General features: G+C 36.2%; 1 protein-coding gene, 1 long non-coding RNA gene and 1 pseudogene across 9 annotated transcripts in view; 1 reads left to right on the forward strand and 2 right to left on the reverse strand.

Annotated features, from left to right (window-relative positions):
* The first annotated feature begins 28,568 nt into the window (after positions 1 to 28,568).
* FUT9 (fucosyltransferase 9) lies at positions 28,569 to 228,693 on the forward strand. Of its 6 annotated transcripts, none has more exons than XM_040474198.1 (5): positions 28,569 to 29,022; positions 109,307 to 109,384; positions 132,746 to 132,834; positions 181,375 to 181,486; positions 226,607 to 228,693. In XM_040474198.1, the coding sequence occupies exon 5, from the start codon at positions 226,615 to 226,617 to the stop codon at positions 227,692 to 227,694; it is 1,080 nt and encodes a 359-aa protein (XP_040330132.1). In that variant the 5' UTR covers positions 28,569 to 29,022; positions 109,307 to 109,384; positions 132,746 to 132,834; positions 181,375 to 181,486; positions 226,607 to 226,614; the 3' UTR covers positions 227,695 to 228,693. The 6 variants fall into 6 exon arrangements, with proteins under 6 accessions (XP_040330132.1, XP_040330133.1, XP_040330130.1 ...); XM_040474199.1 differs by lacking the exon at positions 181,375 to 181,486 and adding an exon at positions 197,849 to 197,962; XM_040474196.1 differs by lacking the exon at positions 181,375 to 181,486.
* On the reverse strand, positions 224,452 to 226,564 carry LOC121029220 (receptor-binding cancer antigen expressed on SiSo cells-like; annotated as a pseudogene).
* A 10,681-nt stretch (positions 228,694 to 239,374) lies between the features above and the next one.
* The window catches only part of LOC121029799 (uncharacterized), a 138,076-nt gene continuing 89,092 nt past the window's right edge, over positions 239,375 to 288,358 (reverse strand). Inside the window, exons 5-8 of one of the 3 annotated variants that reach the window (XR_005789900.1) lie at positions 246,438 to 246,686; positions 242,813 to 242,913; positions 241,226 to 241,341; positions 239,375 to 240,047 (exon numbers count right to left, since the gene is read on the reverse strand). This is a non-coding gene — a long non-coding RNA (uncharacterized LOC121029799). Of the gene's footprint in view, positions 240,048 to 240,698; positions 241,342 to 242,812; positions 242,914 to 246,437; positions 246,687 to 288,358 lie in introns of those variants that run through there. The other 2 variants (XR_005789902.1, XR_005789901.1) reach the window with 2 other exon arrangements.

Genomic DNA, 288,358 nt, shown 5'->3' on the forward strand with positions numbered 1-288,358 from the left:
TTAATTTCTCATCAAAATGGTGTGCACATGCCTGTCACAGTCACAAACATTGGCAGGACAGCATGCAGCCAGAGGATGCTCTCTTGCTTTCTAATTTCATTTTCAATTCTCTAGCATCATCCAGAATTAGGAACTGAAAAGCTACGCCCTACTTCAAAACTTTCCATGTATAACTACTGACACAGTGTCCCTGCCCATCAGGGCCAGATGCCCAGCTCTGATTTTCTAGTCCCTAAATTATTCAAGGTCCATCTTTACTGTTACTTGCTGTATGAATGTTCTGATTCCTCTAACAGTGTACTCAATATCTTCACTCATACAATTTCATTATCACTTGTATATGGTGCTTTCTACACCAGATCTTTTAACAGAGGAATCTTAATCTCTTCTGTGCTCCATAAACTCTAAGGTCCTTAAGGCCAGGGACTGTGTCTCATTTCTCTTTATACTTGCTATACCTCTTAGCACAGTGGAATACATATATATATATATATATATATATATATATATATATATAATGTTCTCTGAATGTAATCAATTAATTTCCTTAAATTAAATTGAGTAAATATCCAACTTTAGTCATTATTTCTCCATCTAGCCTACCAGGGAAACTGTTTCTATGACATTTCCAGGTGATAGATGGCTTCCTTCCAAGAATAAGATACGGATGCTGGTGGCAAGTGTAGTGACCTCCTGGATGGAACAAATAGAAAGAGAGTTGTTTCTAAATCACTAATAGGAACACCTTTAGAAAACAAAACAAGGGGAGCCTGGGTGACTCAGTTGGTTGAGCTTCCGACTTTGGCTCAGGTCATGATCTAGCAGCTTGTGAGTTCCAGCCCTGTGTCAGACTCTGTGCTGATAGCTCAGAACCTGGAGCCTGTGTCTCCCTCTCTTTCTGCCCCTACCCCACTTGCATTCTGTCTGTCTGTCTCTCTCTCAAAAATAAATAAACATTGAAAAAATTAAAAAAAGAAAGCAAAACAAAACAAAACAAAAAACGAAAACCAAAAAACTTGAACAAAAGTTTTGGTGGCATAAAACCTGGGGTTTTTTATTATTGATCAGTAGGATTGTTAAGAAGCCTAAATAGTTTTTCAAACATTATGTCATTGGGAAATACATTCCAAGCTTCAAACACCTGTCTGAAACTGTATTTTTGAAACAAAATACACTGTTAGTAACCAACTTACCAAAGTAAAAAAAAACAACTGGCACTGTCAATAGCATAATCCATGATCAATCCTAGAAGTGTATTCTCTGCAGTTCTCTCAATTTAGTTGATATACTGAGCTGTGTACAATGATAGATCTTTTTGAGATTTTATGATCCATCCTGAGTAGAAATTTTGTAGTGTTGTCAGATATAAGAGTTATGTATAGTCCACAAATATTTGTCATATCGTAAGAAGTTTAAGTTTAGGGACGAGGTGGTATATAACTTTCCTTGCTCTATTTAATCTCACTGAGTTACTGTGGTTTGTTCTATGTTTCAAAAGCAACTATAACTGAAAAGGTAGTGCAATATTAGAATAACAGTGAAAATCCAGACAGAGTATTTCATAATCTGGATTTTGTTAGTCTATAATTTCCACCATAGACCTTTTTAAAAACAAAACCCAGCTTACAATATATTTTTATTTTTAACTAACTTTCACTCCAACAAAAAGAATTTCTACATTTCACAAATTTAGAAAGATTTTCTTTTAAAAATTGCAATTAAATGTGTTATGTACATACAATGGAATACTTTTCATCCATAAAATGGAATGACGTTCTGGTATGTGCTACAACATGGATGAAACTTGAAAACGATATGCTGAATGCAATAAGCCATACAACTATGTAAATATTCCATTTACATGAACTATCCAAAAGAGGCAAGTTAATAGAAACAGAAATATTAGAGGTGACCAGGAGCCAGGGAAGAGTCATGGGGAGTTAGTTACCGTGTAATGGTTACAGAATTTCTATTTAAGTTGATGAAGCATTTTGAAAATGGATAGTGATCATGGTTGTATAACCCTGTGAATCATTAATGCCACTGAATTGTACACTTAAAAAATGGTAAAATAGGGCTACCTGGGTGGCTCAGTTGGTTGAGAGTCTGTCTTCAGCTCAGGTCACGATCTCCCAGTTAGTGGCTTGAGCCCCCTTCGGGCTGTCAACCTGTCAGTGCAGAGCCCACTTCTGATCCTCTGTTCCCCTCTCTTTGCCCCTCCCCCACTTGAGCTCTCTCAAAAATAAACATTAACAAAAATGGTTGAAACTCTCTGCCCCTCCCTGGCTTGCACTCTGTCAAGAATAAACATTAATGGGGGCGCTTGGGTGGCGCAGTCGGTTAAGCGTCCGACTTCAGCCAGGTCACGATCTCGCAGTCCGTGAGTTCGAGCCCCACGTCAGGCTCTGGGCTGATGGCTCAGAGCCTGGAGCCTGTTTCCGATTCTGTGTCTCCCTCTCTCTCTCTGCCCCTCCCCTGTTCATGCTCTGTCTCTCTCTGTCCCAAAAATAAATAAACGTTGAAAAAAAAATTAAAAAAAAAAAAAAAAACATTAATGGACACCTGGGTGGCTCAGTCGGCTCAGGTCATGACCTGGCAGTTCATGAGTTTGAGCCCTGTGTCGGTTCCATGCTGACAACTCTGAGCCTGTAGCCTGTTTCAGATTCTGTGTCTCCCTCTCTCTGCCCCTCCCCCACTTGTGCTCTGTGTCTCTCAAAAGTAGAGAAACGTTAAATTTTTTTTAAAACACTAAGTAAAACAAACATTAAAAAAATGGTTAAAACCCTGTCCCTCCTTCGCTTGTGTTCTCTCAAAAATAAACATTAAAAAAATGGTCAAAATAGCAAATTTTATGTTATATTTTTTACCATAAATTTTAAAAATCGCAATTTATGAACAGTGTCATGGCCAAAAAAAATCATAGCATTGACTTTTAGATCTGTGGCAACCCTGATATTTTTCACTTATTAAAATTTTTATTCCTGTTTGTGAATATAATCAAGAATTGAGAATACTTCAAGGAGCCGTATTACTAATTATTCTGGGGGAAAAAAAAACAAAAACCTCTAGACTTTGTGGAAATAAATGACTATGTCTTTGAAATCTACACTATAATTTTAAAAGTTCTTCCCAAATCTCAGATTTTGGAAACTGATGGAAGAATTATTAATTAAATAAATTAAGACTTTATTTGTAGGGAGTGGAATATGAATAACTTTGTTAAACTGTTAAAATATATTTTAAATATACACTGATATAAAAATAATAAGGACAGAACACTAATTTACAAAATAGAAAATATAAAAAGTAAAAAACCAAGGCAAGATACTAAATAAACAGTCAATCAGTAACATTCTACTTCTCTTAAATTAGTTTAGTGACATTTATCCAATACGTTTGTTTTGATTCCAAGAGAATTCTTTGAAATTATGCTGATAGATTTTTCATGACCATCAAGTAATGGAGATCACCGAGCAGAGCAGAGGTTGAAAAAAAGCAGTGCTTTCACTGTTATTTCTGTGGAGAAGGATGGATACATTTAGAATTGTTAAAATTCAATTGTGGAATTTAATTGTTTAGTTATCTGTTTGAAGCTTCAGCAAGGTTCACAGCCCTTGATCAACCAGTTTTTTAGTGTGAGGGAAGGACTGAAGGTTTTGCATCACTTTTTATTTTTGAAGAAAGTATGATGCCCATGCACAGAGGTCATTCTTTTTCTCTTTGCAGGCTGCTTTGCAGCACTTATATGTATGTAGAAAATATTTCAAGTCCTATTTAGAGGTCAATTTTTTTTCCTTGAATCACATCACTCTGTTAGATAAGTTTAAACTATAATGTAAAAAATCAATGATTTTATAGTTTTTCCCACTGGTCCCAAAACTCCTTTCTCTCTTATCACTTAATATAATCAAATCTTTAACATTTTCTTGAATGGATTCAGATTTTAGCAATTGGCACAATCATTTGATTGAATGTCGCCAATTTTTTCCTTAAAAAATATATATACACATACATATATATATATATACACATACATATATACTTATATATGTATGTATGTACATTATAATATATATATACATATATCTACAGTGATATTTTCTTTTCTTTTTTTCACCAGAGAAAACTGCAAAATCATTTGAAAACTCCCACCATTTTGCATGAAGGACACACTATTATGCTTCTTTCATCACCTCCATTATTCTCTAAAGTATAAGAAATGGAATAGGGGTGCCTGGGTAGCTCAGTCAGTTATACATCTGACTCTTGGTTTCAGCTCAGGTCATGATCTCACAGTTCTTGAGTTCAAGCCCCATGTTGGGCTCTGTGCTGGCAGCAAGGAGCCTGCTTGGCATTCTTTCTCCCTGTCCCTTTCTCTCTCTCTGCCCCTCCCCTGTTCATTCTCTCTCTCTCTCTGTCTGTCTCTCTCCTTCTCTCTTTCTCTCTCTCTGTCTCTCTTAAAACAAACAAAAAGAAATAGAATAAACATCTCACTCTTTGGGTAGAAATTCTGTGTTGATTTTGATAAGTTATATGATTCAGCAGGTATCTGGTATATGCTTTCTTTAATCTTTTTCATCTAAGACCTGGCTTCATCATTGGAGAAGAGTTGTTTCTGCCCATGTTTTTCTGCCAATCCCAACTAGGTGTAGCAGAGTTACGCACTCTTCATTATCCTTCATCTCTTCTTTTGACTTTTCATCCTTAATGTTAGCATTCCTCATATCCCACCTATACCAACAACATTTCTTTGAAGAGTTAAGGTAAAAAGGGAAGAGAATTTGAAGGAGATAAAGTAACACAAAAGTTGAAAAAATATTTGATTTTAGAAGGTGAGAGAAAATTTAAAAACTATCTCCACTAAAACAGTTTTAAATTTTCACGCAAAAAACCTGAGAAGATAGTGCAGATTTCCAATACACAAAACACCCAGTTTCTACCATAATTAGTATGGTACATTTGTTATAATTAATGAGTCAATATTGATATATTACTATCAACTGAAGTCCAGTGTTTATTCATATTTTCTTAGTTTTTACTTAATATCCTATGTTCCAGAATCTTATCCACAATGCTACTGTCATATTTACATAGTTTCTTTTTGTGACTATGACAATTTATATGAATTTTTCTGTTTTCAGTGACAGTGACTGTTTTGAATAATACTGGCCAGGTATTTTGTAAGATGCTTCTTTACTGGAATTTGTCTTATGTTTTTCTCATGGTTAGACTTGAGTATAGGTTTGAGATAGAAAGGTCACAGAGATAAAGTGTCATTTTCATCACATCATATCAAAGGTACAAACAATCAATATGATTTTTCTGTCAATATTGACCTTGATCACCTGGCTGAAGTAGTGATTGCCAGATTTCTCCACTGTAAAGTTACTTTATTTTTTGCTTTTTTGTACTATTTATTGCAAGGCAGTCAAAAATCAGTCTACATAGGAATAAAGAGTTATTCCTCTCTGTGTTTGAGGGCAGAATGTCACATAAATTATTTGGAATGCTTCTGCATGAGTGATTTGTTTATATTTCCCATCTATTCAGTTATACATGTATATGTGTATACATATGTAAATGTATACATATGTACACACCTGTGTACATATGTACACACCTGTGTACATATGTACACACATGTACACATATGTATACATATGTACACATGTGTATACATATGTATATATGTAAATGTGGAATTAGTAGACACTATCTTAAGTAGGAAAATTAAAACAAAAACAAAAACAAAAAAACTTCCTCTTCGCCCTAGTAGAATAGACTGCAAAAGTGTCAGCCACTCACAGGTTTTCCAGATATTGTCAATGCTGTGTAAACAATTCTTTTGTTTTTAATGTTTGTTTATTTATTTTGATAGAGGGAGAGAGAGTGCAAGCAAGGGGAGGGGCAGAGAAAGAGGGAGAGAGAGAATGGCAAGCAGGCTGTGCATCTTCAGCGCAGAGCCCAATGCCTTCAGTGCAGAGCCCCATGCAGGGATTGGTCTCATGAACTGTGAGATCATGATCTGAGCCAAAATCAAGAGTCAGATCCTTGACCGACTGAGCCACCCAGGTGCCCTATCAACTCTTTTGAAGTGTTCCAAGTTTTTGGATGCATACCTGGCAGCTAATTCACTACTTCCCCCACCCCTTACCAAACATTTATAAAGCCATTCTCATGGGAATTTTATAAAAAGTTAGAATAAGAGGGTGGTGGAGCCCTTTCCTGGACCACAGCGGCATTTGCAATTTCCCTGTAGTTTCCCTCCTGCATGACTCCCCAGGGGAAGATAAAAGTGTGAGGGGACAACATGCTTCATCTTACTGTCCCTTTGATTATAAATTTCCCCAATAGCATCTGTTTTTGTGCTTACACTGGGTGGCATGCTAACATCTGCCTTTGTCTACTGCTCCACAAGAGTCTACAAGAGAAATTCATAATGTTGTTCTCCTTAAAATATTTATACCCCTTTTAAGTGCTACAGTTCTATTGGTGGCACATAACAACTAATTAGGTCATAAATTCACTAGTTACATTTTAGTGTACTCAATAAGATTTCAGAGAAACAAAATTCTCACCAGCAATACAATCACAAATCATATTTCAGAATGTTATTTTAAAGGAAGTGATTTTAATTTTTTACTGGTTATAATTGTATGCAATTTGAAAGGCACGCTCTTTGGACACTGGCACCAAGCTCTGGAGGTACACCAAATCTAGCCCTCAATATCTCATATACTGTGTGGGAAAGTGATCAATAATCCACCATTGAAAATCATCTAAAAGATTCACAAACTTAAGAAAAAGTAGAACTATATAAGCTATAGAAGGTTAGCATTCTTTAAACACTAGTATAAAAATAAGTTGTCTAAAATTTGAATATTTACTGCAATAAATAATAATTATGTGTTAGGTAATGTACAGTCTGTGCTACTTTAACTACGAGACCTGACAATACAGTTCGTCAAGCAAAAATGGAAGCTTAGTACGTTCTGTCATGTAACAGCCTCAGGTAGAGGTCGTATCAGAGTAGATTTGATGTATGATGTCATTCAGCTATACAGATTCCATCCTGGGGCTTCACCATGTCTTTGGCTAGTGTTTTTATCTACACGATTGCAGCAAAGTCATACCATAACTTCTGTGTGTTAGTCTGAACCAAGAGCTGAAAAAAGAAATGGATGGGTAGCAACTCCCTTTCTAAGGGTTGTAACCATTTGTAAGGTTGCGCACACCATTTCCCTTCACATTCCATGAGACATAAGGTAGTCATATAGTTATATTTGGCTTGAAGAGAGGCTGTGAAGTAGTCTGTAGCTGGATGGACATAAGCTGAATCTAAATTTGGACATTTTTGTTACTGCAAAGAAGCAAATTATTTAGCAATTGCAGATTGTTATCCTACTTTCTGTACCTAAAGAAGTAGTACAAAGGTCTTTTACATACATGCCTTCTTTTTTAAAAACATTTTAAATGTTTATTTGTTTTTGAGAGAGAGAGAGAGAAAGAGAGAGTGTGAATGGAGAAAGGGGCAGAGAGAGAGGGAGACACAGTATCTGAAGCAGGGTCCAGGCTCTGAGCTGTCAGCCCAGAGCCCAACGTGCGGCCTGAACTCACGGACCAGGAGATCATGAGCTGAGCCGAAGTTAGACTGAGCTCAGTCTTAACTGATTGAGCCACGTAGGCACCCCTAAAAGCCTCAACTCTTCTAACTAACCATTTTAAACAATAATTATATCTCACGTAGTTACAATATACATGCTTCTACATTATGCAAGGAAATAGTGGTCAAAGTGAGCCTGAATAGATGAAACAGAATTTGAAGCAGGATCCAGGCTCTGCATGGTCAGCACAGAGCCTGACGCTGGGTTCAAACGCAGAGCTCAAACTCACGGACTGTGAGATCATGACCTGAGCTGAAGTCGGATGCTTAACAGACTGTGCCACGCAGGTGTCCCATACATACATGCCTTCTTTAAGTAAGAGACCAATGACCAACTTTGCAATAATGCAGGATATTAAACATTTAACCATGTTTTCCTTGTCTAATCCCAATAGCTTTCTTTAAGACATCTTTTCTTATTTCAAGATTTCCTTCCTAGTCCATGCTTCCTGAAGAAAAGTCAGCAAAAAGCTGGAAGCGTTTACCCTTCAGCCCTAACTGACCTTGAAGAAATGAAACCTACTAGTGTCTCACTCCCCAACTAACCTTATCAGAAGTGTTCCTAAGTCTAGTAAGCTGTTATGACCCAATGACGCTAACATTGTATTAACTCAACTACCACTTGGCATTCTGAATCCCACCATTTCTTACTCTCCACTGTTACAGTGCTATATCAGACTGTGATTGTCAATTACCAGGACCCATGCAACTAGTTTCCCTGTTTCCATCTTTCCCCCTAAAGTATCATTTTCCACATAGTAGCCAAATGATTATACATCAGATAATATTGCCATTCCATTTAAATTCTCCAGTGATATCCCATTCCAATTAAAATAACCCCCAAATTCTTTATCATGACCTACAAGATTCTCCATGTATTGGCCCCCAGCCTACCTCTTTAACCCCATCTCCTACACTCTGCTGAACAATTAGACTTCTTGTGTTAACTCTTTCCTTGAAAAGAAAACGATACAGATTACATTATGTCCTCTTCTCACGATGAAGATCCTCATTTATGTGTTGAAGATTGTGGTAACCCCAAGTTTAAACCTTGTAATAAACCTGTTTTTCACAATTGGAGCATTATTTAGCTATCCTCTGAAAAGAAATAGCATGAGGACACCAGTCTGGGTTTGAACTTTTAACTCTCTAGTGACCAGGGAGTCATGTCTAGGTCCTTTCAGATAACCATGTCATAGAAAGTTACTTTGTTTTGTAGTTTTCCCCTCATATCTCTCTCCATCACTGGACTCCATTGACATTTGAATTCTTTTTTAGTAAAGAAGTCAAACTGATATGCCAATATGGTGCAGAGGGGACGGATAGGAATTTGTGGTCTAATGTAATGAACTCAATCTCTTATGTCTCCAAAGGCAAAGTAAAACCTCAGTATGTAGACAATGGAGGATGTTCCAGTACAATGTGCCCTTTGTTACTAATGTAATAGCAATGAGTTGTTCCATAATGGTTGGTATTTTTTAAATGTCACATTGCTTTATTATTTTTATAAATAATTCCATGCTCCACTTACCAAGATTGACTTTAAAAATTCTGTATCAGTAATATTGTTGGGTTTGTCCCCCAGTTGTTTTGACTTGGGACATGCAAGATCCCAGAAAATAGTACAGTGAGAAATTGGTGTGGCAAGAAAGAAGTCACCTCCCACCTCAATCTCTGAAATCACTTTCCTCCACTCAGAACTTTCTTTGTACAATTCAATGGTATAAAGTTCCAAATGAAAAGACATGTATTTTCTCCCAGTGATTTCTTTTTCCTGGGAAGGAAGTATATAATGGTTAATAATAATAGTATTTGGAATCAGACTGTCCCAAGATTTGAATTCTAGCAACAGGAAACTTATTAGCCAAGTGACCTGGGACCAGTTATTTAACTTTTTTTTTTTTTTATTTCAGTTTCCTCCTCTATAAACTGGAAAATAATAGTATTTATCTCCAGGTCAAATAGGATAAAATATTCAAAGACTGACTCAGAATTTTGCACAATTTAGGTACAGTTTAAGTGTTGTGATGAATATATCTGAAACCCAGAACAGAAAACCAACATTATCATGTTCCCCTTCCATACCCAAGGCAAAGGGGCTTTGCTAATTCCCTGGCCAGGTAGAAAACAAGTGTGGGAAGCAGGCTGCCATATTTGTAATGATTATATAAGTAGAAAAAAATAATGAAACTAGACTTTACTAAGTTATTCTGTATTATTTATTTACTATTAAGTAACCTTGCTGTACTAATCCCTCCCTCTGTTCTAATACTCTTTTTGTTGCCCCCATTCCCAACTTTGACCTCATCATCGAACATTTTTGCTCCTTTCCTCAGGTCAGAAACACACTACCCCTCCCTAAAGGATATCGGTTCTAGTTCCTTCTTACATCTTACAAACTGTAATATTTGCTGCCTTGCACCTGTCTAGATGAAATCTAGATGCAGTTCTTGCAGACTCTGCAGTGGAGACAAATCAAGTTGACTCGTATAAAAGGACTGACGGCTGCAATTCCAGATAAGTCTCTCTTCAGACGCTGGGAAGAGCTGCAGCTAAATTACTTTAATGTAAATATGACTCAACGCTATTAAATCCATTTTATTTCTTGAAAATCAGACTATCTACTCTACACATGGTATATGTAGTTATGCCTTCATTATGTAACATAATGGGCCACTCAAATTGACTAAACTCTTACCTGTTCATCTGGACTAAAGGCACTGTGTTCATATAATTCTTTTCTAACCCAGTCACTTTTTTTTTTTACAATAGTTACAGTTTTATGGCAACACATCCTGAAAATAGCAATTTTACAATAAAAGTGTATATGGGAAGGGACACCTGGGTGGCTCAGTTGGTTAAGCGTCCAACTTCTGCTCAGGTCGTGATCTCGCAGTCTGTGAGTTTGAGCCCTGTGTGGGGCTCTGTGCTGACAGCTCAGAGCCTGGAGCCTGTTTGGGATTGTGTGTCTCTCCCTCTGTTTCTGCCCCTCCCCTTCTCCTGCTCTGTCTCTCTTGCTCTCAAAAAGAAATAAGACATAAAAAAAATTTTTTTTAAAGTGTATACGGGCACATATTGCACAAATTCCCCAAGTTTCTCTCCACTGAGATTGGCCTGAGGGTAAGGAGTGAGGGATTACAAATAATATATGAAAGCAAGAAGTTCAGAGAGATCTGTATTTTAAGCCCCAACTCACCATTTACAAGTTATATGGCCTTAAGCATGGTTTAGTCTCTCTGAAACTCAGTTTCCCAACTCCAAAATCTGGCTACTAATATTTATTACTTAAGTTTAGATCCAAATAAAATATATACTCAGAGTAAGTTAGACTTCAAAATACCATTTTAATTTTGGTAATCCAGATCAGACAACCCTGATTAAATTCTAAAGTCAATATTAGATACCTTATTACTCCCTCTCCATCCAGGCAAAGAAGTCGGGCACTTTCAGCATTTTTCATACAGAAGAGAGAAAGGACATGTGTCATGCATAAGGTTTGAGGGGACACTATATGCTACATGTGCTGGGCTCTTCTAGTTTTGCTGCTCAGAAACACCTTTTTTTTTTTTTTTTAATGTTTTATTTATTTTTGAGAGAGACCGAGTGCAAGAGGGGGAGGGGCAGAGAGAGAGGGAGACACAGAAGTTGAAGCAGATTCCCAGTTTGAGCTGTCAGCACAGAGCCTGAGGCAGGGTTTGAATTCAGCCATGAGATCATGACATGAGCCAAAGTTGGAGGCTTACTAGACTTAGCCATCCAGGTGCCCCAACTTTTTCTTTTTCCATGAGGAGAGATGAGTGAAAGGATAGGATGGAAGTGAGACCAGCAACATTCCCTCCAATACTGTTCTCTCCGAGAAAGAGTAGATACTCAAGGGTAAAGAAAATTGTAAAGTGAAAGACAAGAATTACTCTCCAATGGCAACTTCATAGGATACTGGTAAGGATTAGAGAAGATAGTAAAAGTTAATCAGAGCACCAATAATATAAAAGAAGTTCAGTAAATTATAAATTGTTGTTACTGTATTGTTGTGTTGTTGTTATAATACAGTCTGACCATGGGGCGCCTGGGTGGCTCAGTCGGTGGAGTTTCTGCTTGGACTCCTGTCATGATCTTGGGGTGCAGGACTTGAGCCATGAGGCTCTGTGCTGATAGCTCAGAGCCTGGAGCTTGCTTCGGATTCTATGTCTCTCTCTCTCTCTCTCTCTGTACCTCCCCTGTTCACACTCTCTTTCTCAAAAATAAATAAACATTAAAAGTTTTTTTAATAAATAAATAAAGTCTGACAAGACTGAAATGAAGTTGGCCAAGCATTTGCCTTAATGGGCGTCTATTATTTCCCTAATGTAGGAAATCCAACCCTGACAATCTATCCCAACGTATTATAATTCCTCCACTCCACTGTCATCACTAGCTTCACATAACTTTAAAAGTTCATTGTCAAATTAGTCAATTTCTCATCTTCTAGAAGTGACATAATTCATTCTTCCAGGGTCCTCTTTTCCCATATTCTACAAAACTCAGCTACTCAAACACAGGTTTAAATTAGACTTAGTCTTCATTTAATATAGAAGACATAAAATAAATATTCATAATTTATAAGGGGCCTTGGAGATAATATAATTTTATTGTATGATCTTTAATTTATGTACACACTTTTCTTTTACAATAATATTTCTCTGACTCTAAAGGTAAACATTTATTGAAAACTATTTTCCCTGTGAATTTCTCATTTTACCTTGTCAAAAGTTTTTTTGGCTATTAATTTGAAATTATAATTAACATGAGGTCATTTTTATCTCCACCTGTCACCTCAACCCTCACCCCCACAAATATTATGTTTATAAATGACAGTGTTTTTCTATAGCATTATTGTCAAGGATGTAGAGAAAGTAGATAATGCACAGAAAAAAATGATTTATAATTTTAAGCACTAGTTTCAGAGCTGTAAAATGGTCTTTAAACTGCTCATTTTTTTGGCAGAATTATTTGATTAACTTTATCAACTGCATGTGCATTTATTGTTTCATTCTGCAAATATTACAAGAGTATTTCCTCTGCTATTTATTAGAGATGAAGGCATTAAAATATGGCTAAAAATTGGTTTTTCCTCTGCAGCCGTCACAGTCTTATAAGTGAAATGGCAACTTATTTATACTACAAGGAAGGCAGTGGTTAGTAGTAAGAGTTGGGAACAGGTTGAATTGTTAGTCCTACCTTTGAAGACTGGGTAATATTTAAAGAGATGCTGTTGGAATTGGTCATTTCTATGGCTGCTAGTTCACTGTCTACTTTTGACTTCAGCATATTGGAACTTTGCCTTACTTATCTTTTCTGTGTTCCCATATTTACACCTATGGCTATGTGTTAGCTTTGAGGAATTCACAAAATAAATAAATAAGTAAATAAATAACCTCATGACTCACAGTTTGGTTTTTTGAAAGCCTGAGATTTTATGAAGGTTTTCAACAGTTCTATGAATCTTTCATTCAAACATATGTAAATGTATGTGTGTGTGTGCGTGTGTGTATAAAAAACTATAATAAGAAAAAACTTATCTCAATGTATTATATTAAATAAACACATTAACTTTTCAGGGAGGTTGTTTTACTTTTTTTTTTTTTTCAAACAGAAACTCTTTTGCTATCTCCGTGTATCTATGTTTCCATTGGTAACGAAAATTACATCACTGCCTGTTTTTTAATTAAGAACTGCTTTCAACAGTAAATAAGTAACTGCACTATTAGAATATAAACACCCCATTCTCTCTATAATATCAGACAAGATTGACTTAAATGTTTGTGATGGTATAAGAATTGCATTAAAAACGTAAGCAAATTGGTGTAATAGGTTATTTTAATATTTATGGCCTAATATTAATATGATAGCTAAATATACATAAAATACCCTTAAAAGTAGAGATGTTTGCTGGCTATTGGTTAGAAACTACAAATTGAGGGGGCCTGGGTGGCTCAGTCGATTAAAGGTCTGACTTCAGCTCAGGTCATGATTTCATGGTTCATGAATTGGGACTCTCTCTCCCTCTCTGCCCCACCTCCACTTGCTCACACACATTCTTTCTCTCTCAAAATAAATAAATATAACTTAAAAAAAGAAGCTACATATTGTTTTCTGATTAGAAACAGGATATTTCTAAACAAATGTGACTGTATGATAATTGTATTGATAGGGGTCAGCATAACAAAGTAATTTGAAATATATTAGACCCAACTAATTTTTTAAGTAATGGCTAACATACTCACTGTAGTGGCTTGTATTTATTAGAGCCATTCACCAAATAAATTCAGCTGTCCTTTTGGAAAATGGTCATATGAAGCTTCTTTGTGCACTTGTCATTAGGTATAAGCATAGGATTTGGTTCAGCCAAAACAATGTAAAAAGAAAGAATCTATGGGTCAGGGAGTTGGGAGCAGGGGTACAGTAATGCAGAACAAAGACCACTCAAAATTTCCTCCTCCAAAAAAACAAAGAAAGCACAGTAAAAATTGCAAAAATCAACTTTTTTTTAGAACTTTAGAAATTAACTAAAAGCTTGCAACCATCAGGAGGAGCAGGCATTAAAGAACAAAAATGGTCTAATGTCTCTAAGAACAGTTTTGCCACATTTGAATACCTCCTATTCCAATTCTCTTCTCTCCAGCTTTGCGGTGGCCTTAAAACCAATACTTTGTAGCCATACTAGCTGCAAAAAGCAATAGCCTAGCAGCCACTGCAGGAGGTAAACTAGATATGAGCTCCACAAAGAATCCCATGCCCAGAAAATTTTTAATGATTGCATCCGTCTGACAGCTAGCTCAAAAAGTTCCAGTCAACAGAAATATTCTTTATTTGACCTAACTTGCACTCACACTAGCACAGTAGGAAGAATCTTCTCCCCCTAGTATTTGTCGAAAACAATCAGTGGTAACTGTTCAACATCAAGTCTGCTTGAGGCAATGATAAAATTTGGGGCAAGCAAGAAGTTGGATTAAAAAAGTTAAATGGAGATTAGGTGAATGAGATGTACACATATTGTATAGCTTTTATATATTCATGGAGATCAAGAAGGATCTAAATGAACATAAATTAACATGAATTATACGATCTCTTGTAAAACATAATGCAAAAAAAAAACAGAAAAAAAGAGGAAAATTTGTATGAATAAGAAATATAAATATTAAAGAAAATACAGACATAAGCAGGGGCCAATTTTACCCAACTCTTCTGGTGGCTGGGGTATCACAGAATGCATGGTATTGGTGTCCAACGCCATTGAAACCTGGGAGATGGAACCACCATTTCCTCCTCCTGTTTCCTCCCCACTTCCCCCTTCCAAAGCCAGGTGTGCAACAGTGCAACACTATGTAGCTAGGAATTGCATGGTAATAAGGTTATCACCTCTCTTCCTGCCAAGTACTTATTATACCATAGGTAGATAGATAGATAGATAGATAGATATAGATACATACATACATACATACATACGTACATACAGCTATTTTTTTTAGCAAAAGACAATGGCACAGCCACCAGAGAATGACCAACAGATGAAACAAAAAGAACTTATTCTTGTGAAAATGGTAATATCACCAACTGAAAAAAAAATTTAATTCTCATATGTACTGCCTACACCGAGATAAAGTATGCAATAATATCTGTGAAGCCAGAATAGTAGGTTATGTAACAAAAAAAAGTAGCTATGAATCAAGAAGAGGCAATTGTGCAAAAAAACTCAGAAATTTTGCAAGAACCAAATCGACTTGTAAATTAAAAATGGAATTATTAAAATAAATAACAATAACAAAAACCCCTCAATAGATAAGATAAATATAAGACCATATTTATTTACATGGACAATTAATAAACTAGAAAATTAAGAAATAATTTCACATTTTTTAATGTTTTGTTTATTTTTGAGAGAGAGAGAGACAGAGCATGAGTGGGGGAGGGGCAGAGAGAGAGACACACACAGAATCTGAAGCAGGCTCCAGGCTCTGAGCTGTTAGCACAGAACCCCACACAGGGTTTGAACCATCTAACCACAAGATCATGACCTGAGCTGAAGTTGAACGTTCAACCGACTAAACCACCCAAACACCCCAAGAAATCATTTCAAACGACAGCAAGGAAAAAAGAGAAAATACTTGAAAAGAAAAAAAAAAACTTTAAAAAGTTCATTCATATGGTTCAAGATTTGTTGTTTTGGGATCTCACTACTATACAAGTTTGATTCACAAGATTTTGAAAAAGTTTTACTTTTGGATACAGAGTAGAAGCAGTAAGAAAAATATGTGCATTGGATGGAATCCAGAGAGATCAGGTGCAGTCTTCTGAGTCCTTCTATGTCTCAGTACAGGATGTGCTTTCTCCCTAACAGTGAACCATAGAAACCTATATGAAATATCTCTGCTCAAGAAAATCCTCTCAAATGTTCAGGGTCTGAGGCTTTTATGGGTCTTGTCTCACAGGCATATCCTGCTGATGAAATTTTGGGGTTATGGAGGGTTCACGGGGTCCGGAGCTGACGTCCAAGAAAGAATTCTTGAGGAGGTCTTTGGTGCAGAAAGGTGATTTTATTTAAGCAAGGGGACAGGACCCATGGGTAGGAAGAGCATTGGGGTCCTCATTATATACCCTCAGGTTGGGAGGGTGTCAGGGATAGAGTAAGTCTCTAAGGTATTTTGGAAGCAAGGTTTACAGGACCTTGAGGGGCTAGCTGTTGGCTAGGGAAACACCATTTATCACCATTTAATCAAACCTCAGTCCGGAGGCCCCTCAGATGCATATCATGGGGCCAAAAGCTTGGACCTTGATTGCCAGCATATATCCTGGGGGCAGTTGAGAGAAAGGAAGTAGATTTACAGGATCCTCATGTTGGGGCAATGCTAAACCAAGGTTCTCTTTTGCCCCTAGCGAAGTGTCACCATGGAGGCAGCTGAGCTCCTAGAGGGAGGTCACTCTGCCAGTTTCAAGGTCTTGTCAATGGGCTATAGGCAGTAAGGGAATTTAATTTTTCATTTGCCTTAGTTTCCCACATTACCATGGCAAGCACTTAAACCCCTTTCCTTTGTTATTGGTAGCTGGAAGTGTTTGAGGAATATCACACATATTCCACTGGGATGGGGGTGTGGAGGGGTGTGTCAGCCTGTTTTTTGCCCTCAGCTTGCCTCATGCTTCCTCATCACTGCTAGGCAAACAATCATGGTAATGGAAACTCAGGACCTCAACAATGAAACTGGTGAACATTATCAATCTTGATTTTTGTGCCAAGCAATCCTGACAAGTTAGAATTGCAAAATCCATTACTCTTGGTATGTAAAGAATATCTTTAATCATTAATATAAAGGACTTTCTGAGGGCCACATTCAAAGGAATTGTGAGTCAATCGTGAAATCAGGCTCCAGGTTCCATGCTCCAGGATTGTGCAACCAAATATGCTATGTTAAGATTATGCTTTAGTTCTTCATATTTGTCTAATGGTTCAGAAGAATAAAATAGAAAAAATAAGAAACTATTTTAAACAAATTACTGGCAAGAATTCCCTAGACCCAGTTTTTAGATGGAAAAAGCCTACCTAAATGTCAAACAGTATAAAATACATAAATTACACATCTGAGAATGACAAATATAAATAAATAAATTCTTAAAAGTAAAGAGTGAGAAAAAAAGATTGCTTAAAGATGAAGAAATAATAACATTAGACTTCCTACCAACAATATTGGAGAGAAAAAACCTATACACCAATGTCATTAACATTCTGAGGAAATGTAACAGTGAACCTGGAATTGTAAATTATAAAAACTTGTTGAGTACCTGGGGGGGGATCAGTCAGTTAAGCGTCTGACTCTTCAGCTCTGGTCATGATCCCAGTGTTGTGGGATCAAGCCCTGCATCCTGTTTGAGATTTTCTCTTTCCCTCCCTCTGCCCCTTCTCCTGCTCCTGCTCTCTCTCTCTCTTTCTAAAATAAAATAGGTAAATAAATAAATAAATGATAATAACTTCTTTTTTCATAATTCAATAGCAAAAACAAAATAGATTTCTATTTCATCTTTGCTCTTGAATATATATTTATATATTTAGAAAAAAATATGTACTTAGAAAGTAGTACCAAAAGACTCTCTCAGTAAAGACTGAAAACAGTAATATGGTAAATAAAAAAATTTAAATGAATAAAGCTTACTGAAATTTGATAAATTATGATTAAAATATTTAGTATTGACTCAGAACTAAATTCCAAGACAGAAACATGAATGGAAGTGTTCTGGGCAGAAGTGAGATGGATTAATATGAGATGTCGAGCTAAGTAAGAGGATAGTCACATTTTTCTCTCTCTCAGGGGTAAGATATTGCCAATGATCAATTTTTGTGTTTGATATAACAATTAAATCTAAGATATTAATGGCAAAAATTTAAGATAACTACTAGAATGAAAATGAATTTTGGAATGAAAAGAAATATAAAACAAAAAGGAAAATAAATGTCAAACCAGTAAAAAATGGAATAAAAGTCAATACAACAAGAAAAAATAGAAAAAGTCAATAACAATAACAAAATATGATGGTCCAAAGAGAATATGTCTAATCAGAATAGAGTTAAAGTGATCTAATAAAAAGAATTTCCATACTATCTTACAAAAGATAGTTTTCATATATGTATGTGTGTGTGTATATGTCACTTATAAGATACCTGTGCAGCAAAAACTCTGAAAATTTGATATACATTGATTCAACAAGATGTACTAGCCCAAAGCTAGCAAAAACAAAGCCAGTAACGATCTTAATATTTTAGAGTAGACTTCAATAGGGAGAAAGAAGCTATAAAAAGACATAGAGGAACCATTTTGTTGCTGTTCCATGTTCATGAGAGACATTTCCCTGTATTCTCTTTCCTGATGACCTCCTCTTTGAGTCTGGCAGCAGTGTTACAGGCTTTTAACATGAGTTTGGAAATATTTGTTCCTTCTCTATTGGCTGAAAAAGAATATGCAGCTGTGGTATTATTTTGTCCTTAAATAATAGGATTGACAAGGAAGCATCTGCTTTTGGTCTTTGAGTCTTTGTATAAATGTCTTAATTCTGAATTAAAAAATTAATAAAGAAAAATTATTGAAGTATAATTAACATACAATGCTGTATTTCTTTCATTATTTATTAGTTTTATTACTAGTTTACTATTAATTTTATTATTACTTATTATGTACAACACAATGATTCAACAATTCTATACATTACTCAGTGCTAACCATGAGCAGTGTACTCACCATCTGTAACCAAACAACATTATTCCAATTGTACTGACTATGTTCCCTATGCAGTACTTTTCATCTCTGTGACTTCTTTATTTTGTAACTGGAAGTTTGCACCTGTTAATTCCCTTTGTCTATTTCGTTCATCCTCCCATCTACCTTCACTCTTGTCAATCAACAGTATCTTCTCTGTATTTAAGAGTATGATTTTTGCCTCTTTGTTATTTTTTCTTAAATTTGTATATGAGGTGAAATCATATGGTATTTTTTTTTTCTGTCTGACTTAACTTAGCATTATACCCCCTAGGTCCATCCATGTTGTTATAAACAGATCTCATTTTTTATGGCTAATATTTCATTATATATATATTTTTTCTTTGTCCATTAATCTACTGAGGGGTACTTTGCTTCCTTCCATATCTTGGTTAGTATACATAATGCTGCACTAAACATAGGGGTGCCTATATCTTTTCAAATTAATGTTTTTGATTTTTTTGGGTAAATACCCAATAGTGGAATTACTGGGTCATATGGTATTTCTGTTTTTAAGTTTTTGAAGAAACTCGATACTGTTTTTCACAGTGGCTGCACCAATTTACATTCCTACCAACAATGCACAAGGGTTCCTTTTTCTCCACATCCTTGCTAACACTTGTTGTTTCTTGTCTTTTTGATTCTAGCCATTCTGATATGCATAACGTGGTATCTTGTGGTTTTGATTTGCATTTCTTTGAGTATTAGTGATGCTGAGTATCTTTTTATGTGTCTGTTGGTCATCTGTATGTCTTTTTCAAAAAAAATGTTTATTCAGGCCCTCTGTCCAATTTTAATTGGATTATTTGTTTTCTTGGTAGTAGGTTGTATAAGTTCTTTATGTATTTTGGATATTAACCCATTATCAGATATATCATTTGCAAATATTGTCTCCCATTCCATAAGTTGCCTTTTGTTTTTGTCAGTGGTTTCCTTCACTGTGCAAAAAGTGTGTGTTTTAAAGTTTATTTATTTATTTTGAGAGAGAAAGCATGCAAACAGGGGAGGGGCAGAGAGAAAGGGAGAGAGAAAATCCCAAGCAGGCTCTGCACTGTCACCACAGAGTGGAACGCGGGGATCAAACTCAGGAACCCTGAGATCATTACCTGAACCAAAATCAAGAGTCGGACACTTAAACGACTGAGCCACCCAGGCTACCCCAAAAGCTTTTTATCTTGGTATAGTCCCAGTAGTTTATTTTTACTTTTGTTACCTTGGCCTAAGGAGGTAGAACTAGAAAAATGTTTCTGTGACTGATGTCAAAGAAATTACTGCCCGTGTTTCATTCCAGGACTTTTATGGTTTCAGGTCTCACATTTAGATCTTTAATCCATTTTGAGTTTATTTCTGTGAATGGTGTAAGAAAGTGGCCCAGTTTCATTCTTTTGCATGTAGCTGTCCAGTTTTCCCAGCACCATTTGTTGAAGAGACTGGCTTTTCTCCATTGTATATTCGTGCCTCCTTTGTCATAGATTAATTGACCATATAAGCATAGATTTATTTCTATGTTCTCTAGTCTGTCCCATTGATCGATGTGTCTGGTTTTTTTGTTTGTTTGTTTGTGCCAGCACCATACCTTTTTGATTACTACAGCTTTGCAGTGTATCTTGAAAACTGGGATTGTGATACTTCCAGCTTTGTTCTTCTTTCTCAAGATTGCTTTGAGTAGTCAGAATCTTTTACAATTCCACACAAATTTTAGTATTATTTTCTCTAGTTCTATGAAAAATTCAGTGAGTATTTTGATAGGGATTGCATTAAATCTGTGGATTGCTTTGGGTAGTGTGGACATTTTAACAATATTGGTTATTCCAATCCTTATCTTTTCATTTATTTATTTAAAAAAATTTTTTTAAATGTTTATTTATTTGTGTGTGAGAGAGAGAGAGAGATGGAGCATCAGCAGGGGAGGTGCAGAGAGAGAGGGAGACACAGAATCCGAAGCAGGATCCAGGCTCTGAGCTGTCAGCACAGAACCCAAAGCAGGGCTCAAATTTACAAATGGTGAGATCATGACCTGAGCTGAAGTCAGAGGCTTAACTGACCAAGCCACCCAGGCGCCCCTTTTTTCATTGATTTAATCATCTTTAACTCCTTTATCAATGTTTTACAGGTTTCAGAATACAGGTCTTTCACCTCTTTGATTAAGTTTCTTCCTAGATATTTTATTCTTTTTGGTGCAACTATACGACATGGAAGAATTTTAAATGCATATTACCAAGTGAAAGAAGCCAATCAAAAAAGGCTACATATTGTGTGATTCCAACTATGAGCCATTCCAGAAAAGGCAAAACTATGAAGACAGTGAAAAAAAATCAGTGGTTGTCAAGGGCTAGCGGATGAGAAGGAATAAATAAATGGAGCAGAGAGGATTTTTAGGGCAGTGGAACTATTCTGTGTGATACTCTAATGGTGGGCATATGTCATGATATATTTGTCAAAATCCATAGAATACACAACACTGAGAGTGAACCCTAATGTAAACTACAGACTTTGGGTGATAATGATGTATTAATGTGAAGTTCCTCTATTGGAACAAATGAACCATTCTAGTGCAGAATGTAGATAGTGGGGGAGATTGCATGTAAAAGGGACAAGGAATATAGGAAAATTCTCTGTACCTTCTGCTTAATTTTGCTATGAATTGAAAACTGCTCTAAGAAATAAAGTCTACTAAAAGAGAGAAAATATACTCATATATTACTATTATATTCAAATTTATTTTTAAATAGATAGTTTGCAGTGTGCTCAGAATTTGTAAATTGATTTTAATGTTTACCAGGATTTTAATAATTATGCAAAAAAAGAATAGAGGCCCTAAGTTAATTATGAAAACCTTGGGGAGAAGGGACAAAAAATGAGAATACAACATTAATAAATTCACACAGAAATTGATTATTTAAGAAATGAAAATAAGAGCTATATTATTCTCACAAGCATAGTCATTTTTTAATGTCTTATGAAAGCTGATAAACACAACAGATAACATTTATGAAGGGCTCACTGTATTCTAGCTTTTCTTGCTAAAGATTTTGTATGCAGTAACTCTTTAAATCATTTGAAAAATTTCCACAAAGTGGCTACTGATGTTTTACAGCCATTTATAGATGAGGAAAATGAGGAGGTATGTTAGTAACTTTTCTAATATAGAAAATTGCATACATTGTCTTCTTTTCATGTATTGCTAAGGTTTATTTGTTAATATTCTAACTAGGATTTTCCATCAATGCCTAAGTAAGATTAGCCTATAAAAAGTATATGGTACAGGGGTGCCTGGGTGTCTCATTCTGTTAAGTATCCTTCAGCTCAGGTCATGATCTCGCAGTTAGTGACTTTGAGCCCCTCGTTGGGCTCTGTGCTGATAGCTCAGAGCCTGGGGCCTGCTTCTGATTCTGTGTCTCCCTCTATCTCTCTGCTCCTTCCCCACTCATGCTCTGTCTCTCCCTCTTTCAAAAAAATGAATAAAGATTAAAAAAAAATTTTAAAGGAGTATATGATATTTAATCTTTAATATCTTTATGCATTGCCTATACTTGTAAACTCTCATGAATTAAAAGTATTAAGATTCCTAATAGCAGGCTTCATGCTATCTTTTTGCCTATATCATAATACCTGATGTAGTGAGATGTAGATGCTACCTGATGTAGATGCTACACTATTTGTACATGATAATCATAATTGTTTTGCATGCATAGGAAGGTGCCTGTTAATATAATCTTAAAATATCCTTCTTCATCTTGTTTAACATGTTTTGGTTCATATGATACTTTGTCTCCAATTATGATTTCATTTCCTGCTTACTTTTTATATGCATTTGCCAGGTATATGTTTGTCTACCCTTTCGGTTTTCAAACATTCTGAGTTTTCTTGTTATGGATAGAAAACACAAAATTCGATTTTATTTTTGATCAAATCTAAAAGTCCCATTTTATCAAAAAGGAGAGAACTGTTTTTACTTTTATTATGTGGAGTATATGATTCCTCTTGGTTCTGCCATACTGTTTTGTCTTGTGTTTTTATTTTTTAACTTTGTAAAATTTCTTCACTTTGGAGTATATTTTACTTATTCCTGTATGTGTATATTCTCAATATTTATGATTTTTATTTCATTCTTTATTACTTTTATAGTTATTCCTTTATAAATTAACTGCATTTCTTTATTTTTATAGACTATATTTTTTAGTTTACTAAAATAAATAATAATAAAATTACTATTTCTTGTTCCTGTCTCCCTCCTCCACTATGTAATTTATTTATTATTATTTTGATTATAGTTTATCTTTGTGTTGTTAAATACGTTAGAGGACGTGTTTAAGTGATTTCCTTTGACTCCTGGCCATTTAACAATCAATGCCTTCAAATACCATTTTCTTTTGCTCTTCTCACTTACACTTTGTTTAGATATATCATTTCTATATTGTCAGGGTCTATGAGATTTATATTCTATTATTTTGCTCTCATTCGCATATTCCACATTTCTGGACAGTGATTAAATACATTTAGTGCCCACAGTCAGTATCTGATCTAGGACATCTCTTCCTTTTATCTCTTAGAAAGTTAAATTCCATTCTCTGTTCTGCAGACAGATTCATATGAACAATATTCCCTTAGTCCTTAACATGTTCAAAACTGTGTGTACCTGTAATATTTGAAGGACTTCTTGGCTAAATAGAAAAAAATCCTTAGCTCTCACTTTATTTTCTTTGGTATCTGATGGGCTTTCCTCCACAGGTATTGATCGACTCTATTCTGCTATGAATGTTGCAGTGAAGAATTCTGAAGCCACTCTCAATATTCTCCTTTATAAGTTACTGATTGTTTTTGCCTGTATGCCTGAAGGATTCTTTATTATATTTAAATTCTATATATTGTAGTAGGATATGTCTTGGTGGTAACAATTCTGGAGCAATTTTCCTAGTAATCATTGTGTCCTTTAAGTGAAATTGCTTTTTTTTTTAAGTAAGCTCCAGGCCCACATGGGGCTGGAACTCGTGACTTGGAGATCAAGAGTCATATGTTCTACTGACTGAGCCAGCCAGGTACCCCTTAAAAAGAGAGAGAGAGAAAGAGAGAGAGAGAGAGAGAGAGAGAGAGAGAGAGAGACAAACCAGAAACCAGACTCTTAGCTATAGAGGACAAACTGAGGGTTGCCCGAGGGAAGATGGGTGGGGGGATGGGCCAAATGAGCGATGGACATTATGGAGGTCACTCATGATAAACACTGGGTGTTATATGTAAGTGATTAATCACTAAATTCTACACCTGAAACTAGTATTACGCTGTATGTTAACTAGCTGGAATTTAAATAAGAAGTTGAAAAAGTAAAAAACTAACGAAATCGCAAATCGTCTTTCATTTCGAGGATGTTGCTTTCTTTAATAATATATTTAAATATTCGTTCTGTTCTGTTACTTATTTTTCTTCTTCAGGATCTCTAACTATGGATGTGTTGCATTGTTTGCTAATCTGCTCCATCTTTCATATTCTCTCTAACCCTATTCATCTATTTCCAGTTCATCTTGCTAGCCTTTCTCGTTTCTGCACTCTTTCCCTTGCTGTATTTACCTCAGTGTGTATTTCACCTTGTAATTCTCCCATATTCACTCTTAATTTGTCATAAGATTTGCCAGCTTTGGGTCATCTGCTCCTATTATCTCCTCAACTATCCCCAGGTTCTCAAATTTGTGCCTTGTAGTTTTCATTCATAGAAGCAACTCCTTCGTTGCACCCTTATGAAAATTCATGGCAAAATGTTAGGACAGATTTTTCAACTTCTCCATGGCAACACTGTTATGGTATGTGTTCCTCAACAATTATTACATTTTGATGCTCCTCTGTAAGGTTTTTCCTATATTATTTTTGTACTGATAGTATGCCCATTCTTTTTTTTTTATTACTCATCATTAACTGAGTTAAATTTTTCTCCTCTAATTTCCTGGGAAGAAAAGAGGGGAAAACAGCCATTTGAGATTTACAAATGTTCTGCTTCTTTGCTGATGAAGGGATAGAAGGCTTTTTGCAAACATTACTCCTCTGTTTAATCTGTGTGTAGCCCTACATTTCATTCCACAAGACATGCCCAAGAGGGTTCTTATCATCAGTCCCACTCACTCCAGTCCCCACACTGATTTCTGTAAATAAGATGCATACGTTAGGCAAGTCAAGGTGAGCAATTTACGTTCAGAAAGCATACATTTCTTGAGCCTGTCTACACTTGACATGCTTCTTCCTTTCCTCCTTTTGCAGCTTATACTCAAGTTTTGGCTTCTCAATCCATTGTTGTCACCAGGGGAAAGAGCTTTTGCACTTCAGAGTGAAACTCTCACTTTCAGGAACAATATTTTTATCAATACTTTCTAAGATTAGATAACACTGGGCCCACTGTCTGCTCTTCCTCTCCTTACTTCCTCTTCTTCAAGTTCTGGTTGATCTCAGCAGTTTGGGCATCTTGTACAAACTCTTTGGAAACTGCAGATTATCTATCTCCTGATTTTGCTGAAATTAGAATTTTCAGATTTCTCTTTTTTTGTTTTAATTCTCCTTGTTGTTTTGGTATATTTTGCAGGAAGAGAATGGGAAAAATTGCTGGTTATTGTCATCATCACATTGTAAAATCTGTCCACGTATTCAGCAGTACTAACCACATGTATTACGTGGTACATATATGATTTTTCAGAAGTCCCCACAACCTCAAAGACATTTATTACTCTCCATTTTCCCCCACCAATAATAGCAAATGTTTATTTTTAAAAGTTATGGCTCATCAAAACTCTCGCTGGCCTGAAAAAATTCTACTGTTGCCTTTTACTACAACAAATATTATTTTTTTCCGCTAATGCTTCTTTCTCTTTTTTCAACAACTGATATAAGAACTGGCTACAAACAAAGCCAAATAATCTGTATTGCTTTATCCCCAATCTTGTCAATGCCTACAATTTAACTAATAAATATTTCTTCTTTGGGCTTGAAATTTATCATCATTATCATCATCATCATTATCATCATCACCAAAAACATCTTTCCTGGTGAAAAAGCACTTTTGTTGGATCATTAGACTCTAACCTTCAAAAGGCCACGGTTACCATCTTTCTTCATTGTGATATCCCCAGGGCCTAACATGGTGCCTGCCTACCAGGGGTGCTTACTAAATATATGTATTCAATAAATAGATTAATGATACTTCTTTTGCTAACCAGCATCTGGTAGTATATTGCAATAATTGCTCAAAGATAGGGTTTTCAATAGATCTGACTTCAGAAAATTGCAATGTAAGAATTTGTTTTCAACTAAGTAAATGCAAAGCGTCAGTGTTTAAAGTGAAGCTTTTTATTTCATTCATTTATTTATTTATTTGGCTTCCTTTGTTGTAAAGAAGAACACAGTGCAACACTAATGCACATGTAGAAGAGGAAAGACATATAAAAGGGGGAGAATGACATGATAGAGGTGAAAAGCCAGTTTTTACCCAGCGTGAGAATCTAAATTGAAATCCAAGTCCTCCAGCAGAAGAACGGGAAGACCATTCCATCTTTTATCACCTATTCTTGTCTCTGGTGGGCCAAGTGGTTAGGGATGAAGAGTTAAAAATTTGTCTTGCTGTGCTCTAAATGTCATCCCTTCTTTTTGCTTGGCTTTAAGGCATTTTTGTTTCCACGTTTTGTTTGTTTGTTTTTGTCTTTTTCCAACGGTAAAACAAGACTATACAGACACTGCTATTACAGTTTCATAATCAAGTATAGGAGGAAAATAACAAAAATTCTCCAAGATGAATTACCTTAGTGAAGGAAGGGTAAGGGATATCTTAAACAGGGATGAGAAAATGGAGATTAAATTTTTGGTAACCACTTTCTGCCCAAGTAGCCATGAGGATTTGAAAAATTTACTGCTTATGTCTGCAGTCTAGACACTACTGAGAAATGTTAACGTCAAATGAGGTGCAGGCCCTCACCCACTATATGCTTCCTATGGTCTTCTTCAAAGAAGAATAGCATATGGTGAATTTGCATGGTGCAGTGCTGAACATCAGGAGACAGTAACACATGCCTTTCAAAGCTAAGGTATATCAGAAAAGTTTGATGTCTGCCGTTCCCTTAATGAGGAAGTGCTTCTCTCATTCGGATTATTAGGTAGATGTGAAACCAAATATTTTCACTAACAGATGTGTCCCACAGGAAAGATTCTAGCAAGTTGACAATAACCAAACCATCCAGCAATATGTTTCATACGGACATTGTTTTTTCTCATGTGAATGTATATGGGAAACGCTACAGGTTTTTCATCATTTTAGGGTATGCCTTATTGCATTAAAAATGTGTCTTTGTACTCCATATACAATTGAGAGTATTGTAATATGGGTACATTTGTTATATAAGACACATTTATGTAAAATAAAGTGCCTGGTTTTCTTATACTACAGGATAAGATGCTTTAGGCTTGTAAAAAATGACTCAACTAACCGAAAGACTACTAAAATTACACACACACACACACACACACACACACACACACACACACACACAATCTAAAACTCTCTTCAGTGTGCTCACGGGGAGTAATTCTATCACGTCAAATGTTATTTGAGGAGAGTTGTACTAGACTTTTCTCTAGTCATACCTTTTACACACATAATTTACTTTGCTCTCTGCCTACCCTCAACTATCACGTGAAGATTATGAAACAGAATTATGGTTCATGGAAATCAAGTCAACAATGTCCCAATTGTTTCATATTTACTAAATGTGTGGATTCACCCCTCTGAGCTTGTGAATATAAAAGGCGCTAAATACAGTATCTATTTTCATGCGAGTCTTTGTAGTTTGCGAATAAACAAGAATGATTCAGTCTAACAGAGCAAAGAAAATCTACAACAGGAAAGCGAGGCCAACACGAGGAGAATTTGGGTAAAAACGAAAAGCTCTGCAGTAGAAAGATTGAGAAATATTTCCACTAAACGTGCTAAGTCGTGTCCCGGTTTTTTAGGACACGGTTTTTTTAGGGGAAAGGGAGGAAAACCAAGACAGAAGATAATGGACTGCCCCCGTACCCCTTAACATTTACAACCTCCCTAAAAATTGAAAACATGATCCCAGGCAATCAGGTCGTAAGACTTCTTTTCTTTCTTTCTTTCTTCTTCTTTTTTAACCTCTTTAACTAGTCAACCCGGGCGGCAAACAAACACAGCCACCCTTAACCAGCCACAGCTCTAAGGAGCTGGCGACCGCTGCCTGCATTGAGCTCCCTGCCGGCACCTTCTGGTCGGACACCCTGTGCCAAGAAGCTCCCAGGAAGCGAACCGCAGTAGGGGCATGACACACATGTCATGGATGCACATGCGAGAGCATAATCTGACCAGAACGGGGAGACAGCGAAAGCAAAGGCCCGCAGATCCCGGCGGGAGAGCCGCCGCAATGGAGCCGGCGGCGGTGTGTGCGCGCACAGGTGCTTCAGGCCAGTGGCGCGGGGAGCTGTCGCCGCCGCCTCTGGGGCTCAGCACTCTCACCAGCGCGCAGAAGCCCCGACTCCAGCCCAGCTTGGGTAACCCCCGGTCTGAGCTACTCGAGGAAGAGCCCAAGGAAAGGGCGCGAAGGGGGAAGGAGGGGAGGGGAGGTGGGGGCGGGGGAGGGAACCATCTCCTCATCTCGCATTTCTCTCCCCCGAGCTCTTCTGGTGGGAACCTTTGCTGAGCTCGTGCGCGCCTCCCGCCCCTCCTCCTCTCCACTCTGGGAGATCATCTCCTCTTCTCCCCTCGCTCGCCCCCCTCTCCCCTCTTTCCCTCCCTCCTTCCCTACCGCGTGCCTCCTCCCCTCCCCCTCGACTCCCTCCCCTCCGGCGGCAGCAGCAGTAGCCGCCGCTTCAGCGGAGCCGGAGATGGGCAGAGAGCGCGCGCGGCGCAGCAGCTCCGGATCCACAGCCCTCCCCGCCGGCAGCTCCCTGCGCCCCCGCCGCCGCTGTCGCCGCCCCGGCGTCCCCAGGCTCCAGTCCCGCGCCTAGGACAGCGCCGCCACCGCCGCCCGGCCCTGCCTGCCGCCTGCGCTGCGCAGTCCTCGCGCGCGCCCGGATGGCGCTTCCCTCCCTGGACCGGTGAGTAGCCGGGAGAGCGCGGGGGTCGGGCGCCCGGGCTGGACGCCCAGAGAACACCCCTTGCTTTAGGAGGTACCACAAAACCACCTGCTGTGATTCCTCAACCTCGAGGCAGGGAGTTCAGGGAGGGCGCTGCTCCGCGGTCTCCGAGGGGCTGTTTGATTTCAACTCTACCTGCTGGCAACCTGAACCCCCTCTCCCTGCCGGGGACCGCTGCCGGCAGCTCGCGGTCCCGCCTCACCTTCCAGCTGCCGACCCCCCACACTAAGCCTTAGCGTTGGATGGCCCTGACCCTCCCCGTCACCCGACGCGGGGTCTTCTCTGCCCTCAGGGTCCCCGCGTTTCCCTCTTCTGATTTCCCGCTTCTGTCAGCTGGCAAACGCCCCCGTCTGCCACCCTTCACCGGGTCTCTCGCCTGACAAAGCCTTCTCCTCAAAGTCCGCCTCTGACCCACCTTCTCTCCTTTTACAAAGCCTGCCTGGCTCGCGAGCCCCACTGTCCCGCCGTATTCCTTCGCAGAGCGAATGGTCCACCGGGTGATTTCTGACCTCATTCCCTCGACACGATGGTGCCTCTTTTCTGTCTGCTTTTCTGACAGTCACCTCCGGGAACTGGCACAGCGCTGATCCTGGCTTGTGTACAGTTACTTTGTTTCTTAGCACCTGGGCTGTTTAGGGTCTGATGTGATCAAGCCTGAAAACAGAAAGACAAAAACCAAAATAAAACACACACACACACACACACACACACACACACACACACACAACCTTTTGCGACTAAACTTTTTTGTTATTGTTGTTTAAAAGAACACACCTATTTACGCTGCTCAAATTTGTTCTGTTCATTTTTAGAGGCTTCTTAGCTGACACGGGGAACGCCTCTATTGTACCTGTTCTCCCGGAACTGGTCTTAGTTCCAGGTTGAGAACCATGCACCTGACTGGGTGATGAATCTTCTTCAGCAACGACACTATCAGCAACTCTTGAGGATAAGGAGCTTTTCCTTGAAGGAGAGGAGAGTGGCACAAAACTCACCCTTTAAAACCTTTGACTTTGCAATAAGACAGAGCCCTTATTTTTCTTTAGGTTTAATGGCTGAGAGTGGGATATAGTGAGATCAGAAAACGTGTGCTGAAAAGCTCCTGCACGATCTGAGCGCAGGTGTTGTGTTGTATCTTCGAATCCAGTCTTTCTGTAGAAGTTTTCTTAGGGCAGCTGCCCTTTCTTCTGGAACCATGTTTAACGTTTTAGTATCTCTAGTTGGCTTGAGGGAAAACAGAGAGTTGTGTTCAATGAATGAATATGAGGGAGATGAAGGATTTAAATACTAAAGTTCCCCGTGTTTTGAAATCTTAAAAACAAAACTACTCGCACACAATTTATGATTCAGTTTTGCAAAGAAGTGATGAAAACATATTAACTTCAGCATATTTTACTCTATAGAACTGATGGTCATAGACCTTTGTGCCCTAATTCATGCAGACAAGAGTATTCAGAAATAAATGTCAGAAACTTTAAAAGGTGCCCCATTTGAGTGTGTGCTGTGTGAATATGAATTTCCTGGTAACGTGATCATTATTATTTTAACTGATTTTGGAGAAATAAAAATTAAATTGGCTTTCTTGCTCTTGTAGTTGATGCAGAGAGATGTTTCCTCACTTTAAACTAGCAAATCTCTGCCTACACAAGAAATACAAGGGAAAAGTTGAGCAATTATTTAGAGAATTTGTCTAGTGAGGATTGCCTTAAAAGCTTCCCTTACCCAATGTCAACATTTAAAAAAAAATTTGTTTTAACTCAAACTGTATCTGAGCCTTTATTTCTCTTTTTATGTGACATGGGCAGAAATGCAGTGAGCAAGTCACTAACAAGCAATGCTTTTAAGTAATTGTGGAGAGCTGCATCTAAAGTCAGGAGGAGCTATGAGTAATGACTTTATTGTTGGTTTTCTAAATTTAGAAGTTCTCGTTGTTTAAACTTAATGCTCGACTAAGAAGAATATTCAAAAACAAGTTTTAAAACTTACAATTACTACAAATATGCACATGTGGTCATATGAAGTGGACAGATGGTAGATAAGTTATGAGCTGAATCAAAAGGTCATTTTTTTCCTTTTAATGCTTTTACCGTTTTATAACAGTGGATGCTTACTGTATGCAACGTGTCCAACAACACTGAATCTGTATTGGAAAAGATACACCCAATTGAATGAAAAGGAAAGCAAGGAGCAATGATGACTTTGATCAGTTATTGTCCAAAATTGTATAAATGATAAGTTCAAGTGATATATGCTAACATAATTCTAATTAATGCCAAATTCTAAACAATATCAGAAATGTCTCCACACACCTTTTGCGTGGATAAATGCTTATTTATATACATGCAATATTAAAATGGTCTCAGAATTGGCTATGAAAATGCAAGTAATTAATCTGCCATACATTCTGGCAGGAATTTCAGGAACTCTTGATTAACTGGAACTCAGGATCTGCCTAAATTTCAAGTCATTGCCATTTTTAATATTTTGCAAAACATCTAAATCTAACACTTGGGGAAACAAGGCATACCAATATTTGAATGGCACACCTTTCAATATCATTAAGTTGTATCTTCTATTGCTCACAATTATGTGCCACCTAGAGGATGGGATAGGTCTATAGTAAATGTTTACAATGGTAAAGAGAGATTAAAAAATTGGTATTAAGAAATTTAAAACTGCGGAAATGATATAGATTATTTCACCAATAGATTATATTATTTGAATGCTGTATGTGAAACCATTTTTTGGCCTTGTGTAGTGTGTGTGGGGTTGTGTTGAGGAAGAGAAAGCATGCAAGAAGGGAGAGAGAAAGGATAAAAATCTAAGGATACTTGTTTAAATTCTTTACTCAAGTAAAGGTAACTAAATACAGGTTCTGTTATTTTGGTATTTGGGATAATAGCTTTTTTCCAACTTGGATTTTAAGAAATGTTTCCTTAATTACAGCAATAACAATTCCCCCCCCCCCTTTTTTTTTAATGAAGTGGCTCATCTATTTTATTCAGTAAAACCTGGGGATTATAGCCAGACTGTTTTATGTCAACTAATTGACCTAAATAATATTTTAGACAAGTTTAAAAACAAAACCTTGAAATAAGGAAAACACAAATGTTCACACACCTAAAATTATATTAAATAAAGAGCCAAGTGCTTTCTTTAGTGTTCTATGAAGGATAGAAGATTCCATTGAGGGATAACTACATAAAATATTTTTATAGCTTAATATATATCATTTATATTTTTCTGTTTATATACCCATATATATTCAATTTTTATGGATTTTTGCATTTTTATTTATAATTCACAAGGATCTGCATATCATTAAATGCCTCAAATTTTATGAATTCAAAATAATCCTCATATTTTACTTGTACATATCAAATTATTACATCAATATTTACATATGGCTGTTTTCCATCTTTATTCCATAGGGGAAGGAATATTTAACCAAAAATTCTCAAACAACAAATAAGCAAAATGAATATTTCGAAACTAGCATGATGATTTAACCAGAGTTTAATAATGCTTTCAAAGTGATACTCTCATGGTTGATGGGGCGTGGGACGGAGGGGAGGGTGGGTGATGGGTATTGAGGAGGGCACCTTTTGGGATGAGCACTGGGTGTTGTATGGAAACCAATTTGACAATAAATTTCATATATTGAAAAAAAAAGTGATACTCTCATAAGATCAATGAAACAATTGAAATTCTTGCAGAAAAGAAACATTTAGATTCTGTGATTTAACATGTGACTGTGTGAAATTCATTTTTATTCATGTAGCTGCAAAGAGAATGTTTGGCATTTTTAAGGGAAGGAAATACAGACTTTAGATATCAATTGGAGGATGTAGAGGGCACTCCATTCTCATCATTTTACTATACCTTACGCAAGGCTTTTAAATAGTTAATAGGAACAGAATTAGAATCCAGGTCTCCTGACCCCATGCTGTAAATCTTTCTATAAAATAAAAATCAATTTTCCCTCTGATTTTATTTTAAGGTTATCAGGGAAAAATCAGTTTGAGTATTAAAGAACACTGAAAGTTGTGAAATGAAAGTCTGTGCTTCTTCAGGGAATGCCCAGTCCTGTGACCATCACAGTTGAAAGTAATATTTTTCTGCTCAGTCTTTTCCACCTTCAGGTTAAAGCTTGGGAAGTGTTTTGAAAATTTAACTGTTATTGGTTCACATAAAAACATTTTAACATTTTTGCTTAATTTTCATCATAAATTCTACACCCATAAGATTTCTTTAATTTCCTGGATACTTCCCTTTTAACTTTTAATAGATAGTTCATTGAAAAATATTCCTAAAAACAGATTTTGGTTTCCCTAAGTAAAACAGGTGAAATAAACATGTAGTTTCATCTCTCCCTATATTCAGTCTTTTTGTGATCACAGAGAAGGTTTATGTATCCGCACACAAACTTTTTGTGTTTGTTTTGTTTTGTTTTGTTTTGTCACTCTAGCCTGTGAATAGTTCAGATGGTCAGGGAAGATAAATTTGTTTCACAAAGTTCCAAGCCTGCAACTGAAAATCCTAGCACTTTTATCTTTCTCGCCCCTGATCAGACAGATCAGTGAAAATAAATGACTAAATCAATGGGAAACCATCATCATTACTGGGTAAAAGATAAACTTTCAAATGTATTCTTGGTGATGGTGCCTTATCGGTGCTGTCTCACCTAGGAAGAGCAACATGGTAATATAGATTGATTTCTCAATGACATTACATGGAAGAATACTGTGTTGTTTACGTGTGCCTGGGTTAATTGAATTTCCAAGAATCTGTGATTTCGGACTGCTGTGTGTCTGGTTCAAAAGCTGAGGGGAGGGGCACCTGGGTTGCTCAGTCGGTTAAGCCTGCTCCAACTTTTGGTTTCAGCTCCGGTCATGATTTCAGGGTTTGTGGGTTCGAACCCCACACTAGGTTCTGTGCTGACAGTGTGGAGCCTGTTGGGGATTCTCTCTGTCTGTCTCTCACTCTCTCTCTCTGCCCCTCCTCAGCTCATGTGCACGTGCATTCTCTCTCTCTCAAAATAAATAAACTTAAAAAAAAAAAGCTGAGGGGAAAACCTTGTCTTAGAAAATGGCCTTCTTTAAACCAACTAAGACATGGATTTAACTGAAAAAAAATGACTACATTTCTAAGGCTCCCATAACCTAATTTCTTTGGAATATAGTTCAGCCTCCACTTATTGAGGGCCTACTGTACGGGAAGAACTGAAGTCATAACTACAGACACAGGACGAATGTGATATAGGTCCTGCCCTCAATCAACTTACAGTATAACTGGAGAGACAGATAAGAACAAACAGAAAAAAGAGCGATAGGACACCAGCTAGCCTTAACCTACGATAGCCACCATGTTACTGAACAAGGATGTCCAAAGAAAAAAAATCAAAAAGACTATACTTAGTCTTAATATGCCTTGCCAAAATTGATGGAGGTTTGCCATGACTAAGTCTTGGCAAAAAAAATAATCTATGTTCTTAAAAAAGCATATGTTTTCATTGCTTCCCATATTAATTTTAACTCTGACAAAGATGTTTGATACTTGCGTATTATTAAGAACAAATATAGATGGTCCCATACTAATGAAGCCAATGGTTGATTCAGTCTTCATAGGTCAATGGGTAAGTTTTTAAGGGAAATGTAACTGAATATACACTTTTAACATAAGTCTGAAATACCAAGTTTGTCTTTTAAGAAGCCTAAATCTTCAAGGAAAATTCTATGGGAAATGTACAAAAGAGGAAAGAAATGGAGATAGTGATCAAACTCTCAACAATAGCCAAATTATGGAAAGAGCCTAAATGTCCATCAACTGATGAATGGATAAAGAAATTGTGGTTTATATACACTATGGAATACTACGTGGCAATGAGAAAAAATGAAATATGGCCTTTTGTAGCAACGTGGATGGAACTGGAGAGTGTGATGCTAAGTGAAATAAGCCATACAGAGAAAGACAGATACCATATGGTTTCACTCTTAGGTGGATCCTGAGAAACTTAACAGGAACCCATGGGGGAGGGGAAGAAAAAAAAAAAAAAAAGAGGTTAGAGTGGGAGAGAGCCAAAGCATAAGAGACTGTTGAGAACTGAGAGCAAACTGAGGGTTGATGGGGGGTGGGAGGGAGGAGAGGGTGGGTGATGGGTATTGAGGAGGGCACCTTTTGGGATGAGCACTGGGTGTTGTATGGAAACCAATTTGACAATAAATTTCATATATAAATAAAAAAATATATGTAATATCTATGCAACAATGAACATTTACAAACTGCTTTAGCAAAATATATTTAAATTTAAAGAGGTAATTTTAACTTTCTGTATCCTATTTACTCTAATAATGAACATTTATTGAGCAGGTATGGCTGTGTGATAGAAAGGGACATAGGGCTGTTAGTGATAATGATGGCTTTGTGCTTTGACCTGTAGGAGACAACTGGCTGTTTCAATAGCTAATTCCCGCTGACTTTAGAGACCCATAAAGGGTCTGAGATTTTACCTTCTAAATTAAGCATGAATAATTGATACTAGAACTTGTTTTGGAGGGACTACATGAGGGCAGTCAATTTAACTTGTCCTATTTGTCCACATCAATAGCTGGCATTTGTCTGACCCACTGAATGGCTAAGCAATACTTACAGAAATAGGAGTGGAAAAAACATCCAGAGGTGTTGACAGGTATTTACTGGAAAATTCAGAAACTGGGGCCATCCCTTGCTGTTTCTAATACATTTTTTTGCCAAGATTAAGGGGAATAGATCAAATCATAGATCAAATCATGGTCAGAGCTGTCTGGCGGGGGGATGGCGGATTCAGCAGTGTTAAATTTAGAACCCTTGTAACAGTTTGGGAGAGCCATTTTTTCATGTAAAACAGAGATGCCACAGGAGCCAGGCAAGCTGGGAGCTTGAATATACCATTACCATTTCCATTTGATAAATGAGGTCTACAGAACCCTGTCTCACATTGTTAGTCATTGAGTGTGAGTTGACTCACCCCAAAATGATATGTTCCCTGCATGATAGGGAGGTGACCAGTCCAAAGCGCCAAGGGACACTTGCAAGTAGAGGCTGTCTGCCTTTTCCAGAGGCTTTTGTCAGCAATATTGTTAATCACAGAGGCCTGTATTTCACAGATTTATTAGGAATGTGGGACACCAAATGTAGAGACTATGCCACAGATTACTTGACAACTTCCAACACAGAGTATGGGCCAGGACCTCAGTCAAAGGATGCCAATTTTTGGATTAGCTGATATGAAAGTCCAAGTAAAATATCCCAGTGAGTTACATACTGTCTCTGGTACCCACAGATTCTAGTAAGATGCTGGGCACCTTTTTTGTTGGTTGGAGTTGAATAGACTAGCGGTTTTTCTTTGACTGCCAGATGGATTAAATAATACAAATCCTCCCATATAGTCCCAAGAAACCATATTTGATAAGCAGAGTCCTGAATTCTGTCAGGGTTTATCAGTCACTTTAATTGTGTGTGTGTGTGTGTGTGTGTGTGTGTGTGTGTGTGTGTGTATGAAAACAGCACAGTCAAGACATTGCTGATGGAAGCTTCTGACTTTGTCATAAACAGGATATCATTATGTAGTTAAAGTTTTGTGCAGCGGAGGGTAGAGGCATTCATACTGCCAACCTACTGATGGCAAATGGCTGAGGAATTCAGCTACCTCTGGAGATAACCTGTTGTAACTTGGGGAGTTACTGCAAATGTATATCCATGGTTATGACACATAAATATGAGTTTATCATTGTCCTTGGGGGCCAACAGGATACAAAAGAAGGCATTGACACAGTCCAGTGTAATATAGAAATTGTTTAGTCTGTGCAATGAATTCAGTTACATGAACAGTTAGGGATAATCCATTCTGAGCTTCCAGTTCTGTCTTTTTCATTATTCATATTGAGCTGTTCTGTTAAGATATTGCATCTTGTACTACCCATGTGGTCTTCAGGTGTGTAATCAGAGCTGTGATTTCCTTTTCTTGTCCTGGGATTTTATACTGGTTTTGTTGGTGGACCATCTGGGAAGAAACAGAAAGAAGACTAGAAAGTGATTTGCATGTTCTATTAACACTTCTCTACATGTGGCCTTACCCAACTGTAGTAATCTTCTCAGGCACTTTAATGGGCGATGAAATATAAGCATTTAACACATTAATTTTTACCATACAGTCAAAGGTAAAAACAACAAAATAGCACATTAAGTTGGCCCCAAAGTTTCTATTCACAAGGTCATGTTAGCTTTCCTTTTCCATTGAACTCTGCTTTAATGCCATTAGCTAGATCTGACTATTCTATAGATCCAGGTGAGAAAGTGACTTGAGTATTCAAATCCAACACATCTGTAAAAGTTTGATTTCCCCTTCCACTTGAAATTTCTAGCATACTCTGTTGGATATATATGTATCAGGTAGGGATAAGGATACCTTGACTTCTAATTATGTCTCACTTTATTTATTTATTTATTTATTTGTTTATTTATTTATTTGTTTATTTAATATTTGTTTGATTTATTTTTTTTAAGTTTACATCCAAGTTAGTTAGCATATAGTGCAACAATGATTTCAGGAGTAGATTCCTTAACGCCCCTTACCCATTTAGCCCATCCTCCCTCCTGCAACCCGTCCAGCAACCCCCTGTTCTCCATATTTGAGACTCTTTAATGTTTTTGTCTTCCTCCCTGTTTTTATATTATTTTTGCTTCTCTTCCCTTATGTTCATCTGTTTTGTATCCTAATCCCCATATAAGTGAAGTCATATGATATTTGTATTTCTTTGACTCACTAATTTCACTTAGCATAATACCCTCCAGTTCCATCCACATAGTTGCAAATGGCAAGATTTCATTCTTTTTGATTGTCGAGTAATACTGCATTATATATATATATATATATATATATATATATATATATACCCCATTTTCTTTATCCATTCATCCATCGATGGACATTTGTGCTCTTTCCATACTTTGGCTATTGTTGATAGTGCTGCTATAAACACTGGGATGCCTGTGTCCCTTTGAAACAGCACTCCTGTATCCCTTGGATAAATACCTAGTAGTGCAATTGCTGGGTCATAGGGTAGTTCTATTTTTAATTTATGTCTCACTCTAAATCATAGGTCAAAGTAGAGGGGCAGAGAGGAATCAGGGAACAGGAAAGGAGAGAGACTTCATGTGTATTTTCAGTTTCAAATGATGTGGCAATAGCTTATGGCATAACCAAATGAACTTTGAATATTTTTGGTCCATTCAATACTCTGTATGTGGGGGAGTAAGGCCCTTACAGCTGATATGAGGCCCTCAAGGCTGTGTGGCTGACCAACATCATCTATTTCAGCCTTGGAAATCCCTGGATTCAGAAACCATAACCACAGAGAATTTTTTTGCTAGTCAATCTCTGACTCAGTCTTGGCTCACAGACTGGTGACCCTCTTTAAGGACTCCATATTAATTTGGGGAATTAGCTTCCCCATTGTCTAGAAAGCATCTCTAAACTTTTAATGGTTTTAACATTGGGGCTGGGTTTTAACATAAGGGAATGGCTTTCCTTAACAGTGGTGGAGATTTCAAGAATTTATCTTGATTTCTTTGGATCTCTTTCTAATTCTCTTTCTAATTCTTCATCAGAATTCTAAACTCAATCCAGGACAGTAAGAGTTCAGATACTGGTCAAAGCCTCATTTATGGTTTCCCAAAGGAGTTTTTCTATCTTTACAAAATCTCCCCAAGAAAGTTAAAACTCCCTTATAGCAACCAGCACTCCCTGTAAAACAAACAAACAAACAAACAAATAAACAACAACAACAAATAACTGAGTGATTTTACTGTTACTCCAAATGAATCTATTTAGCCTGATAGAATGAAGGAGAGGTATAGCCATAAGACAACCATTATTCCTTAATAAACAATGTGTTCCATGCCTTCTTCTTTCTCATGTGAACCAATGTTCTAATGATTCACTTGGGTTCTGTTATGGCATTCTCCCTTTCATACTCAATGTATGTGTTCATCCCTGAAATAGGAGGCAACTCTATGCCTATCCAGTACAAATCTTAATCTTAATGTTAGTTTTAACTTGTGCCACAGATCAGAGGCTGGCCACCAGATTGGCAAGAAAGTCCTTCCACCTGGAGGAGAATTAACAACAGAACAGCATTTGGAATCTGTATTTTAACCTATTTCCTGTTACTTAGCTTACCCGACCTCCCTTATTCTTCTTGATTAACAAGCAAAAAAAGTGGAGGACCATTATTGCCCAGTTGATTATATAATTTACTACTGATGCCCACAGTCTTCCTTCAAATCCCATTAATGGACCTGCAAGGCCCTCATCCTTCCTTTTCAAGGAAAAAAAAAGCCTTGTCTCTGTCAACATCCCATCCTTACTACCAAAATTATCAAAAACCCTGAAGAGTTTGAGATACTACTCTGCATTTAAACTGACCTGAGAACCTGCCACAGATTCATGGATGCTGGCAGAAGACATTAGGGTCAGAGATAAAGGACAATTTATTATTCACAGCAATAGCAGTAGCAAGGGCTTCAGCATTTTTGCAATAGTTCCCTAAGCTCTAGTTTCCACAAGGCAACACCAAGGAGACCAGAGTTAAACATTCCAAGAAAGGGATCCTGAACTTAAGGAATGCAAAACCTTCATAATGGATAATAAGTATGTCTCCTTTTACTCTAGAAAGAGATACCAGTACTATCTTCTGAGGTTATTTGCTCTACAAACATCTTTTAAAAGAAGTTCAGGGGGTGCCTGGGTGGCTCATGAACAGCAGACTCTGGATTTTGGCTCAGGTCATGATCTCATGGTTTGTGAGATCAAGCCCCGTGTCAGACTCTGTGCTGAGCATGGAGCCTGCTTGGGATTCACTCTCTCCCTCTCTCTCTGCCCCACCCTCGCTCATGCTCTTTCTCTCTCTCAAAGATAAATAAATAAACATTTAAAAAAAGTTCAGAACAAAAATAAACCAGTGCTTCTTTCATAAGATGTGCAGAAATGTGATAGACCCATGGGAAATTGTCTCCTAACAATGACAGAAGATTTAAGTGCTTGTTTTGATATGCTCTTTATCTATGGTATGATATATATTCACCCTTGCCACTTCCTAATGATCTAATGCTTTAAACATGTACAATCTGAGACTGATGAATCTCTCACTAAGACAGAAATTAAGAAGGAAAATCTAAAGCAATATATTGTATTTCAAGTGCAACATTAGACTGTTAATTAGTTGCTACTGAATATTTGGGTTATGGTCTATAGACTGTAGTTATATAATGGAGGACAGATTTAAAGATTGAGCATTTCTTTGTAGGAAGTTAAAACTTGAGTCCAAACCACAGGATATAAGAAATGTCTATTTTATGTAATTATAGTAGATTATAAATAAAAACCATTAAACAAAAATGGGGTATATGCATGTTTCCCACAGCCTTAATGTTCCTCCATTATTTTACAGTTTGAAGGGAGCTTAAACTTTTTCAAATAATCAGCAGAAAAAGGCTTATAGCTATTTTATTTTCCTTAATTGTAGACTGTTTCTTCAAGACTGAGCATAGCTATTATCTTCTCTAATATGCATCTCCCACAACCCACGCTGAGACACATGCCTTTCTCTGTGTTGGTGTAATGCCCAGGCTCATCTGTACCATATTATGACTTTACAACATCACACTGGCATGATATGTTTATATGTGTTTCCCCCCACTATTTTACTCTGAAGCTGCTTTCTTACTAATCTTCAAAAGCCTAGTGCCTAGTTCCCCGATTGATGCATGGTGGGCCAATATTTATGCAGGTGAACAAAAGGTAGCAATGCCGATTAACACTGAACTTACCTTTGGATTTTTTAGAAAATTGCCTCCCATAAGGAATAACCGAACCAAAGATATGCAGAATATTTGAGCTGGAATAATCTTTAAGAGTTCTGAATGGCCATTGGTTTGCTGATAGCCATGTTAAATATCCAAATTCCGATGCTTCTTCTGTTTTGTGACATTCTGAAGCATTTACAATTATTTCATATTTAATGTGAAATCTTAAAATTTTATAGCTTGTATACTTTTAAAAATTGATGAGAGAATCATAAAAATACAATCCAAGCCCTTGTTCAATTATCAAAAGTTTTATCAAAAGTTGATCAATTATCAAAAGTTTCAATTATCAAAATTATCAATATTATTGATTATATTATCTAGGACAGCTTTCTCTTTTAACCCTCAGTTAGAAATTTCAAAGCCTTTGACTTTTCCCTTTTATCAAAGTGTTAGACTAAGGATGAGCATACCTCCCTTTCACCTTTTGCCCTGATGCACAGGTGCTGTTTTCTTCATTTCTTTGTCATAGTGGTTTTTTTTTTCCCCTGGTGTTCAGACATCTGCTGCCCATGCATGCCAACCTTTGCGTTTTGTATCCCTGCCCCACATCGGCCACTATTGTTATAACCAGTGCTGCCAACTCTGAAATATGGTGCATTTCTCCCCTGCCTTTTTCTCCAATTTTTCAATTTATTCTGCATCCTATTGCTTACTCATGTTCTAAAAACAAAACACATGAACAAAAGTCTTTCTCCTAGGGTCAGCCACCTTCTGTGCCATGTACTTGAAGAATCAGATGAAATGATGGGCTCTCTGGTTCTTGTTGTGTTTGCTGGTTGTTCATGGGCTAGCTGCAATTTCATTTCAATTCAGGGGCTGTGGTTTTCTGGTTTTGTTCCAGAGCCAATTTGAAAATTTAAGAATTCTAAATTCTGAATTTTGATTAACCAGATTTTTACTATTTTCTTCATACTACACAGGTCTTTGGTGACCATTTTGTCTCTACAAATGTGCCATGCTACATTAATGAGTACTTCAGAACCAATGAAATATATGTTATTTAGGAAGATAAAACGTTTGGACTGAAATAGATACAAGACAGATAAGGTTTTATGGGAAGATGGAAGGAAATGACTTTGGGTTGTTTGGAGCATGACAGTGGCAAGCTTGAACAAACAAAGGAAAATACAAATATATTGAACAATAGAAGAATATGAAAACAGTGTAGGGACAAAGCAGCAACGTATAGACTGATAAAAACAAATAATTGTCTGTTATAATTAGGCTTCTATGGAAACACTGCACTATATAGAGGAAAAGCATATATCTGTCTGTAATCAGACATAACTGGGTTTATATCTCCATCTGACTGTTTACTAGCTGAGACTGAAGTCAAATTTCTTAGTATCTCTACGAATCTTTTTCCCATTATGTAAAAATTTTGCATAATTATTGTGAATGTAGAATTAGATAATATGTAGAAATCCCTAAAACACTGGCACCATAAATTTTCATTCAGAAAGTGCTATGTTTTCTCCATACTTAATAATTTGAAAAGACATAATCATTTTAGTTTGTAATAGATGAAGTAAGTGTGCTTTCCAATTGTATAATTAACAAGTGACATTCATTCTTCCAGGCCACTAGGAGAATTTTGGATTTTTCAAAATAGTATATAGTAATGCAAGAAGCAAGCAGCAGATAATGAGCACTGAAGAACTAATTAAAATCATACTTTTCATGACAATATTAAGTAGATACTTGAAAATAAATTTTGTACTAGTATTAGGTTAGTGTGGTGTAAAACTTTCCCCCAAGAATTAAAACTCAGGAAGTTAAAGATTCTTTTTCTACTTTGGCTGAACAAAGAAAGCTGAAAAGAGCATATATCCCACCTGAACAATAAGAAAGACCCAGGTGAACTACAAACTCATAACTTTTCTTGAACCCATCAGAAAGCTGAGTTTATAATGCAAACAAATATCCAGAATTGCTAACCCATGGGTAGATTCCTCTATGTAGAAATGGGTCATGGGGATGGTGTCATATGTGGAAGAGAACAAAAGAATACCTGATCACCATACAAGTAGCTAAAAAAGAAAGCAGCTACAATTTTAACAAACTGCTAAAGACTAAATGGGGGTCGAGTGACAATGTAGAACCTCTGTAATCCCTGACCCAACGGAACTTTGAACTCACCAGTGCCTTCACATGGACCTCCATCAGGTGCTGCTAAGAAATACTAGAAGCAGGTAGAACATAAGATGGAGCTTCCCTCAATAAAGTAGGTGCAGAGTAGAGGATTCACCACCACTGTAGGTAAGGCACAACATCCTACCCTCTCCAAACCCCCAGCTTCCATCCTAAGCAGTTCTAGAGGACGTTGAAGTCTTTAGTTCACCAAACAAGATAAGTTCAATGACCCCCAAACTAATGGGCTTAGCATAGAAGGGGCATTACCCATGTCCAGATATAAATAATTTTCATCAGTTTCAGTTGTTTTACACTTGATGTTTGGCATTGAATAAAAAATGACAGGCTATACAAAAATGCAAGGAAATAAGAACCCATGGTCAAAAGTCAAAACAATGGAGAAAGCCAGATTTAAAGATGACCCAGAGTTGGAATTATCAAATAGGGACTTTAATATGACTATAGTTAATGTGTGAAAGGGCCTAATGGAACAGATGAACAATACACATTAATAGAGAATTTCAGCAGAGAAGTGGAAACTATAGGAAAGATTCAAATGAAGATGCTGGAAATAAAAGGAAATGTTATCACAGATCACAGATTCCTTCAATGTGTTTATTAGTTGACTCAGTTTATCTCACAGAAAAAAAAATCTGTAAACTTGAAGACAGGTCATTAAATATTAGACAAACTGAAAATAAAGTAAAAAAAACCACAAAAACAAAAAAACAAAAACAGAGTCAAAAAGAGTAAAAGGAAAACAAAAATAACAATATCAGAATAGAGAATCCAAGATTTCTGGGATAATATCCAAAGTTCTACTATATATATAATTCTAGAAAAAGAAGCAGAGAGAGAGAGAGAGAGAGAACAAGCAAAAGAAATATTTGAAGACATAGAAGAAACTCTCTTTATAAACACAGGCAATGAACTAGATTTTTCCTGACATTTTTTTAAGAATAATGAAAGTCATGGAGCCTCTAGGTGGCTCAGTCAGTTGGGTGTCCAACTTCTGCTCAGGTCATGACCTCACGGTTCGTGGGTTTGAACCCCACATCAGGCTCTGTGCTGACAGCTTGGAGCCTGGAGCCTGCTTTGGATTCTGCCTCCCTCTTTCTCTCCCTCCCCTGCTCACACTATCTCTCTCTGTCTCTAAAAAATAAATAAATATAAGAATAACCAAAGTCATGAAATCACATATCCAAGAAGTCAAGAGAACTCCAAACAAGATAACTATACAAAGTCCACATATGTTAAAAAAAAAAAAAAAAAAAAGGAAAGAAAGAAAAAAAAATGTTTTTTCATGTGGTACAAATAAAATACCAGACAGAGAGGTACCTGGGTGGCTCAGTCAGTTAAGCATCCAACTCTTGATTTCAGCTCAGGTCATGATTTCAAGGTCACAATATCGAGCCCTGAGAAATCAGATCATGACCTAAAGTTCGTGAGATCAAGCTCTCTGCTGGGTGTGGAGCTTGCTTAAGATTCTCTCTCTCTTTCTCTCTCTCCCCTCTCTGTCTCTCACTCTGCCTCTGCCTCTCTCCCTGACTCATGCTATCTCTCTCTAAAACAAACAAAAAAATACAAGACAAAAACATGGATCTACTTAAAAACATGAAAAACGTCAGTAACGGTAAAAATAAAATTAAATATCAAGGATTTTAAAAAGTTTTAATTGCTCTAAAAGATAATTGACTATCTAAAACACAATAGAAACAATATATTTGGGGCTTTGTAACCCATCTAAAAGTAGAATATATGTCAATGATACCTCCAGAATTATACACAGTCTAATAATGTTTATTTCACTTATTTTGAATTCCTTGCCATTTGAACATTTGTACATGTATGTGAACAAATAGCATAGTTTGTGCAAATAGCATTTTACATCATTCCAAAGTGTTGATGCACATTATTTCCTTTGATCTTCATAATAAACTTACCTCCATGCAGAGTTAGGGTGACTGCTTTCTATGCATAAATTTAACAAGTGGTGTATCCTTAGGTGGTACTACAGAGTATTTAAACCCTTATAACTTGAAAGGAAGTATAACTTTGGCCCCACTTCATCTAGTCTTCATTAAACGCTTATTTATGTGAACTAGCATTTTTTGGAGAATTGACTGTTGCCCCAAGGTCCAAAATTTAGCTAATCCCAGTTGCCAAGCCCACAATGTAAATGAGTAATGTGGGTTTGGGTAAGACACAAGGTCATGGGGGAAGGTAGAGTAATGGAAGTGATGGGCATCCATGGATACAAAGGTGCTACTCAAAGCACGTTTTGTAGGCCAGATTGTTTTTCAAAGTGTTTCATATTGGACCCTGAGAAATGTAGAAAGTGAGAGGAAACATTTAGAGAGTTTTATAACAAGCTGGAAGTAATTTATGTCTGTTAAATTGAATAAAAGAAAATACAGGCTTGTATTTTTAAGTCTTTTTTAAGTTTCTTTTTTTCTAATAATTTATTTATAATTATATTTTTAAAAACTGATTAATGAAGGGGAGGATTTATAAAAAAAAAAAAAAAAAAAAAACTGGTGCTTCACTGAAATTAGTTTGAGAAGTACTGTTCCCTAATGGAATAAAAAAGATTAGATAAATGCAATTGATCTGTAGCTAAACTTTGCCTATATCCTCCCAATTTCCAACCGTGACTTTAGATGTTGTAAATTTGAAACCTATACATCAGGAACGCATTGTTCTCACCTCTTGCAGACTTGATCTGACAGAACTATACTTTACCATTATGTTTTCAGTCTACATTGACCCTTATGGAACATATCAAATTTTAAAAAAGGATATTATTTTTTTAAATCCCATCATTAAGAAAAGAGGGGGGCACCTGGGTGGCTCAGTCAGTTGAGACTCCGACTTTGGCTCAGGTAATGATCTCATGGTTCCTGAGTTTGAGCCCCAAGTCCAGCTCACTGCTGTCTGAGCTTTGGATCCTCTGTCTCTCTCTCTCTGTTCCTCCCCCCCCCCCTCAAATTTAAATAAAAAATATTTAAAATATACAATACAATACAATACAATACAATACAATACAATACAATAAAATCCAGTTCGCTATATCATACAGGGTCATCTATGATGATCTGCAAGAGAAATATTTCTCACACTTTTTCAGAGAAGTCATGCTGATTTTATTACTGACCATATTGAATGAATAATTCTGTCTTTCAATGGTTTCTAGGAAGCTCAGAGTTAGATGTATATCCCTAATAACTGTAAAGAAGCTTCTGGTATATATTTTTAAATTATATTACTTAATTTATAAATGATCTTGCTTTACTTCATGTCTCTTACACTATTCTGTCAGTAATTTTTGTTCTCATAATGCACTTAAATTTGTAGCAAAGTAAGGTACAACTAGAACGATGGTAAATAGTACAGAAAGACGGAAGAAGAATAAATTAATATACCCAGATATGCTTATATATTGTATATTAATATCTCAATAAATTTAAAATTCATTAGGTCTTCATTCTGTGAAAATTATGTTGGAAATTTCAATGTTAAAAATAAACATAGTAAGAAGAAATGTACTCTAACTTTCTATATATAAAAGCAGGCAATAAAATGTATCCATGTTTCCTTCACTCCCAAGTGCCTGTTCTGAAACAGGTATGAAAACTGGGAGTCATTTCATTATTATCTCCATGTGCATGTGGCTTCACAATATTTCAGGTTCCTGGGTTAAGCTGGGCCTTGTCTGCAGTCAGGCTGTGTAACTGGAGAGATAACAGAATCCTACTGAGATAATATGCTTTTATTCCTAATGACAACCTGAGGAGTAGATGAACAGTACATATTTTTATAGTCATTGTAAGAAAACTTCAGGCCAGATTTGCATCCTGTTCAACTCAGCACGACAATGTTGTGATTCCAGAAAGAAGTTTCTATGCTGCTAACCAGGAAAAGAATCCAACTATTAAGAGCAATTACCATGTGGTTTTCAGCTCTTCACATTGGGATTTGAAATTCTGTATAATTAATTATACCTTATGCAGATAAAAAGAAGTTTATAAAGCAAGCCACTCTGCCAGTGAGCGTATGAAAAATATTGAAAGCCCATTTATTATTAGAGGTTTCATAACCATGGCTAAACTTTGTTCTATATTTTTTAATATATTATGCTGAATTTCATGGAAGAAAGTGTAATCATAATACTTTTTAGCTTACCTGACCTCACCTTTCAGACTCATTGAAAACTTCTTGATCATTAATTAAAGCTGCTAAACAGTGAACTTCTATTGAAAAGAAGCATTTTTTCTGGCTGGTGAGACAGAGCCATCTCTAAAATGGAGTATAGCAATCCACAGATAGAATAAAAATTGCTTATAAAAGAAAATGACTCCTTATTCAATTGCTACAGCAGGATCCAGAAAACATACAAGTCACAATTAATAACCTAGCCTGGAAATTGTCCAAATCCCTGGAATACTATCCAAGGTCGCCTTCTCTTCATCCTAAAATTTATTCTCCTGAAGCACACAAAAAGTTTTAAACCAGCCAGAATATATTAGAAAGTTTATTTTTTAAACCAAACAATTTTATAGATGAGCTATCTACTTTCTCAAATTTATTTTTCTTCTGGTATACCAAATATAAACACATATGTAGATACTCGAATACATACACATATATATGTACTTATATGAATACAAACTCAAATTACCAAACATGTAAGTATATGTGCAAATATACTCACATGCAAATGCAATACACATGCATACACTTCTAAGTATATTTACATACAAACGCACACTTGTGTAAATATATGCACAGATGCATAGACACGTATGCATGTCTGACTTACTTAAAAATGCTAAGTTCAGAAATGTCAAGTCCTAAATTTGCTTTAAAGACAAACACAAAGACTTTCAACTAGAGAGAGGAAAGTTGAGGGCAAACAAGAATATGGAGCTCAATGAGCAGGGTAAATCTGATTTGTTTCTAGTATTTTTCCAGTATTTTCTTATTTCCATCCTAGTTCTTGATTCTTGTGTATTCTTCTTGTCCTTTAGCTCCTTCCTCAAGCACATCAGCCCTCACAATGGAACAGGACAAAGAGTAGAAGCAATCTCTACATCTACATGGGTATAGGTAGAAATATATCATTGTAACTGTTAAAAGTAGTAGTAGAGTACATCATTATTATAACTCTTACTAAAAGATAATTGTATGCAATACTGTGGTTAGGCACTATAAAACCCTATTACCCACTTACATAGTCTATGCTTTGCCTAGGAAATGATATCCAATATAAAATTAAATCTGCAGGGCAAAAAAAGTAGAAAAGATAAATAATAAATCAATTCCTAAATGGACTATAAAGTATAAGAACAGTGCATATTTTCTATCATTCACTTGAATTATTGTCTTTATTCAACAAACATCTATTAAATTAGCATGTGAATATTTCAGTGCAAAATAAATGCCCTATACTAGCAAATGAATAAACTGACATAAATCAATTTGAGATGCAACAGAACAGATCGGCTCTTTATCGGACTCTTACTATTCACTGAGGCAATTGAGTTCTGTGGTTGGGAAACCATTATCTACACACTTTCACCATTGCCACCCTCGACCCAAATTCTGTCTTGCACTGAACCCAGAATGCTTGTCTAATGGGTGCAAAGAAAGTTACCTAAACTCTTAACTAGAGATGAAAAAAGAGAAATTAGCCTTATTTTTCTTGCTTTTTCAACTTTTAAGAAAAATCTGTTTTGGCAGTGACTGCCCATTACTCAAGTAGCTTAGATAAAAGGAGATAAACAAATGACTTAAGTTAGAGGGCATAGACAATTGAACCACAGTTTTCTAAAAGTTCTGATAGGAGAGGAATGAATAATCATTGATGCAATTAGCTCACATGAGGTCATGGAACTACTAAAGGAATCTTTATTGGAAATACAATGGTGAACCATCTTTTTTAATATATTATACACTTTCTGGAATACCAAGAGACACTACTACTATAACATATTCAAGAGAGAGGGAGAGAGTGATATTGATTTAATTATGGGGCACGATTGAGTGACTATTATGGCATGACAAAAGATGCACGAACAATTTTAAAAACATCCTACATTGTCCACTGTTCTTTTTTTGCTCAGTAAATGTCATTCTGCATTTATGCATGAGATTCTTACTCTGTTCATTCATAGCTATCTCTTTTGTCACCCATAACCTTATTTTCTCTTTACTTTATTTGATTACTTCTTATCCCTTAATCCCTACATCTTCCATGCTTCTAATACATTTAGTTATTCCATTTTAAGAAGTCATTTTGGAAATACGGGAGTTCAGAGTTTTGAAGACTAATATGGCATCTACCCAGGAAGACTTCAAAAATTATCTTAATTTTAGGTATATTTAATACAAAAGTTCAAGTCTGACATCTGCAAATGAATACTTATGGTTTTAAATTTCTTTCATATGTTTTGAACCAGAACATTTACACTTCAGAATAGAGATCCTATATTAGCACTAAATAGCTTAATATAAAACACTAATTTTCATCTTTAACATGTCCTTTTTAACTAATATGTGCTTTGGTTGTGAAAAATTTTGAGCATATTCCCATGCTGTAAGACTAACAAATTATGAAGACTAAATGTATCTCTGCACTTTACTACTGTAATTAAATAAAACCTACAGCAATGTTAATCTGATACCTGAGTCTATCCATGGATTGTGTAATAATTATTATACTGCATATTATTAAGCATAAATGCTAAGTGGTTCACATAAGTGACTGCCATTAGAAATACTTTCACATAGCCAAACTAAGTTTTTGGTTTTTCTCTTCCCATTTTGTCAATGGGGCCATTAGTAGTGATAACTTCCCCAAATACCACGTATATTTAATCATGATTATCATTAACACAAACATCATAATGTAAAGAAATATTTCTTCCATGAATAAAACAAAATCCAGAGACTTAAGTTTCTTTTATTGAAAGACTCTTCAATTCATTCATGGATCTGAGTCCATGATTAAAACTCTTGGTGTGGTTTGTCTGTATTTGGAGACATCATGACAGAGACAAGAGAAAAGAAAGCACCATTCTAATAATCATTTTTACCTTCCTTTCTGCTTTTATGTGAAATTTATTTATGTAATAAACTTAATAGTTGTGCTTCTCAAACTTTAGTGTCCATATGAATCACCTAAAATGCAAATTCTTATGCAGTAGGTCTGGGCCAAGATCTGGGATTTTGTTTTTTAATTTTTTTTTTTTTTGAGGGAGAGAGAGCAAGAGAGAGGGAGAGGGGGAGGGAGCTACCAGGGGAGGGAGGAGAAGAGAGAGAGGGAGACACGGGATCTGAAGCAGGCTCCAGGCTCTGAGCTGTCAGCACAGAGCCGGATGTGGGACTCAAACCTGTGAACTGAAGGATCATGACCTGAGCCGAAGTCAGACGCTTAACCAACTGAGCCACCCAGGTGCCCCCAGGGTCTGGGATTTTTAACAAACTACCAGGTGAATTGCTACTCTCTGAACGACACTTTGAACAGCAAGGCTCTATGGAACACTAAAGGTAGAGACCATTTACTTCAATGTTTCATAACCAGGAGCCTATGAATCTCCCAAGCATTCATATACAGGTTTTAGGATTCCATAGGTTCCCAAGAAATCAAATGCAAGATTTTTTGTATATGTGGATAATTCATAATTATCCAATTATCCAATTCTTGGATTCTGCAAGAGGCTTATGACCTAATTAAGATAAGTTACCACTGATTTAATCTGCTCCATTTTTAGATGAATAAACTGAGGTGTAAGGAGCCTACATTATCTGGCTCACACAATTAGTTACAAATTTAGGACTTGCATCCAGGTCTCTGGTGCCTACTCTGGGTCTTTTAATGGTACTAGATTTGTCTTTCAAGCTTTGATTACAGAGAAAGGAGGTTTAATAATTTCATTAAATGAATGAAATAACAAAGAACTAAAAAAATGAATATGAACATACTCTTGCAAATGAAGTGTTGGGTTTTTTTTAAATTCTTTTTCTAGGGAAAAGCATCTTGTCCTTCATTGGTGGAGAAACTGATAGTATCAATGATATTTAATGGCTTTGATATGGAAGAAGTTGGGGAATAGCAAATGCTGGCAGAAGGAGAGTAGAGACAACAAGGACAGAATTTAAAGATTAACTCCTCAAATTATCTCAATCTGGTTAAAAAACTATGCAAATGCTCAGTAATTAGCCTCTAGTGTGAAAATAGTCAATTATTGCATTTCCAAAAAGAAAACAAAAACTTTGAATCTTCTTTCCAAAGAAAGGTACTCACAAATGTATTGTTTTCATTAGCCACTTGTGCCAAATTGTGAATACAGAGTGCAGAAGTACAGACTCTTAAAAGAATTGCCCCATGGGCACCTGGGCAGCTCAGTTGGTTTAAGCCTCTGACTTGATTTCAGCTCAGGTGTTGATCTCAGTTAATGGGAATCAAGCCTTGTGTCAGGCTTTGCACTGAAAGCATGGAGCCTGCTTAGGATTCTTCTCTCCCTCTGTCTCTTTCTTTGACCCTCCTCCATGTGCTTTCTAGCTAAATAAATAAATAAATAAATAAATAAATAAATAAATAAATAAAAGAATTACTCTAGTAATAGGTGAGATGGATGAGACAGTAGTTTAATAATGTATTTACAATATCAGGGAAACCTGCATATCAATATTGACCAAGACTTTAAGCTGGGATATGGTTTCAAGGGTATTAGAAGTTTCCAGATAGGATAGCTAATTAGAGTTTAATACAGACACTTGAAACACACAAATGAAACCTGCATCCACCCTAAGTGTGTGCTTCCTTGAACAGAGACCTGTGCTTCAGTGTCCAAAGGTCAAAAAGATATACAACATGACAATAGACACCCTCTGGTGAAAGCAGTGCAATATTTATAATCATGATGTTTTTAAGAAGGTATGGATTTCTATTTAATTTCCAATTATGGAATCAAATTAGAGGAGTAAAGATTTTCAGAGGAAAGATGCAAAAAGGTTGCAAATATTCTTCAGAGAGGATTCCCTGTCACATTGGAGTCAGATGAATTCACTGCTCTATTGAGATCTAAGACATGAGTAATAGAAAACCAAGGACAACTCAGTCTTCTGTTAGCAGAATGTCTGGCTAATAAGTCAAACCACAAACCGCTTTTTATTCTACCTCTTTGCCATTGTGCACTTAAACTACAAAGTTAATTTGAAACAAAAAATTATTATAAGGTAAATATTAAGCAACTCCCTTTAAAACTGTTCTAAACAGTTAGTTTAAAGGTGTTTAAAAAATTCAGAAGAGGTTTGGCATTTCTGGAAAAGCAATTTTCTTCCAGAATAGTAGCTGGATAAAAATATGTCCAAGATGTTCCCCACCAGCTGCCAGAGATCTATTTAAAATGCAAATCTTACTAGGTCCAGTCTACTGTTCAACATTCATCAATGGCTTTTAATTGACCTCGGGATAGTGTTTGAACATCTTGAAATGACTTTGAAGCCATTCTTGATGTGTTGCTTGTTTATGTCCCAAATCTTATTTTCTACTCAGTTCTTATTTTTAGCTTTAGTAATACCAACTTGAACGACCTCTTTTGCACCCATCTATATGAAAACCATCTCTACTTTAGCTTATTCTTTCTTTGTGCATGGAGCACCCTTTTGGCTTGGTTAATTAACTCAAAATCCAGGTGTTTCCTGTTTCAGGAAAACTTCCCCCAATCACCAGTTTGGGATAATTGATCCTTACACCAATCTTCCCGTATCTCTACCTTCACAATTAGTGTATTACTCTAAAATTATGTTAGTGTGTTTCTTTGTACATTGTATAATCTCTAAGACAAGAAGTATGTTTTTCACCTTGCATGCCATCACTAAGCTTGGTGATGGGCACATGGTAGGTGCTCAAGACATGCCGGGTGTTTTTGTTTGTTCAGCTTTATTGAAGTACAATTGACAATTAACATTGTAAGATATTTAAAGTGTACGTTGTGATGATTTGACAGACCTATACATTGTGAAAGAATTCTCTCAATCTAGTTAACACATCCATCGCCTCACATATTTATCTTTGTTGTTGTTGAGGACATTTAAGTTCTATTCTTCTAGCAATTTAAATTATATAATACAATGTTGTCAACTATAGTCACCATGTTTTACATTGGGTCCTCAGACCTCATTTATCCTATAGCTAAATGTTTGTGCCCTTTAACCAACCTCTCCGTATTTCCCATACCCCTCTTACCCTGGCAACCACTTTTCTACTCTGTTTCTATGAGTTTTAGGGTTTTTTTTCCTTTCAATTCACATGTAAGTAATACCGTGCAATATTTGTCTCTATGTTGATTATTTCACTAACAGAATGCCCTTAAGGTCAATATACGTTGACTCAAATGCTGTGGTTTCCTTCCACTGTGTGTGTGCGATATGTATATAATATATATGAATATCACATTTTCTTTTTCTGTTAATCCATTGATGGGCACTTAAGTTATTTCCATATTTTGGCTATTGTGAATAATGCCTCAATGAACTTGGGAATGCAAATATCCTTTCAATATCCTGTTTTCATTTCATGTGGATAGATAGAGAAGTGGAATTGCTGGATAATATGGTAGCTTCTCATTCATTCAGTTTCTTGACCTTGACAAGTTTGTTGCCACTAAAGGGCCTGTGCATGTGATATTTTCTCTGTCTGGGTTCATCTTCATTTATCCAGGTCTTACTTCAAAATTACCCCCTCCTCACAGAGGCTCTCTCAATAACCATATCAAAAGGAGCCAAACTTCCTGCACATCATTCTCAATCACAATATCCTGTTTTGTCATTTTCATATTACTTACACCATTTGAAAATTTCTCCATTGTTATCTGTCTTCACTGCTAGAAGTAAAGCTCCAAGAAGACAGAGATCTTGTACTTTGCTATGTCTCTAATACAATCCAAACATGTAGCCAGTGATCAGTATTTGCAGACCTAAGGGAATTAATAATATATTTCCTTTACATATTGGGTTTTCTAATAAAATAGTCTGTACAAAGGTTTCTTGGATTAAAATAATGTGAGGATTTTTGTATAAAAAATGCAAAATACTTCTTGGATTTTAAAATTCAAATAATTTTTCTCTCACTTTCTCTTTGGTTGGTTGCTTTTCTTTTTAAATTTTTTTTTAACGTTTATTTATTTTTGAGACAGAGAGAGACAGAGCATGAACGGGGGAGGGTCAGAGAGAGGGAGACACAGAATCTGAAACAGGCTCCAGGCTCTGAGTTTTCAGCACAGAGCCCAACGCGGGGCTCGAACTCACGGACCGCGAGATCATGACCTGAGCTGAAGTCGGCCACTTAACCGACTGAGCCACCCAGGCGCCCCGGTTGGTTGCTTTTCTGTTTTGTTTCCTTAGTTTCAAATATTTATCAAATTGCTATTACATGCCAGATACCAATAACTAATGCATCATACTATGTACTATGGTCTTAAATAAAATATTTTTAATTTCCAACTTGTTGTGAATATTGTATGCTGCGTTGTTAGGCAGAGATTATGAATGCTTTGTCCTTTTACTCAAGTGTGTAACATGGTGTGAGTACATAATTGCTTAAACGGTCCATCTATTTAAGGTCCATTTAGGAGAACAAAACACAAAGTATTTGAGGCTCTGAAAATTTTCAACCAAGAAGGACAACAATAAATTCATTTATTTATCCATCAGCTCACTAGTGCAGTCGTGTGGTCTAAATAGAGCATGGCCTGGCAGCTGGATTTCCACAAGTGAAAAGGCACAGCAGTGCAAAACATGGCGTGTCCCTGGAACTACAAGTGTTCAATATTCTTGGAGAATAAAGTTGGTAGTAAAAAGGAAAGGAAGTGGTAGGAGGTAAGGTGATACAGGTAAAGGTCAGATCACAAAATACCTTTACTGACAGACAATTGAGCTTAAATTTTACTTTGTAAGTGATGGCCCCTACTATGTAGGATCCTGGGAAACAGCGAAGAGGTTTGGAGAGGGTAAGTCGAGATTCTGTAGTCTAAATGAATGAGATGAGGAGGGCAAAAATGGTACAGTGAAGATGCAGGGGAGTCCATGTAAAAGTACCCATTTTGGAGGTAGTATTATTGGAAGCTGAAAGATACACAATGTGGAGATTGAGAGTCAAGGAGCAATCCAGGATGATTTCCTGTTTTGGGCATGGTGGTGACATTCAAAATGGTATTGGAAGGGGGTCAGGTTTGTTGGGGTTGATGTTACAGTATTTTTTTTACTTGAACTCTATCATTTTTTGTTTGTTTTTGTTACTGTATAAAAGTTGTAGTGGGAGAGTGAGAGAGGAAGAGAAATCAATCTATCAGAATTCTCAGATTTTGAACTAAAGTTCTTCTTCTTTGCCTGCCACTCACTGCCCCCTCTCCCACCATCAACTTCCAGTCCCTTAGCCTTTTGCTTCTGTCCTATATTTGGCCAGTCGGCCTCCTAATATATGCCTACACCTGTCTCCAGTTTTCAGTTCTCTGATCAATCTTGCAAAACACAGCTTTGTGAATGCTATTTATGTACTGGTATCTTCCTCATCTAGTTGACGAGGGCATCACCTCCTTGAGAGCAGGGTTTATGTATACCATAAAGCAGGCCACCGAAGTGTCCTACATAAAATAGATATTTGATATATTGAATTCTTATTTAAGTGTACTCAAGCCACAAAAACCAGGGTGAAGAATTCTCTATCACTCTTAGTTCTTCCCTACTGTGCTTTGTGGAATATACGGTTTGTAATCTGTATGTAAATTGCATACATCTTGTGTAAATAATTCAGAGTTAAATATAATCTTGTTATTAGTCCCTCAATATAAACAGACATCTACTTATGTTAAGATAAATCTTTTCCATATGGTTTTACTTCCAAAGTCCTGTTTCTACATAGCAAAAGAATAGTAACCTGCAGAGGTATTGGCAATGTGGGGTGGGGAAAAAGGGCTGGACCAACCAACCCAGCAACTTGGCTGGCTCCATGATGGACTTCAGAGGTACATCTTTTAACTGGCTTGGACACTAGTTTTTTTCATTCACAAAAGCACATTTCTAAGGGCATCTCTAGCTTCAAATTTCTCTTACCTATGTTTGTTTGTTTTTGAAACTCTATTTGGGGCATAAAGAATCTATTGACACATTGTAGTTACCGCTTCTACTTCTTACGAATAATCCTGGCAAGTCTCTTCTTGTCATGGCCTAACCCCATTGTGGAAAAATATTATTGAAGAATGGTATTTTCTCTGATATTATGTTTATAAAAATAAAAAAATAGTGGCAATTACTATCTGGATAACTCAGAAAAAGAAAGGTTTACTAGAAACATCTGTGTGATTAAAGCATAATTAATTTTGCTTGAAATTTTGCTTTACTTAGTTATCTTTGCTTAGGGACTACAGATTTATTTCATATTTTGATATCCTACCTCCAAAACAAAAAATAGTTGGCATTCAGAAGAAAGACATGTCCCTAAAATACCTACAAACTTTCTTAGAATGACAAATATTTACATGGTTGACGTCAGTTTTTTCTCTTTTTGTAATTGGATTTTTAAAAAATATATTAAATATATTTCCTTAATTTCTAAAATAAAATAATAATTCTTACCTGGTGACATTACAGTCATTTCTACCATGACTGACTCTGCCTTCACACTGAGTTATTCTTTAAGTGTTAATCACCACAAATGTTTCAAACAGTTGAAAAATAAACAAAAACCAAAAATTTAACACTGAAATTATAAAGAGAACATAAGAATTATGAAAACTAGCAACATTTTATAAAAACACTTTATAGCTGAAAATCATTTTATAGTTCCACAGAGGATATAAATATATACATATATGTATTTGTATTTATATGTATGTGTGTATGTATACACACACACATATACCTTTTTTAATACAGGAATAAATTGTTTATTGTGTGTGTGCTTTCTTTTAAAGTTTATTCATTTAGAGAGAGAGAAAAAGAGAGAGAGAGAGAAAATATGCACACAAAGAGGGGAGGGGCAGAGAGACAAGGGAGAGAGAGAATCCTAAGCAGGCTCTACACTGTCAGCCTGATGCGGGGCCTGATCCCATGAACTGTGAGATCATGACCTCAGCCAATATCAAGAGCTGGACACTCAACTGACTAAGCCACACAGGCACCCCAAATACCAAGTGTTTTGTGGCAAGTTACGTGGTCAGCACATTTTTTTTCATGTTTTTGCAACTAATGCTCTGTTTGTCCTGAACATTATCATCAAATTATATCATTGCTGCTTTTCAAAAACCTGACTGCAGACTAGAGACCAATTTACAACTTAGTCATTCCCAGAGTCTGCTCACACTTGCCCTCACATGTCCCCAGGTTTGGCCTGATCAGGTAAGTCAAAACCATATGCAAGGTTGGGCCTGGAGGCACCAGGGCCTCCCACAGCCTCAGATGTGTGGCTGAAGTGGGAGCCAGGGAAAACATGCCTAGAGAGGCACTATCACAACTAGTAATTTTGGACCTGCAGCCAAGGCAGCAGAAAACCTACCCTTAGATAGAGCTATGGAACTCCCGGGCAGGTGTTAGGAACAATGTCGGCATCTGATAGCTTCTTATTTTAATTAATAGGTGGTAACAATTTTAAGATGGTTTCTTTAAAATTTTGCACTTTTTAATTTTTTCTTATTTCATTATGAAAAACATAGAAAATATGAAAGATTTTTACGTATGCCTACTACCTAGGTTCTATAACTAGCGTTTATTACATTTGCTTTGTACTTAATATTCACCTACTTACCCTTCTATCCATCTATAAATTCATTTTCTTTTTGATGCAAAGTAAATTACAGACATCAGTACACCTCACTTGTACAATTTAGCATACATATTATAGACCCGAGTTTAATATCTGTTTATGTTTTTTTTCCCTTTGAGATATTTAATACGGATTTGAGAGATGGGTATTTTAGAGATGAATCAAATTTCAGTATAACAAGGCCTTAAGCACTACTGTCAGTAAGAATAACAGTTGACATTTATTGAGTGCATATGTATGTGACAGATTCTGTACTAAAGACTTCAGACATGGGATACCTTGGTAGCTCAGTTGGTTAAATGTCTGACTTTGGCTCAGGTCATGATCTTGTGATCTGTGAGCTTGAGTTCTGCATTGGGCTCTGTGCTGACAGTGCAGAAAACCTGCTTGGAATTCTCTCTCTCGCCCTCTCTCTCTGCCCACCCCCACCACCCCCCACCCCTGTGCACTGCTTGTGCTCTCTATCTCAAAATAAATTAATAAACTTGCAAAGAAGAGATTTCAGGTGTATTAGCCCATTGAATTCTCCCATTTCATATTATGCCCATTTCATACATAAGGAAATGAGAGCCTGGAGCAGGTAATAATTAAAGCTTAATTTATTTAAGCTTCCTTCATGCAAATAAAATATGCACTCAGCATTTTAGAAGTCTCTATAATAGCAGTTATCAGACATCAGTCTCTGGACAAATGTGTTTCTTGACTAAGTTTTATGACTATAGCAAAAAAAATACATTTAAAAAGTAATGACCTGGGGCGCCTGGGTGGCGCAGTCGGTTAAGCGTCCAACTTCAGCCAGGTCACGATCTCGTGGTCCGGGAGTTCGAGCCCCGCGTCAGGCTCTGGGCTGATGGCTCAGAGCCTGGAGCCTGTTTCCGATTCTGTGTCTCCCTCTCTCTCTGCCTCTCCCCCGTTCATGCTCTGTCTCTCTCTGTCGCAAAAATAAATAAACGTTGAAAAAAAAATTTAAAAATAAAATAAAATAAAAAGTAATGACCTTTCATAAACCTAATTTGGAATAATTCTTAGGATTGTCCTTTATTCTAAGATTATAATTCATGCTTGTTTGATGTCAAATGACATTGCTTTTAATAAATTATAATAACAACAGATGGCAGGTTTATTTTGGTTGGTTGGTTCTTTTGTTTAATTGTTTTATTATTCTTATTGGGGAGAAAATATCACTATTATTTTGTTTCAATATTTTCTGGGTCCACACAATTTCCAAGTCTGGGAACCCCTGATTTTTAGCACACCCAGATTAATAGTGAAATCTTATAACATTAAACTTTTTGATTTAAGAAAATTAATAAAATTATAATTATTAGTTATTCCAGAGTAGAGTTGCTCTGAAGAGTAATGTTGCTTGACTAGCATATTGTCTTTTGGCATAACACGTGGAAAGAATACTCCCAGCGTGCCTTTTTATAATCTCAGGTTTCTCAGGTTCCTATTCTGACACTTGGCTCTGTTATATCCAAGTGATTTTATCTTAAGGCAATAAAATAATGAAGTTGCAAGAACATTTTTAAATGAAAAAGAGACTGGGGTGCCTGGGTAGCTCAGTCGGTTGAGCGTCCGACTTTGGCTCAGGTCATGATCTCATGGTTCATGAGTTTGAGCACCGCGTCAGGCTCTGTGCTGACAGCTCAGAGCCTGGAGCCTGCTTCAGATTCTGTGTCTCCATCTCTCTGCCCCTCCCCTGCTCACGCTCTATCTGTTTCTCTCTCAGAAATAAATAACCATTAAAATTTTTTTAAAAGAAAGAATATAGTATTAAAAATAATATTAAGGGGCGCCTGGGTGGCTCAGTCGGTTGAGCGTCCGACTTCAGCTAAGGTCATGATCTCATGGTTTGTGAGTGCGAGACCCCAATCAGGCTCTGTGCTGAAGCTTGGAGCCTAGATCCTGCTTCGGAATCTATGTCTCCTCTTCTCTCTGTCCCTCCCCTGCTCATGCTCTGTCTTTCAATAATAAATACATGTCAAAAAAAATTTTTTTTAAATAGTATTAAAAAAAAACCACTCTTGCTAATCTGATCAAGAATCGCTAGTCTGTATAGATTGAGGTTTCAATCACCTTGAGATAAATCTTACCTGCGACTCCATTTGGTTTTGTCTGCTTTAATGGCACTGTAGCTCAGGCTTGCACCTTTCAAAAGTAATGTTTGAATAATAATAATAATAATAATAATAATAATAATAAGGCAGTAATTTTATTTATATGAGTATATGGGGAAGAAGGAGGAACAAAAGTGCCATAGATGTCATAATTTAGATAATTTTTGTGCATGTCCCACATTCAACAGAGAATGAATGCATATGTGTACAAACAAAAGCCTTTGTTCTTGGTAATTTTTCCATTATCTACAATTTGCTCTAAATTGAAGGAACGATTTCTTGAGCAAAGACCAAGTTAAGGCAGCATGACCTAAATAATTGTTTGTAAAGCTGACTCTGATCCCTCATTGAATTTTCTGAATTTAGTCATTTAACTTTCCTTGGCACAAAGAGACAGACCTTTTTTAACAGGCCCATTTGCATTTACAATTACTCAGATTTGAATGGAGGTGTTCCAAAAATCCATATCTTTTGAAAAGCTCAATCATGCCTGATAAACTAAAGTAAAAAACAAACAAAAATAAACAAACTTTATTTTCCAGCAATAAAGCTGAATGAAATATGTGATTTATTTCTTCTTATATTGTTTGACATTTGCATGTTTGACACAGAACCTCTCAACTAGCAAGTAAGTATTAATTGAAACTCTTGGAATTGGCCCTGGAATCTTGGTCAGTAATTTGTTCAGTTTACTTGCCTGACTTAAACACAGCTAAAACCACCTTATTTAGAACCACAATCTGTGCTAAGTCTTCATGATAAAAATTATTTATTTAGAAATAGTCTTTACAGTTCTCTAATTACTATGTTAATGATTCATATGAATTTTAAGTAGTACATTTACTATGCTAGGTATGAACGTACTATATCAATTAGGTATTTTAATTGAATAATAATGGTAATTTTAGTATAAGTAAATTTACCCTGTTTATTTTTAACATCAATTACTGCTGATAAGCACAGTCTTATATGTTCTGCCTGCATATGAATATTTAAAAATGCTTGATATGCCAGGTAACTAATTTCATTCGATAAATGAAGGCACAGTATGGGAAGCCCATGGAGGCGCGAAGGGGTGAAATGGGCCAGGCTCACTGTGGGGGAGGATGTCAGGACTCAGGGACTTACACATGTGGCAGATGGAGCCTTCAGTGCGATGAGATTGGCCAAACCACTTGACTGATCATAGGGGCAAACCAAGATATGAAAATTGGAAAGCAAAGGCAATTCATGCTAGAACACAGTGGCTTGTGGACATGTCAGAGCAGGGGCTCAGTAGCCAGCAACAGTCACACCAAAAGAAAGAAAATGGGCACTAAGAAAAAGTAATAGCAAATGTCAAAAAGAGTAAGTTGAAGCTAAAAGGAACATTCGGGGTGTGAGATAGAACTTGGCCTGACCCTCAGAGGCCCTTCAAGTTGTCTTTATTTTAGGTTGTTCCATGTGCAACCTATGTGTGGTTTCTGACATCATCATCCAATATATTCACTTTGTTGATTCCTAGATAGTTACATCTCCAATTACTTCAGTTTTGAGCATAATTGAGTTTTGAACCAGACACTGTACTGGGTATGGATATTGCCTAAAAATAAGTTGGGGCGGCTGGGTGGCTCAGTCGGCTGAGTGTCCGACTTCGGCTCAGGTCATGATCTCAATGATCTCACAGTTTGTGAGTTCAAGCCCCACTTTGGGCTCTGTGCTGACAGCTCACAGCCTGGAGCCTGCTTTGGATTCTGTGTCTCCCTCTTTCTTTGCCCCTCCCTGCTCATGCTCTGTCTCTCTCTCTCTGTTGGAATTTGACTGCTGGGACACAAAGCACCGGAGTTTTGGGGTATATCCGGGAATCCCGCATATGGTTGTGTACTCCCTACAAGGTAATAGCTACTTAGCTGTGGGAAAAGTCAGACAGGGAGTGAAACCCAACCCAAAACTCACCTGTTAAGCTGTGTGGCCTGGTTACCCTGGCAAGGTTATTGCCATGCCACTGTCCTTTAGAAGAGACATCTTCTTTTATAATCTGTCCATTCCACAGGGGCACCTTTCTTATAGTTTGCCCAAGATAGTTCAATGTGGGATAGATGTCTCTAAAAGGAGAATGGCTACCTGAACCTCTCAAAGGCCACCTCTGATTTAAAATGCACCATGACCTGGAGTCTGATTTTCAGCTTTCTAAATACAAAAATCTAATCTTGCCAAAGAAATGAGAGTGGATCAGTGGGTCCAGCTTTTGCTTTTGTGCAGCTCACTTTCTTTGTATGTATATATGTGGTTTCAGTATTCCAGCCCTGCCTCTCATTACATGTGTAATAGTATTCAGATGACTTGATAAGCTGTACAGCAGTGTCTTTTAAACTCTTCATCAAGACTATAGGAAAAAAAATACATTTTACATCATGACCCATATATGCACATACGTGCACGATCACATATGCACATGCACCCATGCATGCACACACATAAATATCAGTTTATGAAAAATGTATTTTGAAATATGCCATGCACTCTGATTTTTCTGTTTTGTTCTTTTCTGTTCTATTTCATTTTTTAAAAAGTGTTACAACTCATCAAATTGATTTCAAGACCCACAAATTGGTCACTGACTATAGTCTGAAAAACGTTGATCTATAACTCCAAAAAGTTCAACTCTGTCTAAGGATTTTGCATTTGATGTTCCCTCTGCCTTAAACTCCTCAAGCAGAGATCTCTGCAGGAATGACTTCTTTTTTTAAGTTTCTACTCAAATGTCACTGTTTCAAAGGAGCCTGTGTTTTTCACCAATGCAAAGATTTTTGACGCTGTGGACAATGATTCATTTATTTGTTAACTTGTTTATTTTATGCCCCTTACCTAACTCTCCATAAGAGAAGAGAGCACATTTTCTTCACTGCTATATCCTTACGAATCCTGGCATGGTGGCAAGTGATTAATGAATATATATATTTTGTTTATTATACATGTACATCTGTCCCCAAGTTCCCAGGGATTATTTTGCAATAAGAATACCATTTGGGGTCAACCTGGAAAGCATTACCCAAAGATCATTGTGTCCTCCTGTAAGGGCATGCTACATTATAAAAATTATCAAAATGAGGGAAATTAATAATGCATTTGACTTAAGTGGCATCAAAAAGAACATATCTTTAACAATGCTTTACTTTCTCCAATGACTAGAAAATCTTTTATCTGAAACAGGAAGGACACTCTTCCTCTTACTGTGCTTTAATGGCAAAGCCAAGCTCTATTTGGTCTTTACTTTTCACAGAGAGAAGGATCCAGGTTTTTCATGGCCTGAATCTTGTATAGTTTGGGGGCCTTCTTTAAGAATAGAAAATGACAAATACAACATGTCCTTCCAATGCCACCCAGTAGAAAGAAAAATGCGTTGGAGAAATGGCAAGAATAGTAGTCTTAACGGATTGCAGTGGGAATATCTCACTTATGCAAATTTTACTGGAATGTATGATCCTCTCTCAGAGCTTTAGAAAGGGCATGTAAGCGAGGAGCCCAGTGACGTTTAAGCGTCATTCACATCACACTATATCTACCTCTGCTTCTAGGTGCACGTTTAGTCACAAAATATATTTTCTACAGTAAAGTAAATTTTTTTACAATTTCCATTCACTGAATTGGTGATCACATCGTGGTTTTTTTTTTTTTCCCTGCATGAGACTATGAACATATTATTTTCATGAGAATTGTGGGTATTTCCCAAATGTCCTTTCATAGTCTTAAACCCAAAAATTTTGGTTTAGGCCCTGAGATAGCTATGGATTTTGTGATATTTAACTTCAGAAAGGAAATGTATTTTTCACTTAACAGGTGAGCAGCAGCCCTTTCTTCTTCCCTGAAACCTCCACATCAATATGAAAGTAGAACAGGTCTATGATAGAAAATCACCATGGGTACTATGTGAGTGGACTCAAGCCACACGCTAGGCATTAAGAAAGGAATCCTGAAATCTCTTAAGAGTCACTGGATAATTACGGAGGGTGCATTTGTTTTCCATTTGCATTTGCTGTAACAAATTGCCACAAATTTAGTGGCTTGAAGCAACAAAAATTTATTATATTAAAATTCTGTAAGTCAGAAGTCCAATGTCAGGCCTCCATGAGCTAAAATCAACGTGACAGCAGGGCTGTTTTCCTCTCTTGGATCTCCAGGGGAGATTCTGTTTACTTGCCTTTTCCATCTTCCAGAGGCTGATTGCATCCCCTGACTCATGGCTTCCTTCCTCTATCTTCAGAATCAGCAACTTTGCATTTCTCTGTAGTAATATCTTCCTCTTACCACAACTGGGAAAAGTTTCTCCGTTTATAGACCCATATGAATACGTTGGACCCACCCAGTAACCCAAGATATCACTGATGTTATGGTCCTTACCATAATCGTATCTGAAAAGTCTCTTCTGCCAACCAAGTAACATATTCACAGGTTTTGAGAATTAGCAACTAGACATCTTTGCACATCTGCCTACCATAGTGGGTAAGTGGAATGACCAAAGTTTTCAAAAGATAAATACTACAAAAATGTGGCCATAAGCTTGGAAACCATTAAACAGCTGCCATCATTATTCAAAAAAGAAAAGACAAAGTCCTCAATGGAAGTGTTAGTAGTTTGAAATGAAAGTTTTGCTGTATATATAGTTAGGAAGGATTGACAAAGGAGAGCCAGGGATAGAAAGGAGAAAAAAAGCTGCTCCAAGTATCTGACTTGGGGACAGGGATAAATGGTAGTTCCATTGGTGAAGATGTGGACTAGAAGACAGAAGATTGTATGGTAAGTTCATATTGACAAACTGACCTAAGGTTGCTGTGATACTTGTGCTAAATACGGGTGAAGATGTGTATATTCCCATGGAACTAAAACTAAAAAAAAAAATCTGTCCTGGGTATTCTAATAGCATATATTTTATTCATTCAATAAATATTTCTGAACACTTCCGGAGTGCCTGACATGGGAAATAGGAAGAAGAATGAACAAATACAATTCAGTATTTGAATTGTATCAGTACTGATACAATTGTATCAGTACTGATACAATTGAATCAGTATACCTGATTCAGTGTCCAGTTTTCCAGTGGGAATGATGCAGAAGCAGTAAAGCCGAGTGATGAAGAGTAGGGACCCTGAATCAGATTGCCTGCGACTGAGCCCTGATACAGCTTCTTCCTGCTAGGGTCACCTTCAGCAAATTACTTAGTCTTAACTGTACTTCATCTTCCTTTCCTCTAAGATGGACATATTAATAAAAGTATCTTTTTTATAGTTTTGTTGTGAGTTAGTACATGTAAAATTCCTAGAACAGTGCTTGACATGTAGTAGCTTTCAAATAGGTATTGATTATTATTATGGAAAAGCAAGAAAGCAACTGTGGAAAGGATACCCTTGAAGTGAGAGTTTGGTCTAAACCATAAAGTAATGGACAATAAATTGAGTGGGGCATAAAGAGTCTCAGAAAATAATCTCTTCTTCACAAGTGTGTAGCCTTCTTGGTACTGTTCTCTAAAATCCTTAGTTCCCAGGCTTCTCTATTCTGAAGCATCTAAGAATTATACAAGCTAGTACTAACATTCAGTCTCCTGAGATGCCAGTTACCTATGTACAAAACACATGCTACTCACTGATAAAATTCAGTATTTAAATTGTATAATAAAAACATTTATGCAAAATTTATATAACTCAGTCTAATAAAAGAGTTACATTTTAGTTCTTTCAGTAAGTCAGTAAACAGTTCCTTCTTATTTCTTCTAAGTCTTATATGAGGTCATTCTGTTTCAAAGTCAACACCCAAGGGAAACTATCAGAAATAAATTTCAAAAGAAAGGGATTTTTAATATTTATCCATTTGTGACACAGTGGAAATAAACAGGAGATCTACCAGACTGTTGGCCCCAAGTTTTTCAAGTTCTAGAGTGAGAAACATGAAATAGAAAATAGTTTTGAATTTTTTCTTTAATCTCTGCTACACTCACTTTTATTATTTTCTTTGGGTTATGAATTCCTTGAGTATCTCTCCTTTTTCAATTACAGTAAGGAGGGAACCATAGACTGGGATTATAATAAAATCTTGGGGAAAGGATGAAATTCTCAACATATTGATATAGCTAATGTAGACCGAACAGTTATTATGTATCAGGTACTGTATGGAAATACTATATGTCATTTACTCCTCATAATAAGGCAAGGCAAATGTGATCTTTTATTTTTAAAATGAAGAGGGGCGCCTGGGTGGCGCAGTCGGTTGAGCGTCCGACTTCAGCCAGGTCACGATCTCGCGCTCCGTGAGTTCGAGCCCCGCGTCAGGCTCTGGGCTGACGGCTCAGAGCCTGGAGCCTGTTTCCGATTCTGTGTCTCCCTCTCTCTCTGCCCCTCCCCTGTTCATGTTCTGTCTCTCTCTGTCCCAAAAAAAAAAAAAAATAAATAAAAAAAAAATAAATAAAAAAAAATAAAATGAAGAAAGTGAGAAATAAAGTAATCTGCCTTGTGGAAGAAGCCAAGATATGAATCCAGGCTATACTTGAGATACTTTTTATTTTGTTTTATGATTATTTTATTTATTCATTTCTATCATGTTAATTAAGCACTTAATATATGCCAGGAAGTTTTGGATAATGATCTCAATTCTTATGAAAGTTTCAGTGTTTTCCTTTGGTTCCTCTATGGTGAACAACAAAATTTCCAAAAATTTTTAGAAAAGGATTCGTGGTGCAATATTAACTTTATTGCTCCCACAGAACAATGACAGACTTGGGAAAATGCAGTGATAAAGTTAAGTACCTACTAGGTATTTGGCACCTGTTAGAATATTTTATCTTTATAACAAATATTGTTAGGCATTCCATTTACAGGAGAAACTGACACTCAAAGAGGTTAAGTAACTTATAGAACTAAAGAGTTGTAGAGGCAGAATTACCCAATATGTCCAAAGACATATTTATCTCTGAAAATACTGAGAAAATGACCCTGGACTCAAATAAGGAAGGATATACAGCATACTCTATGCCTTCCTTAGTTCTTCTCAGTGTACATCAGCCTGGTAAAGGTTTTAGGAAACTACTGTAGTAATGAAACCTGTTTAATATTGTTGAAGTTATCCTGCCTAAACTAATATTGCCGTCTAAGCTGGATAACAGCAAATGACACCATTTAATCCAAGCACTTCACATCCTGTTTAATCAGGGCCATCTACATAATTTGTGGGATCCAGTGCAAAATAAAAATGTGGAGGCTTTTGCTCTGAAAACAGGAAAAAAGTACCATTAAAAGCATTAAATATATTTTGCCCTTTTTCTGCATCCCTCTGTCAACATGTCATGTTTATTATTTGCTGTTCAATGTTGTTCTAAGTAAAGAAAATTAAAATTTGTAGTTATTAACATAAGTTTTACAATTCATCTTTATATTATGCAATGTCAGTCCTGATACAAGTTATCAGAACATTTAATTTGCATGTAAAATCACGCAAAATTACAATTAATATTTCATAGCTCATACATTCATATATATCCCATTGTTAATAGAACAATGGAAGTTCTGTGAAAAACTATTTCAAGTGTTTTTATTTTACTTCTTGATATGTACACATTTGATCAACACTCTGCTTTCAGTTTACTCATGAATAAGAAATAACTGAAAATGAAAGAAGCTATTAGATGCCCTATCTGTACCTTTTCTTTCATGCGTGGTATAAATGGTTGGCTGATACAGAAGAAAATATGATAGGGTTCCCTGGTTGTTTGTGTTTCTTATAATAACACTGGCTTCTGTCTGCATTCAAAGCATGGCCTTTTGGTGTTGTCAGTGCACTCTCTTCCCTTAGTCACACACATAACACTTTTACCTAGAATTCACTTGAGTTCGTTGTGCATTGTGGGCCCACCAGAATCCTGTGCTCATAACTTAGTAGGAACGTATATGTAAACAGAACTGCAAAGAATGTTGACCACACATGTTGCATGTATCACCTCTGCTTATATGCACTCTATATTGTCACAATTAAAATTTAATTTCACTTAAAACACACAAGTTCAAAATCAAGTTATTACTAATTTCAAAGCAGCCACCACAAAGCATTAATCCAAGTATGGGGCCCTCTGAGCACAGAGTCCTGTGTAACCACACAGGTCAAAAGCCCATGCAGCTCTTCCAGTGTTTAACCCAACCCAATATGAGGTAAAATTCAATTTTTTTTAGATCATCAAAACACCATTTTCTATTTCTTATAGAGACAATGCTCTTTTTACCACCATTTCTCTCAATTAAAAGTGCAACCCGGGGGCACCTGGGTGGCTCAGTCGGTTGGGCATCCGACTTCAGCTCAGGTCATGATCTCACATCTCATGAGTTCAAGCCCTGTGTCAGGCTCTGTGCTGATAGCTCAGAGCCTGCTTTGGATTCTGTGCCTCCCTCTCTTTCTGCCCCTCCCCTGCTCACACTCTCTCTCTTTCTCTCTCAGAAAGAAATAAACATTAATAAAAATTTTTTAAAAATGCAACCATGTTCAGATTTGTGGTTTAGCGTTCTTAGTCATGAGCAACTACACTCTTCATTATCGAACCCATGCTTTCAAGCTATCTTAACATGAGGAGTTCATCTTTCCCATCCATCACCAACTGATATTTTTGCAAAACACGAAACACTTACTTGAATATCTTAGTCATGTTAAGTTGCTCTAAAAGTATGTAAATGCCGGGGCCCCTGGGTGGCTCAGTCGGTTGGGTGCTCCACTTTGGCTCAGGTCACAATCGCATGGTTTGTGAGTTCGAGGCCCGTGTCGGGCTCTGTGCTGACAGCTCTGAGCCTGGAGCCTGCTTAGGATCTTGTGCCTCATTCTCTGTCTGCCCCTCCTGCACTTGTGCTCTGTCTCTCTGTGTCTCTCAAAAATAAACATAAAACATTTTTTTAAGTATGTAAATGCCTATTCTCTCTCAACTTATCTCAATGGTGGTCTGTAACAAATAGTTTGCATACTGTACTACACTTTATGTAGTACTGATCTAAAGGAACTCATAATTGTATTTCAATTATGAAGATGATTGTTTCAGTAAGGAACTGATTAGAAATATTACCTCAGAGTCTTTTAATTCAATTATGAATGATAGACATATAACTGCCATGCTCTTTGATATTTCTAACCTGTGAAAGAGTAGTAAAGAATTTTTGAAGAATTAGTTTTTGACAGTCTAGAGACTTTTATGTGACTTATGTGAAATTCTCTTTTATAAACAATGAAATAATAGTAGAACTAATTAAATTTGCAAATAGGTATTATATATAAAACACATGATTTTTCCTTAGATTAGGAGTCTGACAGGGGAAAGGAAGCAGCCAGACCCACTCAATGTCTTTTAAAAAGTACTGTTGGCTTTCTTGAATCTTTTGAGAAGTGCAGTTGAATTGGAAAGAGTTGCTGAAAAGAACTGGGAAGTCTGGCCACCTTTGTCATTCTTTTTCCCAACGATATTTATTCTCTGCAGACTTCCCCGCTGGCTACTCCCTCCCTCTTTCACCTCTGAGCATTTTGGAAAACTTATCAAGGTTTGGCAATTACTGCTACTAAGCACAATTCCTTTTCCTCAACCCCCAATTGGTTAAATCAAGAAAGAAGCAAAAAGAAAGCTGGACAGCCGTATCTCTCGTGCTTCCCAACATGGCCAGGTCACTGCAGAAAGCAAAAGGGAACAGGAAGGAGAGAATCAGAGCATTTTCCAAATGGAACCAACATGACTTCATTATGACTACTTTAGCTGGCAAGTATCTAAAAGAGGTGATGGATTACTATTCCTAGCACTATACTTAAAATGAAAGGCTTTTGCCTTTTTAATACTTAAGATATTTTCTGAAACATCAAGAAAAAATCTCTAAAGAGGAAAATACTTATCAACTTTTCTTCATGAAGGTGGTGTGCAGAGAGGGATACATGGAGAAAAATTAGAAAACAAGTTAATATTTAATAAGCTCAAAAAATAAAACTATAAAAATAGAGTCTTGAAAATAAACCTGTGTCTTTACTCAATCACCATCTAGGAAAGCACATCCCAAAGTTCAGCCTTCACCAAAAATTTACGAACAGTAATTTTTTTCATTCTTTTGAAACCAAGCACCAAGTCAGATTAATTAGCAAGACTTTTTCTTGGTCTGTGGAAGATTAATTTCTACATGGATATAAAAGATATCAGAATGACTCAGAAGTTTATATCTCCATAAAATTAATTTATTTCATACTGTCTTCAGAATTCTAGATTTTGGAGATTTTACATGTCTAAGAAGCATTAAGACAGTGCATTTTTTCCCCAACCATTTGCTCATTTCAGTACTTCGGTAGTTAGAAATTTTAAAGCTAGGTTGGACCTTGAACAACATTGTTTGAACTTTACATGTCCACTTGTGCACATACTTTTTTTGATAAATACAGTACAAGACTGTAAACGTATTTTCTCTTCTTTATGATTTTCTAATAGCATTTTCTTTTCTCTAGCTTTCTTCATTGTAAGAATGCAGTATATAACACATATACAAAACAATTTTTTGAGAGAGACAGAGAGAGAGAGAGAGAGCTCAAGTGCAGGGGAGAGAGGCAGAGGGAGAGAGAAAGAGAATCTAAGCAGGCTCATGGAGCTCAATCCCATGACCCTGAGATTATGACCTGAGCCAAAATTGAGAGAGTTAACTGACTGAGCCACTCAGGTTTCCCAAAATATCAAATATTTTTAATTGACTGTTTATGTTATTAATAAGGCTTCTAGTCAACACTAGGCTAGTAGTCTTTAAGTTTTTGGGGAGCCAAAAGTTAAAAACATATATTTTTGACTACATGGAAGTCAGAGCCCCCAACCCACACATTGTTCATGAATCAACTGTATATCTAAATGTTGACTTGTGATTACATTAAATTTAAAAGAAAAAGTTTTTCTGTTCACTAATAAGAATGGAAACAGAAGAAATCCTGAACCACTTAAACTGAGGAATATAAATTTATTAATAGACACATTTAAGTAAATAGTCACTTCAGCACTAGCCAAAATATCACATGTTGCATATTTATTATCAATTTTGCAAGATTCTCTTGGAAAACCATTTAACATTTGATTGTATACCCCAATAGCAAAAAGTATACATGATATTTATTTATACCTAATAATAAATTATGCCTCCAGGGAAAGTGTCAAACTGTATTATTTGTGAACATACTATGATATAAGATAGAGAATTAATAAATCAGACGAATCAGGTTTATTTCTAATTTTTAGATATGCCTAATACTGCTACCTAAAGCACAGGATATCATAAGGGGTCACAATATAATGTTGTGATGAGTGCAGTAGCCAGAAGATCAAATTGGGCTGTTTCAGGGTCCACTTCACCGAGTAATTATAGCTGTGAAGGCGTTTTGGTCTAGAGGTCTTGTCCTTATTTTGAAGGAGGAGTGAACAAACTAATCTACTCATTTAGTCAACCAGTTCTTTACTAAGCTCTTACTCTGGGCTGAGTGTTATAACGCTCAGTGCTAGAGTTATAACAAATATGGAAGAGATGGATATGGGTCTTGGCCTTTATGAACCATACAGCCTAACAGCTACTTATAGTTTATCACATACTACATCAAGACCACATCTACATGCTAGTGTACAACTTGAGATGTGCCCTACAGAATTCACTCACTCATTCATTTATTTATTCAGTCAACAATCTTTGAGTAATATAATCTAAGCATCCTGCTAGATCTTCAGACTACAGAGATTTTTAAAAAATCCTTCTGCTCTTGAAGGACTTACAATCTAATGAAAACGAAGTAATAAAAAACCCACAACTATCAGCATTTAAAATAAAGGACGTATATGGCAATACAGTGAACAATGTAAAAAAATTAACAAGTGAATAAATTCACAAGTGAAGTACCTGGTGTACCTGAAGAAATTTACACTGGAATAGTGATACCGGTACATGGAAAATCACACCCACATGTTGCCTTTGGATCTGCGGCATGTTCCTATGTCTGAAAGAAGGAAAGGATACTTTCTGTCTCGTAGGGCTTAAAAGTGAAGATTTCATGAGATAACAGAAAATGTGCTGGGAAGAGTACCCGACACATAGTAAATACAAAGTAAATATTAGTTATTATTTTAATTTTTATCTCTCTTGATTTTGTGTTTGTTTTCCTTTCCTTCATTAGATTTCAAGAGTTCTTTAAATTCTTTATACTTTGTCAAAAATTATGCTCCTTGTCTTATGGATTTAATTGATTGCTCTACGAATTGTGAGTGGTCTGCTTAGTGCAGTAATTAACTTATGTTCAGTCTTATTTAATACTGAAAAGATGTAATGTTGCAAATTTACTTTGAATGTAGCCTTAGTCCTATCATAATTTTTATGTGTAGTATACTTACGCTCATTAATTTAAAAATAGATGTGATGATATTTTTCATTGTTTCTTTGACCCAGTAATTAAGGATAATGATTTAAATCTCTAGTAATGTCTGTTAAGAGTTCTACTTTTCTTTACTTTTTTCTGATTAAGGAAATATCCAATTCTAGGATACCTTAGTCAAAAATTATAGCATGTGCAATTTCTGTTTTTATAATTTATTTAGATTTTCCTCGTGTTGTGCCCTGTTTTTGACTACATAGACAATATATATTTAGAAAAAAAAAACCCTTATAGATCTATGGCACAAAGTTTTATATACAATGTTTATGTTTCTTTACACTTTTATTTGTCAACTTCAGATCAAAATATCAAAATGATAGTTGAAGTAAATATGTTGAGATCTTAAAAAATATGTTGAAATCTTGCATTTTAGTTCTGTTTGTATTTGGTTTAAGTTCTATTTTTTAAAAGAATTTCTCTTTTCAATATGTGGGCCTCTGACAGTTCTTGAAGTTTCATGTCTGTTATACCTTTATTATGTATTGTTAGGTAAAATAATTTGTGTATTCTTTAATGCTTTTTTGCCTTGGAACCTGTCTTGCCTGAGACTAAAACAATAATCAATCTGCTTTAAAATTCTCAAATATGGGGTGCCTAGGTGGCTTGGTCGGTTAAGCATCCGACTTCGGCTCAGGTCATAATCTCACGGTCCGTGAGTTTGAGCCCAGTATCGGACTCTGTGCTGACAGCTCAGAGCCTAGAGCCTGTTTCAGATTCTGTGTCTCCCTTTCTCTCTGCCCCTCCCCTGTTCATGCTCTGTCTCTCTCTGTCTCAAAAATAAATAAACATTTAAAAAATAAAATAAAGTAAAATTCTCAAATACTTGCATATCCTTGCTTCCTATTGGAGGCAAGTGGGAAAGGATAAACAGAATTTAGTTAACTTCCAGGTCAAAGCCATATGTGTGAGATCTAGAAACTTTGCTTTTCTTTGTTAGGGGCATTAGAATAGCAGATAGAGAATCAGACCTGCAAACATGCATATTAGCTTTTAGTTTTCTTTTATTAATTGTTCATTTAACTTAGATGAATAGTTCTTAATCAATAAGAAGTGTGAGTTATAAGACCTCTTTTGCATGACTATCACTGATTGAATTCTGAGGGTATTAATACTAGAGAAGAAAACACAACCTAATGTAAGCAAATATAATTGATATCTGAAAACCTAACCTTTTCTTTTTTAAAATTTTTCTTACTCTTTATTTATTTTTGAGATACAGACAGAGTGAGAGCTGGGGAGGGGCAGAAAGAGAGGGAGACACAAAATCCAAAGCAGGCTCCAGGCTCTGAGCTGTCATCACAGAGCCCAAAGTGGGGCTTGAACTCACAAACCGTGAGATCATGACCTGAGCCACTGTTAGACTGAGCTCAGTCTTACCCAAATAAGCCACCCAGGTGCCCCTAAAAACCTAAACTTTTCTAATTAGCTATTTAATATAATAATTATATCTCACACTGTTATAATATACTTACTTCTAGATTATGTATGGAAATAGTGATAAAAGAGAGCTTGGATAAACGAGAAGAGCTGCATTTTAGCTTTTATTATCATTCTCTTCTTTTTCTTTCTTTTTTTTTTTTAGCGTTTTTATTTATTTTTGAGAAAGAGAGAGACAGAGCATGGACGGGGGAGGGGCAGAGAGAGAGGGAGACACAGAATTGGAAGCAGGTTCCAGGCTCTGAGCTGTCAGCACAGAGCCCGACGCGGGGCTCGATCTCACGGACCACGAGATCGTGACCTGAGCCGAAGTCGGACGCTTAACCGACTGAGCCACCCAGGCACCCCACTTCTTTTTCTAATGTTTAAAAAGTTAGAAAAGTGGTAAACTATTTTAGTTTGTGTCCACCTCTGTCATCCATGTCTAATATTAGGAAGTGCTAAAGAGCAGTGAACCAGACCGTTTTGGAAGACAGAGAAAGAAGCCTCAGTAAACCACATGTTCCACACCCAAGTCTCTGAATAATAAAGAAGCAGAAAAAAAATAAAAACTAAATTGCTAAAGTACTTATATTGCCACTCACTTCCAAGAAACTCCTCAACAGTAATACAGGGCAAAAGTTACATTTGTTGATTTTATAAAAATAGATTTGAAAAGGTCTACTTTGTTCTTTTTCAAGCTCCTAAAGCTGGGTTGAAATTTCTTCCTTCCCAAGGCTAAATTGGGGACTTCTTTGCTACAGATTTTGCCATAGAAAGTTAACGGAAGTACAGGATGAAGAGTAGCATATACATGGACCACTGCTGTTGGACAAAGCTAAATATGAGCTGTCAAAAGATACAGCACCACTCTGGGTGTGTTCAGAAATTTATGAAGACTCCCTGGACCCGGCCTCCCATACCTCTCATGCTGTCTGTAAGAAAACTGTAATTACTGTGCATGCCGTTAGACTCCAGGGGAGGATAACTTTGGGAAAGAGAAGGAGAGAAATCAAAAGCTGCTTCTACAAATACTTATAATTAAATGTAAAAAAAAAGTACGGGAAAGAATCTAAAGTAAAGGTTTCTACTTTCTATATAAGGGACCGCGTATAAGATAATTAGATAGGTTTCTTCTTTTCAATGAATAGAATTAACTGAAACGTAACTTCTTTTGGTTCATGTGCAGAGAAAATAATGTATTCCTTTGTGCACTGGGGGTCTGTTCAAGATATGTCCAAGAAATTTAATGTGTTTATGCTCTAATAGAACATAACCTTGACATTTCCTAGTCCTAACTTTACCACTTACCAACAGTGGGGTCCAGGATCAGACAGGACCAGAAGGAATTTAAGGTCCCAACTTATTCTAAAATCTCCCATGTCTCTTCTCTGAAAGCTTGTTTGTCTCTCCACATCCTCACTCCTACTCTTGTCTCCTGTCTGCTGCCACCTTCCTCCCCAGCATTCCCTCCCTCAATCCCCCTTCCTTTGTAAATCCAATTTAAGGTCTCCATAGCAACCACTGCAGCCCCACCTGTGTGGCACCAGAGAGGGACAGAAATGGGAAGGGAAAAAAGGGGGAGAAGCAGACAGGAGAACCCAGAGAGTGAAAACATACCACCCCTGTCAACCTCCCCATTCCCTGTCCCCTTTTCCACCTATAGAATCAAGAATAGGATGAAGAAATTGAAAAGTTTCTCATCTGGACACAAACCAGCAGTCATGATGGCTCAATCTTTTAGTGAGAAAGATAAAGCAAAACATTTTTTTTTTTACTTCTTTCTAATAGGTTCATGTCCTTCCTAGGATGAGAGGGGCTAATAAATAGAGAGATGACACAAAAAATATTCATGAGGTCTGTATTTCTTTCAGGAACCTTTGAGAGTCTTACAATCTAGATGATATAAAAGTAAATTTTGAAGTGACTGTTCAGGCTGTTTATATATACTAGATACATATACAGGATTTATTCTTTTTTGTTTCTCAGACTCACTAGAGTTCAGTCATCGAGTTCTATTCCACGCATGCGGATAAGCCTCCAACCTCTCCAAACATTTGAAGAATCTGTAAATTAAAGACATTTCAAAGGAATTCACATGATCTCATCTGGACTGCCGCTTGATCTTGTTGGCTATTCTCTAGCGTTCTTTTTAGAATGGATCAGTAGCCGAGGGGCTGTAACCGATCATCTTATTTCAGCCCTGGAAACGTGAGGCACTTCGCACTGGGTTCAGTTCTATTCTGTTATGCTATTCCCGTTTGTCAGTAGGTAGAAACTTTTCCCATTCCCCAGAAGGCAGTACCTTCTGTGAATAGTTGCTTTAGACAAGCATTCATTGTTCAGAGGGTTTGAGTCCTCAACTGAGCAAAAGCTACGGCATTATAAAGATGCCAGTTTAATTTTTTTTTTTTAAGCTTGAATTTTTGAAAGCTAGAAAGGAACCCTCACTGTTGAGGCAGCCGTGAAAGAAAACCTCTTTTCACAGCCCCTGAAACAAGTGGATGAAGAGAGTAAGAGTGAAAGTGCAAAGACTGGGAACCTGGCTTTTTTCCAAGAAAAAGAAAAAGCCACAGTTAGAAGAAGTAATTGAACACTTTGGAAATCCCTTTGAAGACCTAATGCAGTGGAACTTTTTTAAATGAATAAAAGCTAAATGCATAATAATTCCATGTAAGAAAATATAAATGAATGTTTGAAGTACTAAGTAATGAATTTATAAATGTTTAATGTAGTGAGACCAAGAAGCAGCACCCCTCGGTAATGTGTGTTTAGCATTAGCAATGTTGTTACTTGGAGGAGACAAATGAAAAACCTGGCAAAGTTTTACCTCTTGTTATTTTGTGTCTTGAATGCTTTGCCTGGTTCCCAGTGATATTAGCTGTATTGATCACTCTTATTCAGTAGAATTTTGTGCACTTTGCAAACTGAATTTTGAACATGGAGGGAAAAAGCAAAATAATTAGACTCAACTCTAAAAACGTTCCACTCCTTCTTATTGTGGCTAATACATTAAACAATCTTATGTTACTTATAATAACAGTAGCAGTAGTTACATTTACGTGGAAAGTGTAAAAATAGATTTTAGCTCTGTTAATAGAACACATAGTATGAAATTTTGATATCTTGCAATATGCACTATTTCTTAATAAAAAGGTGTGGAAATCATCGACATTTGAAGAACTTTGATGCAAAAACACATGTGTGTCAGAAAACAGTAGAGGTTGAAATCTAAAATGGCAAAAGCCTCGAATGTTTATCCTGCTGAAGGAGAATGTGTTTTCTGCTAAATGGGGTATAATATGTTGTGTTTGTAGTAGATAGATCAGGTGCAGGCAATCTTCTTTAAATATTCCGATGGTTTTGTGTGTGTGTGTGTGTGTGTGTGTGCCAACTTTCTCTAGACTCATTTCTCTACCTCCATCAGAAATGACTCAATTTGCTGAAAGTCAGAGAATACTGTTAAACCCACCACCTGCACACATGCACACCTGTGCACGCACATACCCACAGGCTAACATCTTTCTACTTTGGAGCAATGTTTTCACTTTGGACCAGATGCTGCAGAGGAGTAACAGTCACTTAACAACATAGGTGTCTAAAGAGGAGGAATAATGGATATGGTGAAGTGTGACAAAATTCTGAATCAGAAAAAAATAACAGTGATAACAGAATCTTAGGATTGGAAGGGAGTTTAAAAACCATCTAAATCAACTATCCATCACATTACATTACCCTTCATTCACTCTGAGGCTCATTGTTACCTTGGAAAACCACTGATTTCTGGTTCTTATTTTGCATTTTGTATGTGGATTGATTTCTTAGCCTGCCCCACAAGATCTCCTCTGTATGGAAAAATGTTACCTCTTTTTATTTTTTTTTCCAAAGTGTGAAAATAAAGCAACGAGACTGATTTTCTTTTGTGAGTCATATCCGATCTCTAAAAACAGTTCCTAAAATGGAGTTGCCAAAATATCCCACATCATGGCAGCATGGCTGGAGTAAGCTTATGAGGTAACTCTTCTAAAAGATATTTCAGTACTCATTTTATAATCTCATATATCTCTGTAATCACATGATGAGCTTTAATACTAAACTTTAATACTCAAAGACATATGTGAAAACACATTGTGCTTAGTGTTTGCGCAGAACAATAACATAATCTCTTTGTTAGGGATCTCATTTGGTGAAAGCAGGGTCTGACAAAATTTTATCTTGTTCTCACTCAGTTATCCAAACACAAGGAATGGTCCTGATCTGAATTAAAACTCTGTCTAGTGTCAAACTGAACAGATGCAAACCCACTTATGGAGGGCCTTTTCTTGGAAATGAACTCTTTAATTCAATAACTATCTAATCCAAAAATACTCCACAGAATATGAATACCTAGTTCAATTCATTTTACGTATTAAAGAATATTTTCATCAATAACATTTACATGCTCATTTACATTTAATTATACAACGTAAAACACTTAGAACCATTAAATACACAAAGATTGTTTTGAATTAAGAGCTTCTAACATCATTAACGTTAGTATAATATTCAAAAAATTAGTTACATATTTAAGGAAACCCTTATTGTCTGTTCTTATTAAAGGTTATTTGGAACTTGTAGTATTATCTACAGTTATATATATTATATACAACTATATATATATATATCTACAGAAATATTACTAGATGGGCATTTATTACACCTAAATAACAGAATTCAATTAATAAAAAAAAGACCTTTATATCACTGAAACAGAGTTTAAAGTAAGTAAGTGTTGTCATTTTGTTTTGTTTTGCTTTGTTTTGGCAAATTTGTTATAAAAGTCCACAAATGTAGGCATGTAAGGACACATTCCAATGTATCTTATCTCTAACTGTTAGTAAACTTACAGTTCACTAGTAATCCTGTAGAATTTTGTCACAGAGCTATAGACATGGAGAAGACATGTGCTTTCGGTCTCATTTTAGAATTTACCTATTACGGTACGTGGATATTAATCTACTTTACAATGGTGTTGTTGAAGTAGATGCTACAATATATTTTAGTAGATCATTCTAGTACTTAACCACATTTCCTGGTAAGAATGAATTTATCATCCATTGTTCTTAAAAGTCTCATGACACTTCGTAAAATCTATTCTCTCTGGGGATGAGTAAATCATGCCTTATATTATCTTAAAGATCATTAAGCCTTCGCTGCTCTAGATATTTTTAACTAGATATTCCTAGTTTCTTGTAGATCTAGTTTTACAAACTCTTTCACTGTTTATATTGTTTTTCATTTCATATTTGCTTTTACCAAAGAAGCATCGGCTTCTTATCTGATTAGAATCAACTTCTTCTTATCACCTTAGAATTAATCAGTCTCATGGAAATTCTTGATGCTTTATATATATGATTCTCTTATCATTTTATTTTGTAAAACTATCTTATTTTCCCTCGGGGCGCCTGGGTGGCGCAGTCGGTTAAGCGTCCGACTTCAACCAGGTCACGATCTCACGGTCCATGAGTTCGAGCCCCGCGTCGGGCTCTGGGCTGATGGCTCAGAGCCTGGAGCCTGTTTCCGATTCTGTGTCTCCCTCTCTCTCTGCCCCTCGCCCATTCATGCTCTGTCTCTCTCTGTCCCAAAAATAAATAAAAGTTGAAAAAAAATTTAAAAAAAAACTATCTTAAAATATGTGGTTCTGAGATCTTTTTCTCTCATGCTATGTAACTGCCAACCTATGCCTTGTGTTTCTGTTCCTCATTCTTATAGTATCTAGCCACTCTGCATGATTAGTGTTATTTATATTGTAATCCTCTCCTCTCAGATGCTTATGACTTAATCATATTTAATTATTAGCAAATTCAGGAAGCTCTCAGCTTCCCCTGTTTCATTAGAAGAACTTTCCCAGGATACTTCTTCTCAGGCAAATAAAAAGAAAAAGTGAACCAATCCCACTGTCAAGTTACAGAAAACAGAGGCACTACGGATTATCTAGTAAGCCGCAGATCATATTCTGTCTTACTTGATCTATACTCTGGAAGTCAAATTGATCTTAATCATCCCCATGGAAAGGCTGAGTTAATTTAATAATTTAACTTATAACTGTGCCACAATTATAATAATGTTATGATAGTGTTCAAAGTGCCTTCAGTTAATTTATCTCTCTTAATACTGGGGAGGAAGGAATTAAAGTAGCTGCCCTATGATCCAATCACTCTCTGTGAAAGAGCAGAAATGAGGATACTGAGGGCAGGGATAGGGAGCAGGTAATTTGGTATAATCTTTTTAGAAAAATCTGAAAACTGGATATCTTAAATGAACCAATACTACTTACCAGGAAAAAATACCTGATCTGTGGAAAGCTCTTAGCGTTCCCATATTCCTGGGATAGGATTATGACAATAAACCTGGACTTTGCGGATTTATGGAGAATGAGAAATACAGAGATTTGCTAGCTCTCTGTGGTATCAAATATAGATATTTCATAATTCAAATGCCCCACTACTGGCTGAGTCAAGGAAAGGTGATGAAGCATCACAGGGTTGCACACAGATGAAGTTATGGATCCAATGGGTCTACCAGGTGGGGAGCAATCAGTTTTACCTTTAGAGAGGTGTTTGGATCACTTCTCAGCCTTTTGGCTAAGACCAAGTGAAGAAAGGGTATTTGGAGAAGGATCCTGCAAATGTCACCAATAATCTGTGCACAAGATAGGCGCACTAAACTCCCTCAGCCAATTTCATTGAGGGTTGGACATGGAAAAAGTTAATGTAGATTCTGACTGGCAAATAACTCATGGGGAAAAACAATCTACATAATTAGGCCCAATTAAGAAATTATTTTCATTATTTCAGCTCACCAGAAAAGCCTCAGAATGAGACAGTGGTGTGACTTGAATGTTTAAGCTAGCAAACGTTTGGTTATGCTATCAGAGTTGCTGCATATCTGGATCCATTTACAATTTATAATGGCACAATTGTTGCCAAAGTTCACAGGAGATTTGGGTATAGAGATCCAGAAATACTGGATTTGAAGAGGAGCAGTCACTTCTCATTTTTGTTATTTCAGGTTATGCACTACTGGAGAAGTTGCTTGTCTGTACTGGCTGTTGATGACAGGGAACTCATCCTGCACCAAACTATTAATGTGATTGCCATGGCATTCAACCTCAAGTCTCATAGGTCTCTGGGAAGAGCTGACCACTGCCTCACCACCTGTCTGCCTCACCACCTGTCTAGGGATGAGTGCTGAATGGAAGTCACAGAGAGCTTAGTACAGGGTCCTGTGGAAAGTGATGAATGTTTCCTTTGAGGATTGATCATCCTGTACTGACAATGTTCAAATAGGATGTGACATGCAAGTGCATGGGAAGGACAGCAATGATAAAATGAGAAGGCGGATGGCACCATTAGAGCAAGAATCTTTTAGTCATTTCACCTCCTATTGGAGAAGTCTCCCCCTTTGAGTCATTTTCTTTGGCTCCCAGCACACCCACTTATCTACATTCCAAAAAATACATATGTAAAAATAGTTCTTATGTATAAAAATATCTGGGTCTTGAATCACTTTGATTTATTTTCTATGAAGCTTTCAGCTTATTTGTGACCAAGTTCCTACCAAAGCCATTCTTCATCTAGTTTTCACCTTAACACACACACACACACACACACACACACACACACACCTCTGTCCCCTGTTTTCTTCAGTCTGCATTAGATATTTCTGAAGCTGAATGGCTAGAATGTATGAAGAAATGTGGATATAGAACAATATTTCTCAGAATATGTTCTTCGATTGGCTATATCACAATGCTCTAGACGTCAGAATCTCTTAGACTATAAAAATGTAGATTTTTTGGCCTCACCCCAGGTTTGGAGTAAGGATCAGGAAACCTGTATTTTTAGCAAGTGTCCCATGTAACTTCTAAGAAAAATGATCATTGACAGAACATTGGGTTGGGTGTTTATAAAAAAGATTGCTATCACATGAGTATTTTTCCTTTCTTTTTATCTAAGTAGACTTGGGAAAGTTATAAAAATGTTCTGGGCTTTAGTTTCCTCATCTAAAAATAGAGCAATTAAGTTGGATAGTCATAGAGGACTAGTCCAGGTGTTCGTAGTACAATTCATCATCTAGTTGTTCAGAATAAATGTTTTAAAATGAAATATTGAGACAAAAAAAATTACTCTCTTAGACAATTTGCCTTGCAATTATGTCATTTCTAGTGTCCTCTGGGAAGCTTCCTATAGCCACAAGAGCGCAAAACATGGGGAAGGAAAAAATATGTTTAGTGAGGGGAATGCCAATGGTTACACATTCCTGGCAACTTGCTCAGTTCTCTAAGGAATTGGCAATGGTGGCTATTCCATCTAATAAAATAGGATGTGATCAGTATGTTAATGAGCAAAATATTGTTGTGCCTCATTGAGCTCCAAGTCTAAAAACTTTCTCAAAAATGTATATGCAATTAACAAAATTTTATTTAAAAAAATGTTGGTATTTGCTTTGCTTTCCATAACATTTCCCTGTGTGTGTATGTTTATGTATGTAAATAACAGCAAAAAAAAAAACAAAACTGCTATAGGTCTATTGTTCTTAATTTTAGTTATAAGCCACATGCCTAAAATAATTTATTTGAAAATTTGACCCTGTATGTCATAAATTACAAAACTGATGGAAAATCTTCAGTGAGAAGACTTAACAATTATGAGTTGCAAGATAACAGAAAGAAATAGAATGTTGTCATAAGATAATGGCCACTCACTGTGAGATAAATGTCAAGGCAAAGTCATGGCAAAGTCTGGCCATTTATCAAAAGTAAACATTGAAGAAAAGTAGGATACATTTATCAAGAAACTGTTCTAGTCCAAAAATTTTATTTTTCTCATCCTAGCTGATGTATGATTTAGATGCTGTCATTTCACCTGCCAGATGTTTGTGCAGCTAAATGACTTGGGTCACTGCTGCCTTATTTAGAGTTATATAACCTTGATTTTTGAGTGATGATTTTGTGTAGTCCAATAAATATCTTATAGTAAGAAAATAATTAAGAAAGTTGATTGATTTGGCTTAGTTTTAGCTTCTTTTTTCTTTCTACTTAGAATTTTTTATGTCTTCATCTATTACTTAAAAGTGATTAAGTACGGTTCACATTAAAATGCATGTTCAGTAGATCAGTAGCCTAGAAATTCAAATAAAAGGCTAGAACTGAGGAGAATTATACTAAAAATTATTTGGATATAGGCATAAATTCTAACAAGTATAGTGATTGCTTCTACACCTCTTATCCTTGACATGTGTGGCCTATTGAACCACAGTATCATTTGATACTGACAGCTTTATTGTCAACCGTAACCATAGTCATCTGTACCCATCACCACTCCTAAATTACTGTAAAAAGAGGCCACCATTTTTCTAATTTAACATGTTCTTCTACATTCCAGCCATGATGGTGAATTTGGAATCTCCTTAACTTCTTTAAACAATAAGACCCATAGACCAGCTTCATCAAATGGAAAGCAAGCCCCCACTAATTAGTAAGCTGAGAAAATATGGAGAAATCTTTGTATAACTAATACAAGTTTAAGTATATATTGGGCTCCAAGGTAGCTCAGTCGGTTAAGTGTCCGACTCTTGGTTTCAGCTCAGGTCATGATTTCACGGTTTGTGAGTTCAAGCCCCACCTTGGGCTCTGCACTGACCATGCAGAGCCTGCTTGATATTCTCTCTCTGACCTTCCCTGCTCACACCCTTTTGTCTCTCAAAATAAATGAATATACTTTAAATAATTTAGAAAAAGCAAGTATAGCGTAAGTATATATACTTTATTTCAAGAACTACTTTATTATGGCATTACTTAGAGTATAGACATGGTAAAGATATTCCTCTTCTACCCTGTAAGTATTCAAGGCAGCTGAGTATAAGTTTCAGAATCTTGCCAATTCCTGCGTCTTGCACACTCATCCTCTTTCAGTTGTATGAGAGGCTGATCTGGATTAATGAACATCATGGACTTTAAAATATAGGTACCTAAGGCTTTTAAGTCCTTCCTTCATTGCATCCTTCCTTCATTCATCTGTTCAACCAAAACTTATTGAAGAATGACCGTATGTGGTCACTGTATAGAATGCACATGTATGTGTGCACACACACATATGCACATGTATGTATACATTTAGGCAAGGACAAGTAATTCAGTACAATTGTGAGCATATGTTTGGGGTAGGTTGAGGAGCAAGTGGGAAATGTCTTGAAATAGAAAACAACTTTAGAATTTAAAAGACCTTCTGTACTTCGCCAAGATGTTTGAATTTTATCCTGCAGGAAACAAAAAGTTATGGAAAGACTTTAAACATAAGAATGATGGGATCATGCCTGACCATGTTAAAGGCATCATGGAAGGAATAAAATATTAGAGATGGTAAGTCTTTGGCACACTTTAAGAGTTGGTGGTTGCTTGAAACAACAAAGGAATAGTAGAGGTGATGAGAAGGGGATTGACTAAATATATATAAGAGATCAAATTGACAGGTCTTGGTAAGTTATTTAGTGATAAAATAGGAAGGAATGATTCAGGGGAAACTTGGATGTTTTTAGCTTGGAAGCATAGAATTGTGATTAAAAACAAAACAAAAACAAACAAAAAAATTAAAAAACACACTTTGTAGTGAGAGTTTAAAACTGGTTTTACTCCTTTTTATTTTATTGATGTGACCTTGGGTAATGTGCTCAAACTCTTTGTGCCTAATTTTTTTTTTTTTTTACTTGTAAAACAGGTATACTATTTTTACCCCATCAGATTATTGTGAAGATTAATGAATGAAGGCATATTATTATCATTTTAATTATATCACTATTATTATTGTGTTACATCATTATTATCATTACCATGATACCATAACCCAAAATAAAGAATTCCAAACAGATATGATTTTGAAGAAAAGATAATGTATCCCATTTTGGATGATCAAACCTTTTATTTAAAGATCTAAGTTAGAAAAGACAAATACGTCATTAGAAATGCATTTCTAGAAAGAGGTGATAGCTGGCATATAAATTTGGAAGTCAGCCACATACAGGTCACATTTGAGGTTATGAAACAGCTTGGATTGCCCAAGGGGAAGATATTTTAAAAATAAGGGAAGGGGAGAATCCTGAAAAACAAATCAACCTTCATGGAAATACTACTATTTGAGCAATGGGTAGTTGAACCATCATTGTAGCCTGAAGATCAGAGATACAGTGGAAGAATGTGGAAAGATGAGTGAGATAATCAAATATATAGGACCTCCCCCCCACAAAAAAAAGATGAAGAAACCTGAAGTATGCTCATTGGAATTCAACAAATGATTTTTGTGAATGAAGTGATTCACTAGTTTGATAATTGAGAAGTCACTGGTGGCATAGCAAGCTATTTCCATCTGTTCCTATCACATTGCTTGGCATGTGAATACTCTGAAAATAAATATTAGAGTAAAAAAAGTAATTTAGGCAATATTAAGTATGCAGTTTAGATTTCAGTAGGCTAAGTTATTAGGAGAGAAATGAAGAAAGTTATGCTTTGGTAAAATTATAATTGTAGACAGATTTTTCTATTAAAGTGAATTATGTGCTATGTAAATTTGCCCCATATTATATTCACTATTATTGTAAGAGTATATGAGTTAGCAGATTTTGTCCATGGGCTGAGGAAAGAAGACACTCATATTATGAAGAACCTATGGAGGAAAAAAAAATGTAAATTTTTTGTGTCAAATAAACTATGTGGATACAAGCATTTTAAAAAACCAAAGATTTCCTGTACACAAGTAATAATCAATTAAAAATTACAGTAAAAAGGTGACTTCATTTACAGGAACAAATGCGAAATACAGGATCACTAAGAATGACTTTATTTTTTTTTTTTATTTTTTTTTTCAACGTTTATTTATTTTTGGGACAGAGAGAGACAGAGCATGAACGGGGGAGGGGCAGAGAGAGAGGGAGACACAGAATCGGAAACAGGCTCCAGGCTCTGAGCCATCAGCCCAGAGCCCGACGCGGGGCTTGAACTCACGGACCGCGAGATCGTGACCTGGCTGAAGTCGGACGCTTAACCGACTGCGCCACCCAGGCGCCCCAAGAATGACTTTAACAAGGAATAAACGATACCTACAATATTTTGCTTGGCTTAGTGGAATAAGTGAATAAACAAATTCCTGAATGGGAAGATTGGAAAAAATTATTTACTATAAGATTTGTTTATATATTTAACTTAATTTCAATCAAAATCTCAATAGGATACCTTTAGGCAATTAAAAAATCTCTCCTAAAATTTGTATATGCAAACAACCTTTGGTAAAGTAATTTGGAGAAAGATGAGTAAATAGCTAGACAGAACAAAGTATTAAAGCACATTAAAAATAATTGAAACTCAGAATTCAATTAATAAAATAAGAAATCTCAATGAGCACAATTCATAATAAATTATAAATTATTCATTAATTTAGAATCATAATAGCTAATGAAATAAAGAATATTTAACTTCATTAATGTTGAAAGATATACAAATAAAGAGTACAATGAGAAATATTCTTTTCCTTTTTTGATTAACTGATATATGAGGAGCACTTATCCTATTATATTTGACAAAAATAATAATATGCTTTAATGTTTATATTCTTTGTCCTTGTAATTATATTTCTATGAAGCTATTTAAGGAATTTTAAAATATTTAAAAAAGACATTTATTTAAATATACAGTACCTATTGAAACATTATTTGTAATAGCAAAATACTGGAAGAAATCTAAATGCCCTACTTAACAAGAAAAGTTAATTATGGCAATCCATTTCATCTAATATTATACAGGCATTAAAATTCTAATTAACATGGGAAATAATTATTATAAAATTTTGAGTAAAAAGCTAGATTCAAAAATATATAAGCAATTTTATTTAAAAGGATATATGTAATATATAATGGATATTCTTTCATCCATTTTGGGGGGGACAGGGCGCCTGATTTATGCATTGCTTTGCTAAGGATACAGTAATCCAAATAGAAAAATTGAAGTGTATGTATTTAGAGGCTTATCAGAAATCTATTAGCCTGCACTCTTAAATTCAGTACATCTCTTTAATACTATTCTCCAGACTAAAATAAATATATTGACAAAATTAATTGACAAAAATGATACTAAAAATGTCAGCCAATTAAAGTAAATAGAACAAAAATTCTGTGAAATATGCTTGCATTTAATGAACCAATTTAAAGTAAATAAGATTTTTGAAATGTTGTAGAGGAGTTTCCAGAATCAGAGCAAGGGGTCATATTCTGACAGTTGATGAGTCTGCAGTAGGAACTGCAGGTTAGAGGTGTTAGTCTAGAAGAACAGGTACTAGAACAGCATCTTTAAATGAGCATGTGTGTGGACCTGTCTCTGGGAACAAATTACCTCAGGTGGGATATGTTCTAGTGGTCTGGCAAGAGATCAGGTGCTTTGGGAGATGGGAATTATGGGGAGAATGAGGATGAAAAACATGAAGTGAATTTAAGCATTCCAGGCAATTCTCACACATTTGCCCAACTGGAAGGGAAAAAAAGGTTTTGTGTGTGGAAAATCAAGTTATGGAGAAAATGAAGTGTAGTAGTAGTCATTTTACTGAAGAGTAAGAATAAAGAGCAATGAGCTATAATTTCAGACACATGGAAAGCTTTAGCAGTTTAACCACTGCTACACAAACAAACTTGAGCAAGACTCACAGTTCTAAACTTTAGTTTCCTCAACTGTAAAATAAGCAATTTGTTTTCAAATTATCACTAAGGTCCTTCCCATTCTTAAATTTCTGTGATCATAATTCCAATAACAGCCACTTCACAGTTACAGCAATAATAATAATTTCAAGTACAAAATACTCTCTACGCATTATTCTCTTTAATCATTGTAATGACTTTAGAAAGCAGGTTCTATTAGCTTCATTTTTAATGAGAAACTAGGGGTTTGGAGAGGTTAATTAATTTGCCCAAGGTCACATAGCTGAAATTGGCAGAGTAAAGATTCAAACCCAGCTGACTTCAAATCCCAAACTCAGACATATTATACTACACTTCCTCTTTATTTCAATATATCTTTTCTAAGAAACCAGAGCTATTTGCAAGCATGTGAGATGTGCATTAAATTCACTTGACAATATAGAAAGTTGTGTCTTATGGCTGTTAGATGTGCAGCATCTAGTGGATAGTCTTATAGATATATCTTTGTTGAATATACTAAAAGATAAGAACTTTTTCTTCATGTACCCTAATATTGGTGTCTTTAGATAAATGAAGATGATGTTGAAAATCAGTGATCCATTTGCAGTTTGCTCTAAGCTTAGAACACACTTCAACATGGTATTAACGTAGTTATTTCTAGAATGTCTTTGCCATAATTTGTCATAAAAGGACCACAGTTTTTTTCTCTGAGTAATGAAATTCATTGGTCGATGCATTAGTGGGGAAGATAAGGTTTTTCTGAAACTCTTATTTCACACTATATTTTAATTAAAATATTTGACTATAAGTACGAAATGCACAAATGTAGCTACATAAAGTACTACAAAAAAGTTACTCTGAATTTGACTAAACCTGGAAAACAGATACTTGTAGTATGTTGAGCAGAACATACTTATACACCACACATGAACCTCTGTTTGGCAGGCACATTGACCAGACATAGGTAGACACTGGGATTACAAAGGCAAATCATAGGTAGGCTCTACCTACCCTTAAAAGTCCATCAGTCTAGTTGGAGAGACACACAATTCAACAGTTAGAAAAGACAAATGCTATAACTTGTAACATAAACACAGGGAACAGCACATCATTTCTACCTAGACATGGTGGAAGGACGGAAATCAGGAGGCATTTCACGGATGAAATTTGTATTGCTCCTTGAAGAAGCATGGGGCAGAGGGAGGACAGTATTACTGATGTACATACAAGTCAAATAAAAACCTAATGGCCTGTGCATGTGTGGTATTCGATGTAAGAAATGAAGGTCTGAATATCAAGAGTGAGGTTGGGTTAGAGAAATGGGTTGAGCATCATCAATTAATCTAGCTATTAGTTAAAATTTTTGCACACTATAAGAAACAGATACTGGAAAGGACAGTGGAACCACAAATATTAAAGTGGGCATGCTGAGGAAGAAGTGCTAATTGGGGATCAGAGCTGATGCTTTCCAGAATCGATCCTCCTTATATTAATTATCTCTCCAGTGTTACTCTTTTTGTGACCTTGAACAATTCTAATGCAGTGCTGGCACAACTTCTATCATCTGTAGGGGCAGACAATGAAACTAATTCATTCATTCCCAACCTGGGCCCTCAAAGGTAGTGACAGAGTTCTTCAAACTAAAGTAAAATTCCTTGATTTTTAGTATTAAAAAAAAGTATACATTGCAACCTACTCACTGCTTTTTAATTATTTTTTAATGTTTATTTATTTTTGTGAGAGGGAGAGAGACACAGAGACAGAGCATGAGTGGGGGAGGGGCAAAGAGAGAAGGAGACACAGGATCCAAAGCAGGCTACAGGTCCCAAGCTGGCAGAACAGAGCCCGATGCAGGTCTCAAATTCAGGAACTGTGAGATCATGACCTCAGCTGCATCAGACTTTCAACCGACAGAGCCACCCAGTCACTGCTTTTAAATCCTACAAAATTTAGGATCTGCAATTAAAACAATGAAAGAATCCTTACTTGTGTAAACACTGCAAAACATTTGCCCAGATGGTTTCTAGAGTCCCTTTCAGCTTTGAAAAGTTATTATTCTATTATCTCAGTGAATATTTGCAGTAGTTGTTTTTTACACAAAATTTATAATGCATCAAACAATATTCACACTGTCCCCAGCCCTGGCAGCTTCACAGGGGCCATTAGCATTGCAGTTTGCATAAAATGTGATGATATCTGTTTTCTTTAGTATGTTAAAATACAAACAGCGATTAAAATCAGCCATTTCTTGGAAGGAAGGCAAATGGTATAATGAAAAACTGAGTTGTGAACATGGATTTCTTGAAAATGCTTAGCTTATTGATATCTAATCTGAGTCAGATTTTTGTTCAGTTATAAATCTCTTGGAAGAAACTAAAATTAGTCTCTGACCTGTCACTTTTCTTCTATGTAAAAGGGATTGGATCATAATTGCTCTCACCTAGTATTTCAGGGAGATTTCCTTAAAAAAAAATTCAGGAAGAACCTCCTCTTCTTTTGATATTGGAGGTCAAAACCGAGGTATTTGAAAAAAATGTGGTCATCGGTGCCTGGGTGGCTCAGTCGATTGGGCATCTGACTTTGGCTCAGGTCACGAACTCTGGCTCATGACTTCGAGCCCGGCATCCGGCTCTGTGCTGACAGCTCATAGCCAGAAGCCTGCTTCGTATTCTGTGTTCCCTCTGTCTCTGTTCCAACCCCACTTGCACGCTGTCTCTGTCTCTCTCTCTGTCTCTAAAAATAAGTAAAGATTAAAAAAAATTGTGGCTTCTGGGTGGCTCAGTCTGTAAGCATCAGACTTCAGCCCAGGTCATGATCTCATGGTTGGTGAGTTCAAGCCCCGCATCAGGCTCTGTGCTGACAGCTCAGAGCCTGGAACCTGCTTCTGATTCTGTGTCTCCCTCTCTCTCTGCTTCTCCCCCACTCACACTCTGTCTCTCTCTCAACAATAAATAAATATTAAAAAAAAACAAATTTGGTCACCATCATAACCATATTTTTTAGAAGCAAATTATTATTTACCACTAAACATTTGCTCATGTAATTAGATCAAATATTGCAACTGTATAAGATATGATCAATGTAATTAGATTTTTGTTTTAGACAGTGTATATATATATAAAATATGTATGTATAAAATATGTTTATATAATATATATGTATATATATAATTTGCCTTATTAAGAAGCTTCAGCTACTAGCAAAATGCTACTACACCACATAAATCAAAAACACAAGAAAAACATTGGACTGTATCAGGAGCCAGGTTTGAAACTAATGATGGTGAAAATTTTAAACAGTAGGGAAATAATCAAGAATGCATATTCTTGCATACACAAGTAACAAATAACAAAGTCATTGACCAGGAATTGATGCAAAGAACTTGAGAAAGCATAGAATCCTCAAATTTTAACTTACTCTTTCATATCTATCATTTAGGAGGAAAATGATGGAAATTCTGTGCTTCAGAAATGAATCCTGCTCTTCTGATAAATAAATATGTGAGTTTTAGTTCTTGCAGAAGGAGGTTTGGCAAATATGAAAACTCAAGTCACATATAATTTTCATTTTCTTAACTTTTAGTAATTTATTTATTTCATTATATTTTGAAAGAATTAATGGGTCACATATTGTAAAGAATAGAATATTCTTGTAATATGAACATATAAATGAATCAATGGAAATTGAAACACATTTTAAACCTTTAGACTGTTCAAACTGCCAATCTTATCCAGTCTGTTGCTTCATCAGTTGAATATTAATGTCAGTTAGCTGATTCCTTGAATTTCATTTTAATGTAAGTCCACTGACTGATTTGACAGTAGCTTAATGAAAGATCCCTATAGGATTCTGGCATTTAATTTGTACATTAAGTTCATTAAAAGAATGACATTTCTTTTCTCCTCCTACATGTTTTGCAGTAGGCATTAACAAATATTTATGGCCCCAAATAGCCTGTTGTTAGAGCAACCTTTGTTCTTCCACCTCTTAAAACATACCAGAAAAGGATACTTACACAAGCTATGCTATCCACACTGCGTCACTGGCCAGTTATTTAGTGTAAATAATGAAATGTCTGGGCAAGTGGTCTGAATTGAGCTGTGACTCAGGACAGTCAGTTTTGTGGAAGATAACACTTCCATGGAATTCAGAAACAGCCCAGACTTTCGGTGACTTTCATCAGGAGCAGATACCAAATAAAGAATGCTTGCACTTTCTACACCAAGTGGTATTGTTTTTAAATCGATGATGAGATTCCAGTAAATATGGGGGACTATTTTGGGGGGAGGTGTGGCCCAAAGGAGGAAAAATTAACAACAGTTATTAAAATATCTTTACAAGGGGCGCCTGGGTGGCGCAGTCGGTTAAGCGTCCGACTTCAGCCAGGTCACGATCTCGCGGTCCTTGAGTTCGAGCCCCGCGTCGGGCTCTGGGCTGATGGCTCAGAGCCTGGAGCCTGTTTCCGATTCTGTGTCTCCCTCTCTCTCTGCCCCTCACCCGTTCATGCTCTGTCTCTCTCTGTCCCAAAAATAAATAAACGTTGAAAAAAAATTTTTTTAAATAAATAAATAAGTAAAATAAAATATCTTTACAAAATGTTAAGGATGGCAGTTTCACTTAATACAGTGTATTAATGGTAATCTGGAAATTACCTGAGGGCTTTCAAGTGACTGCTGAATTAATTTATTCCTACCCTGTGAATATAAATTAGTCTTTCTTCATCCAAGGAGGCAAATATGGACATACTTTTTGAATTTTCACCTAAAATTGTTTTTTTTTTAGTTAGGCCCATTAAAAGGATGAACAGTAGAGCATTATGAAAGCAGAGCGTTACTATGAAAGCTTTCCTAAACCGAAATGGTGTAAATCAAAGAAGCAATTACTCTTCCATAAAAGCAAAAATCCAGGGTGCCTCGTTCATGCTGTCTCTCTCTCAAAAATAAACATTTTTAAAAAACTTAAAAAAATAAAAAATAAAAAAAATACATAAAGCAAAAATCCTCTTTAGATTCCTTTCGGTTAGTGAAAGCAGATACTAATACAGGTCTTTCATAAAAGCAAAGTGGCATGAAAGAGAACTTTTGGATAGTGGTGGGGGAGGGGGGAGGGGGGACCTTAATTTAACATTTCTTTATTTGAGATAGAACTAGCAAACTGATCTTAGGTCTTTTATCCAAATATTTAACTCTTGAGACTGACATACGTACTTGACATTGGCCTCATAAGTATAAAATAAGTGCCTTAAACTATTGACAGCATATTATACCGTTTGACATGTGAAAATATCAACACTTAACTCCCAATAACATGAACATTTAGAATGGGCATGTTATAATGTTGTTTTGTGTTTGTGTTATTATTTCCCCTGGGAAAGCTGAAGTGCCTCTAATAGTAATTTTTAGTTCTCAAAGCTACCGCATGAAGTGCTCAGCAGCAAATATTGTTGACCTTGCTTCGCAAATTGGAACACCTTGTGAGGCTTATATTCATATAAACAAATAGAACATAATAAGAAAAGCTTAATTATTAGTTCAGTAATGTTTCTCTTCATTTGTACTTTATTAATTTGTAAGATTTTGATCCAAGCAATATACTAACAAAGTTTAAAACCATTGAATAGTACAAGTCTTGTAAAGAAAAACTGTAATTCCTTTCCAAGGCCCTGTCTTTCCCCAGATTGGCACTCCAGAGACATAATACACACAAACATACAATACCATACATAGTTCTGCTACAATTTTCGGGGCTGCCTGGGTGGCCCAGTCTGTTAAGTGTCCTACTTCGGCTTAGGTCATGATCTTCTGGTTCATGGGTTCGAGCTCTGTATAGGGCTCTGTGCTGATGCTTGGATCCTGGAGCCTGCTTCAGATTCTGTGTCTCCCTCTCTCTCTGCCCCTCCCCTGCTCACATTCTGTCTCTATCTCTTTCTCAAAAATAAACATTTTTTTTTTTTAATTTTTTTTTCAACGTTTATTTATCTTTGGGACAGAGAGAGACAGAGCATGAATGGGGGAGGGGCAGAGAGAGAGGGAGACACAGAATCGGAAACAGGCTCCAGGCTCTGAGCCATCAGCCCAGAGCCTGACGCGGGGCTCGAACTCCCGGACCGCGAGATCGTGACCTGGCTGAAGTCGGATGCTTAACCGACTGCGCCACCCAGGCGCCCCCAAAAAAATAAACATTTTTTAAACTGTCAATTTTCTTATGTTGCAATGAATTAATCAATGTTTATGCTAATTTTTGACTTTGTGTTATGGTAAATGAGATCAGGATTCTGACAACTGCATACGCACAGACACACACACACACACACACACACACACACACACAAGTTCCTTTGATCTAACCTCCTAATATTACAAACTTTATTTATTGTAAACTTTCCTTCTAGAGTTGTCTACCTTTTTTTCCCCTTTAGACCCAACTAATACTTTGACTGGTTGTGGAATTCCCTGTTGACAGTCATTTCCTCTCATATTTTAGTGTCTGTTGACACCCAGTGTTTATTGTTGAGAATTCATAAGCTGTTCCTTTTTTCTGTTTCCTTTTATGGGTTCTGCTCCACACCTCATTTGTAGTCTTGATTGTTTACTCTTTATCCCTGGAGTTCTGAAATTTCAAGACAATGCATACTGGTATGAATGTATTTTTTTTCCTTTTTTTCTTATAGTTTATTTATTTTGAGAGAGAGAGAAAGAGAAAGAGAGAGAGAGTGGGGAAAGGGCAGAGAGAGAGGAAGCCCAGAGAGGAAGCTCTGCCAGCGCAGAGCCCGATGTGGGGCTCAATCCCACCAATAATGAGATCATGACCTGAGGGGTTCAGTCCCACCAATAATGATATCAAGAATCAGATGCTTAACCAACTGAGCCACCCAGGCGTTCCTGTGTGAATTTCTTTATAATAGTATTGTCTTAGGGATTCAATAAACATTTGCAATCATTTAGTTACTTTCTTGTTGTTTTTAAAAATAATTTCAAAAGTATTTCCTTTTGGGGGCTCCTGGGTAGCTCAGTTGCTTAATTGTCCTGCTCTTGATTTTGGCTCAGGTCATGATCTCACTACTCATGAGATCATGGCCCGCATTGGGCTCTGTGCTGACAGCATGGAGCCTGCTTGGGAATCTCTCTCTCCCCTTCTGCCCCTCTCCCACTGGTGCACATGCACGCATGTGCACGCTCTCTCTCTCTTTCTCTCAAAATATATAAACTTAAAAAAAGGTTATGTTTAAACAATTATTTCCTTTTTGTTCTATTTCTGGAATGCTTTTGAATCAATCTTGGACCTTCAGAATTGACTCTAAATTTTTTCTCATTCTAATTTTTTTTCTTTCATTTTAACTCTTTATTCTGGGAGATTTCTGCAACTTTGTTTTCCAAAATTTCTATTGGAATTTTAGTTTTGGAAATATTTTCAAGAATGTTTTCTTGCTCTTTGGCTGCTCTGGCTTGATAATACTCTGTTTTTGTTTTGTAGATACATCTTCCTTAATAACTCTGATATATTCACCATAATTTTTCTCCCATGATCCTTTTTCCCATATGCTTGCTTTGTTCTCTTTCTTTCATATTAGAAGCTAACCAGATATCCCATGATCCTTAGTTACACATTAATATTTGAAAGTAAGGCTGAGCAGAGAATATTGAAGTTCTTAGTGTATAGATAGAATTTGTTCGATGAGTATTGAAGGAGTTGGTCTTTTCATTGAAACACATCAATATTTAGATTCTATTCCCTGTGCTTAACTTTTCAGCTTCTGAAAAGAAGACCCTTCAATCTATATCCATGTGTCTGGAGATCTGGGATCAAAGGGTCCCACCATTATGTTTTCAGACCCCTCAACTGCATCCCTCTACTTAACCCTGATCCTTACCTCATTTCCTCAACTGTTTTGTTAGTTTTTGTCCCCATGTTCAGAGCCATTGTGGTTTTATTTCTCTTGAAAATAGACATTTGGTTTGTTTTCCCTGTTGGTAGCCACATTGTTTTTAAAAGTGGAGGAATGGGACTAGAAAACATTAAATCTATGTACATTCTTTCAAGTGACCCTCTATTTTTAATAACTTCAAATTTGCAGAATATCCTGTACCTTCAAGTACTGAGCTTTCCAGGTACCATAGATAGGAGTTTCTCATCATTCCTTCTATGTTCAGGCATTTAGATGGAGACTTCCTCGATGAAGTTGACTCAGTTACTACTCTTCCATTTGTCTTCTGGTTTCTCCTGAAATTGTTGAAATCTCTTGGCTGCTGATAATCTTCTCTGTTTCCCATTCTCTTTGAGTATTTAAAAGTTTCTATTCCTTTGTTGTTATTTTGGTGAGGCTAATGGAAGAAGAGAAAGCAAGTACCTGAGATCAATCCACCATTTTAATAGAATATTACTTTATTGATTTTCCAGATAATGGCACCATCAGTTTGCCTTCTAATATACAGACAAATGTTGCTAACAGTCCATTTCTAATGTAAAAATATGACTTCAGTCAGAAAAAGGAAGATAACCAGAACTGGAATTTTGTTCCTAACCTGTGTGAAGGGACTAAGAACTACAATAAGAAGTCACTGTGGGGCTCCTGGGTGCCTCAGTTAGTTAAGCATCTGACTTTGGCTCAGGTCATGATCTCACAGTTCATGAGTTCAAGCCCCATGCTGGGCTCTGTGCTGACAGCTCTGTGTCTCCATCTCTCTCTGCCCCTCCTCTGCTTGCACTCTGTCTCAAAAATAAAAATAAAACATTAAAAAAATTTTTAAATAAGAAGTCACTATGGAAAACAAAAAACAGTTCCTGTGGAAGTCCATCCACATAAAGGGAATGACAATGATGTATTTGAATGTTTTAGGAAAACTAGTTGCTAAATTTAATGAATGCTGAGAAAATGAAAGGCCACTGCGGGAAAACAAAAATGGATCCAGCTATAAAAAATGTAGAAACAATTATGATTTTCACCAAAAAGAAAGCCCTCAGCTTTACAACAATGTATCTGTCAAAGCTAATATTGTACTTTAGGAATTAGAATAAACCCAGGCTATTAAATATCAAAAGAAACACAAATTTGCATGTATTTATGCCCTTAAATTGTTTTTAGAATCATATTTAAACAAATCCTGATGAATAAAATATTCATGGAACAAATATTTTACATTTTATTTATGCTGGTTGCTGTGATCTATTTGTCAGTAGTTCTCACAAATAGAGCTTAATTGTACTTCTAAAACAAAAGCCAGAAATTATGACATAATAATTTTTGAAAAATGGTTATTTATGAGAGAATATTTAAGTGTAGTTATGTATAACTTCTTTAATACTCAGCGATAATCTAGGACTCATTTTACATAAGACTCTTACATAAGAGTAGTGAGGAGATCAATAAAATAAAATTTTCAGGTGCATTTTTCCATGCCTAAAGCAATTTAGTGAAAGAAAACTGGGCTGAAGTGAAGCAAAAATGAACAAAAAAATCTCTTTGCTTATTTATTAAACACACACACACACACACACACACACACACATATATATATATACTTTGCTTATTCTAATAAATTATTGCAAATAAATCACTGTGCTGAGAAAATTGTGATTGCCCCAAAAAAGGTATTCAAATGTTCTAGTGACTATTAAAATAAACATATCTCATATAATCAACCTTGAATAGTTGAAGAACCATAGCTTGGCCATGCATCATCTTCCTTTAAAATCCACTCTCTTCCCTGAAGATTGTATCTAGTCCTATTGTTTAATATGAATGCCATTCATATGTCTTTCTTAGTATCACCAGCCCCAACAAATATCCTTGTCTCAAAACTCATGTAATTAACAGCCAACTTAATATCTTGGGTATGTCTATTACACATCTCAAAAATGGTATGTCCAGATGAGAAATAGTACTTCAATGGTAAACATGTTCCTCATTTATATACCAGCAGAAATATATACTGTTTTTTCAAGCCCCAAGTCTGGGATTCTTTCTTGATACTACATTTCCACTAATTTTGTACCTGCAACCCATCATAAAGTCTTACCAACAGTAACACCAAAATATACATCAAATCTGTTCATTCTCTCCATCCTCATTGCTAAAATCCTAATCAAACTACAGTCATTTATTATTTTCTTTTAGTATTTGTGGAATGTTTCATAAAAGAAATACATAAACTGTATAGGTAAAGTTTAAGAAATATTTTTCCAATTAGCATCCAATTTCAGAAATAGAACAACAACAATTGAATACCTTGAATGCCCTCACTGATCAATTTGTCTTCTGTCCCACAGGTAACCACCATCCTAAATCATATGCTTATAATTTCTTGTTTTTTAAAAAATTTCCTTTCTGTATATTCACTCTAGATAATACATTGTTGAGTTTTGTTTTTGATCTTTTCATAAAGGAGTATGGTATATATTCTTCTGCAGTTTGCTTTCTGTCAATATCTTTTTTGTGAGATTTGACTGTATTGCTGTGTATATTTGTAGTTCATGTACTTTTACTGCTTTACACTAGGCAATTGTTTTAGTATCACACAACTCATATATTGATTATAATTTGTGTAAAGTTTTGGATGGTGTCCAAGTTTTTCTTGATGTCTTACTGTTGTTTTTTATTAAAAACAATGCTGCTACATTATTGTAATAAATTTGTTATGAGTACATGTTGGGATTGCTCCAAAGTACATATGGAGAGTGTAGGAACTAAGTCCTGAGGTTTTCAAATATTCAAATGCAATAGATTAAACAAAACTGTTTTTTTTTTTAAGTTTACTCATTTTTTGAGAGACAGAGAGAGGGCAAATGGGGGAGGGGCAGAGATAGAGGGAGATAACAGAATCCACAGCAGGCTCCAGACTCTGAGCTGTCTGCACAGAGCCCAACACAGGGCTTGAACTCAGGCACCATGAGATCATTACCTCAAAGTTGCACACTTAACCCACTGAGTCATCCAGGGTCGTTATTAACTCTAATTTTTTTTTTTTATTTCTGCCCATCTGAAGAGTATTAGGCATGTAAGAAGCTATCTCTTTGTGACTTAACAATTTGCATTTTGCTGATTGCTAATGTGGTTGAACATCTTTCTTATATTTATGACCATTCATGTTTCTTCTTCTCTAAAATGCATATTTGATCATTTTAGCATTCTCTATTGTGGTTGATTGCCTTGTAATTATTGATTTGTAGAAATTTTATATTTATATTTTTGTCAAATATAATTATAAATAGGTTAAATAGGTTTTGATTTTCTTAAAAATACTTGAAGTTTAAAGAAAATTATATTGACTCTCTAATCCAGTTTTGGGAAGATTGCATCTTTAAATACACTGAGCCTTCTCTTTCAAAAACATGGTATACCTCTCCATTTATTTAGGATTTATTTCATGTCTTTTAATAAAGTTTTATAATTTTCTGCAAAAGAACTTCTATATATTTTACTTACCTACTTATTTTTGTTTGTTTGTTTGTTTGTTTTTAGATACTTTATGTTCTTGGTTGCATTAACAAGGAGGAGGTTTTTTTAGGTTTTTTTGTTTTTTTTTTTTTTTCTGGTTATCTAGTCTACCAAAGTTTTAGAAATAAGAGTTCTTCTAAAATTGCTTAACTGGTTTCAGTGTTTCCACTTTTGTCCCCCTACTGTTCATTCTTCTCACTTACCACATTCTGAAATTTTTCTATTCATTTTTTGATGTGTTTGTTACCTGTCTATTCTCACCAGAACACAGCTCTCTGAGACGAGAAACTTTGTCTTTTCTGATCAATATTGTATCACCAGTGTCTAAAATAAAGTGGACAGTTTAAAAATTGTTGAAGAACTTGATGTGAGTCACATACATTGTTAATATTTCAGAATGCATAAGTCCACACAAGGGCTCTGCCTTTCTCATAAATAAGTAGATTGCCGTGGCTATTATCATAGGGTAGTCCAAAATCACAAAATTACAAACCAAAAAATAATTTTTTTCTTCTGTTTTTTAAACTTTACCCATTGAGAGAGAGGGAGGGGAGGGGCAGAGAGAGAGAGAGAGAGAGAGAGAAAGAGAATCCCAAGCAGGCTCCATGCTATCAGCACAGAGTCAGACACAGAGCCAGATGCGGGGCTCAAATCCATGAATGCTGAGATCATGACCTGAACTGAAACCAAAAGTCAGCCACTTAACTGACTGAGTTACCCAGGCGCCCCCAAAGATCATATTTATGAGTAGCAGGTAGCAGGTAATATAAAAGAAACTGATGACCATTTATTTATTCTCTTCTTTTTTCTGGATGCATTCACTTAGAGTAGACCTTTGAACATAGGGCAGCCTAATAGTGTTGATCACAGATCACCTAGTTCTGCTTTTCATCCAGGGTTCCAGTGCCTCTCCTGCATCTTTGTGGAATGGCCACAGACTTCCATTTTAATTGTATCAGAGTTCTTTATATTGAGCTAAATTCTATTTCTCTCGAGTCACCATCATTGATCTGAGCCCTGACCACCAGATCTTCAAAAAACAAATTTGACTTCTTTTGACAAGATAACTTTTCAAGTATTTTAAGTAATCTGTTAGGTAGCGTACTAATGTTTCTCTCATTTAGCCTAAACATTTTTACTTTCATGCATGCATTCTTTCATCTACTATTTCTGGAGTGTCTAGCATGTGATAAGCATAGCAAAGATGATAATAGTTTAAGAAAACATTGCTTCTCACATGCCATTATATAACTCCCAAAATTAAGCTCTAACCTTTCAAGATGTACTTGTCAATTTAATAGATATGTGGTGGAATCCTTGGGCTTCTTAATTCTACTTATAATGATGGGATTGTTTTTCCATAAAAAATGCATAGCAACCTTGAAAATGTTTTAAATGAGACACTAAAGTGTTTAATAACACTAAAAATTACCATGTAGAAGATCATATCTTCCCATTTTCTTTTAACATCCAAAATAAGTTTGGGTTGATTTTCCAGAGAATTCTGTCAAAAAAAGTCCTAAATTTCCTGGAAAGACCATCTGGTATATTTCAGAAGTGTTATGTATTTTTTAAACATAGACTTAGCTCTCTGATGAAAAGGAAAGAGTTTTTGGATAAAGAACTAAAACCAAAAAATGTATTGCGTTTCAGTCTTCAATTTTGCCCCTAATCATCCAGTTGAAAAATGCTTATCTAAACTTCCCAGAGTTTATCAATACACTTATCAAAGCTTGACCCTAGCTGGATTTTAAGCTGAGTAATAATTTTTTAGAATGCAATGTTCATTGTATTATACACACATTTGGGACTGACTGCCCTAATACTCAACTTTAAACAAATTAGACACTTAACAGATACAAACACATATTCCATAGAAATTAGACTAAGCTGGGGTGCCTGAGTGGCTCATTTGGTTAAAGGACCCAACTCTTGACTTTGGCTCAGGTTATGGTCTCACAATTTGTGAGTTCAAGCCCCTCATGGAGCCCGGCATGGAGCCCTGTTCTGACAGTGCAGAGCCTGCTTGGGATTCTCTCTCTTTCCCTCTCTCTTGGCCCTTCCTGCTCTCTCTCTTTCCCTCTCTCTCTCTTAAATTAATAAATAAATTAAAAAAAAGAAATTAGACTAAGCTGACTAGTAGTAGAAAATTCATAAAACTTACACACTCAGTGGAGAGGATTTGGGTTTGTAAATCATAGAAATTACCTTAGAAGCCCCAGATTCTGATTACATTACTCATACTTATCACCACATTATGGTCCTCAGTATCTGCATTGTTCTGATCACTGATCCCTATTTGTTTCTTCCCACTCCCCATAGATACTCACTCTAATCCTTGATATATGCCGTGCATCTCTGGTTATATATGTGTTCTTGCAAAATACATAGTTTTGTGTGTGTGCATATTTTTAAATTAACTTACAAAAAGATATGATATATTATGATGTATAGTATAATATTTTGTTCAGTTCCTTTTTTACTAAAAAGATCTACCCAGGTAGTGGAATGTATGCAAAGATTTCCTTTGGCTATTTGAAAAGACTCATCAGACTCCACAGAGCACATTCATCTAAGACTTTCATTTAAATGCAACACTTACAAGACAATCACAGAAAGAGAATGCAGGAAAGCACTGGAGGTCCCAGAGACATCCCATGTGCATGGCACATTATCTGGAAAGCTTGAAATAGAAGATCCCAGGGAAGCCATTTTATGTCCCTTTGATGATTAATTGTTTTGTTTGTTGTTGTTTTTGTTGTTATTGTTGTTTGTGAACCAGGAGCAACTCTCACCAAACGCCAAATCTACCTGCACCTTGATCTCAGACTTTCAGCCCCCAGAATCGTGAGAAATAAATCTCTGTTGTTCATAAGCACATCCAGTCTATGGTTTTCTATTATAGCAGCCCAAACTGAATAAGACAGAAGTTGGTACCAGAAATGTGGTGCTGCTGTAACAAATGTATTAAAATATGGAAGTGGCTTTTGAACTGGGTAATGGGTAGTTTTGAGGAATATGCTAAGAAAAGCCTATATTGCCATGAACAATTAAGGGTAATTCTGATTTGGACACATACACAAACCAGGCATATCAAACCCCAGTAGACTAGTTGCAACCATCAGTGAAGAAACTGATCCTGAAGGTCTCCAATACATCATAAATCCCATTACCCTATCTTGACCAAGAGTAAAACCAGACACCCTGATGCTCCTGAAATAGTTTTCCAGTACAGCTATAAATATATTCTACCTTCACAATATATATTTAGTGTAGTGTTTCTAATTGTTTGATAGAATTTCATGGCTTTCAGTCTTTAAGTGTTTTTTTAGTTATTCCCCTAGAGATGGACATCCAGGTTGCCTTCAGTTTCCAGCTATTATGAACAGCACAGTGATGGTTGATATTCATACATATCCTCTTGTAGACCTGTATGAGTTTCCCTGAGAAACTCAAGTGTTGAATAGCTTGGCCATTACTAGGGCAATCCTATAACTTACTGTTTGTACTGAATTAACTTTGAGAGTGTAAGAAGGCATTATTAAAAATTATTAAATGCAGCATGAAGCAGAACTTAGGCAAACCAGGGTATGTAGTCTTCTGAATCTTAGGTTGTATGCATACACTTAATATGGCTTCTTCTCCAGAGAAGACAAAAGATGCCTTTTATACACCAATACTTAGTATTTTCAAATTTCTAATCTTGTGATTTGACATGTTCAGTGTTCCTTTCATTTTTATTTATCTCCACATATTCATTACCTTCCCTTCTGTTAATTTGGATTCACAGCTTTTATTTTTTTCCATTATAAACATGATTGGGTGTCAGATTTAGACCTAGGAATTCTTTTTTCCTCAGTTGTCACCTATTAACTTTGTCTTAAGCAGAAATCCCTAATTTTGATATAGACAATCAATTAGTTATTTTTTTTCTGATACAGACAATCAATTTATTAGTTTATTACCTTTGGTTGTACTATATGTAATTTGTTTAAGAAGTTCCCCATCTTAAGGTCACAAAGATATACTCCTATATTTTCTTCCATTGGCTACTTGGTTTTGCCTTTCATAATTAGGAAATATAATCCATTTGAACTTTGATTTTGGAGTTAGCATAAACTCAGAACCCAATTTATCTTTTCTAACTAAAAGCTCAGTCTGACCACAGAGTACTTGACTTTGTTTCTAACCTTTAATCCAAACTAAGAAATATTGATCTATTCAGAACCTTTGCGTTTTCTCAGTTAATCTTTCCCTCTAGTTGGCCTCCCTTTTCTGGCCCTCACACTAAAAGAACAAACTCTCTGCACTCAGGTATTACAAGGCACGTGGTAGCAGCAGGACCCTGTTGTCACAGAGTATAGGTTTCCTGCAAGTCAGGAGCATGCAGCCTGCCAATTTTTGATTAGCACCTGCGCCTTCCATATAACTGGCAGAGAGACACATGCCTTCTCAACACATGGTGATCAGAAAGGAGCCAAACAATTATGCATGTGGGTGAAGATCAATTCTTAGCTTTTGTTCTTCCTGTAATACCAATTTTTTCAAAATACAACCCTGGTTTCTTTGGTGGAGAAAAATGCCACTCTTAGAGACTCAGAAACTAAAGTTGACGTTTTGCCTCCTTTTGGATTATTTGCATGTATTTTGTTGTCTATTTTATCTTGGCTTTTTAGCTTTTTGCTTTTTAGCTTGCTGCTTAATTCTTTATAGAGGTTAAAATTAAAGAAAATTATTTTTTATTTACCTATGTATTTATTACTTTTGATATTTTTCATACTTTGGTATAGCTTCAAGTTTTCATCTGGGATCATTTTTTTTTTCTGCTGAAAGACTTCCTTTAACGTATCTTGCAATAAAGATATGTTAATGGTGAGGGTTATATCTCTCAGAAAATATCTTGTCTTTATTTTTCAAATATAGTTTTTCTAAGTAATGGATTCTGGTTTTTAGTGCTTTAAAGCATTTCTCCAATGTTGTTGGGTTTTCGTGTTTCAGATGAGAAATCTGCTATAATTCTTATTTTTATTCTTTCACTTTTGGTGCCAAAAGGTGATTTTATTAAAGCACAGGAACTGGACCCGTGGGCAGGAAGAGCTGCCTTAATTTTATTCTTGATACTTGATAATGTCTATTTCTTTGTTTTAAAACCTTCTCATTTCATTTTTAAGAATTATCATTGTAACGTACCTTGATACAGTTTCCTTCATATTTTTTGTACTTGGAATTCATTGGACTTCTTGGTTCTTTAGATTTTATAGCTTTCATCACATTTCAAAAATTTTCATTCATATCTCTTCAAAAATTTTTTCTGTATTTCCCTCCTTTTGGGACTCCTACTGCATGTATATTAGATGGCTTAAAGTTTCTCAGAGCCTCTGATGGCGTATTCATTTTTCTCTCTTTGCATTCTATGCTGAAGAGTTGCTATTGTTATATCTTAAGTTCCACTCATCTGTCTTCTGCAGTATCGAATCTGTGGTTTATTTCATTTAGTGCATTTTTTTTCATCTCAGAAACTGGAGTTCTATCTCTAGAAGTCAGATGTGAGTCTTTAAAAAAAAAATCTTCCATGTTTATAACATGCTCAGTTATTTCCTTATCTTTTTTTAAATATATGAGACATCTTACTTTCCTGCTTCCTTGCATTCTTTGTTATTTTTTATTGGAATTCATATGCTATAAATTTTTACTTTGTTGGATGCTGAATATTTTGTCTATAAATATTGTTGAGCTTTATTCTGGAGCACATCTAAGTTACTGGAAAACTGTTTCACTTTTCCCTTTTGAGGTTTGCTTTCATGTCTCTTGATTAGATGAGAGTAGAACAGCTTTTATTCAAGGACTAATTTTGTTCCCAGTTTTGTTTTTGTTTTTGTCAATGTTTATTTTTAAGAGCAAGAGACAGAGCACAGGCAGGGGAAGGCAGAGAGAGAGGGGGACACAGAATCTGAAGGAGGCTCCAGGCTCCAAGCTGTCAGCACAGAGCCCAATGTGGGCTTTGAACTCACAAACCATGAAATCATGACCTGAACTGAAATCAGACACTTCACCGACTGAACCACCCTGGTGCCCCCTAATGCTTTTTTGAATAATCTTCACAATGCCCCATGATTTATGAGATTTTTTTCATTCTGTCTAGTGAAACACAAACTATTTGTGGCCATATATGAGATTGTTCCCTCTCTTCTTTTTGGGTGATCCCCCCCCGCCGCCGCCCACCGTGGAGACTTTGCTCATACACATTTCATGATTAGTAGTTAACTGAGAGAGTCGTCTACGTATTTCCAGATATTTGCTATGGAATTCTTTCCTTTCACATAATCGTCCCAGAGAACTCTAACCTATTGGCCTCCCTGAACTCCTAACTGTCTCCTTAACTCTGGAAAACCACCATGCTCTGCCTGGGTTCCCCCTCCCTGTGCTACAACCTGCAACCTTTCACCTAGCAGGAATCTGGAGGAAGTTAGAGTACTTGCTTTCTTCCCCTCTTTCAGGGATCACTGTCTTTTCTTGGCTGATACCTAATGTCTAAACTGTTGTTTGATGTATTTCTTCCTCATTTTTTTTTTTTTTTGCTGTTGTTGTTTCAGTCTAGAAGATTAATCTAGTCCATATTCCTGCATTTAGGCCAAAAGTACAATGATGATACGGGTTTTTAATAGCAGAAACAAGGTCTTATCCTAGAGCAAGATGGGAAGCTGACCTGAGCTTTCAGTATATTATCAGGAGGCACAAATGTCTTTCTATCCAATAATTTGTATCAAATTAATACCTTGCCAGTACAGAGATGTAACCAGGGGGATATGTACATTCACAATATAGAGCTCATCATTTTAACCAAGTGACAAGACATAGCTTTGCCAATTAAAGACAACCTAGCATTATTTGACTCCTGGTATGATGCAACAAGAAGTGTGGAGCATTATCTATGTTTTGCCATTAATGTCTAGCTGTGAGAAATTCAACACAGAATTTGGGATATTTTATGAAATAAGTTACCATATTCTCTTCAAAAAATTCAATTTTGTGAAATAAAGCAAAGAAATAAAGAACCCAAAAGTCAGTGGGATAATTCTAGGTTAAAGAAGACTAAACAGGCATAATACCTGATAGCAATGCATGAAGATTGATTATATCCTAGCTCAAAAAAATCAGTTTTAAATAAAGTTTGGACACAATCAAAAAAAACTTTATATATGAATATAAGCCATAGCTTATGACATGCAATTATTATAACCTTTTTGAGGTATGATAATGGCATTATTGTCATGTTAGGGAATGCTTTTTTCTTAAGATATTTATTCTGAAATATTTAGCTGAGAAGTGACATGATATCTCCAATATGCTTTTATGTAGTTAAGGAGCAAGAGAGTGAAAGACAGGAGAGAGAATGAAGACAACAGATGAGAAAATTGAAAGAGAAAGGAAAGAAATATTGCAAAATGTAGGGGTGCCTGAGTGGCTCAGTTGGTTAAGTGTCCGACTTTGGCTCAGGTCATGATCTCACGGTTCATGGGTTCAAGCCCTGCATCAGGCTCTGGGCTGACAGCTCAGAACCTGGAGCCTGCTTCAGATTCTGTGTCTCCCTCTCTCTCTGCCCCTCCCCCACTTGCACGCTCTCATTCTTTGTCTCTCTCTCACTCTCTTTGTCAAAAATAAATAAAAACATTAAAAAAAATTTTTTTAAATATATGGCAAAATGTGAATCAATGAATCTAGATGAAGGATGTGCAAATGTTCTTCGTAACAATGCTTCAATATTTCTATTGATTTGAGAATTTTCCAAATAAAAAGTTTGTACAGGGAGGGACAATACCAAAATACGATGCTTTTATAAGCAAGTTTCATTAAATCTTTAAGAATTTTTGAGGAAGAAAATACTTTGTGAAATAAAGTTTCTGTACTAATTTTATAAGGTGAGTATAACCTTGGACCTAAATCAGATCAAGACAGTTTGAAAAAATGCAAATTTCAGTCTACTACTATAAATACGAATACAGAAGTGATATTTGATAAGCTATCAAATTATAACCAGTAGTTCAATAAAAAAATTATACATTATGGCTAGGTACATTTATCCTAAAAATGTAATGATATTTTAACAGTAAAAAACTGATCAACACATTTCCCAAATTAACAGATCAAAATAAAATCTGCAGTCATCTAATAGACTCCAAAATATTCTTACAATGTGGTTCTAAATGGTGGAAAAAATGAATGAACTAGATGTGCATACATCTTCCTGGAAATAATAATGAAACATATTGTTGAAGATGCCAGTGAAGTTACATTTGATACCTCACGGGTGAAATTTAAAAATGAACAACACTATATCATGTTTCTGTCTACATATATTTAAAACAAAAGTATAAAAATATGAATATTGAGAGTATATCCCACACTTATGATAATCCAATGGCTTCTCATCACCTGAAGATGAATACCAAAATCTTTACTATAGATCCTAAAGCTCTACATGATCTTATTTATGCCAACATTTCAACAGTTGTCAAATATTACACTTGTGCTGGGTCTGTATGCTCCAGCCTTGCCTGGCTTGCTTCTTTCACACACTTGAACGTGTCACCCTACAACTCACTATAGGGTCTTTGCACGCTGTTTCTTCCTTCGGACATGTTCTAGCCTTACCTCTCTTCTTACATAATTTCATCTCTTATCCCATTCCTCATTTATTCGGAAGACACATTTTACTCTTCTATTTTATCTTTGTAGTATTCCATACAATCCCTTCCATCTGGGGCACTAGATCAGTCATTTCTCATTTATTTATGAGGTTGTATGATTAATATCTGCCCTCTCGTTAGGCTTTTAACCTCTTCCACATAAAATCAGAGACCACACTTGTTTTCTAACCAATGTATCCCCAGAACTTCCTACAATTCTTGTGCATTACAGGTGTTTACCAAGTATTTAGTAAATTGGTGAGTGAATTGACAAAGATCTCCTTTCATAAAATTTGCTTATTGGGCTGTAACACCTTTGGATCATTTTTCTTTCTGTGGATTATTGTATGCTCTCATTTATCCTTCCCATGTAACTAATACATTTAAATGCAGTTTGGGTGTCTCACCTAGATGAGAGGGAATGGGTGCTATGGTTGACAACACATCTAGAACTTTGGGGATTGAATGGATCGTGTTCCAGGAAAGTAGGAGGGATATTCCAATCTTGGCAATAAACACATAAATATATGTTAAGAAACTGCATAGCAGAGTTAATAAGTTTTGTATTACAAATTAGGATATATAACAGAAAATATCTCTGCAACAAAAACTAACACTGAAATTTGCCTTTCTTTATGTCTATGTTATTTATGAGCACATAATTATCACTCTTCCTAAGGGAAAAAGTGAAAGGGGCTTGAAAGATATTAAGTGGTTAAGGAGCCACAAAAAGTGAGTTTCCAAACTCACTGGAGCTTTTAACAGCTTTTAGCAGCTGTTTAATGGAGAGCAAATAAAAACATTATGGCAGCTCTTTTCAACACTTTTGTTCTTTCAATTTAACAAACATTTATTGAGTATCATGTATGTGTAAGCCATGGAACATGCACTGTGAGGCACATGATAAATAGAAAACAAACTCTGCTTTCAGAGAACTTTCCATGTGGAGGGAATAGACTTTGCCAACATGCTACAGTGCAAGGCAGAAGCCAGTATCATGGTACCACTATACCAAGCATAGTACCATCGACTTCCATGGATCAAGTCTATTTGATGGTACCAGGGACTTAACACACATTATGTTAATCTGTGTAACAGTCTTTCAGAGGAAGATACACATTAGCATTCCAGGGTTTACAAATGAATAAACTAAAGGACAGAAGAGTTAAAAATCCCACTATGATTACATGGTCACAGAGCCAGAATTAAAACCCAGATCTGTATGACCCCTAAGCCCTGGTTTGCTGCACTGCAAGCCAAGTATATAAGTTTTGGTGAACCTAATGAGCCTGTAAAACAGTATGCCTTTCTACTTTAAGCCAGTGTTCCCTCACATTGATGCTGTTCTGTGAAAGATCCCAAGGTCAAACAACCTTTGGAAATGCTGTGTGTCACATACTTAAAAAGCTCTGAGAAACTTTTTAGAAAAGAAGCCCTGCTTTTTTCATCACTTAACTCAGCACTTCCTGGAAGGTATTTGAACAGGGAATTCTTTTTTTATGTAACACATCATGAGAAACTGTTTCAGATGAGAAGGAGATATAAAGCCTCTTTTTAATTCTAATACTGATCTGTGTTTCAGGTGACACTCCATGCCTTTTATCACCCCATGCTTCTGCTGAGACTGTTCTCTGCCTGAAACACTCATGTTCTTTTTGTGGTATGTGGTGAATTCTTATTTATACATTAGTTCCACTGTCAGGTCATCTGTGAACTCCTCTGTTAACCCTTCACCCACATGCATACATGTGTGTGCACACACACAGACACCCACATACATACAGAATAAACACTAAAAGCTATATTGTAACAAAAGAATGTTAAAGAGCGTCTTTAATGAGCATTTACTGTATAAAAACTGGTTCAACACATCACAAATTATTATTTATTATTATTATTTGTTATACCTTTAATTCCCCTTTAGCTCACAATTATTATTTATTATTATTATATGTTATACCTTTCATTTCCCTTTAGCTCACATCATCATTTCTCTGATCCTCCTTACAGAAAACTCCTCTAGAAAGATGTCTACACTGCCTGATTGTGACTCTTTTCCTCTCTCTCTTCCTTGAACACAACTCAACCAGGCTTGTCCCATCATTTGCCATAGTTGTTGTGTCTTGTGTACCAACAGCTGCTACGCTGATAAATCCAGGCAAAGATTCAGTCCTCGTTTTACTTGAATTATCAGCAGCATTTGACAAAGTTGATTCCTCTTCACAAATTCAAACCTTCCGTCTCTTGTCATCCAGGACACTGTGCATTTCTGATTTTCCTTGTGCATCACTGGCAACTTTTTGTCATCTACTTTATTGGTTCTCCTCATCTCCATAGCCTCTAAGTGTTCACCTACTCTGGCTTTTAGCAGTCCTTCCATTGGTGATTCCATGTTGAGTATTGTGGCTAAGAACACAGCTCTTTGGGCCCAACTCTCTTTGAATCCCAGCTCAAGTACTTTTAATGTTAGATGTGTACACTTAGCTAACAAACAATCAAATCTCACTTCAGGTACCTCATCCATAAAAATTGGGATTATAACAGTACCTATCCCATAGAATTGTTGGAGCGTTAAATGAGTTAATATCTGTAAAAGTGCTTAGAATGATACCTGGCACTCTATATGTTTACTGATATTATCAATTCTCTAATGACTCATAAAATATATCTAGCCTAGACTTCTGCCACACATTTGTGGATAATGCATCCAACCACTTACATAATGCCTGCACTTGAAAGTCTAAGACACATCTCAAATTTATTATGTATGAAATGGAAAATCTTATCACCCTTAACCCTGGGCTAACTCAGTAAATGGCAACTACATCCAACTGCAAAGGCTAAAAGACTTGGAGGCATTCTTGGGTCCGTTCCTTCTCTCAGATCATCTATCCGGGTGTCAGATTGAGATTCCTCTGCCTTCCAGTTATCTAGAATCTTACCGTTTCTCACCACAACCATTCTAACCCTTGGTCCAAGGTCCCAGGTTCCCTCACCTGAAGTATTACACTAGCTTCCCAACTCATATCTCAGCTTCTGTCCTTGCTACCCCATGGGCTATCTTCAAAATAGCAAAACAGTTATTTTAAAATATAAATCAGACCATGTCACTCCTTTGCCCATAGCCTTCTGAGACTTCCTACCTTACTAATGAAAATCTCTAATCCTTACAATGTTTTGACAATTTCTCTAATATGCCCCCACCCACTCTCTGAAACTCTCTATCTCATCTACAATCTCCACGTCTTCACTTCCACTGTCTCTGCTCTAGCCTCCTCCTAGGTCTTCCAGCAACTCAAGCATGCTCCTTTTTCAGGGTCTCTGAACTTGCTGTCTCTTCTACCTGGAGTATTCTCTTCCCAGCCACCTACACGGTTGTGTCCCTCATTCCTTCTGATCCTTTGTCAATTTCCACCTTCTCCAGACCTTCTTTAACTATTACAACTCCACTCCACTTCAGTCCTCTTTTCTGTTTGATTTTTCTACCTAGAATTTAAGACAATATGGCACACTATAGCTTTTACTCATTTGTTTCTTTATTATTCATTTCCTCCCTCTAGTTTATAAGCTCAGTGAGGGGACACATTTTACTTCATTTGTTCATTGCGCATCCACAGTGCATAGCACACTATATGGTATGTAATAGGCACTTAACAAATATTTATAGAATAAGTGGCTTCCCCCTTCCCCAGGATAGTTGAAGAAAATAAGACTCATAGAGGTAATCTGCTCAGAGCATCCAAAATTTGCTTAAGACATCCGAGGTCAAACCACAGAGGTACAGGATGCAGTCAACCAATATATAACTTACAGAGGATAATAGGTATATGATCATGTATTACATACTCTTCATCCTTAGTAGAAGGGGACTTCCTTGAGAGCAGGAACAGTTTTAGTCATCTTTATAACCTGGTACCGAATACCTTGTTGGGATGATACAAGCCCTGATGTGATCATAGGAGCAGCTCCTTAGCTCAAGATGGCCAACTGTGTGCCTCTGTTTTAACTCTGCTTTCAGTGGCATATATCGGTCGCTTGGAATTGGCCTTAGTGGAAGTATTTACACTGTGGAAATCACCACGCACTACATATTGGATCTTTTTCCCCAGAGGGTTGGTTGTTAAATATTTATCTGCATATCACTATATAAAAGACAGTTTAAAAAGATGTTTGGTGCATGAGGGAATGAATTAGTGAGTAAAATTCACAGGGGAGAGATTATAGGCCAAGGCATCTTTTAGTTCATTTGTGATATAGAGGAAGTGAGAAGAAAGTGAAAGCTGACAATAAATAACTTACAATGAACATTACAAAACAAAAACAATAAAAATTAAAATCCTTAAGATAGAATACAATTCAATTTCCTATTCTATGAGAGAATTTTATGTAAATCAACTACCAAAAATAAAACCTTCCAATGAAAGGTAATCTTAGGAAATTAGGTAAAGCTCTACTTCTTCCTTCTGGAATAAAAAAAAATAAAATTCATATTTCTCCCCAATTATATATCCTACGTAATTATTCCCATTTTGTTCAACGTTTTTTTATTTATTTTTGGGACAGAGGGAGACAGAGCATGAACGGGGGAGGGGCAGAGAGAGAGGGAGACACAGAATCGGAAACAGGCTCCAGGCTCTGAGCCATCAGCCCAGAGCCCGACGCAGGGCTCGAACTCACGGACCGCGAGATCGTGACCTGGCTGAAGTCGGACGCTTAACCGACTGCGCCACCCAGGCGCCCCTAATTATTCCCATTTTGTATCTCATGACGTGCATCTGTGACTCTTTCATTGGACAAATGTTTCCTAAATATTTTTCAGCCACCATTCCTTTTAAGATAATCACTTCCATAAAAAAAATGTAATGGCATATAAAGTTGTTCATACAACTTCCGGTCTGTTCATGCAACAGACCTTCAAAGTACTGTCCATAGGCCCTGAGTTAAAGAATAGACATACTGTGCTAGAGTGAGGGGCTCTTGGGAGCCAGCTATTTGTTGAAATCATTCCCTATTTTCAGCATGTGTCTGGAACACTGACACTTTAAAATAGAAAATACAGGGGCACCTGGGTGACTCAGTCAGTTAAGCATCTGACTTCGCCTCATGTTCCTGAGTTTGAGCCCTGCATCGGGGTCTGTGCTGACAGTTCAGAGCCTGAAGCCTGTTTCAGATTCTTTGTCTCCCTCCCTCTCTCTGCCCCTCTCCCACTCATGCTCTATCTCTCTCTCTCTCTCTCTCTCTCTCTCTCTCTCTCTCAAAAATAAATATTTTTTTTAATTTAAAATAGAAAACAGAAAAAAATAAGACTTCTAGATTGACTGGATGGATAGAATGGATAATCCGTTATTTCAGATACCCATTACTGCCCCTGAGATCTCTTTTCCAAAACACCTTTCATTTTGTTTACCATTTATTTATAAAGCATGATTTTCAAAACCTATAATTTTTTAGATCACAGCTCTCTGATAATTTTCAACTTTGTACCATTTATAATACCAAACTGAATGCTCTTTATTTCTAATAGAGAGGGTTAAGCTGTTGCCTTTTTTCCCCTTTGGAATACATAGTTCTACTACACTTCAAGTTTTCATTAATGTTCCAGGCAACATTGGCATCACCCATGCATCACAATGATCTCTCATTTAGCTAAAATTCTAGATCTTGGTCACCTGAAGATCTATTAAGCTAAAGTCATTACATTTCTCTACTTCCTCAGTGGATTTTACACCTAACTCTATCCTTTTACTATTTCATTCCCTTGTCAGTTTCAACCCACTGTTCTTATCTGTGAAATTCTTTGTAAAATCAATTATGTGACATAGTACCTTGAGCCCCACATTTAAAATCATATCCAAATTTTTTAACTATGTCAAATAATATCATGTCATCAAATAGTTGATTTAAAAATGATACAAAGACGGGAACCTGGGTGGCTCAATCTGTTAAGCGCTGGACTCTTGGTTTCAACTCAGGTCATGATCTCAGGTTTTGTGAGTTCAAGCCCTGCATTGGGTTCTGCACTGACAGCTGCAGAACCTGCTTGGGATTCTCCCCCTTTCTCTGTCTTGGCCCCTCCCCCAACTTGCACTCTACATTTCTCTCTCTCTCAAAATAAATAAACATTAAAAAAAAATTTTTAAGGGCACCTGTGTGGCTCAGCAGTTGAGCATCCGGCTTCAGCTCAGATCATGATCTCACAGTTCATGGGTTTGAGCCCTGTGCTGGGCTCTGTGCTGATGGTTTGGAGCCTGAGTTGGATTCTCCACCTCCCCCTCTCTCTCTGCTGCTTCCCTACTCATGTGCTCTTGCTCACTCTCAGAAATAGAAAATAAACATTTTAAAAAATATTTTTAAATGATGTAAAGAAAGATTCAATGAAAGAAACCAGAGGCATCCTACAATTGGACATATTAACCAGTATTATTTGGTAGGAAGGATTTATCAGCTAAAAGCTCAACAGATTGCACAATAACACTATCCACATATACTCATCTCAACCACAAAGATGTTAGGAATTATTTCAAATGCTTTGTTGAAATCTAGATAATCCAGATGAGGCAGCACATAATCTGTGAAATCTTTCCCTGAGATTCAATTATACGTCAATACTTTGTGTTCCCATGAAATTTCATGCATGTCCCTATCAGAGTCCTTACCAGAATATGCCAAATCTCCATTCGTACCTGTCTTCCCAAGTATTGTGAAGTCCTCAGAGTGTGAGTCTTCCTTTATGCTTCCTTTATGTCCACATTCTCAGAATGTCTCATTGTGCATAGTAGTTATTCAGTAAATATTTGTCAAACTGTTGAGTTAATAATAGAGATATTCTCATATGTTACCTCAGGATGTAGAGTCTTATATAAAGTTTGCAGTTTTCTCTGAGCTTATTCTAGGATGCAAATCACCAAAAATAATTCACAACAATTCATGGGAATAGATGAGCCAGTTCACCTCTTTGTGCCTCACTTAGAACACTCTTACTATTTTAAATTCATGTGCATATGGAATATGTGACTTGGTTTTATTACGGAAAGATAATTTCATCCTTTTAAAGCTAAAACTGTATGTGCTATTACGGTTATTTCTCTTTTCTTTCTCTTATACTGCATCTTTTGTATTTCTTTTTAAAATGTCAAAAACAGCATCTCATTAACACCTCTCAGAGAACAGTTGCCAATGTTTCCATTCATAGACTTGATACTTGGAGTGCCTCCTTCCAAATCATAGGAAAATGATAAAATGCAACAAAATCACAATGTTTCTGAATATTTATACACTCAGGTATATAAAATTTACACTGAAGTTTCTGTTCTTTGCCTGATACTAATCCATTTATTTAAGTATTTGGAGAATAAAATGCCCTTATTATATGGTTACCTTTTGATATCCAGACACAGATCTATTTTTTCCAAAGCCAATTTATTTTTTTTTTATTTTTTTTTCAACGTTTATTTATTTTTGGGACAGAGAGAGACAGAGCATGAACGGGGGAGGGGCAGAGAGAGAGGGAGACACAGAATCGGAAACAGGCTCCAGGCTCTGAACCATCAGCCCAGAGCCTGACGCGGGGCTCGAACTCCCGGACCGCGAGATCGTGACCTGGCTGAAGTCGGACGCTTAACCCACTGCGCCACCCAGGCGCCCCATCCAAAGCCAATTTATATAAAATATACAAAGATAAAATATCCAGCATTCCTGCATGCAGGTTTAGTAATTAGTATCAACTACAGACTGGAAAACTCAATGGAGGGAAAACAAAGTGACCTTGTACTATATGTGTAATCTTTATTAATTGAACTCTAAGCTAGCCCTTGAGATTTTTATGCAGTCTGCAGCAGAAAGGTCAGTGGAATACCAATAAATCCTCTTATATTTATTAGTTCATTCTGCAAATGCTAAAGTGGAGTGAAAGTTGATTCAATTCATTTGTAATCCAATACCAAAAGGGGAAAAGTGATTTTTAACTCATCCACTAACATATACATGGAAAAATAACATTCCCAAGGAAAATCATGGAATGTTTTTAATAGAAAAGGGCACATAAGAGCTTGACCATGTTTGTAATTTCTTACCATCTTATAAAATTTCTGCAGGAGCACCTGGCTGGCTCAGTTAAAAGAGCATGTGACTCCAAATCTCTGGGTCATGAGTTTGAGCCCACATAGGATGTAGAGATTACTTAAAATAAATAAACTATTAAAATAATTTTAAAACTTTTTAATAGCATTTTTGCAAGGAAATTATAATTTCAGCACAGAGCCCAATGCAGGGCTCAATCTCATGAACCGTGAGATCATATCAAAGCCGAAAATCAAGAGCCAGGTGCTTAACAACTGAGCCACTCAGGCACCCCATGGTTAAGGTGTTTTTATAGGCTCCAAGAATACAACATAAATAATATAGCCAATGCCCTAAAAAAATCAAAATCTAATGGAAAATAAAATATTGAGAACTCAGTTACTAAAATACAAGGTAAAGTAAGGGAAATACTTTGACATTGATGTGAATTAATGCATAGAGGCTTCAATTATGAAATTTTATAAAATGAGAAGGATTTGAGTTGTGCATTGGAGGATTAGCATAACTTCACAAGTTTTAAAGGATATTCTAAGCCAAAGAAAAAATATGTGCAAGAGCTCTGAAAATATCTAAAGATATACATAATTGACAAATGAAATACAGCGCTGTTTGACTGCAAGAGAGCAAGTAGTCATGATAGTTAAGCCCAGAAATGAAGATGGGAGTTAAAATTTGTAGGTTTTTCTCTCCATGCTAAATTGTTTGGACTTTAGCTTCTAGGCAGTAAGGAACTACTGAAAATTTTTGAAGTGTGGAATGGCATGAGTTAAACCTGAGTGTCTGTCAGTGTTTTAAAACGTTTTCGTTGGTGACAACACAGAAGGTGTAAAAACTTTAATTGCCCTGGTCTGAGTGAAGGAGTTCTTGGTTGTGGTAATGGAACTGGACTTGAAAGGAGGGGAAAGCTTTATTAAAGTTAGAATTAGGACTTGGTGTTTGGATGAAAGTGAAAGTTAAGGAAAATAAAGATGGTGTTGGGGTTGCTACTCAGTATTAATTGTTTATAATCACAGCCAATTATGCATTCTTAAATATAACTAAATATTTCATATCTAACTTAATTTTAATTGGAGTATTCTTAATCCTGAAAATTTTTAAGTTTATAAATCTCTAAATAATCTTTTCCAGTTCATGCATATATGTATGTATGTGTTTTATTTTACCAAAAGACTTTCAAGAATAGTTTTTCAGAGGAAATGAAAAAATTAAATTATAAAAGTTAAGAACAAAAAACATACATTTAATTACATGACCAATCATTTCATTAAGGAGATCACAGTTTTTCTCCTTGACTTGAGGAGTAGAGGAACAGTCTTTATCCTTCTCCATTCTGCTTTACTACCTGGTTAGTGTCATCAGGAATTCATCTTTTTAGAGTATGATGAATAAAGAAATGCATGTATATAAAAACATATTGATGTAATTAAAAGTTATTTCAGTTCATTTGTTATGGTGTATGTGTATGAGTGTGTGTGAGTGCATGTGTGGGTGGCGAATACCTCAAGAGGTAATTGAAGAGCATTTCAGTAAAACACAATGTAACATCCCTGATTTATTCAATTACATGCAGACAACAGCTTCCTAATATTACATCTATACATAGAAGTAGGTAATGGTGTTCTTGCAAAGATCATTCCTTATTTCTTGAAAATGATGTATGCTAGTGAGCAGTTTAAAGGATGAAATACATCATAATCATATTCATTAGAATGCCAAAATAAGAACGATATATTAGAAAAACTTTGTGTATATATAAAGCACTAAATTCATCTAAGTTAAAAAAAAACTTAATTATCAAGTCATACCCATTAAACAGAATAAACTGATAAGATGTTATCTTCTTACTGGGATAATTTTCTGATACTCATGTGTTTTTTCTTTTATGCAAATCCTAGAACCTATCATTGCTTTGGGTTATTTGTAGCCAGTAAGATTTTCATGGTCAGGTGCTTCTCTTTAAGAAGAGTTATAAATTCTTTCTCTCAAATGGTCCATGAGTCTACCTTTGAGACACGCTTTGCTACAATACAGTCATCTTTAATTTAGAGTTGTATATGTGAACAGCCTTAAATTTGTGACTTGCTTTATAATTACATGTGACTCGCTGAATTTGACTTAAATTTTATAAATGTAGTTGGGTGTGGTACCCACATCAAATAGCATATAGAATTTATGTGCTTTCCACCATTATGCCAAATTTGAAGGAAAAACATCTCCCAATTACACTAGAGAGAATAGTTTAAGCTTATAGTCCTCCCACACATCCAGCTACACTGTAATATTTTATACGCCATAAAAGCCAATAGAAATTACATATTGAATTACACTTGGAGGAACTGACAAAAGGTCAGAATGACTAGAATATAATGGAAGAGACCAAGAGAGTAGTAGGCAGGGTCTAAACCCCCTTTTGCTCCCCTAAGCTTTTGGGCTGTTGGAAAATAACAAGAGGAGACACATAGGCTACCTGCTATCAGCAGTGTATATTTAAGAGGTATATGTGTGTACATATGCACACACGTATATACACACACACATATATGTATTTTTTAAGATAATTCACTTCTTCCTCTCTGCCCTTAATTTCCATTTCCCAAGGGAAAAGAATTATCAAGATTTAATCACTGTAACATCCCACCATTACCCCCAAATAACTCCTTACCCAAATCAAAGTTAAATCTATGAAGAAAGTGTTAACTTCCCAGGACTGCTGTAACAAATCACCACAACCAGATAGCTTAAAACAATAGAAATCATTCTCTCAAAATTCGTGAGGTTACAAGTCCAAAATCAAAGTATGGGCAGGGGCCAGGCTCCCTCCAAAGGCTCCAGGAAGAATCCTTCCTTGCTTTTTCCAGCTTCTAGAAGTTGCCAGCAATCCTGGATGTTCCTTGGTTTGTCTCTGCCTTCACATGGCCTTCTTCCTTGTGTGCTTCTGTGTCTCCAAAGTCTTCTTTTCTTATAAGAACATAAGTCATTGGACTTAGGCCCCATCCTAATCCAGTGTGACTCTGTCTTAACTTCATCTCACCTGCAAAGACTTTCTTCCCAAATAAAGTTCCATTCACAAGGGGCACCTGGGTGGCTCAGTCAGTTAGGCATCTGACTCTTGATTTCAGTTTAGGTCATCATCTCACGGTTCATGAGTTCAAGCCCCGCATCTGGCTCTTCTCTGGTAGCGGGCAGCCTGCTTGGGATACTCTGTCTCCCTCTCTGTGCTCTTCCCCTGCTTGTTCTTTCTCTCTTTCTCAAAAATAAATAAGTAAATGTAAAATCATAATGATAAAGTCCCATTCACAGATACTGAGAGTTAAAACTTGGAATAGATCTTTTTGGGGACACAATTCCATCCACAGTAGGGAAAGCTAACATTGGGTAGTTGTTTAGAAAGACTACCCAGTCCATCTGATTACATCAATTTATATCAAAGTCAGAATAACTCTAGGGTTTGCATTTTTAAAGAAGGGCTTTGTAACAGAAGTGTATCAATAATGAATAGACTCGTAAGATCAAGACATTCATGGCACTTGCTTCCTGAGCTTCCAGTGAAGACTTTATACTTCGTTTTAACTTTTTCATGTTATTATGGATTTAGATTTCATAATGGAAGATATGAAGGACATTCATGAAAAAATTTTGGCAACATAAAACTACACAAATGTAAAATATTTTGGGAGGCCTGGATTTCTTTTCTTCTAAAATACTTCCTAAGTGAATGAAAAAAAAAAAAAAAAAGAATAGAAACAAAGGAAAAGAGTCTTTGCAAAGTTTAAGTTTTTTCTTAGTGTTTATTTTTGAGAAAGACAGAGACAGAGCGTGAGCAGCGGTGAAACAGAGAGAGAGGGAGACACAGAATCCGTGAGTGAGTATGCATTCACAATCATGGGACACTTGTCCCTGAGTGGGGTAAGGACAGGAGAATGTGGCAACTTTATTTAGGCCATTAAAATCCTGAAGTTAACATTTTAAAATTATTCAAAAGCAAGTGAATTCATTTTAAGACAAAATGTTTTGCCTTATATACAAACTGCTTTTCAGAGTACAACTTTGTTGTAAAATTGGCCCATACTCTGAACAATAAATATATATTCTTTTTTAAATAGCTTGGCTTATTCATAAATTATATGCGATCAATACACAGCTCCAATCATTGTATTTAATGTAGCAATTGCAGCTAAAATTGGAATGGATTTTTTTTCTCAGAATAGTATTTGTTTGACAGTCAAAATTTAATAAGAAATTCTGATGTTAAAAATCATTCATCAGTTTTAACACAACTTTAGAAGAAAGGGAATACATTACTCTAGATTAAGTTGCCATGGTATAAAACACCCATTTACATTTTTTTAGGATTAGCATTTCTTCTTTGTTGATTACAAAAAGAAGTATTATGCTAAACTTTATTATTTTGATTATTGATGTCCCAAGAGATTTTGGTCTGAGTTAAAAGGCTACAGTTTAAATTTTATAATTAAAATTTATAGTGAACCATTATTTTTCATGCAATTAATTTATACTCAAGAAAAAAATTTAATATTTATTTAAGTAATCATGAGTTTCCATAGTGCCTTTTAGTCAACTGTTTTGAACACTCTGAACTGACATAGCTGTGACTCTCTACAGTGTGATTCTCCAAACATATGCAACAAATTCTCCTGGGAAGCAGAGAGCTTGTTATATGTGGAAATTCTGTTCCCTACCCTAAACCTCTTTATCAGCATCTCTAGGAAGATAATTCATGAATCTGTTTTGAATAAGCCATCCAGATTATTCTTATGCTTATTAATGTTTGAGAAGCCAGAATTAAAGAGGACAGAGCAGTGGACTCTAACCTTTTCAATACTGGTGTTCTTTAGGCTTTGCAATATACTGGGAGAACCTGTTCAGTGGCTGTCAACTTCTTTCAGAGGAAGTCATCCAAGGGACATAAGAGAGAAAGCATGAACCACATCCCAATGCCCCCAGAGTTCTGGGAGCCTAGCCAAAGACAGCAGGCAGCATGCTTGGAGCCCAAAAGAAATATTCACAGATTTCTCTTCCCTTCCTCCCTTTTTTTCTCTCTCCTGCTCCTTCTCTTCCATTTTCGTTCCCTCCTTTAGTTCTTTCCTTCTGTCTTCTCAATGCCTTCTCCAATTTTGTCAGAATCGGGAGGAGGAGGGTGTCCAGAGGAAAAAGACAGCTTATCAAAAACCCTCCCTTATCCCATCTCCCCTCAATCTCACTGAACATCCTTACAACATGTGGTTATAAAGAAAAGTGTCCATTTTTTGTTATTGCCATAGGCAAGAAACAAGAAAGAAAGAAAGAAAGAAAGAAAGAAAGAGAAAGAAAGAAAGAAAGAAAGAAAGAAAGAAAGAAAGAAAATAACCACTGTCACTAACCATCTGTTCCTGGCGTGTATCCCATCTTTGGTCCCAGTGAGGCATCTCCTTCTGGATGAGTGTGACTGAGGATAGATATAAGTGTAATGCAATCTTTATTCTTGACTTTAATTCTTATCCCCCATTTCCAGATTCTTCTTCCGAGGAGGGTTTTAACAGGTAGGATCAGAAATCAAAACACCATCTGAACAACCAGGAAGTGCACTTGCTTTTTGGGAGGGGCCACTGGAGCTCAGCCCAGTGCTCATCCTGTCCCTTACAAGCCCCTGGGCTACCAACTGGCCTGTCTTTCCTTGGCCTGTCACATCACAAATCAGGGTTTATCTCTCATTGACTTAATTACCTGAAGAGCTCCCTCTCCCCCACCAGAGCTAGAGAAGTGAAGAGATGGAGTGCTTAAATGTTATTGACTCAATTTAAAGATAGGAAAAATGAAACCAGTTTAAGACCCATATCTCAGTGAAATTAAAAAACAAACAAACAAAAAAAGATTCATTATGGTCTAAACCAGAAGGTGGCAAATATGGTCCATGGGCCAAATCTGACCTGCTGCTAGTTTTTGCAAATAAGAGTTTATTGGAACACAGCCACAGCCATTTGTTTTTCTATTATTTATCTGCTTTCACACTAGAATGTAATTGAGGAATTGTGACAGAAACTGTATAAAAGATGAGTACTATAGAAATCCTTGACTTTACCTTTGGACTGTAACGCCTTAAGTATTTACCATCTGCTTCTTCAGTGCACAGTTTGCTAATCCCTGGTCTACATCAAAACATTCATCATTTATTTGTCCAATTTCTGAAAGCAAAGTATTCAAATTAAGTTCCATAAAAAGATTCCCCATAGCAATAAAAAATCTGAATAGACCAATTACTAGTAAGGAGATTAAATCAGTAATCCATAATTTCCGAATAAAGAAAAAAACCAGGACCAGATGGCTTCACTGGTAAATTTTACCAACCATTTAAAGAAAAATTAATACCAATCCTTCTCAAACTCTTTCCAAAAAATCAAAGAAAAGGGAACACTCCCAAACTCATTTTACAATGCCAGCAATATCCTCATACCAACCTAGAAAAGCACACTAGTAGCAAGGAAACTATAGGCCAAGGTCCCTGATGAATATAGATGCCAAAATTCTAATAAAATACTAGGAGCCTGAATTCAGCAGCACATTAATAGGATCATTCAACATGATCAAGTGGGACTTATCTTTGGAATGCAAGGATGATTCAACCTACATAAATCAATCAAGGTGATTCACCACAGTAACAGAATGAAAGAAAAGACTCATGATCACCTCAATAAACGTAGAAAAAGCATTTGACAAAATTCTGCAGTCATTTATGATAAAAACTCAACAAATTAGTCATAGAAAGAATGTATTTCAACATAATAAATTCCATATATGGTAAGCCCACAGCTAACATCATACTCAATGGTAAAAGGTTAAAGCTTTTCCTCTAAGATCTGGAACATGGCAAGGACACCCACTCTCACTACTCCAATTCAGCATGGTACTGGGAAGTCTTAGCAAGAACAATCAGGCAGAAAAAAAAAAAGAAAGAAAGAAAAGATATCAGAATTAGAAAGGAAGAAGTGAAATTGTCTTTCTTTTTATTTTGCAGATCACATGATTTTATAAATAGAAAATTCTAAAGACAACCAAACAACTGTTAGATCTAATTAGTGAATTCAGTAGAGTTGTAGGATACAAAATTAACATACAAAAATCAGTAGCATTTCCATAAACTAACAATAAATTTCCAAAAAAATAATATATAAAATCCATTTGCAATAGCATCGAAAACATTAAAATACTTAGGAATGAATTTGACCAAGAAAGTCAAAGACCTATACCCTGAAAACTACAAAACATTGGTGAAAGAAATCAAAGACGTAAATAAATGGAAAGGTATCTTGTGTTCATGGATTGGAAGAATTAATATTGTTAAAATGCCAATAATACAAAAAGTCATCTATACATTCAATAAAATCCCTACTAAATATCCCAATACCTTTTTTTTACAGAAGCAGAAAAAAATACTCATAAAATATATATGGAGCCACAAAAGACCCTAAATAGCCAAAGATATCCTGAAAAAGAACAAAGAAAGAAACATTACACTTCCTGATTTCAGTCTATACTATAAAGCTGTGGTAATCAAAACAGTATGGTACTAACATAAAAACAAACCAATAGAGCAGAATTGAGAGCTCAGAAGTAAACCAAAGCATACATGATCAACTAATATTTGATAATGGAACCAAGAATACTCAATGGAGAAAAGACAGTCTCTTCAATAAATGGTGCTGGGATAATTGGACATTTCCATGCAAAGAACTGAACCCTTTTATTACACCACTGGCAAAATTACCTTGAAATTACTCAGCCATTAAAAACAAGATGAAATCTTACCTTTAGCAATGGCATGAATGGAACTAGAGTAGTATGCTAACTGAAATTAGTCAGTCGGAGAAAGACAAATACGATTCCATTCATATGTTGAATTAAAGAGACAAAACAAAGAAACAAAGAGTGGGGGGAGAAAGAGAGGCAAACCAAGAAGTGGATCCTTAACTATAAAGAATAAATTAATGGTTACCAGAATGGAAGTGGGTGGGGAGTTGGGTTAAATAGGTGATGGGGATTAAGGAGTGCACTTCTTGTGATGAGCACTGAGTGATGTATGGAAATGTTGTATCACTATATTGTACACCTGAAACTAAGATTACATGTATGGTAACTAACTGGAATTTAAATAAAATTTTAAAGAACTTGAAATGAATTAAAGACTTAAATGTCATGTCTGAAACTATGAAACTCCTAGAAGAGAAAATAGGAATAAAGGTCCTTGACATGAGTCTTGGAAATGATCTTTTGGATATGACACCTAAAGCACAAAAAAAGTAAACAAATGGACTACATCAAGCTAAAAGCCTTCTATATAGCAAAAGAAACTGTCAACAAAGTGAAAAGCAACCTATGGAATGGGGGAAAATATTTGTAAACCGCATATATGATAAGGGGTTAATATCCAAAATACGTAAGACCTTATACAACTCAATATGAAAAAAATAACCCAATTAAAAATCGGCAAAGGACTGAACAGACATTTTCCAGAGAAGATCTATGAAAGGTCAACAGATACATGAAAAGATGCTCAACATCATTAGTCATTAGGGAAATGCAAATTAAAACCACAATGAGATATCACCTTACACCTGTTAGAATGGCCATCATCAAAAAGACAAGAGGTAAGAGCTGGCGTGGATGTGGAGAAAAGGGAACCCTGTACACTGCTGGTGGAATTGCAAACTGGTACAGCCACTATGGAAGACAATATGGATGATCTTCAAAATATTAAAAGTGGAACTACCATAGGACTTAAGAATTCCACTTCTGGGAATATATCCAAAGTATGTAAAAACATATCTGCATCCTTATGTTCATAGCAGCATTATTTACAATAGCTAAGATGTGAAAACAACCTAAGCGCTCATGATTGGATATAGATGAAGAAGAAGTAGAAGTAGAAGTTGTGAGCCATAAATATTCAGCCATTAAAAATAAAGAAATCCTACCATTTGCAACAAATGAATGAATCTTGAAGGCTTTATACCAAGTAAAATAAGTCAGGTAGAGAAAGACAAATATTGTATGAATGATCTCACTTACACGTTAAATCTAAACAAAACCAAACAAAAACAAACACAGAAAAAGAGATCAGACTTTGGGTACCAGAGGCAGAGGGTGGGGTCGGGTGAATGGGAGGAAAGTGGTCAAAAGGTACAAAGTTCCGGGGTGCCTGGGTGGCTCAGTTGGTTAGGCAGCCCACCTCGGCTTAGGTCATGATCTCATGGGTTCAAGCCCCGCATCATGCTCTGTGCTGACAGCTCAGAGCATGGAGCCTTCTTCGGATTCTGTGTCACCCTCTCTCTCTGCCCCTCCCCCTGCCTCAAAAAAAAATAATAAACATTAAAAATGTTTCAAAAGGTACAAACTTCCAGTTATAAGATAAATAAGTCTTTGGATGTAAAGTATAGCATAGGGAATAGAGTCAATAATATTGTAATAAATTTGTAAATTGACAGACAGCAGCTAAACCTTTCATGGTGAGCATTTCGTAATGTATATAAATGTCAAATCACGGTGTTGTACATCTGAAACTAATATGCCATTGTATGTCAAGTATACTTCAATTTAAAAAAGAAAAGAAAAATCAACACTAAGAATGTACAGTACAATGTGATGACTGTAGCTAACATTGCTGTAAGAGTTCTCATCAGAAGGAATTTGATTTTCCTTTCTTCTTTCTTTTTAAATTGTATCTATATGATAAGATAAATGTTATCTGAACCTATTATGGTAATAATTTCACAACAGAAGCAAATGAAATCATCGTGATGTACATCTTAAACTTATACAGTGATGTGTGTTAATTATTTCTCAATAAAATTGGGGGGAGGGAAAGATTCCCCATACACATGTTAAAACATAGTACATTCTTCTCACACAAAGCAACATAAGATAACCATAAATATGTAAGGAATAACTGCCTTAAAAATCCCAATAAAGCAGAACAGCATCTATCATAGTAGGGCCTCAATACATTTGGTTAAATAAATAAATCTTTAAAAAATGTCTGTGCATTCTGCACTGTAGTGATGATATATATTTATTTTAGACTAAATTTCTTTTCCCCAAACCTTTGAGTAAAACGAATGTTCTGGGAAGAATGCCCAATGAGATCTACAGTACTGCTTCAAGCCCCAGGTGGGAGACGCTCAATTGTTTGCCCTGAAGGGTTCGGCGGGTTTTAAGAGAGCAAAGCAACCCTCCTTCCCTCAAAAAACGTATGTTTAAAATATTCTATGGATAAAATAGATGTATAAATTATGGCCTAATTTCATGCGTCTTCTATTGTAGCAATTACTAACCTGTATCTAAGCATAAGTATATTTTAAGTCCTGAATACGCTGATGTTTTGTAACGGTCCTAAATGCTATTAATCCCTGTCTCCTATGGCAGCTCAGGAAGTAGAAGAGTCTGCAACACTCTGGGCTACCTCTCTCTTCCTCACCCCTAATCCGGTATTGTGCAGTTCACACAGATGTACATCATCCTCCCAGAAGGAGTAAGGGTCGGGGCAGATCATCCAAGCCCGCTTGGATAAGAGGGAAGGGAAGAAGAGGAAAGCTTAACCTGGGAAAGAATTCAGACCATGAAAATAATCAAGGAGTTACAATAGCAAGCACAAAGCATATACCTCTCCTGTAACCACTTTTTTTTTCCAGCTTCTGCACATATACGGAAGAAGGAAGGTGACCATTCAACCATCTAACCATACAGTAAATTTGCCCCATGGTAAAATGCTCAAGAAACATCATTTCCCTTCTTTTTCCCTTTCCTCCTCACTTGTTCTGGGCTTTTAATTTCAGGATGCTTATTTCCATTTCTATCTAATATAAAGAACAAACCAACGTTTTGCATTGTGAGGAAAAGTATTCCTTTTCCCTGTAAATTATGCAAAAAAAAAAAAAAAGAGAATCATTTATGGTTAAACTATCCCATGTTGATCTCAAGAGGCAGAACTGTGTGGCCAAGAGTGGAGCTGTGGAATCGGTCTGGTTGTGTTGCAGTCTAACGGCATCATTGACAAGCTGGGTGACCTTGGACAAATTGTGTAACCTTTCTGGGCTTCATATTCCCCTTCTCTAAAACTGGAGTAAATTTCATAGGCTTGTTGATAGAATGAGATTATGCATATAAAACCCTTAAAACTATGTCTGGTATATAGTGAGCACTCTTTTATGACTAGGTGGTAATATTATTAATGTTGATGAGGTTCAAGCATGAGATCCTCCAATGGCTGGCCCTTGCTTTCTTCTGCTATGTCCTGCGTGTGTTTCATCACACTGCCTATCTCTCTGCTCTGCTGAAGCCAGATTACTTTTTCATCCCAAACTATATTATCTCTGTATTCCTTATCTGTGTTCATACAGCACAGCCTCGTCATCATTCAACATGCACTTTACACAACCTATTTTCTATCAAGCTTCAGCCAAGTAAAATTGCATGCTGCTACATTTGTGCCCCTAGCCAGACATTTAGTACAGATTTCTTCATTTCTCTTTCTTTCCTTCCTCCTCTTGACCAGGAGATCTTCAAGGACAGGAGAGTATTTGGGCCATGCTTTTAGCCATAGCACCTAACAGCTGTTATATATAACACATTTTTTTAAATGTATGTTGAATTAAAAAGGGCTTAAGGATCCAGACTAGTAATTCTGAAGTCGTAAAATTCCATTTAAAGTATAGCCACAGGAATTGGCTCGGTGACCTCTTCTGGAAGCAAATCTTACTTATTACTATAAACTGCATGAAGGGATTGTCTTTATTTGTTCAAAATTCAATGTCCTTTAATCACATTTGTTGAATTGAATTAAGGAACTTACTCTTATCAATGAAATTCAATTTGGGATATATCTGAGATGTTTCTAACATCATTCAGAGTCCTTGAGAGTTTTCTTCTTTCTAAGAAAAGTAATGCTCCACTTGTCTATTTCCCATTCTTTCATTAATAAGAACAATATAGTGATTTTCTTAATAATTTGTACTATCTTTAGTCAATTGGTTCAACAATATATTTTTTCATTATATAAAACAAATGTCTCCATATTTTTGCCTTTTGGTAAATTTTACCCAAATTAACTGAAGTATCTTTCATAAATATCTACGGAACTTCTATTTTTCAAGTTGATCCTTTGCAAAACAACAATAACAAAAATGGCTTACCCTATAGTGATGACTTAAAAAATGCATCTGTTTGTGAAATGGTGAAATTAATGGTTAGGATTTATACTTACTTCAAATATATCCCGAATCCAAACACTTCTCTGCATTATCGTTACCATTAAATTTCTAACCACCATCATCTCTCAACTCAACTGCTACAGTTACCTTTAGAGTGGCTGCTGCTTCTGGGCTCACCTCTCTACTAAATTTTTTACAGAACATCTGAAATAATGTTTGAAAATTTTAATCAGATCATGCTAGTCTCTTGGTCAAAACCTTCCTATCTCCACTGTACCATGAATAAAGACTGGACTCCTTACAATGGTCAGTGAGACCCAACATCGCCTGGCTGCTGCCTCTCAACCCTTACTCCCCCACCAACCCCCACTCCCGACACTACTGTGCCCTGGATTACTACACCACAGGCACCCTGGGATGTTTTTCTTCTCTCTTTGCACATGCTGTGCTTGTTTCTTTCCTGGCCCTTTGTACCTCGTATCCCCTCTCCTTACAATGCTCAGTCCTAAAGATGGGGCCGAGTCCTTACCATTGCTCAGATGTAACCTCCTTCATGAAGCTTCCCCTCCCTGATTGCCTCTGCTCAAGATGATAATTCAGACCCATTGCTGTGGACCACTCTGCTGCTGACATCTCTCACTGTCAGCTAGTTCTCAGCATCGTGTGCCAAACGGCCGTTAATTCAGTCTGCGCCAGATCTTGGCGTTCGGGTCCACCAGTCTTTGCTGTTACATACATTCCTACTTCTCTCTTCAGACTGACGCTTGGTTAAAGCAGAAGACCACAAAAACCTCTGTGGCTGAGTCATTTTGCTCCCAGCAAGCCCATTTTGTTCTCAACACATTATCCGTGCCACAAATAACCTAGGGAGACTTTAGGGTTGTCAACTGGGCCTTTTCCAGCCTTAGGACTCTCGTGACGCTACCGGGTCACCACATGTTGGCATGGGATTACTAAGAACAGCAATCTCTTCCTAAAAGCATAAGCAAAACGCTGAGTGTTCCTTCAACTAGGAGTTTCTAAAGCTACTCCGCCGAGAGGTTTGGCCTCAAGAAGCCGGGAGGAGAAAACACAAGCCTTGGCAGGCACTTTCCCCATTCACGATGCTCTGTTTTCTCTCCACGTCTTGTGCCTTTGCCGCATGTGCACCACGAAGCCTTTTTCACTGTGATTTCAAACACCTTTACATATAATTATATGCAAACATAGTCATTTATGCTTGCTGACAAACATCAAGATGAAAAGTAAAAATAAGTGAATCATTTTGTTTCATGCTTAAGTTACCAAACCTCTGGATCTCAGCAAGACCTCCAATAGTAGACTAATCCACAAAGTCTAGTCTTTATACATACAAGAGAACTAAAGGCATTTGGAAATCTTTTCTTTCTCAAGACTGCCTGGCTTTAAGCCATATGTCAAAACAATCTTTTAAATGACAGAAAGTGAGGGTCCCATCCTCCCTCCACCCCACATCAGGCAGATGCCTTGACTGCCCTAGGAAGAAAGACAAGTACATAGGAAAGCAAAAGAAGAAAATGCCATATCATCATTTGACTGGCTTAGACAGAAATGTAGAGAATGGAAGAGAATAATTATTTCCTTACATGTAATGCAAAAAAAGAGTATAAAGACAACAACTTCTTTAGATAAAACTTTATCAACAAAAATAATAACTCCATAACAAGTGTTATTTATTCAGCTATGTAAATCATAGCCATGATTTAGGAAATACACACATGCCTACACACACACACACACACACACACACACACACAAATCGTAGTTGCCAAATAGATAAAGGAACCCAGGCCACTTGCTGGCTCTCATTATTTGCTCTCATTCTAAATAGGAGTCTAAATGTTTGATTTTTCTGACTTACCTGCAAAAATCATTTTGCAAATATCAAGTAAGATTTGGATGGTAAAAACGAAGCAAGAATCACATTTGATGTTAAAACAAAAATCATAAAAAAAAATTGCACAAATGCTCTAGTATCATAACAGTCTGGAACCAGTTGAGATAGGTATGAATGAACCTTCTCTATTTTTCTTAATTTATTAAATATGTTGATCTTTTATGTCCAGATTTATAAGCAACACATTACACGTGTTGTATGTAATCATTGTGTTTGTCATTTTGCTCGCTTAGCAGTTCTAAGCCCAAGTTATATATGGTTTCAACATAGAAATTTGATTTTACAAAACATTTCATTACTTTTTTTTCAAATTGAGAGTCAAATATTATTGAAAGTACATGTCGAGGCAGAATTATCTTTTTCTTTTTTTAATGTTTTATTCTTTTGGAAAGCGAGAGAGACAGAGAGACAGAGAGACAGAGAGAGAGAGAGAGAGAGCACAGGCTGGAGAGGGGCAGAGAGAGTGGGAGTCACAGAATCTGAAGAGGGCTCGAGGCTCTGAGCTGTCAGCACAGAGCCAGACGCGGGGCTAGAACTCATGAACTGCAAGATCATGACCTGAGCTGAAGTCATGCTTAACCAACTGAGCCACCCAGGCACCCCAACATAATTATCTTTTAAACAGTGTCCAGGAGGGGCATCTGGGTGGCTCAGTCAGTTGAGTGTCCGATTTCAACTTAGGTCATGATCTCATATCGGTGTGTTTGAGCTCCACATAGGGCTCTGTGTTGACAGCTCAGAGCCTGGAGCCTGCTTTGGATTCTATGCCTCCCTCTCTCTCTGCCCCTACCTTGCTCATGCTCTGTCTGTCTCTGTCTCTCAAAAAATAAAATAAAACGTTAAAAATAATTTTTAAACAGTGTCCTGGAAACCATGTGCAAGTGACGACTTTTTTGAGTACACATTTTTAACTCAGGTCTAGATTTGACCCCAGCTATACTTTCCAGCTTCTTATATAGATGATTTGTTTGAGATATCAAAACCCTGTAAAATGAGGATAATAAAACCCACTTTAAAATATTGCTGTGATGGTTAAATGTCAATCAAACACACCTAAAAAACCTTCAACAGCTGCTGCAAAATATTGGCAAGCTATTCATCTACTATGTTTTATGTCTTTTAGAAAGAATAATTAGTTAAGATTGTAAAGACAAGACAAACGCCAGATCTGGACTCCATATTTTGATTATCTTTAATGTGTTTTAATCCAAGTGTAAATAAGCAAGGGGGGTGGAATACTAAATTAGGAGAAAAGAGTATTTTTTTTAAGTATAAGCCAAGGTTATATATAATCTAGAAAGATATATGGCTGAATTTTGCCTTAAACTCTACTGACCTTGGGGAAAAAATGGGTTAGGAGTTTGAGGAACATACAATGGGGCTGATGTATGTGTGTGCATGTGTGTGTGTGTACATGTGGGTATACGTACTGAGTACAGAATTCCCAACCACCACTCTTAGTATCTTCTGAGCATGAGAGGTTTACTGAGTATGTTCTAGAGCAAAAAGACATTTTTGACAGGGAATACATTCATATAACCCAATTTGAGGAGGCGCTGTCTTAAAGAGAAAACTAAATTCGGTTTTTATTTTACTTTAAATTATTCCATAGTTCAACTATATTTGTTCTCAGCTGGGGTCATGTCATGGGTCAGTTCCGCACTTTGTATTAAATAGAATCTTTATGGGGCGCCTGGGTGGCTCAGTCGGTTGAGTGTCCGACTTCAGCTCAGGTCATGATCTCACGGTCCATGAGTTCAAGCCCCGCGTTGGGCTCTGTGCTGACAGCTCGGAGCCTGGAGCCCATTTCAGATTCTGTGTCTCCCTCTCTCTCTGCCCCTCCCCTGTTCATGCTCTCTGTCTCAGAAATAAATAAATGTTAAAAGAAATTTTAAATAAATAAATAAATAAAATCTTTATTCATTATAGAATAAATAATTCAATCAGGTTTGAAAACATTTGCCTGTATTTATAGCCCATCAGGTTTGTCGGCAAGCATCTTTGTTCATTTGAGCTGTTGTAACAGAGGACCATAGACTGGGTGGCTGATAAACAACAGAAATTTATTCCGCACAGTTCCAGAGACTGGGAAGTCCAGGACTGTGATGCTGGCAGTTGAGTGTTTGGTAAGGGCTTCCTAGTTCACAGACGTCCGTATTTTCACTGTGTCTTCACATGATGAAGAGGACTCGGGCACTGTCTGGGTCCTCTTTATAAAGGCGCTAATCCTGTTTACCTCCCAATACCATCATCTTGGGCATTAGGATCTCAGCATATGAATTTGGGGGTCAGACGGATACAAAATTTCAGACCATACTAGCTGGCAAACATCAACACGAAGATTTAAGACATTTGGACAGATCATCTCATTATTTTGGTGTTTAGTTTGTTAAGCATCCAGATAATTATAGACAACCAGATGATTCAGTAACCTTTTGTCTTATTTTTTTTTGTTTTTGATTTTCTGTGCTATGAATACCATTTATTCTGTAGGTGGAAAACATAAAAAATAGAGACCATGAAATATATTTGGTTAACAAGATATGTTATTTCCTTAGAGTTTCAAGCGTACCATTCATTCTTTTTAATAATATTTCTCTTATTGTATATTCAAATGACTTGCACAATTCAATAGCATTTTTCTAAAACTTAAATGAAATAATAAATTTATGTAAGCAAAGGGCACAATAATATATAGAGAAAGATCTATGTGTGTGAGGTATGTGATTTTTTTTTTTTTAGTGTTCTTTTGGTTATTTAACTACATGTATAGTACAACCAGCACATTTAACTAACATGCTTTTTTTCTTTCTTTGTTTCCCAACAGGCTTAGAATGTAATAATTCAAGAATTTTATAATACAGTTGAGTAGCTTAACAACTGTTTATGTGCTTCCCATGGTATGTTCTCCATATGGTAAGTATATGTTTGATTTGATGCTGGCTTGATTGTGACAGAAATATGTCTGGTTAGAAGTTATAGGTAACCTAGGATTATTTCAGAATTATTATAAGTTAAAACCCATCCAAAGTATAAGATAGTTGTAGTTTATCTTATATGTAGAGATATTCTATAAATTTAGATTTAACATTGTATCAAAGTTAATTTTAATATAATTGTCTACCATGGTAGAATAATATGCCTTTGAGGTTTAGTTTTATTTTTAATAAATATTATACTTAATATCCCCAATATTTCTATACTATTCTTTAGTTTTCTGTAATTTCTTAAAATATTAGACTTGAAGAATTTTATGCTAAAGTATTAAAATTTCTTGAATTGTCTTTTTAAAATTATGATATGTAGTATCATTTCAAGGTCAGGTCAATTTTTTTTCTATATTAGTTATCTTTTCAAAAAATGGTTTTAGTTTTGGCAACATAATACCTACACCACTAAATCACTTGTGTGTGTGTATGTGTGTATACAATTTCTTTAATAAGCTACATAAAAAGGGAGAATAAAACTAGTGTTTGCTTGGTAAAGGGAACTCTTACTATTAATTTTGCATTGCTGAAAAGTAAAGAGGGGAATGAAAGGCTGGGAGACTATGCTGTTTTTGAGTTAGGTACTAATCTGAAAGTACTAACTCAAGGGGAAGGAAAAGAGGCAGCCCACTACCTTTTCCTCACAAAAAAATGAGCCATGGGGCACCTGTGTGGCTCAACTGGTTGAGAGTCAGACTCTTGATTTTGGCTCAAGTCATGATATCTCAGTTTGTGGGATCCAGCCCCATGTGGGTCTCTCTTTTGATGGCACAGAGCCTGCCTGGGATTCTTTCTCTCCTAGCTCTCTGCCCCTACTCCTGCTTGCACACACTTGTTTTCTCTCTCTCTCTCTTTCAAAATAAATAAACTTTAAAAAAATGGGGAAAAAAAAAGAAAGAAAAGCCATGAACTAGACCCATTCATAATCAGAAGTGTTCCCAAAACTTATGGCATGGTTAGGCCATCAGGAGATTCTGTTCCTTAACTACACCTGATACTGTCAGACCTGTGATACTCATCCTAAACCTTACTCTCCATTCTCCTGGCCATTTCCTTGCTGGAGCCCCTGTCTGAGCATCTAACATCTATCACATGTGATTTGGAACTTAGTGAGGCTGATCTTTCCCTACAAAAGCAGGAGGATGAGGTGGGACTGATTATACTGTGAGGGCTGGAATAATTGTGGGTAGGTTATTAGCATGCCATTTCAGAGCACTGAATGCTTTTTGACACAAAATATAATTTAATATACAATATGTGATTCTAAAGCAGTGTCATCTAATAAAAATATAATGTGAGGCAAAGATGTAATTTAAATTTTTCTTGTGGCCACATTTTTGAAAAGTAAGAGAAGCAAGTAAAATGGATTTTAATAATATATTATATTAACCCTCTATATTCAAAATATAACCTTCAACATGTGATTGATGTAAAAAAATATTGTGACCTTTTACATCCTTTTTTTTTCCATACTAAGTCTTTGAAATCCTTTGTGTACTTATAGTACATATCAGTTGGGATACTACATTTTATTGGGCATACTTGATCTGTATTTATATCTCATATAATTTACAGTTGAAAAAGTAGATCCACAAAGCCCAGTTGTCACACACATACTTAAAGGATTCCAATAACTAAATTGAGTATCCATTTTTAAATTTAAATTAACCAAAATTAAAAGTTATTTCCTCAGTCACACTAGTCACATTTCAAGTAATCAACAGACCCATGTGGCTAATAGCTACCATGTTGGACAACTCTTTTCCAGAGAAATGTGGACATAATGCCATAATTCTGCTACCTAATGAATTTTGTAGGTTTATCTCAGAGCACACCAATGAAGCCTATAACTTTAAGTTTTTAATGAGAAAAAAAAGTCAAATTCTACACTTCTGACCAAGAATGAAAATTTAGCCAGTCTCATCTGATCCATGAGAGATTATAGATAAGAAAATATACAAGGTCTAAACCTTGAAGTTATAATGCACATTGGAATTTGTTTGATTTAAATTTGCTTCAGTATAAATGCTCTGTTGTAACTGAAGGAATTACCTGATCACAGCCCTTTTCATTACAATGAGTGACTAAAAAGCAAAGAGTAAAATAATTGTTTTTTTAAATGGCTCTATGAAATATACTGTTAAAAGAAAGAAAATATAAACTTCAGACCTATAAATCACATGTCTGATGAAGGATTTGTATTCACAAATTATAAGGAACCCTTTTTAAAACTTACCAAAAAGACAACCAACAACTCAGTTTAAAAATGGGTAAAGATGAATTTGCCAAAAAGATGTATGGGAAGATGTTCAACATTATTAGTCATTAGGGAGATGCAAATTTAAACCACAATTAGATACTACTAGACACCTATTATAATGGATAAAAAATTTTTTAAATCTGACAATTCTAAAATTTTTTTTTTCAACGTTTATTTATTTTTGGGACAGAGAGAGACAGAGCATGAACGGGGGAGGGGCAGAGAGAGAGGGAGACACAGAATCTGAAACAGGCTCCAGGCTCTGAGCCATCAGCCCAGAGCCTGACGCGGGGCTCGAACTCACGGACCGCAAGATGGTGACCTGGCTGAAGTCGGACGCTTAACCGACTGCGCCACCCAGGCGCCCCTTAAATCTGACAATCCTAAACGCTGGTGACCATGCAAGAACTGCAGGGATTCTCATTCATTGCTGATAGGAGTTCAAAATGGTGCCAACACTTTGGAACATTGTGTGCCAGATTTTTGTAAAGTCAAATATACACTTAACCATATGATTCAGTAACCCCATTCCTAGATATTTATTTACCCAAGCGAATGGAAATTTTATTTTACACAAAACTCTATATGTAAATATTTAGAGCAACTTTATCTGTAATTGCTAAGACATCAAAATAACCAAAATGTTCTTCCGTTGGTGAATGGATGAACAAATTATAGTATGTCTGTGCAATGAAATACTACTGAACTATAAAAAAGAAAGAAATTTTTAAAGAAATGTTGATTTATGCAATATGAATGTTAAATGTATTTTGTTAGGTGAAAGAAGACAGACCCAAATGACTGAATATTGTATGATCCATGTGTATGAAATACTAGAAAAAGCAAAATATAGAAACAGGATACAGATCAGTGGTTGCCAAGGTTTATAGATATGGGAGAGTTGACAATAAAGTGATAGTGTGAGGAAATTTGGGGAGTGCTAGAACTGTTCTGCATGGTACTGCAATTCTGGATAAATGATTGTGTGTTCATCAAAACCTATAGGACTCTACAACACAGAGTAAGCTATACAGCATGCAAATTTAAAATAAGAAAATAAATAGGATATTGAAATATCCCAAGATGGAGTACAGACGGTGACATATGAATCTAACCAAATTACAAATGTAAGACATAACCTCTTTTTCCATGGGGAAAAGGGATCTAGCCTCAGTAACTTTGGGGAACAGTCTTTTGACAGGACAAGCACTAAAATGAATAATGTTAAAGAGAAAATAACTATATATAGACATTGTATACTATTTGACAGTTCTCCCCCCACAAGAGTACAGGTTAGTAATTATGTAACTACTTCACATGCATATTAGGGTGGAACACATGAATAAATAAATAGTTGACAATGGAAGCTAGCGTTTTCATTGTCAGTGAAAGAAGTTACAAATGAGCAAAGGGAATTAGCTACAATTAACCTTATAGTGCTAGGTTAGAGACAGATCTATCAACATAAACTCATTTTCACTTTAATATACCTGCAGATAGGTATAAAAATAAACGTGGTGGGGTGCTTGGGTGGCTCCGTCGGTTAAGCATCCGACTTCGGCTCAGGTCATGATCTCACAGTCCGTGAGTTCGAGCCCTGCGTTGGGCTCTGTTCTGACCGCTCAGAGCCTGGAGCCTGTTTCAGATTCTGTGTCTCCCTCTCTCTCTGCCCCTCCCCTGTTCATGCTCTGTCTCTCTCTGTCTCAAAAATAAACGTTAAAAAAATAAAAAAAAAATAAACGTGGATATATGTGCATACATAGGTATACATACTTAATATTTATTAGCTCTACCTACTGAAAAGTTTTAACACCATAGTAGCACTGAGCATACCTCATGCCCAGATTTTAGTTACTAAATACCATTCTCCAATAAAAACAAAACCCAAGGCCCTAAGAGATATGGCAGGAAAAATACAACATAAGACTGAAGTATCTTCTAGTGCCAGAGTGTGAAAAAGTGGCAAAAAAAAAAAAAGTTACTGGGGCATGTCAAAGGACACAGGAGCTAACCAGAAAGAGTTCCCAGTGATCAAAACTGAAACACTTTGAGCAATAGAATGATTATATTAAGCTATAACCTAATGAACAAAATAAATGTTAATGAATTCACACTGATGCAAATGAGCACAAGGTGTTGTATGGAAACCAATCTGACAATCAATTTCATATTTAAAAAATAAAAATAAAATTAAGATAAAAAAATAAAAAATGAATAGAAAGATAAATGAGAAGGGAAGAATCTTCCTTACAGAAAAATTCCAAATAATATATATTGCCCATCCACCTACGAGGAAGTGAAGCTTAACTCCTCTTTCCCTTCCCATGAAGCTAGTCTTTATACCCCAGAGAGCATGGAAATGTGGGAAAAGTTAATTTTCCCATGGAAAAATGTGGCAGATACTACCTTCATCGAGTGATCAAGGATAACATCTCCAAGATAAGTTATGTTGACCCCATGTACCCTGGTGTGATGTGATGAGTGCACTTGATTTCTGTGATATTCTTTCCCCAAACCCAGAGCTCCACTGTAATCTTGAGAAAAATATGACACAAAGTCAAATTGAGGCATGTACTAAAAAATACTTGACCTCATTCTCCAAAAGTTTCAAGATCATGAAAGACTGAGAAACACAGCTAAAGAGATGAGAGAGATATTATGACTCAGTGCAATGTGGTAGCCTTGATTTGATCTTGAAAAGAAAAGAGGCATTAGTGGAAATATTGGTGAAATCTGAATAAAACCTGTAGCCTAATTAATATTATTTTGCCAATGTTTTTAGCTTTGACAAATGTACTATGATTGTGTTGATAGTGGAACAAGCTGGGTGAAGGAATCTCTACACATCCTGGCAACTTTTCTATAAATTATTATGTTATTTATAGATATATTTATGTCTATAAATTATTATAAAGATCTTTGAAAATGAATTGTAAGCTTTTAATACTTGGTTGGTGATAGGGGTGCTTGGGTTGCTCAGTTGGTTAAGCGTCCTGCTCTTGGTTTCAGCTCGGATCATAATCTCACAGTTTCATGGGTTTGAGCTCCACATTGGGCTCTGCACTGTCAGTGTGGAGCCTACTTGGGACACTTTCTCTCCTTCTCTCTCTGCCCCTCCCCCACTCACACTGTCTCTGTCTCTCTCAAAATAAATAAATAAACTTAACAAAAATACTTGGTCAATGATAAATCTACTTTTAGAAAGATTCTTCTCATATATAATATAATCATTTCTACCCCCACAATAAGTATATTTTGCCATTTTTGTCTGTCTATTCTGAGTTATTAAGAACCTCTGCTCTTTATTTGTCATAAAAATGTTCTTCATTACTTAAAATTTGAGAATTATAAGAGCTCTTCACATATATTTGCATTTTTAACAATTCCTGTTGCTTAAACCATCCAAAATTATGGTTGTTTAAATTTGTAATGCTTTAATTAAATTTAATTAAAATTAAATTGAGCCATTTGGTGACATATTATTTGGCAAAACAGCCTTGCTTGTCACAGAGGCACAGCAACCTGACAATCATTATGACCAGCTGTAGTTTTTATTACATAAATGAATATATGTTCAGATACAAAAAAAATCAATAAATGGTCAAAATAACTGTAATGCCTTTTTGAAATTGGCATAGCGAAGGTTATGTGTACTTTATCTAACATGATGATATTACATTACAAGGCCAAAATCCCCTCAGACTTCCTTAAGAGTTTAAAGGTTTCTTTGTTCACATAGACATTTCAGCCTTACAGGGAGCATACAAATTAGGAAATTCAAATAACATTCTTTAGTTACAAACAAGAAAAGAAGACTCTTCCAGGTTAAGTGACTTGCCTAGAAGCAGGCAGCTAGTGAAGGGCTGAGCATCTATGTAGAACACACCTTGATTAACTCTTAATTCTTGACCTTTACACCACATCATGAAGTCCACACTATATGGAACTGTTCTTGTTACATTCTTGTTTTTCTTAACTTCCAGAGATAACCAAGGTCTTTCCCTTAATTTAAAATCAATGTTAACAAATTGTACACCACTAAAAAAAAGTATTATTTACATGTAAAGCAAAAAAAAAATTCACTTGAAATATCTATTTTCTGTTAACTTCAAAATCCTACCTAGATTACTGGATTGGAAGCCAATGTGGCCACCTTGTGTGTATTATACACCAGTATGCTTTCACTTTAAGGAAATCTAATGAATGAAGACAAAGAAAAGTCACAAAACACATAAACTGAGAAGTGATTTTTTTTATTATAAACTTATCATTTGCCTCACGAAAGCATTTATCATGTCTTTTCTTAGATAACAATCTTCCCTGGTACAGTGTCATTAGATTTATACATAGTATTTCAGGAGAAATAGATTCGTTTTATAAAGCAAAGCAGACCTACCCTTGGACATTGTGATCCTTGACTTCAGTGCTTGTATCACTATGCTTGGCGGCTGAAGTTTTTCTAAAAGTGATCTCATAATCCATAGGCAGTTTTAATATGGAAAAAATTTATAGCATACTCTCACTTGTCAATAAATCAAGCTTTCTCCCTATTGCTTTCCAATCACAATGCCAGCTTCTAAGGGAACTTTTTTTATTAGGTAATTTGAAAATACTTTATTAGGCTATTTGAAAAGCTCTTGAATATGAGAGGATGAGAAACAATAAAAGATACATCAATAGAAAAAAAAGCCTATACCTTCAAATAATAGTATAGTACATACAGAAGACACATGCAAAATCAATCTGACCCATCCTATGTGTAAATCCCATTTGGCATCTGATATAATACATAAATAAACATTGAAAATATTTCAATGCTTAGAGCTCTCACTACTTTCTTTTTTCTAATCTAAACCCCTTCCACCATAGTAAAAGCCTATTGCATTTTTGCTTTTTTGTTGTTGTTCAAGAATTTATTCAGAAAAGTTATTTTTTTATAAGACCTCTCTCCTTTGTACTAAGACTTCCTACTGTACTGCTCGGTGAATAATGGGTGCTTAAAAATATTTGCAGTATTGAATTTCTAAATAGAATACCATTGAGCACATTTTTCAGTTAAGGAAAGTAGGCTTACGATGTCAGGTAATTTCAGGAGTAATGGGATAGTATGAGTGGAACCATAAGTGTGATATGCTCCAAAGGCCTGGTGTTTGTGTTGACCATCCTAAATGCGGACATCTATATGATTCTATGTGTCTCAGATTCTACCTCCTACAAAGAATTGTAGGTAGAGTGTAGACAGATAGTTGGATACATGTATGGATGGAGGAAGATGGATGGATGGAAAGACAGACAACCTGTTTTTCTGTTATGGCTCCCTGATATCTCCCATACCATGGATAATGTTTTATCCAAATGTGGAAAACGTGTTTAAAGGAATCGAGAAACATAGTAGGTGATAAAGAATTCCACAGGTTCTTGCATCATCCTCATCATTATCATCATCATAGTAATTTGGGGAAAATTGAGGATACAATACTTATACCTTCTGTGTCCAGGAGAACTTATTGTTTTATTCGGTTACCCCCAAAAAAGTCAATTTACTTTTACTTTGATTAGCAGGGTCAAATCAATGCCAGTGGAAGACTGTACCTATAATAATGGCTGTTTTATGCATTTTTTCTTGTCTTTTCCCTTTAATGACATCTTTATTTTGAATATGCAGATATAAGCATTTCTAAGACTATACTTCAAACTATATGCTCTGGGGAAAGAATTAGTAGACAACAATGTCTGGAAAGTCTGAATTTATTATTGTCAAATTGGTCTTAAATTTTTATTTTTAGTGACTATGATTTCCCTGTAGCTACACTATAAACAGAAAACACTTCACAGTAAACCAGTTCCTCTAGGAAAAAAATACTGTGGTGTGAATATTTATGTCAGTAAGTACTTGGAATAAGTAGAAAAAGATAAACACACCCTAAACTTTTACTTAAAACCATGCACATTAGCCCTGAGATTTCTAGCTACCTTAGAAAATAAATGATCGTTCTATAGATTTTTAAGTCAATTTTAATTGTTTTCAACTACCTCTGTTTTGGTTTTCTTTCCTGTTCAGTTTATCTCCTTATTAAAAAAATTAATCTTTATTTTCATTTTGTATGTCTCAGCACTTCTTTTAAATTCATATTGTATTTGAACTTGAAACACAGTAGGATGTTAAGTTAAACTTTTTGACTTTATTTTTTTTTTATTATTTAAAAAAATTTTTTTTCAACGCTTTTTATTTATTTTTGGGACAGAGAGAGACAGAGCATGAACGGGGGAGGGGCAGAGAGAGAAGGAGACACAGAAACGGAAACAGACTCCAGGCTCTGAACCATCAGCCCAGAGCCTGACGCGGGGCTGGAACTCAGGGACCACGAGATCGTGACCCGGCTGAAGTCGGACGCTTAACCGACTGCGCCACCCAGGCGCCCCTAAACTTTTTGACTTTAAATTAATGTCATTTACATTCCCCCCAAGTTGAATATAGTGATCTCTCCATTCTTATGTTGGAATATCATCTATCTCAAAATAAATCTCTGTGTTGCTAACGGGTGAAATCTGGCATATGCTCCCTTGGTTTTATGGATGCATGATATCAGATCTCCATTATGTGCAGTGCAGAAGTTGGAGATGTAGAGCTGTCTTCCATGACAAAGTGAGGGAAATTTATCAGTAAATCTTCAGGGAGGAGAGGATGAGTGATGTGTTGGATGGCCCGAAGAATTTTAGGAAAGTGATGATCTGTGTTCAATATTAACTTGTATACTCTGTTATAGTATAACAGTTCTCCATCTAAAACGTCAGAAATATCTGCTAACTATGCTTCTGTGAAGTGTCAGGGGAAAATTAAGAGACTGAGTTCACATCTAGGTTAAAGTAGAGGGAAGGGAACATTTACGGCAGATAAGACATGGGTAGAACATTTTAATTTCCAGGGTTGGAACTGAGAGCACTAAATAATCAGGAGTTCATAAGACCCTTGGAATTCTCAGAAATCTTTTGGGACATTGGAATTCCCATAGAATATGGGATAGGTTGGTTAGGAACTTTCAATATAGAGACCACACGTTATACCTAGGTTACTTTTGTTATTACATAAATATTAAAGCAACATTTAAAAAACTCAGTAAAAATGTGTTTTACCCAGAATTCAATCACCACCCCATAGTTATTTGTTCATGTTTCCTTTTATTCCCAATTCACATGTACACATAATTTTATATCATATAATTAGAATTTTTTATTTTGATTTTGGGCTCAATCCCAAATTCTAAACACTTTAACATACATATTCATTATTTTATAGGTATCCTTATAATGACTATTTACTTAACCCTTTTCTTGTCTTTGATATTTGGGCATTCATATATACAAACAAAGCTCCAGTATAAATATTTAACAAATACTTTTGTCCTTATTTTGGATCATTTTCCCTTGCAGAGGCAGTAGAATTCTGGCTTAAGGGTCAGTCTCTAGCTATTGAGAGTATAATTAGGTATGTGACTGTGGAAAAAGTTTTTGAGCTTTCTAAACCTTGTTTTCATCAAAGGCAAAAGGAAATAAAATAGGATTTTCATTGTAGGATTGTTGAAAGCATTAAGTGCAAAAATGCATAACAAAGATTATGCAGTGTCTGGGCAAATTTCTAGAAATTAAATTATTGAGGCTAAGGACATATTACCTATATTCTTCCCAAAGGTTTTGCACAAATTTTTAACTTCCAGAGTATTCAGCTGCCAAGAGAATGAAAACCAGCCCTTAATATCTCAAATAAAAAAACATAATGCTGAATCTATTGCTGACTTAAGGAAAGAAGAACTGTACTGATCAGGCAAAGGCTCTCAGAGCAGAGGAGGCTGATGATATTATTCAAGGTGGGGACAAAGTAGACTGGCAGACTTCCAGAGGAATTAGTGTATTGATGTTATTTGTAGGAACACAGTTTCTTAGGTAAGAATGTCATTGATTAAACTGACTTTCATAAGTGTGTTCTTCAGAGTGAGTCTTTTTCTGATCCACTAACTTTCAAAATTTAGGACTATTACTAATTGGTTGATCTGTAAGTGTGTGTTGACCAAGTTATATAGCCATTAATTGATCAATTTTGTGTACAATCAGTACAGGTGTTTTTGGAACTGTCAGTAGTGATAAAACCAGTCCTGATAGTCAGTTGCTACCGTTGCTGCAGAAAAATCAGCCATTTTTTAGAAGTGTAGGAGAATTTTATTCTCAAGCTATATTTGAAACAACCATATGAGAAAAAACTTTCAGAGGGAAAATGATGAAGGATGCCAAGAAATGCTGTCTGTAAGGAAGACCAGGAAATAACTACAAGTTTGCTCTTAATGCAGTCTTTGGATTGACAAGTACAATACAAGGCTCAAACAGTGAAATAAACGTGGAAAGTTAGCATCCATTGAAAAGACGTCTGAAACCAGATGGAAATTATGTAAATTAATAACGTTGTCAAAGGAAAATGACTTCCTATTTCACTATCAAGAAATCATAAAATTTTACATTTTGGGGGGGTTATAAATGTTATCTTTTAAAACTTTTTAGATCAAAGAGTCTAAAAAGTTGTTTTTTTGTTTTTTGGTTTCTGCATCATTTTTGTCTGCTCTTTAATATAAATTGTGCTCTTGCTAGTATTTCATTGTGGAATGGCTTCCATTTCCTCCCAGAGAGATGTCCCTGCCAATTCTAAAATCCTTTTTTGGCTCTCATCCTCCTAAATTTCTTTCTCCTCCATTGTTAACAGTTATGAACACTTTTTTCTTTTTATTTTTAATGATGTTCAAACTCTGAAATATTGGCTTCTCTTGTTTCTGCTACCACTCTTTCTGTTCTCTCATGCAAAACTAGATCTCCTCCTCTCTTCTTTCAGCCAAACCTTCCAAAAAGATCTAAGACCTATTATTTTCTCTCTCTCTCTCTCTCTCTCTCTCTCTCTCTCTCTCCCTCTCTCTCTCTTTCTCTCTCTGTGTGTTCTTTTTTCCCCCCCCCCTCACCCCTTTCTCTCTCTTTTGAGAAGTATCTCAGTACAGGCACAGGTTAACTCATTGCAGATGATGCCTGTATCTTCCATTTTGTCACTGTTCTACAACCCTTTCCTACACCATCAGTAGATGACTCACTCCAATTTGACGTCACGAAAAGAGCTTATATTCTTGGATCAGATAGAGCAGCAAGAAATTCCCATTTCTTGGCTGCTGTGACCTTATGTGAGTAATGAAGTTTTATATGTCTACTTTCTTTATCTGTAAAATATGCATCTAGTACACAGGATGGTTATGATGGTGTAACAAAATTATGTATAGGAAGCACCTAGCATACTATCTCTCCCCAGGAGGAATACTTAAATAAGGTATCCTCTTATTTGTGTTTATTTCTTACCATTTACTGCATTGACTGTTCCTCAAAATTGTGTAACCAAAAGACCCATGAGACTCAGTGTCAAAATCCCAGCATCTTTGTTATAAAGATATTAGGTAATTTATATAGTTTTATTCATTTAGGAATAGTGTGATTCTTTCTCTATCTTAACTTCATTGAAAGGATGACAAATTGAAGTGTGATAGTGGTTTACAAAAGTACTTATAAGTATTATAAGAACAATAACTGTTAGAATTTTTTTTATTTTGGCAACACAAGACGTTGTGTTGCCCCTTAATATAGTGTGAGCTCAATTTTTTATAATAATCTACCAAAGAGCTAACATTTTTTCTAATATTTATGTGAGGGAGGTGCAGCTGAGAATGATGAAGTCATTGGGCCAAAGGTACATATTTAAGAGGTAGCAGAGCTGGAACTGATGTTCTCTGAACATTCAACCCCATCCTCAGAGCCCTGTGCAAGTGCAGAGGGTCACAGTTGCATTCAATCAGTTTCCTTTACTAAAATGTTCCTTGGTCATTACTTGAATTGTGTTCCATCACTGCCCAGCACCCTTTAAAGGCTCCCATTAATTCTTCTAAAGGCATTTTAGAGTTAGATTCTACTATTTGAGGTTTATTTGAGGTTACAGCTGCTTTGTTTCTCATGTCATTAATTTATACTTCTCTTTGTAATCTCACTGCTGAGTTCTCTACTAAGTGTTATAGGATATTGAAGGGAAAGGAAGGAATGGGAAGGGAAGGGAAAGGAAGAGAAGGGCAGGGCAGGGAAGGGAAGGGAAGGGAGGAAGAAAAAGAAAGAAAGAAAGAAAGAAAGAAAGAAAGAAAGAAAGAAAGAAAAGAAAGAGAAAAACAAAGAGAAAAACAGAAAGAAAGAAAGGAGATGAAGGAGGGAAGGAAGGAAAGGAGAGAAGGGAGGAACGAACAAAGGAATGAAGGAAGGAGAGAAGGAGGGAAGGAAGGAAGAAAAAACATACAGAGATGTGCTACCTCTTAGGTATGTAAGATTTTCAGAGCAAAGGCTGACCTGAGCTCATTTTCCTTCCTACTCCATTCGGTTGTCTGGGTAGACTGTCCCCTTCTACTCCGAATACCGCTTAAGATTCTCTCATGTCTCTTCTCCAGGTACAGATTAAAACTGCTCTGCAAACTTTGAATATTATTTTTTGCTTGTGTACTAGTCTGAGGTTTTGAAAGTGCTCACTCAAATAAGCAGAAAATATTTATATGTATACCACCCTTTTGCGATTCTGTAGATTCGGGACATCTTGAAAATTATCAATTACATGCGGTGAGTTAGGCTTCTGTGCATTTCAAAGCTAAGAGCCTCTGTTTCCAACTAGGAGATTGAGTGTGGTCTCTGTATACATACATTCATAATTCCAATCTGCACTTGAATTTATGTTATTTACTATTATAAACATGTTTATTTGATCTAAATGAATTTCATGGTGGCAGAAGCAATGCCTTCTCTGCATTCTTTAACTTCTTGTTGGAACATGGCCAGGCAGTGAATGAGAAATATAAATTGGTGGTTAAAATACAAAAGAACAATCATATGTAATAATATTAAATAATTGAACAGAGAATTTAGATCTAAGGGTCAATGCTTATTAACCTAAATAATAATTCATAAGACTATTTTTATGAATAGTTTCAGATTTGTATTTAGCCTGAGGGGTAATAATTTCCCTTGCTAGGAACTGTTTTTTCTTTAAGTAATTGTAAAAGATTTCTTAAGACAAATGTAAAATCAATATATTTAAAAAGTAGTAAGCCCAACTACATAATTATAAAAAGCTTTAGGATAAAAACAGACATTATAAACAAAGTAAATGCTTTTTTAATTTAAAAACTTGGGAGATTATATTTGCAAAAATTATATTAGACAAAAACCTAATTTTGTAAAATGTAAAGTGTCTACAAATTAATTGATTTTAATTAAATTACAAGAAGAAACAACACAATGAAAGGGGACAAATAAAGTATGAATAATAAAAGAAGAAATAAAATGATTCACAAATAAATGAAGTCCAACTTACTAAATAATAAGCAAGCATGCAATTTTTATCCTTTAATGAGATACATTTTCATTGGTATAATTTTAAATGGTTCACATATCCACTGTCAATCAATAGAAGAAGGCTAAAATATATAATGGTATATGCCAATCAATACTAAGCAACCATTGAAAATAATTTAGTAAATATATAAGGATAGAATAAAGTATCAAAACTACTCAGGATAAAAGGCAAAGCTTAGAAAAAAATAAGTGTAATGACTTCAATTACCTAGAAAAAGTGTATGTATGTATGAATGCAAATATATATATATATATATATATATATACATACACACACACATATATATATAGATAGATATATACTTAATGAAAAAATTCTAGAAAGATATATGCGAAACCGAGATGAAAGTGATTATCTCTGGGAGAGGAGAAAGGGTTGAAAGAGCGGAAAAATTAGGGACGCCTGGGTGGCTCAGTCGGTTAAGCGTCCGAGTTCGGCTCAGGTCATGATCTCACAGTCTGTGAGTTGGAGGCCCCGTTGGGCTCGTGCTGACAGCTCAGAGCCTGGAGCCTGCTTCAGATTCTGTGTCTCCCTCTCTCTCTGACCCTCCCCGATTCAAGCTCTGTCTCTCCCTCTCAAAACTAAATAACATTTAAAAAAAAAAAAAAGAAAGAGTGGAAAATTTAGACGGGGTATCAATGTTTACTCTGTATATTCCTGAATTGTTTAAATTTTAATAACAAAAATATATTATTATAATACTTAACATAATTTTTATATATTAGGCACATAAGGATATTACATAATAAAATGTTTTCAGAAATAATTTATTTGAGCAGTATCAGTTCATTAACAATAGTATTCTCAAGAGTTGATATTTTTAAATATTTCTCTTTTTTCATAATTAAGCCTGTGTTATATATTTTTCTTTATCATACTGGTAGGGCTTAGCTTTACCTGGAATCACGTATTTTCAGTAAATTAGAATCATTTGGGAAAAAAAATCAGGACCTCCTCAAAAACACCAGACTGTAGGCTGGGAGAGGTGGAGAATCTCAATTTGCATGTTTGTTGAAAGGCCAATTTCTGACCTTTGTATTTGAAAAATATTTTTTATTTGACAGAGAAGGGAAAGCATTAAAATTTGATCTTCTCTGCTAGGAGAAAAATTCGTGTTGGATAATTTTATAAAAACATTGCAAGAGACTTAATCTGTCTCCATGTAGTTACAGCACTTGTATTGAAGAGGGAAGGAAAGTAACACCTGGTGTGAATGCAAAGGTCTTTGTAGAAATGTGAAGCATACACTGCTAATTATATGTCCTCCCTATCATCCACCTTGAATGGCTTAGTAATTTCTGAGTCTCCACAGGTTGCTTGAAAAAACTTAATAGACCTCTATCATTTTGTGAAAATGCCTCTCAAAAGGGTAGAAATGGAGATTTCCTAGTTCTGAATGGGTCTAAGTGAAACTTTCAGACACTTCAATTGTTGCTAATATAAAACCTGGTTTTACATATTCTTTCTCAAAGCGTACAGAAATAATTCTTTTTTTCATAAGGGTAATGCATTAAAATATATATTTTTTTTCTTCTACACGATTTTAACCGAACTCCTTATGCATGTTTTCATACTTAGCGTTAGGATAGAACAGTTTTTCATTATCCTTCTGACTCCTTCTAAAACTCTCTTATGTAGAGTCACAGGAAACTCTTGGAACTTTGTCTTTCTTCCCCTCGTGACAATGTAACCTTGTTGCTTTGCTACTCTGCACCCATTTCTGGACTATTTTAGAGGTTCTTTGAAGTTTAACCTTTTTTTCCCCAACTCTTTTCAGGGAATTGATATAGCATAGTGATTATTTCTGCTTGTAAAACTGAGTGAATAATAGCACCAACCTCATTGTGCTGATTTGAAAATTAAATGAGATGATGTGATGATGCACATTAGTGCAAGGCTCAGTTCTAGATTGAGCCCTTGATAAATATGAGCTGCTACTGTTAATTTTTTTGTGTGAATTCCAATTTTCCCTTTTATTCTAAAAATATCACTCTACACTACTAAACTTTGCTCCTTTTCTAACTTAAATTTTATATTGCTGCAATGACATACCAACCACCTGTGTGAAGAAAAGTGAACAAAACAAAACAAAACAAAAATAGAGCATATCATGACTGTTTCCAAAAGTTCAGCTACCCAGCATTTTACAAACAACACTTGGAAGGATGGCTTGATTTTGCTCATTTCAATTTTTTTTTTCTTTCCTTCTTTCCTATACTTACATTTTAAGTGGTTGCTAGCAATAACCACATTGTTGTACAGAGTACAAGTGCGGTGATGTCATACTCGTCCAAACACACACACACCCTTTTGTTTCATATCACTGATGAGCTTAATCCTAATTCTTTAATAGAAAGGAGCAACCTGGCATTTGCTTCAAATTCCCGGAGGAGAAAGCTCTATCAAGACAGCTTATTTCTCATTCTACTGCTTGTTGACCTTTTACGAAGAACGTGGTTCTTTAGTAACCTCAAGATGCCCAGGGAATCTCAGTTTTCACTCCCTGATTCCTCTGGGAGCCACTCTTGCAAATCCCCCAAAGAAATCAAGATTGAGAAAAGGTTTCCCATTACTTTGCAGATATTACAGAAACCAAAAGTTTCTCCAGTGTTTCTCCGAAGTTTCTCTTTCTCCTCCACTCTATTACATGGGAAGTTTCTCACCTGTTCCCAGACAAGGAAACCATTTCCCTAATATATGAAGGGGAATCGGGGATCTAAAATTTACTAATTGCCTGAAACATGTCAGTAAATTGCAAGAATTATTTTACAACTATCATCACAGTCCTATGAAGACAGTGTTATAGTCTCCATTTCTCATCTGAATGAGCTGAAGAAGGGTGAGAGATTTGCCTAAGTCCCAACATGAAATGGAGCAGAAGCATATGATACCATATATCAATTAACTGTATTTCCCTCCTGATACCCTACAAAATCCCCTAATTCTCCATGATATATTGTGGTTTTCCACCCTAACATTTACATCATTTGATGTTGAAACGAATATGAAAGGTTTTTTTTTGTGTTTTTATGTTACTTGCTATATATTTTCTTATAAGTACTAATAATTTATTTAAAGTAAGAACTCTCCCTCTTTGCTAAACATGTTCCTTTTTTAATGTTTACTCACTTTTTTGAGAGAGAGACAGCATATGAGTGGGGGAGGGGCAGAGAGAGAGAGGGAGACACAGAATCTGAAGCAGGCTCCAGGCTCTGAGCTGTCAGCCCAGAGAGCCTGATGTGGAGCTCAAACTCATGAACTGTGAGATTATGACCTGAGCCGAAGTTGGCCACTTAATCGACTGAGCCACCCAGGGGCCCCAATATGTTCTTTTTTTAATACTCAAGATCATTCAGGGAAATCGAGTAAAAAATAAAGTTTGCGATAATTTAACAGACCTGCTGTTTCTTTCCTAACAAGCATTTATAAGATGCTCCTGAAAATAAGTGAAATGTCGGTTCTTTTGCCTGATATAGAATGTGACCTTCTTCAGTTTCAGCTGCGTGTTACAGTCTAGTTATCGTGTGTAGGTGTGCATTCCACAGCAGAACCATGGTTCAGATGATAGATTAGATTATAGAAAATAGATAATGGAAGAGAATGTTTTTAATATCCTCACCAAAATGTCAAAAATTATTCCTGGAATGGTACTAAAGAGGAAGGGGTGACAGTTGGAGGCTTGCCCGCATTCTGCCAGACACTTTTTGTTAGCTAGTTATGTTAATTCAACTTTGTTTTGTCATGTTCTGCTTTTGGTGATTTAGACACATTCTTTTTTTTGGACATATTTATTTTTGATATGGGAAAATACTTTATAGTATGTTTTGAGATACTTTAATAGAATTGCTAAAGTGTAAGAAGCATGTATCAGTTCCTATAAGCTCACTCAAAAATTTTGTGAAGCAGTCATCCTGAGCCAAGTCCTATTTATAGATTTTTGTTCTAAAAATGCAAGAAAAATAAGCAAAAAACATATTATTTTGTCTGGTTCAGACAACTTTTCTTTCTTTAATATTCCTGCATATATGTGGACAGTATGGACCATTTGTGTGCATATGCATTGTGTGTTGTGGGTCACGGTCAGAAACTTTAAATGCCATTGCCCAAAACAATGGAACTGGAGAGGTAGAACTCTTAAGAAACGTTTCCCATATTCAGACCCAAATTCTTTGCTTAAAACACTATTTTCATTTCCCTGGTGCTCTACTTAAATAACTATGAAACCAACTAGAAGAAGAATGTAAGGATAAAGTAAAACTTTGAAAAGGAAAACGGTAATGAAATCATTGCAAACACTTGAGTAATCAATTAATTTTTTTTTAATAATTACAAACATCTCTTAAAATTTGGTTAATAAATAGGTAAAGCAGACCAGTAAGGTTCAGACCTCAGCACTACAATTTGTTGGTTGAGGAACCCTGGACAAAGTTATTTTATCACAGTAGGCTACATAAACTCATCTATGAAATGAGGCTAAAACTACCCTGTATCTTCTCAGATAGTAAACAGAATTAAGCTGTGTAATACATATTGGGCTTAGTACCTTACATGTAATACATTTCCAGCAACTTTTAACAGTTAGTTTTATAGGTTTACAGAAGAGATTACAAAGTACTGATTTACAAACTGACCAGAAATTGTTTTGTTTATATAGTTTTGTATGTTTGTATAGGTTATACCTTATTAAAATTATTTGTAAAATCAGCAGTGTCTCAAATAAAAACTAAATTTTTTTGCTTGATCTTTGAAGAGATATTATTATTTGTAAAGTCCTATGGTTCTATGTTGGATAGCTATAATTTTACTTTACTTAATTTTTACTGTAGAATCTAATAAAAACTAAGAGTGATTTTTATAATGATTTCAGAGAGATATGTTTAAGAACTTCCTTTTTCATGACTCCTAAATACAGAAGCCCCCCAAAATATGAGATTGACATTTTTAAAAATATATCAGGGGCGCCTGGGTGGCGCAGTCGGTTGAGCGTCCGACTTCAGCCAGGTCACGATCTTGTGGTCCGTGAGTTCGAGCCCCGCGTCAGGCTCTGGGCTGATGGCTCAGAGCCTGGAGCCTGTTTCCGATTCTGTGTCTCCCTCTCTCTCTGCCCCTCCCCCGTTCATGGTCTGTCTCTCTCTGTCCCAAAAATAAATAAATGTTGAAAAAAGATTTAAAAAAAAAATATATCAGATACAGGGGAGCCTGGGTGGCTCAATCTGTTGAGTGTCCGACTTCGGCTCAGGTCATGATCTCTCGGTTCATGAGTTTGAGCCCCACCTCGGGCTCTGTGCTGACAGTTCAGAGCCTGGAGCCTGTTTTGGATTCTGTGTCTCCCTCTCTCTATCTGCCACTCCCGCACTCATGCTCTGTCTCTCTCTCAAAAATAAATAGCAATATTTTTAAAAAATTAAAAAATATATCAGACGTAAGTTTTGGAGAGAGTTGAAAGAGAAGAGAGGAGCTATCAATGGAGAAAGAGGAAAATGCTTTTTAAAATACAATTCTTCTGATTATAAAATTAGCAAATGTTCATTATAAAACTGCATGCAGTTAATACCAAAAGATAAAAATGAATATTAGGAGGTATAAGTTTTAAAGGTATATTCAATGCTGCATGTTTACAGCAAAAGCTAATAGCTTTTTGTTGTTGTCAGTGGGATTTCATTATACTTAGAGTTTTATAAGTTTCTTTTGTCTTATGACAGTATCTTGGATATTTTTTATGTCAACAAATATAAGTCAGTGGTATTTCATAGTATTCTATTCTCTCTATATAGTATTCTATTCTTTGTTTTGATCATAATTTTAACCCCTTATTCAAAAACATTTATTTTTTATCAAATATTTAGATAGTGCCAACAACACTTCTGTCCTTGTACGAAACTCCCTGCATCCTTCTCTAAATACTTCTCTTCTAGGTCTCTGATATAGCCACCAATTATTTTAATGACAACTATGTGACAATCACAGTAAGAGTATTTTATATCTCTAAAATATATATATTTTATATCTCTAAAATATATATATTTATATCTCTAAAATATATATAAACATATATATAATATATATGTTATTTCATATAATTATTACAATAACCCTGTGAGATAGGTACCAGCATTAATGTCATTTTACCAAACAGGGCAATGAGGATTAATATAGCCAAAGAACTTGACAGAAGTCTACATAAAGCTAAATTCGTAACCAATACAAATTGGTTCCAAAACCCATGTGTGTAACCATTGCACTTTACTACCTCTTTCCCATGGTATATACATCTTAACATTTACTAGAATTTCCTAATTTCTTTCCGGAAATTTTAAAATAATTTTTGATGAATAATCAGAATTCTATTTTGTAAGACAACTGCAATTCATTTTGTCCCTAATCTCCAATGCATTGTCCATTATGGAATCTTGTCAAATATCTGCATGACACATTCAAATTTCACAGCATTTTCAAAAGGGACAAATCGTGCAATTGCTGAAGAGTTTGTAAAACCAGCGGCAAAGTTAAGAACCAATATGCTGCTTAGAAAGAAATAAGAACAAGTTATCAGCAAAATTACTTTGTCAGATGACTTTACTAAATGTCACACAGTATGAATTCCAGACAATGTCAGAAAGAAATTATTGTCTGATTATTCTAGCTGACAGTTTTATGTGCAGTTACACAAAACTTCAGATGTGTGTAGTGTAATCAAATGTTAGCATGTGGATGGTTCATACATATGAAGGACATTTTGTTCACTGAAAGTTTGTGCTAGTAGAGAAGCGATATTTTTCTAGTTACTGCCTATTATTCTTTGGAAAAATATTGTAGGCTCAGACAATATTCTACTGGGATTAGAGATGAATAAGCTCTTTCCCTGTGCTCCAGGGGAAGGTATTAATAGGCAAATGGCCAGAGGCTGCACCTTAATGCCAATACTTAAATTGCTTCAGACCAGGGACCAGTTGGCCAGCTGATCTATTAATTCTGACCATGGTTCAGCATCAAAGGAAGTAATGGGCATTGGAAATATGAAAAGTTTATGGACACTAACTATACCATGTAAAGATATGAACACAAATGTAAAACTCTACTTTTCTGTTTGACAGTATACTGGTTGTTGAAAGGAAAGGTACTTAGGAAATGAGAGTGAAGAAATAAACATTTCTTCCCAGGACCAATACTGCTATTTCTGTGGTTTCAAGTGATGTTCTCAGCATATCTCAATGATACATTCAGTGTCTAGGATAGACAAAACCAATTACTCATTGACAGAAACATGAATTCTCTAAGATAGCAATAATAGGATCCCTTAAGACTAAAAGAAAGTCATGTATGACACCTGATCACTTATAGACTGACTTTTTCTAATACTTGATGATTTTCCTTATCTCTTAGTTGCCTGAGGAATACATTGATGGGATATCATTGGGCATATTTAAAAATTCCATCCATATGCTGCATTAGATCATGAAGAAATCATTTCAGAGTAAAATATCACCAAAGAGGGGCGCCTGGGTGGCGCAGTCGGTTAAGCGTCCGACTTCAGCCAGGTCACGATCTCGCGGTCCGTGAGTTCGAGCCCCGCGTCAGGCTCTGGGCTGATGTCTCGGAGCCTGGAGCCTGTTTCCGATTCTGTGTCTCCCTCTCTCTCTGCCCCTCCCCCGTTCATGCTCTGTCTCTCTCTGTCCCAAAAATAAATAAACGTTGGAAAAAAAAATTAAAAAAAATATATATATCACCAAAGAGTAAATTAGAAAGTCATTTACCCTTGACTTCCAAATAGTTGAATGACTTGAATCATTTAACCTTTTAGCTTTGAGCATGATATGTTGACTTAACATCTGATGAAGCACCAGAAGTTAGATTCAGTGAGAAATACCTCAGTATTTAAAACTGTTTAACAAAGCCTCTGAATGCTTGTTGTAAATCTTAATATATATAATTGGAAGTTTAAATTTAATTTTACTGAGAAACAAAATGCATTAGAACCTATTTATCCTTGAGTCAGATATAAACAGCATCATCTTCTTGCCATCATGAAATGATTGCATAATATTTTATCATATTTTATCTTTATATTTTAATTTAGATAAACATTTTAATATACCTAAAATTGGCAATCATTTTGCATACTAAGTATCCATTAAGTGGTCTGCAGATGCCGAAAGATTGATGTCATGCTTAGGAATATCTCCATCACAGCCCTTGTACATTATCCTAATACTTTTTATGTTCAGAAGAGAGCAAATTTTACTCAAAAGAAATATAAGGAATCACTTAAGTATTGTGAAGACGTGTCAGTAGAAGGTGGGGACATTGGGGGTTTTAACACAATGGGAAAAAAGAAATAAGTATGATCATACTTTCAAATCAACAATTGTTCTCATATTTTACAATGACTTCATATGACTTATGAATATAAAATTTTAATATGACATGAATCAGACTTGATCTTTACAGCACACTGAAAAAATAGAATGGTATATGGGCACAAGGAAACTTAAGACAGAGTTTATAAACCTTTGACATTTATCTTTTCCATATGCATCAGGCCAAAATTTAGATTCATGGCCATCTCAGATCAATCAGCAAATATTTATCAAGAACTTACTAATTCAGAGCATATTGTAAGGTGCTGCAAGGATGGGCCCCATGAGATGTGACTTTTTTCCTCAGAGATGTGGTAGTTTTATCTTCCTCTTTCTCCTGTTCTAAATTTCTCCTTTCACATATGCTTTGATCTGGGTGGGGGTGGGGGGGGTGGAGGTGGCGGGTATATGGATCTTAATATATCCCATAATAGTTAGACCATTTGTCAAACAGCATGGAGTTTTTGGCCAATTGAATTCCTCAAGAAAAGCAATCCCAGAGTCCTTTGCTTTCCCTAACATTCATCAAACTTGTTCTATTCAAAATGTAAAGGGATTCTAATATCATTCTCCAAAAAATGGAACCAGCACTCTTTGAAGGAATGGCTGACTGCAGGGCTGGGGCAAGGAATACACAGAATGAGCTGAAGGATCTCATTTGCCACAAGTAAGAAACTGTTCAAAAAAATAAATAAATAAAAGGATGGTTGCTTATCAAAGAAACCAACTTTAAGAGCTCGTAATGGCCGATTCTGAGTAAAGTAAAATAGAACAATTTTATTAACAAAGTTAATTAATACTGTACAATTACAATGTAACCCAGTATATGAAATGAATATCCACTAGTGCATACTTCTGTGAATAAATGATTGAATAAATAAATGAGAGAGAAAAGACAGATCTCCCATACAGAAAAATTCCAAATAATTTGTGTAAATATTCTGTCCTCGAGGAGAGGGAGCCTAATGCCCAGCTCCTTAAATGTGAACTGGATGTAATGACTTCCTCCCAAATCCTGCAGTATGAAAATGGAGAACATGAGGAACTTTACAGTGTTGAAACCTGATAAACACTACTTCATCCAGGTGATAAATGATATCAACACTGGTAAGTCATGCTGATAGCATGTATCCTTGGTATAATGTGATAAAAATGGCACTTCTCTCTCCTTGGTCTTCCTCCCCAAATCCCATAACCTCAGTCTATACAGGAGAATAATACCCACAAATTCAAACGAGGAGTATTCTACAAGCTATTTGACCAATACTTCTCATTACTTTAAGGTCATTAAAAATAAGGAAAGTTTGAAGAAACTGTCATAGGCAATGAATTGCACTTAAGGGAACATGATAATATAATATCCTGGTATCCTGGATGAGCTCTTGGAACAGAAAAAGAACATTGGATAAAAATCAAGGAAATTTGAATGAAATATTATGTTTAGTGAATAATAATGTATCAGTATTGATTCAACAGATATGACAAATGAATCATGGTAATATAAAACATTAACAATAGGAGAAACTGGATTTGGAGTATAGAAAAATCCTCTGTCCTATATTTGCAACATGACTGTAAGTGTAAAAATATCCTGAAATTAAAAGTTTGTTAAAAGATTGTATATCGCAGGCCACCTGAAGCCATAATCTGAGAAGATCCATGGAGCATCCCAGGCATAACTAAAAAAGGAAAGCGGGTCTGTATGTGCTCATAACTGCTCGTCTGTTGAACTATTAGACTGCCCTTTCTATTTTCTGCTGATGGATATTCTACATACCTGTCTACATTCTTATTGCCTCCTTCAATAATAAACAACTACTAAAAGGCACAGACCTTATCAGTTTTGAATCAGTCCTGCCATCTCTTAATAAAAAAAAAATGGGCAGAGGCACCTGAGATTCTCTCTCTCTCTCTGTGTCTCTCTCTCTGTCTCTCTCTCTCTCTCTCTCTCTCACACACACAAAATAATTAAATAAACACTATTTAAAAAATAGGACAGCAATAGATTTCCAGTAGAAAGTTAGGTATTACTACCTTTAGGGAAAATGGCTTTGAGAGAAAGAAAGGAGTATTTAAGATCTTTAAATGAAAGAGGCAGGATAATCTCAACAAAGGTGAGGTTTTACTTGATTTTTATTCTTTATTCTTCCTTTTATGTGCTTCTATCATTTTCATTTGTTGCCTTATAAAAATAGATCTGAATGCTGACAATGAAAAATGATAGCTTCCAAAGAAAGCTATGCAAAGAGATATTCTTGTGTAACAGAACTGAAGTACCTATGTAATCTTTTTAAAAAAAAAAAAAAACAACTCTAATTTGACAAGGAGAGTAAAATTTGAAATGCCACTTCCTAATGCCAAAAATAAAAAAAAAGAGCAAAAACTGTTAGCACAGATGGTTAGCAACAAGGTTGAGGACATAGTTAACAGGCTAAAATTGTATTGGTGTATAGTCTGTCAGCAACACAAAAGCAATCAGGACTGAGTTGGCTTCATTAATAAGGCACCCTTTCACTTCCTTTCTACCTCTTATATCACTTGTCATTGTAACATACAGACATTTTTAACGGTCTACAAATGAATTCTACTAATCAAAAAACCCTATGCTTTCTGCAGTATGTATTATCTATTTTTTTCAATTTTTAAAAAAATTTTTAGTGTTTATTTATTTATTTATTTATTGAGAGAGAGAGCAAGAGGGGGAGGGGCAGAGAGAGAGGGAGACACAGAATCCAAAGCAGGCTCCAGGCTCTGAGCTGTCAGCAAAGAGCCCAACGCAGGGCTTGAACCCACAAACTGTGAGATCGTGACCTGAGCCAAAGTCTGACACTCAACCGACTGAGCCACCTAGGCACCCCATGTATTATCTCTTTTAAAGTAGAAGTTTCTCTTTCAGGAATACTTAAACACAGTTTGAAGTGTGAAGGTAAAATTTCAAAGAGAAAGTGTCATAATAATTAGACACCATTAGAGCAAAGGTTGTTTTTTTCAGAAAAATTCATTAACCAGTTATTGATTGCCTTCAGTGTGGAAAATACAAACCTCAATTTAATCTCCATGTTTTTATTTAATTGCCTACTGACTAGAAGTTAACATTATATGTGCTAGACAACAAGTCTTTTGCTTTCTTAGCTATTTTCATCACTGAGAATGTTCATATTCTTCCATTTTAGTGTTCAGGTGTCTAAAGTATGCCATGCATTATATACCTAAAATCTTGACAGAAATGCAGTTACATTTGAAAGGTAACAGAAATAATGTTTTGTATCCTATATTGACTTTAGAATTGAGTAATAATTAAAATAAAACACTTCAAGTTTATACAATATCAGTTTTTCTTTGCCAAATCTAGACAAATATAGGTTTACTTTATTTCTTTGATTAGAATTAAAGAGACTTTTCAAATTATCCCGAAAGTGTTATGTTTGTGACAGGTTATCTATAACGCAACATGGAAGCTGTGCTTTAATGATTAGTTTATTTTGAAGTGTCTTTTCTTATTGGTTCTTATACTTTAAAAACATTGATCCTGATGGTAAGATCTACATGAATATATATAGGCTAGTAGATCATATTCCCAAATATTGGAAAAGTTCTAGTTCTAAGAAATTATTAACTATTCTATGAAAAAAGAAAAAGTGTTCTATAATCAAGTAAGTTTCAGAAAAGTTGCCTACCATAGTCTCCTCTGTTTCTTTTCATTAGCATATGAAAGGTGCTCGTAAATCCTGTAGAAAGAATGTCTGCCAAAAATATTTTGAGAGCAGTAGAAATAAGACAGCAGAAGCAAACAGCTTCCAAATTATGAAGAATCTTTTATGCCTTGCTGAAAAGTTTGGAACTTTTCCAAATTTTATTTTTAAAATGACTACTATGGCAATAATATGAAAGATGAATAGGGACCTATTTAGAAAACCTCTTCAAATCAAAACAAAAGATAAAACTGAACAAAAATAGTTACAATCATACTGGAAAGAAGTAGAAAGATTAAAAATATATTAGAGAGAAATGGCAGGATGTGAAGATTGGCTGAATGTCAGGGATTTGAATTCAAGAGTGACTCGAGTTTATGGTTTTGGTGTTTGGTGGTTGTTGGAGACACTTACTAGCATCAGGCACATAAATGGAGCATCAGCATCCAATGAGATAAAATGGAAAAAATGTTTTCACATATGTTGAGTTTGATGTACCTGTAGAAAATCAAGGAAGACATTCCTAGTGTATGGTTGGATAAAGAACCATGGAATTCAAGAAAAGAGGCTTAGGCTATGGGCATATACTAGCAAATGGGTGGCATAGTCATGGGAATGAATGAAGGCACTCGGAGACAATGGAATGTGAAATCTAGAGAGCACAATGGGAACAAAGAACAGTTCAATGACTAAGTAGACTACAGGTGGAAAGACAGGAGTGAGCAGGATCAGGGAACCTAAATGTATACAGAGGATCAAAAGAGAGAGAGTATGAGTTCTTTATATATTTTTAATATTAACCCCTTACTAGATAGATGATTTGCAAATATTTTTCTCCTGTTCGTTAGGTTGCCTTTTCATTTTGTTGATGGTTTTCTTTACTATGCAGAAGCTTTTTAGTTCGATGTGGTTCCACTGGTTTATTTTTGCTTTTGTTACCTGTGCTTTTGATATCAGATCCAAAAAATCATCTCCAAGACCAGTGTCAAGGAGCTTACCACCTGTTTCTTTTAGGAGTTTTATGGATCAAGTATTACATTCAAGTATTTGTTCTGTTTTGTCTTTTTTAAAAATTTTTTTAATGTTTATTTATTTTAGAGACAGAGAGACAGAGCACAAGTGGGGAGGGGCAGAGAGAGCCAGAGACAGAGTCTGAAGCAGGCTGCAGGCTCTGAGCTGTCAGCACAGAGCCCTTCATGGGACTCAAACCCAGGAGCCATGAGATCATGACCTGAGCCGAAGTGGGACACTTAACTGACTGAGCCACCCGGGCGCCCCTGTTCTGTTTTGTCTTAACTTTTGTGTATTGGGTATGATAGTGGTCCAGTTTCATCCATGCATGTAACTTGTCCAGTTTTCCCAGCACCATTTATTAAAGAGACTGTAGTTTCCCCATTGTATATTCTTATCTCCTTAGTCCTCAATTGATCATATATGTGTGGGTTATTTCTGGGCTCCCTATTCTTTACCACCAGTCTAGATATCTGTTTTTATGCCCATACCATACTGTTTTGATTAGAGTTTTGTAATATAGTTTGAAATCAAGATGCGTGATACCTCCAGTCTTGTTATTCTTACTCAAGATTGGTTTAGCTTTTTGGGATCTTCTGTGGTTTCATACAAATTTTAGAATTGTTTTTTTTTTTCTATTTCTGTGAAAAATGTCATTGGGAACTTGATAGGGATTGCACTGAATTTGTAGATTCCTTTGGATAGTATGGGCATTTTCACAATATTTCTTCCAATTCATGAACATGAAATATCTTTCTATTTATTTATGTCTTGAATGTTTTACAGTTTTTTTTATAGTTGCAGTGTACAGGTCTTTTAAAATTGATTATAGTGATGATTGCCCAACTGTAAGTGTGTTTAAAAACCATGGAGTGGTGCACTTTAAAGGAGAGAACTGAATGGTATATAAATAATATTTAAAAAAACCTACTATGTTTAAACACCTCTGGATGTCCTAATTGGGGGTTATTAGTGAACTCAATGGGAGGAGTTCCAGTAGTGGTTGGAGTTGAAGTTAAATTGAAGAGGAAAAAGGAATAACTAAGATGAGGAAGTAAGTAACAAACTTCACCTCCTCTTTCAAGACATTATGACAAGGGATATAGGATAGTGCTAGAAAGGAAAAAGGTTCATTTTTTTTTAAGTTTTTTATTTAAATTCTAATCAGTTAACATGTAGTGTAATATTAGTGTCAGGTGTACAATAGAGCAATTCAGCACTAGAAGTGCAACACCTGGTGCTAATCCCAACAAATTCACCACTTAATCCCCATCACCTCTCTAACCCCTCCCCCACCCACCTCTCCTCTGCAGCCATCAGTTTGTTCTCTATAGTTGAGAGTCTGTTTTTTGGTTTGCTTCTCTCTCTTTTTTACCTTTGCTTATTTGTTTTGTTTCTTGAATTCCACATATGAGTGAAATCATATGGTATTTTTCTTTGTCTAACTGACTTACTTCACTTAGCATAATACTCTCCAGCTTCATCCATGTCATTACAAATGGCAAGATTTCATTCTTTTTTTAAGGCAGAATAATATTCCATTGTACATATATACCACATCTTCTTCATCCATTCATCAGTTGATGGACATTTGGGCTGTTTTCATAATTGTAGATAATGCTGCTCTAAACATCAGGGTGCATGTATCCCTTTGAATTAGTATTTTTTTGTATTCTTTGGGTAAATCCCTAATAGTGCAACATAATAGTAAAAAACAATCTAATTAAAAAAATGGGCCAAGGATCTGAATAGACATTTTTGCATGGAAGACATACAGATGGCCAACAGATACATGAAAAGGTGTTGAACATCACTAATCATCAGGGAAATGCAAATCAAAACCACAGTGAGATATCACCCCATACCTGTTAGAATGGCTGTTATCAAATGGCAAGAAATGACAAGTGTTGGTGAGGATGTGCAGAAAAGGGAACCCTTGTGCACTGTTGATGGGTGTAATGCACCAATGTAAATTGGTGCAGCCATATTGAAAATAATATGGAGGTTTCCCCAAAAATTAAAAATAGAATGGTCATATGATCCAGTAGTTCCACTTCTGGGTATTTACCTGAAGGAAGCAAAAATACTAACTTGAAAAGACATCTGTACCCCATGTTCATTGCAGCATTATTTACAATAACCAAGATGTGGAAGCAACCTAAGTGTCCACTTATGGATGAATGCATAAAGAAAATGTGTGTGTGTAGATAGATATAGATATAGATAGATATAGAGATACAGATATGATGTATACACACACTGTATATATACACAATGGAACATTATTCAGCTATAAACAAGAAGGAAATCCTACCATTTGCAATAATATGGATGAACCTTGAGTGAATTATGCTAGGTAAAAAAAGTCAGAGAAAGAAAAATACCATATGATATCATTTACATGTGGAACTTAACACCCACCCCCCAGCCCCAAAAACCCTGAACTCATAGATATAAAGAACAGATTGGAGGTTACTAGAGATGGGGGTGGATGGTGGGCAAAATGGATGAAGGTGATCAAAAGGTACAAACTTACAAAATAAGTCCTGGGGATGTATTGTACAGTATTGTGACTATGGTTAATAATGTTGTATTGTACATTTGAAAGTTAATGAGTAGATCTTAAAAGTATTCCTCACTGAAAAAAAAAAAATAGTATTACTATGGAGTCACCTGGGTGGCTCAGTCAGTTAAGCATCTGACTCTAGAGATTTCAGCTCAGGTCATGATCTCACGGTTTGTGGAATCAAGACCCATGTTGGGCTCTGTGCTAACATCACAGAGCCTGCTTGGGATTCTCTCTCTCCTCTATCTCTGCCCCTCTTCTACTCTCTCTCTCTCTCCCAAAAGTAAATAAGCACTAATATTTTTTTCATAAAAATTAAAAAAAATAGTATTACTATGTGAGGTGATAAATACTAACTACTTATTGTGGTGATCATTTTGCAATATATACATATATTTAATCATCATGTTGTATGCCTGAAGCCAACATGTTATATGTCAGTTATATCTCAATTAATCTTTTTTAATATAAGAAATAGAGGAAGTAATTATCAATATGACAGAAAAATTCAAGTAAGATATATATGAAATAATGTGCTTTGGATTTAGTATTGAATCAATTGTTACTAATCATGACCAGCACAATTTCAGTGAAACAGCAAGACAAAAACCAGATGAAAGATTAGGTGGGAGCTGTGAAAGTAGAGATGGTAAATATAAGTAATTTTTTACTTTGATAAGAAGGAGATTAATATGATCATGAATAACAGAGACATAAGTAGGGAATATTATTTTCTTATTTATTTTATATTTAAGGTGAGAGAGATCCAGTAAAGAGAAAAAACACTGATAATATAAGCAAAGGGATAGTTGATTAATTCAAATTCTTAAGGAAGCCAGAGGTGACGGGGTCTGGAGGAAAGTATCTTTCCCAATGACTGAAGGAAACATGGTAATGATGAACATACCTGCAGATAACTTGGTAACTTTAAATGAGGAATATTGAGGGATTTCCCATTTTCTGCATTTTATATTCTGTTTGAAGTAGAAGGCAATCGCTTCTGCTGTGAAGAGAGGATTAAATCACAGAGGCTTTAGCAAAGTTCTGAAAGTTATGAAAGAGCCACTCTGAGGAATGGATGAGCTAGGGATTTTTTTGTCAAGTTGTTGAGGGCCCAGTTTAGTTAGGAACAATGAATTCATATTGACGCCAGGCCATTTAGTTGCTTGATTTTCTCAGTAGTCCAAATGCCGGAAATGAGAGAAAGTTGGATTGACCCAGGATCAGGGTGTAAGGGAGTTGAAAGTTTTAGTGACATAATGTCAAGGTAAGAGAATGCAGTAAATAGAAGAGGATGCCAAAGCAATTAGAAAGTTTATAGATCAAATAAATTCAATAGCATGTACAGTGGAAGTCATGAACTGAGAAAGAAGGCAGTATAAGATTTCAGAAGTAAAGCTATAGGCCATAGTCAGTCACCATGAGAATGATGGTTGACAGAGCATCCAGATTGGGGTCATTGGAGATGATGTGGTTAAGCAACCAAGTGGTCATAATGTTGGATGTGTTATCTATATAAACACTGCAATTACCCTCAGGCCAGAATTTTTTTAAACAAAAAAGCTGAAAGTCAAACACCAAAGAATTGAAGGATTGTTGGAAACAAATAGGAAGCAGGAAAATAAGAGATAAAAGAAAAAAAATGAAAGTAACCTACCTGGAGAGTCAGAGCATCAAGTTTATAAAAAAGAATGTATCCAAAGTAGAGGATAAAACGTAGAGGGATACTAAGGAGACAGTACTCTGAGGCTGATGGAGTGCATGAGAGAGAGCAGTCTCAAGCAAGAGCCAGGACACTAAGGCAAAAAAGCAAAGGGTGTCAGAGGACACCGAGGACAAACATGGATTTGAGTCAAGAGAAGGGAAGGCAGGGTAGCAGAGCAGTGTCAGGGTGAAAGGAAAAATAAGGGTGAAATTTTTCAGGGGCTTGTATTTTATGTAGTGATCCTGAATGGTGGGGACAGGAAGCATGGTGAATTACCTCTCTGAATTTTCAGAGAGAGCTCTAGAATTGTGCTACAGGCTGAGAACCCAGGAAATCTGGGGAATTTGACAGTGGTAGACCAGTCCTTGACATACTACTTCCTCTCTAGATCCTGGTTGTCTTCTCTGAGATATAGCTGGCTATGACTTGGTTACTTTTATTATAAACCATAACCTCCTTATCCCTGTCTGCTGGACATACCTCTCCCAATTCTAATCTTATCCCTCATTCACTTTACATTCCACTCCTTCTGTAGGGATTAATTAGTCCAAACACATCTAACTAATATATCTTTATCTGTAAAAGGACATTTTAATGGCAGGGGTAAGGCAAACAGCTTATGCACATGGGTATTCTGCTCATAAACTTGCCTAAGAAGCTATAAAATCCTTTAAAAAATAGTGATTTCAGAGATGAAACTGAGTATAGGATGATGGCACAGAAAAATCTATCCTGGTAGAATTTTCCAGTCCTAAGGCAAGTTTCTAGTTCCTAAATTCATTTGTACAGCTTTTTCTTATATTAACAAGTGATATCAAAGGCAAGATTAATCTGTGATAGAAGTATTTAAATTATCTTCCTTCTGGCCATAAATAGAGAAAAAATGAAACATGATCAAGTTATAAATAAGAGCAATGACCAGTAAAAGCTGGACTATGTCAGCGTCCAATCTAAAGTAGTCTGAGAGATAAAGCAGGCTGCACTTTGCCAAAGTGAACAAAAGACCAAATCCCAGAAGATCTATAAGAAAGGAAAATAATCAAGGTCAAAAGAGACTTGAATTAGGAGCTACTTAAAGGTTCATCTTTAATGAACATAATACGACCAAATGAATCTGATCCTAAATCAGAGATTGTCTTATTACAGAAAAAAAAATAGCTACCAGAAGGATCAAGATACATTATTTTGCTTGGGCATCCTCAGAAATCTCATTAAAATACACATACTATGTGTGGGGAATAATATTTACATATTAGCACTCTATCACTGTGTATTGTGCTAATATGGGTTTCTCATTATTGCTATTATTTTCTTCTTAAACTAATTTTTACCTAAGAAAGAGCATAGCTATGGGGAGAACATATAGTATCATCAAGTTATCATAATAATAAACTTAAAATCATAGCAACATATGATTTTAAAGAATATTTTCACATAGATTAAGTTATATGACCTCACAGACGTTCTGTGATTTTGACAAAGTGGTATTTTGCCTGAATTTCAGAAAGAGGGAAATTGAATATAGTCAAGTTTTGGGTCCTTTCCTAAATGGCATAAACAGTCAATGTCACAGCTAGAAATGACACTAAGAGTATGTTAACCCCAAAGACTTCTTATGTACTACATCGCCTCCTGATCTAATTTCATGCATTTTTTGTAATTGCATGACCTTGGTCAAGTTCCTCAGCATCTGTACACCTAAGTTACATGCCTAGAAAATGCAAGTGATAAAGGCCATTTATTTGGCAAGTTAGTTATGAGGATGTAATGACATACTGAATGTAACTGCTCAATTCAGTCCTGACGAACACAGAAGCCCTCACAAATGTTACCTTTGCTAGTATTTCATTCACCTATACAATGGGAGAGAATTTCAGAGAAGTTGAGAGATTTCTTTACAGGCGTTATTCACTCAGCATTCAGAGTGGATAGTATTTGCCAGGCACTGTGTGAGCTACTGGAAAAACAAGAACATAAAGATCTAGCTTCTTGCCTCAAGTTGTTTCTTGCCCAAGGAAGGAGAGTACACATGCAAACTAATACTTGGCAAATGTATTTCACTTGTTAAGATAGAAACAGTGGAGAGTGGATAGTGTAGGCATCAAGCAAGGAGTGGTCAGGAAAGGTCTGGAGGTTTAGGGAATGTTACCTACAACATTCTCCAGTTGGAGAGAAGAAAATGAGAAAAGGCCATGTAACAGGAACTGTTTCAGTGTACTTAGAAAACTGTAAGCATTTAGGTATGGCCAGAGAGTAAGGATGATACCCCAATAAGTTGAAAATTAATGGTTAGACAAGGAGATCAGTCATGTAGTTCTAACTTTCCTTCCTTCTTCCCTCCCTCTTTTTCTTCCTCTCTTCCTTCCTTCATTTCCGTCCCTGTTCCCCTTCCCTCCCTCCTGCTCTGCCTATCTTCTGTCTTGCTTTTGAGAACACCCTGTCCCCAAGCCTCAACTTGCCACCCTCAGACATATCATATCCTTAGGGTATGTCTGTGCTGAGCGCAGGGCCATTCGCCAACTGTCAGACAGTATTTGTTCAATAAGATTATTTTAAAATATAAAGATATGAATCTGGTGAGTGGATTGAAATTTTAGACAAGATGGCTGAGCCATGTGTCTTTTGGATCAAGAAGATAAGTGAGAATCACATTGCCTTGTTAAAAACTAGCAAGGGGCCATATGACAGAGGGCAATGAAAGGGCAGTGAAATAACTTAAGCAGATTCCCCCTCCCCACTCAACTCCACCCATCTGGTTTGCTTTTTGCTAGTTGCCAACAGTGAATTCTGGTTTTGCACCTGTCTCAGAAAGCCCCAACTTACTGAGGGTAGAGGTAAGGCTTTCCAGATAAATAGTGAACTGTACCCCTTAATCAGTGTGCTCTTCCTGTCTAAGTTGGGTGTGCTGTTTACCTCTAACCCCTTCAATACTCTCACCTGGCTGTGTTATCACACAAAGGCACATACACACACTCATTAACAGCAACCTGTATTATCTGTCACTCTCATTTTTGTGGAAAGTGAGTTTCTAAATCCTCTTTCTTCCTTAGTGATATGTTTTTCCCAATTAGTTGAACGAATGATGATATTTGTTTGCAGCTTCCAGTGTTGCCTATAAAGAACACCAGTTATTCATTTAGGGAAATTGCTTGATCAATGCTATGTAGGTCTATTATATCTTTTTTTTTCTGCTGAGAGGAGAAAAGAGTGATATGCCAGATTGAAACAACTGGAAAAACAGATTGCTGAATTAGAAGTGAAGATATAATTAGATGCACCCTCCAATAATTGGTTAGAATTGGAAGCATTTAAGTCTGTACATAATCAAATATTGCCTGAAAATGTTACAGCATCCTTATTTTATGCTAAATAGATTTTTATGGAAGGGCAATAAAGGAGGAAATCTGCCTGCTAATTTGATTAAAAACACAATGGATCTCTGTTATTTCAGCTATTAAGACTCCAAATAGGAAGAGGTTGATTAGAAAAGAAGAAATTAATTTCATATTTGAGATCTATTATCAAACATTGCATATTTAAAGTGGAATTATTCATAGCAATTGGTGTATTTTCATAATTACTCTCAGAGAAGAAGAGACATATTCCTAGTTTCTCTTTAAAATTAAAAAAATCTAAAGACATTATAGCACTCTATCATTAGTATTTATGGAAGAAATGAGGTACTTTATTAACCACATAAACCCACTGTACAGAAAATACAACAGAGATTAAAATAATTCCACTTGCAAAGTCCATCTGTAGAATCCCATGATTTAAGGACAATACCCATTTTCTGATTATACTATTTATAATGTTTTTTATTATGTCATAGCTATTAGTGGACACATGTTTTTGGCTTATTATGTATTCATTCATTAAGCAGATATTTACTGAGCACCTAGAGTGTGGTAGGCAGTGTTTCAGGCACATAGTAGGGAATGTAGAAGACAAAATTTCCCAAGATCAAAGATTTTGTAATCTATTTGAAAATGGACAATGTAAAAAATTAATAACTGCAATATATAGTATGTTGCGTAGCAATAAATCCTAGAGAATGTAAATATGTAAGAAAATATGAGGTATGGAGATGGGTTTAATTTTAGAGAAGGTTGTCAAAGAAAACCTGTGGGGAGTTTTGACTCAGGATTAGAATGAAGTGAAGGAGCTGTCCTTGTGGATATCAGAGATAGCTTCTAAGCAGATGTGCAAAAGCCCTGAGGCAGACTTTCCAGAGCAACAGTGAGAAAACGTGTGTTGAAAAAGCACATGGGGGAGGTGGCAACAATGGGAAGGGGGTGAGAGGTGCCTATTCTGTTAAATTTTAGAGATTACCAGCTCACCATAAAGATTTGAATTTTTTTTCATTTTTTTTTTTTACATTGTTTTAATTTTGACAGACAGAGACAGAGCGTGACTGGGGGAGGGGCAGAGAGAGAGGGAGACACAGAATCCAAAGCAGGCTCCAGGCTCTGAGCTGTCACCACAGAGCCTGATGCGGGCCTTGAACCCATGATCTGTGAGATCGTGACGTGAGCAAAGTTGGACACTCAACCCACTCAGGTGCCCCAGGTTTTGACTTCTAATTGGAGTGACATAGTAAAATTGCTGATTTTGAGCAGCAGAGAAATAATTTGCCGTATTTCATTAGATGTGAGTTTATAAATGGCAGGGGCTGCTGTAGACCATGCAGCTCTGTACCCTTACCTAAGTTGCCTAACATGGTGCCTCTTATATAGGGTTCAGAAATATGTTTTAAAAAAACATGATTCCCAAGACCATTCCAATTTCCCTTTTTAAAATGTATCCTATTTTTCTACTGGTTTGTAGACAACTCAAGACACTTTTAATCTGCTCTATTATTTAGTATGCAGTCAACACTGGAACGTATTGGTGAGGCTTGTTACCTTTTATATACCAAATGTAAAAGGTGCTTCTAATTTAAACACAAAAATGACACACTGGGAAACTGTAAAGGAAAACATGAGGGGCCATATCTTTATAATCTAGTTTCAATGTCTATACTTCCTAAGAAGAGGCTAATTTGATGAAAATAAAAGAACATTTTCTTGATGCATAAGGTATATAGTAAATATTCTTTGCTTTTCCTCTTTTGGAACTACATTTAAAGAGGAATAAATTAATTCTGTAATGCCACTTTGTTGCAGAAAGAAGCTAAAGGGATATCTTTATATTTCTATTTTATGTATCTTCTCATTATTTTCCATGTTACTATAAAAGAGCATTACTACTTGGTGAAAGGATTTTTTTATTATTATTATAAAATGATAAAATGAATTTTAAATTTATTTCAAAAAATGCATTCAGGAGCCAGCTAAATATGCTCGTGGGTCCGCTCCAGCCACTTTTATTGCTATTAATTGACAAGCCCTATTGTACAACACTAAATTTGGAACTAAAATTTCTCTATCTTTGGATAGCTGTAATTTAATCAGGCTTGCTTTAGCTCTCTCATTATTTCATAATGAAATATAAAATATCTTACAAGCAAATGCCTCTCTTCCAGAAATTAAATAGAGAGCAAAGAATTCACAGGCCAAAGAGTAACAATCAGTACAAACACAATTACCTTCTCACGTAAGAGATAAAGCAACTCTCCTATTTTTTTCTTATCCAGTAAGATAAGTGGCACAATCTTTTCTCTCATTTGTACAAGTACCTATTATCCTCATTTTTATTGTAAACCAAAAGAAAAGAATGAGTAATGTCAACTGTGTGATATAGAAATACTAGAAATATAGAAATACTAAAATGTTGGTGCATTTTCTGAGAACAAACTAAGTTTCAGGAGGCAGATAATTACTGATCTTAAACCTAAAGGCAGAAGTAAGACTTCTTCATAGATCTAAAAGTAATATGGACATTTGCCACTGGTAGCACCCAGAGTGAAGATTTCTTCTCTCTCCATCCTTCACGTGCTAATTGAAATGAGCAAGACCCCAGGGGGGTGGTCAAACAATCATCTCCCATGGAGTGCTAAAGCATCACTTGATGAATGCTGGCCATGATGGATTCAGGCTTGCATAACTAATCTGCAGGAATTCTTTGAAGATATCACAGCCATTCTAGATAAAAGATATTTAGGGGCTGAGATATAGTTAATATTTTAGGGGGAAAAAGTGCATTTGATATGGTTTCACATCAGAGATAAAGGTAAAAGCACCACTGAACATGGGATAAAGAGCACCGAAGGGAAAATTAGTTTTAGAGACAACTACAAAGACAATCCTTGAAAGAAACATTTATGTTGGGAAGAAAAAGTGTTGAAGATGAGCAGCACATGTGCAATTAATCGAAGGCTAGTCCTTCATTAAAAATCATGTTTAACTCACCATAGACCTCACAAAGTTGATGAGAACTAGAATTCTTTCTAACTGCTTTTCATAGTAGGCTGATCAATCACCAGGCCAGAAGTGTGAAAATTCAGGTTCTAGTCACTGTAAATTACTAACTGATGGGGGGCAATTAACCACTCTAGGTCTCAGATTCTTCTATAGAGAATGAGAAATTAGGGTTGGATAGATCACCAAGTCCTTCCTGTGTCCAAAGTTATTTGATTTTAATAGTTCCATAGAGTTCTGGAGATTTTGGAGGATAGAAGCCAGTCAGCAACCACTATCAAAACCCAAGTAATCAAAACATGAATAAATAATCATCAAAAAGTTCCAGCATTGAGTCGGATAAAGTATGAGTGCTCTATAGTGCATCAAAAACAGACTCAGACTGCTGGATTTTTCAAATCATTTTGCTTTCAGTAAAAATGACATGGCATAATCAATCAAGCTATGGAAATGTGCTGTGAAGTCTACTTGTTTCGGGGTTCTTTTTTTTTAAGTTTATTTATTTATTTTTGAGACAGAGTGCAGGCACATGTGGAGGAGGGACAAAAAGAGAGGGAGAGAGAGAGAGAATCCCAAGCAGGCTTTGCAATGTCAGCACAGAGCCTTATGAGAGTCTCGAACTCACAAACAGTGAGTTCATGACCTGAGCCAAAACCAAGTCGGATGTTTAACCAGCTGAGCCACCCAGACACCCCTTATTCTGTGGTTCTTGATAACTTCATTGACCCTCTGAGGACAGTTAAGTATTCCTGAGGCTGGAGAGACTTTGGGAAAGCTCAGATGATAACAAGTTTGTATAGCCCAAGATACATCTTCTTCCAATTATGTATTTTGCAGTAGGGTTGAGGAAACATTAAGATAAGAAAAAAGAAAACACTTTAGTGGTATATATAAGTGAATGTTTAAACAAATCTGATGTCTTTATTCTGACTCTTTGCACACAAATCCCAACAAAATGTTCTCTAACTGCTTCTTTGTGACTGTGGCTTAAAACTTGGGCTGTTGGATTTTGAGCTACTTGAGCAACTAGACTGCTTTCATTATGATAATTCTCTGTGATCATCTAACACAGTCAGTACTCCATGTATTTTGTTAAACTGAATTAATTCTGCCACCACCAGAGTGCATTTGTTTTAATGAGGAACATGAGTACTAATTTAGATGACATGTAATATAGCATTTAAGAGACAATAAAAGTATTGAAAACCACAATGGAACATTTTGAGAGTAAAAGTACAATACTGACTTAAAAATCATTCCATGATGCCTTCAACTCAAAATGGTTACATATTTTAAAGCTTAGAACAAACGCCTTCTCGGTATAACCCTTCTTGAAAAAGTACTCTCCTTTCACTAAGAAGGCAGACATTCAATCGCCTCAAATCAGGTCTGTAGTATCAACATCAAGCAAAACTTATTCACAGTCATCAGCAGAACCAAGAATAAACCTTACTGAAATATGGACATTTCTAGGAAAAAAACACAGCTGTGAGTCCCATCAAAAGCAAATCTTTCGAGGCACCTGGGGGGCTCAGTCAGTTAAGCGTCCAACTTCGGCTCAGGTCATGATCTCGCAGCTTGTGAGTTCGAGCCCCGGAGCCTGGAGCCTGCTTTGGATTCTGTGTCTCCCTCTCTCTCTGCCCCTAACCCACTCACATTCTGTCTCTGTCTGTCTCAAAAGTAAATAAACATTAAAAAAAAAATTTAAGCAAACCTTTCTTTGCCTGAATTTTTAATAATTATACTTATAGAGTGAAAGATCATTTCTGTTCACCTGGACCTTGTTCTTTTGTGGAGAGATAAGACCACAATAATTACCAATAATTACCATGAGACAGGATAGAAAATGGTACAAATTAGAGACTTGCAGATAAAATACCATGAAAATTCAGTAGATGCAATCGGGGACCCAGAAGTCATTGTAAAGAAAGTAGTATTTTTTGCAGACCTGGATTTTTAAAGTGTGGGAATTGGGGCTGGAGGTCAGGACGATTCAGCATTCCAAATAGAACAATGTGAAAAAAAGCTGGCGGTGAGGGACGTGTGAGGCGTGGACCATGTTTCAAACTGAGCCTCAGAGTGTGTGAAATTAGGGCAGTGGCGTTAGAGGGCGTAGCACCTTGGATGCCTGACCTGGACTACAGTCACCACGTTGGATGGGGCAAGGAGGATTTTGAGAAGGGGAATGACAGAGCAGGAGATTTATTCTGGCAGCTGCATGTAAGCTGGATTGAAAGAACTCAACAGCACAGCAGAAGCACCTAATCCACGAGCCACCGACAATCAACCTGCTTTCTACCTGCAGCAGCAGCACACTATAGAAAGGCTGACCACTTCTTTCCGGAATACCCCAGGTCTGTGAACAACTACAACCTCTCTATGCTTGAGCGGTGTGGAGCTGGCCTGGCAACAATAATGATAATAAAAGGCACACGTAATTCCGTAGGATTGGGGGTAGAGGTAAGATAACATTCTAGCAACTTCCACTTCGTTCCTGTTTCAGGTTTTAAAATTTTATAATATTTCATTCATCTTGAGTTTTGAGCTATGCCACTGATAGCACTTATTAATTATCGTTACCAGTGTGGCTACAAAAAGGAAAGGTGTGATTCTGTAATTTAGATTTTCAGATACCAAAGAGAATGCTAATTAATATTTTGGATGTAGGATTACCAAAGATAGCACACTTGGTAACAGCAAGAAGATGTTTTAACCTGAAGTCATTTGGGGGCTAAAATAGATGTTAAATTTAGACTAAAGGAAAAGGAAGAAAGCCCTGCTTTCCTTGGGGCTTAACTGCTCTGAATAAACTTGATAGCGTGCTATCCTTAGGGTAGCTTTTACTTCAAGATGAGTCTAATTTCATGGGTCAGGCCATTGTGGAATATTTATTAGCAGAAATTTTCCCCACCCCCCAAAGTATATTGCAATGTCTGAAGAAGATAGTCTCATTTTAACAGAAAGAGAAGAAAATCTATCAAAGAGAATGTGAGAAATTACACTTTACTTTCTTGTCTTTGCTGCCTAAGGTGAAGTGAAATTGTTTGCCTGGTATCAGATCAACTGCAGACATACTTTAAGGGGACTAGCCTTCCTTAAAGATTTTATCCGGTAAAGACATCAGTCTTGCCTTCCTACTTGAGGCACTGCACTGTAAATGGCCCCATAGCACATCTGCAGCTAGTTCACTTGACAAAGTTATGCATAACAAAACTCCCCTACATTCTCAAGAGACCTGCTACACAAAGCTGTGAACAGAATTTAGTTATACACAGATTCACTATCCCCTTCTCTCATGAGCTTTGAGTTCCAACTAGGATATTTTGGACCTAAGGAATAATGTACCCTTTTATTTCTCCAGGAAGCAACCATCTAATACAATGGTGTTACTGTCAGCTTGGAAACTATTTTTAATCACCAGAACCTGCTTCTCATCATAAAAGGATATCTCCAGCTCCATAATTTGAGGTAGAAGACAATGGCAATCTTGAAAAAAAGATATAAGTATCAAATTAGGGATGAAATTGAGAAGCATTCAAACACAGATCAGAGGGCACTCCTATTCACAGGCCCACCTGAGGCCAGAGTCAATGGAAGACATTTTAGAGATATTTTTAGTGCCATCGGAACTGTTCCCATCTTTACTTAGGGTGAGATCAGCATTATGTTTTGAGAAACCATGGGGAGGGAGTCTGTCTTTTGAAGTCTGATTCTGTGCTTGGGCATTGGCCCTTCTATGGGTCATCTCTTCCTCTGTCATGGTTTTGATTATTACACACTGCATACGCTGGTGATACCCAAGTCTGAAAATTCAGCCCAGACCTGATCCCTGAGGTTCAGATTTGAATAGTGACCTAGATTTACACATGGAAGTCCCTTCCACAGGCATCTGGTAGCCCTGTGGCACTCCGCACAGAGAGTTTAAGTGCTTGCTTCACTCCCTGTCTCTCTCATTGGGTCAAAAGCCAGGGGAGGGGGCGGGGGTATTAGCAGGGAGGGGGGTAGTAGGGCTATGTCTGTTTTGTTCATCTTTGGAGGCCTAGGTCCTGTTCCATACCAGCTATTCAGTAAGTATTGCTTGAATAAATGAGTCCATGGAGTGAGAGTGAATAATTTTGCATAATTATACTTCCATAAACTATCCTAATGCAATCTTCCATCTAGCCACTAACGTTTAAGGTGAAGGGACTGCATTGAGACTTATCTATGTGCTGATCTACTTAGGGTCACAGGACCCTAAGTCACTAGGTACTGTCTTTTTAGACAATGATTTGCTGTGTTTTGCTTATGAATGTTCTGCCAAGTACAAACAATTTAATATTACTGCCCATTCAGTTGATAGAGTTGTAAGTGGAGAATTATGGCCTTTCAGAAGAATGTTGCTAAAAATGCGTTAAAAGCAACACCTGAAGAGCATGAACATGAAAAGTGTTTTCATTCCGGCATGTGAGGTTCAGTGAAAGCTGAGCTTTTCCTCCCAGAATATAGGCAAACTTCATCTGGGTATCTTCTGGGCAAACCATAGAAGTCTAGTTAGAAACAACACTAGGGGCATCTGGGTGGCTCAGTATGTTAAGCGTCTGTCTTTGGCTCAGGTCATGATCTCATAGTTCATTAATTCAAGCCCAACATCGGGCTCTGTGCTGACAGGTCAGAGCCTGGAGCCTGCTTTGGGTTCTATGTCTCCCTCTCTCTCTGCCCTTCCCCTGCTCATGCTCTATCTCTCTCTCAAAAATAAATAAATATTTTTAAAAAAGAAGAAACAGCACTAGAAGGACCTGGAAATTTTAGGTATTATAGAGGGATTAATTCTTCTCATTAATGAAGAAAGTAGAGTACCTTAAATCAAGCCCATCATTTTTTCCCAACTATGAAATGGTATCAAACTGGAGTACTTACAAAAGTATTTAACTGTATTATATATTTGAAAGTTGCTAACAGAGTATGTCTTGAAACTTCTCACCACACACACACACACACACACACACACACACACACACAAATTATCACTACGTGAGCTGATGGATGTGTCAACTAACTTCTCTGGTAAGCGTTGTACACCTTAAGCTTGCATAGTGTTATGCTTCAGTTATATCCCAGTAAAGCTGGGGGCAAGGCATTAAACTGTTGTGTGTAATTGGTGGGATAAGTTTTCAAGAATCTAAATTCTGTAAATACATGTAAACAATTTTTGGACAAATCAGACCATCTGAGAGTTGATTCCTCTCAACTCATCCAGGATGTGCTCTGTGCCCTGTTCCCTGTGCCCTGTGAGAGCTCACTGCTTCCTCCCTTTCTACTTCAGCTCCTTTAAATTGCAGCGGGACATTAGGCATTGACTGATGCCTTGCGTTCATCTATACTTTTGGGGAACTGGAAAAACTGATGTATCATTTTTTTAAATAAGTGTGTAGGAATCCCTATAAGTAGACAATGTGAGAGTTATGAATACTTTCCATATACCTCTTTATAAGCATGAAATTAAGAAATATCCTGAAAAGTAAAAGAAATCAGACTGAATTAAACTGAGAAAGTACAAAGTCACATGATTTCCATTAGAAGGTTGTCTGTATCTTGACAATGACCATCTCTACAAAGATCTTCACTGCAAAGGTCTTCACTCAAACAAGAAAGAAATAGTAACTTGTGAAATGACAATATAGGAAATACTTCCTAACTCCTGAGGGCTCTCATTTATCGCTATGCCTTGAATCTCGCTTTTCTAGAGTTTCTTTGCTTTTAAATTATGAGCGCAAGAATCACTACTGTCATTTAAAAAAATAGAATGTCTTTATTTTTATGTGCTATAGAATTTAATTGCATGCTTTCAGAAATATTTCTTTTGCTGGTAATGGCCAGCAGCCAATCTCGATCCTAGAAGAAATGATTTAATTTTTAATTTTCCTGGAGGGGGGACTACTACATGCATCTTTTGTTTCTGGATTTGATTATCAGACTGTTATTTTCTACTTCATTAACCTTATTTCACAACTAGTTAGTTTTCAATGTGACTAATGAGAGAAAGTGAAATGGATGGTTTCAATCCAATGGTTAACCTTGTTTGACACAATATTTGCTTTTATATATGATGATGTACTTGATATTACTCTCTAAATCAGAAATCAAAGTACTGTATAGTTATTACCTTACTAATATTCATCATGCTTCTTGGAATTGGATATTAGTATGAATGAAAGAAACATAGGGGGAGAAGGAATGAAATCATTTTCCCAAATGTTGATTCACTACTGATTCTAGATTTTAGTTCTAGAACCCTTAGTTGTTTATATAGCCACAATTATCTGGCCAAATTTTACTTTTTAAAATTACAGTTTTTCTTGGATTACAATTTTCTTTTATTTTAGAGAGAAACAGAGACAGAGATCATGAGTGGGGGTGGGGGGGGAGAGGGAGACAGAGACAGAGACAGAGAGAGGGAGAATCTCAAGCAGTCTCCACACTCAGTGCAGAGCCCATATGGGGCTCAGTCCAACAACCCTGGGGTCATGACCTGAGCTGAAATGCAGAGTCAGATGCTCAACCAATTGAGTCACCCAGGCACCCCCAACAATATTCTTTTAAAGGCAAACAAATGGTACTTGGCTTGTTAGTTGGAAGCTGGAAGGTATATTAGTAAATACTGTTTTGGTTGTAAACAACAGAATTTTAAAAAGTAACAGTAAAAGGAATTTATTAGCTTACATAATTTAGGAGTCCAGAGGTGAGGGACTTAGGGTACAGTCTGATCAAATCTAATTCAGTTTCCTTACAATTCTATCAGTTCCTTTTTCTTCCAAGAAAAGCTTCATTCTTAGACTTACATTCCCCCGTTATCACAAAATAGCTACTTGTAGCTTTATCATTTTCACACAGTACATTGTCCAGTTAGAAAGAGAATTTCCCTTTTCCCAGCAATCAAAAATGCTGCACTTCATTCTGCTTGGACAAAATTAGTTGATGTGTCCATTTCTGAACCAGTCACTGTAAGTGAACAAGTCCTGGAAGACAGAAGTTGGACTGGACAGGACCTCATGGAACTTCTCTCCTGAACTCTGTTGGTCTTCCAAAGTGCTTGCTGCTGCGCAATATGGAGTGGGTGTAGTGCATGCTGAGGAGGCATTAAGAGTCCCAGTGCCTACCCATACTTTCTTAACATTTTTTAGGCTGTTCTTTAAAGCACAAAAGCAAAAAAAGAAAAAAAAAGGGGGCGCCTGGGTGGCGCAGTCGGTTAAGCGTCCGACTTCAGCCAGGTCACGATCTCGCGGTCCCTGAGTTCGAGCCCCGCGTCGGGCTCTGGGCTGATGGCTCAGAGCCTGGAGCCTGTTTCCGATTCTGTGTCTCCCTCTCTCTGCCCCTCCCCCGTTCATGCTCTGTCTCTCTCTGTCCCAAAAATAAATAAACGTTGAAAAAAAAATAAAGCACAAAAGCATTCTCTTTGTTGTATAAAAACACGGCGCGCAATCATCTGAGTAAAGGCTGTCTCCATTCTATAGCAGTTATGGTTTACTTTCCCATACAAATTGTTCTTTTTTAAATGTTCTTAGCAAGTTTATAAAGTTTCTGAAACCTAATTTCTAGATTTCTTGGAAATCTAGAAAGTTAGTAATTGGGAGTTAGGAGGGGGAAATGATTCGGTTGTCAAATGATTTATTATGAAACCAGCCTTCCTTATCTTTCAGGGAGAGAATTTGTTATGACCTGAATTATGTTTCCCCCAAATGTATACATTGATAAATTTTTTTTAACGTTTACTTATTATTGAGAGACAGAGAGACACAGAATGCGAGCAGGGGAGGGGTAGAGAGAGGGGGAGACACAGAATCTGAAGCAGGCTCCAAGCTCTGAGCTGTCAGCACAGAGCCCGACGCCGGGGTCAAACTCACAAACCGCGAGATAATGACCTGAGCCAAAGTCGGTCTCCTAACCAACTGAGCCACCCAGGCGCCCCCCAAATGTATACATTGAAGTCCCAGTAATTATATTTTCTAGTACCTCAGATATAACCATGTTTGGACGTAAGGTCCTTAAAGAGGTGATTAAGTTAAAATGAGGCTACTAAGGTGTGGCTCTAATCCAATGTGACTAGTGTCCTCATAAAAAGGCAAAGAAGGGCATCTGGCTGGCTCAGTCAATAGAGCATGTAACTGCTGATCTCAGGGTTATAAATTTAAGCCCCCACATTGGGTGTAGAGATTACTTAAAAATAAAATCTTAACAAGAAAAACAAGAAGGAGGAGGAGGAGAAAGATGGAGAAGGAAAAAGAGACAACAAGGACACCTACAAATGAATGATCATGTGAAGAGGCAGCAAGAATGTGGCCATCTGCAAGCCAAGGAGAGATCCTTCAGGAGACTCCAACCCTCCCAGCACCTTAATTCTGGACTTCCGGCTGCTCGAACTGTGATAAAATAAATTTCTGTTGTTTAAGCCATCAAGTCTTAGCATTTTGTTATGGCAACCCTAGCAAAGTAATACAGAAGAGCTGTTTGCTTTTTGTACTATTAAATATCTAATTGTTGAAACAATTAATTTATAGGTTTTTGGATTTTTTGTTTGTTTGTTTTTAATGTGCCTTTGTCAGGTGCATTCTAACTACTTCTGACCTAAGATTTTTCTCCTGTAGCTAGTCCTGGTTACTATTTATTTATTCATTTATTTATTTATTTTGGATATAGCTGTATCCCTTTGGAGACCACAAAGCCAAAATGTCTGTTCCAGCCTTTTAATTTAGGGTTTCCTGGTTGCAATGAGAGCTGATTTCACAAAAGGTAATAATTACTTGGTTGCTATTCAAAGGATACTTCTCCTCCTTGGTGAGTCTGGTGTTTCTCTTCATTAGCAAAATAGGTAACATTACTAAAAAGTTTTTCAATTTTTACACTGGCCCAGGACTGGTAGTTTTCCTTCCAACATGCAACACTTTGAGGATCAAATCTATGAGACACCGTACCTATCACAATGACATCTTTCTAATTTCATTTTTATTAGCTCAGCTTTTCCCCCTGGAGCCTTGGGAATATTCTTATTTGCCTTCGTTGTTGTTGCTGTTTGTTTGTTTTAAGCACTATAGATCTTTTCATTTCATCATACCATAGGCCCCGTTCTTACAAAATATAAATATAGTATCTCCTTTTCACTGTGGCTTCGATTTGGACCTTGAGTGTGTGAATTGTGTGACTGCCTGTAACAAAAGAAATCAAATACGTTGCCATTAAATAAAATTATGGCAGGAAATGTTCCTTTGAAACGTTTTCTTTTTTTCCTTCACTTCCCATTAAAGTTGAGTTGGTTTGTTGTTTTAGAAAACAAAGAGAAAAATAAAAGGCACAGTTTCTGCCTAGAACCTTGTCCCTAAAGAAACAGCATTAACTATACCTAGCCCTAGAGAAAGACATTGTGAAATCATAGGTAGCTGAGAAGGTTAAATAAGTTCTGGTTATGGGGCGCCTGGGTGGCGCAGTCGGTTAAGCGTCCGACTTCAGCCAGGTCACGATCTCGCGGTCCGTGAGTTCGGTCCGTGAGTTCGGTCCGTGAGTTCGAGCCCCGCGTCGGGCTCTGGGCTGATGGCTCAGAGCCTGGACCCTGTTTCTGATTCTGTGTCTCCCTCTCTCTCTGCCCCTCCCCCGTTCATGCTCTGTCTCTCTCTGTCCCAAAAAAATAAATAAACGTTAAAAAAAAATTTTTTTTAATAAATAAATAAATAAGTTCTGGTTATTTCTATTTGTTCTTTGATTCTATATATTATCAATACCTTCACCTTCATTTCCTCATGTAATTGTGAAATGGGTGTGACAATTCTCCTGTCCACAGTACCTCAGAAGGGTGTCACCAAAATCACTGAAAAATCACAGAGGACCTTGAGCTCCTCAAACTTTTTTAAAAACATGTTAAATGAGGCAAAATGTAAGGTGTGTGGAACTTTTCATCATCTTTATTCTCAAATGTTCATTTATTTATTTTTGAGAGAGAGAGAGAGCCTGAGAGGAGCAGAGAGCAACAGAGAGGAGAGAGAGAGAGAGAGAGAGAGAGAGAGAGAGAGAGAGAGAATCGCAAGCAGGCTATGAGCTTTCATCCTGATGCGGGGCTCTATCCCACCAACTGCGAGACCATGACCTGAGCTGAAATCAAGAGCCAGATGTTTAACCCACTGAGCCACCCAGGCACCCCTCATAATCTTTCTATTATTTGGATGAATTTCTTTTTGTGTTTTTCCCTTACAAGAGCTTGCCTAATAAAACTATTTGGGGAATGTACACTGATACAGAGTGAACAATTCTGGATTTGGGGATGTTTATGTTAATTATAAGGAAAGCTCTAGTTTATAATCTATTCTAGACTATCAATGACACTTTAAAAATCAACCAGGATTTTAGTAACTCTTTAAATGAAACAAAAACAATGTAGAAAGGTCTAAACATTTAAATCTCAGAAATTCCAGTGAGGATTGTAAAGCTAATTTAACTAAGGATTTCAAAATATTATATAACCTATTTTTATATACATATTTCCCAAAACAGGAAACTGATCCATTTCCCTGGCAAAACTACTCAGTCCTGAAATTATACTTTGAATCAATAACATATTACTATAGAACAACCCTGCCTTGCATTTTTTTCTTTTGATTATCCAAAGATCACTTGTCCTCAGAATTTGCTACTGTCTTCTCTTTGGAAACAAGCTTACTAGAGAAATACAGAGATTTTTCTATAATGATCTGATGTAAATGAAAGGAATGTATTTACAGAAAGTATAATATCCAATGCTATTTATTTTTCCTCTCTAAATCTGAAATTTCATTATGTTAATTACATTATCCAGTCTTTAAGTAATAGAACAAACATTTTTTTTTTAGAAAAAAGTTGGGCATGGCCTCAACAATGGACTTTTAAACTGTACTTTTGCAATCTGCTGTTTGAAGATTATATGATTAGTGTTTACCATAACTTTCACAATGCTATTTGTCTTAACTTTATACTTCATGTGTCTTACTTTTAAATAAATAAAGGGACACACTCTTGCTGACTGTTTTTTAATATATATTTTCAAAACAGGGTGAAATCTTAATGGCCTTTAATCATCCTCATATCATAATGGACATACTGGAGAGAAGGATTTTCTCCACTGTATAGATGTATGAAATTGTACCATTAAGCACTGTATAATGTAAGTTAAACTTTCTGTGTTATAGATATCAAATATTAATTTATTTGAATCCATGCCCTGGCAAGGGGAGTTACTAACTTCTCAGGTGGAAACAGTTTGCAACAGAGCAAAGGAGATTGTTCTCTAATTCCCTAATCACTCTTTGTGTGACTCTAGGGACCAGCCCTCAGACAGGAACTTGCTCTGTTTTTTGTTGATCAAATATTCTGGGGAGATGTAAAGAATCTCTCACCATTTCTGCTGTTTCCATAACATTAGTTTTGCTGGTTCATCATCACCCCAAATGTCCATGACTTCATTCTGTACTATCAGTGACTAAAATTCAAGTTCTCTCTCCCTTATCCTGTATCACCCATCAAGGCTTGAATCCTCAGAACTTCAGCATCATTTGTAAATTTAGTTTTAAGCATTGGCTCATAGAATATCTCTGTGTCCCTGGCTTTGCACTCTGAACGAAGATGTACGAACCCTTAAGTTGAGCCAAAGGGGGAAAACATAATTAAAAGCAACTCTCATCTCTAAAACTCCCTTCCAAAAATCAGAGAATGGAGTAAGACATAAACAATTAGAATCTAAGTTATTAAGATGGGTTGTATAAGACCAAATGCATTGGTGGACCTATATAGATGATTTAAAACTGTATAATTTGTAGAAATGTCTCCCAAAATAGGTTTGCAGAGTCACAGTAATTACACTGACTAAATATGTTTAACTTGTTCTCTTTTACTGGTATAAAGTCTCCCATGGTATTTCACGTTACTCTGTAAACTATCTTCTCCTGCAGCTAGGATCCAGATTCTATCATCTTTCCATAATCTTAATCCTTAGTATAGTACTTTAATTTAGAACCTAAGAGGAAGCCAGTATCTGTTGAATGAATGAATGTGTTAGTTTCATAAGTGAGTCTCGTATCAATAAGATTTCAAACACACCTATTATTTTAAACTTAGAATTAATGCACAGTCTTGTTGAATTGCATCGCTAATTCATTCTTCCTTAGTGATCAAGTTATGCATATTTTTGATATTACCTCAGCTACTACTTTATGTTCACTGGTTTATATTTTATATTCACTGATTATATTCACTATTTTATATTCACTGATTAATCCTTAGGTACATATTTTTCACTGGTTTAAATATATGTTATAAAAAAATGAATTAGGCTGAACATGAGATAAAATTAAGGAAAGACAGAATCATCTGGACACTTCATAGTTACCTACACGTTTTCTGATTCATCTTTAAAAAATACTGCCATGCCCTGTGTTTCCAATTTAAGATATAGATCTAAGCTTAAAATGATGTGGACACCACCAATTTAAGTTTTCAGCATACTGAATTAAAATTGGGAATTCTGGAATCTGTGCCAATGATGGGATTGTAGTTCTATGAAGAGCTAGGGTTAGGAGTGGGGAGGTACTTTGAATGAGTTTCTGGAGGTCACTCCTTTAAGCAACGAGGTATTTGTGCTGATGAAAGATACTACAGTTATGCTATCTGTGTTTTCAGAATGAATTCCTTTAATTTCCATCACTGACCATGTTTCCAGTTGAATGAGAAAGGCTTTGTGTACCTGATTTGGGTAACAGACACCTGGATCAACCCAGTAACATAATTGGTAAAAGTGGTTGGAATAATATATATAAAATATTTTTAAAAGCTATGAAATGTTATAAACTCTCAACACATTATTTATTAGATTGTTCGTATATAGTGATAAAAGTTTGTCCAACTTGATGATTCACTGAATTGTTCCAGATCAGTCCAAAAGAGTGGGAAAAAAAACTAGTAATATACATTGATGATTTTTAGTAATATCATCATCATACGTAGTTAGATCTTAATTATCTATGGAAATGGATTTTGGTAATAGCATGGGGAAATGAAAATACAGATCTTTCTATAAATGTGCTTGCATTATGAATACCATCTTACTGGTGATTTTTATTCACTGAATGTGGCAGAAATTATAATGATGATGAGAAAGTGATGATGATCATGAGTGTGATGTGTGTGCATGTGCATTAGAGAAGGGGAGAGAAAAAGAGAGAAATAAAGAAAGGAAAGAAGGAAAGGAAGGAAGGAAGGAAGGAAGGAGAAAAAAGAAATATTGAATATTCTGCTCCTCAATTATGATTATGGAAAGGCAAATTATAATCACAGATAACTATAATTATAATAGATACAGATAACTATAACTATAATACAGATAATTATAATTACAAAATCCATATATTTCTGTAGGGTAAATTAAGAAGAATACCATCCTTCAGTAAAGGAAAATCTGGATTGAGTTAATTTTGTAACACCAGTGTAGAAACAATGGCACAAGAAAGACCAAGTTCAAGGAAGAAGCTTTACAGCTATAGCTACAGATATAGAGGTTTAGGTAGATATGGATATAGGTACAGATAGATGTATATCTAGAATAGATATATATAGATATGGGTCTGGATACAGATACAGACATGGACATACACATAGACATAGGCTGAACTTAATTTATTTGGGAAGAATAACAAATAGTTTCAGTGTTGGAGGTGGCTGCCTGAATGTGGATCTGAATACTCATGGACCATACAAATATTTATAGGATCTAGAGACGGTTTCACACATTTAGCTATAGTATGAATTCACGTTTTCTGTGAAATAAAAATCACACTGTGTAGACCTGCAGTACCTGTAATTATGTGTTACTAATAGAGTGAATACCAGATATCTCTAAGAAAGTGTGCCTACTCCCCATGCCTTTTATCATGGGATATGAAGGACAGACATTCACCATTCCAAGAATTTGTGCTAAAAGATTTTCTGAGTCCCTTACTGCTCCCAACAACCAACCTAAACACATCAAATGAGTTCTTAATTTCAGACAGTATATTTTCAGTTCAACCAAATGTTCATTTGGTTCTTTTTATACATTTCAGTTATTGAAATTCTGTATCTTTTCATCTAGTTTGTCCTTTTGTTTAAATCAGAAAAGTGACCGTTTTCTTGACACCCAAGAATCCCAAGATTCTCCAGGCTTTTCTTAATACTTGATTTGAACAGAATCCCAGGTACAAGGAACATTTAAAGATTGTACATTAACGTTCTGGGGTGCCTGGCTGGCTCAGTTGGTTAAGCATCTGACTTCAGCTCAGGTCATGATCTCGTGGTTTGTAAATTCGAGACCTGCATTGGGGTCTGTGCTGACAGCTCAGAGCCTGGAGTCTGCTTCAGATTCTGTGTCTCCCTCTCTCTCCTCCTCCCCGGCTCACTCTCTCTCTCTCTCTCTCTCAAAAATAAATAGATACGAAATTTTTTTTAAAGATTGTACATTAACGTTCCAAATTTTTGTATGTTGTCTGCATGATGTGTTTTTTTCCCACGAAATTTCTTTTGCAATAGATTTGTATATTCTCAGTCACATCCCGATCTACAGGCTGACCAATGAGGTCATATAGCCGGATGATGAGATATCACAAAGGAATAGCACATTTTCTTCAGGGCAAACTCACCGGTTGATGCAGCAAAAGAATGGCCATGCCCAATTGAAATAAGAGCATTCTACTAACAGAATATTTTCTTTGGGGCACAAATAATTGGCAATACCAGTTAGAAAGCGATACTTGTATTCCAGAGCATTTACTTGTGTCCACTACAGCTCAGGTGAAATGTGCCAAACATCCAGGATGATGAAATATTTTCAGTCAATAAATATTTTGGTTTTGTTTGTTTGTTTGTTTGAAGGCAAACAGAAGGGTTTGCATATTCAAGAAGTCAAACAATTCTTCTGCTTCAACTTAGAAATGATTCACAAATCTTTGCTAGGAATAGAATGTTTAAAGACTTTTCCCCCACTAGATTTTTTGGCATCTTACTACTCTTCAGGGACACTGTATTTAGAAGTGAAGTCTGTCTAAGAAGCTCTAATATAATTTTGTATTATCATGATTGGCCACTGGTTTCTTAGCGGGTGCACCCAACCATCTAAGGGGAGTCTCAATGTAGAATACGAAAGCCATCATGACCCACCAGAATAGGCCCGTGTTTATTTGGTTATTAAAATCTTTGGCAAAAATTCTGACAGTACCCAAAGATTAGAGTACCCTTCGATTAGATCACTGGGAAAGAAAATTTGGAAACCTGTAGCATCTCTGTAGAGTCTACTGCATTGCAGGCCCTGAGGTGGCGACAGAAGAGGCTGGGTGCTTGATAAATCCTAGTGTCACTGGAGCCATGCTACAGTGCTGCATGCAGCCTGGGAATCAGTCATAAGGGCAGCCTTACTTAGCACAGCCATCTGAAGGCAGTGATCTTCTCTGAGGCAAGTCATGTAACAGGACGTATTTTGCTTATTTCGCCAAATATTTTCAGGGCCTGTTCTTTCCTATAATTGTATCTGTTGGTGAAGGCTAAATGCCACACTTTTTTTTTTCATTTTTTTCCTTATTCTTTATCTTATGATTGTTCTCTCTTGGTTCTTCTCACTGAGGAGATTGTTGTAACCAGTTATTAAAAGCACCATTTTTCTTTTTATTTGGGAAACTGTTCATTGATGTCACATTGTGAGTATTATTTGGGGCATCCACCCTTCTGTTTCTCAATTATGTGCATAATCTCTTATGAACTGATGGCTGTTTTTATTATTCCCTCCTCACCACCACCGTGACTCTTCTCTGATGCTGATGCCACTCGGGATTTGCGCAATTATCTAGAAAATGCATTGCATGTACCTGAGCTACCATCACATATGAAATACTATGATTCGAGCATGAAGAACATGTATAAAATCTGTTCATAATCTGCTGTACACACAGCTTGGTTTGGGGCAGAAAGTATGTTTAGAAACTTGCAATGATGATTGCCCTTAGATAAGGGGAATCTAAGCTTGATTTTTAAGCTTAGATTTTCAAGCTTTAATATACATACAAATCACCTGGGTGTTTTGCTAATGATGAAAATTCTGATTCATTAGTTCTGGAAGTGGCCTGAGATTCTGTATTTTTAACAAGCTCCAAGGCAAAGCAATACTGCTAGCCCAAAACCCATACTTTGAGAAGCCAGAGGCAAGGGCTGTACTATTCAATACAGCAGCCACTACCCACAGGTGGGTATTTATGGCTGTTCAAATCAATTATATTCTTATTGAGTTTCTACCTGCTTGATCTATCAATTACTGAAACAAGAGTGTTGAAGTCTCCAGCTATCAGTGTGGATTAGTCTAGCTCTCCCAATAATTCTATTAGTTATTGCCTCATGTATTTTGATAAATTATTGTTAGGTGTTTACATGTTAAGAATTGTTATACATGTTACTTGAAGAATGGACCACTTTATCTTGGTATAATGTTCATCTTTATCTATGATAACTTGCCTTATTCTGAAGTATGCTGTGTCTGAAATGAAGATAGCTACTCCAGCCTTCTTGAAATACTGTTAGCATGGCATGTCTTTTCTCTCATCCCTTTATTTTTAAGCTACCTGAGTCTTTATATTTAAAAGTACATTCGGGATGCTGGGTGGTTAAGTCTGTTAAGCTTCCAACTTCAATTCAGTTCAGGCTGTCTGCGGTCAGCCACATCAGGCACTCTGCTGTCAGTAGGGAGCCTGCTTCACGTGGGTCCTGTCTCCCTCTCTCTCTGCTCCTTCCCCCTCTCAAAAATAAATATTTAAAAATAAAAAAGAAAGTAAAATTATGTAAGCAATATATTATTGGTCTAATTTTTTACTGTATTTTTACTGGTGTATATAGAACACTCATATTTAAAGTTATTATTGATACAGCTGGATTAATATATACCTCACGTGAAACTGTTTTTTATTTCTTACACGAGTTCTTTATTTTTCTTTCCCTCCTTTTCTGCCTTCTGTGGTTTCCATTGAACATTTACATTTTATTTTGTCTCTTTTCTTAGCATATCAGTTACACTTCTTTTAAAAAAATGTCAGTGGTTGTTCTAGAGTTTACAATATACACTTTAAACTAATCTAAATCCACTTTCAAATACCACCATATCATTTCATGTGAAGTAGTGAAGATAGTTTTTAAGAGACTTTCCAATCCCTGCCTTCTATCCATTGTAACACAGTTGTCCTCAATTTCACTTATCCATATGCTAATATCACCCATGCATTGTTATTGTTATTATTATTTTAAGTAGTTATTTTCTAGATTAAGAATAAAAAACAGACTTTATTTTTCATTCATCCATTCCTTCTCTAACACTCTTCTTTTCCTTATGCAGATCCAAGTTTCTGACACCATTTTCCTTAACCCTGAAAACACTTTTCACATTTCCTGGAGGACAAGTCTGTTGGCCAAGAATTCCCTTGGTTTTTGTTTGGCTGGGAAAGTCTTTATTTCTCAATCACTTTAAAGGATAAATTCTCCAGATACAGAATTCTAGGGTGGTGACAGTTTTTAATACTAAATATTTCATTCCACTCTCTTCATGCTTGCATGGTTTCTGATTAAAAAAAAATCCACTATAATTTTCATTCTTGTTTCTTTAGAGATAGGTGTTTTTGGGTTTTTTTTATTCTCCTCAGGCTTCTTTCAAGATTTTTATCTTTATCTTTAGTTTTCCGCAATTTGGAAATGATATGCATGGGTATAAAATTACTGATTCCTTCCTGTGCATGTCCAGTCTCTTGATGAGTCCATCAAAGGCATAATTCATTTCTGTGACACTGGTTTTGAATCCTGTTGATTCTATCTTAGAGTTTTCTTTTTTCTTTTCTTTTTTTTTTTTTTTTTTTTTTGCTTAAATTACCAATCTGTTCTTGCATGTTACTTATTTTTTCCATAGAGCCCTTAACATATTAATCATAGTTATGTTAAATTCTCAGTCTGGGGGCGCCTGGGTGGCGCAGTCGGTTAAGCGTCCGACTTCAGCCAGGTCATGATCTCGCGGTCCGTGAGTTCGAGCCCCGCGTCGGGCTCTGGGCTGATGGCTCAGAGCCTGGAGCCTGTTTCCGATTCTGTGTCTCCCTCTCTCTCTGCCCCTCCCCCGTTCATGCTCTGTCTCTCTCTGTCCCAAAAATAAATAAACGTTGAAAAAACAAAAAAAAAAAAATTAAAAAAAAAAAAATTCTCAGTCTGGTTATTCCAAAATCTGTATCATATATATTTGAGTCTGGTTCTGATGCTTATTAAAAAATAAGAGGGGCATCTGGGTGGCTCAGTGGGTTAAGCATCAGACTTCGGCTCAGGTCATGATCTCATGGTTTGTGGGTTCAAGTCCCGCATCTGCTCTGCGCTATCAGTTCAGAGCCTGGAGCCTGCTTGAGTTCTGTGTCTCCCTCTCTCTCTGCTTCCTCCCCCACTCTCACTCTGTCTCTCAAAAAATGAGTAAATGTTAAAAAATTTAAGAAAAATTAAAAAAAAATTCTAAACAAGAGAAATAAAATAAGAGAAATTCTTCAGGATGTATTTTGTTGCATTTTAGCATACATTATAATTTTTGGTTGAAAACTAGGAACGAGGTATCCATTAATAAGAGCTGAGGCAGATGCCTTTAGTGTGAAATTTCATGTTAGTCTGGCTGGAGTTGGGCTGTATTTAATGATCTAGCTGTACATACCAGAGACTTCACATTCTGTTAGTGCCCTTGTTTTGACTCCACTGTAATCTTTGTGTTCCACTTTCTCTTAGACATTTTCTTTTAGAGTTCCCTGAGAACCTTTCCTTGTATGGAGCCTGCATCTTATAGCTCTTTGAGGTGCAGACCACTGCTAACATATCGGTGTCTTGTTGGCAAGATGGTAAGGTGTGGGTGGTGGGAAAGTGTTCTGTAACCTTATGATTAAATCTCTGTCTTTCAATGGGCTTATGTCTCTGGACTGTGACTTTCATGAGTCTTTCTTAGCTTTTTATTTCTTCTTAGTTCATATAAGAAAGTTAGAGCAGTCTGGAATTTGAGAAATATATTTTCTTCCCGATCATATAAGGCTCTGGTAAAGTCTTTTCTTTTGGAGAGAAGGTCTTTGTTACAGAGACTGTTCTAAGTATATTTCTTAATGATTATTTCCCCCTTCCCTTACTGGAATCAGGAGAGGGATCCTGGCTCTTCACGGTGAGAATTGGTGGGGTTTATGGAGGGAAAGCCTAAGACAATACAGAGGTCCACCAATACTACAGCCCTCACAAGTTCTGCAATCAGGCTAGCCCACACTCAGCATCAGAAGTTCATGAAAGTTACCATCTAAATGTTCCTACCAGCCTATGGCTCCAGCAGCTTCTGTTCCAGGTAAAGAGATTGTGGCTGCAATTCTCAAGATTCATCTGTCTCTCTGGATTTGGGGGTAGCAGTTTACCCCATGACCTCAGTTCTTCTGTAAGTACAAAAAAGTCATTGATTTCCAGTTGTTCAGCTTTCTCCTTCTTTTAAAGACAGTAGTGACAACGTCCAAGTTCTTTACATGTGATAGCTGTAACCGGAATTTTCACATGTGACTACTTAAATTTAAATGTAAACTAAAGTTAAATAAAATCTAAAATTCTGTTTCTCAGTTACAATAGCCATATTTCAAGTACTCAATAACCATGTGTGGCTAGTGTCTACCATATGGGACCGTATAGATATAGAACATTTCCACCATCACAGTTCTGTTAGACAGAGATGGGCCGGACAAAATCTCTAAAGAAATCTCATGAGACAACTAGAATCACAAGACAAAATGGGTCAGTATAAAATAAAATATTTTAGGATGAGATTGTAAATCTTTGTCTCGGGTTCACCTTGAATAATCACTAAATGATGATAAAAGATAACTAAAGAGTTGACCAATTATAGTCTATGTCAATCAAGATAAGAAGTGATCTCTACTTAATTCTAGTAAGGAGACTGACGTCAAAAATCTGAATTGAGACATACCCTAACACATAAAAAGACACACCCTGATTAAAAGATATCTATATTTCCATATAGAGCTAAAACCCAACTTGCATTTTCTGCAAGTGACTGTCACCCATGGATTTAAAACTGTCTTCATGTTATTTTGTATATTTTACCTGTCAGAAACTTTAATTAGCTAAAATTTGAGATTTGGCTTGTGATTTTGAATGTATAAAAAATGCACCAAGAGTATATGGTAATTAATTTCAAAAATAAAAAAGTAAAAAAAAAGAGGTAACAGAGAGCGAAAGCATACAATAATTCTTGCTTTGGAAACAATGAAAAAAAGAAAATGACACCTTTCATACTTTTCATTTTAAAGAATGTCATGTAAGTGACAGGCTTAATGGATCATATCTTTGAAGTAATTATACTGCCAGGGCAGTTAAATATGATAATGTAACATTAGACTAAGGAAGCATAGTAATATTGGCATATTCTATACATTGTGAGTTCAAAAATTATCTTACTGCATAATACAGTAGTTTAAAATATCTTCTATTTTTCCAGAATAATGTTACATCTGACTTTTAAAAAAATACTAGCATGCTGTTCTGGTACTCAAAGGAGCCATAATCATTCACTTTTAACAACAAGGTTAAAATTAAAGGTTTAACATTTTGCTTTTAATTTCTGCTTTATCAGTGAATAAGAACAATTAGCCCTGGAATGCCACTGGCTGAAAAAAATTAAATATTCTTGTACTGTTGTGTTTTTTTTAATGTGATATTTGAGCTAGTACCAGATACCTAATAAGTATATGTCACACCATATACTTCATGATGTTTATTCTTTCTGCTTAAATATTTTCATTAGTGAGCCTGAAAAAAAGTTCCTGACGATGTAAAATGGTTATTTTAAATTTGAGAGAGCCAACATAATTAAGTATTTAAGGACTACTTCTAGAGCTGAAAGTTATTGGATGTGATCCTTAATTCCTAATAAACAACTGTGAATTCTCTAGTTTTTAAAATTGAGATAATAATGGAGATTTTGAAAGTTCTTAAATCAAATGCCTAAGGCAATTGATGCCAAATATATATAGGAGTCAGTAAAGCCAGAAATGAACAAGGATGTGAAGAAGGAAACAAATTAGGTCAAAGACTTCATCTAAGTAAGATGAAGAATGTGTTCGAAAAGTCTACACTATTCCCGTGTGTTTTTCCTTTACTCACATTACTACCATGCTCACAACACTTCTGACAACAGATGTCTGGGGGGTTTTCCCCATACCAAACAATTCTTTGTGATACCAGCTTAACACAATTCTGATACTGGCTTCCTAGAGAAGGAGGTGTCAGATCCCACTGCTTACGGGTTCAGTCCCACAAGATTTCTCCCATCCCATTTCAGATGCCAATCCCAAGTAGTAGGTCCCCAGATTATCCTGGAGGTTGGTTGGTGGTTCCCATGGCCTCCCGCTCCTTGGGTGTGATGGTTTGCTAGAACAGCTCACAAAATTCAAGGAAACACTTACTCGTGTTTACCAGCTTATTATATAATAAAGGATATGATAAAGAATGCAGGGGCGCCTGGGTGGCTTAGTCGGCTGAGCATCCGACTTTGGCTCAGGTCATGATCTCATGGTTCATGAGTTCAAGGCCACATCGGGCTCTGTGCTGACAGCTCAGGGCCTGGAGCCTGCTTCGGATTCTGTGTCTCCCTCTGTCTCTGCTCCTCCCTTGCTCACACTCTGTCTCTCTCTCAAAAATAAAATAAAGATTAAAAAAAAAAAAAAGAATGCAGATGAACAGCCACATGAAGAAATGCATTGGTCAAGGTAGATAGAAAAATGCACAGAGCCTCCGTGTTCTCTCCGAGTACACTGCTCTCTCAAGACCTGCATGTTTTCACCCTCTTGGAAGCTCCCCAAACTCTGTACCTTTGGAGTGTTTATAAAGGCTGCATCACATAAGCATTGTGGTATTTAAATGGTGTCTCTCCCCCTGAAGTGTGGGGTAGTGATCTGGTGAAAGCCAATGGCGGGAGAGTTGAAACTATTCTCCTGAGGCACCTCATTAGAACAAAATATACAAAAGATATACCAATCACCTAGGAAATTCCAAGGGATTTAGAAGCTCTGTGACAGGAACTACAGTCAAAGACAAAACATTAGAACAAAAGGTGTTCATAGTGTTCTTATCACTTAAGAAATTACAAGAGTTCTAGGGGTTCTATGCCAGGAACTGTGGCACACAGATAGATATAGATATGGATATAGATATAAATATATTCTATTCTATTATTTCACAGGAAGCCAGTGGAAGGCTTTAAGCTGAAGAGTGAAATGATCTGGCTTACAATTTAAACACTCTGGCTTCTGGGAAACTGTAAGAGGCATAAAAATATAAGCAGGAAGAAGCTATTTTAATATTCCAGAAGAAAAATGACAATGACTTCATTTAAAAGTATCCTTGAAAATGGAAAGAAGTAGCCAATTACATATGTAAGTTAGAGACAGAGCCAGAATTTCCTGATGAATTGGATATATGTGTGAGAGAAAAGAGTGCAGTCTCTCAAATAGCCCAAGGTTGTAGCTTGAGCAACTAAAAGAATGAGGTTACCATCAAAGAAGATGGGAAAGGCAACTGATGGAACAGGATTGGTGGAAGATCAAGATTTCATTTTTTAATGTTTATTTATTTATTGAAGTGGGGGGATAGAGGGGGAAGCAGAGGGAGAGAGAGAATCCTAAGCAATCTCCATGCTGTCAGTGCAGAGCCCAATGCAGGGCTCCATCTCGTGAACTGTGAGATCATGACCTGAGCTGAAATCAAGTCAAGGCTTAACTGGCTGAGCCACTCAGGGTCCTCAGATCAAGATTTCATTTTTAAACATAATGCATTTGAGATATCTATGGGATATCCAAATGGAAAGATCAGGTAGGCAGTTTGAAATAGTCTAGAGTTCAGAGGTGAGGTCTGGTACAGATATATACATTTAGTAATTTTACATATATTTGTGGAACAAAACAACTTATGAAAACCAGGTACTAAGCTCTGGGACACTTGAATCTTGAGTGCTTAATAAAAATGGGTGTAGCCAAGAAAGGAGCAGAGAATAAATGGCTAGTAAGAAGAAGGAAACCTAGAGGAATGTAGTATTTTAATCCAAGAGTAGAAAGTTTTTGCTGGAGGGAGAAAACAATTGATCATAAGTAAACTAAAAGTAAGATGAAGACCGAGAATTCATCGTTGGGTTTAGCAGGTTGGAGAAGAATTTCATGAAGTAGTAGGGAAAATGCCTGAGTGGAATATATTTAATAGAAATAAATACAAGCAGAAGCAGTGAAGAAAATGAACATATAGAAAACTAGTTTGGAGAATATTACTGTGGAATACAAAAATGGAAACGTAGTTGGCAGGGAAGCAGAGTCAAGAGAAGTTTGTTTGGTTGCTTGTTTTAAGATGGGAAACTTCTTTGCATTGTGATGGAAATATGTATATCCATGGAATATTACCCAGCCATCAAAAAAAAATGACATCTTGCCATTCTTAATGACATGGATGGAGCTAGAGTGTATTACACTAAGTGAAATAAGTCAATGAGAGAAAGACAAATACCATATGATTTCACCCATTTGTGGAATTTAAGAAACAAAACAGATGAACACAGGGGAAGAAAAAAAAGAGAGAGAGGGAAGGAAACAATGACAGACTCTTCACTATAGTGAACAAAGTGAGGGTTGATGGAGGGCGGGGGACAAGGAAAGGGCTAAATGTGTGATAGGTATTAAGGAGAGCATTTGTGATGAACACTGGGTGTTATGTAAGTGAAAACGCACTGAAATCTATTTCTGAAACCACTATTACACTGTATGTTAACTAACATACACTGTATGTTAACTATTGAAATAAAAACTTGAAATAAATAAAAAAAGAATTCAAACAAACAAAAAACGGTAAAGCTCATTATGGCAACAGGCAAGAAGGATACAAGGGTGTAGATGCTCCAATGTCTGAATAGAAGGTGATAGAAACCTAGTGACTTTCACTTTTATACATATGGTGTTTCATTTAATCCTAACAGTTCTTTGGGGTGGATGCTCTTGTTTTCCATGCCTTACAGATGAGAAATCCAACTCTTAGAGTCTAAATAACTTGTCCAGGATCATACTGTTCATAAATGGTACCTGATTTTATTTCAGAGCCATTGGTCTTGACCACCATGCTATGCTGCCTCACATGATTGTTGGTAGGACACTTCTGGTCAGAGTGATTGTTGATAGTTTTAAAGATGTGACCTATGAGCTCTTTATTATGGGGAAATTAGTACCGAGACTTAGGAAGTTTTCAAGTTGTGACAAGTTCTCAAAGGGTCAGTCTGCAGGGTTTTTTAATTCATAAAGTGTCTTATTTAGTGGCACTTTTAAGAACATCATATATCATGATAGTTTCATCTCTAATAAAGATCATCAATAATAGATGCTCCATAAATATGCAAATATTTATGCTACAGATATTACAGGAAACAATACAAAGTGCATTCTTCACAAAGTTCACCTTTTATTTAGAGAAAATGGATAATAAACAAGTAAGCAAATTAATAAATAAGATGGTAGTCACTTCTCTGAAGTAAATAAGTAGGAAAACATGAGAAAGAGTCCCTGGGGAAGAGGGTACTATGTTCGACAGTGCCAATGTAGTTCCCTTTGTAAAGGTGGTATCTCAATTGTGATCTGAAGAATGAGAAGCAACTCCTCTGAAAAATGAGAACATTCTAGGAAGTACAAAGCTGTTAGGAAGACAATAACTTGACACATTTAAGAAATAGTAAGAACAGTGTAGCTGGAATGTAGAGTGAAAGTGATATTGGTGGGAAATAAGGGTGGGAAAACTGACAGTGGCCAAATCTTACACCTATGATAAAAAGTTTGGATTTTTTTTCTTTTTTAAAATGAGGGCATTGGCAATCCACTGAAATGTTTTGAGAGAGAGGGATGATTTGATGTATGTGGTCATTAAGCTTGTTGCTCTTAAGAATAAAAATTACCTTTTACTTTGGCCCTCACACAAAGGCTGCCTACTTTTACACAGACTTGTATTAAAAAGGATGATTCTAGGCAGAACCAATATTTTTCTCATGGAGGGTTGAAACTTCTCCAGATACACGGTTAAAATAGATGGCTAAGGCACCAGAATTTCCTCCTATATACTATAGAAACAGTTATTTGAATCTGAAAAATTTTCGAAACGTTCACATCCGTCCATATACCAAAACAAAACACCTTTCTAGAGTGCCTTCACTACACAACACATGTTATAGCCAAAAAACTTGCCATTCTTCTGTCGGTCTCCTAGAAATGGCCACTGAGAGGGAAATGTGTGCAGAGCTGTATTGGGGAGTGCTTGGGAACATCTATACAGGAGTGAGGGAAGCAATGTTGGATGAAAGAAGATGGGGATCTGCCATACAACCCTTACAGGGGCCTCATGTGAGCCTAAGGAGGCCTGGAGATGGGATGGCCCTTCAGAGGGCCTACCTTGGCAAGGGGTCTGGGTCTTTGCACTCACCCCTTTAAAAGACAGTGATGTAGGAGCAAATTTGGGGGAGGCACTTAGCTACAGAGGGACTCAGCTGTGAGGTGCCAACAGCCAACAGGCCCAGCATTTAGGGAAATGAGTGAGTGCCAAAGTCCTAAAGGAAAGAGCTGAGTTGTCACACCATGTTTACTACGGTGACCGCCAAGTAGTGAGTAACTGATGGGTAAGTTAGTATTGCCCGTGGAAATTTTGATGAATGTATAGGAAATATGACCATGTCAATTCTAACTTCAAATTAAGCTACGCTGATGGTTTTAGTTGCATTTCAAATTCACCCCCAGTTATGTATGGTAAAATAATTCCATTATCAAGGACAGGGTTATTTAAGGATTCAGTGAAATAGTATGAATAAAGTACTCAACAGAATGGCCACATAGTAAGTACTCAATGCATGCAAGCTAAGTTAAATAAAGTGAACAAAATCATAGCTCCTAGAAAGTTACAATTTGACACTTATCTCTCAAATTTTTACTTACTAAAAAAAGTGCATAATCATTTTAAATTTAGATAGTTTATTTCTCTCTTGAGATATCTTCTAATTGAAGAACTATTCTGAAATGAGCAGGCATTATAAATGGAACTTTTTTTCTCTCATATTCAAATCTCCTTTTTAATGCTGTGTGTTTACCAAATTCTTCTCCTTCATTCTTTAAAAAAATATATATGATTTTAACTGATTTGGGGAAATTCTAATTAACAGTTTTTATTGTGTTGGGAAAGAGAAATTAATTTCTTATGGTAAAGATGAGTAAGAGGTTACGTTCTTTCTGCCAGCCAAATGAATTTGGAATAAAGTTGAGTGAGTGATTTTTTTCATTAGCCTGTGAAAAGGCTATTTATTTCTACATGTAATTATAAAACAAGTAATTCTGACTTAATGAAATAAAACCAACCCTGAAAACAAATAGGACTCATTTGCAGTTTCAACTAAATTAGATACTGAAAAATGCTTGCATTCTGGTGTGTTTGAAATGTCTAATGAAATTACAAATATAATATTTCAAAGAACAAGGATAAAAACTTTGATCAGAGAAGGAAATATATGTGCATAAATAACATCTCAAGAAGCTCAAAGTCACTTTGCCATTTTAAGCCTTCTCTTATTTATAAGTCAATGATATGAAATAATGCAGGAAAATGAGTTTCCACCCAAATCTTACTAAGAGGCTAAGTTTCACAGGAATAACTGTAAGTAGTTTACAATGTGCACAGTAGGTCAAATTGATATTGTGATTCATGAGAGTTAAATGTTTTATTTGATAAACGTAGAAACCCAAGATTGCCTCTGGCAGAAGTTTAAAATAGGTTATAAATCCGATTTAATGTTAACAGCAGGGATTTATAACAATCATAAACTGAAAACAACCCACGTTTTAATATGTTAGGATCATGAACTACATTGTATCAAAACCAAACTGTCCTTTTTTTTCCTTTAAAAAAGAATAGCCAATGAACTAGTAAAAAGAAGTTAAAATGGAGCAAAATCTCTTTCTTACACACACACAAACCTATACAGATATGCTATCAAATAGGAATAACGTAAGAAAATAATAACACTGTCACTTAGAATCATTGCCTTATATGTTGTACATAATGGCTTTCCTATGGTTTCTGCTGCAAGTTAATAAAAGTCCATAAAGTATGTAATAATGACAAAGAGCTACTGTCCTGGGATTAGAAGGAAATAAATTTTTCTAGCTCTCCATTCAGACAACACATTTGAAACCCGGGAGGATGGGACATTTGGGGATTGTGCTCTGAGTCAAGTAGAAACTCAGAGACAATTCTAGTTCTCTCTCGCTTTCTTTAAGTTACCCATGGCCTTCATTTAGCATATAGATCAATTAACAGACTACTGTTTGGGGGACAATACATGGTTTGCTCCACTCATCCTGCTTTTTTCCTTCTTTCTTTCCCTAAATCCCCATTGTTTTAGTTTCAGTCCTTCTGAAAGTAGACTCTGAGACAACGACTTGACTACCAATAATTTTGAGGAACATCTCAATCCTAGGAAACAGAAGCAAAGAACAGGACAAGTGACAGGGGAAAGGTATAGAAGCTTTATCTCAAGATGCATTATCAAGTTGGCCACCAAACAGGTGACTGGCACTCAAGCCCATGGCACATTCTGAAGAGTCTTATGAAATGTCTCAGAGCTGTTTGCCTAGGGGATGTGAGACAAAACCATTTGTCCATCAGTTCCTATCCCCATTTGGACAAAGCTTACTCCTCAGATATTAACTGCCCAGCACTTCTGAATGCTTTACAGGTTCCTAAGAATATTCCACATTCAATGTGTCAGAGAAGTTTTTAGGCAATAAGTGGTTGGTATGCTACCCAAGGAAAGGAACTAGTGGGTTGCATCTGCCAGTGCTGGTGAAGGGCTGCATGGAGATGATCACTGACTGCAGCAGAGGCAGGAGTGTGTGGCAGGACTCAGAGCTTGGTGAGGTGGGGCACTAGAGTGGTCTGAGACACCCATCTTCTTTCATGGTGTCTAGACCCTTTTAAGTTCCACATTTAGGGCTCATTCTTGTTGCCATTCCCTGTATCTCAATGTGATTTTATCTCAGTTGCATGACCCTTATATTTCTGGATCCAGATAAAAACAAAATAGGAATATCTTTAACACTAAATACTTTAAATATCTAAATAGCAGGCTGAAAGAGGGTCCATGCAGCAAAATTTTGCCCTCTACCTTATTCAAGGGCTCTCGTCAACTCAAGGGATGCCTATTCTTGGTTTTCCTCCATTCAGCTCAACCCTTAAATTAAGCAAGGAACCTGAAATTCCATCATGAGATCCTTCCCTGAAACACCTAGCAGAATAAAGAATTTTTCTAATACTTAGGACCATTTTGGGTTGGATATCATTTGACAATTCTAAAGGAAGAAAATATCTCCTCAAGTCATCAGTGTGAGCTAACTGGAATGAACGATTTCCTTTAACGTTTTCTTGGGGACTCTGCCATTTACCATCATATGCATTTTTATGTGTATTTTTTTACTGCCAAAATGTTTGTTCCTGATTGTGTGTGGGTCTGAAAACAATTTGAAATCATTATTTGGTTTCTATATTTGGGAAACAACACTACATCACTGAGACATGTTCAATTTATTTTTTAATGTTTATTTTTGAGAGAGAGAGATTGAGAGAGCACATTGGAGGGGCAGAGAAAGAGAAAGGATCCTAAGCAAGGGCTTGATGCTGGGCTTGAATCCATGAACCATGAGATTATGACCTGAGCCAAAATCAAGAGTTGGCCGATTAACTGACTGAGCCACCCAGCTACCCCTAGACATGTTCAGTTTATTAACTCTTCAACCCCTGTCATCTTTTGCCCTCTTTCTTGAAAATTAGAGTCTCAACAGTGTGGGTTTCTGCATAGTAGTATCAGTGTTTAGACATTGCTACCAAAGTCAACAATAAAGAGACAACATATGTTACCGGGAAAAAACAAAACAAAACTGGAAAGTCATTGGAAGTTTCAAGCTAAGAACTGACAACTAGCAGTTAAGAATCAGACTTAACTTCTTAAAGCAAGGATTAATTCTCTAAAATACATTGCTAAATGTGCCCAATCTGAGAAGCTTCAATTACTTTGCTTTTATTTAACATACTTTTGTCAATATTAAGCAAGGTACTGTGGTTATTACTCCGGAAGCATTCCTCTTTTCTTTTCATAAAAACTTTTAAGAGGTAGAAAATTAAGGGAAAAATCACAATTCCATTGTCAACTGGCAAGTCTTCAACAAGCCTCAACATTCTTTATTTATTTTTTATTTTTATATTTTGAGAGAGAAAGAGCACATGTGTGTGAATGTGAGCAAGGGAGGGGCTGAGAGAGGGGGCAAGAGAGAATCTTAAGCAGGCTCCACACCCAGCCAATGCTGGACTCAATCCCACAACCCTGGGAACATGTAAAGAGATTTTGGCTCTTTACATTTAACCTGAGCCAAAATCAAGACTTGGATGCTCTACCAACTGAGCCACCCAGGCTCCCCCAACAAGGCTCAAGATTCTTATTTTGGCAGTATCATTTGTCCATAGCATTGTCACTATAGAAGACAAAATAAATAAAGGGACACAATTCTCATTATTGAGGAAATAACTCTGTGCTCTGTAAAGATACAAGAGCCTTGCACAAACATTTACATACTCTATCATTGGTGTGAAGTTTCCTAGTACCACTGAAATATTAAAAAGAAATGTAAGAGCTGGAGTCAAAATAGATGGTTTTATGGAATTGGAAGAAGACTTATAGAAAATGGGATATTTGAATTTAGATTGATGGAGAGGAGCAGGAAATTCATTCATTGTGAGGAATAATACATGCACAGTTTCACAAAGCACACAGCATTCTGTCCAGCCACAATAACATTTTTCTATTTCCTTTAGTTTCTCTATGCTGCTTTTTCTCCAGATCATTGAGAAGCCGGCTCCCGCTTGCCATTCAAGTCTCCCCTTAAATATGTATCATTTGATTTATGTAGGCACTAGTCACTCTGTAGTACTGTATTTTATTTTCCTCAAACAACTTGCCTTAACTGTCTTATTTACTTGTCTATTCTATTCTATTGTCTGCCATCCCCCACTAAAAAGTTAACTGCATGAGAGAATAGAATTTGCCTATCTTCTTTAGCTATTTTATCAGTAGCAACTTGAACAATGCTCATAATGAGGTAACAGATCATATGTATTGAATGAATTGATTAGTCAACCACATATAACCACATATAATCTTGCCTCTCTTAGTGTGAGATGGGATTTGGGCTGTCCTTCTCTCAAAGTCTTTGTGTTCACTAGAGGTTTCCTTGACTATGTTCTTGCTTCATTTAAAATCTATTCAATGAAAACAAAAGAAAAAAAAATTGATGAATATTTTATGTGATAAAATACTTTTGTATCTGTCTTGTTAAGTTGTGAATTTGTCAAGATGGAACACCTGGTCTTTTATATTTACAAGATGATAATTTACCATGTAAATCTTACAGATTTTCTTTTGTTTTCTTTAATACCATTTAATGAGAGCTATCATTATATGGCATTGCTAAGAGTTTTAAGTTTTTAAATAAATGTGATTGCCGCATTGTTGTCATTAAAAGTGTCTTTTAAGAAATAATTTGCATAACAAAATAGTTAATAATTTATTTGTTTGGATTGTTGTTTAGTTTTTCTAAAGAGAAAAGTGGGATTTTATTCTGTGAATCAAGGAGAACACAAGAAGACTTTATTAGGACTTCTGAAATGAGGGATTGCCTCCTCTGTTTGAGACAGAAAATATGAAATCCTATGGCCCAGTAAATCTCTCACTTGCTTTTGAAGTCATAGACCACCACTTGCCCCACTTTAATGGTGAGCAAGCAACACATTAGGGATTGAAGTAAAAGAGATGTGATTGGATTAATACAAACTCTTCAGCATGCCAAGAAACAACTCAAATTAGTCTCCTGACAATCACAGCTCTGAAGATAAAGAGCAGCACATTATTATGTAGAGATGTTAGAGAAACTTAGATTATTATTAAAGAAAGAGTAGCAGAGGGTTGTTAATAACTGGTTTCAAGAATATAAAAAGTTCTGTAAAAAGGTTGACCAGATGTTTGCCATCTACATGGAGACAGAATCAAATTAAATGGTTGCAAATTACAACAAGAAAGATGTAAATTATACCTAAAAAAAACTTATCCACTGGGGAAGCCTATTGAAATAGAACAGTTATCTTTTACCAGTTCGGTATAAAATTACTTGGGAGTCAGAGGTTAAACAAGATAGTTATCTGCCAGGGTTTTTCTCCCAGCATGAAATAGACACAAGTATCCCCAAATAAAAAAAGGTGACTGCTACCACAATAACAAGATATACACATCATAATCTTACTCTTCCCCCTTTTATCATTATGCCTTTATTTGAAACCAGGGAGGACCGTGTACTACTTGCACCGTGTACTACATGGGAAGCACAGCTAGATTAAAGAGTTTGAAAAAGATGGAAATGAATGGGGAAGTTAAGAAGAATTCACAGAAAATGATTTGTGAATAATAGGAAACCCAAGGACTTTCATTCATGCCCAGTTCTGACGTCCCGAACAAATTATCTAGAAAACATCCCAAATAAAAGCTTCCTGAAACTGAATACAAACCATTTTAGACACATGCTCTATTTTTCTTTTTCTTTCTTTCTTTTTCTTTCTTTCTCTCTCTTTCTCTCTCTCTCTCTTTCTTTTGTTCTTTCTTTCTTTCTCCCTCCCTTCCTCCCTTCCTCCCTTCCTCCCTTTCCTTCCTTATAAGGGTTTAAAGTGTTCAGCGCTCCCAGAAGGATAGTTGACTCAAATATTTCAGGATCTTATACTAAGTACTTCAGTGGAGGGGCATCTGGGTGGCTCAGTTGGTTGAGCGTCCGACTTCAGCTCAGGCCATGATCTCGCAGTTCGTGAGTTCGAGCCCCGCGTCAGGCTCTATGCTGACAGCTCAAAGCCTGGAGTGTGCTTCAGATTCTGTGTCCCCTTCTCTCTCTGCCCCACCCCTGCTTGTGCTCTGTCTCTCTCTGTCTTCGAAAAATGAACACACATAAAACAAAAATTAAAAGAGTAAATACTTAAGTTGACACATTAGTTGTGTTGCAATGCCTTAACAATTAGGAGTTAACTAGATTGCAGGACTCTCTTCTTAAAACTGGACTTTGAAAAAATGTCTCAACAACATCTCAAGACTTTTTCTTTCAGGGACTATTTAAAGCTGAAGGCATGCTCTTTTGGCTCCCACTTCCCTAAGGCTATAGTTTAAGAGATAAATCTTGGAGCTCATCAACAAGAAAAAATGGTGCCTCTCTGAGACCATGGCCTTTTCACCTTGCCAGCTAGTACATTCAGCTCTGCCTTTATTAAGTAAAGGTGAGGAACTGTATTTTCATTTCTTCTCTGCCCCATTCCCATCTTCTGTCTCAACTAAATACATTCCCAAGATTATGTTGCCTGCTAAAAAATATATAAGAAATATGGTCACTCTGAAAGAAGCAGAGAAAAATTAATATACATTCAGTCATCAAACATTGTACCAGTTCTGTGGCTAGCAGTGATAGTTCTTTACATACAGATGTCTTGGGCATGCCATTTCATGTAGATTTAACAAGCAGTAAAGAGAAAATGCAGAGTTTGTTCCTTAAAACTACTCTGGATTTCTACCTAAGCCATCAAATGTTAAGAAATGTAAGTACATAAATGCACGCTATGTTCTAAAACAAGTTCTACCTGATGCTTTAGAGCAGGAAGTTGCAAACTTTCTGGAGCAGGCCAGATGTAAGTATTTTAGGCTTTGTGAGCCATAGGGTCTCTGCTGCTGCTACTCAACTCCGTCATTGTAGCACAAAAGTGGCTATAGACGATGCATAAATGGATTGGTATGTCTGTAAAATTTTATTTACAAAAGCAAGCTTTGGCTAGATGTGGTCACTGGGTATATCATTTGCTAACCCTTGACTGAAACAGTCCCTTTTGGTTCTTTCTTTCTTTCTTTCTTTCTTTCTTTCTTCCTATTTTCTCAGGTATTCTCTCCTTACACCTGCTTTTCTCAAAAGCTCTGATAAAGCCCAAGAGAAAGAGGGAAGCATCTTCCAGTGTGGCATTTTCCAATCACCGAGCCATGCCTCTTGTCTACCTGCTTCTGACTTGCTCTTCTGGTTTAAGTTTGAGGGTAGCATAACTGTGATCTGGGGCTTCCCAGTAAGGACATTTAGTGGTGCTGCCTGGCTGCCCTGGGTTCCCCCCAGCTTCTTTGGTGCCGTGACCTTGCAGGGGTCTGGCAAGGCTGCCATGCAGTCTCAGGCCAAGCAGTCCACCTTGCAGCTCCACAGAGCCACCTCACTGTATCATGACATTCCCCTCTGGCAATTCTCCCAGCCACAGTTTCATCTACCCACACCATATGTGAGCCAAGGGCAGCTTGGGGAAACTCCCTCAAAATCTGAAGTGTCTTACTACACTTGGCCATGCTGACTTGGATGGCTCTTGTGGTTTTTAAGAGGTCTCCCTGCTTTCCTCTGTGTTTAATATTACACTTAATTATCTGGCACTCCCTACTTAAGCCAGAGTTCAGAGGCCTCCCTTCAAACTTAAACCTAGAAAACATCCCAAAAAGGGATGTTAAAAGGGAATAAAGGCATTTGAAAATCTCTCCAAATAGTAACTGGACTTGCACCGTGTACTACATGTCAGAAGCTGAAAATCACATTCTCCTTTCCCTTTTTATTTCTTCTCCAATATATCCTAAGTAAGTCATTCCATTTTGCCCCAAGATAGGTAGACGGGCCAGCCTATGACAAAGGTCATGCACTGAGAAAGTTCAGACAAGAAAATGTGTACGTCGTTTTCAAACTATTAGTCTATTATATATTCCCTGATATTTCTTCACAACAACCCATTTAGGTAGGTGTTGTTATTCTGGTTTAGAGATGAAAAAACTAAGGTTCCGAGAACATTGTAAAGCTTATGCAGCTACTGCACAAGCGAACAGGAGGTCCACCTGGGTCTCCGGCCCCACACCCAGTTCTCATTCCACCGCCTTCCCTGGGAGATGTAGGAAGCTCATTGCGAAGAGCGAGGGTCTGAACTCTGGCCCTAAATCCACCAAATGCCAGTTCGGACCATTTTAACAAATTCAAGAATTCTCACCCTTTGCATAAAATCATTGGAAGTAAATGAGATGATGATACTAACTGCTCTTTCATCAAGTCCTGTCTGTGTGGCATGCAGTTTCTAAACACTTGGATTGTCTTCTTTAATTTTCAAAACAATCCTATAAGGTAAGCATTAAAATTATTCTTATCTTATGGACAGTGTATAATAAAGTCCTCTGCATAGAATCTGGCACATCATGAATGCTCAATAATACTAGTTATTTTCTTAATTATTACTCTTCTCTTAGAACCATACCCACCAATAGCATTTATACAGAAATCTTTACCCAGAGCAGGAGCAATTCGTGATCGGGAGCCTTTGTCTGCTTACAATGTGGGAGCAGGGTGAGGGATCCTCCCATTTTTAAAGGGACTAAAATAGTATCAGACTTAACAACAAACTTCTGTGTCCTCCTACACTGCCATTTGGCTTGGGTCCCCTTGCTGCTCAACCTCCCTGGGTTCAGGCAGCTGGGACACAATGGCAGAGGCCTGAAGAAGGCAGTAAAAGAACGTGTACCGGGATGGCTGAGACAAGCGGTTGGTCCCATTCAATATCCAAGGCTTCTCTTTTCTTTTTTCTTTTTAAAAAATTTTTAAGTTTATTTATTTATATTGAGAGAGAGACAGAGACAGCAGGAGCAGAGAAGAGATAGAGAGACAGGGAGAGAGAGAGAATCCCAAGCAGGTTCCACACTGTCAGCACAGAGCCCGATGTGGGGCTCAAACTCACGAACTGTGAGATCATGACCTGAGCTAAAATCAAGAGTCAGATGCTCAGCCCACGGAGCCACCCAGATGCCCCAAGACTTTTCTTTTTAATTTTCATTTCTATTTGAGTTATTTTAATTTTAATCCACTTGATGATTTGATTTTGGACCATTTTTCATTTTGAATTCTTTTTTTTTTTAATTTTTTTTTCAATGTTTATTTATTTTTGGGACAGAGAGAGACAGAGCATGAACAGGGGAGGGGCAGAGAGAGAGGGAGACACAGAATCGGAAACAGGCTCCAGGCTCTGAGCCATCAGCCCAGAGCCCGACGCGGGGCTCGAACTCCCGGACGGCGAGATCGTGACCTGGCTGAAGTCGGACGCTTAACCAACTGCGCCACCCAGGCGCCCCATTTCATTTTGAATTCTTACTATCACAACTTCCCCATATCATGAAGAGAAGAGACATTGCCTTATGGACAGTCTTGAACCAGAAGTCAAAATTTGTGGTTTGAAGTTCCTGTGTCACTAAATATGTACTATTAGTGATAATTTAACCTCTACGTATCTATTTCGTAACTCTATCAAGCTATGAAATGAGACTGTCAGATTAGATTATCACAAAGTTGCCTCCCAGCCTAAAATTGTTCCTTAATTATTTTCTACTGCCTTCAACACAAATGCTCACAAATCTCTTCATCATTAGTCAGTGTACGTCTTGCAAATATTTCCATTGTCAACCACCTGACAATCATTAATTAAGGAGACTCTAACTCTAGGCCTTGAATAATGCCATCATTTTTAGAAATAATTGTTTATGAGTCTCAATTCCTTATTCAATTTATTATTTAACTGAAATATAAATGGAAGGAATATGAACTATAATATCTAAGAGTTTCCTAGCCCTATCAGTATGTTAATTATTTAATATAATAAACAGTGAAAGAGCATCAATCTCCCTTCTCCCTGCTTCTCAAAACAGATGACTTGGTTTTTGAACTGTTCCTATTTTGTTTCACATTAACATCTATTGTTAGCAATTCATAGAATCACGTTTAAATACTATATTGTGGAACTTAGGGTCTAACAGGAGAGGAACACAAGCAAACCACCCTTAATCTGATTATAATAGAAATGCCATGTTAGAGAGATGCATAGCGACTATGGGAGCAGAGAAAGTCTTTCTTATTAAGATAATATATTGTAAAGTATTCATTATTCCATAGGATTGTTATCTTATTTTGCTACTAGTTTTTTTGGCTTGTGAGTTCTTTAAGGGAGCTTAAATATATTCATTGTAACATCCATTTATAACACTGTGTCATATAAACATAAGAACTTTAATTAACAAGCATTTATTGTGTACAAAATTTTGGGTTAGTTATTTTGCTAACTGTAGAAAAAAATGGAATTTTAATACACAAGAACAATGAAAATTAAGAAAATGAAAATGACAAAAAATCACTCGCTCCCAAAGGGAACACCTGAAAAAAAATGTTTTCATAAATTGAAGGTCGAAGAGGGGCAAAGCACATCACAGAAAATGAGTTTCTTAATCTCATGAAGCCAAATTTGCCTATTGAGCATACAGCTTATGACAAAATAATTGTCCAGTAATTACTCTAAAAGATGGAACAAAATCAAATTAAAATGGAGCAAATTGCCTTTTGCATTTTGGCCAATGACAAGTAGTGACATATTCATGCTGCAAAATACCACTTTGTTTTTTCTGAGAGGTGACCACTTGCTCAGTGGTTAAGTGACTAGATTACTCCAGGCAAAATCTCTTACAATTCTGTCTCTCAGAGGAAATGCAAAATTCATTACTGCTACTGCTACAGGTGGCCATTTCATATTCAGCAGTGAAGAAGTATACTTCTGGAGCCATATGCATGTATGTGTAGCAAATATCACAGCCCCTGATTATCGAATGCTTGCTATACACCAGGGACTGTTCCAGGTGATTTACATGTATCAATTAATTTTACATGCACAAATCTGGCAGGTAGGTATTCTGATTTTTTAGATGAATAACTAAGACACTGGGAAAGATTGAAAATGTCACCCAAAAGTTTCATAGAGAGACACAGGTAGATCCTGGATTGAAAACTAGGCACTCGGTGTCCAGAGCAGGTGTTTTCAGTCACAGAACAATGTGCCATGTGCCCCACGTAGTCCAGAAGCCAGTTAATGGTCCTCTTTTTCATATTTTTTAAAGCTACAGCCTTGCACTTAATTCACATAGCATCAAATTAAAAAACAAGTTTGAGTCAGATGAACACATCGTGAGTAAATCAGTTGCTACCTTTATAGTTAGGTACCTTTTAAATTAGAAAAAGACAAATAGATGATGAGAAGATCTACTGGTGGCTCAGATCCCAAAGGGAAGACATTCAGGATTTGTTTCTCCACTTTTCATGCCCAGAAAAAAAGATATGGTCGATTATACTTAGAGATAATCAGTCCTATTATCATATACACACAGGTAACTGAATGGTGAGTTCATTCATTCAGGAAGAGGAATATGGCTTTTTGTTGAAATAATCAGCCTATAGAGGGGGGAAAAGATATTCTACACAAAATAGCAAGGGACCATAAAACATGAAATGCCTCAGAAAAGAATAAATGTGTGAGACACAACCAACTTTTACTCTGGGATATGAACAACTTTAATACAATGACATAGTAGTATACTTTCATTTAGAAGAATAAATACTTTTGGTGTGCCATTGTTTCCAATACTGTAAGTAAACATAATGAAATATTTCTTCTAAGTACTAATCAGATTTTTTAAGGATGGACTTGACAAAAATAATTCTAATGTTGTCTGGAAGAATAAGTGATATACAATTGAAGAAAATAATTATAAGGGGGGAAACTAATACAAACAATTTAAAACATGCTCTAACACGACAATCAACAGACAGATGAATGGGATGGAATAGCTACCCTTGAAATAAACTCATACCTGATCTGAAATTGTTTGAGAAATAAACCAGTGTAAAAGAATGTGCAAAGGAAAGGTTATGCAATAAATATTGTTGGGAATAATTGGCTGGGTATTTGAAAAATATATTTAGTTGTTCCTTACCATGTATCAAGTATGAAGATAATCCCCAAATAATTATAGAGTGTAATACAAAACAAACTGCAATTAGAACCTAGAATAATATATTGATTTGAATGAGCTTTAGTTATGAAATACTTTCTAAGTATAAATACAAAAAGAAGCAAAGGTAGAAAGAGATATACACTGAAGTGCATACAATTTAATTTGAGTGCACAAAAATGGAGGAAATTTAATAACCTTGTATCATTAATAATGCCAAAAGAAAATCAAAGTACTGCTTACCAAAACTTTGAAATATGAATTTTAAAAGATACTATCATTGGAATGTATCATAAAAGTTCTTCCAATTTAACAAGTTACATGGTAAAAGTAATTTGGAAAATAGACAAATTCACATCCATTTTCAAAAAGTATAAATAGTCATCAAGTATCATCTTACATCATAGTCATCAGAGAAAAGTGAATTAAATGAAAACTTAACAAATTATATATTCCTTATCAAATGCAAAATATGCACACATACCTCAAAAGATGATACTCAGGATGTCTAAAATCTGACTAGGGGAGCTCTTTACTTTTTTAAGGAAAGATATGTGCTCTTGTATCTTTTTAAAGGATGTGTAGCTTTGAAATTGTTCATGCTCTTTTATCCAGTTTTCCCCTGTCTCAAAACCAATCCTAAGGAGATAATCAGAAATATAGTCATAGATTTACTGTATAAGTTGCATATTGTAATATTTTTATTATGAAAAAAGCAAAAATAGTATTTATGACCAACAGTAAGTGACTGGTGAGTAATTTAACAGTATATTCATATGGTGAAAGGTTATCCAGCCATTAAAAATCAAGTTTTTTCTTGGTGATACTAGCAAATTCTCACAACTTAAAGTTAAGTAAAAGAAAAAAAATGCAGGAGAAAAATTATTCATATCTATTAGTTCTCACTATTGTTTGAAAACATAGCATACACTTGATAATTGAAACTAGATAGGTGAATAATTAACTAAATAGATCTCTACAATAAAGACTAGAAAGAAAGACACACAAAATATTTTTTCTGTGAGTTGCTTTATAGACTGCTTCTGTTTATCATGTTTGTGTATTTTGAAAATTGTATAGCAAACATTAAGCTAATGCAAAGAATCAGACTGTCATGTGAAACTCATTTCTATTAGAGATTGTTCCTAGTATCAAACTTTACCGATAGTTTAAGGATGCAGTCATAAGCCAGGGAGAAGTCTGAAATATCCTACTAATTTCCATAATCCCTCCTTTTTGCATCATACCTGGTCTCTGGTCCAAAATAATAGAAGTCCCCAATGTCAGCTCACACAGTAGGGAGTATTTAAATTTTAAAAATATCTATTTTATACGTAAAAGTCTTATAGCTTATTTGACACTCTCCAGGGAACCATGCCTCATAAATCCATCCAAGTTTAGGTTCATTTACAATAAGCAATCCTAAACCAAGAACATCTTCTTCAAAGTATTTCATAGATAAGAGTTCTCCCTTCCAGCAAATATGATTAGTCTGTTGGCTTGGAGGTCAAGTTATGTTTACAGAGACATTGAACCAGGTCACCTGCCTTCTTAACCACCCAATCCCCAGGAACATCTTCTTGGTAATCAGGAGGGATCACAGGCTAGCTTCTTTAACAGCTTCCTCTCCAACATTGCTTTGACAGTAAAAATTTTTCTTTTTTTTTTAATGTTTATTTATTTTTGAGAGAGAGAGAGAGAAAGAGATAGAGTGTGAGCAGAGGAGGGGCAGAGAGACAGGGAGACACAGATCTGAAGCAAGATCCAGGTTCTGAGCTGTCAGCACAGAGCCCAGTGTGGGGCTGGAACCCACAAACTGTGAGATCATGACCTGAGCTGAAGTCAGACACTGAACCTACTGAACCACCCTGTTCAATAAAACTTTTTCAAAAGAGAGATTTAAAAAAAAGAAAAGAAAAAGAAAAAAAAGTCAGTGTTTACTATGAATTGGAGGAAAACAAAAGCAATATCAGTGACAACAGTTAGTGGTTCATTACAATAATCCAGGAAATAAGTGAAGCAGGCCCAAACAATAAAGTAACAGTAGATGGAGAAAGCGAATGAGATTTCATAACTAGCACATTTGCAATGATTAGGTGCAATAATTGACTGGATGTTGGATAACAGAGTTGAAGGAATGAGTAATGACTTCCAGTTGGAGGCTTAGGCTTAGATAGGTATATGAATGATGCATCTATTTATAGAGATAGCTGAGCAGTGTTTGAGAGGGTGGAGGTTCTTTAGTAGAAGACAAAAGAACTGTGATTATATTTAAATTCTAATGGAAAACAACCATTAAGATAGAGAAATTGAAGATTACAAAAAAATCAGAGATAATGAGTGGAATGAGGTCACTTGACTTATTTAGGTTCCAGATAATGAGGAAGAATCAGCCTTGGATGAGAGAACAGTTGCCTTTTCCAATGTGGTGGGAGGAGAGAAGGGTGTTCTCTGTTGATGTATTTCCTTTTCGTTTTCGCTATTATGTTTATCGAGTATGGTGCTTTCTTCTGAGTATTCAACAGCTTGGTAAACTGAATATTCAAAAGATTATTTAATTGGAATGAAATTAGAATAGGAATGTTAGTTAACCCTTGAGGAGACTTATTCAGGCTATGGAGAAATAAGGCAGTGAGGCCAGTGATACAGTGATATAGTATATATACTATATACTATATGATATATATCACTATATGATATAGTGACATAGTGAAAAACCTCCCCCCACCTCCAAGGATGGGAGTACTTGTATCTCAAATTTAAGGGTCTTTCACTCTTGCAATTTTTTACTTCTAAATTCCTCCTATCTTTCTTCTAATAATATCATCTTTGTTGAGTATCTTAATCAGTTCATTTTCAGACTACTCCGTTGCAGGTTGATTAAACCTGCTTCTTTCCTACAGACCTCTTTAGCCACACTTTTATCGTGTTGTTTCTTAAGCTGTTAATTTCTTCGTGGTTTATCCTTTCTATTTTAGTTCTTACTGGCCTATTCTCTTATTATAGATTTAACTTGAAGTTTCAGAAGCTCCTCATTAACTACAGTGATGTGTTATTTAATCCCAGTAAAGCTGGTGCTAATTAGTTTCACATGAGTTCAAAAGATGATCAGCCTGTAAAATTTGGTCTGATCCAGAAACTGTTGTCATGGCAATGCCCCATCTAATATAGTGTTTACCTCTATAGGTAGATAGGTTCTTTTGTTATGGCAACCTTCTTCTTAGTATCTGTTAACATCCTTTGGTGTGCACGATGGTGTGTTGTTTTTGTTTTTGTAACTGAAAAAGCGAGAATTTTATGTTGGAGAAAGCGTGTAGGAAAGAGCCAAGGAACATAAAGCAGTTTGTTTCCCGTTTTACTTCCTTGCCTTGTAAACTGGACTAAAGCCTCTTTTGGTGGCAGACAGAGGACCAGAAATTAAGGGAAATGTTCTGAGAGAGACTGCGTGAGTGTGTCAACATAGTCAAAGCTGCTGGAGTCAGTGACAGATTTTGATTCAGATAGCCAGTCTTCTAAGTGCAACAGGAACCCAGATACCCTGACCCTCAGAGAGTTAGAGGACAGGGGACAGTTGGGTTTGAGATTCTAGGCTCACACATATTATGGTAGGAGCAGAAGTGAGGCTGCATTGGGGTCCCTGGGTGACTGAGTCGGTTGAGCTTCTGCCTTCAGTTCAGATCATGATCTCGCTGCTCATGAGTTCAAGCCCCGCAATGGCCTCTATGCTGATAGTTCGCAGCTTGGAGCCTGGAGCCTGCTTCAGACTCTGTCTCTGTCTCTCTGCCCCTCCCCTGCTCATGCTCTCCCTCTGTCTCTCTCAAATATAAATAAACATTTAAAAAATGTAAGAAAAAAAGAAGTGAGGTTGCATCAATTGGATTCTCAGACTAGTGGTGGCCAAATGAGCAAGAAGGACAAACCCAGGGCAGAAGGGGACTACGGAGGCCAGACAGGTTTGGCTCCATATGAAACTCCCTCCCAGTCTTTTACACAACTGAGAGACACCTTGAAGAGATTATTGGTAGTAAGACTGATGAAAGTCAAACAATCATAATATGGTCATTAAAAGCACATGACCTAATGCAGTAGTCTGGTGGGATACAGGGAATTTGGAATGTAAATCTTACAGAAAAGGAATTCTTTATTCCATTTTAAATAATGGATGGTTAAAATAAATGCTTGTAAATCCTTTAAAGTATATTAAACAATGACATTGTGTGCACAAACTATAGGATATAAGTGAAATTTTTATTGGAATGTTTTTTTAATTTTTATTGAATTTTATTAAATTATTTGAATTTGTATTGAAAGATTCTCTACCTTTATTGTTTTTGGCGACCTGGCTTTTTGAGGTTAGTTAATTTTCAAAGCTGACTAATCAAAGCAGCACATAAGGAATTCACTTGAAAGAGATTGCAGCTATGAGGAATACACTATCAGAGAGGCCTTGGATTACCAATTACAAATGTGTCAATAATTCTTTGTATCCCTGGAATTGTTTTATAACTAGACTAATAATAAAACAAAGTTAGACTCCTCCCCTTATCCAATTCACCCTTCTGCATTCTCTTGGGGACAGGAGGAGAACTATCTAAGACTTCTGGTTTTCTGTTTCTGGTCATTGTTTTCCAGAATAAGAGTAGAGATGAAGTGTTGGTGATCTAGTCTGTTCTAATGAACAATGACTTCAGAGCAATACATGTGAAAAAATAAATTTTAAATCCCATAATTCATAGAATTCTTTTCAATTATAAGCTGGAATTCTCAATTCTCAACATGTGTTTTTAGAGTTTTGGAGTCAAGCCACTACTGTCCATATCTTGATTTATTATCTACTGTGTGATAGGAGACAAATAGAGGTGCATCAGCTTCCTGGTCTATAAAATGAATATAATTATAGTGTGTATTTTATCTTGTCATTATGGATCTGAAAGAATTAATATTTGTTAAGTGCTTAGAACCATGTTTGGCATATAGAAAGTGATATGTATTTATTTTTTTATTTTATTAAAAAAATTTTAATGTTTATTTATTTTGAGAGAGGGAGAGACAGAGCACGAGCAGGGGAGGGGCACAGAGAGAGGGAGACACAGAATCCAACGCAGGCTCCAGGCTCTGAGCTGTGAGCACAGAACCCAATGCAGAGCTCGAATTCACAGACTGTGAGATCATGACCTGAGCCAAAGTCAGATGCTCAACTGACTGAGCCACTGAGGCGCCCTGATACGTATTTTTTTAATGAAGAAAAACAAATATGCTTTTCCTGAAAATAAAGTGATAAAAATCTATATGAATGTCTTAGCCTGGTGCCTGGAACATTATAAGTGTTCAGTAATTGTTAACTATTTGGTCACTCAAAAAACATTGAAAACAAAGGTATATCAGGTTTGACTAGGCACTAGGGATTGAATACTGAAGAAAAACACCCATTGTCTGTTGTATGAGCTTAGTTACAGTCAAACAGAGGCAATAACACCAATCAAGTACACAAATATAGGTACACCGGCTATTGTGGTCAGTGCTTTGCAAAAATGACACATGGGACGATGAGACATGTACTTGGCCTTTGGTTTACTATGGGGATCGGTGTTGGGAGGTCCTCAGGAATCCTTCAACAAAAAACTGCCAGGGGAGCTGGGGGATGAAAAGTGAAAAGGAGGAAATCAACAAAGAGAGAAGAGAAGCTGTTCCAGCGAGAGGGAGGAGCTGGTGCAGTGAGTGTCCCCATCTGTACACGAGGGCCAACGGTGGCCATGGAGGGAGTGCAGAAGGGAGCCTGGGTTGGAACAGAGGCAGGTTTCCCATCACCCAGGACTGTTTAAGCTACAGTTAGATACTTTTGCTTTATCTTAAAAGTAATTGTAATTCATTGAAGGACCTGAAACAATGTGATCTGTGGTTTGAAAAGATGACTCAACTAAGGGATTCTCAAACCTTAGTGTATTTTAGAAATCACTTAGAGGGCTTTTTAGAATGGATTGCTGGACCTCACCCCAGTTTCTGATTCCTTATATCTGGGGTCGGGTGGGAGAATTGCCTTCCCTACAAGATCCCAGGTGATGTTGGTGCTGTTGCCACTGGTCTGGGGACCACACTTTCACAAACATTGCTCTACTGCATTGTGAATAAATTGAACTGATCAAAATTGAGTGCCAGATGTACTGCTGAAAAGCAATGTCAGCAGTCTAAACAGGAGGTGATAGATTTTGGACCTAGGGAATTAGAAAGAAGTCAACTAATCTAAGGAATAATTAGGAGACATCATTGGTACTGGGTAGGGTATACATTTAAAAGACAGGGAGATGTAAGGAAAAATCTACTCGGTTAATCACTCTACTTTGTCATCTGTAAGGAAAAAAGTCCCATCTTCAGAGTTGGGAATGCATAGTAATATATCAGCCCAAAATGAGAGTTTGGAATTTTTGTAAAGGCTCTCTTGACCTTCACTGGCTGGCTGTTTTGGGCTAAAACCTGACAATAATCATAGCACTGGTGCTGCCAGCCAAATTATAAAAGACCATTGGCCCCAAGGAACACCAGAAAGCATGTTCTGGGGAAATGCCAGCAAACACCGTTGGCCCTGTCTATGGTATTCCCTCTGGGAAGGTACCACGTGAGCCAAGTGATGCTTGGGCTCAGTGTCAGATCTGATTGCTTTAGCTGCAGCAAAAGCAGGTAAATAGAGCTTCTAAGATGAATAAAGACAGTGACTGAGAACTAGTGATTACAAGTAGAAAGAGAAGAGAGCAGATAAAAGATCAAACTAAAAAAGGTTCATCCCAGAGTTGGAAAGAAATTTCAAAGAGACTGAATGTAGAAACCACTCAAGATGAAGAAATTTGCAATGCCAGAAAAATGGCAGTTGGCCAAACAAATGTGTAAAACAGAAATGAAAGGGGGCGAAAAGAAAGACATTTCTGAGCATTTTGGAGTAATACCCCTAAAGATGGAAACACTGCAGAAATAAGTCAGGGAATCCTAGTATGTGCTAGAGTGCATTCTGAGGAATATTCAGGAAAAGCATTGGGACCAAAATCTGGCATATTTTGGTGGTAGCTCTTCCAGTGTTTGGAGGAAATAAAAGAGGCTCACCCATGGAAATAGCAGAGATAATATCCAAAGGTCTTTGAGAAAGGTTCACAAACACAAATTTGATAGCATTCCAGAGATCATCAACCTGTGTCTTCTTGCCAAAAAGTAAATGGCATCTCTCCTAAAGACAGGAGGCATTTGGCTCAGATTCTAATGGGGGAAATTGTGGGAACTCAGAGCAGGAATGCCCATGAGAAAGGTTCAGCGGAATGTGAAGTGTCAAGGGAATCTTTGAAAGTGAAGTGATGAATATATAAAGTTTTACAGTGCTTCGAGGCAGAATATAATCTGGTATATAGTATAGAAAGTATGAGACAGACATATTTTTATTCTTGTAAAGGATCTTAGCCTAAAAGTCATAGGAAGCAATAAAAGCAAAATAAAACAATAACGAAGACAACTCCCAAAAATAAAACCGTGCAATTTAAATGATAAACATTCAGTGTAATATTCAGAAGACTTTTGCAGAATCCATATGAGTATCAGGACACTAAACCCCATGATGATTATGTGGAGAACAAATTGTTCTTTGAGCCTGACCAAACAGGTCAGTAATAGCCCAATTAGATACCACAATACCTTAATTCTGGGTGGGGTCTATGGCTTAACATAAAGTGAAGAGATATGTTTGATGTTTTAAGAATTTATATATATATTTTTAAATCCAAATAATTATGGACATATTTTGAAAGAATCAAGTAATATACTTCATGTCCTGCAGGAAATAAAAAAAGAGGAGAGAAGATAATTAGTTGGGGTTTTGTTGGCTTGCTTGCTTTGGTTTGGTTGCGGTTGTTTGTTTGGATTTGTTTCAAGCACTGAAAACAATTATAATAAACATACACAAAGAGGAAATTATTGCAAGTTTATGGAGTAGCTCTTAGAGCTAAAGGAATGCCAGAAGAAGGAAGCCCAGGAAGGCGGCACCCCAAGCAGCAACTTGGAGGCAATTAGTAGACTTTACTTAATTGTCTTGTAAGGAAACCCCACTGTGATTAATCAGCCCCAAGATTTTTCCCTCCTGACCCTTCCTTTCAAGTTTCAAAGTCCCAGAAAAAGAGTTTGAATGATCTGGATCCTCTGCTCAACATTGGCTAGGAAAGGGGGAAATATTCTCTGTAGTCCCAAAGATTGCACACAGGAGAGGAGAGGTAATATCCTAGTAGGAAATAAGGGCATTTTATCAGAAGAAGGGAGGCGATCCAGACAGTGAGAAAATGTAAACAGGAAAATAACTCTGCCTATACTTGTACAGCTTCTCAAATCATGTTAAAAGAAACTCACAAGAAATTTTAAAATAGCAGTAATTATTTTCATTTTCATATATGTGCTATAGAATCCTTTAATTATAATATGCTTATAGAGTAATCTTTTGTATAAAGGGTGATACCATGAACAAGTGAAAGACCCTGTTTATAAAATTTTTATATTATATATTTATCCAGATGTTATTAATAATGAGTTATGTTTTAAACTTAGAGGAAATTCTGCATGTGTATGTGTGTGTGCATGTGTGTGCGTGTGGTTAGAAATGGTAATAATTTGGGGCTCCTGCGTGGCTCAGTAGATTCGGCATCAGACTCTTGGTTTCGGCTCAGGTCATGATCTCACAATTCGTGAGTTTGAGTCCCACGTCTGACAGCAGGAGCTTGCTTGGGATTCTTTCTCTCACCCTTTCTTTCAAAATAAATAAATAAACTTTAAAAAAGAAAAGAAAAGAAGTGGTAATAATTTACATAGAAATAAGAAGGGATCTATGATTCCAAAAGAATTTTGGCTAAGGTAAGAGCTCGGATTCTTGACTATAACAGAGAGTAATAATATAATAACAAACACTTACATAGTGCTTTTCCTAGTCCAGGCATTATCAGAAGCATTTTACAAATTTTATTTTATTTAACAAGGAATAAGTCACAATGGGTGACAGTCAATTTTTTTCCTTTACTATTTCAAACTTTACCAACTGAATTTTTTAATGATTCATTTCTTGTCTTTGGGGCTGGTCTGGCTTGATCTGAAGATCCTTAAGTGGATCCAGAGTTCTGTTCCTTTACACATTTTTGCCAAGGGTGAAAAGTTTTACTGTATCAGGAATCATTTAATTATGCACCCACACAACAAATAGGGAATATGTGATTGTCAAACATATTGACTCAAGAACTCCTAAGGGCATGAGGGAAATTCTCCTCCAATCCCACATGCCTGCTAGTGTGAGCCAGAGAGGTGGGTTGAAGAATTAGGGGGTGGCTGCAATGTAGGAATAAATCCCAAGTGGCAAGTGACAAACCCAACTGTTCTGTCTTTTAAGTTTTAGGTAGGTATTGAATTCGATTTTAAATGTACACTTGTTTCTTTCCATTTGAAATAAGGATTCAACACACACACACACACACACACACACGCACACCAAAAAAAAAAAAAAAAAAAGAAATACTATTTCTTTAAGGAGGCTCCTGTTCTCTTTGGTTCACATTTCTCTCCCAAAACTCCCAAGTAAATATACTCCCAAGTATATTTACGACTTGAGAATCAAACTTGAACCTTTTCTATTCCAAGCTCTCTTCCATTCTTTATCACTCAGTAGAGCATTCCTACAAATGTGAATGAAGGTAGTTTCATGATGGAAAACAGAATCGTAGGCACACCAAGTCCCATCAAGTTGTACTTTTACCAAAGATTGTGTTAATTTTTAATGCCAATGCCTTTAAATTATATTCTTCAATAGTACTGGAGACTATTAAAAATAATTGAAAAGTTTTAACTACATGATTTATTGTTATAATTTGCTTAATGCTATAAATGTATTGGTATCTCAGGTGAGAGCAAAAGTAACACTGCTGTGGGTGCTTTAAAAATAGGTTGTATCGATTAGCAGTTCGAGATGTGTTGGTATCCAACTGAATTTTAGTTATGAGGAGTAGGTGAAAAGGTTCCTGTCAAGGACATGTCAGTATGGTTCCAAGAGGCAAACTTTTCTGACAGTTTCTGTACAAAGCAGGGGTCACTAAATAACTGCCCCTACTATTCAGTAATTGACCCCGACAGCAATGAAAAGCTGAGGTGAGAGGTATGCAGAGAGTTAACAAGAAGAACCTCAATACAAAACGTCCAGGAAGCAGAACACAGAAAGGTACACAGTGAAAGGAACATTGTTTCTGCCTAGTGACCATTTTTTTTTTTCTCATTTGGCCAAGAAAAGAGTCATGGGAATTAAAGAGTACTAGATAGATGCCAACTTTGACACGTGATGAAGAGAAGCAAAACTGGGAGATTTTGCTCATTTAGTGGTAAAATACCTGTATGTAACTGTAATGGTAATTATTCTCTAAAGGTTTACTTGTTAAACACACAAAGACAGCAACTAAGTATATATTTCTTCAGTCACACTTGGTTCATTTTTGTTTATCTAGTTACTAAGAATTTTATCTTGCACATAGTAGGGACTCAGAAATCCACCCATTTGTTCATGCAACATATACAGCACGTATTAAACACCTACTATATTCTGCTGTTGAGGATACAACAGTGAAGAAACAAAGTCTTTCATAGAGTTTACTTTCTGGTATAGTCAAGATAATTACATTCTCTGGCTGCAACCTGAAGAATCAGTAAACATAAAATGTAGTGATCATGCCCCCAACAGGAACCAGATGGCCTGGGTTGTTTGACAGTGTGCTCGGCCACATATGAACTGGGTGACCCTGAGCAAGTTTCTTAACCTTTAGAGGACTCAGTTTCTTTATCAATAAAATGGGATTACAGTGAGGATAAGTGTGTATATGTATATATGTTAACGTCAGTGCTAAGATCAATCTTTGACACTAATAAGTTTCATATAAGTGTCAGGTTTCTTGTTAAGGGAAATTGCTCTAAATTTAATGCATAGATAAGTACTCCTCAATTATGGAGTAAAAGATAGAGGCCAGAGAAATCAAGACAATAAAACTTGAGGTGCTAAGTGCATCTCAACAGACTACTGATGTTTGTATTATTCAAAGAAGATTGTGGAAGGCAAGAAAGAGCAGAACGCAATGGTTAAGCTAGTTAGTCATATCTCTGGCCCTCAGTTTTCTCATCTGTGAAGAAGTGATAAAAGACCTTCTTGCTAGAGATTCTATGAAGATTAAAGGAAATGATGTGTGCAAAGTGCTTGGCACAAGGCCTAGCTGAGAGTGAGCATTTATTAAATGGAGACTATTAAAGTTGTAACCTGATCATAATGAATTGATATCACTTATGCAGTTTTTGCCAATGCATTTCGATTCAGAAAGCATTTAAGGAAACTTTCAATGAGAACATTTCTAAACACCATTAAACATTGGTGCCATAGGAGGAAAAATACCTAATTGCTGAGTCCAATCATGGATATTAAAGGTTAGTATTACTCCATTAAAGAGGAGATCCTTCTTCCAGTAAATTTTCTCAGTCTGTAGATCCCAAGATCTAGAAAAAATTCAAAGATTGTCCAAATATTTAAATTTATAAAGTGGGATCAAATGTACATGAACCTACAAAAACCTATTCTTGAATTGTGTCATAATATATTTTTAATAATCTTTATTGCAAAATGTTTGTATTTGTACATCTGTGTTCATAAATGAAATACTTTTTTTAACTTTTTATATTTTCTTTTGGTGATAGGGTAATAATTGGCTTCATATAATGAGTTAAGCTTCTTTGCTTATTTTTCTGTTTATTAGATTTTTTTTTAATAAATGACAGTAGTATTCTCTAGTCATTGAAATGTTGATATCACTCCTACAAATCATCAAGGTCTGCTGTTTGTTTTCAGTTACCATTTATCAATTCCACTTTTCTCACTGCTATTTGTTTAATAAGAATTTCTTATTAAAATTTGCATTTTTCTTATTTTTCTATTTGTGTAGATATATAACCATTCATTTCATCAGTTTTTCAAATTCATGAATGTAAAATTACTCAATATAGTCATTTCTTATTTTTTTATGTTACATCAAGAATCATTTACTCTTTTTGATATTTAAAATGAAATTCTTAAAAAATATAAAATAAATTGAATTTCTTTTTTCTTAATTATTCTTGCCTGGGGTTCATCTTAGTATTTTTTCCAGTTTTATTGAGTTATAATTGACATACAATGCTTTATGAGTTTAAGGTATACAACATAATAATTTTATATATGTAGATATTGCAAAACTATTACTACAATAAGTTTACTTAACATTCATCACCTCACATAGTTAATGTGATGTTAGTAATCACCTCAAATTTCTGCTCTCGATTTTAATTTCAATCCCTATCTTAATTTTTTACTTCTTATTTATTTAGCTTTGGGTCATTTTTCTTTGTCCACTTTATTCAGTTGACCAATTTATTAATTTCCCCAAAACTGTGCAAACCTGGTGATTTCCTTTAAAGTAGTATTTTAAGTACATTCCACAAAATTTGGCATGTAGTACCATGTCATTTAGTTATAAAGAGTTGAGATTTCATTCATATTCCTTTCTGGTTATCTCTTTAACTCAGGGGTTAATTAATAGTCTCTGGGGGCACCTGGGTAGTTCAGTCCATTGAGCATCCAACTCTTGATTTTGGCTTAAGTCATGTTCTCAATCCTGAGACTGAGCCCTGCATTGGGCTCCATGTTGAGCTTGGAGCCTGCTTGGGATTCTCTCTCTTTCCCTCTCTCTGCCCTTCCCCCATTCATGTTCTTTCTCACCAAATAAATAAAACATTTATAAATAAGTCAGAGAAAAGACAGATATCATATGTTTTCACTCATGTGGAATTTGAGAAACACAAGGGAAGGAAAAATAAGATAATACAGAGGGAGGCAAACCATAGGAGACTTTTAAATACAGAGAACAAACTGAGGGTTGCTGGAGGGTAAGTTGGTGGGGGAATGGGTTAAATGGGTGGTGACAGGCATTGTGGAGGGAACTTGTTGGGATGAGCAGTGGGTGTCACATGTAAGAGATGAATTACTGGGTTCTATTCCTGAAGCCATGACAACACTGTAACTTGAATTTAAATTTAAAAAAAGAAGGTACAGATTTCCTGGGGATGTAAGGTATAGCATGGTGACTATAGTAAATAATACTGTATCATATATTTGAAAGTTGCTAAAAGAGTAGATCTTAAAAGTTCTCAACACAAGAAAAAAAGATATATATATGTGGGATATATGTGGTGCTCATTTCATTGTACAGTTGACCTTAAACAATGCAGAAGTTACGGGTGTTGAAAATCCACATATAATTTTTGACTCCCCAAAAGCTTAACTACTAATAGCCTGCAGTTGACTATAAGCCTTACTGATAACATAAATAGTTGACTAAAACATATTTTGTATGTTATATGTATTATATACTGTATTTCTACAATAAAGTAAGTTAGAGGGAAAAAATATTATTAAGAAAATCACAAGGAAGAGAAAAATGCACTTACAGTACTGTAAAAAAATCTGCATAGAAGTGAACTTGTGCAATTCAAACCTGTGTGGTTTAAGGGTCAACTGTATATTATTATGTTGTACACCTGGAATTAATATAATATTATATGTTAATTATACCTCAAAAATGAAACCAAACAAAAAACAAATCCAAGTATATGCTATTTGTAAGAAATATACCTAAAGCAACAAATTTTTAAATGACAAAAATAATACATAAAAATAAACATTTAAAAATAGTTTCTGGACATAGTTGGTAGACACTTATTTTCCTTTTGTTATTTACTGGATAGCTAACTTTGATGGTAAGTCTCAGTCTTTGATTCCAAAATTTGTCCTAGGAGTGCTCCAGAGTACAATATCCAGAATCTTTGGATGCACAAAATCAAGCTTTACTACATAGCAAATGTCATATGCTTTCAAAAAAAGCCGTATAAAAAAATGTGATTTTTTTTTAAATGTTCACATAAATTTAGGTAATTAAATAAAGAACAATTTCTCCCTTTTTTTCTGGAAGGAAACATCTAGTGTTTCTTTTTTTCCCCCAGTATTGTTACTTATTCCTTCCATAAGAAAAGCCTCTAATTAATCAAACAAGCTATAATTTCTAACCAATTTTTACTTCTAATTAAACAAAAATCAAGAACAAACAAAAAAGTAAAATCCCACACCCATGAAAGGCATAACCAAAGCAGTCTTCAATACTTGTCAACTATTTGGGAAAAGCAGTAAAATTTATTGTACTAAAGGAGAAGTTACCCTTTAATGAATCCCAAATTTAGAGAAATCATGTAGCATTCCCATGACTAAAAATAAATAAATATAAATAAGGAAAGAGATACATATATTACTAAAAATTCGAGTCTATTCTATTTAATTAGGAGTATTTTGGCAGAAACTCTAATAAACATGATGACTGACAGTGTGGCTTGGGACTGCAAAAAGCAGCTTTTTACCAAAGTTAAATTTCAACTGGTTTTACAATCACATTTAGTCTGGGAGCTTAGGGTAAGGACTTAGGGTGATCTCACTGTATAGTCTGTGATTTTATGAAATATTTTAATTCAAACATTTGAGCTATAGTTTAGAGTATCTGTAACATTTTTAAAAAAACCACAGAATGTTAATTTTGGACAACATTTATGAAAGTAAAAATCCTTAAAAAATTCTAAAGCCATAGAAAATCAGTCTGGATGTATTTTAATTGTGGAGAAAAAATAATAGGATTTTAAACTATCAAATCTATTTCTTTCCTATGAACACAGTATACATCTTTTTCCTTGAAACAATTTTGAAGCCAGTCAACACCCAAAAATAAAAATATTATTCCTATCTCAGTTGAAAATTTAATGAATCAATAATATTATCTTAGCCAACAACATGGTAAACTGCATTTTGACAGATATATAAAATTGATACGGAAATCATCTAAAAGCTTTGAAATATTGGAACTGAAGGCTTTCTGCATTTATAAATCAATGACCTTTGTGTGAGAGGGACTAAGCTATTTAAAACACTGTAGCATCTTAAAATCTATAACAAAAGGGAAAAACTACTAATACTAGTTTTTTTTTATTATTTTTTTATTTTTTTAATATAATTTATTGTCAAATTGGCTTGCATACAACACTCAGTGCTCATCCCAACAAGTGCTCTCCTCAATGCCCATCACCCGATACTAGTTTTTAAAACTCACAAGTTAGGGGCACCTGGGTGGCTCATTGATTAAGCATCCGACTTCATCTCAGCTTCATGATCTCACCGTCTGTGAGTTCGAGCCCAGTGTAGGGCTCTGTGCTGACAGCTCAGAGCCTGGAGCCTGCTGCAGATTCTGTGTCTCCCTGTCTCTCTGCCCCTAACCTGCTTTCACTCTGTCTCTCTCTTGAAAATAAATAAACATTAAAAATTTTTTTTAAAAACCTCACAAGTTCTAATAATACAAATCAAATTTGTCACTTTGCTGATTTTCAATTTATACCTACAATATAAATTACAACTATGTACAGCATTACAATACCATCTAAAGGAAAACAGTGATGTATAAAATATGATACATAGTGTCATTTTCTTAAAAACCGAAGTCATCAAATCCATTAATGTCTTAGTAAACATAAACAATTCCAGTTCAAATTAGAGGAAATGTATACCAATACCAGCTTCTGCCAACAAAAATAAAGAAAGCCCTCCAGTTTGTCTGACTTAAGTCAGATAATCATGGAAACAAAAGAATATTTAAAATTATTTTATCATTACGCATAGCAAAGGAAAGCATCACAGACTTCTTTCCTACCATAAAACTATTTACATCCATTTATTTAAAATTTTTTAATGTTTATTTATTTTGGAGAGACAGAATGCGAGTGGGGAAGGGGGAGAGAGCGATAGACACAGAATCTAAAGCAGGCTCCAGGCTCTGAGCTGTCAGCATGGAGCCCAATATGGGGCTCAAATTCATGAAACGCGAGATCATGACCTGAGCCGAAGTAGGCCGCTTAACCCACTGAGCCGTCCAGGCACCCCTACACCCATTTATTTAGTTAGAAACACTAGCTAGAAGAGATACTGGTGTATTCCATTTGTAATATTTTCTCTACAGCAAACAATTGCCTTACACTTGGAGCATGTTGAAAAAACTATTGCCTCAGGGGTCTTTTTCTTTCCTTTGAGTCTCAATCACTGAGATCTCGAGGTACTCTGAGAGAATCCTGGTGTCCTAGATGGTCTGATGAATGCATTAAAATCAAACACTGTGTTTTTGTACCCTTGAAAATACTCTTAAATCCCTCGAAATGTTGCTTGAGTTGTGGAGCTCATATTTCTCCTCCTGGCACTATGACATGTGAAGAGCACTTGTTATGAAAGCGTCACACCAATTTTGTGTTGTTCCTTCTTCATCAGCCACTGTGCCTCCTTTTCCATTTTCTTCCTTTATTTTCTCTGTCTGCCATCTTGTGCTGCCTCAGAACTTCTTCCGCTTGCCAGGCTGCATCTTCTTCTCCTTCCCATGCGTTGGTATTTTCCTGCCAGGTATCCAAGTTGCCTAATTCAGGAGACTGACGAATAAAAGGCACATATTGTGTAGCTGTTAATCTACTAGAGAAACCTGTGCTACCATATGGGAGGCCAAACTGTAATGGTTCTCTCTTCTTAATAATGATTCTGCGTTTTCCTTATAGTTGGTGTCATGTCCTGAAAATAGTCAGGTTCCAATTGTTCCACAGTATTTTGTTGTGTCATCACATCCCCATTCCCTCCTTCAATCTACACTTGTGAGTGTATCTTCATCCCAGGACATCCACTCCTCAGCATCTGTCTGTTTAGGAACCGACAAATAATCAACTGCAGTTGGCAAAGTTATTTGGTCTCCACTTAACTTCCGTCTACTGCCAGATCTGCATGTTAATCTCTTTAGGAATGAAAATAGTGTTGTGGGGCAAGTGCAAACTTTAAGTAACTGAAACTGTGATAGCCATGGTGGGAATCAAAACCTGTCCCTCCCCCTCCCCCTCCCCAGGAGAGGCTCCCAGCTGCCCTGGTGCCAGGCATGCACACAAGGCCACATCTAATGTTTCTACACTAGTTTTGATCAAGATTTCAAAATATTTTAATGAATCTGAAATCGTTAGGCCACATTATTTTGGTGAGAAGAATAATGAGCTTCCGAGAATCAGTAAGAATTTGATCAAAAGACAGTTTTGTAAACATATTACATATCTTATCTTTGTGTTCATATTCATAAGACGTGAATGTCAAAGAGGAAACACCTTGAAGATTCTTGTATTTTAAAAAGTTTTTAAAAAGCTTTGATTCATCTTTTTAGTTTCAATCTACTATGATTCACAAGATCAGTGCTGTTCTCCATGGAATATATTTTGAGAATCCATTTATCTTATTAACTAATGGTATTTTAATGCTAAAAAAGAAAAAACCAAAAAGATTGTTTTAATGACCCAATACCATGTAAGTGAGAATGCCTAGGAGATCCTGAGTGTACTAACAGATTACTAAAAGTAAACAGGAAAAATGGTAAGAAAAAGTAAACATTTAAAGTTAAACAAGAAGTTTTAATTTATCAAATTTTTGTTGTCAGTGTACTTAAATAAAAGACAAAACGAAACAAAGTAAAAAAGCGGATATCAAACCAAAAGTTGCTATTTTTTACAGGATGACTTGTGACTCACTTCGGACAGTGAAGATAACATGCCAAGAATTCCATCTGAACTACAAAGTTGTATCACAATCTCTAAAAGCACACTAGTGAATAAGTGATTATATTAACTAGGGAATGTTCACAAATCTGATGTGGTGTCAAAGTACTAAAGATTTTAGTCATACCTTCAGTGGTGACAGTCTTTGTTATGCCATTTTTGTAGACGCAAACAAAAATATAACAGGTAAGGATGGCATTGAAGAAGATGTAACTCAGCTCGAAGATATGCTGGTACTTTTATAACAAATTCTGATTTATTATTTTTAGAGTTCAAGGGAAACTTCCTTTTAAAAGCAGTTTCTTGGCTTAACAAAAGCTCTAATTCTCTCAATGGTTTAATGACACTGAAAAAGGAAAAGGCAATTGATTTTGTGATTAAGTGTATTTTGAGATGTACCACTTGTCGATCTCCAATTATGGTTAACATTTTGTCACTACCCCTCTCTATCTTTCTCTCTGTGTTTCACAGAAAAAATTATGACATCAGCATCCAAAGGAATTCTCCGTCCATTTTTAATTGTCTGCATTATCCTGGGTTGTTTCATGGCATGCCTGCTCATTTACATCAAGCCCACCAACAGCTGGATCTTCAGTCCAATGGAGTCAGCCAGCTCAGTGCTGAAAATGAAAAACTTCTTCTCCACCAAAACTGATTATTTTAATGAAACTACTATCCTGATTTGGGTGTGGCCATTTGGGCAGACCTTTGACCTTACATCTTGCCAAACAATGTTCAACATCCAAGGATGCCATCTTACCACAGACCGTTCCCTATACAACAAATCTCATGCGGTTCTGATCCATCACCGAGACATCAGTTGGGATCTGACTAACTTACCTCAGCAGGCTAGGCCACCCTTCCAGAAATGGATTTGGATGAATTTGGAATCACCAACCCACACGCCCCAAAAGAGTGGCATTGAGCACCTGTTCAACTTGACTCTGACTTACCGCCGTGACTCAGATATCCAAGTGCCTTATGGCTTCTTGACGGTGAGCACAAACCCCTTCGTGTTTGAAGTGCCAAGCAAAGAGAAGTTAGTGTGCTGGGTTGTAAGTAACTGGAATCCTGAGCATGCGAGGGTCAAGTATTACAATGAGCTGAGCAAAAGCATTGAAATCCATACATACGGGCAAGCATTTGGAGAGTATGTGAATGATAAAAATTTGATTCCTACCATATCTACTTGCAAATTTTATCTGTCTTTTGAAAACTCAATCCACAAAGATTACATCACAGAAAAGCTCTACAATGCTTTTCTAGCCGGCTCTGTCCCTGTTGTTCTGGGGCCGTCTAGGGAAAATTATGAGAATTATATTCCAGCAGATTCATTCATTCATGTGGAAGATTATAACTCTCCCAGTGAGCTCGCAAAATATCTGAAAGAAGTTGACAAAAACAATAAGTTATACCTTAGTTACTTTAACTGGAGGAAGGATTTCACAGTAAACCTTCCACGATTTTGGGAATCACATGCATGCTTGGCTTGTGATCATGTGAAAAGGCATCAAGAATATAAATCTGTGGGTAATTTAGAGAAATGGTTTTGGAATTAAAGTTTTCCATCATTTGCACACTTGGAGAAATTATTTTGATGAGCTATCATCCAAGTTTTGAGGATAAGAAGAGAGACAACATTCTGCTTTTTGTCACAATTTATTTTTATCACTGTCTCTTGGGTAACATGTATATTTTGATGGAGATTTTTGAGAGCTCAGCATTAGCAATCACTCCCTTTGGTTTTAAATTATCCTGTATATACCTAATTATGTGCACTGAAAGTTAATTTATTCTTTGCTACCATTTGTAAACATTGTTTTCCACATTTTGGTAGTTGTTTGTAATGTAAGTTTGTGATATGATTGTTGTTTCTACATTGGTCAGCTGTTTAATCTATTTGGGAAATGAAGATGCACACTTAAAATATGAAATATTTTCACTAAATATCATAATTTCTAGTTCCAACTTCGCATAATGTAACAAAGGAAAAGCATTGGTAATTGAGTTCTAACCTCTTTGACATTGAAGTGAACAAAGTGTATAACTGCCTCTGTTTGATCTATTTTTTACCTGTTTACCACATTTTTTGTGAAGGAAAAATTATTCATGTAATGAATAAGAAAGAGACTGAAGCAGAACTGTTTTATTCAGGAAACTAGTAGACTTCTCATTTATTTTCATTAAGCTGTCTTGCAAATGCAGCTACCTGTTCTCATGATCTTAAGTTAAATTATTCAAGTATTTTTACATATCCAATTTGGGGGGACTTTTAGAACCTGGGAAATAATCCTGACAACACTTAAGAATATCTAAGACCGTTCTCTTCCCAGTCCTAACACTCATTATTATAATAAAGCAAACAATTTCCCCAAATAACAAAGGAAAAGGATGTGTAGAGATAAAAATCATATTTATACATGGTACATTTATGTACAATTTTGAATAACATATCAATTTACCATATTTGTTCCCCTAGCCCCAATATTTAAAAGTTTCTATTTGCCATACAGACAGTCACATAGACAAAACATTTCAGAGGTTTGTCCTATCATTTATTTTTTGTTTGTTTTTTTTTTGTTTTTTTTTTATTTATATATGAAATTTATTGTCAAATTGGTTTCCATACAACACCCAGTGCTCATGTCCTATCATTTAAAATAACTTAAATAAAATTATCAAGTTGTAAATGTAAGATGTTAAACATAATAAAAGGGGGGATCTATAGAAAACACAATGTTAACACGGAGTAAGATCTCAATGCATATTTATTGAATGAATCAATGATTGTCATTGAAAGTCATGGGAAATTTTTGTTTGTTTCCATGGAATAACAGTTCTAGCCTAGAAATATTAACTGGAGATGATGTTTTATATTTCATTTTAGTAATTATTCATATACAGCATACATGACCATGGCTATGAGGGCTTTACAGAACCAAAATAAATTTTTCATTACTCTAAGTTTTTGGAAAAATTCATCCCTGAATCTCCAGTTGCTATACAGCATTTTTCCTCTGTAAGGTTAAGGACTGGATATAAGCAGAAATTATTAGTAGGTGAGAAAAGATGGGATGTTAAGGAAAGCATTTCCCAAAAGACTCTTTAATGACTCTATTCCACTCAGGCCAAAAACCCAACAAAAGAATTGGGATGTTCTGATGACATCCATTTGGATCTAATTCTAATTGTCCTGCTACATGTCAACATTAGCAGTTGAACACAAATTCACAATCTGCTACATCAAATGAAAGTCAGATAGAGGCAAACTTCAGTTCAGTAAGTACTCCAGACTCCCTTGTGTAGGAATGGGCTCTCTGGAACACTAGAAGGATTGGAACAGAGGAAGATTCCTGCATTAGATGGAGAAATGTTTGATCCTCAAGTTCATTTCTTACCCATGTTGAACTGGTCTTTTGTGTCAGGCAACACCCTAACCAGAGATAAAGATGAGCAAGGTACTATCACTGGCCTATAGGAGCTTACAATTCAGTGGAGGGATACACAGAAGCTTTCTTTGAGCCTATGTTTATGCACATACTACTCTCAATGGAGTTGATTTGAGTCACTGCTGATTTAATGAAAATGAGGTAGCAAATTTCCCCAGTTGCTTAGGGATTTGACGTATTTCTGAGCTGCAAACTTTGTTTACTCATTTGATCCAGTTTTGCTTCCCTCCATATTATCTCTTCTAACCACACTGCATCAAGAAATAGTATGTTTGTGTGGATGCCCTCTTACATAAGAACAGATCTCCACCCACATTTATTTCATCACGTTAAAACAGTCTAATTCATATATTTACACTTACTTTGTTATCTTTTGGGCCTGTAAAAAGCATAGGGATCTAAACAGGATGCCTGGCTAACAAGTTTAGCAAGCATCTGCTTCTTCAAAAGCAGAAATGCATTCATTGTCATGACAACCCATCTTTGTTATGGTGGGTGCTCATGATTTCAAAGAACTGATAAACCTGAACACATCGCCTCTCTTGTCAACTATGAACTTGGTCTCTTTTGTAGACTGTCTATGATCACCTGTTGATAATGTGACCCAAGCCAAGGTAATAACACCAAGTGACTAACTGGCACATCTGTCTATTGAAAACCTGTTACCGACTCCCAGAAGTTTAAATTTTCTGAATTTGAAGTGCCAAAATGAACGAGTGAACTTACCCCATCCGTTATGGGCCCATTTATCCATAGGTTTTAGGGCTAGATGGCATTATAGCAATGTTTACATGCCAATTCCTTTATTCTACTTATGAGTAAATCAGATCCAGAGATAATATTTATGAAAGAAACATGTTCACACACACATATCACACACACACGCACACACACACACACACACACACACGCAGCTACTGCCATGGCCAAGATTGGAATGTAAAGGTGCTGTATCTTTTAATTCTATATTCTTTTCTTCGAATTCTCACCTAACAAAAGAAGTATGTTGCAACTCCTAAAAATGTGAATGCCTTATTGGTATAATTAGGGCCTGTGGAATGGTACACTCTATGTGGAAGCACTTTGACTTTTGAAAAAGTACACAGTAAATAAGATATCAAACTTGTTAGCATTCTTTCTGTCTTAAATATTTTAGGAGTTGTGCTTGGACAGAAGGAAATAGGCTTTCACCACATGTTAAGTGAAATGCAACCCTCACGATGGTATATGGTTCTCAGACACTTTTTAAATAAATCCTGTGGATTTTAACTCTTTTAAAGGATATCTCATGGTGAAAGATATTGATTCAACAAAATTAACTTGCCATTGGTTATAGAAACAAATAATTATGCCAGAGGATAAACTGTGGATATAAAAAGAGAATAAACCATTTAAAAAGTTTTATTCCAAAATATCAAAAATCTGTTACTTTCAATGGTCTGAATATTTAAATGTTAATTATTATAAGACTTACTGGTAAGAATATATAAATAGTAATCATTATAGGTATTTGCAGTAAGAATGTATAATGAATTCTTCATACCCAGCAGTATTATACTCTGAAAAAAGACATGACAGTCATATTCTATGACAGCCATAAATTTTACAATATGAAACAGCAACAGGAAAAAAAAGTTATCCTAGTGGGAAACCAATATCAGCTAAAATTTGTGCATGTACTACATAAGTCCTGATAATCCTAGAATGTGCATAAATGTTTTCTGTTGTGAGGGCTTAGAAAGCTTAGAGCACTTGAGGTGTGAAGTGACAGAATATTTAAGAATTATTTGCTGCGGCTTTACATTCTTGCCTCCAATTGGAGGTTAAATATGGAAAGAATAGGAAACTATACTATTAATATCATTTTGCATGCCTATTTTCAAACTAGATTCCATGAGTCTTAAGGTAATCACCTAGAAAATGTCTTTGCATGAAGTAATATTACCAAAACAAGATTTGGGTCCTTTCATTATGACTTTGTGCTTAACCATATCTTTGAGTTCCCTTGAACTCTGATCTCATTTAGAGGAAATTCTTAATGAATTAATTCCAAGCAAACTGTTAGATATGCAGACTTCAGGATCTAAAAGATAAGCACAGTGCCTAAAACAGAGGAGGCAAATATTTGTTCAATGAATAAGGAAATTGTTTTGGGGATCATGCAGAATTTTTTTATGTGTGATAACAGTTCCAGCTTATTGACATCAGTTAGAGGTTGCATATGATATTTATTTCATTGTTCAGTTTACTGCTTAGATGCAAAGGAAGGCTTTATTCCTTCCAATCTTATTGCATTCTAGCACCCCAAAAGAAGTAACATCTCAAGAAAGATTTAAAAGGATTGGAAACATGTTAACATTATATTCAAATGTTAATGCCAACTGTTTCTAATAGGAAAGACACCTGGTATTTGAGGAGAATGTAAATGCAAGCACTGTGAAGGGCATGTATTTATTACCAAACTATGCACGGAGAGAAATCCAGTTTCCTTCCTCCCTAACTGCACTCGTTTGTATTGCAAACATCAGTCAATTCAGATGATATTCTTTTCAGGTTGTCTCTCATCTAAAGATTTTGTAGCATTTTGCAAATGGGCAAGCTCAACCAGTATCCAAAGTGGTCTCCCTCTCAGTAATTCATGTTGAATGCATCCATATTCATAAACATTATACACAGCAGGTAACAGAACAAAAATGAGAGAGAGCCTACTAAACCAGAAATATGAATAATGCTACACTGGGTTATAGGTTCAACAAACTATAGTTTTGAGAAAGCCACCTAACTTTTCTGGACCTTGTTGTTTGCCAAGTTCCTTCTGGCACAGTTATTCTCTCATCTAAGATCTAAACTGATATATGCATATGTTTGCAAATGAAATTCCAATGACCATATAATTTTTTGGAAGTAAATGTTTCAAACGGATTTCCCTCTTATTTCTCTAAATAGGCATTTAAAGTATAAAATTGATTATCTAAACTAATATATGGAAAAACTTAATCCAATGCTTGGAATATAGAAAGTGCTCAATTAACTAAACTTCTTCCTTTAACTAACTTCCCCTTCATTCTCTACCTCATCTTTTGCAATTCATGTACTCACTACCCACTAAGACCTTAACTGCCCATAGAAAAGCAACCATTTAACGAGCATTATTTTAAAATATGATAGATTTTTCTATATCACCCACATTCTTATTACAATAATCTAAAACTTTTTATCAATGCAAAAATTTCAGGGAGGCAGAGGAAGGCACATTGCAAATCCCCAGATGACAATAAAACAGGGAGTGGATATTTGAGGAAGCCAGATTGACTATATCTAAACAATTTAGTTACTCTTAACTCATAGTTACTATATATTTTTCATTTGATCTACTTTGAAAATATTGTAAAAAAATAATTTAAAAAGAACCTCTCCAATGCCAGCTGCCTTTTCAGTGTTACTGAAAAGCCTGGTTCCTGGGTCAACAGACCTAGAATCACCAGAGGTTATTTATGAACAATACTGATTCCTTGATCTTGCTCGTGTAATTGGAATCTCTTTAAATAAGTTTAAAAAAATAGCATGCTTTTGATCCTTTTCCTAAGTTATTCTGCTCCGTGCTATAGTTTATAAGCCATCCTAAGCCAGTCAGCAGTCAGCATTTCTCAACACACCTATGTCACTGGAACTTCTTGGATCAGTTGCATAAGAATCATTTTGAAAAGTATAAATAATATACAGTTTCTGATTATCTGGTCTGAGATGGGAGCTGGAATCTGTATTTTCAAAATATCCCCAGATAGTTCTGATATGCTGCTGTCAGGTTTGAGGCCTGTGTATTAGCCACCTGTAAAACGGAATGTATTCTTTTGCTTAACCGATACAAGCTAATATCTTTTTAAAATTCACCTGCAATGCTAACGTCCTTTTTAAATTCACCTAGAATTTTCCCGAGTATGTCAGTGAAGTGTTTTCTCAACTTCAAGAGCCAAGACATTCTATATGCCTCATCATTTCATACATGAGCATGGTACTGACTAATCCCTTGACTTGGGGCAGGTTATCTACAGTCTCCAAATCTTCTTCTAAGTTGTGGGTGGTTCATTCATAGCAGTATTTCTCAAGCCTAGATGCACATGTGGATCACCTGGAGAGGATTTAAAATTGTGGATGCCAGATCTCCAGAGATCTGATCTGATCGGTTGGAAATGGGACCCAGAGACAAACAATTGTAAATGCTCCGTAGATGATACTAATGTGGGGCCATCTCTGGAAACCATCAGTCTGCACAAAAGACCTGCTCAATCTTGTCCTGGAGAAATTATTAGGAAAAGCAAAGTATATATACCTGGAGAGCATATTTCTCTTTCTCTTTTTAGGTTCTAAATGCATGTTTGAATTTGTAACATGAAAAATTGGACTGCCCAATTACTAGGATCCTTTACAACCATAAAATTTTATTCTTCTTTGATCTGCTAAGGAGCTGTATATGTTTAAGAGAATTTATTTTCAGTGTCCCAAAGTCTTTGTTTGATGGGTAGAAAAGTAATTTGCAACTGGCATATAACAATGAGCTATCTGTAGCACATGGATTTTTGATGACCCAGATTTACAATTGAATCCCAGCTCTGCCTGTATACAGGCACTAACTGTATACAACTAACTGTATACAAATTATGTGACTCCTGTAAGCCTCAGATTTTGCATCTGTAAAGTGGAGGTAGCATATTCCTGATGCATATTTTTGTGAGGACAAATGAAATAACACTTAAGTGAAGAGAAAATATATTCAATGAGTATCATTTATTATAATAAAAGATCATTGTGGGGAACTCCAAACTGTCTCCACAATTTCAGTTCCCAAACTGAAGATGTTAATTAAGCAGACAGCTTATAAGAATCGCTGCAAATTTAAGTAAGCCGAAGGAACAACCTTCAGGATAAGAGAAACAAATAAATACAGTGTGGAAGCATGCATTCACATCTTCTGTAATTGCTAAGTACTGGAAGGGGTGTGGGGAGCTGGCCTTGGTAGCACACAGGCATTATTTGCATCAGTACACACATGCTCCATTTCTTAAAATAATTGGATCTCCAGCAGGCTTAATTTCCCCTCACTGTTATGAACAATCCGTAAGTTAACAGTTAATTTAGGTTATTATTAGTTGGCATAGCTCATGTCACAGAATGGAGTAGCAGGAAGATTCTCAGAGGCAATTGGCTGGTAAGGAAAGAGGCCCAGAAATATTCAACAACCTGAGTTCCTCCACATCAGCTTGGCCACAGAGCCAGTTAATGACATAAGAAACAAAATCAGGTCCTCATCTACTTTTCCTAAAGTTAAAAAAAATTCTAAAAGTTACTTTAAAAATGTTAGAGTATAAATTCAATAAACAGGAATGTATTTGTTTAGTGGTGCAGAAATAAAAATAATTCCTAGCCAGACTGTAAGACTACTCTAATTGCTAATTGCATAATAAAATTTTGACATGACTAACCTCAGCTGTTCATTTGCACAATTTCTAAGTTATACTGTAATAAAACAAAAAAGTAAACTTAAGGAATTTTTTATATGTATGTGTGAAAAAAATGAATAACATTCAAAATAGTAGTTTTAAGTAGTTCATAATCATCTCACTTTAAAGAACATTAGAAACATTTATTTCAGACACATTAGAAAATTTCAAAAATTACTTTTCTGAGTTATCTGACAACCAAATTATTGAATTTCTTGTATACACAAAGAATGTTAAATTAGAGCTTGCTGGAATTTCATTAGGAGAAACAAATATACATTTTATCTGAGAAGTTTTCAGAGTGATTTTTTTTTTCGGAGAAGTATGTTAACTATGCTGACTCTTTCACACAAGGCTGCATTCCATTTTGATTAAGGAAGGTGCAGGAGATGGAAAATCAGTCTCCACAGATACGGTACCCAGACTAACTTAACAACCCCACACTACTCATTGTGCAAGAAATACGTCCCAGAATTACAACAGTGCATCCCCCATCTTGGACTGGCCTCATTAGCCACCTTCAGTCCCTCAGATGAGACAATCCTGAAGATGTCTTCCTCGTCCAAGGCCAGATTGCCAGATGAGAGCTTACTATCATCTGGGATGGGATATGTGTCTCCAGGGACTGTAATGAGATCAGGCCTTCCAAATACTGGCTTTCTTCTTTAAGAGCCTTAGACCAAGAATATCTCATTCTATGTAAAGGCAGGAGCTGTCTCCTTTTTAGATAATAGATGACCTATCTTGGATATCTTATATATTATTTTAAAATAATGAATCAAAGGACAAAGACTATCATACTTGAGAGCAGGAGTTGATTTACGGCGGGGGGGGGAACATCATTTAGCTCATAGATGCTTTACATTCAAAACAATGATAGCTCTTGTGCTGGAAGATGAACAGGCTATATAGCATTGGAAATGGAGATAGAAAAAAGTAGTGAAAACAATGACATCTTTATTACTCTTAAATAAAAATTTAAATCTCTTGAGCTATCAGCATGATGGCAGCCTTCAAAATCAGTATATTTATTCACGTGGACCTTTTCCCCTCCCTCTTTTTTATTTTTTCTTTTTTTTAACTTAAGATTGGATTTGGTAGGAGACAGGGTTAATGGAGTAATTGTGACAAAAGAAAAATAACATTTTCATAAATCATATGTGAGATGAAGGTAAAAAGTAATGGTTGCTGGCGGGAATGCAATAATTTGAGAGAAATTATTGAGATTAATCATTGGAATAATGCGGTTTATTCTGAATCTAAAACAACCTAAAAACAATCTAAAACCCTAATAGAGGTTTTTAAAGGGAAAAAGTAAAGAGTTAACAAGTCTCAATGTAGATTCAAGTTCACAAAGCTGCAGAAAGGAAGAAAAGAGTAGTAAACCAAGGATTCGAACCCAAGCTCCAGGTGGCACAATCCATCGCATAATCCACTAGCTTTTGGGGGGGGGGGGTCACTGATATCTCATGTGTCAACAGTGTGGTAGACTTTACATTACAGTCACTTCATAAATCTTGATTTCTTGATTAGACATTCTGGTTTAGTTAGCCTGGCACGGAGCATGGGCTGCCATATACTCTTCTAGAATTTTCCTTCTTTCCTCCTTGCTCTCTTCCATGTGGCCATGTCACTGCTCTGGGAGCCATAAGAAAGAAGAGAAAATAGTTACCAGGCAATTTCCTTAGGAACTCTAATTAAATGGTTGCTAAAAAAAATGCAGTGGAGTTTTGCAAATAAAGAGTGGGGACTTTACATACTTTCTCTTCTCTCATTTCCTCAAGAACACACATACACACACACATATGCCTATACTTCTGTGTAGTTCAAGTGTAACTTTGAATAAAACAATGTACACTCAAGTAAAGAAGGTCAAAACTATCATGGTGAAATAAAATGTGCCAATTCTAGCCAATATGTGAATTGTAAGGGTCAGTAATCCATAAACCATTTGGGTGATAATTGTATGTTTTCTTAATGTAATGTGATTTTGCACTATTGTATTGTCATATTTAAGTGGACTCTTAAAAATATTCTGAAATCTAAATGCCAAATGTACAGTTTATAGGTTCATGTTATTTCTGATAAGGATTTAATTGCATTGTGCTAATAGTTGTTTAATGCTATTAACTTTCTGTATGTGTATTATTGCAATGCAGACCCCATAGGGTTGTTGTAAGCACACTAATTAGTCATCTGAATTTTTATAGATAAAATCACACATTGATCAGAAACCACTTTTCTACTTATTTTTTTGTAGAGTATTTTTCCACACTTGAAAAGACATGATTATTTTATATCAAACATCAGCTTTTCTTTAAAATCTTATTTTAGTAGCCAGTGCATGTTTGAAATAAAATGTGTTAGGAATTATATGAAGATATTAAGGTTGTGTTATATTAGGTAAAAAAATGCATGCCATTAGTGAATCATGCAACTTTAGAGAGGCATTTACACTGCCAGCTCATACATTGGCTTCATCTCAATCTGTGTGCATGATTCACATCCTTTCAAAAATTCTTTTTAAACTTGAGTAAAGTGAAAATGTTAGTGCTAATTAGCCAATAGACAATGCTGCTTTGCTTTTTTTCTAACTTGGCAGCATAATGGGGTAAAATCCCCCCCCAATTTTCTTCCTGGAGTCTCTCGTTGGCAATAAAATACAACAAATAAAATCATTTGTTGGCAAATGACACAATTTACTGCATAGCAATTTACTATTATAAAAGCATGAAGATGTGAAAAATATCTCAATCAGTTCCATACTATGAACACAATATTCTGGCAGCTTTTTCTACAATCAAGAATAGTGTGTCTTTTGTTTTTTTACACTGCCAAAATCAGTACTACTGCCAGGGGTGGTCGGGGGGTATGGTGGGAGGTGTGGGAATGCTAAACACTTGAGGCCAGGTCTGTACAACATCAAGTTGGGCAATGATGTAGAACATCCAGGCAGTGTGAACAGCCAATCAGTGTGCTTGGCAGAAGAGGGGAAAAAATCTTTTTCTCAGTAACTTGGGTTTTAAGAAAAAAAAATAAAGATTCTATAGAAAATACGAATTTTGCTGAATAACACCAAGCCTCCACATGCTGATCATTTGCAGTAGTCTTTGGGAACAGAAATTACTCCATTCAGTGAAGTTTTGTTTATGTTTTTGTTTCTGTTTTGTGTTCTTTTTCAGAAAATATACTTGTGCTTTTCAAAGGGCTTAATTCCAAACAGATAATATATGTGGACCAATGACCACTTCCCAAATGAAATTAGTTATTCATCATAATATAGTAAGACTAGAAATAGCACTAGGTGACTTAAAACACCAATATAAGCATTTATACTATTGGAAGGTAATTTTGTTGCCATGTGATTAAAACAGTGGGGATCCTATTTATACATTTATTTATTTATTTATTTACACAAGTTTGGTTCATTCAAGTTCAATTTGAACAGCTTCAGTGAAGTTACTATAACAGTAAGAAAAGCTGAAACTCAGGCAACTGATCCTTGCTATAGCCTGGAGAAAATCATTAATCCAAATGTTGAGTAGTCAGTGCTGGCAGTGTGGAGGCCAACTTCACTGACCACGATGTTATATGTGTATGGCATTCAACGAACATTGCTCTGGGCTCTTAGTTTGCTACACATTGTTCCCTTCATTGATTCAACTTGTAAATAACATAACATGTTATGGCAGCTAAGCAAATATTTTAATAAGCCATGCAAAGCAAAATGCCATAGGAAATCTGTATATTCAGCTAGTTGAAGAACTTGTGTTTTCCACAAATTAAACTGGAGATGTCATTTGAAATTTCCTTCCCTTAAAAATGCCATCGTAATGTGGATTCTGGCCCATTGATGTCTTTCTGGGTTTATATAAATATATGGTATGATTGCTATTGTTATAATTTTTTGAAATTATGTTCAGCAATTAATAGTGACTTCAATGATCCATGCTAAGATCCCAAGGCAGAAATAAATGTATAAAGGGTTTGAGCCTGTATGTGTAAGAAGAATTCTCTTTCTTCAATCATATTTCCTATATTCAACATAAGTACTTCACTGATTTACCACTGGAGTTATTCCTTGGATGTGTAAATAATGATGTTCTATTCAGGCTTAATAAATTCCTGTACTGTGAATATTTAAAATAAAAGAATTCAATTTAAATGTGCAATAGTTAGTGCTGGTTATTTATGATGCTTCCATTCAAAATCATTCACTCGAGAAGATTCATTTTGACTCACATGCAAATCTGGATCCCCTGTATATATTGAATTAAAACTTAAAAACAATATATTTGACAGATTATACATTTATTACAAATACTAAATCAAAAAATGACAGTCAGTGTACACACATAAACTATTGTACACTGGCTTGTTTCCTTAATTTTGCATTGTTTCAGTGGATTTGGGGCTGAACTTGGATCCATTGATTTGGGTTTCTGTGTGGGAAACAGGAGAATCTATCCAACTCTTCGTTCTGCCTTGATCCAAGCTTGGAAGGCCTCACCTTGCATATCCCCTGATTGTTTTTATTCAAGTATATGGAATCAACAATTACGAACAGCCTATCATCACAAGTTATGTATCCATTTTGAACTTCTCTCTTCAGCCATATGCCTCTGACTTCCAGTTGTCTGTTGTCATCTCACTTCCTACAGACCCATGGCCTTCGATAGCCCACAATGAAAGGATTTTAACACCCACTTCCCCTCTTAATCTTTCACTCACTTAATGGTACTATTACAAATTATATTGTCCAAATCAAAAATTTAGAAGTGATTCTTGATTCTTTCTCTTCCTTTTCCCCACATTTACTTGATCATGAACTATCTCCTACATACATCTTCTTTCTTCTAGTCCACTGCTCTTGCCCCATTCATTGCACTGCGGTCTTCAACATTTCCTACCTGGCTTAAAGCGATAATTTCTTGAAGGCTTAAAAATCATCTCTCCACACTGCCACTATGAGAAAAACAAATACAAGGCGATAGGAAAACAGAATTCAGCTATAGTGTTGATTAACCAGTCATTTTTTCAAAAAGTTATGCACTTTTTAGGATCTCTCCTTGATTTCTCATTGTTTTCAGGACATATTCCTCAATTGGTAGGAAGTTTCATACTTTTTTTAATATTTGGCTTTTACCAATTTTTCTAAGCTTTTCCCTTGGAATGCTCTGTCATGTTTGCTCTTCTGTGACAGTTCCCACACCATCCAGAGCCCAGGCTGTTTTTCTGGCCAATGAACTCTTAGCATCCTTAAGATTACACTCAAAGGTCACATCCACTGTGATGCAAAATATATTTCATGTTTAAAATATATTTCAGAAGTTTCAAAGACAAGTTTTGAGACAGCAGGTAAAGTGGTCAGCATTTTTATGGAAGAAGTGAGCTGTGAAATAGTCCTTGAAGAAATAATTTAATTAGACAATCTGAAAAGATGTGTGGATATTCCTTATAATGGAAATATGAACAAAGCCTTGGAAGCAGGATAAGTTAAATAAATATGCCTGGCGGATGGGGGATGGGAGGGAGGGAGGGTGGGTGATGGGTATTGAGGAGGGCACCTGTTGGGATAAGCACTGGGTGTTGTATGGAAACCAATTTGACAATAAATTTCATATATTTAAATAAATAAATAAATAAATAAACAAACAAACATGACTGATTATAGTGGTATGTCCATGAAGAATAACATTAGATAAAGCATTCGAGTGTTGAAATAAAAGCTCAGAATATAGAGTGCTTGACACTTACACTGACAAATATAGACTAGGCTGGTTGGTTTCAAATGATTCATACTGCAGTGTGACATAAAGTCAGTGAAAATTTATAAGCAGATGTACAGTGTGAGTAAAGCCACAATGCACCTTTCTCAAACTCTAGATCATGAAAAAATGGAAGCAAGCGTCATAGTATCTTATGCACCGTCATGGTCCACTGCAATGCATTTTAATGATTAGGATCTCCCTTTAGCTGACAAGAGGGGTGTGATGTAGTGGCTTGAAGTGTCTGGGCTCTGGACAAGGACTGCTCACGTTCAACACAGCTTTCTCACTACCAACTGTGTGGCCTTGGGAAGGTCAGTTCTTTCTCTTCACCTCCGTTTCCTCTCATGGAAGACAGGAATAACAACCTCTTACTTATAAGATCATGTGATGATTACATGAGTATCTCCAAATTACTCCTCTGTTGTGGGGTAGACAGAGAAAGTGGTTTTCATCACGGAGAAAAGTCAGAGAACATAACTGGAGGCATCCTAGAGATAGGAAGAATATTGAGTATTCGGTAACTTACTCTCAGTAGCCAGGTACTCTGAAACAAAGAAACAAAAATCCTTGTAGAGCAGACACTGCTTTGGGAACTCCATGTCTAAAACAAGCTGGTCGTAGTGGTAACTCAGACCGTATCATATTTTAAGCAGTCTGACAAGCTTCCTTGAGGATAGAACTGACTTGGGGGAAACTGAAAAATTCTTTCTGGATAGAAAATTCGCTGGGCTGATGGCTCAGAGCCTGGAGCCTGTTTCCGATTCTGTGTCTCCTTCTCTCTCTGCCCCTCCCCCGTTCATGCTCTGTCTCTCTCTGTCCCAAAAATAAATAAACGTTGAAAAAAAAAATTTTTTTTAAAAATAAAGGGGCGCCTGGGTGGCGCAGTCGGTTAAGTGTCCAACTTCAGCCAGGTCACAATCTCGCGGTCCATGAGTTCGAGCCCCGCGTCAGGCTCTGGGCTGATGGCTCAGAGCCTGGAGCCTGTTTCTGATTCTGTGTCTCCCTCTCTCTCTGCCCCTCCCCCATTCATGCTCTGTCTCTCTCTGTCCCAAAAATAAATAAACGTTGAAAAAAAAATTTTTTTTTAGAAAATTCAATTTTGCCTTTCTAGTCTTTTTCCCCTTCATCACACTTAAAGAGGACTTTAAAAATTTTTTGGAACACCTTTAACAATGGGTATGTAGCCATCAGTCAACAAGAAAACAAATCCAAGTCCCAGAAACTGGCAGGGCCATCAGTTCCTACAACACACAGTTTCATAAAAAAGAGCAAAAAGATTATTTTTCAAGGTTAAGCCTCCCTCTGGGATTGCCAGTTTCTGCCATAATAAAAAATATTAAGCCCCAAATCAGTAGCCAGACCTAAAACTCAGGATTTTAATTATGCAAACTATAATTACTTCAAGTACAAAATACTATTTTTAGGGTTTATGAGCTTAGAAGCACAAGGAAACATTTGCGTGACCATTTGGCTATTCGTTACATTTGTCAACATATGTTATTTATTTTAGTAAATGATGATGTTTGTTAATGATCACTCTGCATCTGAACACTGCATCAAATGGGTTCCCTAAATCTATGTCCCAAATTAGACTAGCGTCAAACATTTGTTTTTTGTAGTTTTCGTTGAATAAAATTTGGGTACATGATCAAAAACATTTGCAGAATACTTCACAAAATATTCCTTTTTTGAAGATTCACAGAGCATTTTCATATATTAAAGTGCTCGGATGTCCTTCAATAAAGAAGTTTGCTTACTTTTATTTAACTCAGCAGTTCTAAAATATATTTCATCATAGAAACTCTGTTTTTCTATAATGCTAATTTACATCACTAAAAGCAGTGGTTGAAGTAATACTCTGAAAAACGTTGCTTTAAGGCCAGCTACATTTTGCTGTAGTGCAACCTGGGTTCAAAATCATAAGACATTTGAGTCTGATGAGCCCTTCTCGGTACATACCTTTGCTATGGGATTGTGATGCACCTTTGTCTGGCCTTCATCCAAGAAAACAAGTGGCTCCAGATTCACATTCCATGCCCATCTTGGAAATCAGAAGTTCTCTGTAGAGGATATTCAGTAAGTTGTATAGTCAGAACATCTGATCTGCTTCAGGATTTCTAGTCTGGATATCTAATTACGACTAAAATCCTAATGTTCCATTAGTTACTTGACAAAACACCTCAATCCATCTGATTCCCTTATTAAATTACCTAGTAAAACTATTTCCCTAGTGGGGCGCCTGGGTGGCGCAGTCGGTTAAGCGTCCGACTTCAGCCAGGTCACGATCTCGCGGTCCGTGAGTTCGAGCCCCGCGTCAGGCTCTGGGCCGATGGCTCAGAGCCTGGAGCCTGTTTCCGATTCTGTGTCTCCCTCTCTCTCTGCCCCTCCCCCATTCATGCTCTGTCTCTCTCTGTCCCAAAAATAAATAAACGTTGAAAAAAAAAACAAAAACTATTTCCCTAGCAAGTTATATGCAATGACCAAAAAAATTGAAAGCTCATCTTCCATCTTCAGATTTGTGAACTTTGAAAGAAAAAATACACTAATCCTGAATTCAGTACAAAGCACATTGACAAGTTCGATTAAGCAAAATTCTTGATCCTTTAAGCTCTTTTCTTCCCATCACCCCAATAATCTCCAGCCTCAAATGTCTTTCAGATATGATCTTATTCACTATAGTGAGACAGGGAAAACTGAGAGAAACTGAGACGTAGAAATAGTTCCACCAACTGAAGCAGGGCAGGTAATTAGCAGACCCAAGTTTTAGATGATAAAAGAAAGTTCATTCCAGTAACTAAAGCACTATGTGATTTCCACAGGTTGGGGCAACAGACAAGAAATGATAGTCCAGGAACAGACAGATAATTATAAGAGGGCAGAGGAAGGCATGAATACTTCTCTATATGTGAAAGAGAGTACTCAAATAGGAAGGCACAGAAGTCCGGAGCAGATGTCTGGAAGAGGAGAGTGAAGGACAGATGGTTGGGTTCCCTTAACCTGGGAGAAGTCTTGTGAAAGACCAGACTTGTACTATATGGAGTCTGGAGCTGCATGGCATCAGGGACTTGGGAGAAGACCGGACCAAAGGAAGAACTCAGAAACTCAGTGGTCAGAATGGATCCACCAAAGGTGAGACCACCAAAGGTGAGACCACCAAAGGTGAGACCACCATAGAGTCTTTGGCAGCACCTTAAGAGACCTGCTTCAATTTTGATAAGTCTCTGAGGTTACAGAGATGATGCTCTAGATGATCCTATACAAGAAAAGAAAGCCAGAAACTCTATATTTCCTAAAATCTCCTAGTTTAGCAATCTAGTCAAGTAATTTATTTTTTGACTTGTAAATTCATTTATAGGGCAAACATTTATTCCAGCAAAGCTATAGACAAATATTGATGTGATTTGGAGAACTACATTGTCACCTAGTTTCTTCAGATGAGCTCTTTCTCAAAGAAATGAAATGTTTTTAACTGTTTACTCCTGAAGAAGAATTAACTCTTCTGGAGATAATTTTTTTTATTTTTTTAATGTTTATTTATTTTTAAGAGAGAGAGAGATGGGGGAAGGAGCAGAGAGAGGAGACACAGAATCCGAAGCAAGCTCCAGGCTCTGAGCTGACAGCACAGAACCTGATGCGGGGCTCAAACCCTCGAACCATGAGATCACCACCTGAGCCGAAGTTGGACTCTTAACAAACTGAGCCACCCAGGCACTCCTGCTGGAGATAACTTTTTACTCAAATAGCCATGTAAGAGATATGCAGAAAAGTGTTTATCAAAAGCAAAATAATCGGGGTGCCTGAGTGGCCTAGTCGGTTAAGCATCTGACTTCAGGTCATGCTGTGGTCTCACAGTTCATGGGTTGGAGCCCTGTATAGGGCTCTCTGCTGTCAGCACAGAGCCTACTTCAGATTCTCTGTCTCCCATTCTCTCTACCCCTCTCTTGCTTGCACTCTCTCTCAAATATAAACCCTTTTTTAAAAAGCAAAATAATCTACAATATTTACCAAATTTTTCCGTTATACAATTGACATAATTTTTATTCTCCTCATTAAATATAATTTAAGAGAGCCATTTGTTTTTAATATTTACCTTCAAATTAAGCAAAGAGATAATATAAAAGTAACTGTTTTCCTCACTTCAGGAGTAGAAAAAACTAAACAGCATCCATATAACAATGATTATTTTAATGTAAAAACACTCAACTGTCTTTTCCGTGTGTATGACTACAAGTATACGGATACAGGTTAGTGTTGACTTCTTAATTCAGCCTTTAAGAACTGTGTTTCTATTTTTAAACTCTAAAAATCTTTATAGCTTATAAGGTGGCTATCCAAATCTGTTTTCTAATATGGTCAATCTTCAGATTATATCTTCAATTAGATCTAGAAATAAAAATGCTAAGATACCTCTTACCCAGTATCTTGAAAACTGTAGAATCAATATTTAGATTCTTCAGTGAATGAAACTATAACAATATAATTTTCAATAAGTCTGAAATTTAAAATCCCCCAGTTTTGGCACCCTAAACCTTCAATAGTAACTTAATAACAGGAACTATGAAAGTGAAAATCTTTATTCTTCTAAAATGTAACAGTACAAGTGGCTCAGTCGATTAAGCTTCCAACTTCAGCTAAAGTCATGATCTCACAGTTCATGGGTTCGAGCCCCGCATTGGGCTCTTTGCTGACAGCTCAGAGCCTGGAGCTTGCTTTGGACTCTGTCTCTCTCTTTCTGCTCCTCCCTGCTCACTCTCTGTCTCTTTGTCTCTCTGTCTCAGAGATAAATAAATATTAAAAATAATTGAAAATAAATTAATTAAATCTAGCAGCACATTTTATGTTATGTTACAGTATTTTATCATCATAGTATTCTATGTGACAGTATGTATTTCAGCTAGATTATTCAAAAAACTTCATATAGCTTTTTGCAATTAATCATCTGTAGATTCCTAAATACTAGATGGTTTCATAAAGGATACTCTCCTTATAGCCACTATAAATTGGTGGCAAAATTATTTCCAGTTTGGCCTCAATTCATGTGACTTAATGCACAAAATTTGCCTTACAGTCCAAATATTTCATTTGTTTTAGTTAAAATTCTCTAACCAGATCCTTATGAGCCATATCATTATGTATTTATTAATTAAATTTAAATGCAAAATACAAAATGCACCATTTCATTAAAATATATTTAGGAAGCACATTAATAATCTCTGTTGACACTATCTTTAGTTTTGTTATTAAAGCTATTTTTTGACTTCCAACTTTTAAACATGATGCATATGTGTATCATGTCTCTAAGGTTCTAAATAAAAGCTAAGTTCTTTTTAAGCTACTATTCATCAAATATAGTTAAAATAAATCCCAAATTTGTATTGATGTATTGATCTATACCTTTGAAATAGGAGAAATTGGGGATTTTATCAAGGTTTTTTTTGGCAATAAAATGTGAGATATTTTAATTGAAATTGAGATATTTCTGGGAAAAAAAATGCTAATGAAATAAATCAAGAGGAGCTAAAGTAAGCCAAAAAGAAAAACTGCAAACATTCTGAAGTGTGGTTCTGAGAACTCAGTGCCAAACCTCTTGAGAGTAGGACCAGGAATGGGAAAGCCCGTGGGAACTTCAGCAACGCTCCTCCGATGTGAGTGTGTCTTCTTTGAGAACGGATGCCTGCATATATGTCATGATGCAGGGATCTGTGTTTCCGTATGCTCATCTGTACGTGTACGTATCTGTATGTGAGGAGGCAGGGAGGTCCTTTTCTTTCTCTTGGCTTCATGCTTCATTCTTCTCTCTGGGCAGAGAGGAGTGTAGGGCACTTCAGTGCACCTGGAGGGAAAAAACTTCATTTACTGGCTGTTTCCTACAGCCTACTGGCAGGTGCGTGCCCAGAGATAAAAACTAATCCATCTGAGCGTAGTTCCCTAGAAAGGCTACTATATTAAAAACAACTCCGTAACAATCCCTCCAAATCTCTTAACAAATCCCATAGTGACCCTCATAGGTCTTACTCCAAAGTAAATCCTGTGGTCAGGATTTATCTGATAATAATGCCAATAACAAATAATTGTTGATAAATTAGTATTAAATATATTAATCCTATTAATTATACTGATATAGAATTCCCAATAACTTTAATAATGTGATTATTGATTATAATTATTAATAAATTATGATGATTAATAATTAATGAAATAATAATAACACATGTATATTGAGGGTTTTAAATAATCCAGGCAATATTAAGTACAGTTAATTCTTGAACAAATGGAGGTTAGAAACACTGACCCCTTCATCCATGCAATATAACTTTTGACTCCCCTAAACCTTAACTACTGTTGACCAGAAGCCTTACTGATAAAGCAATATATATACACTATATATTCTTACAATAAAGTAAGCTAGAGAAAAAAAAATGTCATTAATAAAATTAGGAAGGGGCACCTGGGTGGCTCAGTAAGTGTCTGACTCTTGGTTTCAGCTTAGTCATGTTCTCATGGTTTGAGTTTGAGCCCTGCTTCAGGCTCTGCACTGACAGTGTGGAACCTGCTTGGGATTCTCTGTCTCTCTGTCTCTCTCTCTCTCTCACTGCCCCTCCCTGTTTGCTCTGTCTTTTGTCTCTCAAAACTAAATGATTAAAAAAAAAAAAAAAGAAAAAGAAAATCATAAGGAAGAGAAATTACATTTACAGGATTGTATTGTTAAAAACCCATGTTATGTGTAAGTGGACCCCTGTAGTTCAAGTCCTTGTTATTCAAGACTCACTGTACTTCACATGTATTCTTTAATCCTTACAACACTCTACAGTTCCACCATTACCTCCTTTTTTTCCCAGCCAAAAAATTGGGACACTCACCCAAGTTTACACAGTTAGAAAATGGTAGAGTGGGAATCGGAGGCCAGGCCATCTACTACCAGGACCTCAATGTTTAACCACTAAGGTCGGGACGCCTGGGTGGCTCAGTCGGTTAATCATCTGACTTCGGCTCAGGTCACGATCTCACGGTCCGTGAGTTCGAGCCCCGCGTCGGGCTCTGTGCTGACAGCTCAGAGCCTGGAGCCTGTTTCAGATTCTGTGTCTCCCTCTCTCTCTGCCCCTCTCCTGTTCATGCTCTGTCTCTCTCTGTCTCAAAAATAAATAATAAAAAAAATATTAAAAAATAAAAAATTAAAAAAAAAACACTAAGGTCTACGGTTTAGAAACAATAGGTTCAATGAGATTGGAACAATAATTGATTGATTATTGTTATAGGATTTCTTACTACTTTTAATATGTTGCTGTGAATTATGAATTCCCCAGAGCAAGGTATACCATAAAGTTTCAGCAGTTTATTTAACTATCAACTTTCTATTTTCGTGGGTTACCTAAAAACATTGGCACAACATTCTTTGGGAAATGTTGCTATAATTTGATTTTACTCTGGGTCAGTAAAACATTACACAAGAAACAATTGAACCACAAGGAAAATTGAACAAAAATTAAGTTTATTTATTTTCAGTTTAATTTCAATTGGTTATAGGATTCTCTTCTTATAAATTCTAAAATTGAGGTGTCAACATGGATAGACAAGATCGAATTGTGTGCATACAATCAATGTCCTTAAATTATTTTTAAAAATAATCAACAGTAAAGATAGAGAGCAGCTTATTATCAGACAAATAAATGGAAGTAAAATGGTACCTAGTACGTAGTCCATGTATGGGACATAATGTTCCAAGAATTAATATGTGCAAAGAAATAGGAACTTAGGAAGGGTATAATTTAGTTAAATCCTTTGGTGATAAATATATGATGATTCCAAAACAGAAGCTAAGGAAGTAGTTCCTTTCTAGAAGTAGTATCTGGAAGACAATTACTATCCCGTCTTACAAAACAGTGATTTATTCATTCAACAAACATTTCCTTAGTGCCTACCAGATGCAGGGACCTGTCCTTTGTTTCTAGAAGACAATAGATGGATAAGACACAAATTCTTCCCTCATATTTTTCATGATTTATCTGATCATTCATACATGCAGGGGAGGAACCACATTCAAAGTGAGGGGGGAAATGCACATGAGAAGGTGAAGAAAGGCCCCAGAAAAGGAATGGCATTTAAACTGGACACAACAGGTGTTAGGAAGTTAGAAAGGACTACGTGCTGATTAAAGGGAATAGAATGCCCTCCCCATGAGAAGAAGTACAGAGAAGAAAAAAAAAAAAAAAAAAAAAAAAAAAAACAATTCTGTTTAATTGTAGCCTTGTGTCTATGAGGGAGGAATAAGCAACGAGACATTCAGGGTTTGCAGAAACCAGGCTAGAGCCCTACGCTGGGGCAGAGTCCTCGGAGCAGAGAGTGCAACGTGATGGTTCTACGCATGTCCGGTGGAGCCTGCGACCCCACCTCCAGATTTTGGTCAGCAGTGGCTCTTCACCAGCAGCAGTTTTGCTCCCCAGGGGACGTTTGGTAATAACTGGAGACATTTTTAATCGTCATAATTATTTGACCATTGTATTTGGTATTATAAGAATTTAAAAGATTTAAAGTAATACTGCATTTAACATTTCAGACCGTGACTTTACAAGCGGCAACACTGCTTATTGACATTTAAAGGGAAATATATTGTCAGTGGACTAAATATTTCAGAAAAACTCTTCTGATAAACATAACCAGAAAGATAGATGATGGGGTGCCTGGGTGGCTCAGTCGCATAAACGTCCGACTTCAGCTTAGTCACGATCTCACAGTTCTTGAGTTTGAGCCCCGCATTGGGCTCTGTGCTGACAACTCAGAGCCTGGAGCTTGCTTCAGATTCTGTCTCCCTCTCTCTCTGCCCTTCCGTCACTTATGTTCTCTCTCTCTCAAAACTAAATAAACATTAAAAGAATTTTTTTAAACTGATGGATGAAATATAAAAATCACTTTCCTAAATTTACCAAATAGGTAGGTGGTAAGGAATTAAAATGCCACTGGAAAGGATGAGACCCAGAGATTTTAACATGGCAATTTGGAACATTTTGCCAGGGTCATTAACTAATCATAAGTTGGTCATCACCAAAAGCCGAGCTACTTTTTGTTTTGTGCATTTTTAGCCTCATCACAAGTCTTGGGTGACAGATCTCTCTGCCTCCAGGACCTGTGAAGTATGCAATCCGGCTAAACTCCACTGTCTGCTTTGAGTTGGGATCCAAAGAGCCACAGGATTAAGACGAAAGAAGGAACCCAGACTACAGCCCAGGTCATCTGTGTAGACAAGAAAACTTCAAACACAAATCTCAGTGTCAAGTTATGCAGACAAATAGCGAACCCAGAGACCAGCAGAAGCACTAAAATCTTCTTTAAAGGAAGATAGTCATCCTGAGCTGTCAATTATTTCTATAAGTAATTTTCCTGATTACGATGCCTGTTACACAAAAATAAATAGACAAATGAGGAGATTAATCATAGATGAAAAGCAAGCAAAACCACTTCTAAAAAGTCAACAAGAATGGATACAAAAGACCCCTGAGTTGAGGACACAGAGAGACAATTGATAGTCTGAGAGCAGAGTACCAAATAGGAGAGAACTGTGGAGGGAGAGACAGAGAGATAGGGAGACAGAGACAAACAGACCAAGAGATCCAAGGATCTGCAGAGGGACCCCTGTAAATATTCAGCTGAGTGTGGGTCAAAATATTCATGTAAGGAAATTACCCTGAGACCAGAGAAAAACAACCTAGAAGGATTAGAGGGAACAATACTTAGAAATAATATAAGGCTGGGACTAGTTAACTTTCCTGCACCTGCAAGAAAGAAGAGAAAACTTTGAAATTCACAGGATTTAGGGTAGAGTACTCACAATGTAGTGCCTCAGTAGGGGAAGTTAGTCCTTGATTCAAGGCTGCTCTGATTCTAACACAGCTCAAAAGCAAGCCTTGACAGAATAACTGTTTCTAAGTAACTGTATCCAAAAGAAAGCTCGAGAATATTTGTAAGAATAAAAAATATCTATTATCCAACAAGATAAAGTATACAATATCTGACATCCAACCAAAAGTTAAATCTAAATTAAACAGAAGAAAGTAGATAATAACACTAAGAGCAGAAAATAAAGGAATAAAAAATAGAAAACTTTAGATAATTTTGTAAAGAAAATTTAGATAAAAATCAATGAAATCAAAACTGGGTCGTTGGAGATGACTAATAAAATAGAAAAATTTCTGACTATCGTAACCCCACTAGACAAGAATCTCTGGTCTGATGAGAAGGACCCAAGGGCTGGAGGAAGAGTTCTGCTATTTTGCTACCATCCAGCTACAATGGAGCTGCACTGATGTTAGTGTCTTCTTCCCATAAAATGTTTTCTTCAGATGGCCAATGATTCTCTTTGTTTCTTCTATTTTAATACTTAAGTCTCCGATGTTATGAGATCACAATTTGGCTGAATCTTCACCCCTAACTTACTGTATTCTAATAACTGTATTAAGTAATGATTCAGTCTTTTCATTGGTACACTGAGTATCATCAACCACAGAAAAAACTAATTATGAAAATATTAATATTAACATTGTTAATGGAGCAAAAAGATCAATGCCTTCCATTTTGAGACAGCATTACTTCTTTGAGCAAGTCAAACACTTAGGAAACTTTTTTGTGCCATTGGAATCTCATTTCCTTATGTGGTACATCGTAATAAAGCCTAACTTACAATTTAAGTCTAATATAACACTATGTCAGGTATTGTTTTTAACTCTATCAGTTTTATCGGGTTTCCAAAGACACAAGAGTTGAGAAGTTGGGAAAGTACTACTTAAAATTATCCAAACAAGGGGCGCCTGGGTGGCTCAGTCAGTTGGGCGACCAACTTCGGGTCAGGTCATGATCTCACCATTTCCAGGTTTGAGCCCCACGTCAGGCTCTCTGCTGATGGCTCGGAGCCTGTTTCAGATTCTGTGCCTCCCTCTCTCTCTCTGCCCCTTCCCTACTCATGCTCTGTCTTTCTCTCTCAGAAATAAATAAACATTAAAATTATCCAAACAAAAAAAAAAAAAAGAAAAGAAAAATTTCTGGCTAGATTGAGTATGGAAAAAACACATAAATTACCAACATCATAAATAAGAAAAGTAGCCTGACTACAGAATCTGCAGGCACTAACAGGTTAATGAGAGAATACTATGAACAACCATATGCCAGGAAATTTGACAACTTGTGTGAAATGCACAGGTTTTTAAAAGGCACGAACAAACACAACTCCTTCAAAAATAAAGAACCTGAATAACCTAATAACTGTTTTCAAAAATTGAATTTGTAGTTAAAAGCCTTTGGGGCACCTGGGTGGCTCAGTTGGTTAAGCATCCGACTCCAGCTCAGGTCATGATCTCACGGTTGGTGAGTTTGAGCCCCGCGTCGGGCTCTGTGTGGACAGCTCAGAGCCTGGAGCCTGGTTTCACTTCTGTGTTTCTGTCTCTCTCTACCCCTCCCCTGCTTGTGTTCGGTCTTTCTCTCTCAAAAATAAATAAACATTTAAAAAATAAATAAATAAATAAATACCTTTCCACAAATAAATCTCTAGACTTCGATGGCTTATTAGCAAATTCTGCCAAATATGTAAGGGAAAAAAATGCTGATTTTACACAAATTCTTTCAGAAGTTGAAGAGGGTATGGGGTCCCTCGATGGCTCAGGCGATTAAGCATCCAATCTCTTGGTTTTGGCTCAGGTCATGATCTCACAGTTCACGAGTTCAAGCCCCACTTTGGCCTGTGCTGACAGAGCAGAGCCTGCTTGGGTCTCTCTCTCTCTCTCTCTCTCTCTCTCTCTACCCCACCCTGCCTCCCCACTAGCTCACTCTACCTCAATATAAATAAATAAACATTAAAAAAAAGTTGAAGAGGGTATGTATGTTCTTTTTCTTGATTGTGGTGATGGCTATAAGTCAAACTTACAAAATTTTAAGCTGTAAATATAAGCAGTTTGTTGTATGTCCATTATATGTCAAAAGCCTATTTTTAAAAGGTTTAAAAAACTATGTCCCAGTAAATAAGCAACAGACCATCTCCATAGGAAAATGCCCAGCATTTAGAAAGAAATGCAAACAAAAGCAATATTGAAATATTGTTTTGTACCTTTCACCAATCTTGAAAATAAAAAGATTGAATAAAAGCTTGTGATGAGACAAGTCTGTTTACATACTGCTGGTGAAATTCAAAACTTTTCACCCATTATGGAAAGTAGTATGGTGATATATATATTAACTGTCATAGCTTTCTTTCTTGTGTGCTTGCTTTTTCTTTTTAAAGAAATATTTATCCAATAATCTTCACCATCATTGTGTGTTCTTAGAAAATGATTTCACATAGAGAAAGAGCTATCTTGACCAAGATGTTTTCTTCAAGACATATAATAAGAAAAAATAATAATTCAAATACCAAAGAGTAGGAGAGGTTTCATAAATCATGATGTTGATATGAAATTCGCTGTGATTGGAAAAAAAAAGTAAATGACAACAAGTGAAAACACAGATGTCAAAATTATGTATATGTTATTGTTGCAACTATTTTTAAAGGTCTATCTACTAATGAGCAAGACAACAAAGTCTGGATGTAATACGTCAAAATAAAAATAGTATTCTTATGATGGGAACAATATTGGTGATTAAAAAATTTTGATATAGGGCGCCTGGGTGGCTCAGCTGGTTAAGCATCCAACTTCAGCCCAGGTCATGATCTCACAGTTCGTGAGTTCGAGCCCCACATTGGGCTCTGTACTGACAGCTCAGAGCCTGGAGCCTGCTTCAAATTCTGTGTCTCCCTCTCTCTCTCTCTGCACCTTCCCATCTCATGCCCTGTCTCTCTCTCTCTCTCTCTCTCTCTGTTTCGCTCTCAAAAATAAGTAAACATTTTTTTTTTTATTTTTAGTATTTTGTAACATTTGTTTTAATAGAAAAAAAACACACTCGATCTAAATGTAGGTTCTCTTTTGGTAAAATTAGTAATTCTTTGAAAAAGTTTTCTTTTGAGGATGACTAGTTTGCACTAATTCATCTATATATTTTTTTCCTCTTAATTTCATCAGGGATCTGAAGTACAGATTACAGCCATAGCACAGTGGGAAGCCCTGAAATAAAGGGTAATCTCATTACCATGACATTCATCAGCTGAGCTAAGTGGCCATGAATATGAATGCAACAAAGAGATTGTGACAGAGGAAGTTTCTGCCATGATGGCTGCTTTCTGTTCTGTGCACAAAAAATACTAAGATTTATGAAAAAGTAATAAAAGCAATAACAATGAAATTCCTTGCACAGTTAAAAATCCCAGAAATTTGCACATTTGCATCCAGCATCTTGGTCAATTGATCCTTCTTGGAACCATAGATCTTTGTATGTAGCTGTTTCCAACAGAATATTGTTTGACAAAAAAAAGAGCCTTAAGATGCAGCTTTTTATTTTTTCATTTCTCTCTCATCTCTCTCTCTCTCAATCTCAAAATGAAGGAAATGTTTTCCCAGCTTCTTCATCTGCACTCACAGCAGCAGCACTAAATACCTTAACTCTGGAGAAAACAGTTGTTTCTGAAAACCATTACTTCTGCATATTACTAAAATTTTCCCTTTAACTGCATGAATGCTTGTTTCTGCATGCTTCAAACACATTTGCACACTAGAAAAAAAAAACACTCAGAAACAATTTCCACTTGCCCATTTTTATATTTGCCAATCACCTGTAACCAAACTTGCATTACAGAAACACATATCCATATCACTTTAGCTTTCCTATTAGGTTATTCATCTCAACGTGCTGCTCCACAATGCATTAGAAAGAAGTCTATGGAACCTTTTGCAGACTTCAGACAAGTTGCTTAAATCCCCCCATTTGTAAATTTAGAAATGTTTAGTACCTAACAGAATTGCTATGAGACTATGTGTTTATAGTGTTTGGCATAATAACATATTTATTATTGCTATCATTCACTTCTGTAGACAAAAAAAAAAAATGGATTTCCAGGTAAACAAACCTATCCGAGCTAACTGGGCTGTTTTTAAGATTAACAAATCGGATATGATTGTGTTTTCATTGCATCATGAAGTTTAAGTTTTGGTTATCAACGTTATTAAATTTGCATTTGTTAGAAATATAATGTTAAACAAAAATAGTTGTTTCCAGTACTTGAAAAAGTTGACCTCTGAGGGGAATGTATAGACTCTAAACTTACGTTAACATTAGTGTTCATCTACTAGTCTGTGACACAAAGCTACTGTTCACAAATCATTATTAATGAACTGAAGACCTAATCTGAGAATAGAAATAACCTAAAAAGCATCTATTAATTCAATTTAGAGTCATGAATAGAATCTTTTCTACACATAAAATCTAACGAGAATCTTGATTCATTATTAGAATACTTTGATGCCAAATATATTTCACAAAGTAAGCATCAAAAGTTATCATGGAACATTCAAGTAAAGAAAAAAATTAACACATAACATAAAATACCAAATGGTCAGATTAAAACAGAAATAGATATTCACTGTTTCATAATGCCAAGAAATATTCTCAACCACCTGGTTCAGTTCCTTCATTTTACAAATAAGAGTTCAGAGAAGTCTGAAGAGTTCAGAGAAGAGACTTTCTCAAGGTTACATAGGCCCTGCTTGGCATAATCAGTACTAACTTGTCTCTTAATTTCTACTATTGTGTTTATTCATCTTCTATATCATGCTTTTTATCAGGTCAAATATGAGGCACAAAATGGAACATGCTATAGACATAGACACCATTGTCAAAGCCAAATGTTAGCTATAAGCCAAAGCACAGAAGCTATTTCAAAAAGGACTTTTTTTTTTCCATTAGTTAAAAAATCAGTTGGGGCGCCTGGGTGGCTCAGTCAGTGAAGTATCCAATTCTTGATATCAGCTCAGGCCATGATCTCACGGTCATGAACTGGAGCCCCAAGTCAGGTTCCATGCTGAGCGTGAAGCCTGCTGGGAATTCTCTCTTTCTCCCTCTCTCTGTCCCTCCCCTGCTCCTGCTCACGCTTGTTGTCTCACCTTTCTTTCTCTCTCTCTCTCAAAATAAATAAACTTAAAAAAAATCAGTTATATTCATGGTAGCCAATAACAAATAACAAATTAAAATCTCATATTACATGTTGACTGCCGTATCCTTCTTGTCTTTCAAGCCAAGTTTAACTAAAATTTCCATATAACTGTGATGAGAAGAATAACACCTTAAATGATTTTTTTTTAATTTTAATGTTTATTTTTGAGAGGGAGAGAGAGACAGAGTATTGTGGGGGAGGAGCAGAGAGAGAGGGAGACACAGAATCTGAAGCAGGCTCCAGGCTCTGAACTGTCAGCACAGAGCCTGACACAGGGCTCAAACTCACAAACTGTAAGATCATGACCTAAGCTGAAGTCAGACACTTAACTGACTGAGCCACCCAAGCGCCCCATAAATTATTTTTTAAAATAAATTTGCCTTTTCAATGAAAACTACTAATTAATTTATCCACTCATTTCCCATGTCCTGGTCATTAATTAGCATTAGGTCTTATCTTTGTATTATATATGAAAAGTATGGGTAAAGCTATAATCTTATTTAATTAGGAAATATTCATTTAATTCTTAACTAAAATAATCTTCCATAGAACCTGAAAAATAAGTAATAAACTCAAAACATTAATCCAATTATCTCCTCTTTTAGAGCTAGAAGAGATATAGAGATTATTGAGTTCCAGTATTTAATTTACTAATGAAGAAACTATGACCCAGAGATTATTCACAGCTGTAGGGCTATTATGGCAAGCACAGAAATAGAGTTCTTATGACTTGCTTCTTCCTTCCGGAGATGGTTCAATATATTTTAACATATGCAGCTGAAAATTTAGAGCCCCAGGACTGGGTTCTCAAGTTACTAACTGCATAACCCTGCACCCTGAAAAATTTTACTGATAATATTTTCAAAAGGAAATATTTTAATCTTACTCGAGAAAGCTTAATAAATAAAATAGGATCTTAGATACTCGCAGAGCCAGCTTATCTCGGCCTCTACGTTAAACCACATTTACTGAATTTGCTGATAGGTGTCCCAAGGCAGGTCCATCCTAGAAGAACAAACCTGACTACTGAAACCAAACAAGGGATGATAATAAAAATGTGAGGATAAGTGAAAATAATTATTTTAAGGAGAAGCTTAATGTGTAAAAGGTAGAAGTGCCATTTTTTAGAAAGAGTATTATATTGTGAGGCAGGTGTTTACCATGGATTACAGAGAAACTCAAGGAGCAGAATTTACTAGAGACAAAAAAATTAATCACAGACAGAAGGAGAATTTTCTTTCATGCATATACTTAGCCTGGAGGTTCTGGTGGGAAAGAGAAATGAGGATAAAAAGACATCTTTAATAAAAGATAAGGAAAGTCACTTTTTACACAAACACCAGATGGCAAAATCAGTAAGCATGGGGTTTTCCATACACCCGGGGTTCCCGGCACCATAGGTAGGACAAGATGAGAAAATAAAATCTTCTATAAATGCCTTAGGTTATACACACACACACACACACACACACACACACACACACACACACGAGTAGGGGGGGCATGGATGGAAAGACAGACGTGCATACACTCACTTCCCAAAGGACAGAAGGCAGTTACCTAGAATAATCTTGTTACTAGAACTCTGAACAGATTCCCCACCCACCTTCTAATCCAGTTTCCTTTATTCCATTTCACCTCTCATAAACTAGTACAAGATTCTAAAAATTTGTCTATGCGCTCAGAGCCTAGTGGAAACCTATAGATATCACAACATTAAAAAAAAAGGCAATAAATGTCATTAATGAATCAGAATGAAGGAATAGTTATCAATGCTGACAGGTATTTCTCTGTCCATCATGGTTTTTTAACTTCAAAAAACAACAAAAGTTAATATCATAATTCAAAGATCACTGGACTGGGAATAACTGGAAAAAATTATGTTTTCCCATATATAAATAGGGGGTTATTTTTTTTAAGTTGATTTATTTTGAGAGGTGGTGGAAGGGCAGAGAGAGAGGGAGAGAGAATCCCAAGCACTGCACTCACAGTGCAGAGCCTGATGTGGGGCTTGAAGTCAGGAACTGTTAGACCATGACCTAGGCCAAAACCAAGAGCCAGCCACTTACCCGACTGAGCCAACAGGTGCCCCAATAGTGAGTTATTTTATTGTTTGTATGTTTGTATGTTTGTTTGCTTGTTTGTTTTAAGAGAGAGAGAGAGAGAGAGCAGGGGAGAGGCAGAGAAAGAGGGAGACAGAGAATCCCAAGCAGGCTCTGCAGTGCACTGCACTGGTGGAGCCCCACACAGGGTTCAAACACAGGAACTGTGAGATCTTGACCTAAGCCAAAACCAAGAGTCAGATGCTCAACCGACTGAGTCACCCAGGCACCCTTATTTTAAAAGTTTAATTTTGGGATGCCTGAGTAGCTCAGTTAGTTAAGCATCCAACTTTGGCTCAGGTCAAGAGTTCGCAATTTGTGACTTCAAGCCCTGTATCGGGCTCTGCATTGGTCATACAGAGCTTGCTTGGGATTCTCTCTCTCTCTGCCCCTCCCTCACCTGCATTCTCTCTCTGTCAAAATATATAAACTTTAAAAAAAATTCTCTCTCTCTCTCCCTCTACCCCCTCCTCCACTGATGTTCTCTCTCTAAAAAAATGAAATAAAAATAAAAACAAATAAAAAAACACCTAAGTTTAATTACGTCATTAGCCTAGAATTAATAAATATGTTTTTTGGTCAGATGTTCATTCATATTATAACAAATTATGATGCATGTACTTATGAGCCATCTTCACATGCAGGCGACTGGATAAACAACCCAGATGTATACACATCCTGGGGTCGTGAACTGCTCTCTAGGATATGAAAACTACATTTTCTTGGCTCATGATGGCCCAGGGGACAGAGTTTCATCAGAAGAAATCCCTTCATGGGGTGCCGGGGTGACTCAGTCAGTTAAGAATCCAACTTCGGATCACGTGGTTCGTGGGTTCAGGCCCACGTCAGGCTCTGTGCTGACATCTCAGAGCCTGGAGCCTGCTTCGGATTCTGTGTGTCCCTTTCTCTCTGCCACTCCCCTCTCTCTCTCTCTCTCTCTCTCCCTCTCTCTCTCTCTCTCTCTTTCAAAAATAAACATTAAAATAATAACAAAGAAAGAAGAAAAAAATGCTTTCATATCCTGTCATTATGTATCACTGAAAATGCAAAGCACTTCCTAATCTTATTTGCTTTTGGAAACAGCCCTGGATAGTAAATCCAAACAACTCATTTTCAGATGAAGAAACTGAGGACTTGAACTAGAAGATGTGTGTGGACCCCACAAGTCAGCCACAACAACCAAAGATTAAATAGTCTCTTAACTATCCTACATTGCTTATGTACTAATACACAATACCTCATTCAATGACTCACGTTATTGCATATGTGGTTGTTTCTCCAATCATATTTGATCTAGCAACCTTGAGATTTTACACCACTTAAGTTTTATTACTTAGAGATTACATCTAATTTATCTCCACAAATACATTGGAATAGAATCAATGTAGTATAATCAGTAATCAGGTGGCTTTAAGACTGCCTTTTAATTAGACCTGTGGTAATTTGTCTAACAAATGTATCACTGTGCAATCAAATTAACGTATACAACAAATTCTAAAGTGTCCCATCTACCATTGGAAGACTCTAGATACAATGCATACCAAGCAGGATCAAAGTGCAGATTTTCTGCAATGAGTATTTTTTTTCTCCTTAGGGAGTTAGTCACTAACTCGAGTTACATGCATGTTCTCCTTATTGTATGAGTAACTCAAAGCCACAGTATGACCCAGGATTTCCCATGTAGACCTTGAGTTGTGACTTCTGCTAGTAATATCTTGCCTAGTCCACAGCTTTTCTGTTATTAAAAATCCTCATGGGCTTATTCATGAGCTATCTCAAAGGGCTTCTTTGTCAGCTACATTAGCCCACCTGACAGAGATGATGATAGAAGTTGGCAGAAAGAGAAAATTGATCAATGGCTCCTTGTCCAAGAGACTCCAATAGAGAGACAAAAGCACCCACTAGATTAATCCTCTGTAAGCACATGAGGCTTCATAAACCTTCAAAAAGCAGGGTCATATAGGGAATGAGCAGGTCTGTCTTCAACTCTCAAATACATGTGCAATTTGCCTTTCCATTCCTCTCAAAGGCATCTTCAGGGAAATGGAGTTTTTGCTTGTGTCTTTCATCATAAGCTAATAACTTAGTTCTGTTCTTCAAATACTCTTTACCCCAAAATGTTTAAGACATCATACTCTGTCAGCTACTAAAGCATTTTGATTGTTGGTTTCTTCAAAGTGTATCTTGGGCTGCATTTTCTTGAATTAGACAGATAAAAGTATCATTGTCCTGTATTGAATTTTAGTGATTATTATCAGGTTTCATTAACTTCAATATAGAATGAGGCTTTTATATTCAATCTAGAATATTATTTATGGTATTATTATTACCATTACTATTACTCTTGTCTATATCTAAAACTATCACTTAATAGTATGCATACTATATGGCACACCATGCCGGGGTTTCATTTACATTATCCTACTTAATAATAGAAAAAAAAATCCTATGGTGACTATTTTAGCCTTCATTTTCCAGATGTAGAAACTGAGCTTAAAAGGTTGAGCTGCTTAAAGATAACCTGGTTAATTCACTGTCAGAGCAGAACTCAGCTTTATCTGATTCCAATACCCCATCTATGCAGCAGTACTGATATTCTCCACACTGGTTTGGAAGTGTCTTATATTAGGATTTGAGGGCTCTGTTTTTCCACTTTACTCAATTATAAATTCAACGACTATTTTCCGATACGCCTGAATGCCAGGCAAGATGTAGAGACTTGGAACATGATGAAGAGGAAGACAGACTTGATTCCCATCCTCACAGTTTGCAAACCCATAATCACACCAATAAATAGAAGTCTCCAACAGGACAAGTGCTATGAGGAAAAAGGAGAGTTTCAGGAAGATAGGTATTTGCAACACCTGCAGGAGTTTGGGTTGGGGGGAGGGGGTAAACGGTATTTTCAAGGAACAAAAAAAGGCTCAGTGATGAAAGACTTCACTGGGGCAAGGTATGGCTGAGTGAAAGCACCTATGGGAACAGGTACCAGAAGGACACTGCTGTGGGGAGTAAATGACATCCTGCTAGGAATCAGGAACTGTTTGTTAGATTGCTCACATTAACGTGCACAATTAACTCTCACAACCGTGTGTAGAAGGATGAATGATTAGCCTCCTCTTACCCATGTGTAAATGGAAATTATATGACTACCCAGGAACACAGCCAGGAAGCAAAAGGGCAAAGGGTTGCATGTGAGCATGCCACCCCTGAAAGCAAGCACATTTTCACATTACGCTGCCTGGCGATTGCCAACGAGGTGGGCTGCTTCAGAAAAACACACACAGTGACCATCAACTAAAACTACAAGGCTGATTAAGAACTGCTTCATGACAGAGTTCCATTGACACACCTCTTAGAAGCCAAAGGATGAGAGAGGAATCTCTCAAAAGTAAAAATCATTTTTAAAATTATCAGTGACAGGGGCACCTGGGTGGTTCAGTTAGTTGAGAGCCCGACTTCTGCTCAGGTCATGATCTCACAATTGACGAGTTCAAGCCCTGCATCAGGCTCTGTGCTGACAGCTCGGAGCCTGGAGCCTGCTTCAGATTCTGTGACTCCCTTGCTCTCTGCCCTTCCCCACCCCCCCACCCCTCCCCGCTCATGCTCTATGTCTGTCTCAAAAATAAATATAAACATTTTTTAAGAAATTTAAATTATCAGTGACCTGAAATAATGCTTGTATGTGAATTACAACAAAAAACATCAATCCTTGCCCGTTCCCCTTTCTCCATGCTAACCTCCAATTCAATGCACACCTTGGCAAGGATTCATTCTAATCACCTCAGTCTCAGGGAATACTGACAGTTGCATGGTGTTTCTCCCAGATTGCTGAAGACTAAAACCTAAACACATACAAAGTAATTTTGTCAATGAGGATGAATGTAGCTGCAAATGTCTCCCAGTGTGGTAGGGCAGTTGTGTAGCTGCTGAAATACATTCATTTCTCCTTACAATTGAATTAGGAAATTACAATTAGGAGATGGGTAATATATTCTAAAACTAAAATAAAAATGCTTACACAAGACCCATATCCTAAACGCACATAAGATTCCTGGTCAGGAATCCTGTGCTTGTTTTTGCAATGCTCTTTTAGAGCCCAGCAGAGGAGTGTGGAGATCATGACCCAAGCTGCTTCAAACTCATCAGTTTCCTCTCCAGCAGGCCGCTGAGCCTCAAGATCAGTGCTATGCTGAAATAACCTTCCCTCCTTCCTATAGTCTTTTTTGAAAGCCTTCCTCATTCTTCCAGGTCCAGTGTAAATAATGGATATTTTAGAGTTTCCCAGATGTCCTACTCAGAATCATTTGTCTTCCTTATACTCCCTTAGGACCTTTTTCTACCTCTACTATTATACCTATTCCAGCATGACATATTAGAAACATGACCTCTCTCCTCTCCTTACTATATGATAAGTTCCTGAAAGTCATGGATGATAAATTTCTTCTCCCCTCGTCCCTGCCAAGCACAAGATGGTGTACAAAGGCTGTATTAGTTGACTTGTAGACTCTCCTTACCTTAAGGATCTAAGTCTATACAGACACATACTTGCTTTCATTTTATAATTATTTACCATATCTGCATGACTTTTGGAGATATGTACTATAATTAAAACTATACTCAGGATAGCTAATTTTTTTATTGCCTTCATAAGTGCAATGCATAATGCATTTAGTTCACTCTACGCTCTGAATATGTATATACAAAAAGCATGTAAAACACTAGTAAAATCCAAGTGGCCTCCTCTGTAGATTATGGGCACCTCCACATGTTCTTACGTCTGCTCCTGCCTCTGGACAGTGAACTGACTAATGTTGCTTGATTAATTATGGAATCGAGATCAGGAATCAAACAACTCTCCAGAAGCACTTGGAGTACAAAACAATGTAATTTCTAACAGAATTCTCTCTAAATATAGCAGAGCCAACAGGAACTCTGGAAATTGTGAGACAGCCCTTTTGTTTTGTGGATAATACAATAGAAGCCAGAGGAACTAGGAGAACTGCTGAATATGCATTCAACGATGAAATCAGCATTTCTGATTCCCACCCTGCTGATCTCCAAGGTCTGATATTTATATAATATAAAATGTTGCCTTTAATAAGAAGAGGGTTCCACAATTCTGGAATATTTGGTCTAAATTTTTATTTTTAAAGCAACTTTGTTTTTTTTTAATTTTTTTTTAAACGTTTATTTATTTTTGGGACAGAGAGAGACAGAGCATGAACGGGCGAGGGGCAGAGAGAGAGGGAGACACAGAATCTGAAACAGGCTCCAGGCTCTGAGCCATCAGCCCAGAGCCCGACGCGGGGCTCGAACTCACGGACCGCGAGATCGTGACCTGGCTGAAGTCGGACGCTAAACCGACTGCGCCACCCAGGCGCCCCTAAAGCAACTTTGTTGAGGTATAATTTATGTGCCATATCTCATCTCTGTTTTAATTGTATATTTCTATGAGTTTTGAAAATGTGGGCAGCTCTGTGACCATCACAAGAAGATATAGACCATTTCCCTCTCACCTGAGCATTTCTTCAGGCCTATTTTCAGCCCATCTCCACTCCACCTGCTGGGCTCAGGCAACCATCCATGTGCTTTTTGCTGTTGTTAGAACAGTTCTGCTTGTTTTAGAATTCCATGCAAATGGAAACATTTGTTATGCAGTCTTTTTTGTCTTTTTTAACTTAGCATAATTTTAGATTCATCAATGTTGTTGCTTCTATCAGTAACTGATTTTTTTGTTATATTAACACAATTCCAGGCTTCCTTTGGAATTCACCAGATTTTGCATTTTTTTCTCTTATTTTTAAGTTTATTTATTTATTTTGAGAGAGAGAGAAAGAACAGAGTAGGGGCAGAGACAGAGGGAGAGAGAGAATCCCAAGCAGGTTCTGTGCTGTCAGCATGGAGCCCAACACAGGGCTCAAATCCATAAACCCTGAGATCATGACCTGAGCCAAAATCAAGAGTTGGATGCTTAACCAACTGAGCCACCCAGGCACCCCCAAATTTTTCATTTGTATGAATTGATCACTACAGTAAAATCAAGGGTATGATACATAAACTGCAATGGTTTGGTAAAGAGTGTAGCTTTGGGGTGAGAAAAATATAATTTGGACTGGTACTGATTCTTATTTTAACTCATACTGGCTATGCATGACCTCAGAGACTTTATTCATTCCCCTGAGCTTTACATTTCTCATCTGTGAAGAATTGATAGTAATCCACATCTCAGGGGTAATTTTCAGATACACATAGTGCATGTACCTGTTTAACTCATAGTAACAACTCAGTAAATGGAAGCTAAATAAAACTAGAAAATAAATAGGAGAAAATACAGAACGTTATTTATATAAACTTCACGTAAGACACAAAGAATCCACAAAAGATAAAACTAACAGAGTTGAAAGTATCAACTAATTAATTCAAAAATACTTATTGAATGATCACTTTGTGCTAGGAATCCATACTAGGAATTCAGTGTTGCCTCAACAAAACTTACACTATCTCTATATATATGTATACACGTCAGGTGGAGATAAATACAATAAAGAAAATTAAAGCAGAATAAGAGAACAATGGTAGAGAATGCTATACTATATTGGATAAATAAGAAAGGCTTCTATGAGGTGATATTTGCATGCTGAATAGATGTCTGAATTAATTGAGGAACCAAGTCATGATTTGGATGGAAAGCATTCAAATTCAAGGGAGAGTAGATAAAAATGTCACAAGGCTAGTATATTAGAGGAAAATCAGTGTCCATGGGGCTGAAGTAGCAACAAAGGGTAAAAATTGTAGGAAGTGAGATGGAGAAATAGCCAAAGAATTGCCACAAAGATTGGACAAGTGTGGACTCAGAAGAAAAATTTAGTAGTGATAGAAGGAGATAGGCTGATATTAAAATCATCATCATCAACAACAAAAGCACACAAACTACAGAATCTGCCCAAAATAGAAGGAAGATATTAGAATTATCCAGTACTAAATATAAAAAAAAAAATGATGTGTACCAACAAATACAGGAGAGGATTAAATGCATGATGAAGGAAGAAAAATCTATCAAAATTGACAGGTAGATTTGAAAACAAAACAAAACAAATACAACTATGAGACACAAGTATACAAACAAAAGTAATGTTATGGGTTAACACAGAATACAAAGAACTGGAAATAAATTGCAAAATAGATCCAACAAAATACAATGCAGGCAACAAAAAGATAAACAAATAGAAAATGTGAAAGAAGAATGAGGAGGTCTAATGTAAGACTTATTGGAATGCCAGAAGGAGATAATAGAAAGAAATAGTAATTGAGAATTTTCCAAAACTGAAGGAAGAGTGTAATTTGCAAATTCAGAAACTTGAATGAAACCTAAGCAAGGGAAATCTCAAAGAAATCCACACCAAGTTAAGTCATAAGGAAAATGCAAAACAAAAGACAAAGAGAAGGTATCAAAAACAACTACCAATTTTTAAAAATATTTCTTTATTTTGGGGAGAGCACAAGCAGGAGAGAGGCAGAGAGCCAGGGACAGAGGATCCGAAGTGGGCTCTGTGCTGACAGACTGACAACAATAAGCCTGATGTGGGGCTCAAACTCAGGAACCCTGAGATCACGACCTGAGCCAAAGTCAGACGCTCAACCAACTGAGGCACTCAGGTGCCCCCAGTTACAAATAGCTACAACAAAATTTAGAAAAATGTTATTTCAAGATATGAGAGAAACTAATTGTCAAACTAGAATTTTGTATTTGGTAAACAATCTTTCAACAGTAAAATTGAAATATAGATATTTTCAAAACCCCCAAAAAGATAGTTTATTATAACTGGTTCACAAAAAGGGGTTCTAAGGCATCTACTTAAGGAAGAAAGAAAATGATCAAGAAAAAATGTCCAGGATTAAAAAAAAAAATGATGAACAAAGGAAAATGGCAACTCAGGCAATAAAGTTATCAAGCATTGAATGTATTATAAAAATTATAATGCCATTGGTATTATTGTATAAATATAAATACCAAGGACAAATAAAACGTAGGAACAAGAACACATATATATACACACATATATATATACATACACACACATGTGTGTATATATATGTATACATATATATACATGTATATGTATATGTATGTGTGTGTATGTATATATATGTGTGTATATATATGTGTGTGTGTATATATATATATATGTGTGTGTATATATATATATAAAATACTGACCTCAGAAACCAGGAGAGCCATATTAGTATCAGAAAAAATTCACTTCAGGGCAAATGTTTCATTAACAATAGAGTTATAATGTAAAGTTTCAGTTCACATGAAGATAAAATTCTGAAATCTTTGTAAACTTAATAATAAAAACTAAAAGTGCATAAAGCAAAAATTTGCAGACCTGAAGAATAAATGAATAAATATACCAAATATACAGATTAAGTAGGCAAATGAAATTGAGAAGATTTTTTTTTTAATTTTTTTTCAACGTTTATTTATTTTTGGGACAGAGACAGACAGAGCATGAACAGGGGAGGGGCAGAGAGAGAGGGAGACACAGAATCGGAAACAGGCTCCAGGCTCTGAGCCATCAGCCCAGAGCCTGACGCGGGGCTCGAACTCACGGACTGCGAGATCGTGACCTGGCTGAAGTCGGACGCTTAACCGACTGCACCACCCAGGCGCCCCTGGAGAAGATTTTTAAGAATCATAATCAACTCTCTTGAATTAATTGTCATTTAAAACCACTACAACCAATAATTGGAGAATATTCTTTTTTCTGAGCACATGGAACATTTTCAAAAACTGACAATTTACTAGACCAAAACAATAAATATCAGCACATTTAATAGAATCTGTATCATAAAGAATATATGTTATGGACTATAATGCAACTAAGTTAGAAATCAGTAACAATATGTTAAAAAGGATATATTTAAAATTTTTAAATAAAGTCCTCAATAATTCACAGGTGAAAGAAGAAATAGCAACAGAAGCTAGAAAAAAATTACAACTGTATATATAATAGTGAAAATATTTCTTTTAACCTATTGGGATATAGCCAAATATGTACTTAAGAAAATTTTATCTTTCAATTAATTTTGGAAAATAAATAAAGCTGAAGATTAACGAGGCACAAAACATATTTGAAGATAAAAAAAATGTGGAATTAATACATATTAGAAAAAATCAAATATAGAAAAAGTTTTAATTATATTAGGGGGGATAATTAGGCCAAATTTGCCTTTTGGTAAAACTAATAATTTTGCCAAGCTTTTGCAATATTGACCAAAACATAAAGAGGAAAAGCACCAATTATTAATTCAATAGGATTGAAAAAGGAAACATAATTCCAAATTTAAGAGACATTAAAACATAACAAGAGTACCATGAAAAATTTTAAGTCAATACGTTTGAAAATTTAGGTGAAAAGAAGAAATTCACCTTAAATATAATTCACAATATTGTCTTAAAACAAAAATAGAATTGTCTTAGTAAGAAACTGAAACAGTTAAAAATCTCTCCACAAGGAAAACATCAGACTAAATAATTTTATAGTCAAGTTCTACCAATTTTTTGAGAAGTAGATTATTCTAATTTACATAAAATCTGATGAAGTTAGAAGAAGGAATACTCTGATTCATTAGAGGGAATACTCCTGGACTCATTTCAAGAAACTGGCACAAAAAGAAGGAGGAGGAGAAGGGGAGGGGAAAATGGGGAGGGAAAGGAGGTGAGGGTAAGGGGAAGGGGGAGGAGGAGGAGAAGGAGGAGGAGGAGGAGGAGGAGAAGGAGAAGGTATCATCTTAATTCCAAAAGCAAATAAGGACAGTATGAGAAAGAGCTACTACAGATCAAAATTTCTCATGACTCCAGATGTAAAAAATAGAAATAAATCTTAAAATCAAAGATATATTTACAAAATAATTAACATGTTTGTTTCATCGCAACAATAAAACAGTAAGAAGTCAAATAATTTTTTGCCATATTAATAAAGGGGGAAAATAAATGATCATCTCGATAAATGTAGGAAAACATCATTAAAATTCAAATATGTTTATAATGTAAGATGAAAATAAAGTTTTAGAGAATAGGAAAATAAGAAACTTCCTTTTTCTGATGTTATCTAAAAAAACAGCATATTTACCATATTCCAAAATTAAAAATTGAAAACATTTCCTTTAAAACTAGGTCTCCCATCATTACAAACTATGGTCCCCTATCAGTTTCATAGTGCAACTATGAAAAAAGATACAAACTTTGGAAATAAAGATCTATCATTATTTGTAAGTAATATGATTTTCTGTGTAGAAAACCCTCAAAATATTAAAAGGCAAATTATTGGATTTAATAAGACAGTAATATTTGCTGAGTATAAGATTATGTAAAAGGAAAGTTAAATTTTATGAACCAGGAAGAAGATTAGAAAATACAATGTTCTAGGAATAAGTCTACCAAAAGATTACAAAATTTTGTGAAGAATAATACAAAATTTATTTTAAAAGGCCCAAAGGGAGAAATATAACATTTTATGGATAGTAAGTCAACATTCAATGTCATTTCAACAACAACAACAAAAAAACAAATGGGTTTTTTCATGGTACATGACAAGCTGATTCTAAAGTTTATTGTGGAAGAATGAAGAGCCAAGATTAGCCAAGACCGTAGAAAGAACAACCAGGAGACATACTTATCACATATCCAAGTTTTCAAAACTATTAGGAAGCTATAATAATTAAGATACATTGTTTCTGGCACAGGAAAAGACAACTGAAACAAAAAAACCAAGTAGAGAACCCAGACATGTTTGCCAAATAATGGAGATGGCATTGAAAATTAGGAGGGAAAATATGACATACTCAAGAAATTATATAAGCTGATGATTACATGTCTGCTGACTGAATATTTCCTCCCATAGTCATCTACCTTAGAGAAACTCTTATTATGTATATCAAGAGGTATGTAAAAGTATACTTATGGAATAATTGTTTCTAACAAAAGATACAAATGGATGGATGGATGCATGGATGGATGAAGGATAAATGAATGAATAAAAAAAGCAAAGTGTCCATTGACACAATGTATAGATGGATTGTGGCATGTTCTTACAGGGGAATAATAAATAGCAGTTAAAGAATAATTTGTAGGGACACCTGGGTGGCTCAGTCTGTTACAGCGTCCGACTTCTGCTCGGGTCATGATCTCATGGTTTGTGAGTTCGAGCACAGTGTCAGACTGTCTCCATCTCTCTCTACCTCTCCCCTGTAAGTGCTCTCTCTCTCTCTCTGTCAAGAATAAATAAACATTAAAAAAAATTTAAAGAATAATTTACAGCTATCTATACCAATATTAAAGAACCTCACAGTATCATTTCAAATAAACAAGTATAATATCAGACAAATAAGAAACATATTGTTTAGCAGTGCATATATATGTGGCAAAACCTTTAAGAAAGTGAGAGAATTATTGACACAAAATTCAGAATAGCGGTTGTTTCTGGAGGACAAAAGGTGATGTAGTCAAGAGGGACACACAGAAGCCTTCAAATATGTTGCTAATATTTTATTTCTTAGGCTAGTTGGTGGATATATGTGTGTTTAATTTATTATTGTTCTATAAAATGTACATGCAGTACACATAAAAATATGAATTCTATAATATTTTATTTAGTGTGTTATAGTTAAAAGTAACAAAAGTAAATGTCTCACCTTGGCTGAGCTGTGGAAAATGCACTGCAGGAGGGAAAGAACATAAGCAGAGACACCAGTAGTCTAGACAGAAAAGGATGATGTCTACAGAAAGGATGGAAGAGGTGATGGCAGCCAGAAAAGATTAATTTGGGGAAAGATATAAAAGTCAAGCCAACAAGAGTTTCTGGTGAGAGACGGAATATTAAAAGAGGAATCAACAATGGCATTGAGGTATTTGGCCTCAGTTAACAGTGGAAGTTTATGTTACTGAGATGGGAAATATTAGGTGACAGTTTATTTAAAATTCCAATGATAAATGACTGTATAAAAAAGGTTAAAAGATAAGAAATATATGGAAGAAAAGTGTAGCTTATAAAACAGACAAAAGATCGTTGCCCATAATATATAACGACCTTAGGAATCCCAAAGAAGGAATACACAAAAAGAAAAAATGGGCAAAAAATATGAGCAGACAAGTCACAGAGCAAATGACAAATATATGAATAGATAATTGCCCTTAGTAGTAATCAAAGAAATGCAAATTAAAATAGCAGTAAGATGCCATTTTTCCCAAATATTATTGGGGGAAATATTGAATTACAATTCCAGTGTTGTTAAAGGAGAATCTATTAGAAATACACTATTATATACTTTCTGATATTGATTTAAATTGGTATAAACCTTTTCACGGGGTAATTTGTATATGCTTTGATTCAATAATTTCACTTTTAGGAATCACTTTTCCAGAACTACCTTCATATGTATAAAAAAGTACTTATAAAATTATATTTATTGCAGAATTATTTTAATATAAACAGAAAATAAGCAAACTTTCAATGGTAGGATGATGGATAAATATATTATTAAAATAAGGTTATCAGAAAATCTCCCTTTAGGTTCTGAAACCTCTTTCATATAATTTCCCACCACCATATAATATTTTTTCCTTATGAGAAGAGTATTTTATCTTACTTCATTGTTGTAGGTAAATTTGGCACAGCCATTATTCTTTTTTTCTTTCTTTTTCCGTAAGAGTTTTATATATTTGCACTGAGGAGGAATGAATTGCAATGTGCAAATTCTCATGGTTTATGTTATTAGGGACTCTGCTGACTCATTTTATTGAGTCTAATCTATTTATAGAACATCAGTACAGTCACTTAAGGTCTAATGGAATTCCCTGGGACTTGACATTGAAAATTTTTCATGTTATAGATATTCACTGCCTCCTCAGGCTTACCCTCCAACCTTCTCTGCTCTCCAGACTGACCTCTATGGTCTTCTTTAAGCCTGTGATTTTTCTTTAAGGTATTTTAACATAGACATTGGCTCTATGCATTTTTCAAGGTAGCCATTCGTTCCAGTTATGTTATATATTGTTATATGTAATCATTATCTTTTAATTTCTTTTATTTATACCTACCAAGTCATATTGTATCATAAGCAGAACAATGGATATGGGAGCTTTTTTAGTCAGGATGGCTAAGCAAGTTCTATCTGAGGTAATAATTGAGTAGACACGTGAATACAGTACGGTATTGAGACTGTGCAATGTGGAAAAAGAGTATTTCAAATCAACAAAATAGCAGGTATAAAGCACTTGAGATGAGAATTTTTAGCATGGTGCATGGGAAACACCAAGAAGACACTGTAACTAAAGCAAAGTAAGGTAATAGCGCAGCTTAAATGACAGATGCTTGTGATATTTTGTTAATAGATGGATGTGTCAGACTGACACAAAGGAGTGTCCAATCTTATGTACAGAGGTATTAAACTCCAGGGAGAACGGAATTTCTAGTAGTGACTGTGGTAAACAGGGATGCCAGGGATGATGGAATTATTTCCACGGATTTTTTTTTTTAATTTTTTGATGTTTACTTATTTTTGAGAGAGATAGAGAGTGAGTGGGGGAGGGGCAGAGAGAGAGGGACACACCAAATCCAAAGCAGGCTCCAGGCTCTGAAGTGTCAGCACAGAGCCCAATGCAGGGCTCGAACCCACGAACCTTAAGTTCATGACCTGAGCCGAAGTTGGATGCTTAAATGACTGAGCCACCCAGGAGCCGCTTTTCTGAGGAGCTTTTAAAAGTGAGTGATGGGGCACCTGGGTGGCCCAGTCGGTTAAACGTCTAACTCAGGTCATGATCTCAGGGTTCATGGGTTGAGCCCTGAGTGGGGCTCTGTGCTGACAGCTCAGAGCCTGGAGCCTGCTTCGGATTCTTTGTCTCCCTCTCTCTCTGCCCCTCCCCCGCTCACATTCTCTCTCTCTCTCCCTCTCTCTCTCTCTCTCTCTCTCTCTCTGTCTCTCTCAAAAAATAAATATGCATTAAAAAAAAAACAGTGAGTGCATTCCCACTTCTAATTATAGGCTCTTCTTTGAGGGATGTATTTGCTTAAGTGATTCTGTAATAGTAATCTCAGATAATGTTGTAGTAGAGACAGAGCAGGGCATGGGGACAAAAATTATCACCCGGAATCATGAGGCTCCCAGATTTCAGTCAAACTCTGCTCTGGGGTGTGTTGAGCACAGAGGAAAGGGAATACTACAAGGTACTCAAGGAACACTTTTTTATCCAAATAAAGTATTCCACTGTTGCATCTGTACATAGAGGTGATTCCATTGTCCGCCAACCTGTGAAACTTTTGTTTACAAAGTAATTTTTAATACTCTAACAAAGAAAGCATTGCAGATGTCTTCATCAAAAAAAAAAAAAAAGGTGTTGTCTTTTCTTTCCCAGTAGCACATACTAAGCAATCCTTTAGAGAAAAATAATAATACTGTCCTTCAGTCTCTGCAATCTGACGAATAGCTGTCCTTTCTGATATTTTTCTTATCCTAATAAAAGTGTAAGGAACAACAGAGTAACTACACTTCCTTCCCTGTGGAGTGATGCCTATCCTGTGATGAATGTATATTGTTTGACCAGCCAGTACCCCTTTCTTTGGGGAACTGCCCCATCTGTATTTAGTATGATTCCAGTGGGACTGTCCATAAAAGAGGTATATTTTCCTCAATAGTGGTGGATCTGACCCAGGACATAGACCGGGCCAATCAAAGCACCCATCTCTCTGCCCAAAGTGATTGCTAGTATGTGTCCCAAATAGCATTGTTCTCAGTTCACGGGTTACTATTCACTGTATGAGATATTTATCAAAGGGGTAGGAAAGAGAGGATATGACTTGTCTTCTAAAATTAAAAACTATAAGTTTAATTTGAGACAGTGGTCATTATTTTTACCACACAGAGGTGAGTCTGAGAATAAAAGAAACATGGAGAAATGTAGAGCCAGGAGATGAAGTTAAATGAAATTCTGACCATAGCTTTGAGTATATGCATCCATAGGTGCTTAAGCAAATTCCACCGTTGGATTTGTCATTTGTGTTATTAGGAATCTATTTCTCCATAATAAATTAGCCCAAGATATTGCAATTTAAATGGCAGACATTTAAGATATTGATATTAGAGAGCTGCTCAGAGTCAGGAATCCAGGAGCAGATTAGATGGATAACTTTGGTCTCTCTTGAGATTCCAGACAAGATGTCAGCTGAGTAGAACATCATCCGGAGGTTCGACTAAGTAAGGCTGGAAGATCCTTTTTAAGGTGCTCACTCAATCACATGGAGTTGGCTAGAATTCCTCAGACTTTTTTCAGGAGGCCTCAGTTCCTCATCACATGGATTGATCCACAGAACTGTGTGGGTGTCCTCATGACATGACAGTTTCCCCTGACATGAGCAAATCCAAGAGAGAACAAGGTAAAAGCTACAATGTCCTTTATGATTTATCTTCAGGGGAAGATACCATCACATCTGCAGTCACCTATTTGTCATAAAGACCAACCCTGCAGCAATATGGGAGGGGCCTATACCACGGCTTAAACACCAAGAGATGGGAATTGCTGGAGCCATCTGCAAAGCTGAGCACCCAGTTGTACAAACATACATATTTCCTTTTATTTTTAATCCCAAACTACTTAATTTTGGATTTCTGTCACTGGCAGCCAAAACAGAGTTCTACCTGATATATAGTCGTCAGTCAATCCCCTTCCTCAAAACACTCCGCTCTGTTTTTAAATGTCTTCAAAACAGAAGCCAAAGGAAATAGCCTAGAATGAAACCCCAAGTACATCAGTAGTGTTACTACATGTGACATTTGAAAAATCATAGACTTTCTGAGCTTCATTTACATCTGAAAATATTCCAGACCATACTTTCTGTCATGTGAAGATTAAATGAACACAAATAATATTGTTGTTGTTGTTTTAATGAATAGGACATTTACAAGCTCACAAATCTTTCACATCTATTTTTCTAATCAAGGATTATAATAATCTTGTGAAGTAGATAGGTCAGGTATAGCTCTCAGCATTTTTCAGATGAGGAAATGGAAGGGAAAGGTTATTATTAACCCAAGGTCAATGTAGCCCAGCTGGTAGAGTGGCATAGCTATAGAGCCAAGACATTTGTTTAGCCACATATCTATCAATCTAGTTTGTGCCATATTGTCCCTCTGCATTCTTGCTCAGGCCTGCTGGCCCAGCCAAAGGTATTTCAGCCATAATAAATGTCCCCTTCCTATTTCAGCATTCGCTACCTCCTGAGAATGTGACTAAGCCCCACTGCCTACTTCTGGGCAAGCTTAACAAACATAGATTGTACTCCTGTCTGAATATTCATTCATTTTAAGGCCTACATCTATGAGAAGTTGACACATTCTCTGTGTTTTCAAGTCTATACTTTGCCAATACCACATTCTATGTTTATTGACAAAGGAAGAGAAACCTACCAGTATGTCACAGAAACAAGGACAAAAGCTTCTTGCTTTTCATTTTAAGGTATTACAATTTAACAGAAGGAATTCTGTAATGAGAAGATATCACAAGTGGGTGGATAAGGAAGGCTGGTGTTTCTCCTGGGAATCATCAGAATGTTTTCTTGTTCATTTTCTTAGAATGCGTTATGAAGATCTGCAGAAATGAAGCCTACACGGTATAAAGAGACAGTTGTGCAGATTCACAGAATAGGGTGTGACAACCTTTCAGTCCCTTACACAAGCTTTGGCTTGTGCTTTTTAAATATAAGCAGCATATAAGTGTTAATTAAAATTACTCCGTGTGCAATGTAAGGCATTTTCATGTTAAGTTTCGTGGCATTGTTTTCTGGCATACATAATGCAGTAAATCAACCACTAAGGAAGAAACATAAATTCCTAACAAGATCTTATGATATGAACCATGCTATCTCTCCTGTGAGGTTATTTCGTCAGTTTTTTTTTGGGTTTTGTTTTTTTTTTTTTTTTTTTTTTTTTTGGCTAAAATCTCAACCCCTTTTGGAATCTCCCATATAAATTTCCTTCCATTTCCTCCCAAGACAGCATTGCATCTCCCTGATTCACAGTAGGCTCTTACACATTTTATAAAATGTTATCATACCAGGGGAATTAACTCCATTCTTACAAAATCATTGAAAATAAGAGAAGGCAAAGGCCACTGATTGTCCTTCTCTTTTGGTGGCAATAGCAATTTTCCCCATTAAATAGAAGTGATACAGAGAACAAAACTCAGGTACTCCCAGCCAGGCAAATCAACCCACGGGAAATTACATAGGAAATTATATGGTAACATCTAAGTTTTGTGTGTTTATCTACAGAAAGGGTGTCAGACAAAGTGAATTGAAATGGCTTATCACTGAGGCATTTCATTTATTTAAAAATACTATGTGGTGAAACTGGAAAAGCAGAACATTTTGATAAAGATGAAATTTTACTCTTTTAAAAGTTATTATTATCAATAGATTGCCCAAACTCATTCCCAACTACCATTCTTTCCCTTAGCCTCAATCTTCTCCTACAGCATCACTCGCAGTGGTATCTGGTGAGGTGAGTCAAGCATATGCCTGGAACAGAAGCATGCTCAGGACAGAAAGGAATCAGGGAGTATATTATATTAGAGAGGGAAGTTAAGTGACGATTTTAAAATGCTCAAAATTCAGTGACTTAGTGTTTGTGGATATGAAATAAATGAAAATAAAAAAGTCCTGATTATGAAAGTGGGCACAAAAGAAATTACCTGTCAAAATGTCATGTACCCATTGACAGTAGAATCTGAAAAATAAATGGTTGCAAATGGAATCTGATACAGCAGAGAAAATAAACAGATTGTAGCTAAATACAATCACATGAACAGATCTTAGGAAAATAATTTTGGATGGCAAAAACAATCGTAGAGTAATATATACAGTATGATGCCACTGAATCACATAAACTTAAAAATTAGTAACCTAAACAATATACTGTTTGGGATACAAGAATAAAATTAAGCCATATAGAAACACAAGGGAATAATGAATCTCAAATTCAAGATGGTTGTTATGTTCTAAGGGGTGAAAGAAGCCGGATAAAGACTCAGAGAGGAACACCTGTGACCTCAAGGGAATAGTTTTTGGTTTTTGGTTTTTGATTTTTTGTAAATTGGGTGCTAGATACACAAGTGCTCATCTTACATTGCTTTTTAAAATCCTTGCTTGTATTTAAAATTTCCCTTTGGATTTCATTTATATTTAATTTTTACAAAACAAATTTAACTAGTGCCATGTACTTTGATAGTGATTATCACTTGAATAAACCCACATCTTCTAAAGAAGAAATAAAAGTCCTGGAACTAAAACTCCAGCTGAGAAGACAGGTTTGGGGACTTATGCTTTTGGATCTGGATGTTGAGGGAGGATGTTGAGAATAGGTTTCTGAAGGTTATTTGCTGAAGTGTTGCCCAGTACAAGGAGGAAAGCCAGAAAAGGGAATTGCTAAATTCTGGACAAGTCAGAAAGTCAAGAATTCTCAGGAACAAAGTCAAGTCCTTAGGTTACACGGTTATTTTTAGTAGTCTCTTTCTAATAGAAACTATGATTTCTTTTTGACACGAGAATATTCTATAAACCCACATTTTCTATCACCATATAAATAAGTAGCCCCTTATCTTAACCTAGGTAAAGTCAAGAGTGGACCAGAAAATCTGGTTCCATGTTTCCATTCTGGAAATCAATCTCTGGATAAAATTCTTTTTTTGTTTTAGCTACACATTCTGAGGTCTTTCTGCTGGAAGGTGATTTAAATTTATATCTAAATTTCGGGTTACCTCTCCTGAGACCACTGTCAAATTTCCCTTCGGTATTCAACAATATTCCAGAAGAATTTAATCTTTTAGATATTGAGAGAGAAAAAGTTACTAATAACATAGTTAACACATAATTTCTTATCATATAATAATGTCTTTCCTAGATTGGAATTTTTATGAATTCCCAGAGTAATTTTTTAAACATTAAAAAGTAAGGAGCACCTACGTGGCTCGGTCAGTTGAGCGTCCAACTATTGACTTCAGCTCAGGGCATGATCCTAGAGTCATGGGATCCAGCCCCAAGTTGGGCTCCACACTGGGCATGGAGACTGTTTAGGATTCTTTCTTTCTCCCTCTCTGCCCCTCTCCCCCATTTGTGCTCTCTCTAAAATTTGATTTCATTTGATTTTTAAAAAGGAAAATAAGGGGCGTCTGGGTGGCGCAGTCGGTTAAGCGTCCGACTTCAGCCAGGTCACGATCTCGCGGTCCGTGAGTTCGAGCCCCGCATCGGGCTCTGTGCTGACAGCTCAGAGCCTGGAGCCTGTTTCCGATTCTGTGTGTCCCTCTCTCTCTGCCCCTCCCCCGTTCATGCTCTGTCTCTCTCTGTCCCAAAAATAAATAAACGTTGAAAAAAAAAATTAAAAAAAAAAAAGGAAAATAAAATTCAACTTTATTATGGTCAATTTACTGTATATAGTTGTAGTTGATTAGAAACAATGAACATGAGAAAAAGGTACTATCAGTTTCCAAGTGATTGAAGAGAAATTTTTGGAGATACACACTCACACAAACACACACACACACACACACACATAGTATATGTTCAATATATATTCAAATGTACATAGATTATATCTATATACAATTTATGTATCTATATAAGTAATAAAGGTGGAATATCAAAGGAAAAAAATTAAAGAATCTTAATCTAATGAGCCAAATTAAAAATGCCCTAAACATTATCATAAGGCTAAAAATGTTCTAAAACATTATCACTATATTCTATTTATAATTAATGAATGGGAAGGTTGACTAGAGTGGAAGAGTCCATTATACATATATATCTCTATATGTATATATAGATATATATATAATATATTATATATAATATGGGTATATTTTATATATAATATATACATTCAACACTCTCATATATATGTAATATATAATGTACATATATGCAATAGTTTTATTTTTTTTTAATTTTTTTTTAATTTTTTTTTCAACGTTTATTTATTTTTTTGGGACAGAGAGAGACAGAGCATGAAAGGGGGAGGGTCAGAGAGAGAGGGAGACACAGAACCGGAAACAGGCTCCAGGCTCTGAGCCATCAGCCCAGAGCCTGACGCGGGGCTCGAACTCACGGACTGCGAGATCGTGACCTGGCTGAAGTCGGACGCTTAACCGACTGCGCCACCCAGGCGCCCCATATATGCAATAGTTTTAAATGCCACAACAGTTAACTGAAAATTTTTGCCTTTACAGAGCTAAAATAATGAATATCAATCACTATTGACTTTTTTTTTTTGCAGATTCACATATCCATCTGGACACCAATTATTATTGCCGGTTCATAGTATGCCACTCCATTCTTCATGCCCGAGTGCTTTCTAAGGGTCTTTTATTTTTTTTAATTTTTTTTTAACATTTATTTATTTTTGAGACAGAGAGAGACAGAGCATGAACGGGGGGGAGGGCCAGAGAGAGAGGGAGACACAGAATCTGAAGCAGGCTCCAGGCTCTGAGCTGTCAGCACAGAGCCCGATGCAGGGCTCGAACTCACGGACCGTGAGATCGTGACCTGAGCGAAGTCGGACGCTCAACCGACTGAGCCACCCAGGTGCCCCCTAAGGGTCTTTTAAACACATGTGCCAACTCCTAGTATCAAATACAAAAGTTGCATCATTCAGAGGGGCAATTTTCATAGGAGAACAGTGACCAATTGGAGGAAAAAAACAAATGGATGTGTTATCACACGTTATTATCATCAACATCTCCTATTTACATATTTATTAAATACAAATTATTTATTTAGTATCCTATTTATTAAGAAGAGTACTCCCAGAAATCTGGGGGAAAGAATCCTGATCTAAAATCTCAACATGCTTCCTAGGATCAATCCAGGTCTTAGATGAATGCTTTGGTCAACCCAGATGTCTGGGACTGTAGAAGAAAAGCCTTAGGAGAAAATTAAGGTTCTGAAACTAAAAGAATATAGAGTAGGAGGCTAATTCTGCTAGTATTCATACCTCCTAAACTTCTGGTTGTTCTTTAAACACTGAAATCCTCCATGATAATTAGGTCTGGACTGAGGCCAGTTTGGAGGCCCTCCAGGCATATCTGCTTGCTACTTTCAGAGCTGATTAAGTAGTTGGTCCTAGAAAAGGTAAGGATTGTTACAACTAGGAATACCAATGAGGTCAAGCCAGGCTTAACTGCAAACATAATATCACTCTCTCCTTTGTATTGCTTTCATTGTTTGCATGAAAGTAATCCACAAATATTATCCTCTCAACAAAAGACATGCAATATTTTTTTAAAAAAATCATTACAAAGAATATCTGGTTTCCCAGTTAATAAAATATTAATTATGCCCATCCACATTTTGAGCAACCTCTTTTTGTAACATAATATTTGACTATAGGATTATGCATCTGTATATTTATTTCACTCAATGCCAAAGCAGGCATTTCCAGAATTTCCAAGAAATTGTTGTTATATAATACAAATACCCATTTCTTTTAGACAAAGACTCTTAACAATTACACATTAACTAACATGAAAACACAAAGCAGGAATGAAAATGGAATTCATGATTTTAATTTTGACCTTAATCAGTCACCATGTGAGGCCGTACAGCTTCTCTAAAAGAACATTTTATGCAGAGAAAAAGTAGAACTACATAGCACCAAAAATCTGTAGTTTTTTAGTAGAGCTCAAGGAGTAGAACTCACTCCACAGCGTTCCTCCCAGGGATATAGCCTCTATAATGCCACAGTCATACATTTAGTAGAACAGTTCTGCCAACTGAAAGCTGAATGTTAGAGATAGAACAATGCTGTCTTTAAAGCATTGTATTTGACTATCCTCAGACCTCATTTCCCATAAAATTAGAACGCTTTTTCCACCAACAGCTAGCAGGATCCCTAAATACACATTGAGAGAAAATGAAAGTGCTTGGTAAGCACAGGTGTTCAATGAGTGTATGAGAATGAATGAATCACTGACCTGCATCTAATGGTGTGTCTGGGAATGTGTGGATAACGCTAGGACACTAAGAAATAGAGGCACACCTCTGACACTTGGCTACTCTCATGGTCTCTTCTGAGTAGAATTAAAACAGAATCAGTAAATGATGAGTTGGCTCACCTGCCTCTATCCACAACCTAAAAAGTCACATGCCCAAATGTATCTCTTTTAGAAGTAACAGTAAAACACGTATGAAGTAGGTCAAATGCCTTTGAAAATAATTTTCATAGAGGAGCAGTTTGAAAATAAAGTGGAGGATAAAATTGCTGACGGTAGTAGAAGAACTCTTATTCCAAAAGCGTCTATATTACAATATCTATGAAAAGGATCTGGATCACAAGTTCCATAGAGTTAACACATAGTAATTTGAAGCTTAGCTGTGAAGTGAGTCTGATATATATATATATATATATATATATATATATATATATATATATATATCAAGTTTGCCTAGAAGAGAATATATATTTTGTTTCATCCTTAAAAAAAAAAATCACCTCTTAAGTGTTTGGCTTACCCCACTACAAAAAGTAGTCACTGGAAATACATAAGTTATTATTTAATGGGTACATAATTTTACATGAAGTTTCAGCCATCTGCTCCTCTTTCTAATTATGAAGTCAAGAAGGACATAATTCACTACACATGGTACAAAAGGCTGATGGAAAGGATTTTAGTATTATGTACAGATTCTTTCTGAAATGTTCCTTTTCAAGGTAACAGTTTTTAGACTTATAAATCAGGGGAACTTAGTAACTCACCTTTGAAAAATAGCAAATGACCATAAAAGAAAATAGAAATTAATAAGAGAAGAAGCTTGTGATTAAATCCATGTTTTCAGTCTCCAACTCGGGAAACATTTTTTTAATGTTTATCTATTATTTTGAGAGACAGAGAGAGAGACACAGCATGAGTTGGGGAGGGGCAGAGAAAGAGAGAGAGAGGGAGACAGAATCCGAAGCAGGGTCCAGGTTCTGAGCTGTCAGCACAGACCCTGACTCAGGGCTCAAACTCACAAACCCTGAGATAATGACCTGAGCTGAAGTCAGATGCTTAACTGACTGAGCCATCCAGGCACCCCAGAAAACATTTTTTAATATCAAAAGTTGCAACTATAATCTTGATTTAAATGCTATTTGCAGTTGGGATTCTTTTTTTTTTTTTTTTTTTCTTTTTCTAAGAGAGAGAGGATGCCAAAAACTCTTCTCCATTTGTTTCGCACTGTTTCCCTAGTGTGAAATTGACAAGAAGTAGGACAAAGCTAATGACAGGGAAAGATGGAAATTAACAACACAAAAAGAGTATTTCTGGGCTTTTATTTCGACTAAGATAAATATTTACTGCTATTGTCGTACCTTTCATTTGTCACAGAGACAATACAGCTCATACCATAAACTCTCACGTGAAGGATTCATTGTCTTTAATACAGTGAGATAGCAATTCACACATATATATCTTTAAGATCCTCTTCTGCTTATAGAGGGAATGGCTGATGAATGCAAGTAAAGCTTCATGGAACAAACTAAGGAGAATGGCTTTACTTTTTTATGCGCAACATTAGAAATAGGTTTACTGGGCTAATTCCCAAAACAGGACAGCATTATATACCTTTAGTGTCACCCTTTCAAGAATTTCACACTTCAGTTCTCAAAATTAAGAAGACTCCTACAGAACTTTATAGGGCTGTATTTCGAATCGTCCAGGATCGCATTCATCAAACGGAGATTGGTGGGGCGAAGGAAGCTCAACAAAGCTTTTAAAAAAACTACACGAAGAAATTAAAACTTGTCTCTTCCTCTACATGTTTTATCACTGAACAAAAGAAGGTCGAAGGAGGGGTTTTGTTAGTGTCACACGCTGTAAGCCAAACTCCTTCTTTGTCAGACATGGCCTCCAATTGCACCCTCTAATCATACTGCACACTATTAACTTCGTGAGGGCTGCTGTATGCCTGTCCAGAAAGATTCCTGGGTGCTTTTTACAGTGCTGGTGCTTGGTTCTTCTTTCAGCCACTCACTCTCATCATTTCCTATGTTTCTCAGAGGTAAGTTCAAACCTCCCTAACTTCTTGCTTGTGAAGTAAACCGATAATACAAGTCTATAGAATATAAGTTTCAGAGGCAACAAGGAAGGGTAAGATGTCCCCTGTTATGGTCTGACGGGGAGACAGAATAAGGATTGCAGTTTCTTTAAAATCTTTCTGTTCTTCATGATGAGTAAAGAAAAAGTTATTTAAACAATAATAAAATTTGGGCCTCACAAAGGGAGGAATTTTTGTTCTTTTTGTTTCAAGTTTTTATTTAAATTCCAGTTAGTTAACATATAGTGTAGTATTAGTTTCAGGAGTAGAATGTAGTGATTCATCACTTGCATGTAACACTCAGTGTTCATCACAATGAGACATTTTTAAATGTAAAAATGTCCATCATAAAAAGCCTGTGCTGGGGCGCCTGGGGGAGCTCAGTCAGTTAAGCATCTGACTCCTGATTTTGGCTCAAGTCATGATCTCATGGTTTGTGAGTTCAAGCCCTGCATTGGGCTCTGAGCTCACAGTATGGAGCTTGCTTGGAATTCTCTCTCTCCTTCTCTATCTCTTCCCCTCCGCTGCTCACTCACATGTGCTCACACTCTCTCTTTCAAAATGAATAAATAAACTTTAAAAAAGGGTGTGACAAGAGAGGGGCATTGGAACATGTGTGCACAGATACTACTGGTAGAGGAATGTGTTGGTGCATTTTGTCAAGACAGCAACTTGGCCATATGTATTAAGAGCCTTTGTATAAATTTAATTGCCTTTGAATCAGTAATTCCACTTTGAAAATTCTATCCTAAAGGGAAAATATCTGATGTTTAACAAACATGTATGGTATAGGAAAAGCTGGAAGCAATATAAGCATTCAACCATGTGAGTGACAAAATGCATTATGGAATATTCTTGCCTGCAATATTGTGTAGCCAATAAAATCATATTTCCCTAAAGTTTTAAGGATGAATACTTTAGTTAAATGCTCATAAAAATGTTAAGTTAAAGAAATTGGATACAAAACTATGTACCACATATCTGTACACATAGTATATAGGTATGTATGCATATATCTATACATGTACTCACACATATATATACATGTTTTCTTTATATACATTTATGAATATTGTATTCATATGTATATGTATATATGAATTCATATGTATATATCACATATGTATATAGTGTTCTTTAAAGATATATGAAATGTTATATAAACCTTTATCTATCTATCTATCTATCTATCTATATATACATGTATATATATATATAATGATATACCTATTATAATATATGGGTCTACATATATTTAAAGTAGTTATAAATACCCCCAAATATTACTAATTTTTGTTTCTAGGTGTTAATATTATACATATAACTGGTTTTGAATTGATTTTTAGTCTTTTTTATATCATCCATATTTTTATAATTAAGTTGTATTTTTTTAATTAGAAAAGTAAATGGTAAAGCTCCCTGGCTTAGTAACCTGGAGCTAAGAATTCACCATCTATCATAGTACAGATCACAGTCATTCCATAATTTTGAATAACCCAGTTAACTCCTCCAATTGGAAAGGACTAACACCCAGTATTAGATTAGCTTGCAGGAATGAGGCTGGCACTAGGGAGTACAGATGTGGACAGAAGTGGAGAAAGTCTAGTCTAACATAACGGAACACTGTGTCTGGAAACTAACACTAGCCACAAGGGGGCGCCCAGACAGGCAGTCAGCCTTGTGAAAGTCCCATACAGAAAACATCCTTAAAAATGAGCTTACCAGGAAGGACAGCTGGGACTCCAAGAATAGGGGATCTTTAGAGAACAAGCAGACTAGATAGACAACAGCTGCTCAGAAGACTATCAACATTCCAGACACAAGGACAGAACTTTAATCCCCAGGGATATGGGTAATAGGAAAAGCAAGATGAAATGAGTATTGGAGACAAAATAAGGCAATAAATCTCCAGAAGTGTGATTTAAAGTAACAGTAAGTCTCAGAATTAAGGTAGAAGTGGAATATGGCCCTGGAATTAGAGTAGTGGAACTAGGATACGGGTCAGAGAAAATTACTGTATTGCTGTATTGCTTAAAATGTATTGCTTAAAATGTAAAGCCTTTCAGGAACAGGTTTAGATAAAGGAGATGGTAATTGTTTTTAGATATGCTGTGTTTGAAGGGATAGTAGGAAAATCATGTGTAAGTAGCTAATAGACAGTTGACCTGGAAATTAGGTTTAGATGAGAGATCTAACTGAAAAAAAAAAAAAAATTGCAGTCACTAGCACAGAGATGACGTACTGGCTATTATCTTTGCCCTCTCCAGATCAGAGAGTCTCTGCTCTCCTCTGCTCACTCTGAACCTCAGGAAGCTGATCTCTGTACACTTTATCCAGCCTTGCTTGCCAGCCAGCTTCAAATTGGGTTTGGCATATAGAGGGCGGAGACAGAAAACTATGGGGACGGGGTGGGGGGGGGGGTGGTAAGAGCAGAAAGTGGTCAGGGTATTTCTTCCTTGCTTCCTCCCTTCTTCCAAGTCTGATTTCTGACAGCAGCTGTGTCCCTCCACAAGTACGGCTTGCTCTTAGAAACCTCCTGCTGGGTTTCAGGCCTCCCTACTTTCTCAGAAGTTTATATCTGCCATTTTCCTTTAGGCCTTGAAGTAAAGAGAATTTCCTAAAAACATTACTGTCTGGGTACCACACAACCCTCTTTTTGAGCCCTTAACACTGCCCACATCTCTGTAAGTCTCTTCTTATGGGTAATCTGGGCATAAATTTAGTTTCCTGACAGTTTCATGACTGAATCAGATGATGAGACGAACCCTTCACAGGAAATTTTTAAAAACTGTCTATATTGGGGCGCCTGGGTGGCGCAGTCGGTTAAGCGTCCGACTTCAGCCAGGTCACGATCTCGCGGTCCGTGAGTTCGAGCCCCGCGTCGGGCTCTGGGCTGATGATGGCTCAGAGCCTGGAGCATGTTTCCGATTCTGTGTCTCCCTCTCTCTCTGCCCCTCCCCCGTTCATGCTCTGTCTCTCTCTGTCCCAAAAATAAATAAATGTTGAAAAAAAAATTTTAAAAACTGTCTATATAAAGAAAAGATCCGTCTTTAATCCAGAGAACAGGGACTAGATGGGGCTGAATACTGACACTTGGAATCCTAGAGATCTGGACAAAGAATGTTAAGAAATTATAGAGAAGCAAGATGTTATAACGTCATGGAACTGAGTCCATGTTCCAAAAAGAGGGTGAGGAAGGTTTTAGTTCATGTGTGAAATGCTGCAGACAGGCCATGGAGAATTCAAATAAGAAAAATGGTATTTAATTTTCAGTTAGGCATTAGTGACCTTTAAGAGAAGTATAAACAATGGAGGACATATTTTCAAGGGATATGAAAAAGGAGCAAGTGAAGATAAGTCTTGAACAGAAAATAGATTCCATATTTTTGGATGCTATGGAAATAAGGGAATACGAGGTAAATGTTAACCAAAGTACAGTACAAGATAGGTGAAAATTTGTTGGTTTCTTGTTTTCAAAACAGGAAACAACAAAGAGTGTTTGCAGGCAGAGAGAAAGAGAGAAACTGATGAGGGAACAGGGGTGTGGTGAGGACAGTGGAGATAGGGTCAGTGCAAAAGTAGAGGGTTTTGCCTTGAGAAGAAAATGGGGACAGATGTAAATATGTTACACTTCAATTTGTTTTTAAAAAGCAGAATAATGTTTTCATTTAGACTAACGGTACAAATAGAGAATCAATAGCTCATAGAAATATTTGACAAGACATTCTGTCTTGAAATGAGCTCCTGTTGGGGCTCATTGGAAGGTAGGTTCTCTTGCAAGGATGAAGTCTCATTCATCATGATATCTCAGTTCTAGGGTATCTGAAACAGGAGGCCAACATAGGTCAGTGGCATCCAGATATCTTCATACTGAACTTGAAAGATCAAAGAGAAAAAGTGAACATAGGCCTCATTGTAGAATATTTAGAAATCATTTTTATTAGTATTTGCATAAAATACCGTGATACACTTATTCTGAGGTCTGGTTTATAAGTTCAGTCATTTCTACACTTGGTTAAGTGGTATTTATACCTTGGAAGAATACTGTACATAAATACATAGATTCAAACAGAAAAAGTGTTTCACTGGCTGCCTCTACTAAAGCATGATGCTTTTTTTCTATCTTGTCCATCACAGTGGATAATTATGAAACTGAGCCAGCAACGTTTTACTTTTTCTGATGTCAATTAAAGCTACAAAACAACAGACATAATGTTCTGTTTAAAACAGAGATATAAAATCTACAAAACCTCTTCATCTTGAGTAAATTTTAAAGATTAGAAAATTCTGTTTCCAGATAAGCAGACTTTAGAGTTTATAGGTTATACTCTTACAATTGTTTTTGTCAACAAAGCTACTTAATGGTGAGAACATCTCCAAATACCTATTATCAAAATTCTCTTGTCACAACACAAGGTTTTTTGAAAGAGAATTCATTTTCTCGCTTATTGTTAAAATGTCACCTTTAACTTGAACAGACAGATTATGTGCTTTCTTTAAAAAAAAAAAAAAAACAAAAAACATCTTCCAGGAAGTGGTATATCTCCTCATCTCTGAAAAGGTCAGCAAATTTGGAGCATTTGTCTTTAAAAAAAATGTATCTTTTTTTAAGTTGTCAACTCCTTTAAGTACTTGCCTTGAGACAACTAAACAATTACTGAGGTTAAAAAAGATTTTCATGATCACTCCTATTGTGTTAAAAAAAAATAAAGAGTCCTGCTGTTTAAAAATCTTATTTTTACAAAACTAACTACATTTATAACATTGAAGATGATACAATTTCATTTTCAAAGTCTTCTCTACAAGTAATAGAATGAATGAATTTCAGTTGTGAAGATGTCTCTAGAGCCATAGCCAGGAACCTTAATTGTAATTCCAAATAAATTAGCAGTTTTACCGGTGGTTATATGTATATACTTTGTCTATAAAGCAAAATAGTCATAGTTAATTCTTTTAATCATGTTATTTATATTGAGATTACATCTTTTATAGGACATCTTCTTTTTTTAAGTCTATTTATTTTGAGAGAGAGAGAGAGAGAGAGAGCAAGTGGGGTAGAGGCAAAGAGAGAGGAAGAAGAAGAGTTGCAACCAGGCTCACTAAGCTCAGAGCCTGACACCAGGCTCAAACTCAAAAACCCTAAGATCAAGACCAGAACCGAAATCAAGAGTCAGGGGCTTAACTGACTGAGCCGCCCAAGCATCCCAGGACAGCTTTTTTTGATAGTTCACAAAAAGAAATATAATCTAACAAGTACCATACTCTGAATGTTAGAAAACCCATATGTTCTCCATCTGTATAGCAAACTTCCCCAACTACATGAAATATATTTTAACAATTTCTTAATCAGTGTTTCCAGGCATTTCCCAATAGAATTTTCTAACTAGGAATGTGTTTTAATTTGCCCTCATATTAATTCTCCTGTAATATTTCAACTACTTTTTAAATTAGGAAAAAAAAACCCAAATATTTCCCTAATTGTACATGGCATCTTGCCCTTCTTATTAAGAAACCTTAAAATTGTCATCTAAGCCTTTACTGTAGTTGATTAAATATTATAAAGTACTTAATTAGCATATGACCCTAAACATTACTGAAGAAATGATCATCTTTCAAATGCTTAGTTTTTCAATGTCCTGCTACTTATGATTTTTTTCTCTGATTTGCTAATGTCTAAGGACTAAATATTTAGTATAAGTTTCATCCTTAATGTGATGTAATGCATGTAATTATATTTCAGTCTCCCTGAAAATTTCAATTTTTTTTTATCAACATCAAATAGTATTATTATGTTATTGTTTGTAGAACATAATGTGGCTGAAGAAGAGCCAGTGTTAGTTTTAGAAGTATGAGGTCTTTCTTCTTGCTTATTTTCACTTGTGCCATTAGTAACATATTCAAGCTATGATTTCTTTCCAGGAAACGCCTTTAAACAATTTGTTCACTTTGAAACGTTTCTTTTCATTAAAAGTAATTAATATAATCTTCAAATCCAACTAATTAGGCACAAATAAATTTCAATAATCACAATATGCTGAAATCAAATGGATGCACCAAGAACTTATGTCAATACCTTTGTTTAGAACACCTAAACTTTCCTCAGGATCACTCATGATAGGTGGTCATATAGGTGGACATGTATACCTCCTGAGGGTGCCAGTGTCAATCTTTTAAGTTAATTATTAGCAAATATTAACAGATAAACTCAATCACCCTGCTT

The sequence above is a fragment of the Herpailurus yagouaroundi genome, unplaced genomic scaffold (genome assembly GCF_014898765.1).
Source record: "Herpailurus yagouaroundi ecotype Mexico unplaced genomic scaffold, PumYag 139, whole genome shotgun sequence".
Classification (NCBI taxonomy): domain Eukaryota; kingdom Metazoa; phylum Chordata; class Mammalia; order Carnivora; family Felidae; genus Herpailurus; species Herpailurus yagouaroundi.

Coding starts and splice junctions, on each gene's coding strand:
- FUT9 (XM_040474195.1), top strand. CDS start 201,195: ATGAAATCCTATGGCCCAGTAAATCTCTCACTTGCTTTTGAAGTCATA. Junction 201,268..226,606: donor CCACTTGCCCCACTTTAATG/GTGAGCAAGCAA, acceptor TGTGTTTCACAG/AAAAAATTATGACATCAGCA.